Source organism: Dipteris shenzhenensis, chromosome 20, assembly GCF_047967505.1.
Source record: "Dipteris shenzhenensis isolate YYH24624 ecotype China chromosome 20, Dip_SZ_1.0, whole genome shotgun sequence".
Taxonomy (NCBI): Eukaryota; Viridiplantae; Streptophyta; class Polypodiopsida; order Gleicheniales; family Dipteridaceae; genus Dipteris; species Dipteris shenzhenensis.
The window spans coordinates 42525237-42813594 of record NC_141615.1 but is presented as its reverse complement, the minus strand read 5'-3'; the positions used below and the strand labels follow the sequence as shown (position 1 = coordinate 42813594).

General features: G+C 45.3%; 2 protein-coding genes across 2 annotated transcripts; one reads left to right on the top strand and one right to left on the bottom strand.

The window, feature by feature from the left end:
- Positions 1–2998: 2998 nt before the first annotated feature.
- LOC147889690 (two-component response regulator ORR3-like) lies at positions 2999–6001 on the bottom strand. Its single transcript, XM_087391211.1, has 5 exons — positions 5551–6001; positions 5170–5246; positions 4964–5032; positions 4804–4874; positions 2999–4690 (listed from the first exon to the last, which is right to left on the bottom strand). The coding sequence occupies exons 1-5, from the start codon at positions 5729–5731 to the stop codon at positions 4483–4485; spliced, it is 606 nt and encodes a 201-aa protein (XP_087247337.1). The 5' UTR covers positions 5732–6001; the 3' UTR covers positions 2999–4482.
- A 131569-nt stretch (positions 6002–137570) lies between these two features.
- On the top strand, positions 137571–266466 carry LOC147889689 (stretch-activated cation channel MID1-like). The gene is made up of 7 exons (XM_087391291.1): positions 137571–137622; positions 138980–139107; positions 140588–140699; positions 170470–170570; positions 241741–241818; positions 265979–266176; positions 266383–266466. The coding sequence occupies exons 1-7, from the start codon at positions 137571–137573 to the stop codon at positions 266464–266466; spliced, it is 753 nt and encodes a 250-aa protein (XP_087247417.1).
- The last annotated feature ends 21892 nt before the right edge of the window (positions 266467–288358 follow it).

Genomic DNA, 288358 nt, shown 5'->3' with positions numbered 1-288358 from the left:
GTTTTGATGGTAAAATCATATATTTCATTTGTGTTCCATATGTGTGGTCACATGTAGTCTTTCATGCTATGATACTTGTTGGCTAAGGTCATTCTTTGGTATGTGGTTCTCTATGCATGATTCACAGATGCAATCATCTATGTTGGCTCTAGTACGTAGAGCTAAGAAGACTCCATCAATTTATTTGGAAGAGAGTGTTCCACTATTTCAAAACCTTTCCATTGATCCGCTATCTGATTTATGGACTCACTATGTGCCTCTCAGTGAGAGGACAATAGTGCCTATGTCTTCTCAGATGGCTCGAGGTGGACTTGAGCGATGTTGCTACTTTGTTGGGTGCCTTTTGTCTCTCTTATGTGTTCCAGGAGGATTGGTTTTAGAGATGGGTTGTGGCACAGCTCCTCTCATGCGTGCTTGTCAGGCTACTGGTAGACCTTGTTTTTCTTTTGATTCAGATAGCAGTATTATGGCTACCATTGTTGAGCCACTTGTAGCAGACCATTTCGGGAAATGGGTGAGGTCAGAGCATGATGGCGATGGGGATGAAGATAGAGTGGATCCCATCACAAATCCATATGATGATTAGTATGGTACTGAACTTAGATCTTTCTTTGATGACATTTGGATATTTTTGGATTGTTGTTATTGTGTCTTTGACGTTTTGACTTACTATGGTTTCAAATGTATGTTTGATTGTAGTTTGTTACCATGCTATGCAGAAGAAATGGCAAGATTCATGTCAACTGAAAGAAGATATGATGAGAGGCATTCAGATAGGCCACGAGCTCGCATTTACTTTGTTGATGATGAGTGTCAAGAGGAGTAGAATATGATTTAAAAGACCATTTTGATGAGAGCTTGGTGATACTTGTGAGAAGAAGTCCCATTTTGAATATGGTAATATTGCTCTTTGGGGTGAGCTAACAGTAATGTGGTAATATTTCTCTATGTATTATGCAATCCTATGCTTTCAAATGATACTTGGGTTCTCCCACATATGGGTGAAGTGGTATTAATGTTATTAAGTATAATTTCAAGCAATGTGGATGTTTTGATTGTAGGAAAATAAAACCCATTTTGAATGCAGAAGAATTGTTGTGTATGTGATGCAACCCCACGTTTTGAAGTGACACTCCACTTTCTTTTAATTACTAATGACACATATTGTAAGTTACATTATTGAGATAATTCTAATCAATTTTGTATCTTTTCTTGTACTATTAGTCCAAAACATCACTTTTTGACCTCAGGTTTGTACACAGGTCATTTGACACCCAAATCATGTCAACTTCAAGAAACATGTATTTCATAGACACAATGTATTTCACATGCACAATTTAAATAGGATAGGAAGGACAAATACAATTACCATTTGAGAATGCAAAATGTACAAGATGTTGTGCTTGGATAGTTAAATACAATGAAAACATTAAAAAAGGTGTGAGATATGTTTGCAACTTTATGAGGCAAATGAATACCTAGGATCTTGATGAAGAGAAAGCAAATCAATAAAAGCTTTTGACATGCATACATAGTGAGACTCATAGGCATGAATATACAACTTGCAGCCATATGAGGGACTATGAAATATCAATAAATTGTGCAAGTCATCGTCAATAGACTCACTAAAGTATATGAGAATTGAGTTGTTGGAAAAGTCTTAGTTGCTTTAGTCTCTCCTGTGCTACCAAGTCCAAGTTACATTATCAAGATAATTATAATATATTATCAACTTGCTTTACTCTCCCAAATATGGAAAGTAGGTTAAGTTTCATTTTGGAGATTCTTCCCAAATAGTGGATTTCACAAAGCTATGTTGGCTACCTCTATAAGGGATTGTGGAAAAGATCGCTCGCTTTTTTGGGCCCGCTCGCTTTTTCTTGCTCGCTCTATCGACTACCTCGTGAAAATGGAACGTCCAATTGAAGACAAAACACACATTCCAAGCTCAACTCCATCCAATACAAGCATAAGCACCATTGTAAAGCTATGAAAAAGAGAATGAAGAAATGCACAACCTCAAGGGGCTACTGAGAGAAATGCACAACCACATTGGGCTAACAGTACAAACGAAAACATGTCCGCAAAAATATGGCACATGCACCTTGCAAGCACGCACATCAGTGGATAGCTCTCTCTAGCCCACAGTCCATTTGGAGATGTTAACATTGGATCTTCAAAAAATTAGGACCTATTGGAACACACATGAAGGAGAGTACTTTAAAGCACAACATGCTCAAAATATCATGTCATCTACAAGCCTACACACCAGCTCCATACCTACTAAAACAATGTTCCTAACGTACCCACCCACTCTTACTGCTAGTTGAGCCTCCAAGACACGTCATCTCAGCTATCAGACATCAAGAAAACAAGATGCAAACTCCCTGTCCGCCCCCAATAAAAAGAGACAATTAACTGTTTAACTATAGATTCCCCAATTATACATTTTCTCAATAGATTGACCGATTATCCACCATAAATTCCATCCACATGTAGCCAAGTTCCAAAAAGCATCAAGGCAGACTTCATGTATCACAAGGTCAAAACCTACTAAGATAACAAGTTGAATAGGATTCATCAGGCCTGCCCAAACAAATTGAAAGCTGAGAGAGAGAGGAGAGAGAGGGGAAGAAAATGATGGGGCCATAAATGGAAATTTAGCTTCAAGGTGAGAGAGAGAGAGAGAGAGAGAGAGAGAGAGAGATAAAGTCTTTCGAGAAAGACACCCACTTCCAAACAAGAATAATAATCTCTTTCAGAAGAAATAAATTGAAAGGGTTCAAACTACTTGAAATACACAATCTGAATAGGGAAACGGACATATGTTACAGGACCCTGACTGGAAAGCTGTGTCATGTCAAGCCACAGAACATAATAAAGTTTCACAGTTTAACCATGGCATACTGCCAAAAGCTTATTATTCTAGTCTAAGAATAATAAGCTTTTCTTTCACATAATCATAACCATCCACAAAATGCTCAGTAGCAAACAATAAGACATTCGGTTGCTAGGCAGATGCCATAAATTAGCACCTTGTTCATGCATTTTCCAGAGTCTTGACAGATACCATAACAATAAAAAGAAATTCGGATGCAAGGAAGACTGACATAAAAACTAGATACAACCCAGGCTTCCGGCATAGTAAGGATATCTCAACCATATTGCAAAATTTACATTTTCCACATCTGTGCTCACAGATATATGATACATGACCTCAACATCAGTATTACACTATGTATATCATATCCACAAATTTGGGCTGCACTTGCAATAAAGGTTCCCAGGGCAATCAAGCAAGAAGAGTCCTTCCTCAGTTTCCCACTGTCTTGTAATGGAAACATCCCCAATGATTCCGCTGCCATGTCTACAGCAATCAAATAGAATTTCTTTCACTGCAGATCCAACAGATCAAGGTCCCCTTCACCATAACCTCCATCTACACTGTGATCTGAACAAGCCTGCATTTGAAATTGCCCATCCCCTTTAATCACATTTCCAGTACTATATTAAGAGCGGTTATTACCATCCTGTTGCAGCTTTCATTCCCATGTCACTACACTCCTGAAACTGCCTGCAAAATATGACTCTTAAACTGTGTGGGACAAGATCGCTGTACAAGACTTGCTGTAAGCAATAACACTCATCACAAGGTTTTCAACATCCCCATCCCATGCCTGCCCACATTGCCAAGACTTACAAAAGGCAGTCGTACTCCACTGCCTGTTCCTATGACCCCGACACTGTTTGTAGAGCATTACCTTAACTACTCAACCTATCAACTGCATTTCGATGCACTGTTCTTGCTGTTGCAGACTCTCAGGATGAAACCCACCTGGATAAGAATTTTCGCAACCAAAAACTGAGAATAATTTCTCAGACAGTCTAGGGAATCCCAACCAAAAAGAATCGAGGGAGAACCTCTGAATATAAGCTACAGAACCATAGCTTGTAGCAATACTCTTCCATGCACTAAATCTCTGTCAAACAGACAACACATGCTTTCTGCTAACTGATAGACAGTGCAGGCATGTATGAAGGCACCAAACCCAATTTCTACCCATATTTGTATATAGTCAGTAGCACGGTGACCAAGAGACAAATTGCCATTTATTAGGAATCATGATAAAGAATCTATACATTGCTTCGGGCACCAAAACCCTGCCATTAAGGACTCTGGGAAGGAGCATCTTATCAACCTCAGATAGCCAAAACATTCATGCAAACAACCAGATTCAAACCCTGCCAAAATCAACTGCCTGAACCACCTCATTGAGTAAGTACTGGGGTTCATGCACTTGGCACATTGGGCAAGTATGTAAAATTGGATGGTACTTAACATTCGAAGTGATTGCTTCTAAGCTCTTTTGGCCGATAAGACGACCCACTAGTCAATCATTTAAAATCTTTCCCAATGTCTATATAGACTTGAGCCCAAAGAGCCGAGCAGCTTCATTATCCATCACCGCTTAGTCAAATGACTCATGCAACAATTAGTCCATTTAATCGAGGCCGCCTTTCTGAACTTTGAACTTGAAAATTCTCTGAATTGTATTTCCTTTTGTTACAGGTCATGCTCTGTTGCTCTACAAAATTGAGCCTGGATGGGCGTACATGTACTTTGAGACGTTTCACATCAGCCAGCTGTACTGGCTTTAAAATGAATTCCTCGGCGCCCTCTGCCAAACATCTGGAACATGGCAACACGAAAAGAAAATATCAAAACTCGCAGCACCAGAAGTCCAGTATATATTTGAGGCCTCATTCCAAGACAGACTTACGACAACAATTCAGATCTATCACCTTTTGATACGATTTGGCACATTCTCCGAGGACATTATCACAACTGGAATCTCCTTCAAGGCAGAGGTTTCCTGCACACAGATGGACCTAGGTCAGCCTTTAAAACATTAAACGCCATAGCCAAAGCTGCTTTTAAAAATGGCATTAATAAACGACAGACCTTTACTCGCTTGAGAAGATCGTAACCCGTCATCCCAGGCATGCAGTAATCAGTGATGATCAAGTTTATCTGTTAAAAACCCAAAACAAGCAGCAATAAGAGCCCAAACACTCAAAGTTTCTCCCCTGGGACTCGCAACTCCTGCACAGTGGCCCAGAATAGAAGCCTAGAATTTAAAAACTAACGGGAAAAAAAATCGATCTTACGTTGACGTTCACGGAGCCATGGCCTCCTCCTACTCCCAAGAATTCTAAAGCTTTGCTCCCACTGTCAACAGTTGTAACTGCAAACCACCACAAGACTAGATAGATTTAGGGGTCTGCAATAGAACCAAAAGGGACTGTAACCCACCGCAAAGACCAGATGGATTTAGGAGTGTGCAATAGAACGGAAAGGCCCAATTCAGTTGCAACTCAGAACGAGAAATGTCGTTCCTTCAGCGTCTCGAATCCAAAACGCAGAGGGTTTTAACGTATTACATTGTGAAAAGAAACTTCGCGTCGAAACAAGCACCCTCTACAACGAAAGCGGAAACCTCGCAGCGTCGCGGAGAGACGAAGAAAAAGATCAGGACACACGGTCAAGACCTTTGTAAGACGAAGTCCTGAGCAGCCTTTCGATAACTTTTCTGTCGATGACACTATCATCAACAGCCAGGACATGGATCTCGGCAGCAGTTGGGTCAAGGTCAAGCCGGCTCTCTTTCATTTGTGGAGGGAGAGGCAAGTCGGGAGAGGGGAGCTGCAACTCGGAGGGCTCTGGAGACATGGTAAGGGGGAGGTGAAAGGAGAACCCAAAAGCGGGAGAGGAACCAAATGGCTGGAGGGGGGGGGGGTAAGGAGCGGGAGAGAGGAGGGAGGAGGAGGTAGGAGGGAGGGAGGGAGGCTATGGAGGCAAGAAAAGGCCAAGGAAGCGTGGGGAGGCAGGGAAGCCACGAGGGGGTGCAGGTAGATAAGGGAGAAAGGTGAGAAGGAGCAGTGAAGGTGAAGGAGGAGTAGGAGCAGCTGGAAGTTACAAGCATGAATGGACGGATTGTTGTTGTTGTTGGTTTTCTTGTTTTTGGACCAAAAAGACGACGACGAAATCAAGCTCCGGATCCGCCCCCGTCAGTATTACGTAACCTCCATTATCTAATGTATCGTTTTATGCTTCCTTTTTTATTATTATTTTACATATTCAATATTCGACGCGCCTTGGAATCTCCCCCCGAATGTTTCCCTTCGGTTTCCCCTCCAGGCTCCCCTCTTCCACATTCCGGACGTTTACTTGCTTTGCAAGAATGCACTTATGTCCCCCTAGTGAACACTCATTGTTGCAAGAATGCAATCCGTGTGGCTGCATGGACCTTGTAAGAATGCAATCCGCTTTGCTACTTCGATTTGAGTTCCATGCCTCCCCATGAAGCTCGAGTGGAGTTGCCTCCCCATGAAGCTCGAGTGGAGTTGGGTCTCTTAGAGGAAACAACAATCATCCCCATCCTCGACAATTTAGATGGGAAGTATGCCAACCCTCTCTGGAAGGGCCTTTGCCTTGCATTCTCCTAGCCTACTCCACTATTGGTGCAGGCCATTTGATCATATGTGCTTATGTGTTTGGTTTTCATTACTCTATAGACTCATTGGAAAGAGCCTTCAAGAACAACTGATTCTTGCCAAACGAATGGGAGTTTAAAGCAACATGTGTAAGTCTAAATTCCACATTGACTATAGACGCTTAAGGGAAGGCTAGATGAACACTAGCGCTTGCCTTTAAAAGCAAGGCCAACAAACTCCATTATGCACGAGTGTCCCTTCAAGAATGCACTTCCTAGTATCTTGGTTTCATTTTGCACGCTTGGCATTGTTGGTAAGGGGTGGTTTAACATACTCCATGCCTTACACTCTAAGGATCCATCCCTCCTAAAAAACATGCATAAGGACCTTGCCAAACAAGAATCATCGTAGTGCTTTATCATATTGCCAATCACGTCAAGGTCGGCGATCGACTGGAAGACCATGTCAATCGTCCGATGAGACGCTCTGATTTCTAGGAAGATCCCATCCATAGCTTCACAAGCCAACATCACCTTGAATGTCGTTGTCCGTGCTAAAAAAAGCTCAAATGTCATTGTCATGGACAGAAAATGCACGGAACGTTGATGTGTATGTTAGCCTCCGGCCAAGCCTCGATGTCCTGGAAATGCCCAGGGTCAAAATTTTTGCAAAAAAAATCTACCTCGCGGCTCCGCCGCTCACCAATTTTTGTTGCGAAAATTCCTCTCCAGGTCATCTCCCTAAGGACATGAAACCTTCAACTCATACAAATTGCAAGTTATCGTTGATACATGTTCCATGATAAGTATGCTTTTCTTTCAGTTGCATGGGGACATAGTTCTGTGGCTGATAACATTTGGACTTATAGACTTTGAAATCTCAACATGGAACATTTGGAACCTATTATTAAGGCTAGCATTGCCACTTTGCTCGCCATTGCTAGGTGTAGTTGGTGGTGTCATGGATTTCCATGCTGATGTTATGCAAACATCTCTTATATCTCTTATCTCTTATATCTCTTACGGCGAAGTATCCCGTACGTGAGAGGAGGGAGGCTCGCGGGAGGTCCGGTGAGAGGAGGGAGGCTCGCGGGAGGTCCGGAAGGGGTGGAGAGATTAATTAGAGATATAAAAGATGGCGACCACGCAGAGAAGGCTCGGGGATATGGTCGCTCGCGGGAGGTTCGGGGATATGGCGACCACGCAGCGAGGGTTGGCAGAGGCAGTGTCTGGCAGAGGCAGCAGACTGCCAGACATTGCGCGGACCAGAGTGGGGGCAGATTAGTCAGTGGCAGAGGCTGGAGTAAATGGGGCGACGGCTGGAGTAACTCTGGCTGCACACGTGGCACCATGCGAGGGGCCGTCAGCGAGGGACACGCAGTCTTCCAGAGCCATCGCGTCAGCTTGCAGAGCTTGCAGTGCAGTGTGCACCGCGCGCGAAAATCGATGCATGGCAGAGGCAGACTGCCAGACACTGCGCGGACCAGAGTGCAGGTAGACTAGATGGGGCATGACGTGAACTTCGAGAGCAACACCAGGTGGCATGGCGGCGTGGAGGATAGGGAGGCTTCGAGTTGCCACATGGCGTCGCCCAGCGTGGGAGCAGAGAGACATCGTGGAGGCAGTGCACAGAGGGTGCACGGATTGGTATCATTCATGAGGACCCGAGGTTGGCGGCTGTTGCAGGTGCACTGTGCTGTAAATGCATGGCGGCGGGGTTTTGAACGACTGCGCGGCGCGCCAACCCACCTGGGCACTCTCCAGCTCTTCAGAGTCGCCTCTCACTCCAACCTCCTCCACTTTCGCCGCCCCTGCTCCAACCTCCTCCAAATTCCCCATCTCACTCCGTCCATGGCCGTTCCGACTCCCGCCTCCCCTCCGTTCTAACTCCGATTCGCCTCCCCTTCGTTTCACCTCGCGCCTGACAACACGCGCGCCACCTCTGTTCTTCCGACACCTACGTGCCCTCTGTTCTTCCGACACCCACCTGACAGTGATCGTCCCCTTCCACATCTTGACAGATTTCTGGAGTCTCTTGACATCTTGACAGACGGAATCTTGGTTGGAGCGGACGGAATCAATCAAGCTCTCCTATGTTCCATTGGAAAAAAGGCATAGTCTTTCTTTTTACATCAGTGCATGCTCTCTCTCTCTCTCTCTTACTCTCTACGTTTTTAGGATAATTTTTTAAAAACTCTCTCTCTCTCTCACTCTCTACGTTTTTATCCCTATCTCTCTCTCTCTACGTTTTACTCTCTCTCTCTACGTTTTTATACCTAGAGCAAAACGTAGAGAGAGAGAGATATAGGGATAAAAACGTAGAGAGAGAGAGAGATCTCTACGTTTTGCTCTCTCTCTCTCCGTTTTTATCCCTAGAGAAAAATGTAGAGAGAGAGAGAGATAGGGATAGGGATAAAAACGTAGAGAGAGAGAGAGATAGGGATAAAAATGTAGAGAGAGAGAGAGAGAGAGGATAAAAACAAAGAGAGAGAGAGAGAGAGAGAGAGAGAGAGATTTTGATTTAAAAATGAAAAAATTTATGGCACTTTTAGATACTAATATTTTTAGCATAATATAAACATGTCTTGAATGTGGAGAGAGAGAGAGAGAGAGAAAGAGAGAGAGAGTGAAACAGAGAGAGAGAGAGAGAGATTTTAATATGTTTAACGTTTTAATAGCATTTTTTAGCATGTTAAAACATTTATGGCACTTTTTAGATACTAATATTTTTAATGCTTTAATAATATATTTTTAGACATTTTATGATCATATAACAATAATAATATTATAGTATGTTTTTAAGATAATAAATTTAATCTAAAATAAAAATTTCTAATTTTTAAGATGTTTTTAATGAAGCAATTAATATTTCTAATGTTTTGAAAACATGTTTCAAGATGATTTTAATCATATATTTTTATAAGATTTTACCATGTTAGAAACATTTATGGCATTTTTAGATACTATTTTCAACGTTTTAATAATATATTTTTATAATTATTTTAAATATAATTATAGTATGGTTTTAAGATACTATTTTTAATCTAAAAGAGAAATTTTTAGATATTTTATGATCATATTAGTTCCATAATCATTTAACATAATAATATTATAGTATGTTTTTAAGATAATAAATTTAATCTAAAATAGAAATTTCTAATTTTTAAGATACTAATTTTTAAGATGTTTTTAATGAAGCAATTAATATTTCTAATGTTTTGAAAACATGTTTCAAGATGATTTTAATCATATATTTTTATAAGATTTTACCATGTTAGAAACATTTATGGCATTTTTAGATACTATTTTCAACGTTTTAATAATATATTTTTATAATTATAGTATGGTTTTAAGATACTATTTTTAATCTAAAAGAGAAATTTATTATGTTTTTAAGATACTATTTTTAAAGATGCTTTTAATGAATCAATTTGATAATAATAATTAATACTAATAATGTTTCAACATGTTTCTCTCTCTCTCTCCACATTCAAGAACATGTCCCCACATTCACATGTTCCCACATTCAAGAACATATTTTTATTGTTTTGCAAACATCTTTTGAAAACATTAATATGTGAACATGTTCTTGAATGTGGAGAGAGGGAGAGAGAGATTTAGATTTTAATACGTTTTTAAAACAAAAACATTTATGGCATTTTTTGATACTAATATTTTTAACGTACTATAAACATACCATAAACATGTCTTGAATGTGGAGAGAGAGAGAGAGCATGCTAAGGCATTTTTAGATACTAATATTTTTAATGTCTTAGCAGAGCATGCCTTAGCATGCTCTGCTAAGACATTAAAAACCATAGACCCCATGTTTTTAATTTGCTTCAATAATAATTGTTATTTTTTTAATGTTATGCAAACATGTTTTATTGACAGCTGCCCAGTTGAAGTGCCAGCTCTCCCTCTAGCAGACGGAATCTTGCCTCGAGCGGACGGAATCGATCGAGCTCTCCTTGGGAACAAGGCATAGTCTTTTTTTTAGCATGCTCTCTCTCTCTCTCTCTCTCTCTCTCTCTCTCTCTCTCTCCACATTCAAGAACATGTTTTTATTGTTTTGAAAACATCTTATGAAAACATTAATATGTGGACATGTTCTTGAATGTGGAGAGAGAGAGAGGGAGAGATTTAGATTTTAATATGTTTTTAAAACAAAAACATTTATGGCATTTTTAGATAATAATATTTTTAACGGCTTTTTTTTAGTATGGTCTCTAGATTTTCGGGGGGAGAGGGGGGGGAGGGATGTATGTTTGACATATTGCCATATCTTTAAAAAAATGCATGAAATGGGCAATAATGATCGACATTTCTTATACTTTATAAGGACAAACCTTCATTGAGAATGTGTTATAATGTAGGGCAATAGGTTAGGGGCTAATGGTGAGAAATAATAAGGTGTATTCCTTGAGGCAGTAAATCCCATATGGGCAAGAAGGTGATGGTGAGGAGAGGTGATGGAGAGTTCAAGAGTAGTTGCACCACAAGGAGAAAGCAAAAAGAGAAGCATTTATTTCGGGGGGAGAGGAGGGGGGGGAGGGATGATTCGTGGGGAAGGTAGTAGGGTTGAAAAGTTTGTTTGTGGCCGTTGATGAGAAAGGCATGATGTAGCTTAGAGAGCAGGTTTGGGTTGTAGGATTGAGAGGGAGAAGGACATTGTTCGGGGCATATAGACCTTGGGAATGTCCCTGTAGATGAGTATGGGAGGTAAAAGAAGCGTTTGTAAATCAATATAGCTTGCATCATAGCTTAAAGGAGATGAAGATTCTTCAATAGGGAGTTCAGCATTAATTAAGCATCCAATATAGGAGACTTTGATAGATGTCTAGGAATAGATAGAAATGTGTCCAAAGCCAATGGTGGTGGGCGTTCCATAAATTTTAGGCAGTGTTGGTAATTAGACTTGGTGCATGATGATTCGTGGGGAAGGTAGTAGGGTTGAAAAGTTTGTTTGTGGCTGTTGATGAGAAAGCCATGATGTTGCTCAAAGAGCAGGTTTGGGTTGCCAAATCTGTCAGGAGGGGTGAGAGGGAGAAGGACGTTGTTGGGGGGCATGTAGACCTTGGGAATGTCCCTGTAGATGAGGATGGGAGGTAGAAGAAGCGTTTGCAAAATGGTGTAGCTTGCATCATAGCTTAAAGGAGATGCCCTTCTTCAATAGGGAGTTCAGCATCAATTAAGGATCCAATGTAGGAGGCTTTGATAGATGTATAGGATTTGTCTCAATCTTTAAAGCCTTGAGTCTAATGCAGTTTGACAAATGAGTCAATATACATCCCTAAAAATGTGTTTCTATTTTGTTTCGGCCGCAGTTTGCAAGGATGACTTCTGCCATTGTTCCCCACATTGAAGAGGAAATTTCTGGCATTGTGGTGCCGTCCTTTTGTGAACGACGAAGTGTGTGTGAAATGCAACAAGTTGCAAGGGCAGAGAGTTCTACGATTTCTGACATTGTCGTGTCATCTTTTCATGAACGACGAAGCCTTCGTGCAATGAAACGAGTGGCAAGAGCGAGGGCTTCCACTGGTGGGACAAATCAGACAGCTAAGTGCTTCGCCAAACAAAATGGTGTTACTGTTAAGTCCATCCATGAACATCGCACTTTTGCTATAATGAAACGTCTTAGAGGGGAGGGACCTTCCACCCGTGCAGGACCTTCCACCCGTGCAAAAAAGTATGCAAGGAAGTGTCTGTCATCTTCAAGGCGATATGGTCTCTCTATTATGCGTCCTTTGAAGTCCATTCAAAATGTATGCGAGCATAATGGTGATGTGAATGCTATGAATACAAGATATCTAACATCCTTATGGAGAGAAGTCCATCCTGAAAATGATGGAGTGGTAACAGAGGGTAGGGGTGCATCCTCTGAAACTCTCATTGAGAGGATTGCTCATATTGAGAATAATGTAAATGACACGAACCAATATGTACGACAACTTTTAGGGGGGGGTGAAGAAGGCTCAGTAGTATGTGATAGAGGATGTAGGTTGCAAGTTGACAAGCTAAAAGAGCAAGTTGATCTATTGTGCACCGAGGTGTCAACATTCAAAATTGGTTTGAAGAGGCTAACAGCCTTGATGACAAGGATGAGCCGTAAGTTGGAGCGCATTACAGCTCATGAAAATTGAGATGGTTTTGGGACTTCTATATTGCTTTTTGTAAAGCATCGCAAAGTTCTTCTATGTTATTTGCATATTGGGGTCAATCTTAAGTTATTTAGTAGGATAGCCTTTTGTGCCTACCACACAAAACTTCTGTATTTGGTTTTCAATTGCAATAATAAATTTTTTTGAGCTTTCTTATCTTTATTTGATATATGTGGCAATGTAAGTCAAATTAATGTAAATAGAAATACATGGATATCTATGAGCTACAATTGATGGAGTATCGTTATATGTCATGGAAGGTAAGGAAGAAAGATTGATGAGTGAAATATATGTGAGTAACCTTGAATGATCCTAAGTCCTTCAGATACATTTATTTAATGTGCTCTCTTTTTGAGTACATATTTAATTATGATATTAGCGTATGTCATGCATGTAGATACATACATACACACAACTTACCTACATATATTGCTCATGTTCATGTACTCACACCCTTATGTTGTTCATCTTAGTTCCCAATCTTTGTATTTACTAGAATACATGTTACAAGAATGTCTGATCATCATATTCTTTAGGTTGCATCTACATACATGGCATTGAGTCTTTCCATACATATGTTTGCATGAATTTACACATATATGCATGCAATTATGCACTCATGTGCATGCACTCATACCCACAAAGCATTTACACCTACATATGTTTCATGGATGCATATCTTAAGCGAAAAGGTGAAAGCTTCATGCTACGAAATTACAATAGGAAGTTATAGGCTATTTTTGCATTTTGCATTGTCAAGCATTCCATTTAGCATGCATGAATATTTCTATTAGTTGACTCCATTTGGCATGCATCATTACTTCTACCAAATGAGTCCATGTACACTCCATTTATTTGATTGACAATTTAATCCTTTGCCTTATATGCCATAAATCCCAAACCTTATATATATATATATATATATAGAGAGAGAGAGAGAGAGAGAGAGAGAGAGAATAAGATATATATAGTTCTGTTCATAAACAGACAATGGCAAAAGAAACAAGTTGTCATAGGAGAAAATTATGGGATTCAACACGCACGGCGCGTCGCAGTATTGCCAGACAGAGAACAATGTTGAAAAAACAAGGTTTTAGACACATGGAGCCAATTGTAGAGGTTGTTCATTGCAGACAACATAATCAAATGCAGGGACATAATGATATACAATGGAATGTAGATAATTTAACTTCTCTTGATAAGAGAAGTTTATTGCGTTCAACACGTAAGGCACGTCGCAATGTTGCTAGGCAGAGAACAATGCTCAAAAAGCAAGGTACAAGTACAACTATGGAATGTATGAGTACGGAGTTTGCTGATAGTCTTAGAGAAGGGAATGTTTTTTGTACTGCAATTAGAAGTGTGAGAGTGCAGCCACATGCAAGCATGGATTCTCACTTTCTAGAGCCAGCAGAATCTACTTTTTGCCCCAATGGTGCACCGAATGTGCAGCATTGTGTTGTTGGGGGAAGAAATACAATAGATGCTCCAGTAATAGGTACAACAATTCAATTGGATGCAGTTAGAGATTATGGGCAATCAAGGGCACGAGAGCATGTTGTTGGCAGCAATAGGAATGCATGTTTAGGGTCTAGGGGGATCCTATCTATCCTGCATCGATTTCCATTAAGGGATGACATAGGGCACCCATCTTTGTATCCATTGGTTTTCAATAGTCCTGTTGTTCATTCACTTGGAGGTATGGATTGCATATGCAGTTTTTGTCATGCTCAATTGTGGAAGCAAGAGACCAGAAGTATGCATCGGGTTGTGGGAAAGTATTGTTGTAAAGTTGGCCGTGTGTCATTGTTGCCATTGGAAGATCCACCAGAGATTTTAAAAGTTCTACTTCATGGAAGTGACGCTAGAAGCAGATCATTTAAGGATAATATAAGAGCCTATAATAGTGTCATGGCGTTTGCCTCATTGGGAGCCCAAGTTGATCAAATGTTTTCTGGGAATAGTGGTATACATAATTTTCGGATTCACGGCACAGTGTATCATCGTGTTGGGAGTTTGCTACCTGATGAGTCTAGACAGGAGCTTCCACGGTTTGCACAATTATATGTCCATGATACAGATCATGAGTTGCAAAACCGTTTGGATGGGATGCCTGGTTTGAATCTTGGCATTTTGGAATTGTTGCAAAGGATGATGCATGAATGCAATCCGTATGCCAATGCACTGGTTGCTGTGGGGGAAGTATTGAGAAGAAATCCACATGCAAACTTGAAGATGGTAATTTGTGAGAGCCGGTCAACCTCAAGACAGTACTTGGTCCCAATAGCTAGCGAGGTTGCTGCTATCATGCCAGGGCAAGGGGATGATTCTGATGTTGGGAATCGAGACATCCAGTTTTTAAGACGCAATGGATTGATAACCAGAATATCAAATTTGCATCGATCATACATGTCTCTCATGTATGTTCTTCTATTTCCCCGAGGGGAGGATGGATGGCATTTATATATTCCTTATAGAGATGTTCCTACTCACGTATCATTACATGATGTACAAAGGAAAAATTGTGTGACACAGAGACAGTATTATGCGTACCGTCTGCAGGTAAGGCCTGATACAAGTGCGTGCCTTCTACAAGGGGGGAGATTATTGCAACAATATATTGTTGATGCATATAGTAGTATGGAAGAGTCCAGATTGGTGTGGATACGTAACAATCAATCTTCTTTACGTGCAGAAGTTTATCAAGGATTGATGGACATGCTAAACGCAGCTGATGCGGTCCATAATGTATTGGGCAATGCTGTCGGACATAGAGTTGTGTTGCCATCCTCTTTTACAGGAGGACCGCGGTATATGTGCCAGTTATACCAGGATGCAATGGCAATTGTGAGAAAAAAGGGTAAACCAGATTTGTTTATTACCTTCACCTGCAACCCAAAATGGTCAGAAATATCTGAAGGATTGTTGCCAGGTCAAAGAGCACAAGATCGCCCGGATTTGACAACCCGTGTATTTTATCAAAAACACAAGGATCTGATACAGTCGATTATAAAGCATGATTTGTTTGGAAAAGTTGCTGGGTACGTATGTGTGATTGAGTTTCAAAAGAGAGGTCTTCCACACTCACACATACTATTGATTTTGGAAGGTGCATTCAAACCTACTCAGGTTGGTCACTATGATCAATTGGTATGTGCAGAAGTTCCAGATAAAACCCTTTTCCCTGAGTTGCATGAGATTATTGCACAATGCAATGTTCATGGCCCATGTGGTGTACTTAATGTCTCTGCTCCTTGCATGTTTGATGGCAAATGTAGTCGTCACTATCCACGTCCCTTCTCTCAGTCTACTGTGGTGGGTAACGATGGTTACCCTATCTACATGCGTCGAGATGATGGTAGAAAGATACGGGTGAAAGAGGGTATAGTGGATAATCGTTGGATTGTGCCATTCAATCCTTTCCTCTCTATGAAGTACAAGGCACATATCAACGTTGAAATTTGTTCCACAATTACTGCAGTCAAGTATTTATATAAATACGTGTATAAGGGACATGACAGAGCAACCATCAGGATGCAGATAAATCGTGTGGAAGGACAAGGACAACTACACAACCCAGTTGATTGTGGAATTGATGAGATAAACTATTACCTAGATTCACGTTATGTATCAGCATCAGAAGCATGCTGGCGCATTTATGAGTATGATATGCATGATGAAAAGCCAGATGTACAAAGGTTGCAAGTCCATCTTCCGATGTTGAATAATGTGATATTCAGAGATGATGATGATTTGCACAATGTGGTCGATAGGGAACAGAACAGAAAGACCAGCCTCACAGAATGGTTCACTTACAACCGATTGCAACATGATGCAGATAATTTGCTTTACAGTGACTTTCCATGCGAGATGGTTTGGAACAAATCCAATAAAAAGTGGTCTAGAAGAAGGCAGGGCAATAGCATTGGTCGGATGTATAACATTTCTCCATCTACTGGTGAATTATATTTCATGCGTATGCTACTTAACGTTTGCAAGGGTTGTAAGTGTTTTGATGACTTGCGCACTTTTGATGGGCAAGTTTACCCTACTTTCAAGGCAGCATGTATAGCTAGAGGGTTATTGGAAAGTGATGAGGAATGGTTTATCTGCATGCAAGAGGCCGTTTTACATCAAAATAGCACACAGTTGAGGCACCTTTTTGTTGCAATTTTGATTTTTTGTGAGCCAACATCTCCAGGAATTTTGTGGGAAAGATTCTCAGACGATCTATCGGATGATTTCTTCCATGCATTCGAATCAAGTATGGTTGACCGTCGTGGATTGGCACGGAAGGAGGCTCTATGGCACTTGGAGCATATTCTCCAACAACATGGGAGAAGGTTGGTAGAGTTTGATGGATTGCCTACCTTGGATAGATCATGTGTATTGGCAGCTACAAATGTTCTATTGCAAGAAGAAAGAATGTTTGATTTTGAGAGTGAGGCACGACTTGGTCAACAGATGGAAAGTACCTTAAATCATTGCCAGCGGACTGCCTTCGATCAGATTCTGGCAGCGGTCTATGCAAATGTTGGTGCGATGTTTTTTCTTGATGGTCCAGGAGGATCTGGAAAGACTTTCCTATACAATTGTTTGCTTTCTAGGTTGCGTGGGGAGAGGCATGTCGCTTTAGCATGCGCTTCTTCTGGGATTGCAGCGTTGTTACTAAGTAATGGACGCACAGCACACTCGCGGTTCAAGATACCACTGGATTTGGATGCCACCAGCAGTTGCAATATAAAGGTTAACAGTCATCTTGCAGATGTTCTGAAGATAGCAAAGTTGATAATATGGGATGAGGCACCTATGACTCATCGATTCGCATTTGAGGCACTGGATAGGACGCTGCAAGATATCATGTCAAATGACCAACTGTTTGGTGGAAAGGTGGTGTTGTTAGGGGGGGATTTTAGGCAGGTCTTGCCAGTTATTCCCAAGGCAAGACGAGAAGATATTGTCAATTCTACATTGTGCCACTCAAGGATTTGGAGATGCATCAAGGTATTGAAGCTGGTACAGAATATGCGGGTTATTCAGGAAGGTGATAATTCAATAGAGCAGGAATTCATACAATGGGTGTTAGATATTGGAAATGGAACTAGCAGGCATATAAGAGAAGACACTGTTGCAATCCCATCAAAGATGCTTTTAAGGACAAACTCTATGGAAGGTCTGATTGAGTGGGTGTATACAGGACTTACAAGGGTTGTGGATTATGCATCGTATTTTCGAGACCGCGCTATTCTCGCACCTCGAAACCTTGAAGTTGATGCAGTCAATGCTACTGCACTAAAGGCAATGCCTGGCGAGGAAAAGGAGTATCTAAGTGCAGACTCAGTAGAGAGCTCATGTGGAGATTCTTTTTTGTATGCAGTAGAGTATCTTAACACACTCGATCTTGGTGGTGGATACCCACCTCATCGGCTGGTTTTGAAACAAAATGCTCCTCTCATTTTGTTGCGCAATCTAAATCCTCGACAAGGATTATGCAATGGGACTCGGCTGATATGCAAAGAGTTCCACACGAAGGTATTGGAAGTTGAGATTATCACTGGTACCAATGCTGGAGATAGGATGTTCATTCCAAGAGTAACTTTCATTCCCAGTAACTTGAAACTTCCATTCGATATGAGAAGAAGGCAATTTCCTGTTCGGCTAGCATTTGGCATGACGATAAACAAGGCACAGGGCCAAACAATGTCTATCCTAGGCTTATACTTGGCGACACCGGTGTTTAGTCACGGGCAATTATACGTGGCTTTCTCGCGTGTCCGATCATCAAATGCAGTCAAAGTATTCCTTCCAGAGAGTGTGGATCGAGTTAGTGATGAGGATGCTGAAATGAGTTGTACCACAAATGTTGTATACAAAGAGGTTTTACAATTGGCATCAAGAAGAACCTAGCAGTATGCCAATGCTCTTTGAAAGCCTCTTCAGACTTTGGTGGGTGATAAATTTTCACAGTCTTTTTTGTATCGTTGTGTTCTTTTAGGCAATCAAAGGTCTATCAATTGTAAGCCTTTGAAGTGTGGATTAAAAATTGGTGATGACTATTTTTGTATAATTTTCATGAGCTCATTTCATATTCCATTCAAACAATGTCGTCTCTAGAATTTTGACAATGTATGATTTTTGTGAGTTTTATGGGTTCACGCATTGTTATTTTTTCTTCAAATTATGGATTATCAAATGTACTATAACTAATTTTCTTTTTAATTTGTGGCTTGGTGAAGCCTTTTAATTTCTTCTCTATATTTATGTTGACACATCTATTGTTACTGTAATATGATATGTATTGTTATTGTAATATGATATGATAGGATGGCAGCGTCATTTACATTCACCACCGAGACAACTGTACAGGTAGCAGGTACATAATTGTGTAGTAGTCAGTTGCTAAGTTGACTTATTTAATAGTATAGTCATTTACCTTTAGGAATATACAGATCCCGATGGTTGGAGAGCTGGGGTGCGCGCCCAGCTATTGGTTGACATCTTGGAGTTGGAGAGCTTTATTGGGTAGATAACCTATATATATATTTATTTATTTATTATTTTTTTTCATATAGGTGAAAGCTACTTAGGTTACATATATAAGTGAATAAACATGATATTATTTTCCTTTAGGGCGGTTCCCGACTCAAGTTTTGCAATGAATCTCCTCGGTCCAGCGTATGATGGGGTGGAACGTCTCAATCTTGGATATTTTGCCGTGAGTTCTCAGCGTCTTGCTGGGAATAATAGTCCCCAGACCATCTATGTGCGCTTCATTGGGTACCTGGAGCCGATGGGAACAGATGTATTTTATCGAGGGGCGAACGGAGACTTTGTATATGCATTTATGTACCACATACACACTCCTGTGCGCCAGCGTAAGTATTCTAATTAATGTGGAGTATTATTAAGACACAATTCTAAATTTTCCTTGATTTAATGATTATAATTCTTAAATGACCTTTTTGCCTTGCGTAGGTCGACGCCGCGCACGTGTGGTGGTGCGTGGGGTGGGACATAGACGTAGTCTATTTTCTTAGGGGACCTGATATAGACACTCTGTATGTAGATATATGAATTTGTAAGATTTTGTAGTACTCTTTTATAGAGCGTATATTTTGTTAGGTATGCTAATTTTAAGTAAATCTTATTTTGTTGTGTTTATTGAAGCATGCACATATACGTTTATACTCAAACAAATTCATAAATTCTATTTATTTATACTCAAACACGTTTATTTCAAAAAAAATCATGAATTCTATTTATTTATACTCAAACTAATGTATCCCCATAGACCAAGATTGATTGTGTTACAATCTAGCACTACATTGGCATACAATGCATTACGCACATAATCTTGCAAAATTCCATATATGAAAGCAAAGAGGGGATATGCATACAAACATGTTTAATACAAACAAATTCATGAATTTTATTTATTTATACTTAAACTAATGTATCCCATAAACCAACATTCATTGTGTTGCAATCTAGCACTACATTGGCATACAATGCATTACGCACGTAATCTTGCAAAGTTCCATGTATGAAAGCAGAGAGAGGATATGCATACAAACGTGTTTAATTCAAATAAATTCATGAATTTTATTTATTTACACTGAAACTAATGTATCCCATAAACCAAAATTGATTGTGTTGCAATCTAGCACTACATTGGCATACAATGCATTACGCACGTAATCTTGCAAAATTCCATGTATGAAAGCAGAGAGGGGATATGCATACAAACATGTTTAATTCAAACAAATTCATGAATTTTATGCACTTAATCTTGCAAATTTTTATGTATGAAAGCAGAGAGGGGGTTTTAGGAAAGCTGTTCGACAAAATTACACTGAGTGAGCCAAGCCAAGCGGTTCCAGTGTTGGAACTTCAGAATTTCTCTTTTGAAATTAAAGATCCCACCTTGAGACCCAGCAGAGCGGGTCTCCAACCCGTCGTAGACGGGTCAGGCTACTCGTTTGTAGGAATAGAGGAGATTAGTTTCTTCTTCTTTTCGTTTTTTAACAGCCAACATGTATAGAGGCTAGTTAGACTTCCATTTGATATGAAATCCAAAGAAATCCAAAAAAGCTCTACTGATCAGAAAACCAAAATTAATTGATGAGGTGTGCGAGCCACACTCTTCGTGCTTTGCCTTGAGAGGGCAAACTTGCATCATGAAGCAAAGTACTCAACAAAGAGACCAAAGGAGTGGGTTATCTAGAACAACTAGGTAAGGTTTAACCCGAGGTCGCAGAGTTCGGGGCTGTGGGTTGGACCGTTGTGGCACGGACGTGGCGGCCAGCTGGAAGGGCAGGCTTGTGAGAGGCTGCCACGTGGGAGGCGATAGGCGCTTGCCCCGAGGCCCGAGGCAGCAGACAGTCCGGCGGACAGTCATGATGCGAAAGCGACGGCCGGCAATCGTAGGGGGGGGCAGCCGGCAGTGCTCCCCATTTAATTTACAGATTTCAGGGAAATCTGTAACGAGATCCGGGTCCGCGCACGGCCGAATCCAGCGCCAGATCCGCGCACTCATTTGGTACTCCGTCCCATTTTTCACCAGTCCCTTCTTTACCCCGGTTAAAATCCCCCTTTCAACTAACCAACGACCTCAAAATCCTCCCCCACGATCTTGGAAGATCTTGACCGTCCCCCCCCCCCAAAATCTTGTGGGTCCCCGCGAATCCCGCGCCGTGCCTATGACAGCTCCTTAACCCTTGATCTTCGCCTTTAATCGCGAGATTACGATCCCCCTTTGCACGTGATCCCCCCCTACCTCTAGCTAGTCAAGCCCATATTTGGCATTCCCGCCAAACGGACCGCCAAACTTCAATATAGCGGCCCCCCCCTCGTACCACCCTATCCTGCATGAGTCGCCCCAAGTCTCCTACTTTTCTACCCTCATGTGCTAGAAAGTGGCTTTACAAGATTTGCTCTTCTGCCCTCTTTGTGTATCTCTGCACTTACTCGACTCCCAGGTCCTTACGTGCCATAGCAACCACATACTTCCACCAGCAATGCTTTCAAGTCCCCATGCAACCCTCCCCCCCCCACACCCCTCCTTCCTTCCCAAAAAAGACCAATGTTCATTCCCACTCCCAAGCTTGCTTTATGTAATTTTCCTTGACCAAGGACTCCGCAGCTCCACCATACATTGACACATAAGATCTCGCTCAACAACTCAATCTAGATAAGTGGGCCATTTGAGAATTGCCATCACATCAAAAAAAAGGTTGTCACAATCATTCTTTTGGTTTTGGCATACGTCATAATAATAAAGCACTATTCCATGACTTTCTATTTATCCATCCATTAATGAGATAGGGAATTTATGGAAAGAGGACTATGGGGAAGATTTACACACATTTGATGTGGATGTGTAAACTTTTGCCTTCAATTAGACGTGGAAAACTTAGAGTAGCTTTAGGAGAAGTGGAGAGAGTTAGAGAAGTAGAAAGGGGGAAACATGGAGGACATAAGGGACTTGAGATGAAGAAGTGGAAGAAGGGTCTAGGCATGGGCTTACACCCATGTAAAGAGCATGGAGCATGTCTTGGGTATGTTTATTGTTTAATGTCTATGCATCCCAATATACGTTACAAACAACAAGAAGTGGAAAAACTATCATAATTCTTATTGCCCATTGATGACTATTATGTGAGTAGCACTAAAGTTCTACTTTCAAGTTTATGTCCTCTAGCCCTTTGATTGTACAAATTTAAGAAGCCCAAGTATGTTTTGTATTGATTGAGAAGAGATGTGCATCTTTATCTTGAATCCCCTACTATAAGAAGGATGCTTTTGGGGTGTGTGTGTGTGCGTGCTTGTGTGTGTGCGCATGCGCACGTGCACACGCACACATGCGTGCACATACGTGTGTGTGTTTATGTGTACATACATACATACATCTCTCTCTCTCTCTCTCTCTCTCTCTCTCTCTCTCTCTCTCTCTCTCTCTCCATACACACACACACTTAGGGTACAGTTAAATTGCTTAATTTTGTCCTAATTTCATATATATATATATATATATATATATATTAAAGTGTATCCTAACAATGAGGAAAAGATTAAGCAATTTAGCACTTTTCTAGATTCACCAGATTTGATTGGTGGTTCCCAATTCTCAAGGATTCAAAAGGTATGTTGCCTAATCTTATGCTCCTATGATAATCATTAACAATTTCAAGTTGCTGATGTTGAGCTTTCATGTCTAAAACTTTAAGGAAGGCTGAGACTGACAATTATAACCCACTCTGTAACAATCATAACCCACTCTCTAAAAATTGCTAATTTGCATAGCTAGATTTGTCTTTTTTCCTTAACTAATCTATTGAGAGAGAATCTGCTACCAAGAGCTCTATTCTTTTAAACATTTGTGTATGCCTAAAGCATTTTTAAATCAAATTTTCCCTTTTTCATTTTTTTTAAATTGCTATTATAATTACTATTAATAAGAAAGAAAGGGATGGACACAACTCGAATATAAAATTGCTAAAATACATCCAAAAGCAATATAACTTCACACACTATTTATTTCTCATGAGCTCTCCATCACACTTTTCTCAGTTACATGCTTGAGTCCTAGAGTGCAATCCCTAGTACTTTATTAATCTCTATACTTTTTTCACAATTACAAGTGAAGATCACCAAAATGCACATGGTACATGGAAGATGGAGCAATGTATGAGAGAATTCAATCAACGAATTCTTATGAGATACACAAATTCAACAAATTGTCTTGAAAACTACTTTGAGCTCTGCATCCATGATAGCTACTTAAAATACTTTGAATACAAGCGAGATTGACCTTCCACATGTGGGGCCACATGCAAATGAGAAAGAAGTAGCTAGCTTTAGAGACATCCACCACTACTATGAATCGTTTTGGAAACTTGTGCATCTTAACCCAAAAAATTTGCCATCCTACATCATCATGGGATCGCAATATATGCTACCACTTCTTATTCATCATTGAAGCTAGTCAAAGTAATAGTGCCTCACTTTGAATACTTGCATAATGTCAACTGGAAATTCCATATAAATGTTTACAAAAGGAAAAAGTGTAATACTATCACAGCAATTTGCAAAGTAATTGATATGGATTGCATATAGAATTAGTGCATCCAAATTTCAAGTTTGCAAAGTGTGTAGAATCACTAGAGATATATGTATCCAAGACAATGATCACAAAAAGACTTGAGTGCATAAAGGTGCAAGATATTGGCCACTTATTGAAAATCTATAAAGGTAAACACTTTGCATTAATTGTGCATTCCCTTCTTGAGTGTTTGCTAGTGTGCAATTTGATAGAGCTTCTTCATTCTATAAAACTCTCTTGATGATGATGATCTTTAAGATAATATATCAAAACGTAAGTTCAAGATCTACAATCATATAAAATTGTGGTGAATCTATAGGGTTTGTGAAAAAAGTATAACAATAAAAAGGACCTTGGTAAAAAGAGAAACAAGTTGAGAGACACTATTACATAATAGAGTAAAGGAACTAATGGAGGTAGTAGAGGTAGTAGATATAGAATATCTCCACAAATCTCAAGATATCATCTACACTTGTGGGTCAAATCCCTTTTTCCATATGAGTATATATATATGCCTCTTCCAGAGAACAATTTGTCACACTCAACATTTAACCCTTTTTTTAAGTAACAAAGTGGCATGCATGAATCGCTTAGAGATTCTAGATACATCACACAAACAACAATGGGTTTGCTACATAAGTGCAGTAACAATTATTTGGGGGTTCCTTTCAACACTAAGGTTTTTCCATAAGCTAAAGGGTCATACGAATCTCATATAGAGAAGTCCAAATTTGTTAATTCAGAAAAGTTAGCCTTTTATGTCTTTTTGGGTGGACTTCTCAAAACTTAACAAATTAAATTGATTATTCCTTTATGGGTAGAATGTATTGGAGCATAGAGTTTGAATGTCAAAATCTCCTAGCCCATGTATCCACCCATTTTATGATGTGCAATATCAAAGAAATTGAGAATTACATACTCTTTATGGTTTAAACGTAAATATGTGAATGAACATAAGTAGAATTTTAGAATCATAACTGATCTATGCAAAAATTTGGGTACTACTTGACTACAAGTATCTAGCCTCATCTTTGGATTAACATGGTAGGTGTAAAATCAATAAAGATCTATTGGCTATTGGCATCTACTTCTTTGACATGCAAGTCACTGCTTCCTTTGAGGTATGATGATTTTTTATCTTAATTTTAATTTACTCAATGAAACATGGTTTAGAGAAGCACATTTGCCAAAGCATATAACACAATAAAAAGTGTGAGAGTAGAATAAATCACAAGCCTTTCATTCTAGACATGCAAAAAGTTCTAAATTCTAGTCACAGTTCATCTTCTAAATATGATTTCATTAAAGAGGAATTCAATACATCAAAACAAGAGCTATAGATAATTTGAAGGCAATAACGTGATAATCATATCAATAATGACAACTTGACATATGATTTTACCATGTCAACACAACAAAAACTCACTTAAAAAACGTCATGGTATTACAAAGGAGGAATTGTAATAGATCTAGCTCATTTCCAGTCAAGTGTGGCTCTGTACCTTCCATCTCCTATGTCCACTTATTTTTGCAAAATGCATTCACTCAATGAGGAGTTTATTCGAATAACCCATTCCTATGCTTCATTTTGTCAAAATGCCATAATGAAATAAATAATGCGGAAATAATGTAGCCCAAGATTCATGTAAAGCCCATCTTTATGCAATTTCTTATCATAAAAAAGAAAACCAGGAGGGATAGTAATGCAAACACAAACAAAAGAGTCTAAAATTTTCTAAATTAAAGATACTCTAGAAAATGTACAAACTATGTTTTGATATTTGCACCAAATAAGAATCACAAATATCTCACTTATTTATGCATCAACTCGGATCTTCATTCTATCCGTTTCACTATGCACTTCATTCTCTTTGTTTCATTGTGCACATGAAATTTCTTGATTATCAATTTGCATGAGGAGACTAACATTTAAAATAGTCTCCATTTATGCTAGCTCTAAACTTCTAGTCATATTCGCTTATGTTTGATTTGTAGTCATCTTCTATGCAATACCATGGAGAAGTGACCATAAATCAATCTAGCTCTTCATAAAGTAGACCATTAGCATGGGAAGTTTTCAATCTGTTCCTCTACTTGGATCAAAGTTGGGGACCAATTTCTGTCACAACTACCGAAAGAGGCTACCACAACAATGTGTAGTCTTCGGTGGTGACTCATGTGTCATGGGGATCTTGAAGGAATGATGGCTACTCCTTGTGGGAGCAATGCAAGCATGAACTGTCCTCGATTGTCACACTCGAGACTCCTGGATTATTGCAATGCGTTTCCATGAGACGGAAAAGGGGGAGGGGAGATGGAAGAAGAGAAGGGAGGAGGGAAGAGAAGAGGGGAATGAAGGGGGAATTGGGATGGAGTGGCAAACACAAGGGCACTACAATGTAAGCAAGAGGAGGCTCAAACACTTGGAAGAGAAAGAGATAGCTCTATTTCCAAACTTGTGCATACAACAATGAAGACCAAAGTCAACCATTTGACCTTTTATACATTCCACCGTTTGAACGGAGGGCAAACCCTTATTCTTTCTCACCGTTCTCTCTCTGACACACACTTTTTACAAGCACTTGGGCCCATATGGCTCCAAGGCGGATCTTGTATTGTCTACCTCTCATCCTCTCATTCTTCTTCGCTCAATGTTGCAAAACATCTGGCGCTTGTATGTATTGGTAATTATGGTGGTAGTTAACATGCCCCCCTTCCTGCTCCCGATCCATTTGTGGTTTGGACTCGGTGCATGATGTCGGACTTTAGGGCATTGTTCATGATGCGATGGTGGTCGAAGAGCCTATAGGAGATTCTACAAAATGGATGGAGAGGCTTCCAAAAATGTGTCTCAAACATGTCTTCAAAGATTTGTATGGTGGTGACCATGAATATTGCGGACACATAGACATAGGCACATAATCTGTGGGAACTGAGGGCCGTTTTTGAGGCCCTAAACTATCTAAGATCGCAGCCTCTAGATCAGAGTCTCTAAAGGTTCTCCTCCATAGTGGGCTCTTGAGTGCAGTAATATCTCACAACAAAATGATAAGCAGTCGGAAAAAGTGCACGGTGGCCGCGATTTCTTGATCTGGGTCAGTTGCAAAAGTTGTATTAAACTCCTCCATTTGTGTTGTAGGCACGTAGGAGGGTGCCCACCATTGGAAAGTCGAGCCTTGGAAAACTATTTACAATATTGGGGTCGGAGGCCTTCATCGCTTCAAAATCTTTCCAAGACCACTGTCTTCTTAGGGGCATGTATGTAGGATCAACTAACTCCCATTAAAAAGTATGTGCGCCAAAATGCCTCATGCCTCAAAAAGGTAATTTGCCATTGGGGTTGTAGCCCTGCTTTAGAGTCACATTAACTCAGTGGGAAATAAACTTTTGATCGCACACAGAATATCAATCAAACAATATTTTTGTAGAGTACATGGGAAATATAATGTTGTATATTTGTGGTACGTGAAGGATGCCATCGCGACACAGATGGCTTGTCAATATGGCCCTACCCCTAAAGCGGACCCCCCAAGGGCAATAGATTGAGCACTTCTTCTTCAATCCTCCCGAAGGGGTATATTGATCAAGTAACGGAAGATGATAAACCTTTGTCCACTAACACTTTTTCATATTGTAAGAATAGGATAGTGACTCAAACTCTGAGGAAGGTTAGTAGAAGGAGTATACAACACCCAAACCTTTTAAGAGTAGCTAGAGATAGACTTAAAAGAAGAGGGTCCCTTCATGGTAGTAAAAAGTAAAAAAGGGACGAACAAAGGTGTCAGGATTCCCCTTGCAAAACCTCTTTGCAAGGGGAACTAAATGAAAGAAAGAAAGTGATGTGGGGTGTAAGCCTATCCCCTAAGCAAGGATAGTTGAAGAAAAAAAACCTAAAAAGTTACTATAAGTTATGGGTCACACCAAAAGTAGATTTTCTTTCCTTGAGCCTAAATGTTCAAGGACTCTCAAATGAGTTTACATTGTGGCTTGATTGAAGACATGGTTGAGAGCTTGGAAGTTGTTCCCTGACTTTCTTGTGTTGCAAAGAGTTAAGATAGCAAGGGATCCCTTCATTGGCAATTATAGTAGGTTGACAAGGAAAGAGTCCGGTTGTCTCTATAATTGTGGGAGTTGGTGCCCTAAAATGGAGAAGTAAGGCCTCTGTATCTCTCCTCTTTCCAAATCATCTACTAGTTAGTTTTATTATGGAAAGAGGTGCAAGTAAGATGAGAAAATCTTAGTCTAAGGCAGAACCTATCTTCTCTAGCTTCCTACGTTCAAGATGAGATGAAGAGATTCTAGGAGTGTACATTTAGAGGGATTGTATCCTACATAGAGAAATGAACTAGAGTAATTTGCAGAACTCAAACATTTTTTAAAAACAACCAAAAAAAGGGTTTTAGAGGCTAGAAGTAAGCCTGCTTATATAGATTTCCTACTTCCTCGATCGATGAGATACGGGTATGGCGACGGTCGGTGCAAAAAATTGATGGACGGCAATAGGCGAGATGTGGCTAAGACCGCAACTGGCGTGATATGGGATGACGACGGGTGGTGCGATCTAGAATGGCGATGGGCAGTGGTGTCTTTCTTTGGCATCGATCGACGAGATGTTGGGATCGCGACGGTCGGCGAGCTACTTCTTTTGCAAACGATCGGTGTGATTTGTCGATGGTGATGGCGACAGTCAGCGGGATGTTGGGATCACGACAGTCAGCAAGATGTTGGGATCTTGACGGTCGGCGGGATGTTGGGATCTCGACGATCGGCAGGATACCATTATGGCAACGACCAGTGGGATACTAACTATGTAAAAAGAGTTAAAGAAAGAGGGAGTGGTGTGGGGGGGAAAAGGGTAAGTGAGCAGAGGGCACTTGTGCAGTGTAGATGTGATAGTGAGGTTAGTGTGCAAGATTATGAACAAATGCAAAAATGGATTCTAATCACTTGGTGCTAACCGTGTGTGTGCATGCGGTGTGTTTGGTAAGGACTAGTGGGTTGTGGGTGTGGCGGGTGAGATGCCTATCGTATTGACTCACCTAGACCTAGACTTGATGTTTATGATGAATGCAGTGTAGGCGGACGACGCTGTACGGTGGCATAGCGTGTAAGGAGCCATGACATAGAGTACGTGTCCAGCTTGTTTTTTACCTTGGATGCTAGGGGCACATTTGTGTTGGACTTCGTTGTCGCGGCATGGTCTGTCTTTTTGGGAGAAGTGAGCTTTCGTGAGTCTGCCTGTGGGGCCGACCCTTGCTTTCGTGAGTAGGGCAGTACCATCGGAGGGGGTACATTCGCTATTACCTTCGAGTGTTTGTTCTCAGAGGGAGGTTCTTGTGTAACTCTTCGTGGGGAGGAATTCAGTTCTTGCGAAGTTCCTTGACTGGTTGTGGCGTTACTTGTGTTGAGTCGGGCCATCTGTGGCACTAGTGTGTATTCAGTACCTTGAAGCTGGCCTACTTCATTTGGTTTGTTGGCAAGTTCTTGTGGTGTTGTATCTTGGGGAGACACAGGTTTGTGTGGTGCTGCCTTCGACACCTTCAGGGTGTGCACAGTCGACTTCTGGACCCAGGCGACTTTCTCACCTTGGTCCCCCAAGCAAGTTGTGTAGATTGAGCTGTTGTCGATGTGTGGCGGCTAATGAGGTGGGGGCGCGGGCGAATGGTGCGGCTTTCTTCTCATAATAGATGGGTTTGGAGGAGGCTTTCTTGGGGTGGTCGGAGCTGTCGTTGCTGCTTTAAGATTCTCTGGGAGTTGGTTCCGATCGAAGTGATGTTGGGCACGGAGGATAGCATCTTTTACTTGCAACACAGCTGATGGATTTCTTGGGTGAAGGATGGTGGCATCGGTCGAGCAGGCAATGGCATTGGTTTAGCACTACGGCTAGCTTTCTTCTCCTTCTGAGCTGGGGCCTTAGGTGGGGTGCTAATGGGAGCTAGGGCTTCCGGTCTGCCCCATTGTGTAGCTTCATTATTGTGGATTAGTGAGGTTGGAACTGAAGAGGGGGGGCTTGGTCCTCTCAGCAAAACTACCACCGTTTGGCCACCATTGGTGAGCGAAGCAGTTTGGGCGCACCAGTCGATTTGATAGTTGACGGCATAGCACCAGGTTCTTCCTCTAGTATAATATGTTCTTCAGTTGTTTCTGTGGAAAGAACATAAAATCGTATATCCATCGCTTGGCGAACAGCCATTAGACTTAAATTTACAAAACCCAAAGTTTGTAGGAGTTGGCCGTTTATAGCTCTTATTGAAGCGACGGTGAGGGTTAGGGGTACCTGTAGCTTTTCCCATACCTCTCAGGAGAGGAAGTTGTGGCTCGTCGCTCCTAGATCCACGAATGCTTTGATGCCCATGCGCAAAACCTGCAATTGAACAAGCAACCTGGCTAGCTCTATCGTTAGCTCCTCTATTAGTTGCACTTGTTCAATCATTGCCTTAAGTAGTGTCATTTGCTGATGCTGTTGGAGCTTAGCATTATGAATTCTGGCTTCCTCGGCAGCTTGGCATTTCATCTTGGCCACCTCGGCCTTGAGTTCATTTTCTCTATGCACGGCTTGAAGGGTGGAGAGAGTGAATAGTCCATAGTATCTTTTTAATTTGCTCCCGTTTAGGTAGCCATCCATTTCTGTCCCATCAAGGGGGGCTATTTGGCATGACCCCTGGGGAGTGATTTCAACTATGTAGTACGGACCCATACCTTGGTATAGTTAAGCTTGTGTTTAGTGTTATGAACACTATATAGGAGTGCCAAATCTCCTTCTGCCACGTCCTTGTTCTTGAGGTTGTGATCGAACCACTTTTTATGTCGAGACTTTTCTACCTGGAGAGAGTAGGCTGCATGCAACCTTGTCTATTCTAACTTTTCCAAGTCAACTAGCCGTTTTGGTAGCACATTTTCTATGAGTCTTTCTTTCACGGCAAGACAGAGGCTAGGCACTATATACTCCGTTGGCATTATTGCCTCCACCCCGAAGGCTAACTTGAAGGGGGTACAATGTGTGGCCACTTTGTAGGAGGTTCTGTAGGCCGCTATGAGCTTATGCTCCCAGTCAGTATGACTGGCTTCTACCATACATGTGATGATCTTACAGCATGTTTTGTTGGAGCTCTCGGCCAAGCCATTTGCTTTAGGGTAGTATGGCGTTGACTTCCTATGAATGATCATAAACTCACTTGTCAGGATTGCTATCGTTTCGTTGAGGAAGTGAGTTCCTCATCGTTGACTAACTCCAACAGACTTCTGAACTGCATAATGACTTGTTCATATAAGAATTTGGTGGTGGATCTCACATCAGACTTCACTGTGGCTCTTCCTTCTAGGATGATGTATCTGGCCTTGGTCCACCTAGCTGTTGGGCTTATGGGACCAATGAAATTGATGCCCCATTTTTCAAAGGGTTGGTCGGCCAGGATTCTGGTTAGGGGCATCATGTTTGCCTAGTGTGGGATTTGGATACGTTGGCAAGGGTCGCATCGTTTGATGAATTCGGCTATGTCTCTGAAGAGCGTTGGCTACCAGAGACCAGATCAGCTGATATGGTGCTACGTCCTTAATGAGTTTGTGGGCTCTATCCTTCTTAACGGCCTAGCCTAGGGATAATCCGTTGTCCAAGTAGTGGCCAATTTCGGTGGCCCATTCAGGAATGATGTCAAGGAAGAAGAGAGAAGTGTTAGGGAGTGTGAAGAGAGTGGGAGAGAAGTAAGGAGTCTCACTTGCAACTTTCTCACATACACAATGGGGGAATACACACAAAGATGAAGGCTGAAAACAGTTTTCCTCTTCTTAGTTGTGAAAGCCAAAAGAACTCTCTCTTAATACAAAAGGAATAGGTGAACCCTATATGTGGGTCTCAAACCAAACTCAGCTAACCTAGGTGGCATACTAACTGAGCCACTAACTAGAGTACATAAAGATAGCTATCATCGAGCTATTATTCATGGGCAGTGTACCAACCGCATCTGCAGCTAACAAGTCGGTGACATAAATGCACAACGGTCACCCTGGCATATCACGAGTGGAGCTCGATATCTCAACACTCCCCCTCGAGCTCTCAATCCCAATTCCTGCACACCAAGCAGGTCTCTGAACTTGGGCAGCTTCTCTGCGCCCAATGCCTTCATGAATATGTTAGCTACCAGATCCTCTGTGCTGACATAAACTAGATCAATAAAACCTACTAGAACCTTCTCCTGCACATAGTGATAATGCACCTCAATGTGCTTTGTTCTAGCATGATAGACTGGGTTATTTGCCAAGTGTATACTGCTCATGTTGTCACAATAAATTACAACTGGCCCATCTGTAGACTAATGCATATCATAAAGTAGCTTACGCAACCAAGCTACCTCAAATGCAGCCATTGCTGCACCCCTATACTCAGCCTCTGTGCTCGACAAGGCAACTGTAGGCTATTTCTTGCTGCTCCAAGTGATTGCAGCACTCCCAAAAGAGAACACATATCCACTGGTAGATCATCTATCAGAAATACTACTACCCCAATCAGCATCACTGTATCCATGCAATTGTATCTGAACCCCAGTCTCATAAAATAGTCCATACTGCAATATGGACTTCACATACCTCAGTATGCGTCTAGCTGCATCCAAATGCGGTTTCCTTGGAGCCAGCATAAATTGACTTACCAAACCAACAGCATAGCTCAAATCTGGCCTAGTAATAGTCATATAAATCAAACTTCCTACTATGCGTCTGTACATAGTAGGGTCTTCCAGAAGCTCACCTGCATCTGCGCTCAACTTCACATTCTGCTCCAAAGAAACTGAAATAGGCTTACAGCCTATCATCCCATATTTGGACATGATGTCCAATCCATATTGCCTCTTCAAGAGCCATATCCCACTTGTGGATCTAATCACCTCAATGCCCAAGAAGTAATGCAGCTCTCCCAAATCCTTCATCTCAAAATTTTGCTTCAATAGCATTTTCACATGAAGGATATCTTCATCACTATCACCTGTGATGATCAAATCATCAACATAAATGACAAGCAGCATAATGCCTTTCTCTATTTTTCTCACATAAAGTGAGAAATCTACCTCAGAAATTTGAAAGCCAATAGTGACAAGATACTATCCTATCTTGTCAGACCATGCTCTAGGTGCTTGCTTCAAGCCATACAAGGCTTTCTTCAACCTGCAAACAAACTCAGGATGAACAACATGAACATAACCTGGTGGCTACTCCATATAGACCTCTTCTTGCAAATCACTATGCAAGAAGGCATTCTTTACATTTTTTTTTTGCCGAAAAAACAGTTCTAATTATATTACTTCGAGAACAAGATACAAGAGGTCAGCTTATAGCTGACGGGCTGCGGAAGGCATTCTTTACATCCATCTGATGTAAAGACCATCCCTTTGATGCAACCATAGCAATGACTGCTCTTACGGTTGCCATCCTTGCAACCAAATTGAATGTTTCTTCATAATCAATGCTATATGTCTGTGCATACCTCTTGACAACTAATCTTGCCTTGTATCTATTCACAGAACCATCTGCATTGTGCTGAGATTGCGCTTCACCTTATAAACCCACTTGCAACCAATTGCATTCTTATCTTTAGGCAAAGGCACCAATTCCCATGTAGCATTTGCTTCCAAGGCATCCATTTCTTCATCCATGGCTTTCTCCCATTTTTCTTTTCCCATGGCTTGCTCAAAAGAAGTGGGTTCTGGTTCATGTATCACTTTGACCATATAGGCATAGTGAATGGCTGTAAATCCATCATATTTTAGCCCATCCACAGGATACTTAACTCCGATAGACCTGCGCAAAATAGGCTAATTACCAGGTGCTCTCAAAACATCCCTTGTCTTCCTTACTCCAGGTGTAACAATAGAAGGAATACCCAACTCATCATCAAGGCTCTGTTTTGAGCCACTGGATTCACCATCCACATAAGAGTGACCTGCATTCACATCAACCATGGGCTGATCTACTTCCTGTTTTCCTTTTCGTGTTACTTGCATACCACTATCTGCATTGCTTTGAGGAGATCCTCCTAATCTCAATCTGCCTATCCATGGCGAAGTATGTGAATCACTACTAGAGGACACTATAGGTCCACTAATATTTTGTGAGTGTTGTTGTAAATTCTGTGCAGCATTACCATTTTGTGCATCTACATTATCAATCACATTTACTGGTTTATACCAACTTCTCATCTCATAAAAAACAGCATCTCTGCTCACTGTAAACTTATGAGTAGAAGGGTTATAGCATCTATACCCTTTCTGCTATAGAGAATAACCAATAAAGATGCACTTCTCAGCTTTTGGATCCAACTTGGATCTCAACTCATCTGGCACATGAACATAGGCAATGCAACTAAAAACTTTCAAGTGAGAAATATCTAGTTTCCTACCAGTATACCTCTTCTCTAGCATCATGCCATTGCTGCAGTGAGAGTCCTGTTCATTATGTAGACTACTATAGCAACTGCTTTAGCCCAATAATAATCTAGCGGGTCTTTTTTGTTGAGCATGGCACGAGATACCTCTCCAATATGCCTGTTTTTCCTTTCTGCAAGTCCATTTTGCTGTGGGGTATGACTACGTGAATATTGTTACTTTATGCCATGCTCGTGTAGGAACCTTGCAAACTCATTTGAGAGGTACTCTCCCCCTCCATCTGACCTTAGGCATTTTATTTGCAGACCTGTTTCTTTCTCAACCATAGCTTTAAAAGCTTTGAAATGCCCAAACACCACTTTTCTTTTTCATAAAATACACCCAAACTTTTCTACTGTAGTCATAAATAAAAGTGACAAAATAATGACAGCCTCCAATAGATGTAGCTTTAGTAGTCTATACATTAGAGTGGATTAATTCCAATGGCCTCTTACTCTCTTGAACATGTCTAGGAAATGGTTTCCTTGCCTGTTTTCCAAATTGACAGGCTTCACTTACCTTATGCATTTTTGCAACCTTGAACTTAGGCAATCCTACAACAATATTTTGGGCCTGCATTAATTTAAGTCATTGTACATTAACATGACCAATGCTTTTATGCCAGATATCGATATCTGCAACTACATTGGTCCCATGTGCAAACATTACTGCACTCAATTCAGGCATGTTCGCATCCAACGTAAACATCATGCCCTGAGAGTGCTCTCAACGGAAGCAAGAACGAAAGAGGGAGAGAGAGAAACAGAGAGCCACACAAGTTTTGGTGGGTGCAGAACCACCCTAATCTTCTTTTTCATTCATTTATATATGTGTTTGAGTATTGTACATAACCGGGGTAAAGGAACAGTGACCTTTAACCCCAACAACCTCCCACTTAAAGGACAATGTGCCTCTAAGGGAGAACAACCAGTGAGCATACTATCCAATGCCCATCAATACATGACAATACTCAAACCGCTGACTAGGTAGACTCTTCGTCAGCATATCTGACTAGGTATGAACCTTGACAAGCTCTATGTGCTTGTCCTCAAGTACCTCCCTGATGAAGTGGTACCTGGCCTCAATGTGTTTGGTCTTTGCATGAAAGATCGGATTCCGTTCTAGCTAAATAGCACTCATGGAATCACTATGCAATGTCGGTACACCTGTATGAATCCCCAAATCTCCCACTAGCCGACCAAGCCATATAGCCTCCTTGCAACCCTCTATGGCTACAACATACTCAATCTCTATGGTAGACAAAGCAACGCAATTCTGTGCACGAGACATCCATGACACTGCACCACTTGCAAAGGTGAACACATAACCAGAAGTGGATCTCCTACTATCCACATGCCCTGCATAGTCTGAATCTGTGTACCCAAGTACACGCATGTCTCCTCTACCAAAGCAGATGCACATCTCCTTGGTACCCTTCATGTACCTCATGATGAACTTAACTGCCTCCCAATGCCTCTTTCCTAGATTAGCCGTATACTGGCTAACAACTCCCACTGCAAATGCAATATCTGGTCTAGTAGCTATCATAGCATACATAAGACTCCCAACCGCTGATGCATAAGGAACCTTGGCCATCATGGCCCTCTCCTCATCTGATTTGGGACTATCTGTATGACTCAGTTTCACATATGGAGGCAATGGAGTACTCACTGCCTTCCCCCCCTCCATATTGAAACGTTGCAATACTTTTGTAACATACTCCTTCTGTGAAAGCCAAAGGAGTTTCTTACTCCGATCACGCATGATGCGCATACCAAGAATATGACTTGCAAGTCCCAAATCCTTCATATCAAAGGCCTCATGCAACTTGGCCTTTAATGCATCTAGCTCATAAGTATTCTTGCTAGCCAATAGCATATCATCCATATATGGTGCCAAGATTATCAGGCTATTATCCTTAGCCCTTTTAATGTAGAGGCAGTGATCAGTTTCACTTCTTCTAAAACCCTGGGACCAAATGAAAGCATCAAACTTCTGATACCATTCTCTAGGTGCTTGCTTAAGACCATAGAGACTCTTCTTCAGCTTGCAAACTAAATGCTCTTTGCCCTTTTCTTCAAAGCCTTTTGGCTGCACCATGTAAATTTCCTCATGCAAATCCCCATGCAAGAAAGCTGTCTTGACATCCATCTGCATAAGCTCCATATCCTCTGCTGCCACTAGTCCAAGCATGCATCTAATTGTGGTCATCTTCACAACTGGAGAGAATATCTCATCAAAGTCCACACCCTTCTCTTGCTTGAACCCTTTAGCAACCAAATGGGCCTTGTACCTAGGCACATCATCACCTGTGACCTTCATCTTGTAGACCCATTTAAATGGCAATGCTTTCTTTCCATGTGGCAAAGAAACCAAGTTCCAAGTCTTATTCTTCATAAGTGAACTCATCTCTGACATACTCCCACTTGCGTTGATCCTCGTGCATCATAGCCTCTCTGTAGCAAGAAGGCTTCCCGCAATCAGTTTGCATCACATAGTCTACCCCTGGAACAAACCTATTAGATGGTCTAGACACTCTAGATGATCTTCTCAAGGGCATTTCAGCTTGCTATCCCACCTGCATATCAGCCACATTTGAGTCATCATTTCCACCAATAGATGATCCATCATCTACCCCTGATTGTATACCTATGGGAGTATTGGTGGTACCATTTCTTGCACATTTGGTGCATGGACAGCTTGCTGTCTATGAAGCATATGTAGGTGGATTCACATCATGGACTGTGTATGATCTTCTTTGCTTTTGGATCCCAGAGACGATAGCCCATCTCTCCACTTTCACCATAACCCAGAAAGATGCATTTCCTAGACTTAGGATCTAGCTTCTTTCAAAGCTCTTTTGGCACATGTGCATATGCCTCACACCCAAATATATGCAAATGAGAGTAAGAGGGCTTCCTGCCACTCCATGCCTCTTCAGGAATACCACCATCCAAACTCTTACTAGGTGATCTATTAATCACATGCACTGCAGTCTTCATTGCCTCAGCCCAAAAACCACCAGAAAGACTTGCATTGGAACATGCATTGCAACCTTTCTTGAATGGTACGGTTCATCTTTTCTGCAACTGGATTTTGCTCTAGAGTACGAGGGGATGTGAGCTCCCTCTTAATCCCATGTGTATCACAGAAATGCTGAAAGTCATGAGAGAGAGACTCTCCATCATTGTCAGTCCGTAGGCATTTAAGCGTTCTACCTGACTGATTCTCAACCAAGGCCAGCCATTTCTGAAATACCTGGAACACATCACTCTTTCGAGCTATAGCATAAGCCTACACTTTCCTAGTTGCATCATCAATGAATGTCACATAGTATTCAGCCCCGCCTAATGACCGTGTAGGCATGGGACCACATACATCTGAATGCACCAAATCAAGTCTTTCAAACTCTTTCTTTCCCCTTCTTTTATGGGCTAATTTAGTTTGCTTCCCATAGAGACAGTGCTCACAAAATTCAAAATCAGAGAAACTCAAATGCGGTACATAACCCAAATGGCATAAGAGTTTCATCCCATTTTGGCTCATATGGCCCACCAACCGGCAATGCCATAAAGAAGTGCTTGGCTGCTCGGTTATTGCAACAACATGATCAAACACCCCTGATACATGTAAGGGATACAAAGTCCCACACTTGGCACCCCTGGCCAAAAGCATAGAGCCCTTCTGAATTTTCTAACTCTGAAAGCCAAAAGTGGTGTGAAAAGCAGCATCATCTAGCTGACCCACTGAAATAAGACTCTTGGTCAACTTAGGCACATGTCTCACATGTTTCAAAATAAATGCAAACCCATTTGCAAAAGAAAACTTTATGTCACCTACTCCCACTATGTCACATGCATAGTCATTTCCAAGATGCACACAACCTGTCTTTCCACTGTCATAAGTGGAGAACCATTACCTATGGGGAGTAACATGGAATGAAGCACCAGAATCCAAAATCCAATCCTGGGAATATGCATCATCTGAAGTGGTAAGCAACTCTGCAAATAAACTAGACATGAAGAGAACGTCATTGTCACTATCATGTGTGACTGCATTGATCTCCTCGATCTTCACTTTTCCTTTGTTCTCCCTTGGACTCTCTTCCTTTTGATTTGCACCCCAATTTGCATTCTTTTTCTTATCCTTTTGCTCTCTTTTCAGCTTGTAGCAATCCTTTTTCATATGGCCCTTCTTGCCATAGTGGTAACACTCAATGTTCCGCGCCCTGGATTTGCTACAAGACTTCCCTCTTTCTTGGGACTTCGCCCTGAACTATGATCTGCCCCTTTGCACATTTAAGGCTGCATCCTGCTTGTTGCCATCCATAAACTTCCATCTAATCTCCTCGGCCAACAAGCTACCCACAACATCATCAAATTTCAGTAGTCCACCAGGTACAGAGTTACTGACAGCTGTACAGAAGGTATCCCATGAGGATGGCAATGAACATAAGAGAAATATTGCCTTATTCTCTGCATCAAAATTCATCTTTTGAGCCTGAAGCTGGTTGAAAATAATATTGAATTCATTCAAGTGAGAAGCGATGGAGACCCCTTCCTTCATCTGCAGCTCAAACAACCTCTTCATGAGGTAAACTTTATTAGAGGCAGTTTCCTTTTCATAAGTGGCGCACAGTTTCTTCCACAAATCTTCTGTAGTCTGCTCATTTACTACTGTGAAATAAACTGACTCTGCAAGATGAAGTCTAATAGTAGATTTTGCTAATGCATCCAACTCATTCCAATCATACTCAGACATATTTGTAGGCTTAGCTTGAATCCCTGCCAAGGGCTTAATCTACTTCTTTTGAAGAAGCACATCCCTTATTTGTTCTTTCCGCAAAGAAAAGTTTGTCCCATCAAACTTTTTAATGCTAAAAAACTCATTTTCACACATGGAAGAGGATGCCATGATGCAAATGAAGCAAAAATCCCAAATGCTAGTGCCTACAAGAGAGAATCACACCAAATACCAGGTGCACCCAAATGTGTATGCCATAATAGAGTGAAATATCACCAAAACTCATGTCTCAAAGCATCTGACTCATGTGCATATACTATGCATCCATATGAGCAAATCTGGCCCAAAAGAAAATGCCAACTGCAATGGCAATCCAAAATGCCAATAAGTGCCAAATGACTCAAGCATAAACATTGTCCACTGGATATGCATTAATAATATCTCATCCAAGAGAGCATAGCACTATCAGTGCATCACCTGCAATGTGTCAAAGCTGTCCCTCAACATAAAATAGCATCCATGTGCAAAGCGTCCATAAAAATAGCATCCCACAAGGCAATTTGGGCCTATCAGCGCATCCAATAAGGACTGCAATGCATCCAAATGGCCTATAAATCATCCACTGCAACCCAATGCACACCACGAATGAGCGCACACTACCTGGGGAAGCTAACGCTTTACTCGGCCTACAGCCGGGAAGCGCTGAGTTACGCTTCACTCGCCCGGTTCCTGAGGGAAGCAGAAAGGGGAGGTCGAGACGACTGTAAGCCGAAAAGGGGTATCAGGCAACCAGAGTGATCTGCATAAGGTATGCTCAAGAAATCATAGTCCCATGGTAATGACCGCTACTGAAAATAGAACTTGAGATGCCTCAAAACATGGGCGCCATTGCATAATCAGACTCCAAGAAAATTTGCAAATATCTCTCTTCTACTGAAACTCCAAAATCCCAACCAATGAGTGAGAAATGGGAGTCAACACTTATCCACTGCCATGTGGCATAAATCTAAGGTTTCAAAACCTTAGAATGAAAAATGCATAATAGAGATACGAAATCGAATACACATAGATCTATAACTTTGAAAATCCTCCATCGAATCATGTAAGAACTGAATGGTAGGGGTTTTTGGGTGTTCAAAACGCAATGGGACAGACGGTTTTGGAAACCGTGGTCTCAATCACTGGGTCCAACACACAGATTGAAAAACGTTTTTGGAAACAGAGCTATTTGTAAACTCCATCAGAGTGCGAATGATGAGCAACATAGAAGTTTTAGGACCTCCTGAGTCCACCAGAACTAATAGATCTGCAAATGGTTGCTCCAAACATGAGTTCCAACACCCAGGCAGAAAAACACAGAAACTGACACAGTGAGTCAGAAATCTAATGAAATGATCCTAGATTCAAGAATGAAGGTGTTTGCAAGCTCCTGACGTGAAGTGGACACCAAAAGCAAGCAATAGTTGCCTCTACAAGTCAATACGGAGTCTCTGTCATCAAACGGAACAGGGAAAAGCTCAAAAAACGACTTTTTCTTTAAAACCACTTAACAGGCTCTCAAAACCACTTCGCAAAACCAAAGTGACTTTTCCAAAGGTTCCTCCAAGGTCTCTACACACTTGGATGCAAGTAAAGTCACCCACAAAGCTTCTCCTTCCTCCCACAGAGCTGCTGAGCTTCCAGGCATTCACGCATGCTCAGCTAGATCACCCGGGCTCTGATATCAGTTGAGAGTGCTCTCAACAGAAGCAAGAATAGAAGAGGGAGAGAGAGAAACAGAGAGCCACACAAGTTTTGGTGGGTGCAGAACCACCCTAATCTTCTTTTTCATTCATTTATATATGTGTTTGAGTATTGTACATAACCGGGGTAAAGGCACAGTGACCTTTAACCCCCACATGCCCTTCTTCTTCCCTTTTGCTATCAAGCGACCTTTATTTTTCATATCCTCAACAAAGCATCCATGAGGATAAAATCTGACTTGCAAGCCCTGCTCAACCATTTGACCAACAGAAACCAGGTTCTTGGTGATATTTGGGACATGAAATACATCAGACAGTTATTTCTTTTTCCCATCCTACATAGACAAAGGAATTTTACCAATCTACACAATAGGATGTGCAGTATCATCACCAGTCTCCACAAATCCTGGTCTTTCCATTTTCCTTGCATCCTGCATCCATTCTGCATGACCTGTCATGTGGTTTGACGCACTTGAGTCAACATACCACACATCATTGCTTTCTTCTGCACTTGTCACAGAATTGGTCATGTGCTGCACCATAAACAAATGCTCATTTCTATCATCACCCTGTCTACTAGAGGATGCATAATTGCCTTGCTACAATTTTCCAGTCATGATGTCATTCTACTTTTATAGCAGTCTTTGACCATATGACCCATTTTACCACAGTAGTAGCATTCAACATTGTTGTTTGCATTTTGGCCTCTCTGCCATCCACCACGACCTCTTTGGCTTCCCTTGCCTCTAAGGTTACCACGTCCTCCTCCATAGGACTGGTTTTCTTGAATTTGCTGCATATTCTGATTTCTGCCATAGCCTCCAAATCGGTGTGCTCTACCTTTGCCTCTACCTCTTCCAGCATTTAAGTAGAAGACAGTTTCTTTTGAAGTTCCTCCTGAAGAAGATGCACCACCATTTCTCTGCTCTTCAAAAATTAGAAGAGCAATCAACTCCTCAAAATCAAGAAATTTTTCACGGACGGCAATGGATGTCCAGAATTGTGCATAATTCTTTCCTAGACCATTCAAGGTCATAGAAACTAAATCATCATCTTCCACTGGTGACCCAATGGAAGCAAGTGCATTTGCAATCTTCTTCACCTTCATGTGGTAGTCATTGATGCTCATATTTTCTCTCTGCACATTATGCAACTCCTGCTTGAGCTGCATTTTCCTAGCTTGTGTATTTGTGCTATACATTTTTGTCAAAGTATCCCATGCCTCCTTTGGCATGCTTGCATCCTGAATATGCACAATCATAGAATCTGAAATACTGATAGACAGCCAGTACATGACTTTTCTGGCTCTGTCATGCCAGCTTTTAAATGCCTGCAACTCCTATTGATTGGGAACATTAGGAATAGCTGGTTCTTGTTCAGCTCTAGTAATGAACTCCCAATAGCCTTTTCCCTTAAGGAAATTCGTCATTCTAAACTTCCATGCTTGGAAGTTGTTCTTGTCAAGCTTTTCAATGACAATCTATGAAAGAGCATCAGATGCCATTACAGAACACTGCAAAAATATTTTGTCACTGCAAAAAACACAACTTCTGCCTCACAAGGGCAAATTTATAAAATTGACAAAAGTGGTATTTGACCACACAGTCACTTCCTAATGATGATTATGCATCAACAGGTAATAAGAATGATTCTGTGACTCCCAATATCTTTGTTTAGGTATTTCTTCTCTAAGACACAGTTGGGATAGGTCTCCTTATAGGGGGTGAGGGTGCCAAGACTTGAACTTGCACTGGTTTGTTCACCTCTGGAATCAAGGGTACCTTAGGGTCACCCTGGGTGGAAGACTATTCAGAAGTAGAGGTGGTGGCAAGAGTAGCTGTCTCCTCATCAAAACCATCCTAGATGAGCACCTGGATGGAGCTGTCACCTACCGGAATGGCCTTCTTGGATCGGGATAGAGGATGTGGGGGAATCTCAGCGTCAGGCAATGAGGATCCCTTACACTTCCTTTTGAGCTTCCTCATTGCCTTGCCTAATGCCTTGGCTTGCATCCTTGTAATGACTTGTAGGGGCACTGCGGCCACATGGCCCTGTTAGATGCTAAGTAGATTGAGGTTGGTGCTCTTGGGCGGAATGATGGGGGTGGTTGGTCTCCTCGTGGGACAATCTTGGTATAGATTCTTCACTCCACATCTCACACACAACAGGGTGGGGTTGGTCGTGGTTGGGGCGGTGGGAGTACGATCCCTATATGGACAGTCCTTCAAGAAGTGTGGGCCCTGGCATTTGAAATAGGACACTGGAGGGTTTGAAGTATCTCAGTAGGGGCCTGTTGATCCTTTGGCAGGAGGTAGTGGATTAGGGTGCCACTTCCCTCCTCGTAGGGGTAGTAATCATGAGGTTTGTGATTAGGATCTTGAAGCACTTTCTTCTAGCACAGGATCCTTTGGCAAAATCCTTCTAGACCTCAAGTGCATGTGGGATGCAACCCACCCTCCATCCTAGCTGGGAATCTAGAAGCTCCGAGATCCCAAGCCTCCTCTCATTAGTAGGTCCGTGACCATAAACTCTATCTAGTTTTGACAAAAAAGAGAGTTTGGAAGAAGTAATGTAAGACCCTTCGAGTTCAAGGGCATCGAAAGCTCCATTCACAAGTGTAGCCTCTCCCAACTCTCCTGCACCTTTGGTTGCATCCAGGCTTCCTAGTCATTGGGCAATTCTTCAACCAACACTTGATTGACTGGGGCTATATGAGGTAGCAAAGGCTACAGACCCAATATGGGTGGTGGTAGCAGAGCTAGCTGAGTCTTGCACTAGTCAGAGGTAGCCACGGGACCACCTTGAGAGATCTGGGCATTAGGTGGCACCATTAGGGCTAATGGGGGTCTCATTTGATACATGGGTTGGGGAAGGGACCTCAAAAATCGACATTGGGAGGTATCATGATTTCCCCACCTATGGCAGTGTGTGCAATAGAGTGCTTGCCTTGCTCTTAGGCACGAGCACTCATTGGAGGGGTGGTTGCCATTGGATACCCCACACCAAACATTGTCTCTCCATGGAAACAAGTGGGGGTTGCTAGGTGCCTCCTTGGAGGTTCCTTGTTGGCCTAGCTGATCCAACAAATTGGAGGCTAGCTCGCTCATATCCAAGCCCTTAGTTTCATTAGCCTCCTTCTTGATTGACTCTACACTCAAGGACCTAACCAATGGAACTATTTCTGAGGGAGCCGAGGCCTTGTCCGAATTTACCTTGTCCATCATGTTGTCACATATACGGATGGCCACCTTGCTACATAGATCAAAGGAGGTAGGGTTCATCACCATGAGCATCTTCGGGTCTACCAATCCATTAAGGAAGTGAGGCAATAGTCATTCGTTGCTCATCCGCTCATATGGCTCATAGCAGGCATTGAGGTGCTTGATCCTAGCAATGTAATCCCTCAAGGATTCCTTGTCATTCTTTTTTACCCCATGAAATTGGTTGATTGGGTTCCATTTATGGCCACTGGGGGCAAACCCCACAAGAATATCCTTTCCCCGCCGGTCAGTGGGATAGCTCTATAGTGATGGTTGGTGGGATCCGATATCGCATCGGGCGATGGGATACAGGATTAGCAGCGAGGTATGCGTATAGCGATAGCAATAGAGTAAGAATAACCACGGGTGGTGGGATAGATGTATTGCGATGATCGATGGGATAGACCTTGCCATGTGGTCGATGGGAATAGTCGCAAGTGATATCCCTACAGGCAAAGACAACAACGGGCGGCAGGATAGGGAATCGGTGGGATCTTACCAAGAACCGGTCGATGGTATAGTTATTGTGATGGGCATGGGGATCAAAATGGCGACGATCGATGGAATGAGTGTATCATGATGATAGCAGAGTAAGAGTATAACATCGGGTGGTTGGATAAAAATAACGACGATTGATCGAATCAAAATAGCGATGGGTGGTGTGATGGGTGTAATGCGATGAGTGAAGGGATACGAATATGACCACGGTTGTGGGGGTGGGTTCACCGCACCAACGGTGGAGTAGCAAGATGGCAATTGTCGGTGGGATAGCCCTAAAGCCATGGGTCAACGGTTGTCAAATCGGCGGGATAGTAACTCTAACATGCATTAAATTGGGGTGGCGGGTTAGGCCGTGGTCAAACGTTAGGTCAGTGGGATAGCTCTATGGCACTGGGTCAATGTGGTTTGATCGGTGGGATACTACTTATGCACCAGTCAGTGGGATATTTGGTCGGCGAGATAGCTCTATGGCACCGACTCGGTGGGATAGGAAAACACAGTGTCATTGACTGATTTTTGATGATTTTTAAAAATTTAGAAGTTTTTGTTCATGATTTTTTGTGATAGGGGGATGCTAAACTAACTAATCTACCTACTCAATGAAAAAAACTTGAAAACAAAACACTTTTTGAAAGCTAAAATGCAAAATTTCATAAAGGGTGAGTTATAAGACACAAAACTACTTCAAGATTTGGCAAGAATCCTCATTTTTGTTGTTTTTTAAGGTGTTTGGACCTCACACACACCTTAGCAATCAAACCCACTAAGTTTCTATCAACTTGAAATACTAAAAAACATCAAAGACTAGCTTCAAATGCTCTCAAATGGCTTTCCTACAACAAAAAACAATTTTCTGTCCTCACTCTCACTTTCTCCCTCTCTTTTCTCCTACAACTACACTAACAAGCTCCAAGTTAAGCTTGAAGACTTGTGCAATGGGAATATATCGAAGGAAGACAAGTGCAAATGCAAAAGCATACCTTTTCTCCCTAGTAGTGGTGCCAAAAATGTCGTGGGTCTCGTAGTGACCCACGTGTCGTGGGGATGTTAAAGAGATGCCGATGGAGCCTCCACTCCAAGCTACTCCTTATGAGAGCAATGCAAGGCACGAGCCATTCGCAAGTGTCATGCAAGCGACCTTTGGATTGTTGCAATAATGTAGTTCCACACATGAGAAAGAGGAAAGGGGAAGAGGGGAGAGGAGAGGGAGAAGGGAGGGAGAAGGAGAAGGGAAGAGGAGAAGGGAAGGGAAGAGTGAAGGGGGATAGAGTGGCAACCACAAGGGCACTACAATGGAGACAAGAGAACACCCAAAACACTCTCTTGGAAGAGAAGAGGAAGCTTGTATTCAAACTTGTGCAAACAACAATGAAGACCAAAGTCAACCATTTGGCCTTTTATACAAGTCACCTTTTGAAGGGAGGGCCAACCCTTTTCCTTTTTAGCACTCTCCATCTCTTTACAACCAAAGGCTCTTGGGCCCATAGGGTGCCAAGGCATATTGCTATTCTTTCCATCTCTCCCTACTAGCAGAAATAGCACTTGTGTTAGCCCTATTAGAGTGCTTGGGATAAGCCTGGTGTTAGGAGGTGTTCCTAACCGGCTCCTAGATAGCGCTTGTGTTAGCCTCTTGCCTCCTAGGCCTAGGTGATTTGGGGCTCAAACTCCCTAAGCACCTCCACACCTTAAACCATTTGTGGCTCAAATCCCACGCCTGAGGCACAAAACCTAGAGTGGTGAGGCTTAACTTCTGTGAGACACCCCACGACAACCTTGCACGTTGCCTAGAATCCTCTGCTTTGGAATATTTGGGGTTCAAACTTCGTGAGTTGAGCTGTACTCCTTTCATGGCTATTTTAATTGGTGTGGCTATTTTCATGGATGTAGACTTAAAATGTGTATGTTTCCTACACTCTTTGGTCTTGGTGTTAGCTGGAACATACAACCTATGCCTGGAATCCTTGAATCCTTGGACTTTGGGGTGGACCTTGGGTATTTGGGGATCAAACTCCTTGAGTTTGAGCTATACTCTTTCCGTGTGCACATTGCTTGTAATCACTGGCCTTGGGGTATTTGGGGGTCAAACTCCTTGTGTTTGTTTGTTGAAGTAGATCATATGGCCTAGTCACCTTTAATCATTGTTTACCCTACATTCGGCAGCTATACTCTATGGATGTTAACACCTTGTTTTGGGACTTCTACTTGCCACTTTGATCTCTAACCATTTCTTGCTTATTTGGCTATCACATAGTCATGGCTCCTTTATCAAGAGAATCCCTCCCCCCCCTCCCACCATCCTAAGATCTAGTATTGACTCTAATCAGTGACTAGAGCCTGATATACCTCCAGCAATGGGTTTTTCCTTGATTTACAATTGGCTAATGATCCTGAAATCTAATCCTAAGTTTGAGGACTTAGTCTTAGATTTCAATTATTGGATAATCATCTTGAACACTAAGCCTAAGTCATCAGACTTAGGTTGAGATTCAACTAGGTAATGATCTTGAAATCTAAGCCTAAGTCATCGTGTCATCCTAGACTAATCATCAAACTTAGTCTAGGATGCTTGTAGGATTACATTTCATTTGGATCCAATTTGGGACTCTTGCCTTCAAAAACGAAGTTGCGATACCCATCTGGGTTTAGTCTAGGTTTCCTATTTGGAATTTGGACTAGGCTAGCAATTGAAATCTAATTTGGGTAATTTATTTGAAAAGTCTAGTCTAGGCTACCATCACAAATTTGGTCTGTGTTACCTATCTAACATTTGACTTGTTTGAGGATCCTGAATTGGCCTAATCTATCATCTACCTCATTATCATCCTCCCCATGTGAGGCTTTGAACTTTAACAAACCCCATACATTGAAGTGTATCAAATCAAGAGAAACTCATGCTCTACTTGAGATTCTACCAAAGTTCGCTCTTTCTTCTTTACCAAAGCAAAAAGATTCACAAAAATTTTCATTAAATCTAAGTTGCAAAAGGTCCATTTTCATATTCTAGTTTTTGAGTTGTATCAAGCTTCTAAAACCCACATGTCCATATCTTTCATGCCAAATTTTGAAATTAGAATACGCTGAAATTAACATCGCATATGAAGATTTTGTATTAGGGCTATCATTCTAAATAATCTCCTCCCTTGTTTGACACATTTTACAAAGTGAAATCCTCTTGACTTTTATAATTCTACTTTGCCATTTGTTCAATTGACAAGATTCTTGCTAAGCTTTGAAACATAGAGTACATTATCAATGAGTCATTTACTTCTAATATAGTTTTCAGCTGATACTTTGTCCTTTCCTTGGATAGGATTTGATAGTATAGATTAAATTTTATAAACCTCCTAATTGTTTAATTTCTATGAGCCACTAGCACTGTGCAGCCTATCCTCTGAGATGATGTACCAAAGTTGATATGCCATGGGTCAATTGACTTTATTTTTGTACATTGTGGACACAATACCTACATTCTTATGATGATTTTATAATGGTATATACTTTTTCTTTTTCAAAAAAGAGACTTCTATTAAGTAAGAAAGAAACTCGCGAGAGCAAGCTCTGTGCAGAAATACACCATGCTAAGCATGTAATAAGAAACACCTCAAAGGAATGAGGTAGAAAGAAACCAAGGCTAAGGCTGAAAATGCCATCTCAACCCTGTAGAAGTCTCAGCAAAGAAGGGAGAGTCTCTCCAATCTCTGAGAAAAGTAACTCTCCTGGAGGAGGCTGCTCGAGATGATCCCTGCATGGTCGCCCAAATGGCCATTAAACTGTGTATCGTATCTATCCAAGTACTGGCCAAGTCTGAGAAGGGTGAACCTGAGAACCCTCCAAAGCCTCAGTGCATCTAGCTCTCCAAATGTGCCATGCTGCAATGCTAGCTAGGATCTCCCATGGAGAGTCGACCGAGGAGTGAGCAGCCCTAAAAAGAGTGGCCGGAACATCCTCTAGAGAGCACGACTCCATAAGGTGTCATCGGATGTGAAGAGCCCAAGAGGAATCAAGTCTCTCAAAAAATACCTGGGGCCTTGAAAGAGTAAGCCAAGCCATTGATCCCCAGGTCATATAGAAAGGTAGGCGAACAAAAGTGCTGAAAAGTCTTGCAATCCCCTTCCATATGATTCTCGCATGTCTACAATCCCAAAGGCAGTGTTGTATTGTCTCCAAAGCAAAAAGGCAGCAGTATAATATATATATATATATACACACTTATTTTTCATATTGTATGCTTTAAAAAATATTGTACAAATCTATCTATTGTTGTTTTCATAACCTTGTTCTTATTAATTGGCATAATGACCATGACTTTGATGACCATTTTAAGTTACTCTAAAGTTTTCTCACTTTTATTATATTGGCCACCTTGATCATACTGCTTCTCTTTCATACCAAAAAAATTGTAATAGTAGTTGCCTTGTATGCTTCTTTTTGCATTCTATTTCAAAACAACAATTTGTAAGTATTTGCATTCTATGATTCTTGATGAACTTCAACTTCCTTAGGAACTTTTCGATGTTGATGTTTTTGGGGCTGATATGATTTCTATTTTCTATATAATAATCTACCTCTTCATCTACTTTAATTTGATGCTTGCTCATTTGTTTGATCTTTTTTGGCTTGAATCACTTCTATCTTTGATTCTTCACTAAGTAATATTATTTTCAATTCTTCTAATGTTGGTACTTGTATTTTAATTGCAATACTCTAAATCAAGATTTTATAACCTTCTCCAAGTCTGTTTCATAGGTTTTTGTGTTTATGGTTACTTTCAGCGAATGTTTTGCATCTGATGATTATCAAATTTGTAATGCTTGCAATGATTGTCAAAGGTTGAATTGTTAAAACTAGTATGATTTGAGGGATTTTGAATCTTCTCATGGTGCATTTGAGAACTTCATGACTTGAGGCCAAAAACTAGATTGGATATTACATGTTAGTGGCTTTTTTGACTTTTCATCCAAGCTAGAATCTCTTTTTAAAGTGGATCCCATCACTGTGATAATAAGATTGATTGTTTCTTTTGTTTGGGTAAGTGATAGGCATAACTCTATTCTTTTTTCCATATGTGAAAACTAGCATGGGCTAAGGAATTTTGATTCTTCACAATGTATTTTATGACTTGAAGTTGAAAAATCTAATGTAATATTGCATGCTTTTGCTTGTCTTCATCCGAACTAGAATCTCTTTTTAAAGTGAATCCCATTGCTATGATAATAAGATTGATTGTTTATTTTGTTTTATCAAGTGATATAGATAATTTTCTTATCCATGTTGACTGCTCTTTGACAATGGCAATATTTGTTGTTGGATAAGGTGGTTTGGGTAGTGAACTTGTTAGGCTAACTGGTACATGGTCATCGAGTGACCTTGGTTAGGAGCAAGGAGTTGTGGAGGCGGTCAAGCACCCATTTTGTAGGAAGAGGTGGAGGTCAGTTGATCACAACAAGTTGACCTATAAGCAAGTAGTGGCTGGCCCAATCCAACAAGAGAGGCGAGCACAAGAAGAGAGACTTGGCTATGCTACCCCAGGGGTGGAAGTTGACTACTATGTAGAAAGAAAGAAAGAAAGAAAGAAAGAAAGTTTATTAAAGTCTTCGAAAGACAGCTAGGTCTATGAGACTGTGAAAAACCTGATACAATGAGATGTGGTATTGGAGCTACTAAATGAGCATCCACACCAATGCAGAATGCAAAAAAATGCAAAATGAAAGTACTAAATCCTAAGTACAACATAGTCATATCCCAACTATATATATCAAACTCAGCATCATCGTCGACATCATCATAACCATCATCATCATCATTGTCCAGCAAGCAAGATATCAAAATGGATGAGGCTGTGGAAGTGGACGCATGAGGTCAGTAATAGAATGTTGTCGCCCCCTCAAGGGTGCAATCATGGTACATCTCCTGGTCATAGCTTTGCATCTAAGAAAGGCCACTGTGAGCCCCGTTGGTTGGGCTACGATGCTAAACAAGGAGGGGATGTCCCCAAGCATGATCTATGAGTCAACCCTGTGTCTGAGTTGTTGGGTCACAAGCTTTGGGTCATAGTCATGTCGAGGTCTCGCCTCATGGGGGTCTATGTGCTCTAGTTAAAAGAACTCCGTGATAGAGCTCTAAGAGCTATTAGTCGAGGGATAATTCTGCTCCTGTCTCCATGCTCATAGTATCCTATCATGGTGTTTGAGCATCTCATGAATGAAACCAGCCAAACATCGTTGGTCTAGATAGGAGAGAACATGGGCCAACATCCCATAACTATCTTTAAAGAGGCGGTAGAAACACCCTTGGATCTCATAGTAAACAGGACACCTAAAGATAAAATACTCCTCTGTCTCAGCCTCCTGCATGTCACACAGTTTGCATGCGCCTCTCCTTCAGTAACCGCTCTACTCAGCCGCTCTCAATACGAAGTCTATGTGAAGAGACCCAAAACTGCTCAAGAGAGATCCTCAATGAGTAAGGTAGGTGAATCTGCATGTATCCTGGTTGATCAATGAAACCCTCCACTGTGATATGTAAGAGGTGATCTCTATAGAATCCCAGCTTCACTAGAAGATCACTCGGGCCCAACCAAGCCCAAAATGTGTGTAGCTATAGTAGATCATCATGGATAACTTGGTTGACCTCGTGTGATAAGAGGGGAGCAAAAGGAGCATCCATGCTATACTGGAAAGGAGGTAGTCTGTCCATGTGAAGCCCTAGTCTTGTAAACCATCTCTCTATGCATGCATACCAACACCTCTCATCTCCCCTTGCTGCAAGTGCCATAGAAGAGGACAGTGCTAGCCATGGTATCCTGCTACGCCTGGATGTGTAATCCCCATACTCTCTGACTCGGTACAGATATGTAATGACCTGAAATGCAACATCTAGCTATAAAGGGGGTGACCCAAACTCCACCCAATGATCTGGTGAGGGGCGGATGGTTTACCATTGATCATCCGTGATAACATGAGAACTTGTAGCCGCTCCACCTTGGCCCACTCTGTATCTGACAAATCTGGCCCCCCAGCATGGGCTGCCATAAATCCTTGCTGGGTGGATGAAGGAGTCAAAAAGCAACACTTTGGTCCATGGATCCTGAAAGTGAGAGTGAAAGCACTGTCTCCTAGTCTAGCCAATGAAGCATATCCTTTGCTCAGGCACGCCTACATCGTGGGTGTCATGGTGAAGATGGGTCCGGAAAAGATGACCCCCAGATAAGTGTATGATGAAACTACCTCAATACAAGACCCATCAAATGTGAAATGCTCATCATGCATGATGACTTGAGATGTATTGAAGATCATAACCTTGGTTTTACCCAAGTTGACCTTCAAATCATGACACTCATAGAAGGACTATAGTGCATCAAGGTGTCTCTGGAGCCCCTCTGCTAAGGAAGACAAGAGAGCCATGTCATCTGCATAAAGTAATATCTGGATCAGCATGCCCGCGAGAGAGCAACCTACCCGACCCTATGGCTACATCACTATCGTCAATGTAGAGGCCAAACAAGGTAGGTGATAATGGGCACCCTTGTTTGACCCAGATAGTGCTCATGATCTCGTTTGTCCATCCAGATCTTGTCCGGACTCTGTTGAAACTCACTCATAAAGTGCCATGATGGCCCAAATGATCTCTTTGTTGTAACCCAGATCCTATAGGCGTCATATGAGGTGGGCTCTCAGAACAGTGTCAAATGCCTTGTAGAAGTCCACAAAGCAACAATAAACCGCCTAAAACTGGCCTGCCCTGTTGCTCTGAGTCCTTGACACTCCTAAATCTGTTGACCTTAGAATCAAGTACTGATGCATAAATCTTGGACATGTTATGTCCAATCATAATGGTTCTCCAGTTCTCCAGGTTCATGGGATCCCCTACCTTGTGGATGGGTGAGATAGTGTTGATGGTCCAGGTGTGTGGGAACCCCAAAGCAAACAGCTTCATTAAATAGCTTGGCTAAGATCGAGGCTAGGAGGTTAATCCCATATGTAATGAACTCAGTGCATAGTCCCTCATGATCCTTCGCTTGGCCATTATGAAGTTTCATTATGGCATCCTTTACCCCCCCTAGTGAAGAGGGTGCAGGATGTGGGGCATGGCATATGTGATAGGTTAGGGGTTGGTTGATTTGGGATATCATAGAACATGCATGCATAATCAGACCACACCTGAGTCAGTGAGTGGTGGGGGGGACCGTCCCTCTAGAAATCTCCGCCAGAAGTTGTTAGAGTTGTTAATAAATAGAATGTTAAGAAGCTCCTCCTCGTTTTGATGCACGCAGTCAAGTTTCTTCCTATGTACTAGACGGTAGTACTCGTGTAGCATGCTCAAAAAGCTATTTTTTGTTTTGAATCTAAGCTGACGGCGTAAAGCATTACACTCATCATCATACCATCTATTACAAGGTATGGTCCCAAGAGGTGGTGGGCGAGTGGAGCAGGTGGTGTGGGGAAAGGCATGAGAGAAGCCTCGTGTAGTGAGCGAGTGACTAGGGTAGCACAGTCCTCTAATAAGGGTATAAAGTCCTTGTATTCAAGAAGTATGTATAGATGGCCAGAGTAAGTAGGTGAGTGATCGCGATCAAAGCATAGATCAGGGTAAGTGGAGTAAGAGCTCAACAGGGTAGAAAGTGCTATGTAGCGGGGGGTAGAAATGCTAAAGAAAAGATAGGTATGATTAGCCCATGGATATAAAGGTGCTACGGTAAAGTCAGTGATGCGAGATGTGAAGGCATGGGATCCCATAATGTAATCCACAACACTGAAGCCTCCCCCATGTGAAAAGCAAGTGAAGCCATTTGATGCGGGCCATCTGTCAAGACCATTATAGATAACTAAATCATGCATCCTGCCAAGGTTTAATAGGGCTTGCCCATAGGATGTGAATGGTCCTTGTTTGTCAATCGAAACTCATAGCATACCTGCCTCCTCAAGGTCAATGTCTGGCAGTAGAGTGGAATCATCCTTGAAGTCGAGGAGTGGTGCCTGATGGGCACCTGTTCTTGCGTTGAAGTCCCCAACTAAGAAGACTTCCTTGTGGCTAGAGAAGTCAACAATGGACTAATAAATACATCAAATGGGGATGTCTCATCCTCCCCTTGAATATCTCTGGCAAAGCGGGAGGTCTCGGGGGGGAAGTAGCAAACTACATAAACCAATCCCGGCTATCCATGTGTCGGATCTGAATCCAGAGAAGCTTGGAGTGTGGATCTCTCTACTCCACTGAGATGGTCCCCAAAAGTGTGGATCTGTAAAGGACTATGACTCCTCCTGATCCTCGGACCCCTCCTGTATCCCTCGTCTCATCTCTATATGCAGACTTTCATGTATACCTGCTGACTATTGGTAGTGGGCGCTCTGGACTCTGATGTGTCTCTGTGTAAAAGACTATGTCGTGACCTATATAGGATTCTGAGAAGTTCCTTGGTTCTGACCATAAGGTACCATTATAGTTCCAAATGGTATAGGATAGGGTCTCGGATGTCTGGGTCTCATAGACCCCACCTCCCTATGCAGGAGGAGAGGTGGGTGCCCGACAAAAGGAGTCATCCATCTCATACTACTGCCCACTTCCCCTCTTTACAGGCGTGATCCCACTACTGCTATAGGAAACACCTCTCCTCAACCTGTAGTGGAGTGAGGTCCTCGTCCATGGAGATCATTGGTTGGTCTCATAAAGCTGACCTAGGACATAAAGCTGAAAGTCGTGCCTGGGCATCATAAAATCAGATAATCAGATGATAAGGGGCTGCTCTCGGTTGGGATCCCTCCCAACCTACCATGCTCTCTCAATCCTGTGCTCAGTTGCCCCTAGGGTAGTGGTCATGAAGGCCTGCGCATCTGCCATCAGGGTAGCCTCAGTGCAAGCAATCCCACATACTCTGATGTTGAGAGCCTTGCTAGCTCTCTACTGCTCCTCCAGGAGGGTAGCCAAAATGGTTACCCTTGCAGGTTCGCGTTTGGCTACATCGGGACTGTATGTACACAGTGACCTTCTGTCAGAGCTATGAGATCTCCTATCTGAGCCCTTGAATAAGATCAGCCTGGACTCAGATATCTTGAGACTACTCCTGTATGAGTCATGCCTGCTCTTGGGGGTGAAGTGTGTTTATTCATGTGCAAAGCGTGATATCTCCCTCTCACGCTCTCGGATGCTCTGGACCTTCATCAGAGCAAATACTTCCAAGTCTCTGATGGGTCAGCTCGTCCGTGCTCTAACGGAAACTGATAGGACTGTGGCCTAAAAGTGAGAGGAAGATACTAGAGGCTAGGTGATGACTGGGTAAGATGGGTGTAATATGGTGATGATGAGGTGATCCCAACAAGGTGAGGGAGTGTTGGCTGACTGAGAGGCAGAGGGAGAGAAAGGTCAAGTAGTTTGGAACAATGTATGACCCGTCCAAAGTAGGTGTCATAATTGGAGAGAGAACTATAGCGGGAGAAGAAGGGAGAGATGGGAGAGTTGGTGTCAGTGACAGCCCCTCTATCCTAGGGGAGGATGGGGCAATCGATGTCATGGGTAGGGGGATATCATAGCCAGTAGTTGTAACTATAGAGGCTATGGGCGGAAGTGGAGCTGAAAGTGTGGAGCTGGAACTAGAACTAGAGCTGACGTTGAGGCTGAGTATGAGGATGTAGTTGATGTGGTTGAGACCGAAGTTGAGACTGAAGCTAAATCTGAAGCTAAGGCTGTGGCTAAAGTTGAGGCAGAAGTGAAAGTGGGCCCCACCTTTGCTTTGCTATCCACCACAAGTCCACTGCGTTTGTAGCATGTGTTCACATCTTTGAGTTTCAGCTATGTCTATTTTTTGGCTTTGTTGTCATCTTTCTTGGCGGCTTTATCTGTATCCTTGCCACCTTTTCCCATTTTCGTTTGATTGACCCGTGTTTGGTGCAGGTCTTAGTGCAAAAGCGGGATTGCAAAAGCGGGAGTAGGAGCATGGACATGAGCATGAGCTCCCTCCCCATGATGGGAGGTACCCCCAGGGGGGTTGAAAAGAGGCTGTAGGTAGGCGCGGCATTGTAGGGGGTTGTAGATAGTTTGAGAGCAACGGGCGGAGGGGATAGGAGAGGTGTCATGACAGGGGGGAGTGGCTGAGGGGGTAGCGGGAATAATAGAGCTGTGGCAAGGGAGTGGATGAGGGGTGGCAAGTAGGCTGAGAGTAGGTGAGGGGGCTAGTAGTGAAGGGGGGGTGGCTAGAGAGTAGGCGGGGGTGGCTGAGGGGTAGAGTGAGTAGATGAGGGGGTGGATGAGGGATGGCGGGGAGTTGAGGGGTGGCGGGGAGTTGAGGGGTGGCGGGGGGCTGGAGTGGAGGAGGCAAATAGAAGGGGAGGAGACAACATAGTAGAGGGAGCTGCAACAGGCAGGGGGGAGCTACAGCAAGCAAGGGGAGCAGCAGCAGGCAGGGAGGAGGTGAAGCAGGAGGGGCAGAGAGCAGGAGGGGAGGAGGTGGAGCAGGAGGGGCAGCAGAGGCAGAGCATGAGGGGAGGGGGCGGCATAGCAGAGGAGTTGTTGCAAGCGGGGGGAGCAACAGTAGGCAGGGAGGAGGCGACCAGAGTAGGAGGGGAAAAGGTAGAGCAGGAGGGGCAATAGAGGCAGAGTAGGAGGGGAGGGGGCGGTGTAGCAGAGGAGTTGCAGCAGGCGGGGGGACCAGCAACAAGTGGGGAGGAGGCAGGACAAAAGGGGCAGAGCAAGAGGGGAGGAGGCAGAGATGGGTAGCATGGATGGGAGCAGGCAGAGCAGGATGGGTAGCATGGATGGGAGCGCAGCACCAAGCATCGAGCAGCACTAGGCAAAGTTGCAGGGGCGGGAGAGCAACAACAGGTGGAGAGGGTCAGAACAATGGTGTCAGGTCGAGACATCCCAAAAGGTTAGCAAGTGAAGGCCTGTCGTGGCATGTGAAATCCAAGTAGTCATCTACGGAGAGTTTGGATTTTGAAAACGGATGGCCATCTCCTCAATGGAACAACAAGATGAATGTAAAGGCCAATGCATGGAGCAAGAATAACGTCTTTAGCGATACTCGTCTATCATACCCAAAAGAATACATCCAGAAAGGTATGAAGCCACAAGATCGGCTATAGCAGTAGCTGATGGACAAACAATCCATTGTCATGAAGACACGTGTGCTTCTAATGGAGAGCGATGCCACCGTAGATCTGAGGTGAATGAGGAGCAGCTAAGGCAATTTGCTCGAGTTTCTCTCACATCATATAGAGAACCTACTCGGCCGATAGGTATACGTCAAGTACCCTTGAGGCCTAAAGACAGTACCAACCAAGTCAAGAGTCTACATCAACCTCACAATTATGAAGGCAACAAAAGGTGGGGAGCAAGTGAGTTAGTTCTTTTGAGTGATAGACCTGCCTACTCAGGTTTTGGGGTGGAGAATTTCAAGTCTAGCTCCAACATCAGGAAAAGTTCCAAAATTTCAAAGGCACAAATGATGAAGATCCTTACAGTCACTTGCAGAGTTTCTTGCATGTCTACCACATCAAGGGTGCAACAACAGATGAAGAGTATATGGATTATTTCCCATGTACCTTAATCAAGAATGTTCAAAGGTGATTCACTTTAGTTCCCAATTGGGTATTTTCCCAATTGGTATGCCATGTTAAAAGCTTTCTTGTAGAGGTTCTGACAAGATTAATGAAGAGGATATCAGAACAAAGTTGAGCAAACTAAAGCAAAACAAAGGTACACGTTTAGTACTACTGAAGCAAAACAAAGCTACACATTCAATACCCTTGAGGCGTGAAGATAGTACCCAACCGAGTTAGGAGTCAACAGCGACCTCACAATTATGGTGATAAAAGGTGGGGAGCAAGTGAGTCAATTCTTTTGAGTAGTAGACCTACCTACTCGGGTTTTGGGGAAGAGAAGTTCAAGTCCATCTCCAACATCAATATAAAGCTCCAAATTTTCAAAGGCACAAATGATGAATATCCTTATAGTCACTTGCAGAGCTTCCTGCATGTCTACCACATCAATGGTCAACAACAAAGGAAGACTATATGGATTATTTCCCATGTACCTTAAGTAAGAATGCTCAAAGGTGGTCCAATTAGTTCTCGATTGGGTATTTTGCCGATTGGTATGCCATGTTAAAAGCTTTCTTGCAGAGGTTCCAACAAGAGATTAATGAAGAGGATGTCAGAACAAAGTTGAGCGAGCTGAATCAAAACAAAGTTATACGTCAAGCACCAATTGAGTCAGGAGTCTATGATGACTTCACAATTATGAAGGTGACAAAAGGTGCAGAGTGAGCGAGTCAGTTCTTTTGTGTGATAGACCTACCTACTTGAGTTTTGGGGCAACTCTTTGATGGTTAAGGGGAAAAAATGACAGGTTAAGAGATTAATGTTACTCATGAGGTGCAACATAGAGAAGTTCAAGTCCAGCTCCAACATCAAGGTAAAGTTCCAAAATTTCAAGGGCAAAGATGATGAAGATCCTTAAAGTTACTTGTAGAGTTTCCTATGTGTCTGCTACATCAATGGTGCAACAACAAATGAAGAGTATATGGATGATTTGCCATGTACCTTAATTAAGAATGCTAAAAAATGGTTGAATCAGTTTCCATTTGGGTATTTTCTTGATTGGTATGCCATGTCAGAAGCTTTCTTGCAGAGGTTCCAACAAGAGATTAATGAAGAGGATGTCAGAACAAAGTTGGGCAAACTGAAGCAAAGCAAAGGCAAGTCCGTCCAAAAATTTGTGCTTAGATGAGAGCTCTTATTAATCAATTAAGCATGCTTCTAGATGACAAGTCTATGTGATCATGGTTAATCATAAGATGTACCCAAGTAATTTGCACAAGCTGGAGATTATTCAATCAAACTAGAGCCTATGAAGAACTACTGAACCGAGTTGTTGCCTTAGAGAAGAACGAAGGTTCAAAAAAAAATTGAAGAAGAAGGATGGTGAGAGTGACACTGAGGAGACTCTAGCTAAAAAGGATAAGTTGAAAACCGAGTTAAAGAAAGCCTTATTAGAATGGAGGATCAAGCGTAAACATCATTTCTGAAGAAATTTCTCAGAGATTGAAGTTCAAGTCCTATAAACCATCGCCATTTTGAGTGCATATGGTAGCTCAACGACTAGTTGATCCTAAGGGTATGCTGTAAGATGTGGTCATCTCGAAAGCCAGCATCTATTACACCATTAGCTTCATTATGATTGCTATGGAATGACATGCCTACCCAATTTTATTTGGGAGACCTTGGTTGAAAAGTGCAAAAGTACTCCATGATTGGGGTATAGAAGAGATGACCATTAAGACAAAGGGTTAAGATGTGTGTATATTGACCAACACTTAAAAGGTTCCAAGTTTTTGTCGACCCAAGAATCTAGAAGTCAAAGATCCATTTTTGCAAGATGTTGAATCCCGGTTAATGGAGTTGCATATCTTACTAGTGGGTGAGACAGACATTTTCCAACTAGCTGCAGACATCAAGCAGAAGTTGAGAGATGAACAGATGGCTAAACAAAAGGATCTCTTTTTGAGCAATTATATAGAAGACATTGAAGGAGAAAGCGAGATTGCTGAAGTACTAGTAACCATTACACATCTTGAAGCTGAATAGTTAGCTCCAAAACCTACACAAGAGTTGAACCTAGGAACATAAAATCCCCCAGCTATGGTAGTGGTAAGTGCCAATTTGTCTATCAAAGCAACTCAAATTGAGAAAGTATTTGTCAGGTATAAGGATATGTTTTCATGGAGTTATTTAAGGGGAGTTCCTCCTAAAATATGTCAGCATAAGATAGTGCCTGATGCTAAGCCAATCTGCTAGCAAAGGTACACAATGAATGCCAATTATGCCATAAAGGGTACCTACCTCTAGGACCCGAGATTTCTCAGCATCCCTTGACCCGGCCCAAGAAGTCCATAAGGGTAGGTGATGGGTCTGACCAGGTGCTTATCTAGGATGGTTTTGATGAAGAGATAGCCACTCTTGCCACCTCCTCTGCTTTCGAATGTGCTTCCACCCAAGTGACCCTAAGGTACCTCCGAGTCTAGAGGTGAACAAGCTAGTGCAGGCCCAAGGTCTAGCACCCTCGCCCTCCTATAAGGAGACCTATCTTGACCTGGTCCTATAAAAGTAATACATAATAGATGCTCAGAATTTGGTATGGGACTCCCAAGAGAAATTTGAGCATCGACTCAAAGCAAGCAGAGGGTCAGATACTATCCATCTAGCCCACCTAATGGACCACCGAGGGGAAAAATCGCTCAAGGTGCCAGAAAGGGTGGAGGAAGAGGAACATTTTAGCTTTGATCAGTCAGAAGCTCCGGATCTAATGCAAAAATTGTTCCAAGAAGACCCAGTGCTACAAAACCTATAGGAAGAAGGATACATTGATGGTTTCGAGGACTTGTTATCCATGGAAGGAGAGTCTTCGCAAGAACCCTGTGATAGTGCCGGGTTGGATGCCTTCTCATCGACTGAGGTAAAAATGCCTATCGCCTCCCTACTAAGAGGAAATCCCATCCTGTGGCATAATCTATCCAATTGGATGAACAGAACACTCTTGCCCCCAGGCCCTCCCAACCCTAATCCCAACCAATCGTCATCGAAAAAGGGGTAGAACCCAAGGCCATCAACAAGTTACACCAGTACTTTGAGGGTGATCTATCCCTATAATCTATTAACACCAAAAGGTCGATGCCATCTTGGATGGGGGAGTAGGAGCGAGTGTCTGTACCAAGGAATGCTGGGTGAAATGGGGAAAGAGCAAACTCGAGCAAACCCATTTGATAGTAAAGTTAGCCGATGGTAGAACTGTTGAGTCCTTGGGAGTGCTTACTGGCATAAACATCAAGGTATTTGGACTCACGTACCCCGTTAGGTTCATAGTCATGGACTTCACTCGTCGACAACTAAGATATGAAGTTATCCTAGGTTGGCCCCTCTTACGAATGTTCGGGCTCATGCACGACTGGCATACTGATAACATCTACTTGTGGCATGAGGAGCAAAGTATGTGAGTGGACTTGCCCACCTATGAGGCCCAACCATTGTTAGGACACCTTTTTGCCATAGAATTTGACACCACCGCTCGAACCACATTTGTGAAGCTATTCCAACCCTGTGACAAGGAAGAGGATGAAAAGGAGTTTGATGAATTTTTGTATGCACCTCTTCCCAAGCCAGAATTCTCTCAAAACTGGATGCACATCTTAGCCAATATAGATGTTCCAAAGAGAATAGGATTCTAGATCACCACCCTAGAGCTCGAGGGTTTGACCCTAGTGGTTCCCCTAAGAATGTTTAACATGCTCGAACCCTGAGAGGTAAGCAAGGGAACCGTAAGGGTAAGATCTGATCTCCACTGGTGGCTATCATAAGTGGGTGCCATGTCTGCTCACCATGAGTTCTCCTCCAATTGGGAAACTAGGGTGAGTAAGATAACCTCCCCCGTCGGCTCTATAAGCGCAATGGAAGAGCCCCTTCAGGTCCGAATCTCCCTGTATCCAAAAGCTCTTGGCTAAGGCCAAAAGGACCATTGCTCCTACAAATATAAAGGAGGAGGCTGAAGAAAAAGAGGACCTACAATAGGTGCCAGTCCATTACAAGTCCTACACGATTGAGGATTGCAAGATCTTATACCAATAGGCCAAGAGGTCTCGGGAAGATGGGTGCTCCCAAGGGTACAATGGGCCAGCCCCAATCAAGGACGTAAACCTACCTTGGAAGGACAGGACCCCCAACCTGTATTCATCGCCAATGATCTCACCCCCAATGAGGAGAATGCTTTAATAGCTCTCCTACAAGAGTCCAAGGACTGCATGGCCTAGAAGTACATCAACATGAAAGGGGTGACTGCCAAAGTAGTGCAGCACACAATCCCCATGCTAGATGATGCCAGGCCATTACATCAATGTCCCTACCCTATGAATCCCAAATACGCACTCATAGTGAGGGAGGAAATCCAAAAACTCATAAATGTGGGATTTATTTGTGAGATTGAGCATACGGATTGGGTATCACCCATCATGGTAGTCCTAAATAAAAATGGAAAATTTAGAGCATGTGTGGATTTGAAAAAGGTTAATGCTACCACTAGACATGACCACTACCCCTTGCCATTTGTGGAACATGTTTTGGAAAGGGTAGCCAGAAAGGAAGCCTATAGCTTCATAGATGGGTTTTCAGGTTACAACCAAGTGTCTATTGCCCCACAAGACTGACATAAAATGGCCTTTGTAAAATTGAGTGGGGGCTGTATGCGGCTAGGGTGATGATATTCACATTAACCAATGCCCCTGCCACCTTTCAACAGATGATGATCATAGTATTCAAAGAATATCTGAGAGACTTTGTGGAAGTCTTCTTGGATGGCATCTGCATGAACTCGACATGGGATGACCACCTGAATTACCTTAACCTTGTCCTTGAGAAGTGCCACTTATACTATATATCCCTGATCCCTCTCAAGTGTCAGCAAACATAGTGTCATTCTTGGCCACATAGTGTCTCAGAATGGAATCTCCATGGACCACAATAAAATCAAACTCATCTTGGAGTTACCACCCCCCACCAATGCCAAGGGAGTCCAATGATTTACTAGCCACATGTGCTATTACAGGAGGTTCATCTTATTCTATGCGAACATAGCCCGCCCATTATACAAACTGCTACTATCCTTTGAGTAGACCGAGGAGTGCCTGAAGTTCTTTGAAACCCTCAAACTAGCTCTAGCCACTGCACTAGTGTTGAGATCACCCGACTAGAATTTAATATTCCATGTCCATATCGATGCCTCCAACTTTGCTATCGGGTGTGTGTTAGCCCAATCAGGGGAGCATAACCCAGACCACCCAGTTTACTTTGCGAGCCACCAACTAAATGAGGCTGAGGTTAACTACACCACAACCGAGAGGGAAGGTCTGGCCATGGTCTATATAGTCAAGACGTTCAGACACTACTCGTGGCTAACAAGTTTGTCTTCTTTGTGGACCACCAAGCATTGTTATACTTGGTCAACAAGCCCTACATGACTGGACGCATCACCAGGTGGATGCTAATCCTTTTGGAGTTCGACTGCACAATCTTTGTACGTAAAGGGACACTCATGTCTTGGCCGACCACCTGTTGAGAATCCCAAATGGTGAAGCCCACAACGGGAGTCGAAGATGACCTCCTAGATGCTTCTCTCTTCTTCCTCAACATCATCCCTGAATGGGCCACCAAGATTGGTCACTACCTGGCCAACGGCATCCCCTCGGCTAGGCCCTTAAGAATGATAGAGCCCGCAAACTCATTAAGGATGCAGCGCCATATCAGCTAATAGCAGGCCAACTATACCGCAAGGGCAAGGATGGCGTCTTCCAAAGATGTGTGTGAGAGCATGAATACATCGATGTGCTTGAGGAAGCCCACTCAAGAATCGCAGGTGGTCATTTTTCCAACTGATGTTATGGCACATAAGGTGCTCCAAGCTGGCCTTTGGTTGCTGACTCTCTTCGGAGACACAACCAAATTCATCAAACAGTGCGATCCCTGCTAGCATATCCAAATCCCACACAAGTTGGACATGATGCCCTTAACCAAAATCTTGACCGATCAACCCTTCGAGAAATGGGGCATCAATTTTATTAGACCCATAAGCTTAGCAGCTAAGGGAATTGGGGCCAGATAGATCATCTTGGCCACCAATTACTTCACTAAGTGGGTAGAAGGGAGAGTCATTGTGAAGGTGATGCAAGATCCACCGCCAAATTTTTATATGAACAAGTCATCACGCAGTTTGGATGTCCGTTAGAGCTAGTCAACAACTGAGGAACTCATTTCCTCAACAAAATGATAGCAATCTTGACTAGTGAGTTTATGATCATACATAGGAAGTCAACGCCATACTACCCTAGGGCAAATGGCTTGGCTGAGAGCTCCAATAAAACTTTATGTAAGATCATCACCTGTACAGTAGAGGCCAGTCAAACCGCCTGGGAGCATAAGCTCATAGCAGTGTTATGGGTCTACAGAACATCCTACAAAGTGGCCATGCACTCTACCCCCTTCAGCCTAGCCTTTGGGGTGAGGCGGTGACGCCAATGGAGTATGTAGTGCCTAGCCTCTGTCTTACCATTAAGGAAAGACTTACAGAGAATGCGTTAGTAGAATGGCTAGTCAACCTTAAAAGGTTAGAAGAGACAAGGTTGCGTGCAGCCAAATCTCTCTGGGTAGAAAAGGCCCGATGCAAAAAGTGGTTCGACTGCACTCCTCTATAGTGTCTGCAATACCAAGTGCAAGATCAAGTACCAAGGTATGGATCCCTACTGTGTGGTCGAGATCACTCCATAAGGGGCGTGCTGAATAGCCACCCCTGATGGAATAGAAATGGATGGCTACCTTAATGGAAGCAAATTAAAAAGATACTATGGGCCACTCACACCCTCTACCCTTCAAGCCATCCATAGAGAAAAAGAACTCAAGGCCAAGGTAACTAGGATGAAATGCTAGGCCATCAAAGAAGCCAGAGCCTAACGCTAAGCTCAGACAATGTAAGCAAATGACACTAAAGGCAACGATGAATAGGTGGAGCTAACAGATGAGCTAACAATAGAACCAGCTAGGTTGCTTGTTCAACTATAGGTCCTGCGTATGCACATTAGAGCACTTGTGGATCCGGGAGTAAGCCACAACTTCATCTCTCGAGAGATATGGGAAAAGCTACAGGTACCCCTAACTCTCACCGTCACTTCAGTAAGAGCTATCAGCGCCCAACTAATACAAACCTTGGGTTTTGTGAATTTAAGTCTAACAGTTGTTTGCTAGGTAGTAGAAATATGCTTTTATGTTCTCCCCACAGAAGCAACTGACAAACAGATCATATTGGGAAGAACCTAGTGCTATGCCGTGAACTATCAAATCGACTGGTGTGCTTGAACTTCTTTGCTCAACCACAAAAGGGTGGATTGAAAGCCCTATCCACCTCCAACCTCCCAACAAGAGGCCAATCCCAAAGGGAGAAGAAGGCCAACCACCGCAGTGGCAACCCAGTGCCATTGCCCATTTTGCCGCCATTGCCATCCTCCACTCAAGAGAGTCATGAACAGTAAGTACAAGTAGCTATCCTCTATGCTCAATGCTACTCCAACCAGAGCCAATGATCGGAGGGGGTCCAAGCAACACACGTCCCTCATTGCTCCAGAGATGTCTCTCCCAAAAGCATCCATGCCCGGAAGAAGAACACACTACCATCCTGCGCTTCAAACTCCAAGCCCCAATCCACCTCCTCCACTGCAACATCCCCCCAAATGCTATGTCCCCACCAAGCACTTGGGAGACCGAGGCAAGAAGGTCACTTGGGTGCCAAAAATGATTGTACAAACCGTGAAGATTCCGAAGGTAGCAACACAAGAACCTGTGTGGACCCGAGATGCAGAACCACAAGAACTTACCAACGAACCAAATGTGACAAGCCAGCCCCAGAGTCTTGGATATGCTCTATTACCACGAATAGTCCAACTCAACACAAATATTGCCAAGGCCAGCAGCCAAGGAGCAGCACAAGAACCAACCCCTCCACTGCGGGCTGTTGTGACATGAAGTTGGGGGTAATAAACTTCACGCACCTCTTCACTTCTTGCTGCTTTCGAACTAACTGACAAAGATATTTATAATTTAGAATGGGACATTAAAAATAAGCTTTTATGCCAAGATACCACACCATACTTTCCTCCCTCATATGAGAATGAAGATAGTAACATCCCAAGTGATGTTGTAATCAAGCATAGGGAGAAGGAAAGGATCAGCAGAGGCCATAATCTCAGCGAGCCAGTCTGCGCCAAAGAGAAGAGCGATACATTTTTGAAAGAAGATCTTGTAGCTCAACATGACATGAACTGATATATATATCTAGGAGTTTGAAGGGGCTGATTAGGTCGGATGGGTAGATTCCGAGGAAACATTGCACCTCCATAGACACCTTTACACTCAGCTCAAAACACTCTACAAACTATCATTAGACACAGAGGCCTATAACTTTTAGTAGAGACATGATACCAAAGATTCAAACATAGAAATATATGCACCTTGAGATGGGCTTCATGCTGATATAAGTTTCATTGAAAACAGATAGATGGTTGAAGAGATATGGACAGTTTACTGGAAGGGAGCAAAAACTATCATGAAAACAGACTGTCAGACACAGAGACTCATAATATTTTGCAATAATATTTGATTCAAGATCTAAGCACAAAGACATGCGGCTTAAAGAGAGCTTCGCGCTGATATATGTTTTGTAAGAAACAGAGAAGCGGCCAAAAAGTTATTGACATTTTACTAGGCGGGGGTAAAAACTGTCATGAAAAACAGATTGTTAGACACAAAGACTCATAACTTTTTGCAACAGTATCTGATTCAAGACTTGATCACATACAAACATGCGCCTTAAAGAGAGCTTTGCGCCAATATAAATTTCATTAAAATCGGAGTATTGAGCACAAAGTTATGAGCAAAACACTAACAGGGGGTCAAACTGTCTTGAAAAGTGCCCTCCACCCATGCTAATTTCGCCTGAGTAGGATGCTCCCTCAAGACTCCACCTTCATCAACGATCCACCCCTCATAGATTTTTCCTAGAAGAGAGGAAGAAGTCTGCAAGGTGGCTCGGGAAACAGATGGACCATGTGTGCACAATGAGTGGCCGAATAGAAAGAACTTTTAAGGCTTTGAAAGAAAGAAAAGGGAAGAGACACTCAAGAGAGAGAACCTGAAGTGACCCTCATTACCAATAGAGTGAGAATCCACTCCAATGCAACTCAAAACACTATAAACACAAGGGGTAAGAAGAGTTTTCATACATACAAGAGGGAGCAGAAGCTCCAAGACTACTCATAAAGAGAGAATAAACTAGAGAGAGATGGACTCAAGAGTCTACATAAGAGAATATCCACAAGGGAGAGAGAAGGCTCATGGAAGAGGCTTGGGGAGACTAGAGCTACAGCAACATGAGGCCTTATGGTAGAAGAGATTGATGAACAAGGGAGAGGAGGGCTCCTTTTATAGAGATTTTGTCACCCTCTTTCACCCATTTACAATTGCTGCTTGTAGATTCTTTTCCTCTTCTTTTCCCCATCAATCACATAAGCCCATATGTCACCATCCATGTCCTTTTTGGCTACTCTCACCATGTGTCCCATCACAAGATGCTCAAGACTTTTAAAATATTAAGAAAGTCAAGAGTCTCTCCACATGGAGCCCATAGGGACCCTCTCTTTTCCACATGTCCACATCCTCCTTATTCCACATAGGAATTCCAGAAGGATTCCTCTTGACTTCACACTCCTCCACATGTCTTCCACACACTTGGCATGTGGCCTCTCTTATATTATTGGAACACATGGACATGAGCCCACCTCTTTATATGACTCACTCTTCCTATTTTCTAAAAACTCCATAATATCCTATACACAAATAACTCTCACCCCATACCAAGGTATTTATAATTCATACCTATGATATTTACAATGAGCCATTCCACTCATCCTCTCAATCCCATACAATATCATAGAAAATAGAAATAAGTGAGAGCCACTAGGCTATCACTTGATACTCAAACTCTTATCAAAAATAGAGAAAAACAATACCAATGCCAAATTAAAAATATCAATTTTTGGCATCACAGTGTTACACAAGAACCTCCCTCCAAATCCAAAGGTGAACCATCAAGGGTAATTTCGGTCATACCATCTTCAACGATACCATTCTACTCATGAAAGCAAGGGTCTACGCCAAGGGCAATCACATAAGAACCCACTTCCCCCATGACAATAGACCATTCCATGACAACTAGTCACAATGTCAATGTGCCTTTGGCATCCAAGGTAAAAAACAAGCTAGACACTTACTCTACATGGCTTTTAACATGCTATGCAGTAGCATGGCGTCCATCCACACCACAGTCCTGATAATCATCGACGAGTCTAGGTCTAGGTGAGTCAGTATAGTACGTATATCACCTGATGCACCCATAGCCCACAAGTCAGTACTGAATACACACACACACATCCATGGTTAGCACTAGGCAATTAGGGTCAGTACGTTCCTTTTTTGCATTTCGTCACCACCTTGCACGACGCTAGCCTCACAATCCATCCCACACCACACAGGTTCACTCCACCAGTTCCTATCTCCCACTCACCTTCCCACTCTTGCACACTTTACCCCTCTTTTTCTTCTCTACAGAGTCAGTATCCCATCGGTCGTGGCTATAGAGTTTTCCCACCGACCATCGCCATTGACATATCATCCTGTGCCGATCATCGCCAAAATGATATCCAGTCGACCGTCACCATCTCCATACTTCATTGCCCGTGGTCATCTCCATATCCTGCTGATCGTCACCAAAATGGTACCCCGTTGACCATCGCCATCTACGTACTCTGCTAACCATTGCCATCTCCATATCCCACCAATCATGGTTATAGAGTTATCCTGCTGACCGTCATCCTCTCCATACTCCACCTACTGTCGCCATCGAAGAATCATGTCGGTCATGGCCTTCTCCATATCACATCGACTGTTGCCATCCCATACCCTACTAACCATTGCGATCCCATACCCCATCAACCATCACCAACTGAAGGTTCCGTCGCCCGTGGGGATACAAAATCTATATAAACATGCCCTATCCTGTTGGGTCGTACCATAGTAGTTTCCCCTCGACTCTTGCAAAATTTTCTCAGAATCCTCACGGCCTCCTACCCTCTACCACTACCGTCCAACGTACTCTGTTTATATCCTCCCACTCTTCCTCTTCCACTCATTCTCTTGTTACTTAGCTACCCCTACGCTTCCCTATGGATCCCAAAAATGAATTCCTCGAATCTAAAACAAAACTGGGACTTTGGCCCCGCCCAATTCCACAGGCCATTGGCCCCTTTGATTCTCAAAGCATGCCTTGGGCAACAATCTGCATGCCCTCTGAATTCCCCATTGAAGATTTACAAGGGGAGGAAGAACTGTCCAAGAGAGAGACCACCACCACCTAGGAGTGTGCGATAGCGACAGCAAGCATGCCCCCTCGAGAAAGTGCACCCCAGCCCCCAGAGAAGGCGAATACAAGGTCGTGCTCTCCCAATCGCACTCACTGCTTGGAGACGCCTGGCTCCAAGAATTAGATGCATGCATCGTTCACTTGCGCTTTGCCTATGAGGGTCACGACTACACCCTCCATTACCACACCGCGGTAGCCTATCGGCACTTTAGGAGCTAGAGGTGCAAGATGCACTCAAAATTGCATGCCTCAACATAGTGGCAGAATGCCTTCCGTGCCACTTGGACATGAAACTCTTAAGAGAGTTCGTCTAGGTGTACAATAGCAACACTAATGTGGGCACCTTGCACGATGCAACAGGCACTCCCCACACCTACCACCTCAATCAGGATGTGGTACGCACTGCCTTCGGTCTGTCGATCAGTAAAAAGTACTCAACGAAGAAGAAGTTGGAGGCCCTTAGCACGGTCTGCCACTACGATTGATAGAAGAGCAAAGAGGCTGAATCCACTTCACCACCATTCACAAGCCAAAGGTGGGACGACTGGCAAGAGCCCTACAATGGCTAATGCAAGTAAAGCACACGGACCACCATCAGTCCGTCGTTCCCAATATCTTGCTGTGGTTGGTGAATCCCTAGGTGACAAATTGGGTAGACTATTTCTGCAGCCAGATAAGGGATGACCTCAAAATGCACGAGGAAGTCATTAGCAACCCAGTGCTCTATATGCTGATTCTATACTACCTGCTATAATAGCATCCACCAATGGGTTGGCCAAAAAGTCCACCCACGAGACTGGTCAGACAGAGCCAAAAGAACCATAAGTCAAGCCCAAGCAAGTAAGGACAGAGCCTAGTGCCCCCACCCCCCACCCCAACCGACCGCCTTGTGCATCCGAGCCAGCTACTTGCTCAATATGAGGACCACAAGATGCAAGAATTTATGAGCCGACAACTATGACTCCAACAGGCGGATCTTCAAAACAAAGGAAAAAGGGTTCAGTAGGAGCCCATCATAATCGAGAACCTCCTAGGTGATGAAACAGTCACCATTGGCCTCCACCCACGAGCCAAAGCCACATCGACAACTCCTGCTACGCCCTATGTCTCGATCTCAGCGACAACCCAAGAGACCACCTCCTTCATTATCGGCACCTCCTCCTCTCCATGGGCAAGCTTAGTAGAGGTGTTATAGTTTTGCAGCACGCCCCATTATTGGGCACTTGGTGGCTATAGCCACATGTTAGCCAAGCAGCTCTCACATGCACACCTGATGGAACAAATCCTATTCAAATACATGGCGCAGCTTCCGCAGGTTGCACAAACAATTTTGCAAAGGAGGCAAGAGCAGGCCTCACGGCTCTCAACAAATCTCCTCCAGACACAACTCTTCGCACACAGATGACAGCCACACAATCATGGTTGCTACCCAAGCTACAGGCCAAGCTGCCGTAGACAAAGCAGAGGAGTACCGCACAAAAGCTGAAGAGCTCGAGCTGGCTCTAACAAGGCTCAAGGATGACCTCGCCACAAGCGAATCCCTAGTCCAAACTCTCATGGACCAAGCCGACAAGGCCTATGAGTAGCATTGGAGCAAAAGGCGCAAGCAAAGGGTCATCATGCCAGGACAAACCAGGAGCTTCAGATCCAATCACTACAGGATCTCTTGGCACAAGAACGAGCACTGGCAGTGTCTCTTTAAGAAGAGAACGAATGAAAATGCTCCCTCGACCAATTAGAAGACTCAGGCCTAGAAGACCGGGAGCAACAAGAGTTGAGGATGTACAAGGAGGTCTTTGCACAGTTTGCCACTTACACACTCACACTACGCACCATCCCCCAAACACTATAGATGCATGTCGATGCATTCCATGCACAAAACCTTAGAAGACTCAGGCCTAGAAGACTGGGAGCAATAGGAGTTTAGGATGTACAAGGAGGTCTTCACACAGTTTGCCACTTACACACTCACAGTACGCACCATCCCCCAAACACTACAAATGCACGTCGATGCACTCCATGCACAAAACCTCATCTTCCACCTAGACCTCACAGCCCCACTCCCTCCTAATGCCCTCCAAATAGTCCATCATAACCCTAAACATTGCCACCCCATCCTAGCCATGTCATATTTTTCTTTAGATCTCCAACCCACTTGTCTCTCTCTCCTCTGCCCGTTAAACCTCCAAGCCTGGTGCCACATCATCACGGAGTCCACTAATTACCAAATGGACAATGAAGTGATGCAAATCGCAAAGCCCGAGGAACTCATTCCGTGGGTTTGCACCCTCAAAAGTCTGCAAGCAGACAGTGATTGGATGCAAACCTACGGCCAAGCCTCCGTAATCCAATCTCAAGGGCATCTTGCGACATTCCAATCCACTACTTACAACCCCCTAGGCATAATAATCCTCTTTAACCGGGTGCTACAAGCTCTCCAAGACTCACTCGAGTCCTTGATGAGCAATTTTGAAACAATTCATGAAGCATAACCCAAGGAATTCACTGAGGAAGAAGGCTAGGAAGCCATCGCCATCTTCAATTCTACTGCCCCACCTATTGAAATTCCACCACCACCTCCTCTGGATCCCACCCAACCCACCCAGCAAGCCACCCAACCTCCCCTCCCTTGGACAACACTGCCTGAGTAATCTTCCAATGCCTCTAACACCACCACCACACAAAACGGGACCTCCCCGTCCATCTCCTCTACCGCTTCGGTTGACCTTCCTAATGAGGCCTTCAACACGCTACTCAAAGCAGGAAATTTTGTATAGGCAACCAAAGATACAATGCCAACAGGCACAGCAGAGCCAGATCCCATGCCCATTGCAGATGATGATGCTCCGCTCGCTTCTCCTTCCTCCCCGCCAAAGAATGTCCAGTGGTGCCCCAACTTGCAGTCCTTTCAAGAGCTGCCGGACAATGCGCTTATGCACCATTGGAAGTGCCAACTCGAGGTCTCCCACCTCCATCTCCATGAAATCTTAGAGGTATGCCCCTTCACACAATTCACCACCTAGTCCTTTGACGACTGGCAATGTGCGCATCCAAAGCACACAAGAGGAGGACACAACCTCGCCCCCAATTCTCCAGTCCTAGTGATTGATGTAGATGTCGATCTACAGCCATGCTGGTGCCTTCCCTTCTTAAAGCTAGAGAAATTTTGGTGATACTACTACAGTATCCATGTTGATCGTCGAATCCACCCCCTGTATATGCCAATAGAATGGCGATGGACTTGGGTAGAATTCCAAGAGCTCCAGCAAAAGGAACCCAATATGTTGTACAACTTCCCAAAGTATAACTTTCCCAAAGAGATGACCCAGGAGGGATTTTGCTTCCACCTCTAGTCATTCAATGATATGTACGTCTTGGTACCCGATCCTACCATTGTAGCAACGGTCCACTTTAACCGCCTCCTCCTCTTACTCCTCTGTGATCTCCTCGCCCACAGTCGCCCCATCGACAATTGCCTACACAATCTGACACAACAAATTGTCTTCCATCCCGACATCGGTCCTACGCAATTTCAGATGCTCCGCCTCTACCTCCTCATCTGTAATCTCCACAGACACCACATCTGCACATACGAGGATATGCATGCCACCCATTTTTGGAATTATCACTCGTACCTCACTTGGCTCAGTCCACAACAACTGGACCACTATGTAGTCCTACAGACAGTCCTCACCACACACCTCCTCCAGCACCATTGACTCGAGGGCGAATTAGCAATAGGAAGGGGGGCATGTTAGCATCCATAGAGTACAATCACCGAATGCAGGGTAATCAGTGATTAGAGGTGATTAGGCTTCATGATTTACTTCAACGGTTACAGACATGGAAGGAGTACAGTACAAGCTCAAGGAGTTTGAGCCCCAAATACCCCAAGGCCAAAGATTGCAGACAACATGCACAAATTGTAGGTTCCAGCTGCCACATTATATGTTCCAGCTACAAGGTGCAGTGGCAATTAAGTGTCTCGTGGGAGTTAAGCCTCGCCACTCCAGGTTTTGAGCCTCATGCATGGGGTTTGAACCACAAATGGCTTAAGGCTTGAGGGTGCTTAGGGAGTTTGAGCCCCAAATAGTCTAAGCCTTAGAGACACCAGGCTAACCCAAGTGCTATTTGGGAGCCCGTTAGGAACACCTCCTAAATCTGGGTTTGTCCCAAGCACTCTAATATGGTTACACAAGCACTATTTCTGCTCATAGGGAGAGATGGAAAGAATAGCAATATGCTTTGGCACCCTATGGGCCCAAGAGCCTTTTTATTATAAAGAGAGATAGAGTGCTAAAAGGGAAGGGTTGGCTCTCCCTTCAAAAGGTGGCTTGTATAAAAGGCCAAATGGTGGACTTTGATCTTCATTGTCATTTGCACAAGTTTGAATACAAGCTCCCTCTTCTCTTCCAAGAGTGTTTTGGGTGCTCTCTCATTTCCATTGTAGTGCCCTTGTGTTTGCAACTCCATCCCCCTTAACTCTCCTCTAGTTGGTGGAAGTTTTTGACAATGGGACAGTGCAACTTGCAGACTTGAAAGGAAATGTGTTTTTTGACTTGTTCAATAGAAGCAAGGTAAAACCATACCGAGCAGTGAGTTCTTCAGACATATGAAACTCTGAAATAAATCACTCAGTTGACAATGCTTTGGTGAATTTTTCCCAAGACAAGGTGCCAGCTACCTGTTTGATTGTGGTGGCCCAAATGTATCTTGTTTTGCCACATGGCATGATTAACGTTAATGGCTTATTAATGCAGACTCATCAAGATAAAGCAAGGGAGGCTCATGCAACCATTGATTTAATAGGAACTACAGATGCAAATTCCTATCGACTACATTGGGTCAGGAGCTCAGATTCATTTGCACACTCAGTATTCGTCATTTTCATTATCTTCATCATCTCCAACAACTATCTCTGTGCTCTTGGTTTTTCACTTCCATCTGTTCCTTTGAGATTTCTATCCCCTTCAAGCCAATTTGTTCTTCACTTATAATTTCCCCCATAACTTTCTTTCTCTGTATCTAGCCTCGTTGTTTTCATAATGATGGCAGATCGTCAAGTTCAATAGAAGAGGAAGCACATCTCTTGCATCTCTCCTCTGCACCCCATCAAAGATTTCTCTAGCAACATTCTCATTGGCATCTTGGTGTCAAATCAACTCCTGAAGTTTGGTCAGCTACTACCATGGAAATATGTGTATGATGAGTTGTCATTTGAAGAGACCTTGGACTCCTATGACAAGGAAGACCATAGCCTTGTCATCAATGAAAAGCACATCCTAAGCTATTGAAGAATGCATTTCTATTAAAGCAATGTTTCAATCCCAAGAAGCTCGTAGATGCCAAAGGCTACGATGCATTCTCCAAAGCACGTAGGTATTCATTGTCACAGGGATATCTCATTAACAAGGTGGGAGATGAAGGGTTGAAGGCAACTTGCTGAGAGATCTCAACAACGGAAGCGAAATGGAGGAGGGAGAGAGAGAGAGAGAGAGAGAGAGAGAGAAAGAGAGAGAGCCAGAAGAGATCCACATAAGTTTTGGTGGGTGCATAACACCATAATCTTCTATGTCATCCATATATATATGTGTTTGAGTATTGTACATAACCGAGGCTAAGGCATAGTGGCCTTAAAGCCCCACAACCTCCCACTTAAAGTCCATTGTGCCTTTAAGTGAGAAAAACCAATGGATATACTATCAAATGCCCATCAATACATGATAATACTCAAACCACTGACTAGGTAGACTTTTTGTCAGCATATTTGCAGGATTATCAACTCTATGAATCTTAACAAGCTATATGCACTTGTCCTCAAGTACCTCCCTGATGAAATGGTACTTGATCTCAATGTGTTTAGTCTTTGCATGAAAGACTAGATTCTGTGCTAGCTAAATAGCACTCATGGAATCACTATGCAATGTCCGTATACTTGTAGGAATCCCCAAGTCTCCCACTAGCCATCCAAGTCATCTAGCCTCCTTGCAACCCTCTATGTCTGCCATCATATATTTAGCCTCTGTGGTAGACAAATAAATGCACTTCTGTGCATGAGACATCCATGACACTGCACCACCTCCAAAGGTGAACACATAATAAAAAGTAAATCTTCTGCTATCTAGATGCCCTGCATAGTCTGAATCTATGTACCCAAGTACATGCATCTCTTCTCTACTAAAGCAGATGCTCATCTCCTTGGTACCCTTCATGTACCTCATGATGCACTTAACTGCCTCCCAATGTCTCTTTCTTAGATTAGCCATATACTGGCTAACAACTCCTACTACAAATGCAATGTCGGGTCTAGTAGCTATCATAACATACATAAGACTCCCAACTACTGATGCATAGGGAAACTTAGCCATCATGGCCCTCTCATCTGATTTGGGACTACTTGCCTGAATCAATTTCACATATGGAGACAATGGAGTACTTATGACCATCCCCCCCTCCATATTGAAATGCTTGAATACTTTTGTAACATACTCCCTTTGTGAAAGCCAAAGGAGTTTCAAACTCCGGTCACCCATGATGCACATACCAAGAATATGACCCCCAGGTCCCAAATCCTTCATGTCAAAGGCCTCATGCAACTTGGCCTTCAATGCATCTAGTTCATAAGTGTTCTTGCTACCCAATAGCATATCATCCACATAAAGTGCCAGGAGTATCAGGCTACTATCCTTAGCCCTTTTACTATAGAGGCAATGATCAATTCATTTGAAACCATGAACCGAATGAAAGTATCAAACTTCTAATACCATTCTCTAGGAACTTGCTTAAGGCCAAAGACTCTTTTTCAGCTTGTAAACCAAATGCTCTTTGCCCTTTTCTTCAAAATCTTCTAGCTGTACCATCTAAATTTCCTCATGCAGATCCCCATGAAAAACATCCATCTGCATAAGCTCCATATGCTTTGCTGCCACAAGTCCAAGTACACATCTAAGTGTGGTGATCATCACAACTGGAGAGAAGATCTCATATCCACACCCTTCTATTTCTTGAACCTGTTAGTGACCTTTATCTTGTAGACCCATTTACATGGCAATGCTTTCTTTCCAAGAAACCAAGTCCCAATTCTTATTCTTCATGAGTGAACTCATCTCTAATTGCATAGCATACTCTCGCTTGTATTACTCGCAATCAATAAGCATCACATAGTCTGCCCCTGACATAAATCTATATGGCAGTCTAGACATTCTAGTTGATCTTCTCAAGGGAATTTCAGCTTGCTGTCCTGCCTACATATCAGCCACATTTTGCACATTCAATGCATGGACAACTTGCATTCTATCAACATATGTAGGTGGATTCACATCCTAGAAAATAATTCTTATCATTTCCACATCCCTCATGGGTGTCTTATGCATCTTCTTCTCATTAAAGACCACATCATGGCTTCATATGATCTTCTTTGCTTCTCGATTCCAGAGATGATAGCCCATCTCTCCATGTTCACCATAACCCAGAAAGATGCATTTCGTAGACTTATGATCTAGCTTCTTTCAAAGCTCTTTTGGCACATGTGCATATGCCTCACACCCAAATATACGCAAATGAGAGTAAGAGGGCTTCTTGCCACTCCATGTCTCTTCAAGAATACTACCATCCAAACTCTTACTAGGTGATCTATTGATCACATGTACTGGAGTCGTCATCGCCTCAGTCTAAAAACCACCAGAAAGACTTGCATTGGAAATCATACATTGCAACCTTTCCTGAATGGTGCAGTTCATTTGTTATGTAACTGGATTTTGCTTTGGACTACGAGTAGAGATGTGAGCTCACAAAAATGTTGAAAGTCATGAGAGAGATACTCTCCACCATTGTCAGTCCATAGGCATTTAAGCATTCTACTTGATTGATTTCAACCAAATCCAACCATTTTTGAAATACTTGGAACACATCACTCTTTTGAGCTATAGCATAAGCCCACACTTTCCTAGTTGCATCATCAATGAATGTCACATAGTATTCATCCCCGCCTAATGACCGTGTAGACATAGGACCACATATGTCTGAATGTACCAAATCAAGCCTTTCAAGCTCTTTCTTTTCCCTTCTTTTATACGCTGATTTAGTTTGCTTCGCATAGAGAAAATGCTCATAAAATTCAAAGTAAAAAAAACTCAAATGCAGTACATAACCCAAATGGCGTAAGAGTTTCATTCCATTCTGGCTCATTGCCCCAATTGGCAATGCCACAAAGAAGTACTTGGTTGCTCGATTATTGCAACAGCATGTTCAAACACCCCTGATACATGTAAGGGATATAATGTCCCACACTTGGCACCTCTTGCCAAACCCATAGAGCCCATCTGAATTTTCCAACTCTGAAAACCAAAGGTGGTCTGAAAACCAGCATCATCTAGCTGACCTAATGAAATAAGACTCTTGGTCAGCTTAGACACATGTCTCACATTTTTCAAAATAAATGCAAACCCATTTGCAAAAGAAAACTTTGTGTCACCTACTCCCACTATGTCACATGCATAGTTATTTCCAAGATGCTCACAACCTGTCTTTCTAATGTCATAAGTAGAGAACCATTCCCTATGGGGAGTAACATGGAATCAAGCACGAGAATTCAAAATCCAATCCTGGGAATATGCATCATTTGAAGTGGTAAGCAAGTCTGCAGGTAGACTAGACATGAAGAAGATATCATTGTCACTATTATGAGTGAGACTGCATTGATCTCCTCGATCTTCATTTTTCCTTTTTCCTCACTTGGACTCTCTTCCTTCTTATTTGCACTCCAAATTGCATTCTTTTTCTTATTCTTTTGCTATCTTTTTAGCTTGTAGCAATCATTTTTCATGTGGCCCTTCTTGCCACAATAGTAACACTCAATGTTATGTGCCTTGGATTTGCAACAAAACTTCGCTCTTTCTTGGGACCTCCCCCTGAACTATGATCTGTCCCTTTGCACATTTAAGTTTGCATCTTGCTTATTGCCATCCATAGACTTTCGTCTAATCTCATTGGCTAACAAGCTACCCCACAACATCATCAAACTTTAGTACTCCACTAGGTGTAGAGTTACTGATAGCTGTATGGAAGGTATCCCATGAGGATGGCAATGAACACAAGAGAAATATTGCCTTAGTCTCCACATCAAAATTCATCTTTTGAGCCTAAAGCTGGCTGAAAATAATATTGAATTCATTCAAGTGAGAAGCAATGAAGACCCCTTCCTTCATTTGCAGCTTAAACAACCTCTTCATGAGATAAACTTTATAGAGGCAATTTCCTTCTCATAAGTGGCACATAATTTCTTCCACAAATCTTCCATAGTCTGCTCATTTACTATTGACTCTGTAAGATGAAGTCTAACAGTAGACTTTGCTAATGCATCTAACTCATTCCAATCATCCTTAGACACATCTACAGGATTAGCTTTAATCCCTGCCAAGAGTTTAATCTGCTTCTTTTGAATAAGCACATCCCTTATTTGTTCTTTCCACAAAGAAAAGTTTATCCTATTATACTTTTTAATGTTGAAAAACTCCTTTTCAAACATGAAAGAGGATGCCATGGTGCAAATAAAGAAAACTTCCAAATGCTAGTGCCTCCAAGAAAGAATCACACCAAATACCAGGTGCACCCAAATATGTCTACCATAATGGAGGGTAATATCACAAAAAACTCAACGCTCAACGCTCAAAGCATCAAAATGCATGTGACTCATGTGCATATACTATGTATCCATATGAGCATATTAGGCACAAAAGAAAATGTTAACCTGCAATGATAAAACAATGGCAAATCCAATTCCATAAGAGCCAAATGCCCCAAGCATAAACACCATCCAATGGCATATGCATCAATAATGTCTCATCTAAGAGAGCATAGCACTATGAGTGCATCAACTACAATGTGACGAAGCTGTCCCTCAACATAAAATAGCATTTGCGTGCTAAACGTCCATCGATAAAGCATCACATAAGGAAATCTAGGCCTATCAGCGCATCCAACAAGGATCCCAATGCATCTAAATAGCCTATAAAGCATCCACTACAACACAATACAAACCACAAAATGAGTCGCCTAGATAGTTAGCATCCAACTTGTAAGCGCAACCATGTAATGGAATGCCTTTGTTCATCGCCCAAGCGATAAGAGCAGGTTCAAAGAAGCTGAGACTGCAATTAGAGTGATCCACATAAGGTATGTCCTAAAAATTTGTGAAGAGAGTGGGAGAGAAGGAAGGAGTCTCACTTGCGGCTTTCTCACATACACAATGGGGGAATACACACAAAGGTGAAGGCTGAAAATAGTTTTCCTCTTCTTAGTTGTGAAAGCCAAAAGAACTCTCTTAGTACAAAAGAAATAGGTGAACCCTATATGTGGGTCTCAAACCAAACTCAGCTAACTAAGGTGGCATACTAACTAAGCCACTAACTAGAGTACATAAAGATAGCTGTCATCCAGCTATTATTCATGGGCGGTGTACCAATCGCATCTGCAGCTAACAAGTCGGTGACATAAACGCACACAACGGTCACCCTGGCATATCACGAGTGGAGCTCAATATCTCAACACTCCCCCTCGAGCTCAATCCCAATTCTTGCACACCAAGTAGGTCTTTGAACTTGCGTAGCTTCTCTGCATCCCAATGCCTTTGTGAATATGTCAGCTACTTGATCCTTTGTGCTGACATAAACTAGATCAATAAAACCCACTAGAACCTTCTCCCACACATAGTAATAATGCACCTCAATGTGCTTTGTTCTAGCATGATAAACTGGGTTATTTACCAAGTGTATACTGCTCATGTTGATTCATCACATCGACTTCAAGTCTAAGGCAAAGAAGATTTGGGCATGCCTCAAGAATATATTTGGTAACAAGATCACCAACTCCAAGGTATTTCTGAAAATGTAATTTTATAAGTTGAAAATGGAAGAGTCTGATACATTTAGTGCACATATAGCAAAAATTCAATCTTTAGTTCAATAATTCTCCAACTTGAAGTGTTGCCCAGATGATGAGGACAAAATGGTTGTCCTCATGACATGTATGAAAGGGATTTCTCGCTTTGAGAATGCCCTTGAAGTACTTCGCATTGCATCAACTACCTTCAAAGATATGGTATCTCTTCTTCTTGAAAAGTATCGCCGCAACAAAGAATCTCCATCCTTCTCAATGGATACTACATAGGCTCTTGCCTCCACCAGCAAATGGAGACCTAAGCCATTGACTCCACCAACACGAGGAAAGACATTCAAGCCATTCAAGTGCATATATTGCAATAAGCTCGGTCATATAGAGGACAGCTGCTACTAGAAGCTTGCTCAACAACAATCGAAGAATCATGCTAGTTGGGTGGCATCCACCACTAGTGATGATGCAGATGAATAAGACCAGCCGAGACACAGGATCATGCTCTTACTGTCTGTCTCTAGCATTTAGAGGATGATGGAGATCATGATTTTGCTTTCTAAGCATGATATATTTGGGTACTCTACCTTAGGGGTGTTTCCCAAAAAAGAATGCAATAAATCATGTGTGTTGAGTCAATAAAGGTACTCTGCCTTGGATAGTCCTCCTAAAATTATGTATTTCTTTTCTATTTTTGGTGTGTGGCTCCATGTTCCTCATTAGTCTTTGGAGCCAGGAGGGGATGTACTCTGGGAGCCATATGTTTTGGCTTTGATAGGTCTATTTGTTGGTGCATTGGTCTCCTAGACCTTTGAGTTGATCATGTTAGATATCAATGCTCCGCTCTCATGTAACTACGCGGGAACTAGCTAACTCTACTTGTAAGCCCCCCCATATGAGGAGAAGGCATTTGAGTAGCTCAGTTATCCGAAAGGTCCTGGTTTGGATACCAGATGGGGGCCATGTGTGGCCTGATTGTTGGATGGAGTTGGCACACTACCAACTAGGCTACATGCAAGTGCAGGAAGGCATCCCATGACTGACCGCACTGAGGGTAGATGGAGCATTTCTCGAGGTAGCCCACTCTCGGGTTGTGGGGCTCGTTTGGAGCCCCAGATGATCCTGGATGGCTGTGGGCTGCTGAACGGAGACGATAGGTTAGTTGCTCTATTTTGTGCATCGGTTCTATCGTGTGATCAGTGGCCTATTTCGGGACCGACCCCCAGTCGGCTGTTTTGGGCAGACTGGGTCGGTCACCCAATTGAGTCTAATAAGCTCGTGAAGCCCATCATCATCATTGGCTACAACAACCCTGATTCCTTAGCATCCAGCCTCTGTCCTCTACTATTTCTAGATCGCCATCGAAGCTTCTCTCACATGAGCGCACGGCTGGGAGGCAGCACCATCTATTGTATCAGTTTTATAGTAATCAAATTTTTGATTCTCCATACTATCTACTTTTCTCTCTTGCATACGAGATCCTATTATCTGTTGAGCACAGACATTGTATTGTTTTTTTACATGGTATCAGAGCTTGGGCTCTAGCAAGAAGATTTGGTAGTGTGTTTCTGTTTGCGAGCAGATTGTGAGAGATGGCCCAGCCCGCAAGAATGCGAATCCCACCGTTTGGCGAAAGCGAAAAGTTGGACAACACTAACTATACACTCTGGAAGTTCAAGACGAAGACCATCCTAAGCGCATACGAGCTTTGGGATACTGTTACTGGGGTGGACCTGAAGCCGGTTTCGAGACCGCTGAAACTAGCCAATGCAGCACAACAAATAGTACCAACTGCGGATGAGATTCTCGTGTGGACAAGAAGAAATGCAAATGCGCTGTGTTCTATTTTATGCAGTGTAACTGACTCTGTCATGGCATTAATTCAACATGTCACCATAGAGGAAGAGGCATGGACGGCGGTCTTGAAAAATCAGTACGAGACCACGAATCAGACACGGATTCAGAATCTGGAGACTCAACTTGCGAATGAGAAATTGTCTGAGTCTAAAGCGGCAGAGAAGTTCATTACCAGGGTGAAGAATCTACGCGATCAGATGACTGCGATTGGCATCACCATCACTAGCAAGAATCTAGCACGAAGGTGCACACGGATCCTCCCACCAAAGTACGACGGTCTTGTTACGGCGCTGAATACGCAGAATAAAAATCCGCCCCTCAACTTTGAGGATTTTAGCATAATGCTTTTGGAGGAGGAGATGTGTCAAAAGACGAGGATTGGAGAAGATTCGGTTTTCTACGCTGGATCAAAGAAAGCTAAGGGTAAGGACTCTAGTAACCCATCTTCTTCTAATGATAAAAAGAGAAAGAAGAAGGTCAAGTGCTTCTATTGCAACAAGGCAGGGCACAAGCAGAATGAGTGCCGGAAGAAGATTGCAGATGAGAACGGAGTAAAGAAAGAGTCAAGCAACAGCACGTAGGCAGTACCAATAGAGCTGTTCGTAGCAATTGAGGAGATTTGCATGGAGGCAGTTCATGTACCTGCGGATGAATCTTGGATTATTGATAGTGGTGCATCACGCCACATGACCAGTCGGAAGGATTGGTATACCTCTCTACAACCGGTAGGGAATGACATCCTAGTAGTAGTCGGCAATGATGCAAAATGTCCAGCAAAAGGAAAAGGTACGATTGCTCTCAAGTCAGATGGAGTTGTAAAAAAGTTGTCCGAGTTCTTTATGTGCCAGATATCAAGAGGAACTTGTTGTCCATTTCTGCAATCACTTATGGGGACCTCAAAGTTCAATTCGATAAGAATGGTGCACAGATTTTAGATCTTCAAGGGAAGGTCGTTGGTAAAGGTACACAGCGCAACAACATCTACGAACTCTCAGCTTTCAGTGCTCGAGCTGATGTGAGCAACACTAAGCTGTGGCATGAGAGGTTTGGTCATCTAAACCTTAGTTCTTTAAAGGAGATGCATAAAAGTGGAATGATTGCAGACCTACCAGAAATTTCATATCTGCCCAATGTATGTGAAGCTTGCATGATGGGCAAGCAGCATTGGCAGCCCTTTCCTAAAGAGGCCAGCAGGGCAAAGGCTCCTCTAGAGCTCGTTCACATTAATCTTTGCAAAAAGATGGAGACGGAAGCTTTGGGTGGTTCCTACTACTTCATGACGTTGATCGACGACTACAGTAGAAGGATATGGATATACTTCTTGAAGACTAAGGATGAGGCTTTTAGTAAGCTCAAAGAATGGCATGTAATGGTCGAGAAAGAAATGGGGAGGAAGGTGAAGAAGTTGAGATTGGACAGAGGTGGAGAGTTCACATCAAATAAATTCAAAAGTTACTGCAAAAGTCACGGGATCAAGAGGCAGAAACCCCCGCCACATACACCACAGCAAAATGGAGTAGCAGAGTGCAAGATGCGCGTCATTTGGGAAATGGGCAGGAGTATGATGAAAGGGAAAAATTTGCCAAAGACTTTCTGGGCTGAAGCATGTAACACGGCAGTTTACATTCTGAATCGTAGCTACACGAAAGCTGTGAACGGGATGACTCCACTACAGGCCTTTTCTGTTAAGAAACCTTCAGCTGCACATTTCAGAGTTTTTGGATGTGACTGTTTTGTGCATGTCCCTGATGCTAATAGGACCAAATTGGAACTGAAGAGCTGGAAATGTATTTTCTTGGGCTACAGTGAAGAGGCAAAGGGTTACCGTCTCTATAACCTTGTTACCAAGAAGGTAATAGTAAGTCACGATGTGGTCTTGTCAGAACAACCACATCAAATGGAGGAGGATGCTTCCTTCCCAGACAACCAGGACCAGGATATCCATCCAATACAACCACCAAAAATAGACTGAACTCCCCCAATGGTGCTTGGGAGGATTCAAGATAAAGAAGATGAAGAAGAGCCTGCAGAACCACAACGGCAATGGCGATTCCCGAAGTGGGTAAAGCAGCTTTTAGATGGTAGAGAACCTCTGGCCATTGAGGGGGAACCATCCGAACCGCCGGTCCAAGAGATTAGAGGAGGAAAGAAGGGCACAGGAAGACTTGGTCAACTACGCTTTGACGACAGAGGTGATTCGTGATGAAGAACCCAAGTGTCTTGAAGAGGCACAGGGTGATGATAGGTGGATGGAGGCTATGCAGTCAGAGTATGGCTCCATAATGAAGAACAACACTTGGGACCTTGTGGATCAACCACCAAAACGCAAGGTAATCGGCATCAAGTGGGTGTACAAGACCAAGTACAAGTCCGATGGCACGTTGGATAAGTACAAGGCTCGCCTCGTGGCAAAAGGATTCGCACAGGTATGGTTTTGATAATCAGGATACTTTTGCTCCGCAGAATGCCTTACTATCCCAAGCTCAACTGCATCTAGTTCTGAGACTATGTTAGGCATAGCCTCGGCAGAGAACCAGGTGCAGTAAGTTAAATCTCTCTCTTCACTCAGGACACCACCTTTCTGAATGGAGATCTCAAGGAGAAGGTATACGTGGAACAACCACCAGGTTTTGTGATCCCCGGTTTAGAAGGTAAAGTTTGTAAACTAAAGAAGGCACTTTACGGGCTGAAATAGGCCCCATGAGCATGGTACCAGTGGATTGATGCCTACTTTCTGCAAAACGGGTTCAGGAGGAGCCCATCCGATGCAAATTTGTATATCTTCAGAGAAGGAGGCAGGTGTGTGATCGTGGTCCTTTATGTGGATGACCTTGTCATAACAGGGAACCATGAAGAGAAGATCTCGCAAACAAAGCAGTTGCTAGGAAGAGAGCTTGAAATGATAGACCTCGGACTGATGCATTTTTGTTTGGGGATTGAGGTTTAGCAAGAGCCAAAACAGATATTCATCTCACAGCTAAAGTATGCTGGAGAGATACTGAAGGCATTTGGCATGGCTGAGTGCAAGACAGTTGGCACCCCTATGGAGGTTGACGTGAAGCTCTCAAATGAGGATTCATCACCACTGGTGGATGAAGCGAAGTAGAGAAGGCTTGTGGGTAGTTTGATTTACTTGTGCAACACATGGACATCAGTTTTGCGACTGGTGTACTAAGCAGGTTTTCCAATAAGCCCCGGGAGAACCATTGGAGGGCAGGGATGCGGGTGCTGAAATACATCAAAGGCACACTTGATTATGGCATCACCTATACCAAGGGCAACACCTTGACCAAATTCTGTGACTCGGATTGGGTAGGAGACGTGGATAGTAGGAGATCAGTGACAGGTTACTGTTTCTCACTTGGATCTGGAGCTGTGTCATGGGTCAGCAAGAAGCAACCCACAGTTGCTCTTTCTTCTATCGAGGCTGAGTACAAATCAGCATGTTTTGCTTCTTGTGAGGCAATGTGGTTGAGGAGGATTTTAGGGGACATGGGTGCAGTGTAGAACAAGCCTACACAGCTATCATGTGACAATCAGAGTTGCATGGCAATTGCAAAGAACCCTGTGTTCCACGCTCGCACAAAACACATTGAGATTCAATCACACTTTGTACGCGAGCTCATCATGGATGGAGAGGTCGACTTGGTGTACTGTCTGACTACAGAGAATACTGCGGACATCTTCATGAAGGCTCTTGGAAGAGACTTGCTAGAGAGGCATCTTCATCGACTTGGCATTGGCCCAAAAAAGTAAGTTCACTTGCGGGTGGACATTGAGGGGGGGGGGGTAGATATCAATGCTCCACTCTCGTGTAAGTATGCGGGAACCAGCTAACTCTACTTGTAAGCCCCCCCATATGAGGAGAAGGCATTTGAGTAGCTCAGTTATCTGGTAGATCATGGTTTGGACACCAGATGGGGGCCATGTGTGGCCTGATGGCTTGGCACACTGCCAACTAGACTACATGTAAGTGCGGGAAGGCATCCCATGACTGGCTGCACTGAGGGTAGACGGAGCATTTCTCGGGGCAACCCACTCTCGGGTTGCGGGGCCCGTTTGGAGCCCCAGATGATCCTGGATGGCTGTGGGCCGAACGGAAACGGTAGGTTAGTTGCTCTATTTTGTGCACCGGTTCTATCGTGTGGTCGGTGGCCTATTTCGGGACCGACCCCCAGTCGGCCGTTTTGGGTGGACTGGGTCAATCACCCAATTGAGTCTAACCGACTACGAGTGGTGGCTATATAAGAGCAAGCTTGTGAAGCCCATCATCATCACTGGCTATAGCAACCCTGATTCCTTAGCATCCAGCCTCCGTCCATCGCCATCGAAGCTTCTCTCACAGGAGCACACGGCTGGGAGGTAGCGCCATCTATTATATCAATTTTACGAGATCCTGTTATCTGTTGATCACAAACGTTGTATTGTTTTCTTACAGATCATACATCCATGCATGATGAGCCTCTGAGCCATGCTAGATGAGATTTCTATGTTATGTTCACTAGCCTCTGAGCCATGCTCACTTGCTGAGATTGTGTGGGAACCATGTCTAGTTCTAGACCAGCATGCACAGTTTTTGATGACCGTCGTGTTTTGTTCTTGATTCCATCCCAGTAGTCCCTCACCTTTCCTCCATGGGGAGGTGTTAGGAAATAGAGTCAATTTGAGTGACTTTTAGTGTGTTCTAGAGTAGTACTATACTACTTTATATCCTAGAGTGCCACGTGTCACTATGGGACTTATCCCATATACATTTGACACTTAAAGTGTGTGCGCCTATCCTATAAAGGCATTGTACTTTCTCATGTCAAATCATCAAGCCTCAAGCCTTTCTTGATCATGTAAGTACTTTGCTTGGTTGTACATTTCTTTCTAGCATTCTTTCATTTCCATTATGTTTGCCTAGTCTTGCTTTTCTACTTTCCTTTCCATTCCCTGTCTTGCATCTTCACTCATGAAATACATCCTCAAGAAGTTAGGCTTCTTGTAGATGAAGGGATTGTCTAGCAATGAGGGGTACCTAGCTATTATTCTTCTTGTGACAGATGCAAATGATGTCAATATTCACATGAATATATCCACGATCGAGAGCAATTATGCATGAAAGAATAATAGAGCTAGTAGACCTTTGGACATTAATCAATGTGTCCATATGGGACTACATTATTCATCAATAGCCCATTCAAGCAAGATGTCTAGGGCATGTGCATAGTATCATGGGAACAGTCTTTTACATTACGGTGACGATTGTGTTTGCCAAGTAGTACAGTATGTTGTGGTCTAGTTGTTTTGATTTCGAAGACCACTTGTGTGAAGCTATGTCTTACCATAGACATAATAGTTCAGTTGAGCAGCCAATTTGTATTAGTTAACTAGCAAAATGTTTGGAGGAATGGTCAAGGGCAAAGGAGAGTTGCCATAGCTTCAATAAGTAGGAATAGGCCTACCGAGACTCTTTTATAGCTAAGGGTCATGTTAGGTGGTTGCATAAGGGCAAAGGTTGAATGTTTGTTCCGAAAATAAAGTTAAAACTATCCATATGTAATGGAACTAGTTGAGAAGGTAAGTGATTAGTAGGTCAAGCCCCATAGGACACATTCATGAAGCAAATATAAAACAAGATGAATTATATTCATTGGGTCTGCCTGAGGAGAGGCCAAATCTGGAAAAGGAAGGTTGTGGAGGAGGCCAAATTCCAAGGAGGCTGTGGAAGAGAAATAGAAAGCTGCTGTCTTGCGAAGCAATAATCCCAAAGCAAAGCAACAAAAGCGATTGTAAAGTTGACGCTGGATGAGCATTTACAAACAAGAGGAAGGGGAGGGTTGTGGTGGGCAGCGAGGGCATAAATGTACAAATGAAGAAATGCAGAAATCATGGCGCGGGATTATCGGTTGCAAGAACCAAAACAAATGAGAAATGCAGAAATCAGCTGGCATTCCTGGGAGAAAATGCCTCTAAATCACAAAAAATACTGACATCAAATTCCAAGGAATCATTGTTCAAATTTCGGCTTCTCTAAAAATGAACATCTTCAATTAGAACTGCAGGCCAAAAATGCGTTGATAAATAGCTAAGCCCAACCAAATAACCAACTAATCCCTGAATTACCAACGTTAAACTATGGTCTATCGACCAAATTAATGAGCAAATTTGCTTGGTGGAACTCTCCAACTAACTTACTCGCCCTTGAATTGAAGCATTTGGATTGTTTTTCAGGAATCTAAAATGTGTAGCTGACACAATGAGTGAGATTCATCATCATACGACACAATTGAATTGAATAAAGCAGTTTGAGAATCAGCATCAACGTACATTTCCTTGGAAAGCGAAATTTGTTCAGCAACAGAATTAACCGTCTCTGATTTTCACTTCTCTCGGAACCACTCATCGACCTTCATCAACCTGCGTCCACTCTCATCGTTGTAGCCTCAGCCGCGTCATCAACTTGCTATAATGTAGCCCTGCTCAATAAAGAACTTATTGGTATGTTGTACAAAAGTCGATTGCTGGGTTCGCCATTACTTTCATTTTCCTCAAGGTTGCGCATGTTGTAGAAAACGGGTGTCATCCTTGAGGAGCCTGTTAATCTCTGAGGGAACGCGCAAAGCGAATTAGCTCAAAATGGTTCCCTAACCATCATCCCATCAGCTGTGCAGCTGTAACACCTGGCGCTGGTGGCACGTTTACAAACAGGTACTCCTCACGTTAGTTGCCTTCAAAATCTAGTTTATTGGAATCGTTGGAACTCGCAGAATTTCTTATAGATCACTGACAAGCACACAAAGCTCTTATTTATGGAGAGTTGCTGTCCATACAGATCAATTGTGGGCTTTTCTTCAGAGTCAGGTTCGGCAGGATTAGCTCAAACGCCAATTACATTGTTTTCTTACTAGTCGAGCTTTCGTGGCCATTGGATTGCAGCATACTATGCCTATTATGGCAGGAGCTTGTTGCAATTGTGCGATGGCCATGAAGCTTACTTTCGGGTGTAATATGCTGATCTGAGTATGAGTTCAATGTTTGAATATGAGCTGATAAGGAATCTTTAAATTTAACTTGACTGTTTCGGTGTATTGGCAACATATAATTTACCTTTTGTTTCATGTAAATTTTCTTTAGATTTGCAGCTTCCCATTGTGCCTAATTAGTATGCCAATATGTTGAGTTATTTTGTTTTAGAGATTATAGGGAATAAAATTGTTGGGTGAAATGCCATGCACATCGATATTGCAAATAAGGGATTTCATCGAAATGCAATACTTGGTTTCTGACACCATGTTTCAATTTAATTAAAATGTCCTATGTAAAATATGGATAAAAGCGGTAAATTGAAAAGGGGGCAGCAGGTGCAATTGGGATCATGTGTATCATGCAAAGTTGAAGTGACATAGACTTTACTGTTCTTGGCTACCTGCCAGCTTCACAACAGAGGTGCATGTCACAATTTTTTCCTAGAAGTTTTAATTCAAATCTTTCTTCATTCTTGATGTCACTTCGCAAATTACATGGATTTCATGTATTGCCATAAGGGGGTGAGAGTGGGATTGCCTGAAGAATGCTTGTTTATGGTAAGGGGCAAACCTGAACGAGGACATAGAGATGGATAAGGTACCTACATTGTAGTCTGAAATAGTAAGACAGTGGTTGGCCATACATCAGGGTTTCAGACTACATTGTAGTCTGAAACAGTAAGACAGTGGTTGGCCATACATCAGTGTTTCAGACTACATTGTAGTCTGAAACAGTAAGACAGTGGTCGGCCATACATCAGTTTAAGACTCAGGGTCTTTTGTTTTTTATTTGAACTCCTTGATGAGGCCAGGCCTCCTGATATACTGCCCATTTGCCGGCCTGTCTGGCTGCTTGGACTTTGGTCAACTCACTTGCCTTTTGACTCAGCTGTGCATGAGTGAGCTCCTCGGCTACTCGTAATTTTGTCCCTTTTAGCTTATTGGACTGGCAAAAAATGTTAAGTCTTGCAGCCCGCATGCTAAGAGTGAGTCTGCTCATGACCCCACAGGATCCATGGGATTGGAAACCACTATCAAAGCGATAGTAGCTCTTTACATCCATACAATTTCCAGAAATTATTAATTTTTTAGTATATGCTTGGCCAGGTGGCCTGCCATATCCAAATTCTATCTGCGGTATCCTGAAATTTCTCTCAGGTATGCATCCAGTTGTTTGGCTGGTTGACTCATGAGGACTCTTGTGCTGAGGTTCTTACTGCTGTACTTTTCTCTGATATGCATGTATGCTCTACAGTGCAGGAGTGTGTCCTCTTCATTTTCTATTTCCCCTTTTGGACAGATTTTACAGGTTCTCGTCTCCGTTCAGATTCTTGGTCTGAACCATCTGCCTTTTTCCACCTCTAGATCATGGGATCTGGTTCCTATTATGCATGTGCCTTTTGAACGTTGAGATATCTTCCCTGAGGTATTTCGCATTTCGTACTTCTCCATTGGATTGATCTCTTGCTTATGGAACTGCATGCAGTTTTTCTTCCTGAGCCTTGCCATAATTTCTGCAGCATTTTCTGCTTGACTAGCTCTCTGATTTCCCTTCATCCCCTGGGATATCCCTAGCATGTAACCCCCATTGCTCCATCCGCGTAAGCCCCTCTCTATGCCACCATGTATTTTTTTTGCCTCCATTTCTTTGTGCTGGAGTCTGCTTGCATCCATCCATCCTTACCTTGTGAAAGTAAGATATGTATTGACACAGAGTTTTCCCTTTGACGCAAGATGGGGTATGGGGTTTGGACTTCGACCCCTAGCTTTGGGGTCCCCTTTGAATGTGAAGGACTTTGCTTGTTTCTTGTTTTAATTACCATGACCTACACCTCACTTGCCCGATTGGAGAGATAGTGCTTCCATTCACATTTTCAGGATCCTTGGACCAAGGCTCTCTTATTTGACTCCTTGGTTCGACCAGCGGGCATGTATGGCAGCCCCTGTTGGGGGCCGGACCTCTCAGACACGGAGTGGGCTTGAGTAGAGCGATTACAAATTCTCTTTCTCTCGCGGATGATCCGGGGCAAGCCGTGAGTGCCGCACCATATCATCCAGGCCGAGTTCGGAGCTACCCCCTTGCAGCTAGATGCCGCATTCCAGACTATCACCTATCTCCATCGAGTCAGACAGTATGGATCCTACACATCGAAATGACGTAGGTTACCGTGGCTGGCTCTGGCATCATCCATGAGTCTCGCAGATGGAGGAGACGAGAGGGGTTGGTATGCACAGACATGTAGGTGGTTTGAGAGACTAGGACTCCAGATTGACAGGTTACCCCCTTTCCCTAATAAACTCTCTCTCTCTCTCTCTCTCTCTCTCTCTCTCTCTCTCACCAGATACAGAGAGAGATTCCTCAGAGAGCACCGTCGCATCCCTGCCAGAGACCTGGTTATTCATGAGGAGCAGGACGAGGCGCAGGACCATGAGCACAGAGATAGCCCATCTTGCCAGAGAGCACCGATGGTTCCACCCCGAGGATGTACATATGACATGATCTGGCAGCACCGCAGAGGATGGTCTTACACAGAGGCCGTACCCGTCGCTTTATTTCTAGACGACGGAGGATGATGGCAGATTTTCGGAGGAGATTGCTCCATGGAGACTTGGCACCGCCAGCAGCCCACTTGACACTTGCCCAGATCTTCACACTCATGGCAGGAGGCATGGTCGATGGCCATGACTTCCATCATTTCTTTGGATCACAGACCCCTTAGGGAAGACGATGTTCCTCATATTTCATATTTTACATTTTGTATCTAGGCATTTTTGGTACTCTATTTCATTTCATTTTGTATCTAGGATTTTTGTAGCCATTTTTGGCATCTTAGCTGTATTACGATGAGGCCACCTAGTTGGCGCATCGTTGATGATGTATTTTCCTTTCGGATGATTTTGTGTCCCATAGGCCATGTATGGCCTTCCGTGGACCTTTAATAAAATTTCTTTCTTTCTTTCTTTCTTTCTCTCTCTCTCTCTTAGGGAGGCATGGTCGATGGCCATGACTTCCATCATTTCTTTGGATCATAGACCCCTTAGGGAAGACGATGTTCCTCATATTTCATATTTTACATTTTGTATCTAGGCATTTTTGGTACTCTATTTCATTTCATTTTGTATCTAGGATTTTTGTAGCCATTTTTGGCATCTTAGCTGTATTACGATGAGGCCACCTAGTTGGCGCATCGTTGATGATGTATTTTCCTTTCGGATGATTTTGTGTCCCATAGGCCATGTATGGCCTTCCGTGGACCTTTAATAAAATTTCTTTCTTTCTTTCTCTCTCTCTCTCTCTCTCTCTCTCTCTCTCTCTCTCTCTCTCAGTGCTATCGACGCGTCTCCATGCAGAGCTTGGTGCTTGGCGCTTGACGTTTGACGACCAACCCACGTAGATAGACTCGAAGCTAACGAAGTAATCTTCAATCGCTTAGCACTATCGATGCGTCTCCATGCAGAGCTTGGCGCTTGGTGCTTGACGTTTAACGACCAACCCACGCAGATAGACTCCAGCACAAATGTAATCGGGATTAGGCAGTTAGTTTTCAGTTAGTATCGGATCAAGCACACAGATATTACACAGAAGGGTGCATCACAAACAAGATACTAAAACAGAGGAAACTGTCACAGAGGGGTGTTCACACAATGTTTACCCCAACTTCAAAAATGTTCACTCCTAGAAGATCTCCTTTGAGGATTGGGGCCCTAATGCCCCCATTTTCCAGTTTTTACAAGACTACAAGAAGGCAAATGTACGAGACTATGGTCAAGATGAAGGAAGAAATTACCTTGCTGAACTAGGAGGTTTAACAGTTGAAGAACGACATGAATGAGATGGCCCAGAAAATGCTAATCATGGACAGCGAGATAGAGAAGGGGTATGCAAAGGTTCTGAGCATAGAACAGAAAATGGACAGCCAGTTAGAAAAAGGATATACCAAAGTTCACCGCATGGAACTGAAAATAGAAAAGGAAATATCTGGGCAAAAAGGGCAGGTAGAGGCAGAGCAGAAACTTGCACAACAGATGCAAAAAAAGAAGACATCATCAACACCATTGACAAGTTGGTCAATAGTAGAATGAGGGAGCAAAAAGAGCAGCAAGAAAAAGCTCTAAACATCAGAATTGTGGGGGTGGAAGAGAGTGAAAATGAGGACATTGAACAGGTCCTCACGCACGTCTTTCAAAAGATCATGCACATATCTGCCACAAAATGGCAAGATGCATTTAGAGTGGGAAGGAAGGGTGAAAAATCAAGACAAGTTATAGTAAATTTTCAAGATGCACAGTCCATATACAAACAAAACAGCCATCTATCCCGAGAGGACCCTCTTATGCACTTGGGAGAAGACATAGCTTAGTTCTCTAAAGAGCATGTAATTATCCTCGCCGGAGACTTCAACGCAAGGACAGGATCATTACAAGGGATCGTTACAGTGGAAGGGAAAGATCCCATTTGGATGGAGGAAATGGAAGAGGACAATGCAGAAAGAAAAGGCTGGAAAAGGACATCCAGAGATGATGGGGAAATCACCCAAATGGGAAGGCAACTCCTCGCCCTATGCGGATGCTTTGGAATGCAAATTTGCAATGGCACCCCGTACTTCAAATAAACAGAGGGATACACATGCAAAACTCCTCAAGGGTCGAGCGTAGCTGATTATGTAATCATGAACCCGCATGAAAGACACATACTTGAGCACTTCAAGATTGAAGGAAGTCTATTTCACAAAGCAATATCTATGGGCATCGTAGGGACAAAGCATATAGTAAAAAAACAGGAAATTCCTGCACAACCCAGGCTGACATTGGATTATAAAAAGGCACACATATATGAATAGAAACTAGAAGAAGAAATAGCACGTTGTCAGACACCTTCCACATGCCAAGAAATGAGTGAATGCATGATAGACTTACTGCAGAAAACAGCTCATGAATGCTTTACAAAAAGCAAGGGGAGGGGCAAAGGCATGCCTTGCAACTACTGGTATGATCAGGAATGCAGAGTAGCAAAAAAAGCATGGACAGCAGACACAACCGAGAAGGAGGACAAAGCTAGAGCCTACAGAAAGTTGGTAAGAAACAAAAAAAGAGAGTTTCTCAAGAGCAAACAAATTGAGAGCTTTGATGAGCTTAAGCAAAATCCCATAAAGTTTTTCCAAAAGCTACATGGCAGCATACCCCAAGAGAGGAAAGCATCATGGGAAGACATGATAGATTTCGTCAAAGGCCTCTATGAGAGAGAGGGTGAAGAGAAGGTCAATAATAACTTTTCCATCAAAGCTGTAAATGATGTCATAACAGAGGAAGATGTGGGAAAGGGTCTGAAAAAGCTCGCAAACGGAAAGGCTCCAGGCACACAAGGGCTAGTGGCTGAAATGCTGAAATGGGGGGGGTGAGAAGACAAAGAAAATGCTCACTACACTCATGAATCGAGCCTTAGAAGAAGACTTTCCCAAGGAATGGCAGCTTAGCAGGATCGTACCAATCCATAAGAGCGGGGACAGCAAGGTGACCAAAAACTACTGCACCATCATGGTGAGTAGCCTAATGGCCAAGTTTTATGGCACAATAATTGAGGAAAAACTCAGCAAATGGGTAGAAGAGCAAGGAACCAGGCCGCCCCCTCTCACCAACTCTCTTTGGTCTGTTCATCAATAAATTGGAAGAGTGGATGAGAACACACAGCGGCAAAGGTGTCCAGATTGCAGGCTATGCCCTCTTATTGCTTATTTACGTAGATGATGTAGTCTTCTTCGCAAAAAGCAAGAAAGAGAAGCAAACACATTTGGATACATTGGGAAATACTCAGGAATGCAAGTCAACATATCCTAGACAAAAGTGATGGTGATTGGGACTCAGAATAAACAGGTTGATTTCACTTTTGAGGGGGAGCCTTTGGACGGTGTCACTACATACAAATATTTGGGGCTGGAATTTGCAGACACTTACAAGTGGAATGCATGTGTGGAAAGAAGAATCTTGGGAGGTTTGAAAGCTTTATATAGCTTCCAAAACAAGTGCAGAAAGGCACACTTATGGGACTGGGAAATGAGAAAGTTTTTGTATACCATGCTCGTACAGACAGTGATCCTTTATGGGTGCTTAGCTTGGGCACCTAGGCTCTCTAGGGCCTATTGGAACCGAATAGAGACTTTGCACAAACGATTTCTCATAGGGGAGTTAGGGGTGAAGGCACAAACACCGTATCCCATCTTGTTGGCTGAGACAGGTATGATACCTCTTGAAGGAGAGGCATTGTGCCAATTCATGGCATACCTCAGCAAAGTTGGAAAGATGGACGCCAATAGGATACCACACAAAGCAATGGAAGCTACGCGAAGCGCTGGATGGCACAAAGAGGGGCTGAAATGGATGGAATTATGGGGTATAACCGCTGCTGATATTCCCGAAGATGCATGGGAAATCAGGGAGCTAGTGACGCAGAGAATGCTACAAAAGCTATGGCAAGAACTGGGGGCAAAAATGCAGTTTTATAAGCAGGGAATCAATCCGATGGACAGCTATGGAATGCAAAAATACCTCGGGGAAGACATATCAATATGCAAAAGACATTTAATCTGCAAAATCAGAACCAGCTCACATGATCTCGAGGTGGAGAGGGGAAGATGGGCGACCCAGGGTACCAAGAGAGGAAAGAGTATGTAAAATTTGCCCCACAGGAGAAGTAGAAAATGAGCAACATGTACTCCTAACATGTCGAGCATATGCGCAAATCAGAGAATGTTATAGGGGCAATAGAAGCAACCTGAAATCCCTACTGGAGTGGCCAGCCAAAGAGCTAGGCAACTACATAAAGGAAATTTTCGAATATTGCAACAAAGTACTTGGTCTAGCACACAGGCTAGCACAACAAGTACTCACTGCATAGCACATTTATGCTTTTATTTATGATATTCTTTCAATGGATGTAAACAATCACTACTTGTTGATAGTGATCACTGTCCCATAGATCCTGAAGGGTCTCACAAGGACGTTAATCCATTCATATCATATCATCTCTCTCTCTCTCTCTCTCTCTCTCTCTCTCTCTCTCATGGAGATCTAGCCCCACCAGCCGCTCACCTCACTTTTGCTCAGATTTGTACTCTCATAGCAGGAGGCAGAGTCGATGGACAGGATTTTCAGTATTATTTTGGTTCTCAGACTCCGTGATACATGGACTTGTATCTTTGCATTGACATATTGTACTCATCCCCCCATTTTGCACCCAGGGGCGGTTTCCTTGCATCTAGCTTACTTTGTATTTAGGCTCGGATTTGACATTATGTACTTTCACTTGCATTGTATTGCGTAGCACTTAGATGATATTCGACGATGCCTCTTCTTTGTGGCACGTTGATTTTGTGCTATCTTGTACGCAGAGTTCTTGATGTCCCATGGGCCCATTTTGGCCTTTAGTGGACAATAATACACTTTCTTTCTTTCTTTCTTTCTCTCTCTCTCTCTTTGAAGGCCCGCTTGAGTAGACGTTACGCTTCCCTAGCCCGCCGACTGGAGAGATAGTGCTTCCACTCGCACTTTTAGGACCCGTGGACCAAGGTTCTCCTTTTTGACTCCTTGGTCGGACCTGCGGGCATGTATGGTAGCACTTGTTGGGTACCAAACCTCTCCGACACAGAGTGGACTCAAGTGGAGAGATTACAGGTTCTCCTATTTTCATGGATGATACGCAGCAAGCCTTCTGTCTCTCATCAGATCATCCAGGCTTAGTTTGGGGCATCTCCTTTGCAATTAAATGTGGCATTCTAGACTATCACTTATCTCTACCGAGTGTGCATGTATGGCTCATGTATCACATGGTGACGTAGACTACCTTAGTTGGCAATAGCATTTTCTATGGCACTAGCAACTTAGGATGATTAGAGATGTTTGAGAGATTGGGTTTTCATATGGATAGGTTGTCACCCTTCCAGTACAGTGTTGACGCTCCATTTTCCCCGTTCCACATTCCACGGACCTAGCTAGCATAGGCAGAGCTCCCTATGAAGCTCAGTTTCTATCGGGACCACTGCTTGCACATTTCAGCAGAAGGTTTCATCATCTAATCAGGGTACACCTAGATCCATCTACCACATTCACTCTGGATTTCCCCTGGATAGTTACATGTGTCATCGCATCGACTCCATATCGAGAGCGGGCCGTGCAGAGGGGATACCCAAGGAGAGTTGTATCTGCACATTGTGTGAGAACTATGAGGTGGAGTCAGAGGAGCACTTTCTTTTCCATTAGCCAGTCTACTATGAGATTCATGGACGATACCATTGCCTTTTTAGAGATGGATTCGAGGGCCTCTCCAAACGACTCCTATACACAGACCAGAGATGCCTGGCAATAAACCTTATGCTTCTAGTAATTGGCCAACTCAATAAGAGATCTAAGTATGAATATGTGGTCTACAGTGGAGTAGCCCTTCTAAACCCTTCTTTTTGACCCTCTACACACATACCTACCCACTTGGCTTACTCATTGATGTGCATCTCCAGCATTGATCCTTATACTTTTCCATCCGATGGCCTATTGTGATGGTCCCATAGTTATTAATGTCCATAGGGTCTACTACTTTGTGAATTATGACTATGGTATTGATGGTCCAAGACGTGGAAAAGCCCTTACAAAAAGCATGGTTGTATAGCTTGCTACGATTTGTATAGCTTCGTTGTATAGCTTGCTACCATTTGTGCAAGTATTTCTCATTCATGGGCTAGGCCTAAGATTTTCTTGAAGGCCTTTGAGATCCTTGTCTTTGCCATTTATAGCTTCTACAATCTTAGATGCTGCATGGTGATTCCTTTTCTAGGAGACTCATCCAAATTCTTTGGAGTTACTACCATAGAGGATATTCAAGAGTTCTTGCTCATGCATAGCAAGAAACTGCCATTTCACCAAGCGTTGGTACTCTCTACTTGTCTATTTTTTGTATGGAGTTGTCTTTCCCATCAATTTGGCGGTGTAAGGAAATTAGCACTGTGCAGCGAGGTGGATAGAATGGGTGAGGAGCTGGTCTTTGGCATCAAGGATGGGGTGGTTGTCTGTATCCTATGGGAATGTGGCCAAATAACTACCGTATATAGTATCTAGTGAGTGGTCAAATTCATTTGATAGTATGTGGAAGGAGTGAGCAGCGGAGGTGGCAGGATAGTTGGGGTAGGGCTAGGTAAAAGAAGATCACCCATGGCATGAGTGTGTGGACTATGAGGCTGGAAATTTGTGAGGCAAAAGCAAGAGACCATATGGCACTTTGCAAGCCATTGTATATGACTAGGTTGTGGGCTGTACACATGTCTGACAGGTATTTGCCCTTAACGTTTGATTGTGGCCTCCTCATGTGTGTTCTCAGATATGCACTAAAAGGCATGCATAGTATCTGCTTGCATGATGAGGATGGCATGTTTTTGGAGGCCCAGGAGCTCTACCTGCAAGTACGAAGTTCCTGAGCATCAAGATGTCTCTTGCTGCCGATATCTCAGAATGTCCTCATAAAATGCCAACGAAGGTGATATTTGTGCTTGAACTATGGAGGCCCTGGCATATTGAGATGCCTCTAGAGGGAAATAGCATGCTGCAATATACACATCTTTGTAAGGAGGCCTCCTAAGATGGATCCACATGTACCTAGAATACTCAATTGTACTCAGAACAATAACGGGTGGCTGCAAGTGTGAGTGATCCAAGACTACTATGTTGCTCCACAACTCCATGTCATCTCTTCTTGCTAATCCACTTTGTCCTCATATTAGCTAGCTCCTTCTCCTCCATTCCACTATGTCTTGGGATTGACTTGAACGTGTGGAAGTCTATGACATGTCGTCGTGTCTGGCATGGCTCTGTCTCCTGTGTTATCGTCACTCTTGTTATCTAGTCTGTCTTATCAGGGTCTCTCTGTGTCGCTGCATCCCGATCAGGCAGAGACCAATGCAAACCTGATCATGAAAGTGGATCAGCCGAGAGGGGCCAAAACCGTGTCCCTCTTGAAAAAGGCAGTGGTATTGGCCACGATCTCATAGTAGACTTGGCATGTAAAGTAGAAGTGCTCCTCTGTCTCCATCTCATCCAGTGTGCATAGCCTGCAGATTCAGTGTTCTATAGATGAACCTTTGGCTCCCTTTGTCTCGATCCTAAACTAGTGGGATGAGACCCATAGCTGCCCAATGGCAATTCTCAATGCATGTGAGACTCATCTATCCTCAGATATTGGGGTTTGATGATCACTGCATCCGTTGATACTTAGGAAGTGATCATGATGGAATTGGATCTTGGTGGGGGACTCCTAGTCCCCCCCCCAAAAAAAAGATTGTGACATGTAGAGCCAGTGGTATGATGGAGTTATCTCATCTTGTGGGACTAGGGGGGACATGGCAAGTCTTCGAAAGACCGAAGGACCTATGAGATTGGAAAAACCAAATACAACGGGGAAAAACCTGAATGGGTGGAGCCACCAAGTGGGGTCCTGCACCCAAGACAAATACAGATATGAAATATTTAGACCCATGGGAAGAAAGATAGATCTACAATGTGGCATCACTGTGGCAGTCCTCTGTATGTTATCTGAGGAACTTGGTCTACTAGGCAATAGAGAAATGGATATGAGGGTTCATTGGCAGACAAAGGCAACCCATGATAGAGCATTTATGTTCATCAACTTACATGGTCCACTATAGTTTCCTTTGAACAGCTCTCCATTGGACAAGTTGGACTGTCCCCCTAGTTTGCTGTCCCTTCGGTCTAGCAAACATGGGAGGGAGACCCCTGAGCATCATTTGTATGTCAACACACTGGCAAGTCTATGATGTCTTGCTCTGGATATTGGCAGCGTTGTCTCCTTGGGGACTAATGGTCCATGATCTCTGACTGAAAAAAATCAATAATCATCCTCTAACTGGAGGCCTCACAATTTCATATTTGAGTCTTGAGCAGCTTGTCTCCATGTCATACAGCCTCGTGAAGGAAGGTCGTTGCTCGTCTCTGATTCAAATGGACCAAGAGGCTAGAGAGGACTCCAAATCCATATCTGTAAGACATTGGTGGCAGTCTCGGCTCTTATTGTGGCGGCCGTCCAGACCTTGCCTAAAACCCTCTCATAAAGTGCCATGATTGTCCAGGTAATCTTCTGACTATATCTTAAATCTTGATGAGACGTGCCCATTGCACCGTGTCAGAACCTTGCAAAAATCCACAATGCAGCAATAAACCTCTGTCTCTGTACTTAGGCCTCCTCAATGACACCTCGGAGTGTGAGGATGTGATTTAGAGTCACGGTCAGTGCGGAAGCCTGCCCGTCCAACGGCTCTCTCGTGTTCTGCAAATTGGGTAATCTACATGTCGAGTATAGCATAGATCTTGGAAGTGGCATGCCCAATCATGATGGTCTTGTAGTTTTCAAGCCTTGGGTCCCCTGCCTTTTTAATAAGGGTCCAAGCGTGGGGAAATTCCCGTCCAACAGCTCTCTCGTGTTCTGCAAATTGGGTAATCTACATGTCGAGTATAGCATAGATCTTGGAAGTGGCATGCCCAATCATGATGGTCTTGTAGTTTTCAAGCCTTGGGTCCCCTGCCTTGTTAATAAGGGTCCAAGCGTGGGGAAATTCAATGCAGACCACTTCGTTAAAAAGCTTTGCCGGAACTGGCCAGCCTAACGGTCAGGCACTGCTGCTGCTCCCCGCTCATCCTGCTCCCCTCCTCACTGCTGCTCTCCTCGCTCCCTGCTACTCTCCCCGCTCACTGCTGCTCTCCCCGCTCCCTGCTGCTCCTCCTGCTCCCCTCCTCGCTGCCCCCTCCCTTCCCTCCTGCTGCTCCTCCTCCCTGCTGCTGCTCCTCTCCCCGCTCCCTGCTGCCTCTCTCTCCGCTCCCTACTGCTCCTCTTGCTCCCTCCTCGCTGCCCCCTCCCTTCCCTCCTCGCTGCAGCCTGCTGCTCCCCCCCCGCACCTGCTGCTGCTTCCCCCCCGCTGCAGCCTGTTGCTGCTTCTCCTCCCATCTCCTTCCCCTCTCCTCTACTCCTCTTCTCCCCCTCTCCTCCACTCCTCCTCTCCCCTATCCTCCCCTCCTCTCCCCTCCTCCCCGCTGTCTCTTCTCTCTCCCTTCTTCTTCACCCTCTCCTTCATCTGGATTACCCCTATTCTCTTATAGGGGTCTCCTGGGTTTCAGGAAAGTGGACGGAGTTTTTATTTTTTGTGTTTGAATCGGCCAACACACCTCGATTGACGAATGGGTTCCCATTCAGTCAATCCGTCTCCGCTCACACCGGCCGCGAGAACTGTCACTTTTTCAAAAGACGAGCTACAGCAATTGCAAAAGGATTTCGAACATGAGTGTTCCACGACTCTCTTCGCACGCATTCATGGCTCACACCCCTCCAGGTCACAAGCTAGAGATTGGATGCTGTCGGCGCTTCCTCAGGACCTCGCCCCCCACCTCAAAGATGTTCGTTTGTTGGGACGGGGTTTCTTTCAGGTGTGCCTAGATTCCCCAGACGTCACGAGAGACTTGCTACAGGCTGGGTCTCTACTTCTAGGCTACAGGAGGATCTTTTTGTTTCCTTTTCAACTGGGATTTGACCCAGTTGAAGAGGACAAGCACGAAGTTTCTGTTTTCATCAGGTTCCCTGATCTTCCCTCAATTTATCACCGGCTTCTTTCAGTTATTGGCGAGAGGTTTGGTGTGGTGGCAGAGATCCCCCCTCTCCCTGGTGAGCCCTCTTCGGCTGCTGAGGCGGTCAGGATGGACGGGGTACCCAGGGTTAGGGTCATTGTCCAGGACCCCAATATTTCATATGACCACATCATGCTACAGTGACCCGATGGGTCTTTCTTCCGCCAGAGATTTGAGGTTGCAGGTAGGCAGGACCAGTGCAGGATTTGCAGATCCTCGGGGCACTTCGCCAGAGATTGCCCAAAGAAGAAAAAGAGGCCCACAAAGCAACCAGCTCGTACTAGCTTACGACAGAGAGCTGGAGCAGGACCTACCGCTCCACAGACACGGCCTCAGACACGGGCTCTCCCCTCTCCTAGGGCTACTCGAGTCCCTTCGGCACCCCGCGCCACCTCTGGTCCACGGTGGGCTCCGATCGCGGCTAGGCCCTCTAGTCTAGTTCACTCCACCTCTTCGGAGGCTACCCCCTTGGAGCCTCAGGAGGAGACTACTGTTCAGGAGCCTTTTTCGACTCCACCCTTGGATCAGGCTGTACCTTCCTCAACAGCGCAGGTTGTTGGCACCTCGTCTGCACCACTTTTTGATCAGGATCCAGTACAGGTGCCTCCCTCTTTAGACAGAGGGAAGGGGGTTTTACATTCTCTTCCTGCTTCGGTAGGAATCCTTCGTACCCCCTCCCCAGGACTGGCTCAGCGGAACTCGTTTTCCGCTTTGGAGGACCTCTCTAGCCTCCCAGATGATGATTTTGTACCCTCTACTTTTGGAGAGCCAGTTATCGGCATCCCTATTGAGAGATCCTTCTCTCTCACACCTGTGGACTTTCCTCCCCTCGGACCTCGTGTGTATGGCAGGAGGTCTGCTCCGGTAGAGGCTTCTGTTTCCGCCACCAGGTCGGGTAAGGTATTCCAACCCACTTCCTCCCACCGATGAGGATAGCCAGTTGGAATATACAGGGATTGGGCGGCATTCCTCATCGCCGTCACAGACAACTGATCAGGAATCAGCTCCATCCAGGTGTTTCAGGTGGTTCCCTAGACATTCTTTTTCTTCAGGAACACAAACTGGATATCAGAGATTGCTCCAAGTCAGGTAAGTTGCTCTCAGGCCGGACTTTTTGGCTTCCTGCCTTGGGAACCAGAGGAGGTACATGCATTTCAGTTTCAGACTCTATTCTCCCTCTGGTCATTGGACACGGTACCATAACCCCCTCCAGGGCCCAGTGGGTTTTACTTCTAATTGACGGACGTAAGGTTGGTTTCCTCAACCTTTATGCTCCGAACAACAGAGGGGACCGTGTTTTGTTTTGGAAAGAGTTGCTCTTGTGGGCTGACATTGCGGATTCATGGATTATTGGAGGTGACTTCAACATGGTTGAAGCACCTTCTGATAAGAAAGGGGGCAGAGAGGTGGTATCCACTCCCTTGAGAGAGCAGCCTGGGATGCCTTCTTGTTCAGGTTCAGTGGCAGAGATGTTTGGTCAGATGATGCATTTCTTGTTCAGTCTCAGTCACTTTTGTTTTCATGGTCAAACCATAGGGCGCAGATGCCTATCCATGCTTGGATTGATAGATTCTATGTGGGTGATTGGGCTCTTGATAGAGGGGGGACAGTTTGCATTGCACCCGGTGTTTCCACTTCAGACAATTTTTCGGTAATTTTGTCCATTTCAGAGCCTCATTTGAGAGGACGGTCTCACAGTATCAGGATCCCAGACGCCTTATACACGAATGAGACTCTGATAGAGGCAGTGTTGGAGATCTGGGTTTCTCATATGCAGGGGGGGTGGCCGGTCCTTCACATGTGGCCACAGCACTTGCCAGTATCAGCGACTTCTATCACTCCGTTGCTAGTGCTCGGCGAGGTGAGGTACTCAGGCGAGAGATCAGTATCCGCCGGCAGTTGGCAGCCCTTCAGAGGGAGGAGTAGAAACGTCCATCAGATGCTTGGATACAGGAGCGCCTTGCTGCGGCAAGGGCTCACTTACAGACCTTGCTTGATCAGAGAGCAGAGTATGCCTTCCATGCACGGGATTCCTTTTCGATACAGATGGGAGGGAGAGTCAATAAACACTTTTTCTCTACACTTGGCCCCAGACATAGTAGAGAGAGTGTCAGGTAGCTTATTGACTCTGACAGCGTTTTGCAGTCCCATCCGGAAACCGTCATGCATTTAACGACAGATTTTTATACCTCCCTTCTTTCCGCAGATCCGAACTCACAGGCCAGAGAGGTGGCTAGAGATGAAGTTTGGCAGAGTTTACGTGTGTTGGTCACCCCAGAGATGTTATGCTCACTTGATGCACGCTTTACCAACACAGAATTCAAGACTGCTCTCTCTGCCCTTCATAAGGGCAAATGCCCTGGTTCCGATGGTCTTACTCCTTTTTTTATAGCATTTTGGGATATGATAGGTGATCATATTACTTCAGCCCTGCAAGGCATTTGGGACTCGGGTGAGATGCCTGACTCACTGACCGAGGGACTCATTCACCTTATCCCGAAAGGTGGCAACAGGAATTTTGTATCCCATTGGAGACCCATCACTCTTTTGGGCACTCTTTACAAAATCCTTGCCAAGGCGATCAGCATCCGACTACAGCCCCTTCTTCTAGACCTCATCCATGATACTCAGACAGGCTTTGTGCATGGCAGGAGCATTTTTGATAATATCTTTTCCTTTTGGGAAGCCACAGAGTGGGCAGAGGCTAGCAGTCTTACTCTTGGACTTCGAGAAAGCCTATGACAGAGTAGATTGGGGTTTTCTTGAGGGCACTCTTCTATGGTTTGGATTTTCAGATGCTTGGATCAGAGGGGTGGCCTCCCTTTACAGATCAGAGCCCACAGCCAGGTTTTGATTGGAGGGGTAAGGGGTGACAGGTTTAAGATTTTCAGATCGGTTCGTCAGGGATGCCCTTTAGCCCCCTTCCTCTTTCTTTTTGTGGCAGAAGCTATGAGTATCTTCCTTAGATCTCAGGCTGAATCTCAGGCTGAGCTTTTTGGGCTGAGACTGCCCTTGAGACAGGAGCAGGAGCTTTTTGACTGTGAGTTGGCTGATGACACTACTATTTTTATTCAGGCCTCCTTGCAGTCACTTGATTCTTTCTGGACAGCCTTGGATATTTTTTGCTCAGCCGCAGGGGCACACATTAACTGGCATAAATCCTTTGGCTTTTGGATCAGTGATGAGGACACTCCAGGCTGGGGAGTTGACATTGGTTTTTCATGGATTCAAAGGGGTGTTCCTATCAGGTATTTGGGATGCCAGGTAGGATTGGACATCTCTCTAGCACATCAGTTTGCCCCAGTACTAGAAAGTATAAGGAAAAGGCTCCTATTCTGGAGCTCTGTCAAACTCGACCTTGCATCTAGAGTTGTGGTAGTGAACCAGGTTCTCTTGGCCACCTCCTGGTTTGTGTGTTCTTGTTGGTGCTGGTCTAGGGATTGCATCACTCAGCTCATCAGACCAGTTAGGAATTTTTTATGGAGTGGACTTGATGGCATAGCAGATGTTGCAGCAAGGGTGGCCTGGGAGACTATTATTCTCCCTATGTGTGAAGGGGACCTTAATGTCATTGACCCGGACTTGCAGTGCAGGGCATTGCTTTGTAAGGTGGTGGTGAGGGGACTCATGTCTGGGCAGGAACCTTGGAAGGATTTCTTTTTGGGACGCATTCAGGCTTGCACACCAACCTTGGGAGATGATTGGGTGGACAGCCCTCGCTGGATTTTCACATCAGCCCCTCTCAGATCTCCTGCCTCTCCTCTCATGACTTCCATCTTGAAAGCTTGGGGGAGCTTCAGGAACACTCTTTGAAGGATTCCACCTTCTACCGTCAAAGAGATTGATAGGCAGCCGATCGTTTGGAATGATAGTATTCTTGACGAGCATGCCAGACCACTGGGCACTTCCCATTACATGCAGTGGTCTAAATGGGAGAGAGGCCCCGCCTACACAGTAGGCACTTGGAAATCTTTTATCAGGCTCCCTGAGGATCAGAGACTGCAGTCCGTGAGTCACCTCAGAGGGGTAGCACGCAGGATTCAGCAGATAGATGCAGCCATCCCGGTGGAATGGACAGTTGAGCTGCCTATTACTTCCACCACTTGGATGGGGGTTTTTTCGAGGACATCAGTTCCTTTACAGGTGATCGCTCTCCGAGGTCTTGGGGAAGACGCACTGGTCTTTGATGTTGGGGATGGAGGTTTACTTTCTACATCCAAGGATGGCATTCTTCTTGAGGTTGCCTTTCAGCCTGTCAGGATTGTTGGTTTTGTGGACCATGGAGCTGGCTTGCAGTGGTACTTAGACCCCGACCCTCTGCTCTTGGCCTTGGGATCCTAGAGGTTGTGGTTATATGGAGGTGCACCTATCAGGTGCTTGCAGTGGGACCCAGGAGAGTGGGAATGGATAGATCATGGGCACCGAGAGAGGGGGATTCCCTTCTTTCGTTTCACGGTTGGTAATGCCAGGAGGTTTCAGCTGAACAGTAGGGGTTGGATTCCTTCCAGAGCCCCCCATTGGGAAAGCTTCTTCATCACTGCAGATTTGCGTAGAAATTTCTGGAGGAGGCTCTGGAAATCCCTCAAAAATAGAAAGATCACTCTTTTCTTTTGGCTTTCTATTCATGGAAAGATTGCAGTGAACCTGTGGAGATCATGATTTGGGGCTGATCCCACTTGTCCTCGATGTCATTCTGTAGAGGAGTCAGTGCGACATTGCCTTTGGGACTGCAGTCAGGCGAGGACTGTTTGGAAAGGGGTTGCTCGGATACTCAGCATCTTTCACACTTCCCCTTTCTTCATGACTTGGGGCTCGGTTGCATGGTTATCTCTTACCGGGCCCCAGGTGTTTTATGAGGGTGAGCCTTCTTCTTGGGCACTCTCGGTCCGCCGGCAGGTGATAGAGCCCTGCTCTCTACAAGATGTACCACTTACTCCCTTCAGAGCTTCTCATGTTTCAGTGGACACCTCTTGGGAGATTTTGGCTAGCATTTCCTCTTGGCGCATTTGGAGAGCCAGATGTATTGAGGCCTTGGATGGCACCCAGATACACCCATTACAGGTGTTCACGGGTATTTGGACTGACACGGTTCACACTTTGATAGCCATATGGGCTAGCATGCAGGGCCCTTCACGGGCAGCCTCTTCTAGAAGGACTATTTTTCTTCGAGTTTGGAGGGGTTCTCCCTTTTTCTCGGAGGTTTCTACCGGATTGAGATGGCACTATCAGCCTCAATCCTTTCTTTTTGGATCTTGAGCTTTTCGTGCATTGCATGATGTATCCCGTATGGAGCTTGCTCTAACGGTTTTTCTTTAATACTTAACAGAAGTCTCTTTTTGCCAAAAAAAATAAATAAATAAATAAAATAAAATAAATAAAAAGCTTTGCCAAGATTGGGGCCAAGGTACTTAGTCCATATGCAATGTATCAGTCATAGCCTGTCCTGATTGGATTGGCCGTTATGTAGCCTAATGTCACTGATGATGAACAGTGCACATGAGGTTATGGCCAGGTAGCTATGAGAGGTGCCTAGTGAGGAATGCCATATAGCATGTGTGCATATGACTGCCAAATTTTGGTGTCAATGAGAGGAGAATGGGCTCATCGCTTAAATAACTTCTGCCAGAAGTCTTCTGGCATTTTGCTAAATAGAATGTTAATTTACTCTTCCTCATTTTCTGGCGAATGAAGGCTTGCTTCTTTCGGTAGGCTACATGGCGATACTCGCATATGGTCTCCACCTTGCTCGGAATATGATGCTTGGTTTCGAATCTGAGTTGGCAGCGTAATGCCTTACACTCATCATTGTACTAGCTACTGGATGGGACTGAACCAATAGGTAGCAGCTGAGTGGAACGTGTGGTGTGTGTGAAAGTGTGGAGGGCGACCTCATGGAGGGGATTGGTGATTAGAGTGGCTTGATCTTCCAGGTTGTGGAATGTCCTTGAGATTTGTGGGTTGGGGGGGGGGGGGACGGGGGCAGGGATTCTTTAAGTGATTTCTCCAATTTTGAGCCCAAATTCATGTCAACTTTTGTAACTGCTTAATGTGCCTCCTTTCACCCAAGACACGATTAGAATCAATTATTTTGTGAGAGTTGCGCGTTATGTACGCTTTGCATAGCATTTGTCTGTAATTATTTTCAAGGGTTGTGCTTCAGGTATGACTGTATTTTTGAGTACTTTGTTGTGTCTCCACAGGTGTATTTACTGTGCTCCCCTTGCTAAGCAGCAGTGGTTGTTTGCGATCGGGGACATCGATCATCGTAGTTGGATACTAGGCTGATGAAGAATGAGAGATGGTGATCATAACAACTATGTCATGGCTCTTCTTTGTTTTGCTAGCTAAATATTGTAAGAACCCCCAGTCGAATCTAAAATATATTTGTTTAGATGTGTACTTCTTTATATGCGTTGAAATCACAAGGACCCTCAAATGTGGCAATTATATCATGCCTACGTGTGACACATGTAAAATTCATATGCACACAAGTTGTTATGATCTCTGCATAAATAAAGTGCACATTCTCACTTGTATTGTGAAATAGAATACATCATTGGGCTGCTTTATGCATAAGTCCCTTTTTTTAACAAAGAAAGAAACTCTTGTTAATCTTTGATCAGATGCAGAACTCAGCTATCCATGAGGGTGCTGTGGACCAGCCCCTTGAAGACTGCTTCACATGGTTCTCGGATCACTGCCTATAAGGCCGTGTGGTCCAGCCCCTTGCAGGCTTCTTCACATGGTTCTTGGCTCATTGCCTATAAGAGAGTGTAAGCAGCTGCAAGGAGCCACTGTGGGGGACTATACTGGTAGCCAATGAGGAAGCCATAGGGTCAGGTCTATTGTTGACACCCATGTCCAAGCTGCACTGAGAAACCAAAAAAATGCCAAACACTGGTGCTGGTTATGGTCTCCCACCTTTCATCCTCACAGCTTCTCCTATGGGACATTGGGGTTATTAGAGTAGTTTATTCTCCTTCACCTTATTATCTTGGCACCAGATATTTCCCATCTTGTCCCTACCCACTTCATTCTTACTGAAGGGAAAAAGCTCATTAACAAGGTACAAACAGTTGTCGTCTCGTGAATTAGCTTGAGAAAAAGTGTATGCTGTGGGAACAGGTGGAATTTCTTACTTCTTGTTACGAGCAATCATTTCACAATTGTGCTTGTTAGATTCCTAGTAAAAGCAATAAAACTGCAATTATATGAAATGGAAGAACATCACTGCATTACATTTGGGTGTGCTTGCCAAACACCCAACTTGGGCACCTGGCTTACATTATTTACGATTGTTATTGTGGAACAGAGAGAACCCTTAAGCATTGACCCACACGCAAGTCGGCATTCAACTAACTATTTCACTTACAACTTGAGTAACTTAATAGTAGCAGGAATAATAACCAAACTAACAATAGTGACAACTTCCCATAGCAACAACTCCTTCCACCACAAGGCTGAGCCCGTTTTTATATACACCAGTGAGGAGTCCTTCTCCCACCCTTTGCACCTTCTAGAGGGTAGTTCAAAATTCATGATCCCCTAAGATCTTCCATGCTTCATGTGCCGTATCTGCCAGCTGGGCCTTATTTCTATTTGGTATTTGGTTCAGTAATGCCTTTTTTTTTTTTTCCAAGAAAAGTACTTCATTAAGTATGAATAAAAACCACAGAGCAAGCTCAAGTGCGGGAGTACATCATGTCAAGCATGAGAAAAAAACAGCTCAGAATGAGCAAACAAAAATCCCAGGTGGCGGCTGAAAATGCCACCTCATCCCTGAAGGAGAGTCAGAGAAGAAAGGACAATCCTTCAAGACTCTAAGGAAAGCAACCCTCCTAGCAATAGCAGTCCTGGAGGTTCCCTGTATGTTCGCCCAAATGGCCATCAAAGTGCGTATAGTATCTGGCCAGATACTGGCCATAGTTTGAGAAGGGTGAACCTGGGAGTCCTCCAAAGCCTCTGTACATCTGGCTCTCCATGAATAGTAAGCCAGATGAATAACGTGACTTTCCTATTCCTGAGGGATTTCCAAAGTCTCCTCCAAAAGTTTTTCTGCATCTCTGCGGAAATAAAAAAAGTATCCCAATGAGGAGCTCTAGAGGCCTCCAGCCTCTACAACTGAGCTGGAATCTCCTGGCGTTTCTGACCGTGTAACGAAAGAAGTGGATGCTCTTCTCTTGGTGCCCTGCAACTATCCACTCCCATTCCCCTGGATCCCATTGCAAGGATCTAATAGGGGATGAGACAATGACACTTGAGTGATGATCTTCAGCCTGCAGGCTTCAGCCCTGTAGTTTTGGTAGTATTGGAGTTGAAATACTAAATACATCTATAAAAAATTGCAGATTTGTAAAGTGCATGTGTTTGTTTCAAACAGGATGAGCAAGAAAAAGCTTGCAAACATTTGCTTGCAACTAAGATGGGCAGTGGCATGCAGGCAATGGGCAGGAGCAGCATTTGAAAAATGTCTCAGCTGTAAGCAAGAACAGAGACAAATGCAGGTAGTTGATATCTCATGTAGGCAGCAGAGATAATAATGAAGGAGCTGAGGGAGGTGGGTGAGATGAAGCAGCTCAGGCACAAACTAATGTGACAGCAGAAGGTGAGGCAATGGGTCACTGAGGCAGATAGGATAAGGTAGAAGCAAGATCCCAGCTCTGATATCAAATGTTGCAAATGGAATGATTGAGATAAGAGCTATGGAGGTTGTGGTGAACATACCAATGACTGAGAGAGAGATGACGTGCCAACAACAATGAATCACCATGCTTTATTCAATGGAAAGCCTCTTTAAGGCTGAGATTGACATTGGAATAACATCGCAGATATGATAAGCATCTCAAGATCCACTTTTATCCCAATCATCCCCATGATCGTCGCAAAGAATCACTCAATCAGACCTAGTCAGACCATACAAACACACATGTGACACACACAGCTCCGAGGTACCCAACCCCCATAACTTTCGAGCTTTGAGATTATTCTCAAACTTCAATTTCTAGTTGCCATAGTTGGTTCCATCCAACTTGGTGCTGTGTCAAAGAGGACACTCATTGCGCCTTAGCTGGCAGATCAAACAAATAAAAAGTAAAGAAACCTAGCTAGTACTAGGAGAGATGAGATTCATAGGAGAGAGATTGCCATTCGACAACAGGTGGCAGCTCTTCAGAGAGAAGAGGAGAAACGGCCTACAGATGCTTGGATTCAGGAGCGCCTTGCTGCAACAAGGGCTCATTAGCAGACACTTTTAGATTAGAGAGTAGAGTATGCCTTTCACGCCAGAGAGTCTTTCTGGACGCAGATCAGAGGTAGAGTCAACAAGTAGTTCTCCTCTACTCTCGGCCCTAGACATAGTAGAGAGAGTGTTTCGCAGCTTGTTGACTCAGACGGGATACTTCAGACACATCCAGATGCCGTCATGTAGATTGCTTCAGATTACTATGCCTCCCTTCTGACTGCAGATCCTGATTCACAGGCCAGAGATGATGCTAGACAGGTTATTTGGCAGCATATTCCTATGTTGGTGGATAGAGGTATGAGAGCCTCACTTGATGCACGCTTCACCAACATAGAGTTCAGGCCCGCTCTTACTGCCCTTCATAAGGGTAGTTGTTCAGGGTCAGATGGGCTTACACCTTCTTTTTTTTTTTTTTTGGGGATCAGATTGGGGATTGCATCACCTCAGCCCTGCAAGGCGTTTGGGACTTGGGTGAGATGCTGGACTCACTCTCGGAGGGTCTCATTCATCTTATCCCAAAAGGAGGTTGCAGAAATTTAGTATCTTAGTGGAGACTTATCACCTTACTGGGCACTTTGTATAAGATCTTGGCAAAAGCCATCAGCTTGTGATTGCAGCCCATCCTACCATATCTTATACATAACACACAGACAAGCTTTGTCCATGGCAGAAGCATTTTTTATAACATATTCTCATTTTGGAAGGCTTCTGAGTGGGCTATGCATGAGGGCCATAGATTGGCAATTCTACTCTTGGATTTCGAAAAAGCATATGACAAGGTAGATTGGGGTTTTCTAGAAGGAACCCTCCTTCACTTTGGATTTTCAGATTTGTGGATTAGAGGGGTTTCTGTTCTTTACAGGTCAAGCCATAGCCAGGTACTCATTGGTTGAGTCAGGGGAGACAGGTTTCAGATATCCAGATCAGTCCGATAGGGATGCCCTCTAGCCCCCTTTCTATTCTTATTTGTGGCTGAAGCAATGAGCCTCTATATTAGAGCTCAAGCTGATATTTTTGGGCTGAGACTTCTGTTGAGACATGAAGAGGAGTTGTTGGACAGTGAACTGGCAGATGACATGGCTATTTTTTTGGATGCCACTCCACAGACACTCACCTCTTTCAGGATAGCCTTGGATTTATTTTGCATTGCAGCAAGGGCTCACACTAACTGGAACAAATCCAATGGTTTCTGGATTAGTGATGAGGACACTCCAGATTGGGGTGTTAATATTGGCTTTACTTGGATTCAGAGGGGTGTCTCCGTCAGGTATCTTGGATGCCAGGTTGGGGTGGGCATTTCTCCAGCACAACAGTTTGCTCCCGTGTTGGAGAGCATCAGGAGGAAACTCCTATTTTGGAGTTCGGCCACAGACTTGACCTTGCATCCAGAGTGGTGGTTGTAAACCAGGTATTGTTGGCTACAGCCTAGTTTGTTTGCTCTTGTTGGTGCCGATCTACAAGCAATATCACTCAGCTCAAGAGACCTATCATAAATTTTTTGTGGAGTGGATTAGACGGCACTTCAGATGTGATAGCCAGGGTGATTTTACCCATTGAGGATGGAGGCCTCAATATTATTGATCCAGACTTGTAGTGTAGAGCCTTGCTTTGCAAGATGGTGGTTAGAGGTTTGATGCCTGGTCAGGAGCCTTGGAAGGATTTTTTCTTACGCAGTATACAGACATGCACACCTATAAGTTAGTTTGTGCAGGCTCCAAGGAAACCACATTTGGATGCGGCTAGACACATACTGAGGTATGTGAAGTCCACATTGCAGTATGGACTATTTTATGAGACTGGGGTTTAGATACAATTGCATGATTACACTGATGCTGATTGGGCTGGTAGTATTTCTGATAGACGATCTACCAGTGGATATGTGTTCTCTTTTGGGAGTGCTGCAGTCACTTGGAGCAGCAAGAAACAGCCTACAGTTGCCTTGTCGAGCACAGAGGCTGAGTACAGGCGTGCAGCAATGGTTGCATGTGAGCTTGGAACTTGTGCCATTCATGATTTCATAATCAATACCACAACCACTCTTCCCTCCCCTGCCTCCCAATTGAGTGGGTGGGATGATCTCCCCTGCCCACAAGAGACTGTGCCAGTCTTTAAAATGCAATGGGAGCAGCTTAGACTTTTGAAAGTTAATATGAAGGCCAGCTGCCAAACCATAAACTGACAGGGCTTGCATCAAAGCAGAAAGATCAGGCTTAGTAATCCTTGGAGTAAAGAAAGAATCATCAGCATAGGCTTGAGCAACCATGCTGCGATTTTCATTAAGTTCCAAACCATGGAGAGAATCTGTAGCCACTAGATGATCAATGTATTACAGCCTTGTGGATGAGTAGCAAACACACACTTTTTTTTTTGTGAAATCTTTGATTGATTATATTATATGAGTAAACCTCAAAAAAAGGTGATATGCATCAGTCTATAGATGGGCCAATTGTCATTTATTGTGACAACATGAGCAATATACACTTGGCAAATAACCCAGTCTATCATGGATGCCAAGGATACGAACATTACATGCTACAAGGACTGTGGTCTAGGTCAGCAGTTGCATAAGTCTCAGGGAGGAGATTGGATGGACAGCCCTAGATGGATCTTTACATCAGCCCGTCTCAGATCTCCTACTTCCCCTCTAATGGCTACCATTCTGAAAGCTTGGGACAGCTTCAGAAGTACTCTTCAGAGAGTTGCACCCTCCTCTTGTGAAGATATTGATAGGCAGCCCGTCATGTGGAATGATTGCATACTAGATGAGCATGGCAGATCACTGGGCATGTCACATTATATGCAGTGGTCTAGATGGGAGTTGGGACCTGCATCCACGGTGGGTGCTTGGAAAGCTTTCAGGATGCTTCTAGAGGATCAGAGAGCTCGTTTAGTTAGTCACCTCAGAGGAAGTGCAGCCAGGATGCAGTAGATAGATGCAGCCATACCAGTGGAGTGGATGGATACAGACCTTTTGCCTATTTCTGAGTCCACCTGGTTGGGGGCTTTTTTGAGGACAAGTATCCCTCTACAAGTTATAGCCTTATGGGATGCACACGAGGATACCCTTGTCTTTCAGGTTCATGCAGGAGGCAGACTCCACAAATCTTCAGAGGACATTCTTTTGGAGGCTCCTTTTCAGCCTGTCAGGATTGCAGGATACATGGAGATGGGTAGAGAGTCACAGTGGTATCTTGATCCAGACCGTTCTCCTAGCTATTGGATCTTGGAGGCTTTGGTTGTATGGAGGTTCGTCTTTAGCATCCTCCTCCCCTCCCTTGTTTGCAGGTGAAGCATGACAAGCTTGTGGTCTAGAAGGGTGCGACCCATGAATGAGTGCGAAGAGGGCGATGGAGCTCTCAAACTCCACATACTTTTGCAACTGCAGTAACTCGTCTTTTGCAAAAATACTTGTTCTCATGGCTAGTGGAATAGTGAGGATTGACTGAATGGGTTGCCATTTGTCAATCGAGGGTGGAAGGATGATCCAAACAATTGAAGAATTCATCCATCATTTGGAAAGGTTGAAGGGAGAGATGTTTAGGCTGATCTGAACATCCGAAAAGATGAACATGTTAAGAAACATTCATTCAGCTGAATGGAGACGAAATAGATCCAAAAGATGTAATGCTGTCATTTCTAATTTTTGAAGATACGTCTGATACATGAATCAAAATATACATCATGAAAGGTTAGGTGAGGGTGTTGGTAATGGAAAGGGTCCACACCCCTCCACATCTCATAGTGTGAATACACTTCTATGGTGAGTGCTCTCTAACCATAGAGTGAGTGATTATTTCCACCATTAACACTGGAACACCTGGTGGTAAGAATTTGGGAGAATTCTAGACTTGAATCCTAGCGTGCTATTTCTAGGATCAATCTGATGGAATTTAGTATACCTTTGTTTTGACAAATTCAAGACTATGCTAGAAAATAGAGAGAAGAGCTTGTTGCAGTACCAAGGTTTTGTTGGAGCATAGAGGAGTAGGGAGAGGAGGTAGGATAGGAAGAGGGAGAGGAAAGTCAAAGGATGCAAATAATGGAAATGGAAATGGAAAACAACTAAAACAGAAATGGAAGTACGAAATCAATTAAAGATTTACATTGAGAAAGCTTGATGTTGACTCCTATGATGTGACACACAGCACAGCTATAGTCTCATATAATCTAGGCTCTAGACACTAGAATACCAAAGTGCATATGGGATATCTCCCAATATGACACGTGGGCTAAAACACACACAAAACTCATTCAACTTGACTCCATTTTCTAACACCCCCCCATGGAGGAAAGGTGAGGGACTAGTGGGATGGAACCAAGAACAAAACATGGTAATGATGGAATCTACTAATTTTTGCACCCCATGTAACTCAGAGGCTAAAGTCTAAGTAGGTTCAGAGGTTGATCCAAGTACTGTCATGGCTTGAGACTCAACATGACTCAGAGGCTCATGTCTTAGCATGGCTACATGACCAGCTCATAGATCTATGGCTACACCACCATCTTGGAACTTGGCCAGGCCTGATAAAGAGACCCATCAAAGACCAATACAAAAAGGCCCCCACAATACATTTCTCTCCTGACTCCAAAATGGGGCTAATTAGTGACATGGAGCCACACATAACAAATAAATATATCATTTTAGGAGGACTATCTAAGGCTGAGAACCTTTATTGACTCAAGGAGACAAGAATAACACTATTGAGATTATTACAATCATTTTTGGGAAGCTACCCAGGGCGGAGTACCCATGACTGATGGACAGATTTAGAAAACAAACTCATGATCCTCATCTACCTCTTGAGGAAGAGAGAGATGTCGGATTGTAGCAGTGATAGCATGAGTTGGTGTCGGGATGTCTTCTTCTTCTTCTTCTTCACTGGTGGCAGTTGTTTGCAACCAAGTTAGCATAATCCTTAGATTGTTGCTTGGCAAGCTTCTGAAAACAACGATCCTCAAAACAAAGTCCGGAACTCTCACAAAGCCTGTGCTCTCCAATCGAGCGCTCCAATCGAGAGGTAGGGAGAATCTGTAATAGGACTGGAGCATGGTCAGATAAAACATAACCCGGGCGGATCCCAATCTGTCCTCCTCTGGCCTGGCCCCAATGGCCAATATAAAACCTGTCAAGCCTAGCCAAAGAGAGAGAGCCATGGAAAACCCCCGACCAAGAGAACTGAAGACTATCAGCCAAGTGACGAAAGTCGTCCAATCGAGCTGCATCATGAAGTTCAGCATGCAAAACAAAACTATCCCACTCCACTCTCTCCCTATCAGAAAGTCCACCCTCTGTCTGGCCCGACTTGTCTTCAAAGAATTCAACCATGTTGAAATCTCCTCCAACAATCCAGGTGTTTGCCTGAGGAAGGGACTCTCTGAGCTGTCTCCAAAATGCACGTCTGCGGGCTGGATCCGTGGGAGCGTACACATTGAGAACACCAACTACTGTGCTCTCAATCTGAAGAATAACATAGCATGCCCTGCTCTCCACTAGTGTACCCTCTTGGGTGATATCTAGGGCCCACCTAGCTGAAACTGAGATGCAGACTCCTCCCCTCGTACCATCTGTTGGGCTCCAATATGTCCGGCTCTGTCCTCTGAGTAAGGATCTGCATCTGTCAATCCTGTCCTGGGAGAGCTTATGCTCCTGGATAAGCACAATGTCTAGAGGGGACCCTGAGGAAATAAATCGAAGGGAGTCCCTAAGCAGCTGCAATCTAGGAACTCCTGATCTACGACCATCTGCATCTGAAATAAATCTGCAGCCGTTCAGTCCTCTTACATTCCAAGAAATGATGGACAGCCTAGACATCGGATGGAAGTGAGGGGATGCCAGTGGCAGTGGCACAAATGACTCTCTTTGACGGCACAATCCAAAGTCGGTCTCTAATCACGGTCTCTAATCAAGCTCCAAATCTGCCCCAACTCATGCAAAATGGCTCCATCCAAGGGAATAATGCTTTGGCGCGAACTGAGGAGCTGAAAGTCAAACCAACCAGCACTCCTGGGCAAATCAAAGTCTCCCTGAACCTCAAAGAACAGAAACAGAAAGGCCCTGCCTCCGAAGCCAGGTCGAAGAGTCCTAGGGCAAGAATGAATCTGAGAGCCGACAATACGGTGAACTGATGAAAACTAAGTCATGCTCAAAAGCTGTCTATCAATCTCGCTGTCAAGAAGCTCAGCTGACCAGCTTTCGCTCCCCCGAGAATGAAAGCTTTCTACGGAGAAACGAAGAATGTGCCCCTCTCTAGATAGAGTAACAGATCCCAAGTACTCCTCTACCTCCTCTGACCGTCGACAAAATACCAGGAGAAGTTCCAATCTAGTGAGGGAGTCTGTGGAAACCCCTCGAGCCAAAAAGGACCAAAACTCAACGGGCAGATCTGTGTCAACCATCCTGGGGTCAGGTCTAGGAGTCTGAAGAGATGAAAGAGGCTGAGCCATCCTAACTCTACACCTGGAATAGGTAAGAGGGAGAGGAAGAATATGTGACGAGGTGCCTGTACGCAAGGGTGACTGAAAATCTCGCTCAATCTCATCTGCTAGGATCTCCCAACCCTCACGCCTGTCTGGGTACTGAGCGAAATTTGTGACCGCACTTGCAAAAGATCTGGATAAACCAGGAGTGAAAAGCTGCGAGGACGAGGCTGTACTGGGAGGGCTGTCTGAGAGGACGCTCCGCATAGCAACAAAAGAAGGTACTGTGCGACAGGGAAGAGAAAGAGGTCTCAAGGGAACCTCATACAGGCGCATGAGATCCTGGGACGGGCTCTGACCCTGACCTGTGTCGTGAAATACCTCTCTCTCACTGGACTACTGTGAAGAGGCATCCATCACCGTGTCCGCAGCCTGAGCAATCTCCTGCTGTTAGAAACCAATATATGAACCTCCGGGGTGGAAGTTTCAAGAGTCATTAAATCCTGAGCTACTGTCTCCTGCACAGTGTGAGGCCCTGCCTGCGGATGGTCCTCTGCATCTCCCCTTTTCGGGGTCTCCTGCGCGTGTGCCTCAACTCCCTGAGCTACCATCTCCTGCACAGTGTCAAGACCTGTCTACGGTCCTCTGTATCTCCCCTTTCCGGGGTCTCCTGCACATGTGTCTCAACTCTCTGCCAACTGTGAGCTCGTACCTGGGGCTGCTTGAACTACTGACTCTCCCTCTGTCTCTGTCTCCTCCGAGCTCTCCGTGAAAGCTGTTTCGCTGGAGGCACCTCCAAGTCCTCTGAGATCACTAGAGGCTCCCCCAAAAAAGTCTCCTCTCGCTCTGCTGCATGAGTCGAAGCAGGCTCAGAGACCCCTGGGGGCTGCTCATACTGCTGACTCTCCCTCTGTCTCCGTCTCCTCCGAGCTCTCCGTGAAAACCTGTTTCGCTGGAGGCACCTCCAAGTCCTCTGAGTTCACTAGAGGCTCCCCTAGAGGAATCTCCTCTCGCTTTGCTGAATGAGTCGAAGCAGGCTCAGAGACCCCTGGAGGCTGAGCTGTAGGTTTTGGGTCACTCGGAGGATGAGATGTATCCGGAGTCTCAGATCGATGCCGACGACTGGGGCAATCCCTAATACAGTGGCCTCTCTTCCGACAGAAAAGACACTGATCAGGAAGACCCTCATACAAAACCCTCTGCTGCATCTGGACCCCATCTCCAGTGGAGTACGAAATCAAAGTAGGCAAAGGTCGAGGAGGGGGGAAATCTGAAATGAGTCTAACCCTTGTAACACCTGTACCTGTAAGTGACAAAGCATAGGAAAGTCTAGCACCTGAAGGGATGACTGTACCTGCCACACTAGCCATATGCTCCACAGCTCTGCGACAAGAGCTAACCTCATCAGGAAGTCCAGGGAAAAGGATCCAAAAGGAGACCTATCACGGTCCAGGGGAAGTAGAACTGAAGTGCTTCCGCGAAGGCCACAAATGGATGACTCTGCTCTGAAACTGAATCGGTGAGCTCATAAGTACTCTTTGAGCCTGCTCTGCAGACTGAAGGCAAAAAGAAAAGTACCCTCTGCCAAGCAATCGGAAAACCGTAACTAAGACACCCAAAGAGGCCATGCTAGTGTACACCCAATCACGTAACTGTTGGCCTCTACCGGGTAGAAAACCAATGATGTGAGTCGAACGAAAACCCTCCTCAGCTACCTCAATCATCTGCACAATGTCGGGAGGAAAAGAAACTATGACTTCAATCTCCTCAGGTTCGGCAATGGGAGTGGCATTAGTGTCCTCCATTGTCTCAACTTACGCTGTCCTGAGGGGAGGAGCTACCTCTACTGAAAATACCCACCAAGAACTCACAGCCAACCACCAATAAATCCCAAAAAAGAAAACTGTGTAAAGAAAGCTCCGATCTTCAGCTTGCGTGGGATGCAAAGAGAGTTCGTGGAACAGTTGAGAGAGGCTTGGTTGACAGAGGACACTCCTGAAGATCAAGGCTAGTTGATGTGGGTAGAGGGGGCTTTGAGCATGGCCTACCAGTTGAGGGCAAAAGAGGAGCAGGAAAAGCTAAGAATCAGAGATCGGAACGCAAGAGCAGAGGTATCCGAACTTCAGAGATTGATTCAGAGCTTTCCTCATTCTCTTTTCATCAGAGGGCAACTTTCAGAGGCTCAGGAGAGACTAGAGGAGATTCAGGGAAGGAGGGCCCAGTTCAGGTTTTACTCCCAGCAGACCTTCTGGATCCAGAAGGGGGATAGATGCTCTAGAGAGTTCTTCAGGGCAGTGGGTCAGAGATACTCTTCAGACAGTCTTCGTAGACTTGTGGATGAGGATACCCTAGCATGGGGAGGAGACAGAGGCTTTGTATGGATACCCAGAGGCACCTCCACGAGATATCTAGGCTTCCAGGTTGGCATTGAGGTGTCCCCGACGCAATAGTTTGCCCCAGTTCTTGAGAGTATCCGGAGAAAGCTAGCCTACTGGAGTACAGCTAGACTCTCTTTGGCCGGAAGAGCGCTGGTACTCAACCAGGTTCTACTAGCGACTATGTGGTATGTTGCGTCATGTTGGTGCTTTCATGCTGACTCGATTCGTCAGGTGAGGAGATTGCTTCAGAACTTTCTATGGAGTGGAGGTGATGGTTCTGAGGACACTAGGGCCAAAGTTTCATGGGATACTATCACTTTGCCTTTCTCGCAGGGAGGACTTGGGGTTCTTGATCCGGAGATGCAAAGCAGAGCCCTTTTAGTCAAACTTCTTGTTAGAGGTTTGACTCCAGGAGATCAGCCGTGGAAACAGTTCCTGCTGCATGGGATTCACCAATGCACCCCTAGAGCAGCAGGTCAGTGGGCAGGTAGAGTCCGTTGGATCTTCCTGACGGACCAGCATTCTCAGCCTTCCTCATCACTTGTGAAAAGGCTTGTTCAGATTTGGGATCATTTTCGACAGCACCTCATCAGAGCAGTTCCCTCCTCCAGAGAGGAAATTGCCTGACAGCCACTTTACCATAACCCCCTAGTTCGGTACCAGGGATCTTCCCTTGGTACAAAACTTAGGACTCCCTTGGCCAGATGGCATGCTCAGGGGGTTGTGACAGTTGGAGATTGGTTCAGGGAAGGTGTGGAGATGTCAGAGGAGGTGATCAAAGATAGACATGGGCCACTTGGACAGATTGCTGCCACCAGATTACTGATCATGAGAGCTATTCCTTAGGAGTGGAGGGATGTACTTACAGATCCAGCCTATATTGATCCCATTTCTACTTGGTCAGGTTGTTTTAGTGAGGTTGGGCTATGTATTGGAGTTCGCTTAGGACCGGCACCACTTGTTTATTTTGAGACAGACTTGTCATGTGCACGGATTGGTATCTGACGTGTACTGGGTACACAAGACTAGCTCAGGTAGCTTGGGGAGGCTTAGAGCTAGGCAGGCTTGATTCTCGGGTTGAGTGGCAAGGGTACGAACCAGTTATAGGTCTTCGCTATTTTTGGCGCTTGGGGTCCGAGTCTATAAAAGGGGCCCAGGGGTTCAGTTCTCAAGGGAGCCGATGGGAGCAAGTTTCGTTCCCAGGTGCTAGGTCTGATCCTGGATTGAGTCGCGGACGCGCGCTTGCACCTTAGCGTAGCCCAAGGCCCAGTAGCAGATCCCAGGCTTCACAGCGCCACCTGGTGGTATGGGACACCAGGTTGTAACCGTCTCTAGTTACTCGTCGTTCCTCTCAAGGTAACTCTCTTTATTATGACGCTGGTAATGATCACGGGCGATGGCTTTTATTTTTCCTCCCAGCCAACTCAGGGACCTGATACGTCATATCTCGTTACATCCATCGTTGTTTTCCTTTATCCTTATCCCTGAGACCCACATTTTCCCTAGATAGTTCCTGGCCACATGTCTTCATTTTAGGCCCCTTCTTAGATGCATCCTTTTCTACCCCTCTCTTGGAGTTCATTCAAAACCAATTGCCCCTTGGCAATTTGCACATTTTGATGCACCTAGGCCCTAGCCCTATTAGAACTACCTAGTCAATGCCATTATGCCCTCACCTAGGACCTTGGCAGTTACTTCTCTTGACCATTTAATTACGCACATTAACTATTACAAAAGTTGGTCATCTAAGAGAAAATGCCCACCGATCTATCCGAGGTCATGCTATCTCGACTAGAGCATAACATTCCTTCCCTCTTCAAGCATCAGCGTCCTCGATGATGAAATCTGGGAATGCTCTCCGCAACTGGTATACGGATTCCCAGGTAGCTTCCGATAGAGGCTGACCATGCCATGCAACCAACACCGTGGGTATCTTCCGATTTCGTATTTGCATTGTTCCTCGGTCCAGGATCCTTGTTGGTTTGCGTCTTGCAATATCCTCTATCTCCTGAAAACAAAACCACACCTTCGATTAGTGAGTCACCTGTATGCAAAAATTTCTTTAAGCGCGAAACATGAAAAACCGGGTGCACCTTACACCCCTGTGGCAATTCTAATTTATAGGCTACACTGCCTATTCTCTTTAGAATTAACCACGGCCCACAGTATCGAGGTGATAACTTAGCACACTCTCCTGAAGTCAACGACTTCGAGTGCGAAGGAATTCTGAGAAAAACTTTTTCTCCTTCTTCAAATACTCTTATAGACCGATTTTCATCCGCATACACCTTGGCTCTATCCATAGCCTGGCGGATGTTAGCTCTCGCAAGTGCTAGCATCTCCCGCATCTGAACTACAAAGTTCGCGGCACTAGGCACTTTCTGAGGTACTCTAACTATAGTCGGATTGGCTGGCCTATAACCATAGTTCAGTTCAAACGGACTGAACCCAGTAGATGAATGTTTCCTATCATTGTAGGCAAACTCCAACAATGGCAACCACTTGTCCCATGTATGTTGCCTCAATGACACATATGCTCTCAGCATATCCTCTAAAGTTTGGTTGACTCTCTCCGTCTGACCATCCGTCTCAGGATGATCCCCACTACTCATTCCCAACTCAGTCCTTAGTGTCTCAAATACCGCTGTCCAAAAGTGACCGGTAAACCTGACATCTCTGTCTGACACTATGGATCTAGGCAATCCATGCAGACGAAATATATGTCTAATAAACAAATCCGCTACTTGCGGGGCACTAATAGACTCTCTAGTCGGAATGAAGTGAGCCATCTTGGTTAGACGATCAACCACCACAAGGATAGAATTATACCCTCCTTGTGTTGCAGGTAGTCCTACAATGAAGTCCATGGAAATGCTCTCCCACTTACTTAGTGGTATTTCCAAGGGCTGTAAAAGTCCGGGTGGCTTCACCCGCTCGGCCTTACTTACCTGACACGAGAAACACCGTGTCACATATTCATGAATATGCTTTTTCATCTTTGGCCAAAAGAAATCTCGCTTCACGAGATCATATGTCTTCTCGACCCCTGGATGTCCCGCACACGGGCTATCATGGCATTGTCGAATGACTCTCTACCTGAGATCATTCTGACCAGGTACTACAACCTTGCCATTTCTAACTAGCATACCATCCCTTATGGTATATCTTGCATAAGTTTGTCCTTTTCTGGATGCCAGGTCATCCTTTTCATTTTCCCCGGGTTTTAACACATGAGCTTTAGGCCACAAGCTCTGGACAAACTCGTCCACTTTTTGAGTTTCTCTTATCTCGGTCATTAGAGCACTCTCTAATACCGTGAAACTCAGGTTGTGCATAATGCGAGACAACGCATCAGCTACCTTATTGTCTTTTCCTCTTCGGTACCGAATCGTTAGATTAAACTCCTGCATGAGCTCTGCCCACCTAGCTTGGCGGCCCCTCAAGTCAGGTTGTTTACAAAAATGTTTCAGAGTATCATGATCTACATCCACATAAAACTCTGAACCATACAGATAATGCCTCCATGTTTTCAAAGCATGGATAACAGCATACAACTCCAATTCATGAGTTGGCCAATTCCTTTGAGAGGGAGAAAGCTTCTTGCTTTCAAAGGCTACTGGCCTTCCCTCTTGAAGGAGAACTGCTCCTACCGCAATGCCACTTGCATCGGTTTCTAGGAACAACGGTTTCTGGGGATCAACTATTTTTAACACCGGTCCTGTGACCACAGCTTGTTTTATGGTATTAAAACTTTCTTGTTGATTCTGTCCCCAAACAAAAGGTACTTTATCTGAGGTCAGATCAGTCAATGGTGATACTATTCCGGAATATCCTTTGATATGCCTTCTATAAAACTGGACAAATCCCAAGAATGATCGCAATAATGCGGTCAGACTCTGAGGGATTGGCCAAGTTAGTATCGCAGCCACTTTCTTCGGATCCATTTCTACCCCCTGTGGAGTAATTATGAACCCCAAATACTCAAGCCTAACCATACACAGTATAGTTTTCTTTTTATTCACGTAAAGACTGGCTTTCCTCAAAGTACTGAACACTATTCTTAAGTGTTCGCGATGCTCAGTAATACTTTTACTGAATATCAGGATATCGTCAATAAAATGTACTACGAACTTTCCGATATACGGACGTAGTAAATCGTTCATAAGCATGACGAAGGTCGCTGGAGCATTGGTAAGTCCGAAGGGTATTACCAAAAACTCATAATGACCAAACCTACTTCTAAAAGCGGTTTTATGCACATCCTCGGCTCTAATCCGGATCTGATGATAGCCGCACTTAAGATCTATCTTGCTGAAAATCACGGCTCCATGTAATGCATCTAGCAAATCATCAATCCGAGCCATCGGATACCTGTGCTTAACAGTGATATTATTCAATGCTCTGTAATCTATACAGAGGCGAAACGTATCATCCTTTTTCCTCTTTAATATCACTGGTGAAGCAAAAGGTGAGAAACTTGGTTGAATCTACCCCAACTTGAGGTATTCTTCCAGTTGCCTACGCACCTCCGCTTCTTCAGTAAAACTCATTCTATAGGGAGGTCTATTTACAAGTTCTGCCCCCGGGATCAGTTCAATCTTATGCTGAACTTTCCGCTCTGGAGGTAACCCATAAGGTAGTTCATCCCTAAAACATTCAGAGAACTCCTCTGTTATAAGATTAGCCAGCTTGGCCATCTCATCACTTTGCGTAACATCAGTGCTAGCCGAAGACTCATCCACCGACTCTACCGATGCTGTGCAAAGGTATAAAAACTCTACTTGAGCCTTTCTGATTTCCATCACGGAAACCAACGGTCCCTGAGGTATATCTTTTTTTTTTTTTTTCCATGAAAAAGACTTCTATTAAGTAAGAACAAAAACCCGCGAGAGCAAGCTCAAAGCGGAATACATCATGAAATCATGAGGATAATAAAAAACCCCCTCAGAGTGAGGTGGAAAGAAACCAAGGCTGAGGCTGAAAGTGCCATCTCAACCCTGTAGTAGATTCAGAGAAGAAAGGAGAATCCTTCCATTCCCTGAAGAAAGAAGCCCTCCTAGCTGAGGCTGCACGGGAGTCCCCCTGCATACCCGTCCATACGGCCATCAGAGTGTGTACGATGTCTGTCCAGATACTAGCCAATGTGTGCGAGGGATGAACCTGAGTACCCTCCATAGCCTCTGTGCATCTGGATCTCCAGATATGCCAGGCTGCTATGCTCGCTATAATCTCCCAAGAAGTATCCACAGAGGCATGTACAGCTGTAAAAGGACGGTGTGTAACCACATCCAACGAGCAGAGCTCAACCCGATGATGTCGAACTGAAATGGCCCGGGAGGAGTCAAGTCCCTCATAGAAAACCTGAGGTCCTGTAAGAGAAAGCCAAGCCACCGAGCCCCAAGTCATAAAGAGTGGGGAATGGGCAAAGTGACTGAAGATCCTGGCTATCCCCATCCAAATCAATCTCGCCTGTCTGCAATCCCATAAGCAATGCTGAATAGACTCCGAAGCAGAAAGGCAACGAGGGCAAGTAGGGTCGGCTCCGAATCTGGACCTCCAAAGGTTCACTGCAATCCCTCCATGAATAGAAAGCCAAAAGAAGATAGTGATCTTTCTATTCCTGTGGGATTTCCAGAGCCTCCTCCAGAAGTACCTCTGCTGATCCGTAGTAATACCAAAAGTCTCCCAATGAGGAACTCTGGAGGGTCTCCAACCTCTACTACTGAGCTGAAATCTCCTGGCATTACTGACCGTGTAACGAAAGAAGGGGATGGTCTTCTCTCGATGCCCCACGTCAATCCACTCCCACTCTCCGGGGTCCCACTGTAAATACCTGATGGGAACTCCTCCATAGAGCCAAAGTCTCCAAGACCCGGTGGAGAGTAACTGGGGGTCAGGGTCTAAGAACCACTCTGAATCTGATCCCTGCATCAAAAGGCCTACGACCCTGATAGGCTGAAAAGCAGACTCAAGCAATATATCATCTGTAGATCTGAGCAATCTGCCACCATCCTGGACACTGAAAACCAAAGCATCCTCCTATGCACCTCGGAAGGCTAAGACCTGAAGTGGAACCCCGCCTCTCGAGAAAGTACCTGCCCAAGTGGAGGTAGTGAGAGGCATATCATCTGTGTCTATCCAAGCCTCTGGAAGGGCTGACTCAATCTGCAAGATCCTCCCTGCACTCCCTCTGAGATGTCCTATCAACCCTGACTTGGTTTCCTCTGGAAGCCTACGGAAGGCTTTCCAAGATCCCAAAGAAGAAGCAGGTCCCCTCTCCCACCTGGCCCACTGCATGTAGAGTGAGGCACCCAGTGGTCTGCCACGATCATCTAAAATACTGTCGTTCCACATGATGGGCTGCCTATCAATCTCTTCCCGGGAGGAAGGAGGAATCCTCCGAAGAGAGCTTCTGAAACTAGCCCAAGCTTTCAGAATGGCAACCATGAGAGGGGATGAAGGTGATCTGAGGTGTGCTGAGGTGAAAATCCATCTAACACTGCTCATCCAGTCTCCTCCTGAGGAAGGTGTGCACCTCTGTATGCTGCTGATAAGAAAGTCCTTCCACGGTTCCTGTCCTGGCATAAGTCCTCGCACCACTATCTTGCAAAGTAAGGCTCTGCACTGTAAATCTGGATCAATAATATTGAGACCCCCATCCTGTGTAGGGAGGATGAGGGTCTCCCAAGCCACCCTGGCTAAGGCATCTGCTGTGCCATCAAGCCCACTCCAGAGAAAGTTCCTGATCGGTCTTCTGAGCTGAATGATGCAGTCCCTAGAACGGCACCAACATGAACAAATAAACCAGGCCGTGGCCAAAAGGACCTGGTTGACCACCACAACTCTAGAGGCAAGATCCAGCTTGGCTGAGCTCCAAAAGAGAAGCTTCCTTCTGATGCTCTCCAACACGGGAGCAAACTGCTGCGTGGTAGAAATACCCAAGCCGACCTGGCAGCCCAAATACCTGATAGGCACACCCCTCTGAACCCAAGTGAACCCTATGTCAAGTCCCCAAACTGGAGTGTCCTCATCACTGATCCAAAAGCCATTGGATTTATGCCAATTTATCTGCGCCCCTGCCGCCAAGCAAAATAAATCCAATGCTGTCCTGAAAGAAGTCAATGTCTGTGGAGAGGCATCCAAATAAATCGCTGTGTCATCAGCCAACTCACTGTCAAGCAGCTCCTCTTCTCTTCTGATAGGAAGTCTCAGCCCAAAGATGTCAGCTTGAGATCTAACATAGATGCTCATAGCTTCGGCCACGAATAAAAAAAGGAAAGGAGCAAGGGGGCATCCCTGACGGACTGATCTCGAAATCTGAAATCTCTCACCCCTTACCCCACCAATAAGTACCTGGCTATGGGCTGACCTGTACAAAGAGGAAACACCTCTGATCCAAACATCAGTGAATCCAAAGCGTAGTAGGGTGCCCTCCAAAAAACTCCAATCTACTCTGTCATAAGCTTTTTCAAAATCCAACAGTAGAATGGCAAGATTCTGGCCACTCTGCACGGCCCACTCTGAAGCTTCCCAGAAAGAAAAAATGTTATCAAAAATACTTCTGCCATGCACAAATCCCGTCTGAGTGTCGTGGATAAGATCAGGGAGAAGTGGCTGCAATCGGAGGCTGATCGCCTTGGCCAGAATCTTGTAACAAGTCCCCAGAAGTGTGATAGGCCTCCACTGGGACAATAAATTTCTGCTACCTCCTTTTGGGATAAGGTGGATGAGGCCCTCTGTAAGCGATTCAGGCATCTCGCCAGAGTCCCAAATGGCCTGCATGGCTGAAGTAATATAGTCTCCAATCATATCCCAAAATGCAATGAAAAAAGACGGAGTGAGGCCATCTAAACCTGGGCACTTGCCCTTGTGAAGGGCTGAAAGTGCAGTCCTGAACTCTGTGTTGGTGAAAGGTGCGTCAAGTAGAACATGCAAATCCGGATTCACCAACACTGGGATACTCTGCCAAATAGCCTGTCTAGCATCCTCTATATCGTGTGTCTCAGGATCAGCAGTAAGGAGGGTGGCATAGAAATCTGAAGCTATGCGTAAGACGTCATCTGGCTCTGTCTGTAAAACCCCATGTGAGTCAATAAGCTGAGATACACTCTCTCTACTATGTCTAGGGCCAAGAGTAGAGAAGAAGTGTTTATTGACTCTACCACCCATCTGAATCCAGAAGGACTCCCGTGCATGAAAGGCATACTCTGCTCTCTGATCAAGCAATAACTGCAAGTGAGCCCTCGCTGCAGCAAGGCGCTCCTGAATCCAAGCATCTGAAGGCCGTTTCTGCTCTTCCCTCTGCAAAGCTGCTAACTGCTGGCGAACACCAATCTCACGTCTGAGAATATCTCGTCTCCTGGTAGAAGCAACTGAGCAGTAAAAGTCACTAATACCAGAGAGGGCAGCGGCTAAATGTGAAGGATGTGGCTGCCCTCCCTGGACATGAGCAAACCATACCCGTAGGGCTGCCTCTGTAAGGTCCTCCTCTGTGTAAAAGGCATCTGGGATCCTGATGCTGGCTGATCGGCCTCTCAAGTGAGGCTCTGAGATAGCCAAAACAACAGGGAAATGGTCTGAGGTGGAAACCCCTGCAGCAATGCATACCGATCCCCCTCTGTCAAGTGCCCAGTCATCTACATAAAATCTGTCAATGCGTGCATAAATAGGCATCTGTTGCCTCCTGTTCGACCAAGAGAACAGGAGGGACTGTGGCTGAATAAGAAAGGCATCATCACACCAAGTATCTCTGCCACAGAAATGGAAAAGGAAGGCATCCCAAGCTGCTCTCTCCAAAGAGTGAAGTCCGCCTTCTCTACCCCCTTTTTTGTCTGAAGGTAACTCGACCATGTTAAAGTCACCTCCAATCACCCAAGAATCCACAATGGGGGCCCAGGAGAGCAAAGTCTTCCACATAAGGACACGTTCCCCTCTAATGTTGGAGGCATATAGGTTGAGGAAGCCAACCTTACGCCCTCCAATCAAGAGAATAATCCACTGAGCTCTAGAGGGGATAATGACTCCGTGCCCAACAACTAAGGGGAGAACCGACTGCGAAACTGAAATAGAAGTGCCTCCCCTAGTGCCCAATGCAGGCGACCAAAAAGTATGTCCTGAGAGCAACTTGCCTGACTTGGCACAATCTCTATAATCCAGCTTGTGCTCTTGAATAAATAATATATCAATGGGACCACCAGTAACACCTGGATGAAGCTGATCCCGGATCAGCTGTCTGCGGCGGCGATGTGGGACGCCACCTAGGCCCTGTATGTTCCAACTGATAATCCTCATCGACGGGAGGATGTAGAGTGGAACACCTTACCCGACCTAGTGGCGGAAACAAACCCCTCAACAGGGGAAGACCTCCTGGATGGAGGGAAGGAACCCAGTGGAGGAAAGTCAATAGGGGAAAGAATCCTGGCACCTGAAGAAGAAGCCCTGTCAATAGGAAATCCAACCACTGGCTCCCCAAAAGTAGCGGGAACAAACTCCTCCTCTGGGAAATCTGAACTCTCTGCCAAGGCTGAAAATGAGTTCCTGTGGAGCAATCCAGACACCGGAGTACGAAGGATCCCTTGTGAGGGAAGAGGATCAACAGTGTAAGCTATCCCCTTCCCCCTGTCCAAGGGAGGGAGTGAGGAAGGCTCTCTATCCGGTGTCTGCCCAGCCGCGGAAATCTCTCCGTCCTCAAGAGGAACATCTGGCAGTGCTGGATCTAAGGAAGAAGCTGCAACTGGGGAGGAGGTCGAAGCTTCAGCGTCTCGGACTGTGCAAGGTGAGACAGGAAGGACAGCTCGAGGTGAAGCAGAATCTACTAAGGTACCCTCGTGAACTGAAGGAGGGACCTGCACACGTACTGGAACCCACTGTAAAGCGTCACGTGTGCCTGAGGGAGGTGGGGGTCGAGGAGCAGGACCTGTACCACCCCCCTGGTGAGGCCGAGGAATAGGTACTGAACCTGTACCACCACCTGACTGAGCAGGACCGCCACGTGAAGAATGAGGAGCAGGAGCTGGACCTGTACCACCCCTCTGTCGAGGTCGAGGGGCAAGTGCCGGGTCTAATCTCCCCCCCTGTCCCCCCTGTCGATGTCCTGAGGCGGTAGCTGTACCAGAGGTCTTCTTAGGCCTTTTCTTCTTTCTGGGACAATCCCTGGCAAAGTGTCCCAAGGTCCTGCAAATCCTGCACTGGTCCTGCCTGCCTGAAATCTCCACTCTCTGGCGAAAAAAGGAACCATCCGGGCGCTGTATCATGACGTGGTCCATCTCGAGGTTAGGATCCTTGCAAAGGACCCTAACTCTAGGAACCCCATCAGCCTTGGTTGCCTCTGCTGCAGTCAATGGCAACCCAGGGAGGGGTGGGATCTCAGCAACTACGCCAAAATGCTCCCCAATAACAGAAAGAAGTCGATAGTAGACCTGGGGAAGCCCGGGGAACCTGATGAAGAGCGAAAAGAATTTCTTATCTGCCTCAACTGGGTCGAAACCAAGGTGAAAGGCTTCAAAGAAGATCTTCCTGTGTCCCAGGTGTAAAAGCTCGGCCTTGAGCACAGTGCTCGCAGCCTCTGGAGTGTCAAAAACAACCTGGAAGAAACCTCGTCCCAGAAGGCGAACATCTACCAATCGAGGAGCGAGGTCTGGGGGGAGAGCCGCAAGCATCCAGTCTCTGGCTTGGGATCTGGAAGGGTGAGACCCGAAGATGCGTGCTAACAAAGTGGTAGAGCACTCAATCTCTACATCCTTCCTGAGCTGCTGCAACTCGTCTTTAGAGAATGTGATAGTTTTCGCGGCCGGTGGAGATGGAGTAGGATTGGCTGACGGGGAATCCATCGCCAATCAAGGTGAGGAGGCCGACTCGAACAGGAAAAAAGGCTCCTTCCGTTCCAAAAAACTGCAAGGGGCAAGGGAGGGGAAAGGAGGCTAGGAGGAAGCAGGGGGGAAGGGGAGGGAAGGAGGAGAGGGGCTAAGGCTGAGAGGGGAGAGGGGCAAGGAGGGAGGGGAAGGGAGAGGAGAAGAAAGGGAGGAGTGAGAGGAGGAGAGGGGGCGGGAGAGCAAGCAGGGAGGGGGCGGGACAGCAGGGGAGGGGGCGGGACAGCAGGGAGAGGGAGCAGAGCAGCAGGGGAGGGGGCGGGACAGCAGGAGAGGGGGCGGGACAGCAGGGAGAGGGAGCGGAGCAGCAGGGGAGGGGGCGGGACAGCAGGAGAGGGGGCGGGACAGCAGGGAGAGGGAGCGGAGCAGCAGGGGGGAAGGGGCGGAGGCAGGGGGAGGAGGTATATCTTTTTCACCTCGCAAGACATAAAGCACATCATTCATCTTGAATTGATATACGTGCTTTTTCCAATCAATGGCTGGATTCTTCCTAGAATGCCACGCCATTCCCAGGGCTATATCCGCATGAGCAAGCTTGGTCATTTCAAAATCAAGCTTCTCAGTATAGTCCTGAATCCGAAGCTCCAACTGGGTAACCCTTTGGTCCCATACTTCAGTTGAACTTCCGTCCTGCCATCCTGACTGTGTACGCATAGTCAGATGGACTTGTCTTTAATTTCAGCCTCTTCACGAGCTTGGAGTTAATCACATTGTGAGTTGACGCTGAGTCAAACAACACAATGACATCATGACTGGCCACTTGCCCTTTCATTTTAATTAACTCCGTATCATTGAAGGCTGTATACCCCGTTGCTGCGGGCTTAGATAGGATGTTATCAGGTGCACTCGTCACTAACTTAGCAACAGATACACATAACAAACAAGGTACTAACCTCTGAGAAGGTCCCGCCAGTTGCATCTGCATATGTTCCGCACTGGGACTCTCCTACATTTCTACGTCGCATTCAGATATTATCATATTAGCCGTGCGACGATCTTTATTCAGTGGACAATCCTTCCACTGATGTCGCTGAAGGCAGCCGAAGCACAATCCTTCTTTCCTAGCTTTCTCTTTTTGTTCAGGGGTCAACGAGGACTTTGACCAAGCCCGGGCTGCCATTGGAGTTATTTTCCTTTTCACCCCAACGGTGGTACTTGTCTTTACTGGTCCCTCAACCGGCTTCACCTGCTTGGTTTGGCCACTTGGCTGCGAGACACTTGTCTTCGAAACCCATTTCCTCGGAAATCCCCCTTTTCTCGGGTGCTCATACTGAGTCCTTGCCTGCACAAATCCACCAGATCTACCTCTGGCATTCTCATAGTTCAGGGCTACTGCTATAGATTCATCTAATGTAGTCACATATTTAGCCCGAACTTCCATTTTGATCTTGTCGTTCAGTCCATAGATATAGTCTTTTAACTGAACCGACATAGGGAGAGGGTCTGCTATCTTCATGACACATTCTCTGAATTTGTCAGTGTACTCTGCCACTGACAAGCTCCTCTGACGAAGATTTCTATAAGCATCCCAAGCTCGGGATTCTTCATCAGGTGGGAGAAAGTGTTTCTTGAATTCAGTTTTGAACCCTTCCCAGGTGGTTGGAGCAACTTGATCCTTCTGTTGCTTTATCCACCATCTGTCCGCTGCCTCAATAAACAGGTGTGTGGCCTCGCGGATTTTCTTTAGATCGGATTTAATCTCACAAATGGCGAAGGCTTCTTCCCACTTGTGCAACCAAACCTCGATCACATCAGAGCTGCGCTCGGTCATCCGACCAGCGTCCGGTCTATAATTAGCAATATTGGGCACTTTGACCCTTGCGCGCTCTAAGGAATGTACACTGGGCTCTGGCTCAACTAGAGCTTTGCCCTTATCCGGTCTAGCCGACAAAGCTTGCACCATCTCCCTGATCTCATTTTGACCAGCATTCACTTGAAGTTGTTGGTTCATAATCTGCTGTAAAGCATCCTCTAATATTGAAATCCTACCAATCAATGTAGGTGCTGCGTGATGCGACATCTGTCGTGTAGACTGTACTCTAGACTCGCTAGGATTCACCCTTGAATTCTGTCCTTCTGCTTCCATTTGTTGAAAGGTAGTTCTTTTTTTTTTTTTTCTTATGCGAAAACTCCAAAAGTACAGCACTTCAAAATCCCTTCCTGTACAGGAACAAAGTATTGCAAACTAAGAACTTGAAATATATATCCTAAAGGGAAAGAGATGCCCCCTGGATATCCTTGAACTCGCAAAAAAACTCTGCCCTGTTATATTTTCGATCTGTCAATCTAAAATGGTGAAAAGCCTGCCATCACGTGTGCGCTGATCGACAAATCCAAGCGATGTTGGGAAAAAAAAAAAACTGCGGGTCTTTCGTGGCCGTCGTTCCGGTTCAGATTTCGTCGTCACCTCCTGCTCCACTATCCAAACCACCGCGCAACGTCTACTGCCCGTCAAACTCTATCACGTATCGTGTGCCTGCGCTCCTTTATCACGACCAGTCACCTCGCCATCTTCAATCACATGAAGATCACGATCCCTCCTGTCTGTGTCTATCGTTCACGCTGCTCGTCAAGGACTCCAATTCGTGCGCTGCCTTCCGAGACCTGATAAAATCAACGTGACTCCTTCACGTAGCGCAGATTATCAACCCGCTCCCAGCCGCTGCGTCAAGCCTTCAAGGTGCAATTTTGATCTTTCGTCATCCGCACCTCAACTATCTCTCCCTCTTCATTGACGCAGACTGTGCTAAGAATCGTCTCACGTAAATAATAACTATCAAAGTGCGCTGCTTCCCTTCTCGTCGATCTCTATGCTCTGATACCAAATGTAACCATCTCTAGTTACTCGTCGTTCCTCTCAAGGTAACTCTCTTTATTATGACGCTGGTAATGATCACGGGCGATGGCTTTTATTTTTCCTCCCAGCCAACTCAGGGACCTGATACGTCATATCTCGTTACATCCATCGTTGTTTTCCTTTATCCTTATCCCTGAGACCCACATTTTCCCTAGATAGTTCCTGGCCACATGTCTTCATTTTAGGCCCCTTCTTAGATGCATCCTTTTCTACCCCTCTCTTGGAGTTCATTCAAAACCAATTGCCCCTTGGCAATTTGCACATTTTGATGCACCTAGGCCCTAGCCCTATTAGAACTACCTAGTCAATGCCATTACGCCCTCACCTAGGACCTTGGCAGTTACTTCTCTTGACCATTTAATAACGCACATTAACTATTACAAAAGTTGGTCATCTAAGAGAAAATGCCCACCGATCTATCCGAGGTCATGCTATCTCGACTAGAGCATAACACAGGTTGGTTTGGATCTGGTTGGGAGTTTGTGCCAGTAGCTCAGCTCGTGGCTCGGAGGGGACATCTCCTGATTCGGGATCACATCCCGTAGATGTCATGGTTCAGCCTGCTCAGTTTCTCACGTTGTGTGTGTTTGTTTGCAGATCAGAGGTTTCAGGAGTGCTGGGACGTGTCAAGACTCCTCTCACAGACTGTATCCCACTCAGCCCCTGGATCGTCAGGAGCTTCGTTGGTAGAGAGTCAGGGTCATTGGTTGCCTGGGTAAGGAATGGGCCACAGATCCTTTCAGGTTGACTGTTGCGGAGGATATTAGATGGAGACTTTGGATTTTCCAGGGTCGACCTCTTGCGGAGCTTGACTGGGACCCAGGTGAGTGGGCATGGCCAGCTCCGGTGGCAAGCGTTCGTCCTCTTTCTTTCTTCTAGTACTCGACGAGGGCAGGTTACAGGCTCCAGTAGAGAGACTCTCATCACATTCCATCTGCCTCCCAGCATTGGCACGCACAGGGACTTACTGGAGAGCTCTTGCTGAGCTACTGGACTCACTTTTGGGGCATCAGTAGAGCCAGGAAAGTCTCCTACTTTCTTTGGCTCACTATACATAGGGGCATACCTGTGGGTACTTGGCTCCAGCAGATGGGTAGACCCTCCTTGTGTTTGCGTTGTCAGCTTGCAGAGGAATCTAGCAAGCATTGTTTATGGAGTTGCACCAGCTCTAGAGTGGTATGGACAGGTATCTTCAGGTTGTTCTCATATGTTACATCTGAGTCCTTTCTGATGACGTGGGGCACTGCTCTTTGGGGGAGAGGATCTGGAGCCTTTACTCTCTTTGAGTCAGAGCCAGGAGACCTCGGTTTCTTCATGCAGCGTCGCCAGAGATGGGGTCCCATGGAGGCCAGCATCATGGAGCCACAGGATTTACTTTTGGTATTGGTACCAGCACAGGATTCCATGCCTACTTCAGCTGCAGGGTCAGCCTAGGAGGTGATTTCCAGCATTACCCTATGGCGGATATGGTGTTCGCGATGTTCTTTTGTCCTTGGGGACCATTTATGCACGGAGGCTGACACTGGGGCAAAGATTATCTTCACTCTTAGGAGTCAGTGGGAGCGGTGTACAAGCACCTCTTTCGTGGGAGACTTATATCCTTCATGAGGACATGGGACTGCTCTTTATTTTTTCACTTGACCCCTTTTGGGATGTTGTGGCATTTTAGACCACCTCCATGGCTTTTTTGCCACATTGTTGAGGCTAGGGATAGAGTACTTTCTCTCCCACCTGTTGTATGATTTGTTTTGAATGGAATATATCACTCTTTTTTAGAAAAACAACAATCCTCTGTATGGCCAAGCTTCTTACAATACGTACACTTGAGAGGCTTAAATTTGTTTTTACCCTTAGAATATAATGCCACTTCCTCATGTACATGGTCATCCTTATGTCTTCTGTCATGATCTATGAGCATTGCAACCATCTCATTAAATTTCATATCGCGTGCCACACGAAGTACTGGAATAATGTCTTGATATTTAGGAATATCCTCAATGCTGGAAACGAGGACAACAACCTAATCTTCTTCCTCAATAGGGGCCTTCAACGTAGCAAGTTGGGTGATGAGAGCTTCCATATGATTCAAATGTGCATTGAGAGAGTCTTTGTGTTTCATTTGAAGCTTAAAGAATTCCTGTCTAAGAAATACTTTGGAGTTGATAATTGTGTTACCAAACAGGCGTTCTGGCTTTTCCCACAATTCTTGTGTAGTGTAATCAAAATCTAAGTGATGAACAACTTCATCAGACACACCCAAACCAATAAGAGCAAGAGCTTTGTCATTGAGATTTTCCCATTGTAGAATTTTCTTCTCATATGTTAAAGGCTTTTTATCTTTTCCACTAACAACATTCCACGCACCTTCCTTCATAAGAATAAGCCTCAGCTTGGTTTGCCATGTGGGAAAGTTCTTGCCAGAGAATTTCTCAATAATGATACCAGACTTTGAAGACTTCATTTCAGCAAAGGTGAAGTAGGGAAGAAGAGAAATATTATAGACCTTAGTAAGGAACGGCTGGCGGTAAAAGAGAGAAATATTATAGACCTTAGTAAGGAGAGGCTAGCAGTGAAGGAGGAGAGGGTGAAACCGAGTGGTGGCCCAAGTATGATGAGGATGAGAAGGGAATGAAGAGGCTAAGGTAGACTCCCCATAAGGAAAGAGGGAGAGTAGCTTCCTTTGGCCCCCCTCAACCTCATTCCCTTGGAGAAGCAAGGAGGAAGGAAGAGAGGAGAGGTGGCTCTGATACCATATGTTGCAGCATAGAGGAGTAGGGAGAGGAGATAGGGTAGGAAGAGGGAGAGGAAAGGCAAAGGATGCAAATAATGGAAATGGAAATGGAAACAACTAAAAGAGAAATGGAAGTACTAAATCAATGAAAGAATTACATTGAGAAAGCTTGATGTTGACTCCTATGATGTGACACACAACACAAGTACAGCCTCATATAATCTAGACACTAGAACTAGAATACCAAAGTGCATATAGGATATCTCCCAATATGACACGTGGACTAAAGCACACATAAAACTTACTCAACTTAACTCCATTTCCTAAACAACTTCAAAGCCCCTCCAAACATAGCTGTCTACCAAACCTGTTAAAAGAATTTATTGTGCATAAATAAAGTAAAACTAACCTATAGTGCATGTCATATGCTTGGGTACAATGTAAGTGGACTGGAAACAATTAATCCCATCGTGTCGAATCAACATATGGAAGGCACTAAGCCCATCATGTGTTGTATCAAGATACTCATCATGAACATGAAACAAAGCATCAATATTTGTGCTTAACAGCAGCACAGCATGCAAAAATAATCATGAACCACTTCCTGTCTTTCATAGTTAGAGTTTTAGCCCTTGAAGCTCAATTGCTTGACTATCCAAGTTAACTTCTTGCACCTTTTCAGATTCAGCTTTGATCACATAGATTTTCTGCATTTTAGAGGTATCTTTCTGGTATTGATGAATAATTTCCTGAAATATAGGTTTAAATCCACAATCTTTCAAGTTGATTTTCTGGATGTCAGGTTCAAGTTCCTGATTTTTAACATTGACTTCCTAAATTAATGGTATATTCAGAATCGTTTTAACATAAGGGGCGGTTGAACTCTTGCTTACATTTTAGAGATTAGTTGAACAATTGGAATGTCAGGGATTGCCTAAAATTAGACATTGGCTGCAGTTCCGGAACTACCTGAATTCTTCAAGAATGTCAGGAACTTTTGTTTGTATATCACGGACTGTTTGCATTTTAAGAACTCTAAATTTGTGTTAGGGAATGAGGCTGGAATATCTTGAATAGATTTCTGAACATCAGTTGGACTGTTTGGAAGAAATAGTGGACTTGTTCAGGATGGTAATTTCATCCTTGAACCCATCTTCTTCTTGAAGGGCCAAGCAAATAACACCATTTCCTCACACACACACACACCTGCCATGCAAGCATAGGAACTCATTCACATCAGCAACCCCCACGTAATTATGGGGTATCATCAGATTCTTATGATCGGATGATCCTGCTTAACTTCTTGGTGGTTTGCCAATGACCAATCAAGCAACATGACTTGTTCCATACCTCTTGTGAACTGAGATATTTCAGCATCTTCCAAACCTATGGGTTGCTTCGGTGTGTGGTTCAAAGAAAGTGAGGGATCTTCTTGGCTCTTTTGGCTCTCGGGCTCCTCATGCATTCCTCTTTAGTCATCATCACTCCATCAACTCCCTTTGGCTGGTTTTGTGCTTGAACACTTTCTTGTACGGCAAACTGATCCATATCCATATCAACATCCACACTTCTTACATCATCTAGAACATGTAGTAGATGAACATGATGTTCATGAACTTCAAATTTCTGAACATGCAACCATATAGACTGAAACTCAGCAACTTCATTGGTAACTTTGATACCAAAAGACATCTAGATGGGGGTTGCACTTGACTTATTTGAGAAATAGCTTGCTGGACTCCCTGATTCCCAACCATTGTTGGCAGCCTAATGGAGATACGGGTGATACATGAATCGAAAAATACATTATGAATGGGTAGGTGAGGGAGTTGGTAACTACAAAGGTCCTCACCCCTCCACATCCCATATTTTGAATACACTTTATTGGTGAGTGCTCTCTAACATTACTATATCCACCATTGATACAAGAGGACCTAAAGGATGGCTAAGGAGGGGGGGGAGAGGGAGACACTAGAGCTGTAGGTTCTAAAGGAATGCCAAGGAATTGGAGAGAGGAAGGGATGAGAGTGGCTGAGAAGGGAAGAAATGTCGAGGAGGGGAGAGGAAGGGGCTGAGAGGGGGAGAGAGGATTGAAAGGGATGCAGAGGCCTGAGCGTTAGCTGCGAGGTGAAGGGAGGGGGCTGGAGCAGCTGCAGGAGAGTAGAGGGGCTGCTTGCAGGAAATGCAGCAGCCGGGGAAGTAGAGGATATCGAGGTGGCTGGGAGAGGTGAAGGACAGCTGCGGATGGAGCAAGACAGCTGCGGTAGAGATGCGGGTGGTAGAGCAGCATCTGCAGGTGCAGGGGAGGATGTATGAAGCAGGGCGGATGAAGGAGAAGCTGTGCAAAGCAGCTAGGATGGTGGGGAAGGCAGCTAGGTGGGCCGGGAAGGCAGCAGGGAGGAGCTAAGCATGAGGGGGAGTTGCTGAACCAACTGATCACACCACTACTGGAAGTGAAAAACGACGGCACCCTTTAAACAACCATTGTTTGCACAAGTATTGTGTAAAATATTCTCTCATTTCCTGGTTCCAAAGGTGCAACTTGCTGCATTTTTAAAAAAAGACTGAACAATGCCTTCATGCATCCTAGGATTCTCTTCTGAACACATGTTCCATATCCTCTTAGGATCATCTTCTGGACACATGCTCCATTTGAATTTGTCTTTTTTTTTTTTTTGCAAAAAGAGACTTCTATTAAGTATTAAAGAAAAACCGTTAGAGCAAGCTCCATACGGGATACATCATGCAATGCACGAAAAGCTCAAGAGCCAAAAAGAAAGGATTGAGGCTGATAGTGCCATCTCAATCCGGTAGAAACCTCCGAGAAAAAGTGAGAACCTCTCCAAACTCAAAGAAATATAGTCCTTCTAGAACAGGCTGCCCGTGAAGGGCCCTGCATGCTAGCCCATATGGCTATCAAAGTGTGAACCGTGTCAGACCAAATACCCGTGAACACCTGTAATGGGTGTATCTGGGTGCCATCCAAGGCCTCAGTATCAATTTGTCTTTTAACTCTAAGCCAATGAGGAATTCCACTTACAAATGGGGTCAATTAGGACCATGTAAGATCTTGGAAATGGAGTCTCTCTCTAACCCTTTAGCCCCCCTTTTGGGGACAAGAGGACTCAATAGATGTCTCGGTACCAGCTATGGGTGCCCCACATATGATATTCAATGAACAGAATATCTTTCTAATTTGGTGGTCCTTTTTGGCCATACAAAATGCCTCCTCTTATATAAGAAGAGGCAGTCGAGAAGCTATTTCTGCAAAAAAATTCCCCTAAATTTAAGGTTTGGGATAGAAAACATCACATGTAAAGAAACTAACTTTATGAAAAAGAATTTATGCTCACATTCTGATATATAGAATGTTTGCCATGTTGGGAATGACATGAATTGACAATTAGCTCCCAAGGCACTATTTTCTTACAGGTTTGGGTGGATAGAACCACCTTGCAAGAATAAAGAGTAGAAGATTAAATAGAAATTATAAAACAAAGTATACAGTGAATATATATTATCACTTTTACCTAGAACAAAGTACACAACTGACTTTATAGCAATCCTAATGTACTTAATACAAGGGTGCAACTGCAAGAGCTATGTCTGTTTTTTGAATTTTTTGAGAATCTAACATGGGCCCTTGTCCCCAGCATCACTTTGTTATGGGCAGAGCTGGACTCCAAATCTAACTCCAGATTGTACGGCAGTTACACCTCAAAGTTGTGATATCATTCCTGATGTTGATGCAAATGGAGACTACGTCTATGACTCATACTTGGTATTGTTTTCTATGTTAAAACAGACACATTAATTACGATGCACTTGTCACGGCACTTATATTAGAGTTAGCAAAAATATAAGCTATAGTCATCAAATCATACGTTTTGGGGTTTAATAAAGTAAGAAGGTAAAATCAAATTGTGATGCATGGATGCATCAACATCCTTTTTATGTGACATTTGATATGATGCAGGTACATCTTGTCCGGTAAGATGATAGTTGGCTGTCCTGTTTTTCGCAATCCATTTGTTATGGGGTTTTTACAGCTCAGACCTTTTGAGGGGTCTCCTTTCATTGCTTGCATGGCCCCAACCTGGCTCTTTCCCAGTCTCCTTGGTGTTTGCTTGGATGAAAGAGATAGGTTTAGGTGCCAGAACATCAACTTTGCTATTTTCTGCTACCGCAAACAACATCTTGATCCAGGATGAAAACTTCCTCAGGCTTGACAACAAATTGTGTAGGCACAAAAGCTTCTCCTTCCTTAGATTTGTCCAAATGTGGGTTTCTTCCCAAAGACACAAATCTGTGCAATCCATATGTTCCTAATGTGTGTCATTGTCAAGATCAATTCCAATTGTGAGTTCATGAATGCACGAATCCATGTGGCTGGATAGGCCCAAATTTGTGCAAGTCATAGATCCCCAACGCTTGTCCTTGTCGAACTCAACTCCAACTGCAGCTCATTGATACATGTACACAAATCTATGTGGGCAGTTATAGATATATTATTAGTGGGTGTTCATATCTGTCTAGCCATAGGGATCTCATAGAAGATCTGTCATTCACTTGCCTATAGTTTTTTTTGGGGGACCCCCTTGCAAAAGGATAGCCTAAGTGGACTATCCCACACTCAAGAAATGATATTCTGAAATGCACAACCTTGCCAACTATCCATGTAAATCATGCCTTTTGATTTGATTTCATATGTAAAATGACCCTATTTAGGAGTTGACAATCAAAAGATATGGGCTGTCAAAATTTAATTGTTTTTAGTGATCACTATACATTTTTCAAAAGAATTGAATGCCATGGTTGTCCAAGTTTGGCTGATTTTCTAAAAGTCACCGTAGAAAAAAAATTGTCACTTGCTCTCTAACTCTTGTGTCATCTTTGTTCGCATTTTAACCCAAAGGATCTTTATAAAAGGTAACAATAATATTAACATTTTTTAAAGGAATTTGAAAATCATGAAATGTTTTGTCTTGGATGATTTAAGAAATTAATATATATATACGAATCAATTTTTTATTGCTTCAATACCCTTTCTAAATGAATAATTATCTCAATGATTTCCCCCCCCGTTTCTTTTTCTCTCTAGCAACTTCGCCATAATCATCAATATAGTTTTACAATATGATATTTCTTTTGCTTGCATGATTTGAAAATTGAAGAGAAGCATGTTGTCCTTGTATATCTTAAATAGTTTTAAAAGAATAGTGATATTGTGAGCTTCTTCAATTTTCTAATTGTTTTTTTAGGAAGATTGCAACTATCATCAATGTACGTTAATGCAGCCACAAAGCGTGTCCTACTCATGGACGGACCCCTCGTCTAATGCTGCAATGACCATTGAGCCTTGGTTTTGTAATGGTAATTGCTTATATAATAACTTGAATCCAAGGATTTGATATTCGAGTTTAAATTTCAACTTAATGGATATTCTAAAGTTAAAAATTTTAGTGTCAAAGACAATCAAGAACAATTTCGAGTACTTTGAGAGAGTGAAATATTCTTCTACAAACTTGCTATGTGTTATGTCATTGTAAAAGAAACACAATTTCATGGGATGAAAACTAACCTTGTTTTAAGTGTAACAAAAGTAGGGTAAAAAAACTCCACAATGTAAAGACGAATCTAGAGATTAACCATTAAAACTACAAAGAGACTAACCCTTACTCAAAGAAAGAAGAATCTAAAGACTAACCCTTACGAAGAGAAAAAAGAATTTAGAGACTAACCCTTATTGAGAGAAAGAACAATATAGAGATTAACCCCTATTCCCTTAAAGTTGGTGTCCCATTGCTACATTTAAGAATCCTCTTAGTTGCCTTCAACAAACTTCAGCCATGTATTGGACATTGCCCTAATTGGAAAATCTAGGTCCAATCTCATGGTGGTCAAAATATCAGGCTGTTTACTAGTTGCTTGCATAAAATTCTATTCTACTCTAGGATTCTTCGATATTTTTTCAACTGGATACATTTGTGCATTATTGGTTTGCTTTTCCCCATTCTAAATTTTTTAGGTTTGCATACTTGTTTTGGGAATTTTGGGATAGGAATGTCTTATCGTTCTTTCTCCAGACTTCATAACCCAATAGTAGTGCATCTATCCAAGGTCTTTCATACGAAAGGCTTGGTTTACGTTAAATTTATCTTGACTCAGTTTCCAGTGATGACTATATAATCAACATATGACACAAGGACTACTATATTGCCTTTATCATCATACTTTGTATAAGATCATAATTAGATGAACTTTTATAGAATTATTTTTTCCTAGAAACACTCATCTATTTTTAAATGCCAAGCACGAGGTGCTTCTTTCAGCACATATGAACTTCCCCTTTGCAGATCATTGTTAAGAAAAATGTTTTTAACATAAATCTAATATAGAGGCCACTCATCATGAGTCACAAGGGCAATGATCACTGTAATTGTATTGGGTTTGGATACTGGTACAAAGGTCTTAGGCATAACCCTTAGCAACCAATGTGGCTTTGTATTTTTCTATATTTCCATCACTCTTCATTTCAATTCTGTAGAGCCATATATTTCTATGTAAGTATTTCTTGGTGACAAATTTATTACTTCCCAAGTCTTACCCTGTATGATGTTGGCATACTCCTCTTTCACGGCTTCTTTTGGCCTCTCTTATTTTTTCGGGCTGTGAGACCAAACAACATCTCTCTAGGGCTCACCAAATCTGCTGCCGTGCCCTCCACAAACAGTGTCATGTCATCTACAAACTTCGAGTCCAATAGCTCCTCCTCTTGATGGATTGGGAGCCACAATATGTAATCCTGAACCTTGCAAAGCCAAGGGCAGTCAGCTTTGGCAATCTCTATGGATAGCCTTTGAAGGAATTAAAAGCCAAATTGTCTTCTCTGGCAAAGGGACTTTTATGTCACTATATTTTTTTTTTTGCAAAAAAGAGACTTCTATTAAGTAGGAAAGAATCTCGCTAGAGCAAGCTCTGTGCGGAAATACAACATGCTAAGCATGTAATAAAAAACACCTCAGAGGAATGAGGTAGAAAGAAACCAAGGCTGAGGCTGAAAATGCCAACTCAACCCTGTAGAAGTCTCAACAAAGAAGGGACAGTCTCTCCAATCTCTAAGAAAAGTAACTCTCCTGGAGGAGGCTGCTCGAGATGATCCATGCATGGTCGCCCAACTGGCCATCAGAGTGTGTACCGTATCTGTCCAAGTACTGGCCAAGATCTAAGAAGGGTGAACCTGAGAACCCTCCAAAGCCTTAGTGCATCTGGCTCTCCAAATGTGCCATGCTGCAATGCTAGCTAAGACCTCCCATGGAGAGTCGACCGAGGAATGAGCGGCCCTGAAGAGAGTGGCCGGAACATCCTCTAGAGAGCACAACTCCACAAGGTGTCGTCGGATGTGAAGAGCCGAAGAGGAGTCAAGTCTCTCAAAAAAGACGTGGGGCCCTGAAAGAGTAAGCCAAACCACTGATCCCCAGGTCATATAGAAAGGTAGGCGAACAAAAGTGCTGAAAAGTCTTGCAATCCCCTTCCATACGATTCTCGTCTGTCTGTCCCCTTCCATATGATTCTCGCCTGTCTGCAATCCCAAAGGTAGTGAATGAGCAGGAGTTGCTCCTCTCCCCGTGAGCTGCTGCCCCCCCCCCTCTCCCTCTCAGCGAGCCCCCTCTCCCTCTCTCTCCCTCCCGCTCACCCTCGCTGCCCGCCCTCTCCCTCCCCTTGCTACTCCTCCTCTCCCTCCCCTTCGCCAGCCCCCTCTCCCTCCTCCCTCCCTTCCTCCTCCCCGCTCTCCCTCTCCCCCCCTGCCAGCCCACCCGCCCCCTCCCTCTCCCTCCTCGCCCTCCCTCTCCCCAGCCGCTGCCCTCCCTCCCCCGCCCCCTCCCCCTCCCCCGCCCCCTCTCCCCTACCCGCTGCCCCCCCGCCCCCTCCCTCCCCCTTCCTACTGCCCCCCTGTCCCCTCCTCCTCCCCTGCCCCTTCCCTCCCCTTCCCCCTCCCCCGCCCTCCCTCTCCCCCCCCTCGCTGCCCCCCCCCCCCTTCTCCTCCCCCGCACCCCCCCTTTCCCCCCCCTCCTCCCTCCCCTCCCCCGCCCCCTCCCTCCCCCGCCCCTTCCCCCACCCTTCCTCTAACTCCCCTGCCCCCTCCCTTCCTAACTTGCCCCCTCCCTTCCTCTCCCCCGCCCACCTTCTCCCTCCCCGCCTTCAGCCCCCTTCCTCCTAACCCGCCCCCTCCCTCCCCCCCTCTTTTCCTCTCTGTCGCCTACCCTCTCCTTCCCCGTCAGCCCTCTCCCTTCTATCCTATCTCAGCTCCCCTCCGCTTCTTCTCTCCGTCCCTTCCCCTCTCTCCTACCCTCTTCTTTTCTCCTCCTTCCTACGCCCGTTTCAGGGCGTCTTGGGCAATAGTTTCACGGACGGAGCTTTAACAGTGTTGGAATCGGCCTTTTCACTTCGATTGGCGAATGGCAGCCAATCTCCGTCCACTTCCACCGGCCGCGAGAACCGTCATTTTTTCAGAAGACGAGTTGCAACAGCTCAAGAAAGATGTGGAATTAGAGGGCTCCACATCACTTTTCGCCCGCATCTTTGGGTCACATCCTTCCAGATCACAGGCTAGAGACTGGATGTTGGCAGCGTTACCAGGAGATCTCGCCCCATGCCTCAGGGATATTCGACTTCTGAGACGTGGATTCTTTCAAGTGATTTCCGACTCCCACGAGTCCATAGCCCTTGTTCTCAAAGCTAATCCCCTGGCTTTGGGTTCGAGGAGGATTTTTCTTTTGCCCTACACCTTGGGCTTCGATCCGGGGCTTCGATCCAGTCGAGGAGGACAATCAGGTCACATCACTGTTCATTAGGTTTCCTAGTCTTCCTCAGGTTTACCATCGACTTCTTGCTACTATCGGAGCCACTTTCGGAGTGGTCACTGAGATTCCCCCCCTTCCTGGCATGCCTTCTTCCTCGGTAGAGGCAGTCAGAGTGGACGGGGTGCCTCGAGTTAGGGTCATTGTCTCTGACCCTAACATCTCAGATGACCACATCCAGATGGCTCTCTCTTTCGATAGAGAATCGAGATTGCAGGTAGACAGGATCAGTGCAGGATTTGCAGGACCCTTGGGCACTTTGCTAGAGATTGCCCACGGAAGAGAAAAAGACCCAAGAGGTCTTTTGGTGCGGCTCCTTCACGTACTACCCCGTCGGCACCTCCCCTACGGCCTGTACCGCGCACTCCAGGACTACCAGGAGCAGCAGGGCGCCCTGCTTCACGCACCCCAGGACCACCAGGGATAGGAGGGCACCCAAAGCCTGCAGCACTCCCAGTATCACGTTGGAGAGCGGTCAGAGTGGCTCCTTTACCTCAGGAGAAGACCCTTGATCCGGTTCAGACAGATGCCATCCAGACTCTAGAGGTGGATGTTGCTGCAGCCCCAGACACTACAGTTCCACATCAGGAGGGGCCTTCAGATGCACCAGTCCCAGTCATTTTCGTTTCTGATCATGAGGGGGCTACCGATACTTCTCCCTCTCAGACTGTTCATGCCACAGCTGAGGGAGTGTTTGCACAGATGAGGACTACAGATCCTTCTTCAGCCCAGCCACAGGCCTCCTCAGCTCCCAGCTCCAGATCTGCTGATAGAGGCCTGGCAGGTCCTTCTCCTCCTTCCTCCATGAGTGCAGGTCTTCTTCACACTCCTTGGCCAGACTTGCTTCTGAGGAACTTTGTTTCGACACTGGCCGATTCGGCGACTTTCATGGATGATGAGGAGTTTGTGCCCTCCACCTTAGGGGTCCTGGTCATTGGGATTCCTTTTGACAAGGCCTCCCCCTCAGCAGGTGTAGGGATCCTTTCACCTGTTCAGTTTCCTGCCCTCAGCAGGAGTGTTTCGGCCTAGGGGAAGCTGGTCTCCTCTACTAGGTTGGGTAAGCCTTTCCATCCAGCATTCTCCTGTCGATGAGGATAGTCAGCTGGAACATACAGGGCCTAGGCGGAGTTCCACACCATCGCCGTAGGCAGCTGATCCGGAATCAGTTTCATCCAGGTGTCACTGGAGGTGCTATTGATATTCTTTTTATCCAGGAACACAAGTTGGATGCCAGTGATTGCTCTAAGTCTGGCAAACTGCTTTCTGGTCATACTTTTTGGTCGCCTACCTTCGGCACCAGGGGGGGCACTTCTATTTCAGTTTCGCAGTTGGTTCTCCCCTTGGTTGTTGGACACGGAGTCATTATTCCCTCCAGAGCTCAGTGGATTATTCTCTTGATTGGAGGGTGTAAGGTTGGTTTCCTTAACCCGTATGCCTCCAATATTAGAGGGGAACGTGTCTTTATGTGGAAGGATTTGCTCTCCTGGGCCCCCATTGCGGATTCATGGGTGATTGGAGGTGACTTTAACATGGTTGAGTTATCGTCAGACAAAAAGAGGGTAGAGAAGGAGGACTTCACTCCTTGGAGAGAGCAGCTTGGGATGCCTTCCTTTTTCACTACTGTGGCAGAGATACTTGGTTGGATGATTCCTTTCTTATTCAGCCACAGTCCCTCCTATTCTCTTGGTCGAACAGGAGGCAGCAGATACCTATTCATGCACGTATTGACAGATTCTATGTAGATGATTGGGCACTTGACAGAGGTGGATCGGTATGCATTGCTGCTGGGGTTTCCACTTCAGACCACTTTCCTGTTGTGCTAGCTATCTCAGAGCCTCACTTGAGAGGCCGATCTGCCAACATCAGGATTCTAGATGCCTTGTACACAGAGGAGGACCTTACAAAGGCAGCCCTGCAGATATGGGTTTCTCATATCTAGGGTGGGCAGCCATTGCCATCACAGGTAGCTGCTGCCCTTTCTGGTATTAGCGACTTCTACCTCTCAGTTGCTCATACCAGGACACGAGATATTCTCAGACGTGAGATTGGTGTTCGCCAGCAGTTGGCAGCTTTGCAGAGGGAAGAGCAGAAACGGCCTTCAGATGCTTGGATTCGGGAGCACCTTGCTGCAACAAGGACTCATCAGCAGGTATTGCTTGATCAGTGCTTGATCAGAGACCAGAGTATGCCTTTCATGCACAAGAGTCCTTCTGGATTCAGATGGGTGGCAGAGTCAATAAACACTTTTTCTCTACTCTTGGCCCTACACATAGTAGAGTGTATCCCAACTTATTGACTCACATGGGGTTTTACAGAGAGATCCTGATGATGTCTTGCAAATAGTTTCAGATTTTTATGCCGCCCTTCTTACTACTGATCCTGAGACACGGGATAGAGAGGATACTAGACAGGTTATTTGGTAGAGCATCCCTTTGTTGGTGAAACCGGATATGCATGTTTTGATTGATGCACCTTTCACCAACACAGAGTTCAGGACTGCACTTTCAGCCCTTCACAAGGGCAAGTGTCCTGGTTCGGATGGCCTTACCCCCTCTTTTTTCATTGTATTCTGGGATATGATTGGAGACTACATTACTTCAGCCCTGCAGGGCATTTGGGACTCTGGTGAGATGCTCGGGTCGCTTACAGAAGGTCTCATCCACCTTATCCCGAAAGGAGGTTGCAGAAATCTAGTGTCCCAGTGGAGGCCTATCACACTTCTGGGGACTTGTTACAAGATTCTGGCCAAGGCAATCAGCCTCCGATTGCAGCCCCTTCTCCCAGATCTTATTCATGACACTCAGACGGGGTTTGTGCATGGCAGAAGCATTTTTTATAACATTTTCTCTTTCTGGGATGCCTCAGAGTGGGCCATGCAGAGTGGCCAGAATCTAGCCATTCTACTTTTGGATTTTGAGAAAGCTTATGACAGAGTAGATTGGGGTTTTTTGGAGGGCACCCTTCTACGTTTTGGCTTTACTGATGCTTGGATCAGAGGTGTTTCCTCTTTGTACAGATCAGCCCACAGCCAGGTACTTATTGGTGGGGTAAGGGGTGAGAGATTTCATATTTTCAGATTAGTTCGTCAGGGATGCCCCCTTGCTCCTTACCTTTTTTTGTTCGTGGCCGAAGCTATGAGTATCTATGTTAGATCTCAAGCTGACATCTTTGGGTTGAGACTTCCCATTAGAAGGTAAGAGGAGTTACTTGACAGTGAGTTGGCAGATGACACAGCAGTTTACTTGGATGCCACTCCACAGACACTCACTTCTTTCAGGATAGCATTGGATTTATTTTGCTTGGTGGCGGGGGCGTAGATAAATTGGCATAAATCCAATGGCTTTTGGATCAGTAATGAGGACACTCCAGTTTGGGGGCTTGACATGGGATTCACTTGGGTTCAGAGCGGTGTGCCTGTCAGGTATTTGGGCTGCCAGGTCGGCTTGGATATTTCTTCCACGCAGCAGTTTGCTCCCGTGTTGGAGAGCATCAGGAGGAAGCTCCTTTTTTGGAGCTCAACCAAGCTGGATCTTGCCTCTAGAGTTGTGGTGGTCAACCAGGTCCTCTTGGCCACGGCCTGGTTTGTTTGTTCTTGCTGGTGCTATTCTAGGGACTGCATCACTCAGCTCATGAGACCGATCATAAATTTTCTTTGGATTGGGCTTGATGGCACAGCAGATACCTTAGCTAGGGTGGCTTGGGAGACCCTCATCCTCCCTACACAGGAAGGGGGTGTCAATATTATTGATCCAGATTTACAGTGCAGAGCTTTACTATGCAAGATGGTGGTGTAGGGACTTATGCCAGGGCAGGAACCGTGGAAGGCTTTTCTTATTAGCAACATACAGAGGTGCACACCTTCTTCAGAAGGAGACTGGATGAGCAGTATTAGGTGGATCTTCACCACAACACACCTCAGATCACCTTCGTCCCCTCTCATGGTTGCCATTCTGAAAGCATGGGCCAGTTTTAGGAGCACTCTTTGGAGGATTCCTCCTTCCTCTCATGAAGAGATTGATAGGCAACCCATCATGTGGAATGACAGTATCTTAGATGATCATGGCAGACCACTTGGCGCCTCACTCTACATGCAGTGGTCCAGGTGGGAGAGGGGACCTACATCATCTTTGGGGTCTTGGAAAGCTTTCCGTAGGCTTCCAGAGGAGACCAAGTCTCAGTTGACAAGACATCTCAGAGGGAGCGCAGGGAGGATCTTGCAGATTGAGGCAGCCCTTCTAGAGGAGTGGGTAGACACAGATGATATGCCACTCACTTGCTCCACTTGGACATGTACTTTTACGACAGGCGGTGTTCCTCTTCAGGTTTTGGCCTTTCGAGATGCACAGGAGGATGCTTTAGTTTTTACTGTGCAAGATGGTGGCAGATTGCTTAGATCCACAGAGCACGTCTTGCTTGAGTCTGCTTTTCAGCCTATCAGGGTTGTAGGTCTTTTGGTGTAGGGATCAGATTCAGAGTGGTTCCTCGACCCAGACCCCTGGCTACTCTCCATCGGGCCTTGGAGGCTTTGGCTCTACGGGGCAGTCCCGATTAGGTATTTGTAGTGGGACCCTAGAGAGTGGGAGTGGATTGACGGAGGGCATCGAGAGAAGAGCATCCCCTTCTTTCTTTACACGGTCAATAATGCCAGGAGATTTCAGCTCAGTAGTAGAGGTTGGAGACCTTCCAGTGTTCCTCATTAGGAGACATTTAATATCACTGCGGATCTGCAGAGGTGCTTCTGGAGGAGACTCTGGAAATCCCACAGGAATAGAAAGATCACTCTCTTCTTTTGGCTTTCTATTCATGGTGGGATTGCAGTGAACCTTTGGAGATCCAAGTTCGGAGCCGCGACCCTACTTGACCTCGTTGCCTCTCTGCTTCGGAGACTATTCAGCATTGTTTATGGGATTGCAGATAGGCGAGGATGATTTGGATGGGGGTAGCGAGGATTTTCAGTTACTTTGTCCACTCCCCATTCTTTATGACATGGGGCTCAGTGGCTTGGCTTTCTCTTACAGGGCCTCAGGTATTCTATGAGATACTTGACTCCTCTTGGGCCATTTTGGTTCGACGTCATCAGATTGAGTCTTGTTCGTTGGATGTGGTACCACACCTTCCTTTTACAGATGTACATGCCTCTGTGGATACTTCTTGCGAGATTTTAGCGAGCATAGCATCCTGGCATATCTGGAGAGCTAGATGCACAGAGGCTATGGAGGGTACTCAGGTTCATCTCTCGCTCACTTTGGCTAGTATTTGGACAGACACCGTACATACTTTGATGGCTGTATGGATGAGTATACAGGGACACTCCCGTGCAGCCTCAGCTAGGAGGGCTTCTTTCTTCAGGGAATGGAAGGATTCTCCTTTCTTCTCTGAGACTCCTGCAGGGTTGAGGTGGCACTTTCAGCCTCAGCCTTGGTTGTTTTCCACCTCACTTTGAGGGGGTTTTATTTATCCTCATGATTTCATGATGTTGTATTTCCGCTCAAAGCTTGCTCTAGCGAGTTTCTTTCTTACTTAATCGAAGTCTCTTTTTTGCACCCAAAAAAAAAAAAGGGTAGTGCTGTATTGTCTCCAAAGCAGAATGGCACCATGAATAGAACCTGGATCTCCTATGGTTTACTTCTATCCCACCATGAATAGAAAGCCAAAAGAAGAGAGTGATTTTTCTATTCCGGTGGGATTTCCAGAGCCTCTACCAAGAAATTTTCTGCAAGTCAGCCGAAATCTGAAAGTTCTCCCAATGATGAGCTCTGGTAGGCCTCCAACCCCTACAGCTGAGCTGGAATATTCTGGCATTACTAACCGTGTAACGAAAGAAGGGGGTGCCCTTCTCTCGGTGCCCTTCATCTATCCGTAGACTGCAAAAGCCACATCATTTGCCACGGTGGCAACCACATCATCAATGCCACATCATCAGTGCCATGTCATCAGTGCCACATCACCAATGCCATGTCATCAGTGCCACATCACCTTTGCTGACATCATCATCTGTCACCTCAGTAGTGCCACCTCAACTCTCCAGTCAGCACTGACCTCTATAGGCACACACAGTGCTCCACAATCACTTCATGTGACCACTCCTGCCACCTTAGCACAGGGCTCCACTAGCACACCTCTTGCTAGGCACAGTGCCACATCATCACTGCATGTGACCCACAGTGACACATCATCATCGAGCACCATTTGCACTCCTTTTACCCCTCCACCTAGATCAAGTTGTATCTCTTGATCTAGGAAGAATTTGAGGGTGCTCCAAAAAGGAAAGTCGCTCATTTTTTGTGCTATACACGTCGTCACATCACGCACACATTTCAGTGCAAGTTACACTCACTTTATCGGAGCCACATTCGGAGTGGTCACGGAGATCCCTTCCCTTCCTGGCATGCCTTTTTCCTTGGCAGAGGCAGTCAGTGCAGATGGGGTGCCTCATGTTAGGGTCATTGTCTCTGACCCTAACATCTTAGATGACCACATTATGCTTCAGCGTCCAGACGGCTCTCTCTTTCGACAGAGAGTCAAGATTTCAGGTAGACAGAACCAGTGCAGGATTTGCAGGACCCTTGGGCACTTTGCTAGAGAGTGCCCAAGGAAGAGAAAGACCCAAGAGGTCTTCTGGTGTGGCTCCTTCATGTACTACCACGACTGCACCTCCCCAGCACCCTGTACCACGCACTCCAGGACCACCAAGAGCAACAGGGCGCCCTGCTTCGCGCACCCTAGGACCACCAGGGGCAACAGGGCGCCCAATGCCCGCAGCACACCCAGTACCGTGATGGAGAGCTATCAGAGCGGCTCCTTTACCTCAGGAGGAGACTTTTGATCCTGTTCAGACAGACGCCTTCCAGACTCCAGAGGTGGATGTTGCTGCAGCCCCAGACACTACAGTTCCACATCAAGAGGGGCCTTTAGATCCACCAGCCCCAGTCACTTTGGTCTTTGACCCCTTGGTTTCTGACCACGAGGGGACTACAGGTACTTCTTCCCCGCAGACTGTTCCTGCCACAGTCAGGACAACCGAGAAAGTGCAGGCACAGATGAGGGCTCCTGATTCCTCTTTACCCCAGCCACAGGCCTCCTCAACCCCCAGCTCCAGTTCTGCTGATAGAGGCCTGGCAGCTCCTTCTCCTCCATCTTCTTCGCACTCCTCGGCTAGACTTGCTTACCAGGAATTCTTTTTCGGCACTGGCAGATTCGGCGACTTTCATGGATGATGAGGAGTTTGTGCCCTCCACCTTAGGGGTCTCGGTATTTGGGATTCCTTCTGACAGGGCCTCCCTTTCAGCAAGTGTGGGGATCATTTCACCTGTTGAGTTTCCTGCCCTCAGCAGGAGTGTTTCGGCCCAGGGGAAGCTGGTCTCCTCTACTAGGTCGGGTAAGCCTTTCCATCCAGCATCCTCTTGTCGATGAGGATAGTCAGCTGGACCAGGGCCTAGGCGGAGTTCCACACCGTCGCCGTAGGCAGCTGATCCGGAACCAGCTTCATCCAGGCGTCACTGGAGGTGCTATTGATATCCTTTTTATCTAGGAACACAAGCTGGATGCCAGTGATTGCTCTAAGTCTGGCAAACTACTTTCAGGACATACCTTCTGGTCGCCTGCTATGGGCACAAGGGGAGGTACTTGCATTTCGGTCTCTCTTTCTATCCTCCCCTTGGTTGCTGGTCATGGTATTATCTCCCCTTCAAGAGCTCAATGGATCATTATTTTGATTGGAGGGCGTAAGATTGGTCTTCTCAATCTTTATGCTCCCAACAACAGAGGGGAGCGGATCTCCTTTTGGAAGGAGTTACTCTCTTGGGCCCCCATTGCAGATTCTTGGATCATTGGTGGCGACTTCAACATGGTTGAGTTGCCTTCAGACAAAAAGGGAGGCAGACAGGGTGGAATTCATTCTTTGGAGAGGGCAGCCTGGGATGCCTTTCTCTTTCAGTTCAGTGGCAGAGACACTTGGTTGGATGATGCCTTTCATATTATGCCACAGTCACTCCTGTACTCTTGGTCGAACAGGAGAATACACATGCCCATTCATGCACGGATCGACAGATTTTATGTAGACGATTGGGCACTTGACAAAGGAGGATCTGTATGCATTTCTACTGGGGTTTCCACCTCAAATCATTTTCCAGTGGTGTTGCATATTCTTGAGCCTCATCGGAGAGGACGCTCTGCCAGTGTCAGGATTCCGGATGCTTTTTATGCAGAGGAGAGCCTCATGGAGGATATTTTACAGATTTGGGTTTCTCACATACAGGGTGGAGCTGTCCATCCATCTCAGGTAGCTGTAGCCTTATCCGGAAGTAGTAACTATTATCATTCAGTCACTGATTCTAGGAAACGTGAGATTCTCAGATGTGAGATTGGTATACGCCAGCAGTTAGCGTCCCTTCAGAGGGAAGAGCAGAAGAGGCCCACAGATGCTTGGATTCAGGAGCGCCTTGCTACAGCAAGGGCTCATTTGCAGACATTGTTGGATCAGAGACAGAGTATGCCTTTCATGCACGGGAATCCTTTTGGATTCAGATGGGTGGCAGGGTCAACAAACACTTTTTCTCTACTTATGGGCCCAGACATAGTAGAGATAGTGTTTCGTAGCTTGTTGACTCAGACGGGGTGTTATAGTAAGATCCTGATGCTGTCATGCGTGTAGCTTCAGATTTTTTTGCATCCCTTCTTACTGCAGATCCAGGCACACAGGCCATTGATGATGCCAGAGAGGTTATTTGGCAGTGTATCCCTGTATTGGTGAAGGATGAGATGTATGTTTCTGTGGATGCATCTTTCACCAATGCAGAATTCAAGACTGCATTACTTGCCCTTCACAAGGGCAAGTGCCCAGGTTCAGATGGACTTACCCCCTCCTTTTTTATTACTTTTTGGGAGCAGATTGGTGATCACATTACATCAGCCCTGTAGGGCGTGTGGGACTCTGGTGAGATGCCGGACTCACTCACAGATGGTCTCATTCATCTTATCCCAAAGGGGGGTAATAGGAATCTTGTGTCTCAATGGAGACCCATCACTCTTTTGGGCACTTCTTACAAGATTCTGGCGAAAGCCATCAGTCTGCGGCTACAGGTTTTTCTTCCAGATTTGATAAATGACACGCAGACAGGGTTTGTGCATGGCAGAAGTATTTTTGATAATATTTTCTCATTTTGGGAGGCCTCAGAATGGGCCATGCAGAGCCGCCAGAGATTGGCCATTCTACTCTTGGACTTTGAGAAAGCTTACGATAGAGTAGACTGGGATTTCTTAGAGGGTACTCTATCTGGCTTTGGTTTTTCAGATGCATGGATTAGAGGAGTATCCTCTCTCTACAGATCAGCCCATAGCCAGTTGCTAATTGGGCGGGTAAGAGGGGACAGGTTTCAGATTTCCAGATCCGTCCGCCAGGGATGTCCTCTTGGCCCGTTTCTTTTTCTGTTTGTGGCGGAAGCTATGAGTATCTACATTAGATCTCAAGCTGATATTTATGGGCTGAGGCTTCCTATCCGCCGGGAAGAAGAGCTCCTGCATAGTGAGTTGGCAAATGACACGGCTGTTTTTTTGGATGCCTCCCCTAGGACACTCACTTCCTTCCGGAAAGCCTTGGATTTGTTTTGCACGGCTGCAAGTGCACACATTAATTGGCATAAATCCAGTGGTTTTTGGATTTGCGAGGATGACACCCCGGATTGGGGTAATGATATTGGCTTCACTTGGGTACAGAGGGGCTTCTCCGTCAGATATTTGGGCTGCCAGGTTGGGGTGGGCATCTCTCCATCACAACAGTTTGCTCCGGTGTTGGAAAGCATCAGAAGAAAGCTCCTTTTCTGGAGCTCAACCAAACTTGACTTGGCCTCCAGGGTGGTGGTGGTTAACCAGGTTCTTCTTGCCACAGCATGGTTTGTATGCTCTTGTTGGTGCCACTCTAGGGATTGTATCACTCAGCTTAAGAGGCCTGTACGAAACTTTTTATGGAGTGGTCTAGATGGCACAACTGATGTTACAGCCAGGGTGGCTTGGGAGACCTTGATTCTTCCTACAAGAGAAGGGGGTTTGAATATCATCGACCCAAATCTACAGTGCAGAGCTTTACTCTGCAAGTTCGTTGTGAGAGGACTTATGCCAGGACAAGAGCCTTGGAAGGATTTTTTTATCAGATGCATACAGTCTCGCACGCCCACTTTAGGAGAGGATTGGACACATAGTACTAGATGGGTTTTCACCACAGCCCACCTCAGGTCTCCCTCTTCCCCTCTTATGGTTGCTATCCTGAAAGCATGGGCCAGCTTCAGGAGTACTCTTCGCACAATTCCACCATCCACCCGTGAAGAGATAGAAAGGCAGTCTATCATGTGGAATGACAGGATTTTGGATGAGCTTGGTAGACCACTTGGAGCTTCTCCTTACATGCAGTGGCCAAGATGGGAGAGGGGCCCTGCATCTACAGTGGGAGCATGGAAAGCCTTCAGGAAGCTTCCTGCAGACCAACAGGCCCAGATGGTTCTTAATCTCAGAGGGAGTGCAGGGAGAGTCCAACAGATTGATGCAGCCTTGCCCTTGGATTGGGTGGACACAGATGACATGCCTATTACTTGCTCCACCTGGATGGGGGCATTTTCCAGATTGGGAGTTCCTTTACAGGTGATTGCTTTTCTTGACCCACATGAGGATGCCTTAGTATTTGATGTTTCTTCAGGAGGCAGGCTGTCCAGATCCACAGACGATATCTTGTTGGAGGTACCGTTTCAGCCAGTCAGGATAGTGGGCTTCATGGAGCATGGCTCTCTTTCACAGTGGTACTTGGATCCTGACCCGCTTCTCCTCGCCCTTGGCTCATGGTGGCTGTGGCTCTATGGAGGTGTCCCAATTAAGTTTTTGCAGTGGGACCCTGGGGAATGGGAATGGATAGATGAAGGGCACCGAGAGAAGGGCATCCCCTTCTTTCGTTACACGGTCAGTAATGCTAGGAAATTCCAGCTCAACTCTAGGGGTTGGAAGCCTACCAGAGCTCCTCATTGGGAGAATGTTCAGATTTCTGCTGACTTGCAGAGAATTTTTTGGCAGACGCTCTGGAAATCCCACTGGAATAGAAAAATCACTCTCTTCTTTTGGCTTTTTATTCATGGTGGGACAGCAGTGAACCATTGGAGATCCAAGTTCGGAGCTGACCCTTCTTGCCCTCGCTGCCTTTCTGCTTTGGAGTCAATACAGCACTGCCTATGGGATTGCAAACAGGCAAGAATCATATGGAAGGGGATTGCAAGACTTTTCAGCACTTTTGTTCGCCTACCTTTCTATATGACGTGGGGATCAGTGGTTTGGCTTACTCTTTCAGGGCCCCAGGTATTTTTTGAGAGACTTGACTCCTCTTGGGCTCTTCACATCCGATGACACCTTGTGGAGTCGTGCTCTCTAGAGGATGTTCCGGCCACTCTTTTCAGGGCTGCTCACTCCTCGGTCGACTCTCCATGGGAGATCCTAGCTAGCATTGCAGCATGGCACATTTGGAGAGCCAGGTGCACTGAGGCTTTGGAGGGTTCTCAGGTTCACCCTTCTCAGATCTTGGCCAGTACTTGGACAGATACGATACACACTCTGATGGCCATTTGGGCGACCATGCAAGGATCATCTCGAGCAGCCTCCTCCAGGAGAGTTACTTTTCTCAAAGATTGGAGAGACTCTCCCTTCTTTGCTGAGACTTCTACAGGGTTGAGATGGCATTTTTAGCCTCAGCCTTGGTTTCTTTCTACCTCATTCCTCTGAGGTGTTTTTATTACATGCTTAATATGGTGTATTTCCACACAGAGCTTGCTCTAGCGGGTTTCTTTCTTACTTGATAGAAGTCTCTTTTTTGGGGAAAAAAAAATTGGGACACCTCCATAGAGCCACAGCCTCCATGAGCCCAGGGCGATGAGAAGCGGGTCAGGATCCAAGTACCACTGTGAAAGAGAGCCATGCTCCATGAAGCCCACTATCCTGACTGGTTGAAACGGTACCTCCAACAAGATATCGTCTGTGGATCTGGACAGCCTGCTCCCCGAAGAAACATCAAGGACTAAGGCATCCTCATGTGTGTCATGGAAAGCAATCACCTGTAAAGGAACTCTCAGTCTAGAAAATGCCCCCATCTAGGTGGAGAAAGTAATAGGCATGTCATCTGTGTCCACCCAAAATAAGGGCAAGGTTGCATCAATCTGTCGGACTCTCCCTGCACTCCCTGTGAGATTAAGAACCATCTGGGCCTGTCGGTCTGCTGGAAGCTTCCTGAAGGCTTTCCATGCTCCCACTGTAGATGCAGGGCCCCTCTCCTATCTTGGCCACTGCATGTAAGGAGAAGCTCCAAGTGGTCTGCCATGCTCATCCAAAATCCTATCATTCCACATGATAGGCTGCCTTTCAATCTCTTCATGGGTGGATGGGGGAATCCTGCGAAGAGTACTCCTGAAGCTGGCCCATGCTTTTAGGATAGCAACCGTAAGAGGGGAAGAGGGAGATTTGAGGTGGGCTGTGGTGAAAACCCATCTGGTACTGTGTGTCCAATCCTCTCCTGAAGTGGGCGTGCGAGACTGTATGCATCTGATAAAGAAATCCTTCCAAGGCTCTTGCCTTGGCATAAGTCCTCTCACAATGACCTTGTAGAGTAAAGCTCTGCACTGTAGATCTGGGTCTAGATCTGGGTCGATGATATTCAAACCCCCTTCTCTTGTAGGAAGAATCAAGGTCTCCCAAGCCACCCTGGTTGTAACATCAGATGTGCCATCTAGACCACTCCATAAAAAGTTTCGTACATGCCTCTTAAGCTGAGTGATACAATCCTTAGAGTGGCACCAACAAGAGCAAACAAACCAAGCTGTTGCTAGAAGAACCTAGTTAACCACCACCACCCTGGAAGCCAAGTCAAGTTTGGCTGAGCTCCAGAAAAGGAGCTTTCTTCTTATGCTCTCCAACACCGGAGCAAACTGTTGTGAAGGAGAGATGCCCACCCCAACTTGGCAGCCCAAATATCTAACGGAGACGCCCCTCTGTACCCAAGTGAAGCCAAAATCAATACCCCAATCCGGGGTGTCATCATCGCAAATCCAAAAACCATTGGATTTATGCCAATCAATGTGTGCACCTGCAGGTGTGCAAAATAAATCCAAGGCTATCCGAAAGGAAGTGAGCATCCTCGGGGAGGCATCCAAAAAAACAGCCGTGTCATCTGCCAACTCACTATTCTTCTTGGCGGATAGGAAGCCTCAGCCCATAAATATCAGCTTGAGATCTAATGTAGATACTCATAGCTTTTGCCACAAACAGAAAAAGAAAAGGGGCAAGAGGACATCCCTGGCGGACTGATCTGGAAATCTGAAACCTGTCCCCTCTTACCCCCCCAATGAGCACTTGGCTATGGGCTGATCTGTAAAGAGAGGATACTCCTCTAATCCATGCATCTGAAAAACCAAAGCCAGATAGAGTACCCTCTAAGAAATCCCAAGTCTACTCTGTCGTAAGCTTTCTCAAAGTCCAAGAGTAGAATGGCCAATCTCTGGCGGCTCTGCATGGCCCATTCTGAGGCCTCCCAAAATGAGAAAATATTACCAAAAATACTTTGCCATGCACAAATCCTGTCTGCGTGTCATGAATCAAATCTGGAAGAAAAACCTGTAGCCGCAGACTGATGGCTTTCGCCAGAATCTTGTAAAAGGTGCCCAATAGAATGATGGGTCTCCATTGAGACACAAGATTCCTATTACCCCCCTTTGGTATGAGATGAATGAGACCATCTGTAATTGAGTCCGGCATCTCACCAGAGTTCCACACACCCTGCAGGGCTGATGTAATGTGATCACCAATCTGCTCCCAAAAAGTAATAGAAAAGGAAAGGGTAAGTCCATCTGAACTTGGGTCTTACGCCCTCCAATCAAAATAATGATCCATTGAGCACTAGAGGGGGAGATAATACCATGACCAGCAACCAAGGGGGGAATAGAAGGAGAGACCAAAATGCAAGTACCTCCGCTTGTGCCCATAGCAGGCAACTAGAAGGTTTGTCCTAAAAGCAGTTTGCCAGACTTAGAGCAATCACTGGCATCCAACTTGTGTTCCTAGATAAAAAGGATATCAATAGCACCTCCAGTGACACCTGGATGAAGCTGATTTCGGATCAGCTGCCTATGGCGCTGATGTGGAACTCCACCTAGGCCCTGTATGTTTCAACTGACTATCCTCATCGACAGGATGTTGCTGGATGGAAAGGCTTACCCGACCTAGTAGAGGAGACCAGCTTCCCCTGGGCCGAAACACTCCTGCTGAGGGTAGGAGACTCAACAGGTAAAATGATCCCCACACCTGCTGAAGGGGAGGCCCTATCAAAAGGAATCCCAATGACCGGGACCCCTAAGGTGGAGGGCACAATTTCCTCATCATCCATGAAAGTAGCCAAATTTGCCAGTGCCGAAAAAGAGTTCCTGATAAGCAAGTCTGGCTGAGGAGTGCGAAGAAGACCTGCACTCGTGGAAGATGGAGGAGAAGGACCTGCCAAGCCTCTATCAGCAGAATTGGAACTGGGGGTGGAGGAGGCCTGTGGCTAGGCTGAAGAGGAATCTTGAGTCCTCATCTGTGCCTGCACTTTCTTGGTTGTCCTGGCTGACTGTGGCAAGAACAGTTTGCGGGGGAGAAGTACCTGTAGTCCCCTCGTGGTTAGAAACCAAGGTGATTGGGGCTAGTGCATCTGAAGGCCCCTCCTGGTGTGGAGCTGTAGTGTCTGGGGCTGTAGCAACATCCACCTCTGGAGTCTGGAAGGCGTTTGTCTGAACAGGATCAAAGGTCTCCTCCTGAGGTAAGGGAGCCGCTCTGATAGCTCTCCACCATGGTACTGGGTGTGCTGCGGGCATTGGGCGCCCTGTTGCCCTTGGTGGTCCTGGGGTGCGCGAAGCACGGCACCCTGCTGCTCCTGGTGGTCCTAGAGTGTGTGGTACAGGGTGCTGGGGAGGTGCAGTTGGGGTAGTATGTGAAGGAGCCGCACCAGAAGACCTCTTGGGCCTTTTTCTCTTCCTTGGGCAGCCTCTAGCAAAGTGCCCAAGGGTCCTGCAAATCTTGCACTGGTCCTGTCTACCTGAAATCTTGACTCTCTGTCGAAAGAGAGAGCCGTCTAGACGCTGAAGCATGATGTCGAACGAGAGAGCCGTCTGGACACTGAAGCATGATGTGGTCATCTGAGATGTTAGGGTTAGAGACAATGACCCTAACATGAGGCACCCCGTCTGTACTGACTACCTCTGCTGAGGAAGAAGGCATGCCAGGAAGGGGGGGGATCTCAGTGACCACTCCGTGGCTCCGATAGTGGCAAGCAGTCGAGATGGTAGACCTGAGGAAGACCAGGAAATCTAATGAACAGTGATATGAACAGTGATGTGAACTGCCTGTCCTCCTCAACCAGATCAAAGCCCAAGGTGTAGGGTAAAAGAAAGATCCTCCTCAAACCCAAAGCCAAGGGATTAGCTTTGAGAACAAGGGCTGTGGACTCGTGGGAGTCGAAAACCACTTGGAAGAATCCACGTCCCAGAAGTCGAATATCCCTAAGGTGTGGGGCGAGATCTCCTGGTAATGCCACCAGCATCCAGTCTCTAGCCTGTGATCTAGAAGAGTGTGACCCAAAGATGCGGGCGAAAAGTGATGTGGAGCCCTCTAATTCCACATCTTTCTTGAGCTGCTTCAACTCGTCTTTTGAAAAAATGACTGTTCTCGCGACCAGTGGAAGTGGACGGAGATTGGCTAAATGGGGATCTATTCGCCAATCGATGTGAAAAGGCCGATTCCAACACTAAAAAAAATTCCGTCCGTGAAACTACTGCCTAGGATGCCTTGGAACACGGGCGCGGGAAGAAGGAGAAAGAGAGGGTAGGAGAGAGGGGAAGGGAAGGAGAGGAAAGACTGAGGGGGGGAGACGGAGGTAGGCTGAAGGGGGAGGCGTAGGGGAGCTAAGCTAGGAAGGAAGGGGACGGGGAGGGAGAGGGTGGTCGGGGAGTTTTTTTTTTTTTTTTTGGTAAGGGGGGGTTAGGAGGGAGGGAGGGGGCTGGCGGGGAGGGAAAGGGAGGGCGGGGGAGAGGAATATGGGGGGGGGAAAGGAGGGCGGGTTAGGAGGGGGGGGGGGAGAGGGAGGGCGAGGGAGGGGGCGGGGGAGGAGAAGGGGGCGGGGGGGCTGGCGGGTGGGGAGGGAAAGGTAGGGGGCAGCGGGGAGGGAGAGGTAGGGGGCAGCGGGGGGGGAGAGGGATGGCGGGGGAGGGGGTGGGGGGATGGGAGAGAGGGAGGGTGGGAAGGGGGAGGGGCGGGGGGGCTGCCGGGTGGGGGAGAGGGAGGGCGGGGAGGGAGAGGTAGGGGGCAGCGGGGGGGTCTCTATTATATTTTAAGGAGGTTGTTCTCTCTGATGAAGAGTTTGCTATGGCTTATGAGCTCTTCAAGAAATGACTGCGGTGTTGGGGTTAGATATTGAGCAGAGATGAGTTCAGGTGGAAAACGTGAATTGAGATTAGGAGGGAGTTCAGATTAAATAATCAGAACTAGACGTTGATCATGAACAGATTCCACCTTGGGAGGGTAATTCAGCAATGGAAAGGTGGATCTTTTTTGGTCTACAGCAGAGAGTAAAGACTATGTATTGTGGATATCTTTGATGATATAATATAGTATAAACTTTTTTTTCTGCCAAAAAAAAAAGAGGTGGTAGGAAAGGTGGCTTACATTCCCTAGAGAGAGCAGCCTGGGAGCCTTCCTTTTTTAGTATAGTGGCAGAGATGCTTGGCATGATGATGCTTTTCACACTCAGCCGCATTCACTCCTGTTTTCTTGGTTAAACAGGAGGGTGCAGATGCCTATCCATGCACGGATTGATAGATTTTATGTGGATGATTGGGCTCTGGACAGCAGAGGTGGGACAGTATGCATTACACCTAGGATATCCACTTCATATCATTTTCAGTTGTTATGTATGTTTCAAATCCTCAAGTGAGGAGTCACTTTGCCAATATCAGGATTCCAGATGCATTCTATGCAGAGGTGGGCCTCGCAAAGGTAGTTCCGCAGACTTGGGTTTCTCACATGCACGTTGGGCTGCTTTCCCCGTCAGATATAGTAGCAGCCCTCTCAGATATTAGCGACTTTTATCACTCAGTTGCTGGTTCAGAAGCGGTGAGATTCTCAGGCGAGAGATAGGTATCCGCCAGCAGTTGGCTACTCTTCAAAGGGAAGAGAAGAAGAGGCCTACAAATGCTTGGGTTCAAGAGCGCCTTGCTAGAGCAAGGGCTCAGCAGCAGTCATTATTGGATCAGAGAGCAGAGTATGCCTTTCATGCGAGGGAGTCATTTTGGACCCAAACGAGCTGAAGGCCCGGAAGGAGGGGAAGTGGGCAGTGGTACGAGAGGGACGACTTCTTACAGGCCACCGTAGGGCACCTGCCCCCTCCCCTACATAGGGAAGCGGGGTCTATGAGACTCAGATATCCGAGACCCTGTCTTGCACTATTTGGAACTGTAATGGTACCTTATGGTCAGAACCAGGGTTCTTCTTAGAATACTATACAGGCCATGGCATAGTCTTCTATATAGAGACACATCAGAGTCCAGAGCGCCCTCTTCCAATAGTCAGCGGATATACATGGGAGTCTGCCTACAAAGATGAGACGAGGGGTACAGGAGGAGTTCGAGGTTCAGGTGGAGTTGCAATCCTTTTCAGATCCACACTTCGGGGGATCATTTCAGTAGAGCAGAGAGAGACACATTCCAGATTTCTTTGGATCCGGATACGACACATGGACAGCCGGGATTTGTTTGTCGCAGTTTGCTACTTCCCCTCGGAGACCTCTCACTTTGCTAGAGATATTCAAGGTGATGATGAGACATCCCCATTTGCTGCCCTTTATCAGTCCATCGTTGACTTTTCTAGCCGCGGAGAAGTCCTTCTAGTGGGGGACTTCAACGCGAGGACAAGGGCCCGTCAGGTACCACTTCTTGACTTCAGAGATGATTCCACTCTACTGGCAGATGTTGACCTTGAGGAGGCAGGTATGCTACGGGTTTCGGCTGACAGGCGAGGTCCATTCTCATCTTATGGGCAGGCCCTATTAGACCTAGGCAGGATACATGATCTCATTATCTATAATGGTCTTGACAGATGGCCCGCTTCAGGTGGTTTCACATGCTTTCCACATGGGGGGGGCTAGCCCTCCATACCTTCCATTGTCTGTGGACTGAACAGAAGTCCCTTTGGTGATGATTTCTTGCATGTATTCACAAGCCACCCTGGTTTGGGCAGCCCCTAGAGTGGTCTTGACACCCTAGGGTAGCGTCTTAGTGATTTCTTGGCAGCTTTTTGGTCCCATTTGGGGGTTTCTTGGCACGAATGGGGGGTGTTGAAGGTCGGAGGAGACTCGGAAGAGGGCTGTTGCAGAATTGAGAGCAATGGAGCCTCTGTAAGGACTGTTGAGGGCGGGCAGGCTTTTGTGGGTTGTTTGTTTGCAGGTTGAGGCAGTGGGACAGCCGTGGAGGCTAGTCATATCCGAACAGGGCCGTGTAAGGCTAGGCACAGCGGGACAGGCCGTGAGGGGCTGGGTACCATGAGAGCAGCCTGTTGGGGCTTGTTGCAGTCGGAGCAGCCCATGAGGACCACTGGTGGACAGAGAAGTCCTGGGAAGGAGTGGTCCTGCAGGTCACGATGGCAAGCTGAGGCGATTGTTGGCTGAATGCAAGGGGCTGGAGATGGGCTGGGATCGTGAGCTGAGGGATGGTTGAGGGGGGAGAGAGAGAGAGAGAGAGAAAGAAAGAAAGAAAGAAAGTGTATTATTGTCCACTAAAGGCCAAAATGGGCCCATGGGACATCAAGAACTCTGCATACAAGATAGCACAAAATCAACGTGCCACAAAGAAGAGGCATCGTCGAATATCATCTAAGTGCTACGCAATACAATGCAAGTGAAAGTACATAATGTCAAATCTGAGCCTAAATACAAAGTAAACTAGATGCAAGGAAACCGCCCTTGGGTGCAAAATGGGGGGATGAGTACAATATGCCAATGCAAAGATACAAGTCCAGGTGTCACGGAGTCTGAGAACCAAAATAATACTGGAAATCCTGTCCATCGACTCTGCCTCCTGCTATGAGAGTACAAATCTGAGCAAAGGTGAGGTGAGCGGCTGGTGGGGCGAGATCTCCATGAGTAAGTCTCCTCCGAAAAGCTGCCATCATCCTGGATCTCGTCTGGAGATGAAGCGGCGAGTACGTCCCCTATGTAACAAGATCCTGCGGCGTCTACAAACCATCTCATATGTACATCCACAGAGTGGAGGCATGTGTCCTGTGTGAGCTCTGACCTCCTCGTGTTCCTCCTGGTCTCTGTCCTCTAGTATAGCGTGTGCCTGAGCTCTATCAGGCTGGGCTCTATCACGCTCCGGTCTGTGCTGATGGTCTCTGAGGTAGTCTCGTTGAAGCATAGTGGCCTCCCTGACATAAAGAGCTAGGCAATGCTGATCCTCGTAGTCCATCACTCGTGAGAGAGGTCCAAAGCCATCCGTGAAGGTCTCTCGGCCTGGTCGCCGTCCATCCTCCATGCGTCGCATTCTACCAGCCTCTATCTCGAGTTGATGCGAAGAGACTCTAAGCTGGCCAAGGGCAATCCTCAGTGAGTGGGACATGTGGATACCTGTATAGCCTGGTGGAATGACAAATCCATCCTCTGAGATCCGAAGGAAGTGGTCACGATATGTGGCCATCTTTGTCGGAAGCTGTGTGGGATAAATCCAAGTGCGATACGTATGAAGCTGCAGCAAGTCTGCTCTCGTGACCTGGCTAAGCTCATGGCGAGTCAACTCGAGATGAGGGGCATCTATGCTATATCGGAAGGGAGGCAGTCTATCCATGTCTAGTCCAAGAGATGTGAGCCACCTAGTGAGTCTGAAGTACCAGTAGTATCGGGCCCCAGATCGTGCCAACTCCATAGAAGATGCAAGTGCTAACCATGGCAACCGAGCTCTGCCTGCTGCTGAGTCTCCAAACTCCCTAACCCTGTGCAAATACATGACCGACTGAAACGCTGCATCCAATGCAAGGGGAGTAGCTCCAAACTCTGCTAGCATGATCTCGTGCAAAACTGTAGCCTTGGCCCTAATGAGCCGAGAGAACATGATGATCTGTAACCTCTCTACTCGTCTCCAATCTGCAGCGCCGAGGTCTCCTGCCCAGAAAGGAGCTGCATACATCGCAGCTGGTCTCACCAATGTATCAAAAAGCAAGGATTTCGTATCGGGATGCTGAAAGTGGGACTGAAAACACTGACGCTCAAGATGAGCCAACGAAGCATACCCTTTACTAATCCTATCTCGTGCTGCATATGTCATGGTGAAGACCGGTCCCCTGAAAACTGCCTCCAAATAAGTGTACTCTCTAACAAGCTCAATGGGATGTCCGTCATAAGTGAAGCAAAACTCATCCGTGCTGTAAATACGATCAGAGGTGTTGAAAACCATAACCTTGGTCTTGCCAAGGTTTACGGTCAACCCCCTGTCCTAGCAAAACTTGTGGAGTGCCTCAATATGTGCCTGGAGGCGCTGAGCAGTAGAGGAAATGAGAACCACATCGTCCGCATACAGGAGGATAGGAATGGAGGATCCTGAGAGAGTAGAGCCCACACCGTCTGTCATCTGTACAAACATCTCTAGCTCATCAATATATAATCCAAAGAGAGTAGGAGAGAGCGGGCAACCCTGCTTCACCCCAATCGTGCTGCATACCTCCTCTGAGAGCCCCTCTCGTGTCCGAACCCGCGACCAGTGACCCTCTCATACAAAGCCATGATAGCCCACTGTATCTCTCCACTGAAGCCCATCTGGCGAATCCTCTGAAACAATCTGAATCGCGGAACTATGCCAAATGCCTTCCTAAAGTCCACGAAGCAACAATAAAGCCGTTGCCTTCGTGACTTCGCCTCCTCTACCAGTGCCCTGAGTGTGAGGATGTGGTCAAGTGTCGAATGATCCCTGTGAAATCCAGCCTGCCCTCTGGCTCTGAGTCCTGTCGTCTCGGCATGGTCATTTATACGGCTTTCCAAAACTGATGCATAGATCTTGGCCATAACGTGGCCAATCATGATGGTCCTGTAATTCGACGGCTCCATAGGGTCCCCCGACTTGTGGATAGGTACTATGGTATTGCCTAACCAGGACTGTGGTAGGCCTGTACAAACAGACTCATTGAAGAGACGGGAAAGAACAAAATCTAAGGCATCAATCCCATGGATTACATACTCCGCTTGCAATCCATCATGATCCTTAGCTCTCCCGTTCTTCAATCGGTGGACTGCTGCACGGACACTCTTTGGTGTGAAGAGACTAGATGAAGCTGGGCCTAGGGGAATGGGATAAATCGATGGTTGGCTGATCTGGAACATCGTATAGAGCTGAAGTGTATGCAGACCAGACACGTGGATCTGTGAGGGGGCTCCGAGACTTCGAGCGGAGGAATTTTCTCCAGAATTCCTTGGAGTCACAGCTGAAAAGCAAGCTTCTCAGCTCCTCCTCATTCTGGGCTAGAAATTGGCGTTTCTTGCGCCTAACCAACCACTTGTAGTCTCTCTTGGTTTCGGCAAGGAGGGGAGACTTCTCCTTGGTCTCAAGGTGAAGTTTCCTGCAGAGTTCCTTACACTCCTCGTCATACCAACCGTTGCAAGGAACAAGACCAACCGGTGGGAGACTAGACGAATGACATGTGGCAGGGAACGACATGTGAGCGGCAGAAACGAGTGAAGTATGTACAAGTTCCCACCGGTCCTGCGTGGATGGTAGAGCATCTAATAGATGAGGACGGAGTAGGCGGCTGAGGTTCTGGCTATATACATCATCGAACTGGTGGTCGAAATGAACCTCATAATAGGGTTGGCGGTCATGATAACTAGGGGGGGGGGTCATGGGAGACATGAGTCAAAGTAAAGTGGATGAGTGCATGGTCGGCAGAGGGCATGAAGGGGCTAACAGTAAGGCTATGGATGGAAGGGACTAGAGTCGGGGGACCTATGATGTAGTCGATCACGCTAGTACCACGCCCAGAAGCAGAAGAGAATGTAGGCATGGAAGACTGTGGCCACCTGGACAAGCCGTTATAAATGACCATACTGTGCGAGGTGAGGAGCTCCAGTAACTGACGTCCCTGATCTGTGGGCTGTACTATGCAGTGTCTGATGAAGTCCGACAGAGGCTATCATCGTGAAATGCTGGGAGTATGACCGGATCCTCCATGAAGTCATAAGTGAGGGCCTGTCTGTCTGAGGTCCTCGCGTTGAAGTCTCCTAAAAGGATGACTTCTCCGCGATATGAAAAATCTGCAATGTCTGCTGAGAGATCCTCAAATATGGACTGGCCTGGTCCAGTGGAAGAATAGATCGACTGCGCCGGGGGGAAGTAGCAAACTGCACTAAAAAGATCTCGCTGAGGGGCTCTGCGGCGGATGCGTACCCACAAGAATCGGGCATGTGAATCCGCTCTCTCCACTGTGATGATCTGATCGAGATGCTCTCTGTACAAAATGGCCACTCCTCCAGATCCTCTCACTCCAAATGTCCGAGTGTGCTGCCTGAAGGCAGATCTCCATGTATACCCTGTCACTCGTGGCAAAGGTCTCTCTGGACTCTCGTGTGTCTCCGTGAAAAAGGTGATATCTCTCCCAAAGAATGCCCCCCGTAGATTGCCTGGCTGTGCTGTAAAAGAACCATTGCAGTTTCATACAGCGATGCGTAGACTATCTGACGGGTGGTGTGTCCCATGGGCCCTGTCCCGTCAAGCGGTCGGAGCAGGAGGTGGAGGTGGGGCTATATCTGCTGGTCTGCCATCTCTAAGCAATGTGGGAGCACGCCTCAAGGTGCCTGTGATGAGTCTGCCATCCCTGATCACTGCCCACTTGCCCTGAGCTCAGGCTGCATCTCTCTGAGGCATGAGCGCCTTGCGCTCCTCAACCTGTATCTGAGTCAGATCCTCGTCCATGGAAATCTGTGGGTGGTCTCTGAGTGTGCCTCTCCTCCTGAGGGCAGCTAGACGTGCCTGGGCATCTCTGAATCTGATAATGAGGGGCTGCTCTCTAGTACGATCCCTCCCGACTCTATATGCTCCTACTATGCCATGATCCTGTACTCCCAATGTCTGAGAGACAAAGGTCACAGCCTGTGTCATCGTGGACTCTGTCGCCGAGGGCAAGATACCACGAATGCGAATGTTGAGGGCCTTTGTGGCCCTCTGCTGTGACTCGGCCAATGTAGCTGATACAGTCGATCTCTGAGGCTGTGATGGCTGACGGCGGACGACATCCACCCACTATGTGGCTCTCTGGACCTCTGTCTGAAGGGAGGTCAAACGCTCCTCAACCGCTGCTACTGCTGTAGTGGGAGATGTGTCTATGTGCTGAACGCGAGTCTCAATCTGCTGCACTCGCTCTGTGTGTCCATGAATCTCTCTAGCAAGAGTCCTATGAGTCACCTGTAAGACCTGAAGATCTGTCCTAATAGACAAGATCTCCCGATCCTGCTGTGTCACTCGATCAGCAAGAGATGCAACCTGAGCTGTAAGTAGAGCAATGGTCTCGTCCTTCCTGTGAAGCATCTGAAGGGCAGCTCGGAGGTTGGTCTCAAAGTGCTGAAGCTCTGGTAGGATGTGGCGGCAAGGACAAACAGTGCAAGGCATGGAAGGAGAAAGAGAGGGAGAAAGGGGGGAAACCGGTAAGGTGGGTAGCGGGGATGAAGGAGAAGGCTGGAAAGGGGGAGAGAAAGCGGGTACCGGGGATGGAGAGGAGGGGATGGGTAAAGTCTGTAGAGAGGATGAGGAGGAGGGAGCCTCTGGCAAAGTAGGTAAAATAGGCAACAAAGGGGAAGAGGTGACAGAGGGCTGTGAGAGGGAGAGCAAAAAGGGTGGAGAAGGGGTAGGAGAAGAAGGAACCTGAGAGGGGAGGGGTGAAAAAAACTGCGGGTACAAAGTAGCTATGGGCGGAAGATGAGATAATGGAGCTGAAACCGGTGTACCTGCGACTGGGAGTGCGGCAAGTGCGGGCACTGCGCTGGGTGGAAGATGAGATAGTGGAGCTGAAACCGGTGTACCTGCGACTGGGAGTGCGGCAAGTGCGGGCACTGCGCTGTCCTTTGAAGAAGATGCAAGTCCTCTTCTACTATAATGCAGCATATCGGTCGTGGCGGCCATTGATGTTGCTGCTGTTGCTGCTTCTGTAACATGCTCGACGGTGTCGGCCATCTTTAATTACGGGAAACTGGCAACATTGAAAAGCGGGAGATGGCGAGCGCTGCCAATGCGCGATGAGAGAGAGAGAGAGAGAGAGAGAGAGAGAGTGCGCGATGAGAGAGAGAGAGAGAGAGATTTCAAAAAATGCGCGATGAGAGAGAGAGAGAGAGAAAGAGAGAGAGAGAGAGAGAGAGAGAGAGAGAGAAAGGCTGAGCGGGTGAGGGGTGGTTGAGGCGGAGAGGCTGAGTGGAGGGGAGGCTGAGCGGAGGGGCTGAGAGAGAGAGGCTGAGCGGGTGAGGGCTGAGGTGGAAAGGCTGAGGCGGAGAGGCTGAGCGGAGGGGCTGAGAGAGAGAGAGGCTGAGCGGGTGAGGGCTGAGGCGGAGAGGCTGAGCGGAGCGGGTGAGGGCTGAGGCGGAGAGGCTAAGGCAGAGAGGCTGAGCGGAGGGGCTGAGAGAGAGAGAGGCTGAGCGGGTGAGGGCTGAGGCGGAGAGGCTGAGCGGAGTGGGTGAGGGCTGAGGCGGAGCGGAGCGGGTGAGGGCTGAGCGGAGCGGAGCGGGTGAGGGCTGAGGCGGAGAGGCTGAGGAGAGAGAGAGAGAGAGAGAGAGAGAGAAGCAAGGCGTGGGGAAGGAGAAGCTAGAAGGGGCGGGTGAGCAGGGGAGGGAGGCAGGGAGCAGGGAGAGGGGCTGAAGTCAGCAGGGAGGGAAGGGAAGCCAAGGGAGAGGGAGAGGGAGGTGGAGAGGCCAGCAGAGGGTAGACGGGGCGCAGCATAGTTGATTTCAATTTGCATTTTGACGAGTGATAATTTTATATTATGGGGCTTCATAGATGATCAGTCATTCATTACCCTTTGAGGATGAGCCTTTCCATGGTAGGGTTGAGCTTTACCTGTCCTCATGTTGTACTTGATGGGTCATGAGACAGCCATATGAGGCTCTCACATTCCTCTTTTCTTGTTTACATTTTTTGAGCTATAATACATTTCACTTATGTGGAACGAAGGAAAAATATAGCTGTGTTTGTAGATGATTTATGTGTCCTAAAAAACTCTCCGAGTTTCAAAGTTCTTTTTTTGCAAAATCGTGTAGCACGTCGCAATAATGAAACAGGAATGAGAGAGCAAAAACTAGTCCCAAATCTTAAATCGAAACGTGAAAGAAGGGAGAACCCCTACCCTCAACCTTTAAACTCTCAGCGTTTGCCGATAAATGGTTGGTCTTGTAAGTCATAGAAAATGTTGAACTGAATCGAAAAGTACTAGTAAGAGAATAGCCAGGTGGGAATAGAGTAGTGCCAATGTAGACCAATGCTCCTGTAGAGAAAATAATGTAAGGCTTCCCATAACCCTCCACCTTATAATAGTTAAAGGACGACGGGAAAAGCTAAAATCAATTGGCAAATCCCTCTTCAATTATCTAGGCTGAGTGCAAGCAAGCCTATAAACAATGCTTAGCAGTCTCACCTTTGGGAAGAATGGTGCTCACAGGTTGGAATCTGCCTATCCTCTGAAGCCAAGTACCCACAGCTAAGCCATGATACTGCATAAGCCACATAAAGAAGGTGATCTTCTTTCCTCTGACTAGCTGCCAAATACAATTCAGGTGAGTGTGAAGGCCCTTCTCAGTGCAAAGATGTAGACTAGTAGGCTGATGCTGATGGGGTCTTTGTAGCACTCTAAAACGAATGTACTGAAAAGATAGCACAAATTTGCCAGAAGACTGCGGAAGGCCACCTCCACTATAAAAAATATTGTTAACGCTTGTGCTTACAGTGTGGCCTCCATTAAAAGAAAAATTTCCAGACAATCATTGGTTTTTCATGCAATGCAAATAGAGCAGTAAGAATCAATGCATAGCCTGCAGTTTTAGTTTAAACTACTGAAAAGATGTATGCAGGAGCAAGTAAGTTATTATAGCACTGGTGATGCTTTACTGAGTTCTGCTGTCATGGGGGTGTAACATACGCATGCCAATATTCTCTTTGATGATGTTTTTGGTTTTTTATTTTCACATAAAAAACGTTTGTAATTATCTCCTTATTGTGTTTTAGTGTCAATGATTAGCTATCAAGCACGGGTTGAAGCAAACACAGGGCTTCCTCCTGGGAAAAAAGAAGATCGATATGCAAAGTGCAACTATGATCGCTTGACGGTAACACTTAATTGCACCTTCCACTGATTCTTAATTTTTGAGAAGTGGGTTCTCTGAGTACATTGGCTTGTAGCAGTAACATGTATGCAACAGTATAGGCAGAGATAAAGTGTCTGATAAGACCAGTCAATTACTACCTCTAATAAAAGGCATCGTAAAACATTCCTACAAGCTTAGATTTAATTACCTCAGGCTGCTTGCACGGCCAACTTGCTCTCAAACATACTAGAATAAATTTTATATGAAGGGGAAAGCAAGGGCTAGAGCATCATGAGACTAGCAAGAGAGCATTTTAAGAGAGTATTGAAGGAAAATGGTGGAAAGAGGGGGAGAAAGAGGGTAGGCTAGGGAGAGAGGAAGTGATACTCAAAAGGAGACATAATGAAATGGAAATGAAATGACTAGAGCAATGAACAAAAAATGAGAGTACTCACATGTAGACCAAAGAGCTTGTAGCTTGATACTTGATTAATTTGACACTAGACAAGCACAACTCTTATATAAGAGCGCACACACACATATGAACACCTATGCATATGGGATACCTCCCAATATGACACGTGGCATCCATAGAACACACTAGACTAGAACTCACACTAGAACACACTAGAACACACCAAACTGACTCAACTTGGCTTCATATTCTAACAAGTATTTCACAATAACTACTTGGAGCATCATGATGTAACAAAATACAAGATTTGGCAAGACACCATGAGACTAGTTAGCAAAATTAAACTATGGAATCAACTATACAGTTCAAAAGGGAGGAATCTTGTCAATACACCATTGGTAGTATGCGCCAAAGGATTCTTGGCAAGCTGTCAACTCCTAGCGTCTCTCCCTTTCTTTGGCCTTTGTAAAAAATGCTAAAAACCTCTCTCACTAATGAAATTCAAGGTCAAGAAGAGGGATTTTCTGAAATAGGGAGAGATTCTCACCTCCATTGACATGAGGGAGATACCCACGTGCATTTCAACAACAATAAGTGGCCAAAAAACACATTGATAGAATTTCATTGACAAACCCCAACAGACGTTGTGGATGTCCATCAGTGTTCAACGCTTATCATTCTGGCCCAGCATATATACTCGGGTTGTAGGATTGACAAGAAGCACCAAAGGGGGGGAGCCATGAAGGCATTGGAAGAGGATTCTAAAACCGACCCCGCCCCCCCCCCCCCCCCCCCCCCGGCCCCCCCCCCCCCCCCCTTCTCCTCTGATGACAAGGCTAAAGAGTGGCAAGATTTCAGCACTTGGCTAAAAGAATGACTAGCAATATGCATACAAATCATGAACAGCCAAGAGGATGCAATAAAAAAGAAGAATGAGGGTCTAGAAAAGATACTCGAAGACCAAGCTTAAGCCATAAAATTCCTTCAGCTTGAGATGCAAGAGGTAAGGAAAGGCAGCCTGATAGTGTTGGATGACAAGACACTACAAATATTTGAAACTTAAGAATGCTATACTTCAAATAAGTGTGGAAGGGATTAAACCAACCATGGGAGCCTTTGAAGAATCCAAGATGATGGGGGGGGAAATGACAGCCAAGATAGAAGAGCAATTGAAGGAGACTCAATCTTGGTCACAAGTGGTTAAGGGGCGGAAACCCATAAGAGTCACCTAGGTTAGGCTTGAGGAAGATTCCAGGAGGATATACACAAAGCTTTGAACCTCAAGATGGAAGGGAGGGGAGAGAATGCAATCAGCCTGTTGGAACAGCAATGAAATCATGGATGCTTCTTTTGGGGTAGATAACAATTGGATTGAGAATGCATGGAGTGTCGGGAAAGATGGGACAAGGGAGAAGCCCTGATTTGTGAGGTTCAACAATGATTTTGTGAGGCAACAAGTCCTCTGTGTGTGTGTGTGTGTGTGTGTGATCTATGTGTTCTCCCCTCTTCTACGGGAAGCAAATGGTACATGCTATGCCTTGGTCCCCAAACAAGGATTATCAAAGTCTTATACGACATTCTTGTCCTGTATGGGTTGAGGTTGTTAACTTCCCGGATTATATGCATGAAGAATTGCCTGGCCTTGCTGCTTCATTGGGACAGGTCATTTGTCCTCCACGCCCCATGGGAAATCGTAACAGGTTCTGCATCCTCTGGGACACTGACACACCTACCCCTCCTTCTATTGCAGTGGAAGTTGAGGGTGTGCAATTGGGGAAAAAGTATTTTGACTTGAAATGGGGTGTGTTTGCAAGAGCTTGCTTTGCCTGCCACAAGTTTGGGCATCTAGCCTCTGAATGCCCAATGGTTCTGCATCAACCCCCTCCTAATGCCTTGCCGCCCCAGACACGGGAAAAGAATGAGAATTTGCAAGCTAAGGCAGCAAATCGAAATGGAGCAAAGAATGCTAAACCAATTAATCAGGTGCAATCACCTGTTGGAAAAGAAAAAGAAAAAGGAAAAGAGAAGATGAAGGAATCTGTGGGAACAGATCGAGATAATTTTCAACAGCCTAAGAAGGTGGTTGTATTGAAGCAACGCCCCTTTCAATCTCGTCAATGGGATGCATCTTCTCCCTCACCAGGACAGGCTTCCACTTCAGTTCGTGTCCTTCAAAATTGGGTGGGGGTTTTGAAGAAGGGAATCGCCATATGTGATTCTGAAGAAGGGGAGAATGCTATATCTTTCATGGATCATGAAGGCATGCAGCCCATGCAGGTAGAGGCTTTGCCTCTCTGATATCTTGTTTCATACTTATACTTTTCTGTATATATCTCTTTCATGCATCAAACACTTAAGTGCTTTACATACAATGTACAGAGCCTCTGCAATGTCTCAAAGTGGAGGCTTTTCTGGAATTATGTACATAAAATGCAGCCAGATATTATTTGTTTGCAAGAGCATAATCAACACTCTAAGGCTGGTCATCATGATTACTTTGGCGGCTATGATATATATTATGCTAGTACCACTACCTACTCAGGTGTATGCATAATGGTTAGACATGAGCTGGAGCCTCAGTTAGCATTCAATGACAGTAGTGGCCGATGGATGGTCATACAATGTAATGTCAATGGTGATATTCTTGAGTTTGCATCAGTCTATGCCTCCCAGACCTCTGCCATGAGGGCTTTTTTATGGGATTCTTTAAGCAAATATCCATGGAGATCTAATGCATTTATCTGTGGAGATTTTAATAATTCCCCTCTGCCGAAAGATAACACCACTTCAAGATCTCATATGCTATCATCGGAAAGACAGAAATGGGATAACATGCTTCTTTCTGTGCAGGCTGAAGATTTATGGCTGCTTCTCCAAGGGTCAGTGCCTGGATATACTTTTCATCATAATGCATTTACTACATACTGGGCAAGGCTTGACAGATGGTATTTGTTTATCCACAACAATATGCAGATTTTAGCCCTCATCTCCTCATAGATTTCTCATTGGGCTTGTCAGATCATGCCCCATTATGGATAAATCTGCAACTTGGTATGCCACTGGATGATTTGCCAACTCTTTCCAGCAGATTACTGCATGTTAATCAGGCTTATCTCCGACATCAATATTTCCAGCAAATGATCAGACTTGCAATTCATCCCTTGCCTTTGCATGCCCAGGAGGACATGAATTATGCTTGGGACAGTTTTGTCTCTCGTATACAGAATGTCATTAGGGAGTATGGAAACTGGCACATGGCTACATGGAGGAATGAGGTCAAATGGGCAAAAAGGACAGCACAACAATTGACTGAATTTTCACATTTAAGGCCTCTCTCTGAATCAGAAAATGATTCCCTTTCACATGCTCGGATCAAACTGACTGATAATGATCAGAGGAAATTGCACAAATGGCAGATTAGAGCAAGAATGAAGCCCCTCATGGATAAGGGCTGCTCATCAAAAGCTTTCTTCCAGGGACTGCATGGTACTTGAAAGAAAAACTCATGTCTAAGGGTAAGGAAGTTAGATGGCTCTTGGACGCACTCTTTCTCTGATCTCCAAGGTGAATGCCAAAATTACTTCCAGAAATTGTTCTCTACCCCTGGCTCCCCATCAAATCAAATGACTGATGCGAGGACTGAATTTCTTCAATATGTTTCTCAGATAGTGGAAATGGATGATGCTCTTACATTCGAGAGACCTTTTACTGACACAGAACTTGATAATGCATTGTCCCACCTTGGCAAATACAAGTCTCCTAGCTGGGATGGTCTTACGGTGGAATTTTATATTTCCTTTTGGGATGATTTGAAAGATGTTCTCTTACAAATGATCAATGCTGCCTGGCATGAAAATCACTTGCCGCATCTTTGGAAGCATGGCATAATCAAACTTGTGCCCAAAAAACATCTGTGTGACCGTATGTCAGATTGGAGGCCTATTACTTTGATGCCTGTAGTTTACAAACTCATTGCCAAAATGATTGTGTATAGGCTTCATGGGATACTGAATGCGGGCCTTCATCCTCATCAGTATGGGTTTGTGCCGCGAAGACAAATCCATGACAATATCTCCAATGCATTGACTGCAATTGAATATGCTAAGTACTCGCATCAAGATGTGCTCATATTGCAGGTAAATATCACTAAGGCATTTGACACTGTTCAATGGGATTTTATCTCTCAAATCATGACAAAGTTGGGCTTTGGTTCCAAGATAGCAAATGCAATTTATTGGCTTTATTCTGGCTCTACCTCTCAGTGCATTCTTGGGAGTCATCTATCTCGGTCATGGACATTGGGTAGATCAGTCAGACAGGGCTGCCCTCTTAGTGCTCTCTTCTATGCCATTGCGACCTAGGATGTGCTCTCCTAGGATGCATGGGGGACTTAATGTTCTCAATATCAGATATCATGTACTTGCAAGGAAGGCGACTATGCTCCATACTTTTTTCTGTCAACAACAGCCATGGACTTGTATGATAGCATCCATGTGTGTCAACATGAGGACATTTGCTTATGGCCATTGGACTACTGATCATTGGGAGGTTGTCATCGGGAGATTTGTAGGGAAGATTCCTGGCTGCCCTTTCTCTACTGCTCTGATACTTGACTGGAAACAAGTACTTTCCAAGGTCAAATGGGCTCCTGATAATCGCTCGGGGACAAACTCAATGAGGAAAGAAAGTATTCATTGGAGTGCCATCTTTGACATTCCACTTGCTTTACAGGAACCTGTTCGGGCATATAATCTCATGAAATTGGGAATTAGATACATCAATGATGTTGTAGATGATCAGGGCTATGTCTTATCTTTTCCTCAGGCCACTGCCTCCTATGCATTGGGAATGCATCATAGGTCGATATGGAAGAAAATTGCTGATCTCTTACATCCTTTTCTAACTGTTCCTCCTGTGGCTGACACAGACAGGCTTATGGATTGGCAATTGCACCCTTCTGCTACATGCTCTCATCCTGTTCCTCTGCCTGCTTTGACCTCCATCAAAGCCTACAAGCTTCTTCAGCCTGCTCCATGGATTCAGCAATATACTAATACTCTGTGGCATATCAGGCAGCCCCTCTCATGGTGGCGGAAGAATCTCTGGATATTATGGAGGTGTAAAATGCCTTTGAAACAAAGACTTTTTCTTTGGAGATGCATGACTGGCACATTGTCAGTGGGAATCACACTTGCCAAACGTCACATTGCACCATTTACATGTCTACGGTGTCAGGCTCCTTTCGAGACTGTCCCTCATTTGCTTTGGCACTGCCAGTCTTCTCGGAATCTCCTTGGGAGAATTTCAAATCATCTTCGGCTCCGTTTCCCGAGTCACAGATTTGGGAAACATTTTTGGTTATTTGGCAAATTTATGAGGTCTTTGTCTCAATATTCCATATTTCTCTCATGGGTGAGATATTGGGCTCTTTGGACACTCTGGAATGAGCATAATTTGGCATACTTGGGCCGCCAGATTCAAAGTCATATGAATCTTTCAGAGCCTCATTGCGGCAATCCTTATATGATGCCTGCCATGAGGGTGATATACATGCTTCGTGCATAGAGCTTTTCTTTTTATGCTTTTGATCTTTGGGATACTGTCCATTTTGGAGACTTCCCATCTTGTAAATTTATGAGAATATAAATACAATGCACTGGATTTTACCCAAAAAAAAAGTGTGTGTGTGTGCGGTGTGGTGTGAGAGAGCTCTAGCTATGGCGATTTCAGCCTTCCACCTGCGTCATGGCCTCTACAGCTGATTCTGCATCCTGCCTTTCTGCCGTACAGGTCCCCACAGGCTTGCTGCTGCCTTCTGCCGTACATCCAGAGCTTCTCCCCGCCTCTACCTTGCTTTCTTGCATGTGTTGTGGTTTTCTTTTCCCCTGGTCTTCAGCCTCCTGTAGCTCCTCGTTTTCTGTGTGTGTGTTGTGGTGCAAATCACTGTTTTCATCCGTACAGATTCCGTACATCTATACGGTCGCCATACAGATTTCACACGTTTGATCATGTTCGCTTCCCGTACAGCTTCGTAGGTTTCACCATACAATTTTCTTTTCCTTGTCTTCTCTGTCGTATAGTTTTCCGTACAACTATACGGACGCAATCACTTTTCTCCGTACAGTCTTTTCTCTGATTTACCGTTCAGCCTGTTAGTCCTTCCCGTGCCCCTTCTGCTTCCTTTTTCGTCCTTGGCTGTCTGCTTGCTTCATCAATTTTGCCCTGCTTACCTCCATGGAGGATCATATTAAAAGCTATTCCCGAAAGGACTTGTCCCGAGACCCCAAAAGACAGCAAGTCGAATTGTCTACTGCAGCCTCTGAAGATGCTCACTATGTTTTTGACATGCTCAAGGATGAATTCCACCAGAGTTGGAAGGAGTGGGCCAAACCTCCCCCGGCCCTTAAGTATAAGCTGAAGCTGCCCTCATTGGTTACTCCTCTCCGGAAGTTCTCTTAGCAAGCAGTTATCATTTTCTTCCCTGGGAAGTTACCTTCTGCAAAGGATGTGGCTCAGTGGGTTCAGGCTTTGTTGGGAGGTTGCTTTGTTGTGAAGGAGTATACTTTGCTTCTCGAGGGTTTTATGAAGTGCACTTTTTGGATGCCTCATATCGTCAGCAGATATTGGAGATGTCTCCTCTATTCTATGGCAGACAAATAGTGCATGTCATGCCATGGTCGCCAAATAAGGATTATCACGGTCTTATTCGACATCACTGCCCTGTATGGGTTGAGGTAGTGGATTTCCCGGATTATATGAGGGCTGAGTTACCAAGTCTGGCAGCTACTTTGGGGCAAGTTGTATGCCCACCCCGTCCTTCGGGTAATCGAAATCGGTTTTGTGTTCTTTGGGATACAGATCACCCAACCCCTCCTTCCATTGCTGTAGAGGTGGAGGATGTTCCCTTGGGCGAAAAATATTTCGACTTGAAATGGGGAGTATTTGCAGGTGCTTGTTTTACTTGTCATAAGTTTGGCCATCTAGCTTCACAGTGTCCTGCAGTCCTGCATCAGCTCCCACCTACATCTATTGCTCCAGAAAATAATACCCCTCTAACTCATGATCCAGGGCCTAAGGCTATGCCTAGCAAGTTGGGTGATGTGACATCTAAATCTGTTCTTCCCAAAGAAAGTGTGGTCCATGTTTCAGCCAAGCAAAAGGATAAGGGAAAGGGCAAAATTTCAGAATCCAATGTCTCTCCCCAGGGTGACTGGCAGCAACCCAAAAAGGTATTTGCGCTCAAGCCACGACCGTTACAATCTCGGCATTGGGATGCCTCTACTTCCACCCCTAGTCAGACCTCTACCCCTGCTGATAGCCTGACTTCTCGACTGTGGGTTGATGTGCTCAAGAAGGGCATTCCTGTATGTGACAATGATGAGGACGATAGAGCTATTGATCCAGGAGGCCAGGTGGACGTCGATGTCATGGCTGAGGCCTGACAGCTTATACCTTCACTATGTTTCTTGGTTCGACTGTACATATCCTCTATGTCTGCTTCAATTACTTGCATTACATACAATGTCCAAGGTCTTTGCAATGTCAATAAGTGGAGACTTTTTTGGCACTATGTACATAGAATGCACCCCGATGTAATTTCCTTACAGGAACACAATCAACACTTCTTGGCTGGCCAACAAGGCCACTTTGTTGGTTATGACATCTTTTATGCTGGCACAATGCACTTTTCGGGGGTATGAATGCTGGTGAAACATGATATTCAGCCCACGGTTGCTCACAATGACCCTCAGGATCGATGGATGGTAATCAGATGCATCTGTCATGCCGATCTTTATGAAATAGCATCAGTTTATGCCTCTCAAACTTCTGCGACAAGAGCTCAAATGTGGGCCTCCCTCAAGCAATATCCATGGCTGTCTAATGCTTTTTTGTGTGGAGACTTTAATAACTCGCCTGCCATGCAAGACAACACCACTCATCGATCTCACATGATCCCCACTGAGCTTCGACACTGGGAGGATATGCTTTCTTTCTTGCATGCAGAAGATTTATGGCTCTCAACAAGGGATAGAGATATGGGTTATAGATACCGTCACAATGCTTTTATTCATTACTGGGCTCAACTTGACAGATGGTATTTGTTGCATGCTCAGCAGTATGCTAGTTTCACATGTGCATTATGGGTTGATCATTCCCTCTTGCTGTCTGATCACTTCCCAGTATGTTTGACATTATCTATAGCACATTTGACAGATGATATGCCTTCTTTCGGTCGTCGTCTACTCCATGTTAATAGTGCTTATTTGCTTCATCAACAATTTCATAACATGGTGAGAGTGGCTGTCCGCCCCCTCCTCTTACATGCTCAGGAGGACATGAATTTTGCTTGGATCAGTCTTGCCCATCGCTTGCAGGCTGTTATTCAAGATTATGAACGGAGTCACATGGAAAACTTCAGGCTTAATCTGAAATGGGATCAATCTCACAAGCAACAAATGGATGTAATCAGCTCTTATAGGTAGCTCACCTCCTCTGAACAGGATTCTTGCGCTTATGCGGTTCATATCATCCATCAAAATGATCTTCGCACATTAAAGAAGTGGCAAATCCGAGCTCGCATGAAACCTCTTTTGGATAAGGGTTGCTCCTCCAAGGTCTTCTTCAAAAGCCTGCATGCGGATAGGCGAAAGGAGGATATTTGCTGGATCAGGCAGGATGATGGCACCTGGACCCCCTCCAAATCAGAATTGGAATCGCAATGCTCTAGTCATTTCCAGCATCTCTTTTCTCCTCAGCCTGATAACTCGATGCAAGTGAATGCAGCTGTGTCTCAATTTCTTATGCATGTTCAGCCTATATTGTCTCGGGAACAGGCTCATGCATTGGAGCAGCCATTTATGCTTAATATACTGGACGAAGCTTTGAGTCATTTACGTAAAGGCAGCTCTCCTGGTTGGGATGGATTGACAGTTGAATTTTTCCGTGCATTTTGGGGTGATCTCAAGAACACTCTTCTTCTCATGATCAATCATGCTTGGGCAGAACAATCTCTTCCTCTTTCTTGGAAACATGGCCTTGTCAAATTGATCCCCAAAAAAAGGTTGTGTGAGACAATGGTTGATTGGCGGCCCATATCTCTTATGCCAGTCATTTACAAACTCATTGCCAAGATGATTGTCCTTAGGGTTCGATTTATCTTGCAAGCAGGATTTCATCCTAGAAGGCAGATTACTGACAATATCTCCAATGTTTTGCTTGCAATTGAGTATGCAAAATATTCTAAACAAGATGTTCTCATTCTGCAAGTGGACATTGCGAAAGCATTTGATACTGTCCATTGGGATTTTATTTCTGAGACTATGCATAAATTGGGATTTGGCCCTTGCCTGGTCCATGTTATTTACTGGTTGTATTCTCATGCCACTGCGCAGTGTCTGCTTGGTAGTAGGTTGTCAAGGACATGGACTATGACCCGTTCAGTGAGACAGGGATGCCCTTTTAGTTCGCTACTGTATGCCATTGCTACTCATCCGTTATTGTTGCATATGGATCATCTTGTAGATACAGGGCAGCTTCATGGCTTGCAAATTTCAGGGCACAGCCGTTTCTTGCACAGGCATATGCTGATGAAAGTGACCTCTCTCATTTGATGCATACTCTGAATGATTTTGGCATAGCTGCTGGACTGCATATCAACTTTCAAAAATCGAATCTTCTAGCATTGAAAGAAGCTGATTGGCATGCACTTCTCTGGCCAGGCCACATTATTTCTTCCCATACCGTTGTGAGGCATTTAGGATATCCCATTGGCTGGAATGTTACCCCTCAACAACAGCTTAAATGGGTGCTTCAAAAGATTAACAAGAAGCTGGAATACTGGCACTTGTCGACTTGGCCTCTACATGTTCAACTTCGGATAGTACAGTCTATCATTATGGCATATGTGCAATTTTATTTGCCTCTTCTTCACTGGTCTTCTACACATTTGGCTTCCTATATGTCCCAGGCTATGGAGATACTTTGGAAATGCAAATCTCACAAAAAGGCTTTGCGACTACTTTCCATGCAGTCTGTTTGTTCTCCTAAGACTCATGGGGGACTGAATATTCTCAATCTTCAGTTTCATATGTTGGCAAGAAAGAGCACTATGATTGCTGATTTTTTTCAGCAAAAACAGCCATGGGCTATTATGTTAGCAGCTATGTGTGGAAACATGAAGTCCCACGCATATGGGCATTGGATTACAGATCACTAGGAAGCAAACATGACCACATTTCAGGGGAAAATTCCTGGCTGTCCTGTTTCTACTGCTTTTATTCATGATTGGAAGAGAATTCTCTCTTATGCTAAATGGTCAGGTGCTTCCTCCCATCATGGTAATTCTCTTCGCTTGGAAAGCATCCATTGGAGCAAGGTGTTTGAATCTCCTCTTGCTTTATAGGCACCTATTAAAGCATATAACCTTATGAAATTGGGCATAAGATTGGTCGGAGATGTGGTGGATCAACATGGTTATGTGCTTTCATTTCCACAAGCTTGCAGGACATTCCCCTTGGGTCTGCATCATAGGCCCATTTGGAGAATACTTACAACTATGTTGCAGCCATTTGTTCCTGTCCCTCCGCTGTTTGTACAGGATAGATTACTGGACTGGAATCTGACTTCCTTGTCTCCTGCTACCTGTTCACTTTCAATGCATAATTTGACATCCTCGATGGTCTACAGATTTCTTCTTCCACCGCCATGGATTGATAAGCATGCTAACACTCTTTGGAACTTGGATAGGCCTTTACCTTGGTGGCAATCAAAACTCAAGAAATTTTGGAAAGCTAAACTGCCATTGAAACAGAGGCTTTTCTTTTGGAGATGTATAGTGGGAGCTTTTTCCATTGGGGTGAAATTGAAAGCACGTCGTATTGCTTCCTCTTCCTACCCCCGTTGCTTTCATCACAGCGAGACAGTTCCCCATTTGTTATGGTCTTGTCCGCACTCTCGGATATTGATCGCTCATGTTTCTCAATTGCTACGGCTTCGGTTTCCCTCTATCAGATTCGGGAAACTCTTCTGGATGTTTGGATGCTTCTCATCTCAGATGTCTCCATTCCTCCTTTTCTTTCACTGGGCTCGTTTTTGGGTACTATGGACTATTTGGACACAGAGATTGCATTTTAGGATGGGACAACAGTTTCCTCAGGCATATGCTTTCTTCAGAATGTCCCTCAAGCAATCTTTATATGATAGTTATGCTGCGAGGGACTTGGATGCTACTAGCCTTGAAGTGTTTTCTCACTGTTTTTGAGTTCTTCCATTAGGCTCTCTTTTGGAGTCTAATGTCATGTACATTGATTTCATGTTAATTTTATAGCTACTGGTTTCATAAAAAAAGCGTGTGTGTGTGAGAGAGAGAGAGAGGAGGAGCGACCTCTGCCCATACAGCCCTGTCAAGACCTCCGTACGGCAACCCCCTTCCATCTGTACATCTGTACGGTCCCCGTACAACGTCCGTACGATGTCCATATGTCCGTACAGGACCCGTTTTGCAGTTCCATACAGGTTGGCCCACGCTGCCTCCTTACACTTCTGTCTGCAGTTCCGTACAAGCCCTGCTACAGTTCCGTACAGGTTCTGGCCAGGCCCCGTCTACAGATCCGTGCTTATCTGCTGTTTTCGTACAGTCCTGCTTCCGTACAATGCTGCTGTCAGCCCTCTTCTACCCCTGAGTTTACTCCTCCCTCCCTCCTTTTTCCCCAAGCGGTCTTTGCCCTTTCTGTGACCTCTTGTGGAGCTTCCTTTTTCCTATCCAATCCTTTATTCTTTCTCCTTTCATTGCTCTATATATATTTCACTTTCTTTACCTTTCCTCTTCTTCAAAAAATGGCAGACTGTCCATATGCAAAGACTTTTCAAAAAGAACAATCAGTCCAAAGCAAAAAGCAAAAGCAGGTCATGAGTCAGGATGACCCTTTTCATGCCTCTGCAGAGGCTCAACTTGTGTACGAGGTGATGCATGAGGGTTTTGAAGATACTTGAAAAAGTTGGAAGGATTCAGTTCCCACCACAGGTAGTATGGTGGAAGTGGATGATATTTTTGATCCAGTCAAAGAATATGCCAAGCATGCCATCATTATCTTTTTTTCAGGACGGATGCCTGCTGCTGCAGCAGATGTTGGTAACTAGTTGACTAGAACCTTGGGTGGTTGCTACGTCAAAAAAGTTCATTATGCAACAAGGGGTTTTTTTGAAGTGATCATGGTAGATGAAGAGCACAAGCAGATTTTATTGGAGCACTCTCCTCTTTTCTATGGGCAGCAAATGGTTCATGTGTTGCCCTAGTCTCCCACCAGAGACTATCATGTGTTGATCCAACACAGATGCCCTGTCTAGGTGGAAGTTGTGGACTTCCCTCAATGTCTGGCTTCTCTTTTGCCAAAAATTGCAGCATCTCTTGGCAAAGTGATTTGTCCACCACGGCGGCCTAATGGCAATTCAAACAGATTTTGTATTTTGTGGGACACAGATAATCCAATGCCAGACTCTTATTCGGTTACAGTGAATAATGTTTTGATGGGCAGTGCCTTCTATAAACTGAAATGGGGTCTCGTTGCAAGTGCTTGCTTTGAATGCAAAAATTTTGGGCATATGGCTTCATAATGCCCTTCACATAATGCTAGTGCAGGCTGATTTGTCTCCGCCTCCAAGCAAGACTTCTACTGCCCCCTCTTTGATGAAGACTAAGGGGGTGAAACAATTTTTTGCTGTTCAGGACAAAGGGAAAGCACTGGTTGCTTCAAATGGTGATGTTTCTCCTTCAGTGCCTTTGGCCTCTCATCCTCAGGCAAAGGAAAAAACTTTGAATGATGCTTGGCAAACCCCAAGAAAAGTCTTTTCACCTAGGAGACCTTTGCCCTCCCCGACTTGGAATGGTGCTTCATCTCAGGGCAAAACACCGGCTGAGAATTCTGGTATTGGTTTGAGTTGGGCTGAGGTGACAGCCAAGCGTACCCTCTTTCCAGAAGAGGAAGTTGCTGCATTACTGTCTTCTCCTCAGGCTGAGTTTTCTTCTCAGGACCGAGGCCCGGATTCTAAGGTGGAAATGCAGACATAGAAGGCATTTTTGCTGTTGTACATACCTGTCCTATATATGTAAATATGCTTGATCATCTCAAATGTGTCACTTTGAATGTACAGGGTTTGTGTGATGCTCGAAAATGGAAACTAGTATGGCTGTATATACGCCAATTGCAGCCTGATATAGTGGCTTTGCAAGAGCATAATCAACACATGTATGCTGGAAAATCTGGACATTTTGCTGGTTATGACATTTTTAATGCTGGAGAGCACTCTTTCTCTGGGATAGCTTTTTTGGTCAAGCATGATCTTCGCCCTGTTGTGGCCTTCAATGATCACAATGGTTGATGGATGATCATACAATGCCTCATTCAAGGCGGCATCTTTGAATTTGCATCAGTATATGCTTCTCAATATTCCGGGAATCGAGCTTTGGTCTGGGATGCCATGCATAAATATCCCTCGTGGCATTATGCTTTTATCTGTGGTGATTTCAATAATGCCCCACAACTGGGAGATAATACCTCAAGCCACACTCAGATGTTGGCTTCTGAAAAGCAGGCATGGTCTGATTTTTTGCTTCAATTGTCTCTCGTTGTTGATCTCTGGAAGGAATTGCAGCCCATGCTTCTAGGCTATACCTTTCAGCATAATTCTCAATCTTCATATCAGGCACGCTTGGACAGATGGTATCGGGTTGATCTGCTGCATTCTGATGCCTTCACTTGTTAGCTTTGGATAGACCATGCTTTCATATACTCTGATCATGATCCTCTTTGGCTAAGGCTCTCTTTGCATGACTTTCCAGATGACAGATTGACTTGTAGATGCCTTTTGCTGATAAATAATGGTTACCTTGACCATGCTGATTTTAAAGCCATGGTTTCTGATGCCATTCAGCCTCTTTCTCATCAGATGCACATTGATCTAGATTATGCATGGCAAGCTTTTGTTGCAAGAATGCAAGCTGTTATTCGGGATTATGGTAAATCCTACATGCAGGCCACACGGGAGACCGTGAAGCATGCCAAATACACTTGCCAGAGTTTGGCAGATCGCGGTCATCTTCGGCCTTTATCTTTAGAAGAAAGCATGCTATTATGCCAGGCTAAATTTTGTCTCCAATCGAATGATCAAAGAAAGCTTGCTAAATGGGAGACCCGATCTAGGCAAAGGGCTTTTTTGGATAAAGGTTGCTCTTCCAAGCAATTCTTGCATTACAAAAGACAAGCTGCCAATATTTGTCAGATCTGGATGCCTCATGGTTCTTGGTCCTCATCTCGCTCAGAGCTTGCTGCTTTTTGTGTGCAACACTTTTCATCTCATTTTGGGCATGTGGATATTCTTTCTCCTCAGGTTGTGTCTGCAACTTCTTTTGCAGCATGTCCATCCCATCCTCTCTGATGCTTAGGCTTTGGAATTGGAAATTCCATTCACTGAAAGAGAATTGTCAGATGTGGTTAAATCCTATGGGGGCAGATGGAAATCTCCTGGATGGGATGGCCTCACTGTGGAATTTTTTCTTGCTTTCTGGGATATCCTCATGGAAAAAAGGACTTGTCAAGCTCCTTCCAAAAAAGTAGTTATGTGATTTGCTCACTGATTGGAGGCCAATAACGCTCATGCTAGTTATTTACAAGATCATAGCCAAAATGGTTGTTGATCATATTAAAGCTTATTTGCATGGGCTGCATCCTTCGCAATATGGCTTCGTTCCCCACCATAGGCATATCACAGATAATATTGCCAATGCTTATATTGGGATTGAATATGCCAAATACACACATCAGGATGTTCTGCTCTTATACGTGGATATTGCAAAAGCCTTTGATACAGTTCAATGGGAATTCATCTCGCAAACAATGCGAGCTTTGGGTTTGGAACAAAAATGCAGTAGATTATTTACTGGCTTTACAGGGACAGCAATGCAAGTTCCATTCTTTCTGGAGATCTCTGTGATGAGTGGACTCTTCGTTGTTCGGTCCATCAGGGATGTCCCCTTAGTGCTTTATTATATGCCATTGCTACCCATCCCATGCTGCAATATATTGATCATCTCGTGGCTACAGGCTCCCTTCATGGTTTGGAATTGGATGCAAATCGCTGCATGGTTGCTCAAGCCTATGCTGATGATTCTTTCTTTACCCCGAAGAATACCCAGAATGATCTTTCTTCTTTGATGCAGGCTCTATCTGTTTATGATTTGGCAGCTGGTCTTCATGTAAATTTTCAAAAGTCCAAGCTGCTCCCATTGCATTCTAAAGACTGGCATAGTCTTTTGTGGCCCAGGGAAATCATTCCATCCCCTCAGATTGTTCGTCAAGTAGGATTGGCTGATGGAATATCCATCGCCAATCGAGGTGAGGAGGCCGACTCGGACATTTTTGAGGCTCCGTCCGCTCCAAAAAATGCTGCGGCATGGTCTAACTGTCGAGTTGCTGCTCCTCCCCGCTCCCTTGCTGCACCCTCTCCCTCAGCCCGTCCCTCCCTCTCTCCCTTGCCCTCAGCCTCTCCCTCTCCCTCAGTCCCTCCCTTCCTTCTCCTCCTCCCCTTCAGCCCGCCCCCCTCCAGCCCGCTCCCTCTCCTCCCCCTCTCAGCCTGCTCCTCCGCCCCCTCCCTGCCTGCTCCTCCGCCCCCTCCCTGCCTCTCCGCCCCCTCCCTGCCTCTCCTCCCCCTTCCCTTCAGCCCCTGCTCCCTCTCCTCCCCCTCTCAGCCTGCTCCTCCGCCCCCTACCTGCCTCTCCACCCCCTCCCTACCTCTCAGCCCGCCCCCTCCTCTCCCTCTCCTCCCCCTTCCCTTCAGCCCCCGCTCCCTCTCCTCCCCCTCTCATCCTGCTCCTCCGCCCCTGCTCCTCCGCCCCCTCCCTGCCTCTCAGCCCGCCCCTTCCTCTCCCTCTCCTCTCCCTCTCAGCCTGCACGGCCCCCTCCCTGCCCCTCCCTCTCCTTCCTCTCCCTCTCCTCTCCCTCTCAGCCCGCCCCCTCCCTGCCCCTTAGCCCGCCCCCTTCCTGCCTCTCTTTCTTTCTCCCTCTCCTCTCCCTAGCCTGCCCCCTCCCTCCCTCTCAGCCTGCCCCCTCCCCTTCAGCCTCTCGGCCTCTCCCCTTTATTCCTCGCCTCCTCGCCCCTTCCCCCGCTCCCTCCTCACCTCCTTTCCCTGTTTTCTACCCCCCTTTCTCGCGCAACATTTTTTGGAGCCGAAGGAGCCTCCAAATTGTCAGAGTCGGCCTCCTCACCTCGATTGGTGATGGATACTCCGTCAGCCAATCATACTCCACCTCCACCGGCCGCGAAAACTATTACCTTTTCTAAAGACGAGTTGTAGCAGCTCAAGAAGGATGTAGAGATTGAATGCTCTACCACGTTGCTAGCACGCATCTTCAGGTCTCACCCCTCCAGATCCCAAGCCAGAGACTAGATGCTTGCGGCTCTCCCCCTAGACCTCACTCCACGATTATTAGATGTTCGTCTTCTGGGACGAGGTTTTTTCCAGGTTGTTTTTGACACTCCAGAGGCTGCGAGCACTGTGCTCAAAGCTGAGTTTTTACACTTGGGACACAGGAAGATCTTCTTTGAAGCCTTTCATATTAGTTTCGACCTAGTGGAGGCAGATAAGGAAATCTTTTCGCTCTTCATCAGATTCCCCGGGCTTCCCCAGGTTTACCATCGACTTCTTTCTATTATTGGGGAGCATTTTGGCGCAGTTGCTGAGATCCCACCCCTCCCTGGGTTGCCATTGACTGCAGCAGAGGACACCAAGGCTGATGGTGTACCTCGAGTTAGGGTCCTCTGTAAGGATCCTAACCTCAAGATGGATCATGTTATGATCCAGCGCCCGGATGGTTCCTTTTTTCGCCAGAGAGTAGAGATTCAGTGCAGGATATGCAGGACCATTGGACACTTTGCTAGGGATTGCCTCAAGAAGAAGAAAAGGCTCAAGAAGCCCTCTGGTACAGCTACCGCCGCATGGCCTCAATAGGGGGGACAGGGGGGTGGTACAGGTCCAGCACTTGCTCCTCGGCCTCGACAGAGGGGTGGTACAGGTCCAACACCTGCTCCTCGACCTTCGCATGGCGGTCCTCCTCAGGATGGTGGTGGTACAGGTCCAGCACCTGCTCCTCGGCCTCGACAGGGGGGTGGTACAGGTCCAGCACGGTCCAGCACCTGCTCCTCGGCCTCGACGGGGGGGTGGTACAGGTCCATCACCTGCTTCTCGACCCCCACCTACCTCAGGGGCACGCGACGCTCTCTTGTGGGTTCCGACACGTGTGCAGATCCCTCCTTTAGTTCACGAGGGTACATTAGTGGACTCTGCTTCACCTCGAGCTGTCCCTCCAGTCTCACCGCGCACAGTCCGAGACACTGAAGCTTCGACCTCCTCCCCGATTGCAGCTTCTTCCCTAGATCCAACGGTGCCAAACGCTCTTCTTGAGGCAGTAGAGGTCTCCGCGGCTGGGCAGACGCAGGATAGAGAGCAGTCCTCACTTCCTCCCTTGGATAGGGGGAAGGGGATGGTTTACACTATTGATCCTCTTCCCTCAAAAGGAATCCTTCGCACTCCGGTGTCTGGCTTGCTTCACAGGAACTTGTTTTCAGCCCTGGCAGATGGTTCATATTTCCCAGAGGAGGAGTTTGTGCCCGCTACTTTTGGGGAGTCAGTGATTGGGTTTCCTATTGACAGGGCTTCTTCTTCAGGTGGCAGGGTTCTTTCCCCTGTTGATTTTCTGCCACTTGGTTCTATTCCTTCCTCCTCGAGCAGGAGGTCTTCCCCTGTTGAGGGATTTGTTTCCGCCACTAGGTCGGGTAAGCTGTTCCACTCTACATCCTCCCATCGATGAGGATTATTAGTTGGAACATACAGGGCCTAGGTGGCATCCCACATCGCCGCCATAGACAGCTGATCCGGGATTAGCTTCATCCAGGTGTTACTGGGGGTTCCATTGATATCTTATTTATTCAAGAGCACAAACTGGATTCTAGAGATTGTGCCAAGTCAGGCAAGTTGCTTTCTGGCCATACTTTTTGGTCGCCTGCCTTGGACACCAGGGGGGGCACTTCTATTTCAATTTCGTAGTCGGTTCTCCCCTTAGTTGTTGGACACGGAGTCATTATTCCCTCTAGAGCTCAGTGGATTATTCTTTTAATTGGAGGGCGTAAGGTTGGTTTCCTTAACCTGTATGCCTCCAACATTAGAGGGGAACGTGTCCTTATGTGGAAGAATTTGCTCTCCTGGGCCCCCATTGTGGATTCATGGGTGATTGGAGGTGACTTTAACATGGTCAGGTTACCGTCAGACAAAAAAGGGGGTAGAGAAGGCGGACTTCACTCTTTGGAGAGAGCAGCTTGGGATGCCTTCCTTTTTCACTTCTGTGGCAGAGATACTTGGTGGGATGATGCCTTTCTTATTCAGCCACAGTCCCTCATGTTCTCTTGGTCAAACAGGAGGCAGCAGATGCCTATTCATGCACGCATTGATAGATTCTATGTAGATGATTGGGCACTAGACAGAGGTGGATCGGTATGCATTGCTGCTGGGGTTTCCACTTCAGACCACTTTCTTGTTGTGCTGGCTATCTCAGAGCCTCACCTGAGAGGCCGGTCTGCCAGCATCAGGATTCCAAATGGCTTTTATGTTGAGATATCGAGCTCCACTCGCGATATGCCAGGGTGACCGTTGTGTATTTATGTCACCGACTTGTTAGCTGGAGATGCGGTTGGTACACCGCCCACGAATAATAGCTGGATGACAGCTATCCTTATCTACACTAGTTCGTGGCTCAGTTAGTATGCCACCTTAGTTATTTGAGTTTGGTTTGAGACCCACATATAGGGTTCTTCTATTTCTTTGTATTAGAGTTCTTTTGGCTTTCACAACTAAGAAGAGGAAAACTGTTTTCAGCCTCCACCTTTGTGTGTATTCCCCCATTGTGCATGTGAGAAAGCCGCAAGTGAGACTCCTTCCCTCTCTCCCACAATCTTCACATGGTATCAGCAGAGCCTTGTTCGTGGTAAGGAGCTCAAGAAAGCAAGCCAAGTTCGTGGTGTCCTGGTAAGAGGACCAGTGTTGCTTTCCTATTTCGAGTTTGGGAGCAAATCTCTGCAGGTAGCACAGCCAGAAGTGCAGGAGTGCACTGTTTCAGATTGAGACGCCCTTCGCGGTGTGGCGAGAGCGCAGTATATGCTGCGGGCAAGGGCGATGCCCTCAGTGACTTTATTTTTCTGATTTGAGGCCGTTTCGGGGCCCGTTTTGAAGGCGGAAGTTCTTCGCAGGCACTCAGAGAAAGGCCCTGTTTTTTGCTGTGCGACCACTGCGCGGCTAGTCGGTGGAAAGGTGCCGCAGAAATTGCATCGTATGCCTATGTGCAGAGATACTGGGAGTTGCAGATTCATGCCTATTGCCTGTTGATGCAAAATCGTCACTAGGAAGTGACTGTGTGGTGAAATACCACTCTCGTCGATTTTGCAGATCTGCCTGTGTGAGGCAAAAGCTGTGTTTTTTGCAGTGACAGAATATTTTGCAGTGTTCTGTAATGGCATCTGATTCTCTTTCACAGATTGTCACTAAAAAGCTTGACAAAAACAACTTCCAGGCATGGAAGTTTAGAATGACGAATTTCTTGATGGGAAAAGGCTATTGGGAATTCATTACAGGAAATGAAGAAGAACCTGTTCTTCCTAATGTTCCCAGTCAACAGGAAATGCAGGCATTCAAAGGATGGCATGAGAGAGCCAGAAAAGTTATGTACTGGCTGTCTATCAGTATTTTGGACTCCATGATTGTGCATATTCAGGATGCAAATACGCCAAAGGAGGCATGGGATACTTTGGCAAAAATGTATAGCACAAATACGCAAGCCAGGAAAATGCAACTCAAACAGGAGTTGCACAATGTGCAAAGAGAAAATTTGAGCATAAATGACTACCACATGAAAGTGAAGAAAATTGCAGATGCACTTGCTTCCATTGGGTCGCCAGTGGATGATGATGATTTGGTTTCTGTGACCTTGAATGGTCTAGGAAAGGATTATGCACAGTTCCGGACATCCATTGCCGTTCGTGAAAACTTTCCTGATTTTGAGGAGTTGATTGCTCTTCTAATTTCTGAAGAGCAGAGAAATGGGGGTGCATCTTCTTCAGCAGGAACTTCAAAAGAAACTGTCTTCTACTCAAATGCTGGCAGAGGTAGAGGCAGAGGTAGAGGAGGCCGATCTGCAGGCCGTGGTAGAAATCAGAATATGCAGCAAACGCAAGAAAACCAGTCCTATGCAGGAGGACGTGGTAACTCTAGAGGTAGGGGGAGCCAAAGAGGCCGTGGTGGATGGCAGAGAAGCCAAAATGCAAACAGCAATGTTGAATGCTACTATTGTGGCAAAATGGGTCATATGGCTAAAGACTGCTACAAAAAGCAGAATGACATTATGAGTGGAAAATTGCAGCAAGGCAATTATGCATCCTCTAGTAGACAGGGTGATGACAGAAATGAGCATTTGTTTATGGTGCAGCATATGACAAATTCTGTAACAAGTGCAGAAGAAAGCAATGATGTGTGGTATGTTGACTCGGGTGCGTCAAACCACATGACAGGTCACGCTGAATGGATGCAGGATGCAAGAAAAATGGAAAAACCAGGATTTGTGGAGACTGGTGATGATACTGCACATCCTATTGTGCAGATTGGCAAAATTCCTTTGTCTATGCAGGATGGGAAAAAGAAATACTTGTCTGATGTATTTCATGTCCCGAACATCACCAAGAACCTGGTTTCTGTTGGTCAAATGGTTGAGCAGGGCTTGCAGGTTAGATTTAATCCTCATGGATGCTTTGTTGAGGATATGAAAAATAACGGTCGCTTGATAGCAAAAGGAAAGAAGAAGGGCAGGATGTTTACGTTGGATGCAGACATGCCTGAATTGAGTGCAGCAATGTTTGCACATGGGACCGGTGTAGTTGCAGATATTGATATTTGGCACAAACGCATTGGTCATGTTAATATACAGCGACTAAAATCAATGCAAGCCCAAAATATTGTTGCAGGATTGCCTAAATTCAAGGTTGCAGAAATGCACAAGGTTTGTGAAGCCTGTCAATTTGGGAAACAGGCAAGGAAACCTTTTCCTAGGCATGTTCAAGAGAGTAAAAAGCCATTGGAATTAATCCACTCTGATGTGTGGACTACAAAAGCTGCATTTATTGGAGGCTGTCACTATTTTGTCACATTTATTGATGACTTCAGCAGAAAACTGTGGGTGTATTTTATGAAAAAGAAAAGTGAAGTGTTTGGGCACTTCAAAGCTTTCAAAGCTATGGTTGAAAAAGAAACAGGCCTGCAAATAAAATGCCTAAGGTCAGATGGAGGGGGAGAGTACCTCTCAAATGAGTTTGCAAGGTTCTTGCAGGAGCATGGTATAAAGCAGCAATATTCATGCAGTCATACCCCACAGCAAAATGGAATTGCAGAAAGAAAAAACAGGCATATTGGAGAGGTATCTCGGGCTATGCTAAATGAAAAAGATCTACCAGATTATTATTGGGCTAAAGCAGTTGCTACAGCAGTCTATATAATGAACAGGACTCCCACTGCAGCAATACATGGCATGACGCCAGAGGAGATGTATACTGGTAGGAAACCAGATATTTCTCATTTGAAGATTTTTGGTTGCATTGCCTATGTCCATGTGCCAGATGAGTTGAGGTCCAAGTTGGATCCAAAAGCTGAGAAGTGCATCTTTATTGGTTATTCTCTGCAGTAGAAAGGGTATAGATGCTATAACCCTTCTACACGCAAGTTCACAGTGAGCAGAGATGTTGTTTTTGATGAGATGAGCATCTGGTATAAACCAGTAAATGTGATGATTGATGTAGATGCACAAAATGGTAATGCTGCACAGAATGCACAGCAGCAATCACAAAATATCAGTGGACCTGGAGTGTCCTCTACCAGTGGTTCACATACTTCGCCATGGACAGGCAGATTGAGATCAGGAGAATCCCCTCAAAGCAATGTAGAGAGTGGTACGCAGGTATTACGAAAAGGAAAACAGAAGGTAGATCAGCCCATGTATGATGTGAATGCAGGTCACTCTTGTGTGGATGGTGAATCCAGTGGCTCAGAACAGAGCATTGATGATGAGTTGGGTATTCCTTCTGTTGTTACACCTGGAGTAAGGAAGACCAGGGATGTTTTGAGAGCACCTGGAAGTGAGCCTATTTTGCGTAGGTCTACCAGGGTTAGGTATCCTGTGGATAGGCTGAAATATGATGGATTTACAGCCATTCACTATGCCTATATGGTCAAAGTGATACAGGAACCAGAACCCACTTCTTTTGAGCAAGCCATGGGAAATGAAAAATAGGAGAAAGCCATGGATGAAGAAATGGATGCCTTGGATGCTAATGCTACATGGGAATTGGTGCCTTTGCCTAAAGGCAAGAATGCAATTGGTTGTAAGTGGGTTTATAAGATCAAGCACAATGCAGATGGTTCTGTGAATAGATACAAGGCAAGATTAGTTGTCAAGGGGTATGCACAGACATATGGCATTGATTATGAAGAAACTTTCAGCCCGGTTGCAAGGATGGCAACCGTAAGAGCAGCCATTGCTATGGCTGCATCAAAGGGATGGTCTTTACATCAGATGGATGTAAAGAATGCCTTCTTGCATGGTGATTTGCAAGAAGAGGTCTTTATGGAGCAGCCAGCAAGTTATGTTCATGCTACTCATCGTGAGTTTGTTTGCAGGTTGAAGAAAGCCTTGTATGGCTTGAAGCAAGCACCTAGAGCATGGTCTGACAAGATAGGACAGTATCTTGTCACTATTGGCTTTCAGATTTCCAAGGCAGATTTCTCACTCTATGTGAGAAAAACAGAGAAAGGGATTATGCTGCTGGTCATTTATGTTGATGATTTGATCATCACAGGTGATAGTGATGAAGATATCCTTCATGTGAAAATGCTATTGAAGCAGAAGTTTGAGATGAAAGATTTGGGAGAGCTGCGTTATTTCTTGGGCATTGAGGTGATTAGATCACCAAGTGGGATACAGCTCTTGCAGAGGCAGTATGGATTGGACATGCTGTCCAAATATGGGATGACAGGCTGTAAGCCTATTTCAGTTCCTTTGGAGCAGAATGTGAAGCTGAGCGCAGATGCAGGTGAGCTTCTGGAAGACCCTACTATGTACAGACGCATAGTAGGAAGTTTGATTTACATGACTATTACCAGGCCAGATTTGAGCTATGCTGTTGGGTTGGTAAGTCAGTTTATGCAGGCTCCAAGGAAACCGCATTTGGATGCGGCTAGACGCATACTCAGGTATGTGAAGTCCACATTGCAGTATGGACTATTTTATGAGGCTGGGGTTCAGATACAGTTGCATGGATACACTGATGCTGATTGGGCTGGTAGCATTTCTGATAGACGATCTACCAGTGGATATGTGTTCTCTTTTGGGAGTGCTGCAGTCACTTGGAGCAGCAAGAAACAGCCTACAGTTGCCTTGTCAAGCACAGAGGCTGAGTACAGGGGTGCAGCAATGGCTGCATGTGAGGTAGCTTGGTTGCATAAGCTACTCTATGATATGCATCAGTCTACAGATGGGCCGGTTGTCATTTATTGTGACAACATGAGCAGTATACACTTGGCAAAGAACCCAGTCTTTCATGCTAGAACAAAGTACATTGAGGTGCATTATCACTATGTGCAGGAGAAGGTTTTACTAGGTCTTATTGATCTAGTTTATGTCAGCACAGAGGATCAGGTAGCTGACATATTCACGAAAGCATTAGGTGCAGAGAAGCTGCGCAAGTTCAGAGACCTGCTTGGTGTGCAGGATTTGGGATTGAGCTCGAGGGGGAGTGTTGAGATATCGAGCTCCACGCGTGATATGCCAGGGTGACCGTTGTGTATTTATGTCACCGACTTGTTAGTTGGAGATGCGGTTGGTACACCGCCCACGAATAATAGCTGGATGACAGCTATCCTTATCTACACTAGTTCGTGGCTCAGTTAGTATGCCACCTTAGTTATTTGAGTTTGGTTTGAGACCCACATATAGGGTTCTTCTATTTCTTTGTATTAGAGTTCTTTTGGCTTTCACAACTAAGAAGAGGAAAACTGTTTTCAGCCTCCACCTTTGTGTGTATTCCCCCATTGTGCATGTGAGAAAGCCGCAAGTGAGACTCCTTCCCTCTCTCCCACAATCTTCACATTTTACACAGAGGAGGACCTTACAGAGGCAGCCTTGCAGATATGGGTTTCTCATGTCCACGGTGGGCAGCCATATCCATCACATGTAGCCGCTGCCCTTTCTGGTATTAGCGACTTCTACCGCTCAGTTGCTTGTACCAGGAGACGAGATATTCTCAGACGTGAGACTGGTGTTCGCTAGCAGTTGGCAGCTTTGCAGAGTGAAGAGCAGAAACGGCCTTCAGATGCTTGGATTCAGGAGCGCCTTGCTGCAGCAAGGCCTCATCAGCAGTTATTGCTTGATCAGAGAGCAGAGTATGCCTTTCATGCACGGGAGTCCTTCTGGATTCAGATGGGTGGTAGCGTCAATAAACACTTTTTCTCTACTCTTGGCCCTAGACATAGTAGAGAGAGTGTATCCCAGCATATTGACTCACATGGGGTTTTACAGACAGAGCCTGATGAGGTCTTACGCGTAGCATCAGATTTCTACTCGATGCACTTTTCACCAACAAGAGTTCAGGACTGCACTTTCAGCCCTTCACAAGGGCAAGTGCCCAGGTTCGGATGGCCTCACCCCGTCTTTTTTCATTGCATTTTGGGATATGATTGCAGACTTTATTACTTCAGCCCTGCAAGCCATTTGCAACTCTGGCGAGATGCCTGGGTCGCTTACAGAGGGTCTCATCCACCTTATCCCAAAAGGAGGTTGCAGAAATTTAGTATCCCAGTGGAGGCCTATCACACTTCTGGGGACTTGTTACAAGATTCTTGCCAAGGCTATCAGCCTCCGATTGCAGCTCCTTCTCCCTGATCTTATTCATGACACTCAGACGGGATTTGTGCATGGCAGAAGCATTTTTTATAACATTTTCTCTTTCTGGGAAGCTTTAGAGTGGGCCATGCTAAGTGGCCAGAATCTTGCCATTCTACTTTTGGATTTTGAGAAAGCTTATGACAGAGTAGATTGGGGTTTTTTGGAGGGCACCCTTCTACGCTTTGGCTTTACTGATGCTTGGATCAGAGGTGCTTCCTCTTTGTACAGATCAGCCCACAGCCAGGTACTTTTTGGTGGGGTAAGGGGTGAGAGATTTCAGATTTCGAGATCAGTCCGTCAGGGATGCCCCCTTGCTCCTTTCCTTTTTTTGTTCGTGGCCGAAGCTATGAGTATCTATCTTAGATCTCAAGCTGACATCTTTGGGCTGAGACTTCCCATGAGAAGGGAAGAGGAGCTACTTGACAGTGAGTTGGCAGATGACACAGCAGTTTACTTGGATGCCACTCCACAAACGCTCACTTCCTTTAGGACCGCATTGGATTTATTTTGCTTGGCGGCAGGGGCGCAGATAAATTGGCATAAATCCAATGGCTTTTGGATCAGTGATGAGGACACTCCAGTTTGGGGGCTTGACATAGGATTCACCTAGGTTCAGAGGGGTGAGCCTATCAGGTATTTTGGCCGCCAAGTCGGCTTGGATATTTCTACCACGCAGCAGTTTGCTCCCATTTTGGAGAGCATCAGGAGGAAGCTTCTTTTTTGGAGCTCAGCCAAGCTGGATCTTGCCTCTAGAGTTGTGGTGGTCAACCAGGTCCTCTTGGCCACGGCCTGGTTTGTTTGTTCATGTCGGTGCCGTTCTAGGGACTGCATCATTCAGCTCAGAAGACCGATCAGAAACTTTCTCTGGAGTGGGCTTGATGGCACAGCAGATGCCTTAGCCAGGGTGGCTGGGGAGACCCTCATCCTCCCTAACAAGGAAGGAGGTCTCAATATTATTGATCCAGATTTATAGTGCAGAGCTTTACTTTGCAAGATGGTGGTGCGGGGACTTATGCCAGGGTAGGAACCGTGGAAGGACTTTCTTATTAGCAGCATACAGAGGTGCACACCTTCTTCAGGAGGAGACTGGATGAGCAGTGTTAGGTGGATCTTCACCACAGCACACCTTAGATCACCTTCGTCCCCTCTCATGGTTGCCATTATGAAAGCTTGGGCCAGTTTCAGAAGCACTCTTCGGAGGATTCCTCCCTTTTCTCGGGAAGAGATTGATAGGCAACCCATCATGTGGAATGACAGTATTTTAGATGATCATGGCAGACCACTGGGTGCCTCACTCTACATGTAGTGGTCCAGGTGGGAGAGGGGACCTGCATCATCTATGGGGTCTTGGAAAGCTTTCCGTAGTCTTCAAGAGGAGACCAAATCAAGGTTGATAGGACATCTCAGAGGGAGTGCAGGGAGGATCTTGCAGATTGAGGCAGCCCTTCCAGAGGTTTGGGTAGACACATATAAGATGCCACTCACTTCCTCCACTTGGGCAGGTACTTTTACGAGAGGCGGTGTTCCGCTTTAGGTTTTGGCCTTTCGAGATGCACAGGAGGATGCTTTAGTTTTTAGTGTCCAGGATGGTGGCAGATTGCTCAGGTCCACAGAGGACATCTTGCTTGAATCTGCTTTTCAGCCTATCAGGGTTGTAGGTCTTTTGGTGCAGGGATCAGATTCAGAGTGGTTCCTAGAACCAGACCCCTGGCTACTCTCCACCAGGTCTTGGAGGCTCTGGCTCTATGGGGGAGTTCCCATCAGGTATTTGCAGTGGGACCCCGGAGAGTGGGAGTGGATTGACGCAGGGCATCGAGAGAAGAGCATCACCTTCTTTCGTTATACGGTCAGTAATGCCAGGAGATATCAGCTCAGTAGTAGAGGTTGGAGACCTTCCAGAATTCCTCATTGGGAGACATTTGATATCACTACGGATCTACAGAGGTGCTTCTGGAGGAGACTCTGAAAATCCCACAGGAATAGAAAGATCACTATCTTCTTTTGGCTTTCTATCCATGGTGGGATTGCAGTGAACCTTTGGAGGTCCAAGTTCGGAGCCGACCCTACTTGCCCTCGATGCCCCTCTGCTTCGGAGACTATTTAGCATTGCTTATGGGATTGCAGACAGGCGAGGATGATTTGGATGGGGGTAGCCAGGATTTTCAGTCACTTTGCCCACTCCCCATTTTTTATGACATGGGGCTCAGTGGCTTGGCTTTCTCTTACAGGGCCTCAGGTATTCTATGAGAGATCTGACTCCTCTTGGGCTTTCGGTTCGACGTCCTGTTCGTTGGATGTGGTACCACACCTTCCTTTTACAGCTGTACATGCCTCTATGGATACTTCTTGGGAGATTCTAGCGAGCATAGCATCCTGGCATATCTGGAGAGCCAGATGCACAGAGGCTTTGGAGGGTACTCAGGTTCATCCCTCGCACACATTGGCTAGTATCTGGACAGGCACCGTACATACTTTGATGGCCGTATGGACGGGTATGCAGGGAGACTCCCGTGTAGCCTCAGCTAGGAGGGGTTCTTTCTTCAGGGAATGGAAGGATTCTCCTTTCTTCTCTGAGACTACTACAGGGTTGAGGTGGCACTTTCAGCCTCAGCCTTGATTGTTTTCCACCTCACTTTGAGGGGGTTTTTATTTATCCTCATGATTTCATGATGTATTCCGCTTTGAGCTTGCTCTCGCGGGTTTTCTCTCTTACTTAATAGAAGTCTCTTTCTTGAAAAAAAAAAAAAAACGCTGCGGGAGAAGGAAGAAGGGAGAGACAGGAAGAAGGAAAAAGAATGCGGGGGGTAGGGAGCGGCAAAGAGGGAGGGCTGAGGCAGGTGCGGGGGAAGGGAGCGGGGTAGAGGGAGCGGGGGAGCAAGGAAGGGGGAGCGGGCTGAGAGGGGAGGGGGCAGCTGATTGGGATAGGATAGAAGGGGTAGAGGAGAGGGAGGTAGAGGCGGGGGGGGGAGAGGCGGGGGTAGGGAGTGGGTAGAAGAGAGGGGTGTAGAGGCGTGGGGAAGGGTAGAGGCGGGGCAAGGGTAGGGGGAGAGGGGTGTAGAGGCGGGGGGAAGGGTAGAGGCGGGGCAAGGGTAGAGGAGAGGGGTGTAGAGGCGGGGGAAGGGTAGAGGCGGGGGTGAGGGGAGCGGGGTAGAGGGAGCGGGGGAGTAGGGAAGGGGGAGCGGGCAGAGAGGGGAGGTGGTGGGCTGAGAGGGGAGGTGGCAGGCTGAGAGGGAGAGGAGGGGAGGAAGCGTGCTGAGAGGGGAGGGGGCGGGCTGAGAGGGAGAGGAGGGGAGGAAGTAGGCTGAGAGGGGAAGGGGCGGGCTGAGAGGGAGAGGAGGGGGAGGAAGGGAGAGACTAAGGGAGGGGGAGGGGAAGGGGCTGAGGGTGGGGGTTGAGGGAGGGGCTGAAGGAGAGGGGGCAGCAAGGGAGCGGGGAGGAGCAACAGCTCAGTTCAAGCTTATCCTGTCTTTTTTGAGATTTTACAGAAATATAAGATTTCACTAAAAAAAAAAAGTGTGTGTGTGTGTGTGTGTGTGTGTGTGAGCAGTTCTACCTTCCTCTATTACATTGGTCATCTCGAGATCTCTCATCTTTTATGTCTCAAGCCATGGAGATTTTTTGGAAAACCAAGCTTCATAAAAAAGCTTTATGGTTGCTCAAAATGGACTTGCTTTGCTCACCCAGAATGCATGGTGGTTTGAATATAATAAACATCAAATATCATGTGTTGGCAAGAAAGATTACTATGCTCAAAACATTCTTTCAACAAGAGCAGCCTTGGTCTATTATGCTAGCAATTTTGTGTGGTCAGATGTGCACACATGCTTATGGACATTGGATAGTAGATCCATCGGAAGTAGTACTTGGAAAATTTCAAGGTAAAATCCCTGGTTGTCCATTTTCTAATTCCTTGATTCAGGATTGGAAGCAAGTACTCTCTCACATCAAATGGTCTCCTCATCCTGCTTCTCTAGCATCATCACTCAGATTGGAGAGTATTCATTGGAGTGCTGTGTTTTCCTCTCCCCTTGCTGTTCAACAACCCATCAGAGCTTACAATCTTATGAAAATGGGTATCCGGTTCATTGATGACGTTGTAGATATGCAAGGAAATATTCTCCTTTTTCCAGCAGCATGTAGACAATACAACCTGGCTATGCATCATAGACCTATTTGGAAAGCTATTGCTGATCTCCTACTTCCTCTGGTTCCGATTCCGACATTGAATGGCAGTGACAGGCTTCAAGATTGGCACCTTCAGTCTTCGAGTTCAAGCATTTCTTCTAAGCCTTTGCAGTCATTGACATCTATACAGGCTTATAGATTAATATTACCTCCTCCTTGGATTGCCCATCATGCTAATTCTTTATGGCATCTGAACAAATCATTAGCCTGGTGGAAAGGAAGATTGCAAATGATATGGAAGTTGAAAATGCCATTGAAGCAAAGACTATTCCTATGGAGATGTATTGTTGGTATTCTTCCAGTGGGAGTGAAATTGGCTAAACGACGAATAGCTTCACCTCTCTGTCCAAGATGTCACCTTGCATCGGAGAGTATTCCGCATTTATTGTGGTTTTGTTCATATTCCAGAGACCTTCTAGATAGAATCTCCTATTTTTTATCTCTCAGATTTCCAGCACACAGGTTCTACAGGTTTTTCTAGATGTATGGCACACTATCAGCTTCTTTGTCACAGTATTCTCTCTTCTTCCACTGGATCAGATACTGGGCCTTATGGACCCTCTGGCTGCAGCGCATCCAAGCATATCTGAATTCTCCTCTTCAGCATCCTTATGAGTTTTTCAGAGCCTCATTAAGGCAATCTTTATATGATGCCTTACATGAGGAAGATTTGGATGTTTCTTGTATTCAACTTTTCTTTTACTGTTTCTGATGGATAGGGCTGTAGCTCTCTTTTGAGCACGGCCTGGATGTAAATGAATGTTTTATAATATAAGTATCTTGGTTTTACAAAAAAAAAAAAAGTGTGTGTGTGTGTGAGATTTTCATTGCTATATATGGTGAATGCTGCGTGGCAAAATCAGAAAATGCCGGACACATGGAAGAGAGGTCTTGTTAAACTCCTTCCTAAAAAACAAATTTGTGAGTCTTTGGCAGACTGGAGACCTATCACTCTTATGCCCGTAATTTACAAAGTCACTACCAAAATGATTGTTGATCGGCTAAAGGGGTTTTTACATGATGGGTTGCATCCTGCTCAATATGGCTTTGTCCCGCGTAGGCATATCACAGATAACATTGCTAATGCCTACATTGGAATTGAATATGCCAAATACACACAGCAGGATGTTTTGTTATTGCAAGTTGATATTGCCAAAGCCTTTGATACAGTTCAGTGGGATTTTATTTCATCGACTATGCAGGCATTGGGTTTTGGCACAAAAATGCAGCAACTCATCACTGGCTATATCAAGATAGTGAAGCTGCCTGCATACTTTCAGGAGATATTTCTCCATCCTAGACTCTTGCTTGCTCTGTCAGACAAGGATGTCCACTGAGTGCTTTACTTTTTGCCATAGCCACTCATCCACTGCTGCAATATCTGGATCATCTCTTGGACACTGACCAGCTGCACGGTTTGGAGATTCTTGGCAGTCGCAGCATGATTACTCAGGCATATGCTGACTCACATGGCGTTTTACAGACAGAGCCTGATGATGTCTTACACATAGCTTCAGATTTCTATGCCACTCTTCTTACTGCTGATCCTGAGACACATGATAGAGAGGATGCTAGACAGGCTATTTGGCAGAGCATCCCTGTGTTGGTGAATCCGGGTATGCATGTTCTACTCGATGCACCTTTCACCAACACAGAGTTTAGGACTGCACTTTCAGCCCTTCAGAAGGGCTAGTGCCAGGGTTCGGATGGCCTCACCCCGTCTTTTTTCATTGCATTTTGGGATATGATTGGAGACTATATTACTTCAGCCCTGCAGGCCATTTGGGACTCTGGCGAGATGCCTGGGTCGCTTACAGAGGGTCTCATCCACCTTATCCCGGAAGGAGGTTGCAGAAATTTAGTGTCCCAGTGGAGGCCTATCACACTTATGGGGACTTGTTAAAAGATTCTGGCCAAGGCTATCAGCCTCTGATTGCAGCCCCTTCTCCCTGATCTTATTCATGACACTCAAACGGGATTTGTGCATGGCAGAAGCATTTTTTATAACATTTTCTCTTTTGGGAAGCTTCAGAGTGGGCCATGCAGAGTGGCCAGAATCTAGCCATTCTACTTTTGGATTTTGAGAAAGCTTATGACAGAGTAGATTGGGGTTTTTTGGAGGGCACCCTTCTACACTTTGGCTTTACTGATGCTTGGATCAGAGGTGTTTCCTCTTTGTACAGATCAGCCCACAGCCAGGTACTTATTGGTGGATCTCAAAATCTGAAATCTCTCACCTCTTACCGAGTCCGTCAGGGATGCCCCCTTGCTCCTTTCCTTTTTTTGTTCGTGGCCGAAGCTATGAGTATCTATGTTAGATCTCAAGTTGACAACTTTGGGCTGAGACTTCCCATCAGAAGGGAAGAGGAGCTACTTGACAGTGAGTTGGCAGATGACACAGCAGTTTACTTGGATGCCACTCCACAGACGCTCACTTCTTTCAGGACAGCATTGGATTTATTTTGCTTGGCGGTAGTGGCGCAGATAAATTTGCATAAATTCAATGGCTTTTGGATCAGTAATGAGGACACTCTAGTTTGGGGCTTGACATAGGATTCACTTGGGTTCAGAGGGGTGAGCCTATCAGGTATTTGGGCTGCCAGGTCAGCTTGGATATTTCTACCACGCAGCAGTTTGATCCCGTTTTGGAGAACATCAGGAGGAAGCTTCTTTTTTGGAGCTGAGCCAAGCTGGATCTTGCCTCTAGAGTTGTGGTGGTCAACCAAGTCCTCTTGGCCACGGCCTGGTTTGTTTGTTCATGCTGGTGCCGTTCTAGGGACTGCATCATTCAGCTCAGAAGACCGATGAGAAACTTTCTCTGGAGTGGGCTTGATGGCACAGCAGCTGCCTTAGCCGGGGTGGCTTGGGAGACCCTCATCCTCCCTACACAGGAAGGGGGTCTCAATATTATTGATCCAGATTTACAGTGCAGAGCTTTACTTTTTTTTTTTTTTTTTGGGTCAAAAAGAGACTTCTATTAAGTATTAAAGAAAAACCGTTAGAGCAAGCTCCATATGGGATACATCATGCAATGCACGAAAAGATCAAGAGCCAAAAAGAAAGGATTGAGGCTGATAGTGCCATCTCAATCCGGTAGAAACCTTCGAGAAAAAGGGAGAACCTCTCCAAACTCGAAGAAATATAGTCCTTCTACAAGAGGCTGCCCGCGAAGGGCCCTGCATGCTAGCCCATATGGCTATCAAAGTGTGAACCGTGTCAGACCAAATACTCGTGTGAACACCTGTAATGGGTGTATCTGGGTGCCATCCAAGGCCTCAGTACATCTGGCTCTCCAAATGTGCCAAGAGGAAATGCTAGCCAAAATCTCCCAAGAGGTGTCCACTGAAACATGAGAAGCTCTGAAGGGAGTAAGTGGTACATCCTGTAGAGAGCAGGGCTCTATCACCTGCTGGCGGACCGAGAGTGCCCAAGAAGAAGGCTCTCCCTCATAAAACACCTGGGGCCCGGTAAGAGAGAACCATGCGACCAAGCCCCAAGTCATGAAGAAAGGGGAAGTGTGAAAGATGCTGAGTATCCGAGCAACCCCTTTCCAAACAGTCCTCGCCTGACTGCAGTCCCAAAGGCAATGTCGCACTGACTCCTCTGCAGAATGGCATCGAGGACAAGTGGGATCAGCCCCAAATTGTGATCTCCAGAGGTTCACTGCAATCCCTCCATGAATAGAAAGCCAAAAGAAAAGAGTGATCTTTCTATTTCTGAGGGATTTCCAGAGCCTCCTCCAGAAATTTCTACACAAGTCTGTGGTGATGAAGAAGCTTTCCCAATGGGGGGCTTTGGAGGGAATCCAACCCCTACTGTTCAGCTGAAACCTCCTGGCATTACCAACCGTGAAACGAAAGAAGGGAATCCCCCTCTCTCGGTGCCCATGATCTATCCATTCCCACTCTCCTGGGTCCCACTGCAAGCACGTGATAGGTGCACCTCCATATAACCACAACCTCCAGGATCCCAAGGCCAAGAGCAGAGGGTCGGGGTCTAAGTACCACTGCAAGCCTGCTCCAAGGTCCACAAAACCAGCAATCCTGACAGGCTGAAAGGCAACCTCAAGAAGAATGCCATCCTTGGATGTAGAAAGTAAACCTCCATCCCCAACATCAAAGACCAGTGCGTCTTCCCCGAGACCTCGGAGAGCGATCACCTGTAAAGGAACTGATGTCCTCGAAAAAGCCCCCATCCAATTAATAGGCAGCTCAACTGTCCATTCCACCGGGATGGCTGCATCTATCTGCTGAATCCTACGTGCTACCCCTCTGAGGTGACTCACGGACTGCAGTCTCTAATCCACAGGTAGCCTGATAAAAGATTTCCAAGTGCCTACTGTGTAGGCGGGGCCTCTCTCCCATTTAGACCACTGCATGTAATGGGAAGTGCCCAGTGGTCTGGCATGCTCGTCAAGAATACTATCATTCCAAATGATCGGCTGCCTATCAATCTCTTCGATGGTAGAAGGTGGAATCCTTCGAAGAGTGTTCCTGAAGCTCCCCCAAGCTTTCAGGATGGCAGTCAAGAGAGGAGAGGCAGGAGATCTAAGAGGGGCTGGTGTGAAAATCCAACGAGGGCTGTCCACCCAATCATCTCCCAAGGTTGGTGTGCAAGCTTGAATGTGTCCAAAAAAGAAATCCTTCCAAGGTTCCTGCCCAGGCATGAGTCCCCTCACCACCACCTTACTAAGCAAAGCCCTACACTGCAAGTCCGGGTCAATGACATTAATGCCCCCTTCACATGTCGGGAGAATAATAGTCTCCCAGGCCACCCTTGCTGCAACATCTGCTGTGCCATCAAGTCCACTCCATAAAAAATTCCTGATTGGTCTAATGAGCTGAGTGATGCAATCCCTAGACCGGCACCAGCAAGAACACACGAACCAGCAGGTGGCCAAGAGAACCTGGTTCACTACCACAACTCTAGATGCAGGGTCGAGTTTGGCAGAGCTCCAGAAAAGGAGCTTTTTCCTTATACTTTCTAGTACTGGGGCAAACTGCTGTGCTGGAGAGATGTCCAATCCTACCTGGCATCCCAAATACCTGATAGGAACACCCCTCTGAATCCAAGAAAAACCAATGTCAACTCCCCAGCCTGGAGTGTCCTCATCACTGATCCAAAAGCCAAAGGATTTATGCCAGTTAATGTGTGCCCCTGCAGCTGAGCAAAAGATATCCAAGGCTGTCCGGAAAGAATCAAGTGATTGCAAGGATGCCTGAATAAAAATAGCAGTGTCATCAGCCAACTCACAGTCAAAAAGCTCCTGCTCCTGTCTCAAGGGCAGTCTCAGCCCAAAAAGCTCAGCCTGAGATCTAAGGAAGATACTCATAGCTTCTGCCACAAAAAGAAAGAGGAAGGGGGCTAAAGGGTATCCCTGACGAACTGATCTGGAAATCTGAAACCTGACACCCCTTACCCCTCCAATCAAAACCTGGCTGTGGGCTGATCTGTAAAGGGAGGCCACCCCTCTTGCGAAGTATCCCTTCTGAGGGAAGAGGATCAATAGTGTAAACCATCCCCTTCCCCCTATCCAAGGGAGGAAGTGAGGACTGCTCTCGGTCCTGTGTCTGCCCAACCACGGAGACCTCTACTGCCTTTTTTTTTTTTCTTTCCCCCAAGAAAGAGACTTCTATTAAGTAAGAGAAAAAACCCGCGAGAGCAAGCTCAAAGCGGAATACATCATGAATTCATGAGGATAAATTAAAAAACCCCTCAGAGTGAGGTGGAAAACAACCAAGGCTGAGGCTGAAAGTGCCACCTCAACCCTGTAGTAGTCTCAGAGAAGAAAGGAGAATCCTTCGATTCCCTGAAGAAAGAAGCCCTCCTAGCTGAGGCTGCACGGGAGTCTCCCTGCATATCCGTCCATACGGCCATCAAAGTATGTACGGTGTCTGTCCAAATACTAGCCAATGTGTGCGAGGGATGAACCTGAGTACCCTCCAAAGCCTCTATGCATTTGGCTCTCCAGATATGCCAGGATGCTATGCTCGCTAGAATCTCCCAAGAAGTATCCACAGAGGCATGTACAGCTGTAAAAGGAAGGTGTGGTACCACATCCAACGAATAGGACTCAGTCCGATGATGTCGAACCGAAATGGCCTGAGAGGAGTCAAATCTCTCATAGAATACTTGAGGCCCTGTAAGAGAAAGCCAAGCCACTAAGCCCCATGTCATAAAAAATGGGGAGTGGGCAAAGTGACTGGAAAATCCTGGCTACCCCCATCCAAATCATCCTCGCCTATCTGCAATCCCATAAGCAATGCTGAATAGTCTCCGAAGCAGAGAGGCATCGAGGGAAAGTAGGGTCGGCTCCGAACTTGGACCTCCTAAGGTTCACTGCAATCCCACCATGGATAGAAAGCCAAAAGAAGATAGTGATCTTTCTATTCCTGTGGCATTTCCAGAGTCTCCTCCAGAAGCACGTCTGCAGATCCGCAGTGATATCAAATGTCTCCCAATGAGGAACTCTGGAAGGTTTCCAACCTCTACTACTGAGCTGATATCTCCTGGCATTACTGACCGTGTAACGAAAGAAGGGGATGCTCTTCTCTCGATGCCCTGCGTCAATCCACTCCACTGGGTCTTGGAGGCTCTGGCTCTATGGGGGAGTTCCCATTAGGTATTTGCAGTGGGACCCCACTTTGAATCTGATCCCTGCAGCAAAAGACCTACAACCCTGATAGGCTGAAAAGCAGACTCAAGCAAGATGTCCTCTGTGGACCTGAGCAATCTGCCACCATCCTGGACACTAAAAACTAAAGCATCCTCCTATGCATCTCGAAAGGCCAAAACCTGAAGCGGAACACCGGCTCTCGTAAAAGTACCTGCCCAAGTGGAGAAAGCGAGTGGCATATCATCTGTGTCTACCCAAACCTCTGGAAGGGCTGCCTTAATCTGCAAGATCCTCCCTGCACTCCCTCTGAGATGTCCTGTCAACCTTGATTTGGTCTCCTCTGGAAGCCTACGGAAAGCTTTCCAAGACCCCATAGATGATGCAAGTCCCCTCTCCCACCTAGACCACTGCATGTAGAGTGAGGCACCCAGTGGTCTGCCATGATCATCTAAAATACTGTCATTCCACATGATGGGTTGCCTATCAATCTCTTCCTAAGAGGAAGGAGGAATCCTCCGAAGAGTGCTTCTAAAACTGGCCCAAGCTTTAAGAATGGCAACCATGAGAGGGGACGAAGGTGATCTGAGGTGTGCTGTGGTGAAGATCCACCTAACACTGCTCATCCAGTCTCCTCCTGAAGAAGCTGTACACCTCTGTATGCTGCTGATAAGAAAGTCCTTCCACGGTTCGTGCCCTGGCATAAGTCCCCGCACCACTTTGACAGTATAAATCCAATGCAGGGGGGGGTGGCCGGTCCTTCACATGCAGATAAATTGGCATAAATCCAATGGCATAAACCGGCCACCCCCCTGCAGATAAATTGGACTTATGCCAGGGCAGGAACCGTGGAAGGACTTTCTTAAACTGGCCCGAGAGGTGTAAGGAATCCTCCGAAGAGTGCTTCTGAAACTGGCCCAAGCTTTTAGAATGGCAACCATGAGAGGGGACGAAGGTGATCTGAGGTGTGCTGTGGTGAAGATCCACCTAACATAGCTCATCCAGTCTCCTCCTGAAGAAGGTGTGCACCTCTGTATGCTGCTCATAAGAAAGTCCTTCCACGGTTCCTGCCCTGGCATAAGTCCAATTTATTTGCAGGGGGGTGGCCGGTTTATGCCATCTGCAGGGGGGTGGCCGGGTTTCTCATATGCAGGGGGGGTGGCCGGTCCTTTACACGTGGCCACAGCACTTGACAGTATCAGCGACCTCTATCACTCAGTTGCTAGTACTCGGCGTGGTGAGGTACTCAGGCGAGAGATCGGTATCTGCCGGCAGTTGGCAGCCCTTCAGAGGGAGGAGCAGAAACGACCTTCAGATGCTTGGATACAGGAGCGCCTTGCTGCGGCAAGGGCTCACTTGCAGACCTTGCTTGATCAGAGAGCAGAGTATGCCTTCCATGCACGGGAGTCCTTTTGGATACAGATGGGAGGGAGAGTCAATAAACACTTTTGCTCTACACTTGGCCCCAGACATAGTAGAGAGAGTGTCAGGCAGCTTATTGACTCTGACGGCGTTTTGCAGTCCCATCCGGCCGTCATATGCACTTAGCGACAGATTTTTATACCTCCCTTCTTTCCGCAAATCCGAACTCATAGGCCAGAGAGGTGGCTAGAGATGAAGTTTGGCAGAGTTTACCTGTGTTGGTCACCCCAGAGATGTTATGCTCACTTGATGCACGCTTTACCAACACAGAGTTCAAGACTGCTCTTTTTGCCCTTCATGGGGGCAAGTGCCCTGGTTCCGATGGTCTTACTCCCTCTTTTTTTATAGCCTTTTGGGATATGATAGGTGATCATATTCCTTCAGCCCTGCAGGGCATTTGGGACTCGGGCGAGATGCCTGACTCACTGACCGAGGGACTCATTCACCTTATCCCGAAAGGTGGCAACATGAATTTTGTATCCCATTGGAGACCCATCACTCTTTTGGGCACTCTTTACAAAATCCTTGCCAAGGCGATTAGCATCCGACTATAGCCCCTTCTTCCAGATCTCATCCATGATACTCAGATAGGCTTTGTGCATGGCAGGAGCATTTTTCATAATATCTTTTCCTTTTGGGAAGCCACAGAGTGGGCTATGCAGAGTGGACAGAGGCTAGCAGTTTTACTCTTGGACTTCGAGAAAGCCTATGACAGAGTAGATTGGGGTTTTCTTGAGGGCACTCTTCTACGGTTTGGATTTTTAGATGCACTCCGGTGTCTGGCTTGCTTCACAGGAACTCATTTAGTGAAGCTAGTGTTGAATACATGATGAGCAAATCAAGCAAGATGTTAGCTTATAAGAGAGAAAGCAACATTAGATTTTCAGCCCTGGCAGATATTCAGATTTCTCAGAGGAGGAGTTTGTGCCCTCTACTTTTGGTGAGCCAGTGATTGGGTTTCCTGTTGACACGGCTTCTTCTTCAGGTGGCAGGGTTCTTTCCCCTGTTGATTTCCGCCACTTGGTTCCATTCCTCGCTCCTCGAGCAGGAGGTCTTGCCCTGTTGAGGGGTTTGTTTCCGCCACTAGGTCGGGTAAGGTGTTCCACTCTGCATCCTCCCGTCGATAAGGATTATTAGTTGGAACATACAGGCCCTAGGAGGCGTCCCCCATTGCCGCCGTAGATAGCTGATAGCTTCATCCAGGTGTTACTGGGGGTTCCATTGATATCTTATTTATTCAAGAGCACAAACTGGATTCTAGAGATTGTGCCAAGTCAGGCAAGTTGCTTTCTGGCCATACTTTTTGGTCGCCTGCCTTGCGCACCAGGGGGGGCACTTCTATTTCAGTTTGGTAGTCGGTTCTCCCCTTAGTTGTTGGACATGGAGTCATTATTTCCTCTAGAGCTCAGTGGATTATTCTTTTGATTGGAGGGCGTAAGGTTGGTTTCCTTAACGTGTATGCCTCCAACATTAGAGGGGAACGTGTCCTTATGTGCAAGGATTTGCTCTCCTGGGCCCCCATTGCGGATTCATGGGTGATTGGAGGTGACTTTAACATGGTTGAGTTACCGTCAGACAAAAAAGGGGCAGAGAAGGAGGAGTTTACTCTTTGGAGAGAGCAGCTTTGGATGCCTTTCTTTTTCACTTCTGTGGCAGAGATACTTGGTTGGACGATGCCTTTCTTATTCAGCCACAGTCTCTCCTATTCTCTTGGTCGAACAGGAGGTAGCAGATGCCTGTTCACACACGCATTGACAGATTTTATGTAGATGATTGGGCACTAGACAGAGGTTGGATCGGTATGCATTGCTGCTGGGGTTTCCACTTCAGACCACTTTCCTGTTGTGCTGGCTATCTCAGAGCCTCACTTGAGAGGCCAGTCTACCAGCATCAGGATTCCAGATGCCTTGTACACAGAGGAGGACCTTACAGAGGCAGCCCTGCAGATATGGGTTTCTCATGTCCAGGGTGGGCAGCCATATCCATCACATGTAGTCGTTGCCCTCTCTGGTATTAGCGACTTCTACCTCTCAGTTGCTTGTACCAGGAGACAAGATATTCTCAGACGTGAGATTGGTGTTCGGCAACAGTTGGCAGCTTTGCAGAGTAGAAACGGCCTTCAGATGCTTGGATTCAGGAGCGCCTTGCTGCAACAAGGGCTGATCAGCAGATATTGCTTGATCAGAGAGCAGAGTATGCCTTTCATGCACGGGAGTCCTTTTGGATTCAGATGGGCGGTAGAGTCAATAAACACTTTTTCTCTACTCTTGGCCCTAGACATAGTAGAGAGAGTGTATCCCAGCTTATTGACTCACATGGGGTTTTACAGACAGAGCCTGATGATGTCTTACGCATAGCTTCAGATTTTTATGCCACCCTTCTTACTGCTGATCCTGAGACACATGATAGAGAGGATGCTAGACAGGCTATTTGGCAGAGCATCCCTGTGTTGGTGAATCTAGGTATGCATGTTTTGCTCAATGCACCTTTCACCAACACAGAGTTCAGGATTGCACTTTCAGCCCTTCACAAGTGCAAGTGCCCAGGTTCGGATGGCCTCACCCCTTCTTTTTTCATTGCATTTTGGGATATGATTGGAGACTACATTACTTCAGCCCTGCAGGCCATTTGGGACGCTAGCGAGATGCCTGGGTCACTTACAGAGGGTCTCATCCACCTTATCCCGAACGGAGGTTGCAGAAATCTAGTGTCCCAGTGGAGGCCCATCACACTTCTGGGGACCTGTTACAAGATTCTGGCCAAGGCAATCAGCCTCTGATTGCAGCCCCTTCTCCCTGATCTTATTCATGACACTCAGACGGGATTTGTGCATGGCAGAAGCATTTTTTATAACATTTCCTCTTTCTGGGAAGCTTCAGAGTGGGCCATGCAGAGTGGCCAGAATCTAGCCATTCTACTTTTGGATTTTGAGAAAGCTTATGACAGAGTAGATTGGGGTTTTTTGGAGGAAACCGTTCTACGTTTTGGCTTTACTGATGCTTGGATCAGAGGTGTTTCCTCTTTGTACAGATCAGCCCACAGCGAGGTACTTATTGGTGGGGTAAGGGGTGAGAGATTTCAGATTTCGAGATCAGTCCGTCAGGGATGCCCCCTTGCTCCTTTCCTTTTTTTGTTCGTGGCCAAAGCTATGAGTATCTATGTTAGATCTCAAGCTGACATCTTTGGGCTAAGACTTTCCATGAGAAGGAAAGAGGAGCTACTTGACAGTGAGTTGGCAGGTGACACAGCAGTTTACTTGGATGCCATTCCACAAATGCTCACTTCTTTCAGGACAGCATTCGATTTATTTTGCTTGGCGGCAAGGGCGCAAACAAATTGGCATAAATCCGATGGCTTTTGGATCAGTGATGAGGACACTCCAGTTTGGGGGCTTGACATAGGATTCACTTGGGTTCAGAGGGGTGCGCCTGTCAGGTATTTCGGCTGCCAGGTCGGCTTGGATATTTCTTCCACGCAGTAGTTTGCTCCCGTGTTGGAGAGCATCAGGAGGAAGCTCCTTTTTTGGAGCTCAGCCAAGCTGGATCTTGCCTCTAGAGTTGTGGTGGTCAAGCAGGTCCTCTTGGCCATGGCCTGGTTTGTTTGTTCATGCTGGTGCCGTTCTAGGGACTGCATCATTCAGCTCAGCAGACCGATCAGAAACTTTCTTTGGAGTGGGCTTGATGGCACAGCAGATGCCTTAGCCAGGGTGGCTTGGGAGACCCTCATCCTCCCTACACAGGAAGGGGGTCTCAATATTATTGATCCAGATTTACAGTGCAGAGCTTTACTATGCAAGATGGTGGTGCGGGGACTTATGCCGGGGCAGGAACCGTGAAAGGAATTTCTTATTTGTAGCATACAGAGGTGCACACCTTCTTCAGCAGGAGACTGGATGAGCAGTATTAGGTGGATATTCACCACAGCACACCTCAGATCACCTTCGTCCCCTCTCATGGTTGCCATTCGGAAAGCTTGGGCTAGTTTGAGAAGCACTCTTCAAAGGATTCCTCCTTCCTCTCGTGAAGAGATTGATAGGCAACCCATCATGTGGAACGACCGTATTTTAGATGATCATGGCAGACCACTGGCTGCCTCACTTTACATGCAGTGGTCCAGGTGGGAGAGGGGACCTGCATCATCTATGGGGTCTTGGAAAGCTTTCCGCAGGCTTCCAGAGGAGACCAAATCAAGGTTGACAATACATCTCAGAGGGAGTGCAGGGAGGATCTTGCAGATTGAGGCAGCCCTTCTAGAGGTTTGGTGACACGTCCCAGCACTCCTGAAACCCCTGAACTGCAAAACAACTACACACAACATCAGATCTGAGCAGGCTGCTCACCACCCAACCATGACATCTACGGGATGAGATCCCGAATCAGAAGATGTCCCCTCCGAGCCACGAGCTGAGCTACCGGCACGAACTCCCAATCAGCCTGGTGTCCCATACCACCAGGTGGCGCTGTGAAGCCCTGGATCTGCCACTGGGCCTTGGGCTACGCTAAGATGCAGGCGCGCGTCCGTGACTCAATCCAGGATCAGACCTGGTACCTGGGAACGAGACTTGCTCCCAACTGCACACTGAGAACTGAACCCCCTGGGCCTCTTTTATAGACTTGGGCCCCGGCGCCAAAAATAGCGAAGACCTATAAATAGTTCGTACCCTTGCCACTCAACCCGAGAATCAAGCCTGCCTAGCTCTAAGCCTCCCCAGGCTAACCTGAGCTAGTTCTGTGTACCTAGTACACGTCATATACCAATCCGTGCACATGACATACTCCCCCTCCTCTAAGAACTCACTCCTGAGTTCGGTAAAAAACCTGAAAATGTTCTTTGGAGGTTTTGTAATGTCTCCCATGTTGCATCCTCCTCAACACGATCCTTCCACTTGATCTTGTATTCCGTGATAGTACGATTACGAATCTGTCTTTCACGAAATGCAAGAATACACTCAGGTTCGTGAGGAATAAAAGTCAAATCTTTAACTTCTATAATCTCATGAGGAGAAACAAGTTGATCATCTGCACCCAAGACTTCTTTCAGTCTACTGACATGAAAGACAGGATGTACTTTAACATGAGGAGGCAATTCTAGTCGGTATGCAACTGGTCCAATTCTTTTAATGACCTTGAAAGGACCACAGTATCTGGGGGATAATTTCGGAACCAAACCAGTACTTAGGCTCTTTGATTCCTTAGGAATTCGCAAATATACCATCGTTCCTTCAGAGATCTCTCTGGGTGAACGATGTCTATTAGCATAAAATCTGTCCCGATCTTGGGCACTTCTAATAGACTCCTTGGCAAACTGCAACATTTCCTGCATATCTAGCAAGAAGTTCTTAGCAGCATCATTTTGAATCCCTTTTAATCCAACCATAACTGGTGACTTAGGTTGAAACCCGTACATAAGCATAAAAGGACTGTAACCCGTACTAGAATGCTTTGCACTATTGTAAGCAAATTCAATCATAGGTAGATAATCTTCCCATGAAGACTGTCTCTTAGATACATATGCCCGAAGCATGTCTTCAACCAACTGGTTGACCTTCTCTGTATTGCCATCGGATTGTGCATGATCCGAGGAACTCATATTTAAAGTAGTTTCTAACTTCTCAAAAACAAGTGTCCAAAAGTTACTTGTAAACTTTGAGTCCCTGTCACTGACTATGTCAGATGGCAAACCATACACCTTAAACAAGTGGTCCACAAACTCGTGAGCCAACTGAACAGCTGAAATAGTTGTTCGAGTAGATAAGAATCTAGCCATTTTTGTCAAACGGTCTACTATGACCCAAATGGAGTCATGACCCTTGCGCGTTCGAGGCAAACCAGTAATAAAATCCATGGAAATACTTTTTCATTTATTACCTGGAATCTGTAATGGCTGTAATAAGCCCGCGCTTCTAAGGCGTTCTGCCTTAGTAACCTGACAAACCCGGCAACCTACTACATAGTTCTCAATAAATGGGGGGAAATCTTTTGGCGAGCTTTTTAATGTGAGCTTTTTTACCATTTCCTTTGTTTTTGCGAGCTTTTTTTAGAAATCCATACATGTTTTTGTTATAAGAAAGATGGGGAGGTTAGAAAGAGGGGGAGAGAATATAGGATATGTTCATTTTCATAGCATGTGGGAGGGGTGGAAGAGTGTATACTATGCACAAGGGGGGGGCGGATATGAGTGGAAGTAGGAGGCAAAAAATTATGGAAGATATGTCCATATTCAAAGTAGAAGGGAGGAACTATGGGATATATGTACATTTTAAAAGTGTATAATTTGAAACTTTTGACCTCATATTTGGATTCCTCGTCGAATTCCGGTCATTTTGAGTACCAACATGACCATATTCTGATAAAAATTGAAAAAATTGTGTTTTTGTCATTTTGGCTTGTTTTGGGCCTGTTTTGGGCCTGCGCTAGCGCAGACTCAAAATACGCCCAAAACAGGTCAAAATGAATTCAGGCCCAAAACAGGCCAAAATGACAAAAACACAATTTTTCCAATTTTTATCGGAATATGGTCATGTTGGTACTCAAAATGACCGGAATTCGATGAGGAATCCAAATATGAGGTCAAATCTGTCAAATTATACACTTTGAAAATAAACAAATTTCCCACATGCTCTCCCTTCCCCTTTACATTTAGTAGATGAACATAACTTTCACATTCCTCATCCTCTTTCTCCTCCTTGCACTCCTCTTTGCATACCTTATAAGTTCCCCCTCTACGTTCTCCACTATGATAACGAATATATGTTCCAACTCCCCTCCCCTCCCTTCTCCATGCCACCTTACCCATGCGCCCGTCCCTCCCCCTTTCCTTTATCTCCCCTCCCCTTCCTCTCTCCTCTTAACTGCAACCACAACCCAAACTTTCAACCCACCCGACTCCATGAACTCCCCCCCCCTCTCTCTCTCTCTCAGGTGAATGAAAAGCTCGCAATATTCATGAAAATTGAAAAAAAGCTCATGACAAAAAGCTCACCAAAAAATCACACCCAAATAAATGCACGCATCTTAGGCCAATAAAAGGTATGCTTCACAAGAGACAGAGTCCTATGTATACCTGGATGTCCAGCACTAGGAGCATCATGACACTCCCAGAGAATCTTGGATTTAAGGTCCAAAACATCAGGCCCACAAATCTTATCATTCCGGAACAGCAAGCCGTTCCTAATCATCCACTGACCTCCCGCCGCCTGTACCATAGGTGGCACAATCCCTGAGTCTTGGTCAACCATGGAGCTCCCATCCTGGACTCTCTGCCAATAAGAACTGAAATGACTATCAGTTGCGTATAGCCCTCTCAAGGATTGGAATAGGTCTGAGGATATTTCCGTAAATGACAAAGCATTTACAAACTTAACTCGACTTAAGGCATCCGCCACACTATTCAACGAACCCTTACGATAACGTATTTCAAAATCAAAATCCTGCATTAATTCTGCCCATCTAGCTTTCCTTCCTCTCAATTCTGATCCATCACACACATACTTAATTGATTGATGATCAGTTAATACAAGGAACTTCGAACCATACAAGTAGTGTCTCCAAACCTTAAGAGCATACACTACAGCATAAAGTTCCTTCTCGAGTGTGGGCCAACGATATTGAGTGTCGTCTAGCTTCTTACTTTCGAAAGCTACAGGTCTACCCTCTTGGAATAGAGCTGCCCCAATCGCATAATCACTCGCATCGGGCTCTAAAACATAATGCCGGGTAGGATCGGGTAATGCAAGAACGGGTGCTTCCTTGATAGAAAACTTCAAGGTTTCAAAAGCCTTCTTCATTGCATCATTCCAAGGGATCGGCTGAGTAGACCTGCGTCCACAACCTTTCAATATGTTTGTCAGGGGTGCCGTGATATGTGAATAATCACGCACAGATTTCTGAAGAAATACCATAAATCCTAGGAAAGAACGAAATTGTTTCACAGTCTGAGGGATAGGCCATTCTAAAACCTTCTGGATACGATCCAGATCAATGCTAATACCTTCAGAAGAAATCTTGTGTCCTAAGTAAATGATCTCCTTCATAAAGAAGTCACATTTACTCAGCTTGGCATAAAGCTTATGCTGTCTTAGAACAACTAAAACAACCCGGAGGTGTCCTATGTAATCCTCAAGTGATTTACTATATACCAAGATGTCATCTAAGACCACTACAACAAATTTGCCCAGAAAATCCCTGAACAAATCGTTCATCATCTGCTGAAAAGTAGCAGGAGCATTGGTCAAACCAAAAGGTAATACAAGGAACTCGTAATGACCATACCTAGTTCGGAATGCGGTCCTATCTATGTGTTTAGCATAGATACGGATTTGATGATAACCCGTACGCAAATCAATCTTAGTGAAATACTTCGCTCCGGCCAAACGGTCTATCAAATCATCGGAACGAGGTAAAGGATAGCGGTTCTTAATTGTGACTTTATTTAATCGTTTATAATCTATACACATTCTCCAGGAAGAATCTTTCTTCTTTCTTAAGAGGATAGGTGCACCCCAAGGTGATTTACTTGGGCGGATATAGCCCATATTCAGGTAATCCTGAAGCTGTAAAGCTAACTCATCCTCCTCTACCTGGCTCATCCTATAAGGTGGTACACTGATAGGTTGAGCCCCTGGAACTAAGTCTATGCGATGATCTACTGCCCGTTCTGGAGGTAAACCTTCCGGCAGTTGAGCTGGGAATACGTCCTTAAAACTATCTAACAAAATTCTCAATTCACGGTGTTCAAACACACTTAATTCATTTTTGTTAATTACAGAAACGATAAATGAAGAAAGTGGAATCAAAACACACTGATAGACATCATAATGAGAATTGTTTAATATATTCCGAAGCTGCATCGCAGATACAATAGGCCCCTGAGAAGAGGGAATTTTATCACACTGAATACAAAATTGGGTGTCCTTATCTACAAAAGAAAGCGTATGCTCCGTCCATCCGATCTGAACATTGTGGGTTTTAAACCACTCTATCCCGATCAACAAGTCTACATGCTCCAGATGCATAACATAACATGTAAGAGCTCCCGTGTAGGCCTGAATCCGGATAGGAAGCGCTTCAACCTTGCGATCCCAAAACTGCTTCCCAGCTGGAAGCTGCACCTCATAGGTGTGGTCGCTAGGTACTGTGGACAGCCCCATCTTCTGCACAAATTTGTAATTAACAAAATTGTGAGAGCTGTCCGGATCAAAGAGAATGTGAACCTGTTGGTCCATAACTTCTCCATAAACTCGGAAAAGATCATGGGAACCAAACAACGAAGTATTGAAAGTACAATTACAAGAGAGTGGGCAGGTAATGACATTTATTGAAATACCTGTCATCGTGACTTGGTTCGCTCCCTTGGCTGCGGTACGTGGACCCGCCTGGAGCTTCGTCCTAGCACCAACTTTTGGTTCTTGCGCTTAGGACACTCATTCTTTGTGTGGCCCCGCTCCTCGCAATAGAAGCATCGTCCTTCTTTCTTGAGCCTCAGAGTGCGAAGGAAACGGGCTTTACCATTCTTTGCTAGAGTCAAGTTTTTCTTGGAGGCGTTGTCCGTAGACTTCGTCTCCCCAATACCAGTCGTATGCTAAAAGAACTTGCGTTTGTTCTTTCCACTCGTGTCGGAAACCGTGGTTGCTTTGGCACCGGCCATGGTATCATCGTATATGCACGCATAAGTCATGGCCTCCTGCAACGTTGTGCATTTGTTGTTCTTTATCTGCAACTTGTAGGAGTCTGGCAAACCATCCACGAAGAAACCTAACAAGGTCACTGGATCCATCTTAGTGGCCCTGGTTTGCAAATCCTGAAATCTTTGAAGATAAACTTCAAAGGTCAAGTTTAATTTTGACATATCGAGGGCTTTGAGCTTGCCAACGATATCGTAATCATCCTCCTTCTTCAGGAACTCCTTCCTGAAGACTCCTTCAAAATCTGTCCAAGTATCAGGCTTAGGCTGGAGTTCCTTCCACCATAGCAAGGCTTTACCTGACATGAACCCTGCTGCAAGCTGGATCTTCTTCTCATCTGGGTATGGGTGGAATTGGAAGTGTACCTGCCACTTGTGTAACCAAGTGTCAACTACCTCCTTTGTTCTCGACTTTTGGTCGCTCAGAAAAGGGTCTGGAGTTATATTCGGGCCTAGCACTTAAGCCATGGCATCCACATGCGTGAGTGCCTGCACAGTGCTAGCCAGAAGGGTGAGAGTTGCTTGAATCCCCTGGAGTTGCTGTGTCAACCCCGATTGATTTGCATTGACCTGCTCAAATTTTCCATCTAGAGTAGTCGTAAATTCACTGAAGGCCTTTTTGGTTATCAGGTCATCATAGAGACCCTGATCCTCCTCTCCCACAGGAGTGTAATCCAAATCCTCCTCTCCCATGGTGAACTCGGGATTTGCAGCATCAGACATGACTGAAATCTAATTTGAATACGAACTGAGAGAAATAACTGACTGAAATGAAGCGCAAAGGAGAATGGAGCAGAGGAAAACCGTCCCAAGAGATGCCGACGGAAAGAGATGCTGGAACCTGGCGAACCGGAAGCCCACGAATCCCGAGACCTCGCTGAACCCGCTACTGGATGCACGTGCGAAATCTTGCAGCAACCGTGTTGCTGATGTGGCTGTATGGTTTGTTGATGCAGGCCGTACAGGTTCTGACGGAGGCCGTACAGGTGCTGACGTGGACTGTACGGCGTCCGTACAGTCTGCGGGTACTGGCTCGGAGCAGGGGGTGCTGACGCAGGCAGGGTTCGCTGCTGCGGGTACCGTACAGATGTACCGTACAGATGGCGCTGACTGACGTAAGCAGTGTACGACTGATAACGTAGGCTGGCGCAGATTGTACGGTGCAGCTGCAGATCCGTACGATGCTGATGCAGAGCCATACGGTTGGCGAAGGCTGACGGAAGCTACGTACAGTGGTTGACGCAGGCTGGCGCAGGTACGGACAGGCTGAAGCAGGCTGGCGCAGGCTGGCTCTCGATTCGAGGAGCTGCTTCAAGGCTCTAGGCTAGGCTGTGGGTAGGCTGGTACCCTGCCCCATCTATATAGGGAGCAAGGCAGCCTTATTTGGAAGCTCAGCTTCCAAAAAAGGCCAAGCTCCCCTAGCTTTGGAGGGGGTGCTTTTTCGAAAAAAGCACCCTCTACGCAGGCTGTACACAGCCTGTTCGCTGCCCTTTGAGCCTCTCCTTGCACCCGCCTATTACCGTACTGCCCTGGGCGTCACCTCTACACCTCCCTTGCAGCCTTTTCGCCTCTCTCTCCTACCTTTCTGCTCACTCTCCACTTCCTACAGCCTTCTCTCACAGGCCCTTTCAGGGATCTCGAAATCTCTCCCTCCTTTTCTTCTTCCTTTTCCCTCATATCTGTCCACCCCTCCTATCCCAGGTACCCAGCAAAAAATGCAGCAACAGATTTCGAAATTTAGGGCATACCTGGAGGAAAAATCCGTCAAAAATTCCCGCGTCAGAAGTTCCTACCTCAGGAGTCGTCTCTGATACCAACTGACACGTCCCAGCGCTCCTGAAACCCCTGAACTGCAAAACAACTACACACAACATCAGATCTGAGCAGGCTGCTCACCACCCAACCATGACATCTACGAGATGAGATCCCGAATCAGAAGATGTCCCCTCCGAGCCACGAGCTGAGCTACTGGCACGAACTCCCAATCAGATCCAAACCAGCCTGGTGTCCCATACCACCAGGTGGCGCTGTGAAGCCCTGGATCTGCCACTGGGCCTTGGGCTACGCTAAGATGCAGGCGCGCGTCCGCGACTCAATCCAGGATCAGACCTGGTGCCTGGGAACGAGACTTGCTCCCAACTGCACACTGAAAACTGAACCCCCTGGGCCTCTTTTATAGACTTGGGCCCCGGCGCCAAAAATAGCAAAGACCTATAAATAGTTCGTACCCTTGCCACTCAACCCGAGAATCAAGCCTGCCTAGCTCTAAGCCTCCCCAGGCTAACCTGAGCTAGTTCTGTGTACCTAGTACACGTCAGATACCAATCCGTGCACATGACATTTGGGTAGACACAGATGATATGCCACTCACTTGCTCCACTTGGGCCGGTACTTTTACGAGAGGCAATGTTCCGCTTCAGGTTTTGGCCTTTCGAGATGCACAGGAGGATGCTTTAGTTTTTAGTGTGCAAGATGGTGGCAGATTGCTCAGGTCCACAGAGGACATCTTGCTTGAGTCTGCTTTTCAGCCTATCAGGGTTGTAGGTCTTTTGGTGCAGGGATCAGATTTAGAGTGGTTCCTAGACCCAGACCCCTGGCTACTCTCCACCGGGTGTTGGAGGCTTTGGATCTATGGGGGTGTTCCCATCAGGTATTTGCAGTGGGACCCCGGAGAGTGGGAGTGGATTCACGCAGGGCATCGAGAGAAGAGCATCCCCTTCTTTTGTTACACGGTTAGTAATGCCAGGAGATTTCAGCTCAGTAGTAGAGGTTGGAGACCTTCCAGAGTTCCTCATTGGGAGACATTTGATATCATTGCGGATCTGCAGAGGTGCTTCTGGAGGAGACTCTGGAAATCCCACAGGAATAGGAAGATCACTATCTTCTTTTGGCTCTCTATCCATGGTGGGATTGCAGTGAACCTTTGGAGATCCAGGTTCGGAGCCGCAGGTTCGGAGCCGACCCTACTTGCCCTCGTTGCCTCTCTGCTTCGGAGACTATTCAGCATTGCTTATGGGATTGCAGACAGGCGAGGATGATTTGGATGGGGGTAGCCAGGATTTTCCAGTCACTTTGCCCACTCCCCATTCTTTATGACATGGGGCTCAGTGGCTTGGCTTTCTCTTACAGGGCCTCAGGTATTCTATGAGAGATATGACTCCTCTCGGGCCATTTCGGTTCGACGTCATCCGATTGAGTCTTGTTCGTTGAATGTGGTACCACACCTTCCTTTTACAGCTGTACATGCCTCTGTGGATACTTCTTGGGAGATTCTAGCGAGCATAGCATCCTGGCATATCTGGAGAGCTAGATGCACAGAGGCTTTGGAGGGTACTCAAGTTCATCCCTCGCACACATTGGCTAGTATCTGGACAGACACCGTATATACTTTGATGGCCGTATGGACGAGTATGCAGGGAGACTCCCGTGCAGCCTCAGATAGGAGGGCTTCTTTCTTCAGGAAATGGAAGGATTCTCCTTTCTTTTCTAAGACTACTACAGGGTTGAGGTGGCACTTTCAGCCTCAGCCTTGGTTGTTTTCCACCTCACTCTGAGGGGGTTTTATTTATCCTCATGATTTCATGATGTATTCCGCTTTGAGCTTGCTCTCGCGGGTTTTTTCTCTTACTTAATAGAAGTCTCTTTCTTGAAAAAAAAAAAAAAAAAGCAAGGGATTTAGGCTTTATAATCCCGCAACCAGGAAGGTAATAATCAGCAGAGATGTTCTCTTTGCTGAGAATGAGTGCATGGAGCCCACTAGTGCAGACTTGCCACCATACGATGACACCTCTTTGGACATCATCCAGTTTGAGGATGATGAGACGGAGTCTCCTGATGCTTCCCCTTCTACTTCTCATAGTTCAGATGGCTTGCCACATGTTGAGGATGGCTCTCCCTCAAATGTTTCAAATTTGTAGCCAATTAATGAGAATAGACAGCCTCATGTTTGGAGGCATTATCAACGTCGTGAGGCCACTAAAGATGTTGATGCAGCTCAGAGTGGTACAGTAGAGAAATGTATTCCACGTTACGCAAGGTTGACCATTCAAGATGCTAAGGATCAGCCTACAGTGTGGAGCTGCAGGCTCACGCCCTTAGGCGGAGGAGAACCCTTCAGGAGCGCGAGAGCGGGCTTTGAGGAGAGACCTCGCCTCCATCGAGAGGCTTAGGGAGCAGGACTCAGTCTCTCAGTGTCTTAGTAACAGATTGGAGAGCGCTCGTCTTGAGCTTCAGGACATAGAGCTGCGGCAGGCTGAGTTCTCCTACCATTCCTCTTGGGCCCGATGGGTACAGCAGGGGGACAGGATGACGAAGCAGTTCTTTCAGACCACTGGGCCTTGATCGACCGGCACACAGCTACAGCGTCTTCAGGACTCGCAGGGCATCATGCACATTGACCCGCAAGAGATTCTTGACATGACCACCAAATTTTATAGCTAGCTCTTTCAGACAGGTAGGATGACCCCAGCAGTTCTTGTGGCCCGAGAGCTACTTTAGGATCATGTTCCGACAGTAGTCTCGCGGGACTTATGCAGCAGACTTGAGGAGCCCTTCACAGATGAGGAGCTCTGGGAAGCCCTCAAGGCTCTCCCAACCCAGAAGTGCCCGGGGGAGGATGGCTTGACTCCGGCCTTCTTCCGGAACTTCTAGGATATTATCTCTACCCCCTTCCGTTTAGCTTGCCAGGAGATTTTCGACACATGCCTTCTTCCTCAGTCCTTGTGCAAGGGGTGGATCTGTTTGATCCTGAAAGGGGGAGATAGATCAGATATTCGACAATGGAGGCCGATCACTCTGCTTGATACTGCATACAAGATCCTCGCCAAGGCCTTGAGTTTGCGGTTACGGCCTCATCTTACCGACATCATTTATGACACACAGAGTGGGTTTGTCCAGGAGCGCAGCATCCTGGACAACATCTTCATGTTCTGGGAGGCAGTGGATTGGTCCAGGGAGGAGTCACAGCCACTGGCCATCCTTCTCTTGTACTTTGAGAAGGCCTACGACAAGATGGAGTGTCTTTCTTGGAGGGCACTATTAGGAGATTGGGTTTCTCAAACAGATGGGTATGAGGAGTTTCAGCGCTATACGCAGGGAGCTCTAGTCAGATGATTATCGGAGGACACACAGGCGAGGCCTTCCCTCTCTCTCGCTTGGTTCGCCAGGGCTGCCCACTAGCTCCCTTCTTCTTCTTGTTTGTAGCGGAGGCTCTGGGCTACTTTTTGAGATCACAGGTGGCGGGTCTCACAAGGTTGAGGCTCCCAATCAGGCAGGAGGAGGAGCTCCTTGACTCGGAGTTTGCAGATGACATGGCCTTGTATGTTGAGGGCACCACTGCGAGTTTAGAGAGAGTCAGAGGTGCCCTGGCTATCTATTGTGAGGCCTCGGGGGCACGGATCAACTAGACAAAATCCATAAACTTCCTCACGGGCTTTGAGGAGACATAGGAGATCCGTGAGTGGGGGAGTAACTTTGGTTTCAGATGGATACCGCGGGGCCAAACAGCGAGATACCTCGGATGCCAGGTGGGTATTGACATTACAGTAGAGCAGCAAATTGCTCCAGTCCTTGAGAGTGTTTGGTGCCAGCTTCTCTATTGGAGCTTGGCCACACTCTCCCTCGTAGGTCACGCCTTAGTGACAAGCCACGTCCTTCTTGCCACTGCCTGGTATATTGCCTCCTGTTGGTGCTTTCATAGAGGATGCATTGGGCAGCTCCGACGGTTGGTACGAAACTTTCTCTGGGCCGGTTCAGACAACACGAGGAACAATAGGGCCCGAGTAGCTTGGCAGACGGTGATCATGCCGCATGCAGTGGGAGGCTTGGGTATCATTGATCCGGAGATGTAGAGCAGGGCTCTTCTGGACAAGCTGGTGGTTCGTGGCCTCATCCCAAGTGCCGAGCCTTGGAAGCTCCTCTTATAGAGAGGGCTTCTGAGGAACACCCCACGCACTGGAGGACAGTGGCAGTCTTCACATAGATGGATCTTTTCAGAGGCCCCCCTTATGCGGAAGGGATCCCCCGTGATGAGGAGTCTTCATAGGGTTTGGCAAAGACTAGCAGGGGGTCTCATCCGTGCTCCGCTCAGATGCAGAGAGGAGTTCGAGCGTCAGCCCCTTATGTGGCACCCACAGGTTAGAGATCAGGAGGGATGTATGCTTGGGCAGCAGACTCACATTGGTTGGGCACAGTGGGACACTGGTCCAGCAGGGTCTTTTGGTCGCTGGAGCAAACTACCTATGGAGGCAGAGACGAGGCTTACGCCCTAGCGCATTTGAGAGGGATAGGGCAGTGGATGGGGTCGAGATCGACCTAGCCATTCCTAAGTCCTGGTGGGAAGGACTTCACATTTGGAGAGACAATGGATGGCTGGGGCCTTTTTCCCGTACTGGTGTTCCCTTGAGGATTTTGATGCAGCGCGACAGCACGGACCCCGGCTTCTTCCGTGTAGGACCTGGAGGCCTACTGCGGCCCCTCATTGGGAGTGACCCTGAGATGGATCGGAGTCTTGATGGGATACACTGGCAAATGATCAGAGTGGTAGGACGTTTGGGGAAGGAGTGGCACATCGATCCTCTCAGTATCTTAGAGTAGGATGCCTCTAGATGGTGCCTCTGGCTATGGGAGGGTAGACCCCTAAGGGAGGTCTAGTGGGACCCCGGGGAGTGGTTTTGGCCCTCCAGGGGCGGCCTTGCTGAGATGATAGATGAGGTGCCTTTCTTTTCCTACACCACATGGATTGGCAGGAGACTTCAGATGGACTTGTCAAGATGGACCCCCTCAAGGGAGAGACTGGGAGACCCAGAGAGTGCCCCGGGATGTTCGCTTCAGGTTTTGGACGCAGTTGTGGTCCAGCTTGCGACTAAGGAAGATTTCTTACTTCTTCTAGTTGGCAGCCCACAGAGGCTTGCCCGTCGGCCTGTGGTTGGTGGAGCAAATGCGAGTGGAGGGGCAGTGCCATTGCTGCTCAGATGGTGTCTTGGAGACTATCCCACACTGCCTATGGAGCTGTCATAGCGCAGCGAGGATCTGGATGAGAGCCCTCAGGATCATGACACGCATGCAGAGCCTTCACAGAGACTACACATGGGGGATGGTGGCTTGGTTGGCAGAGGGAGGACACGCATTTCAGATTGATGAGATCTCCCCAACCTATAGGATACAGGGTCAGAGCATTCAGAGGATTGCACTCCACGAGGAAGCCCCCCCTGACGCCCTAGCTCCTCCTTCCCCTAGGGAAGATAGTGTTTGGGAGGTGGTAGCCAGCATCATGGCTTGGAACATTTGGGTGGCTCGCTGCAGTCTCGTGATGGGAGAGCACCCAGTTCCACCCTCGGCTACCTTGGTTGCCATCTGGTAGGATATCATTTACACCCTACGGTCCACCTGAGAGCGTGGGACTCCAAGCTCCAGGGCGACTATTGAGAGGCGTGCTCGTTTTTGCAAGGCTTGGCCTGCAGGTGTTTTCTACATTTTCACTCCATGAGGGATTCGCTGGCTGTATAGTCCCCCCACTTGGCTGTTAGCCCTAGTTCGCGAGATCCCCTAGGCAGTGAGCCGGGGGCTTCAAGCCGGTTTTTCTTTCAGCCTTTTCATACTCAGCACCTTCGGAGCTGTTGTCTTGTGTGAAATCTTTCAAGCATTAAAGGTTCCTTTCTTTGTTAAAAAAAAGAAAAGAAGAAGAAAGGAACGGAGGAGATTGTTGGTAAACTGAAAGGAAAGCAAAGAAAGAACACAAACTCAGAATACTTGCACTATGGAATGAAGAAGAGTGAGGTCCTTAAGTAGGCACCTCATACATGTTCACTGACATCACTGATGACTTCAGAGCTCCACAATCATCTCCTCAATCTGCTCCTAGATTCTCTCAATCATCCTATGTGGCTTTCCACCACCTAACTGTGCCTCTAGCACTCACACATAGAAACCAAGGTGTGCCTGAGGCATACACCTTGAGATATCCCATAGTGAGGTCCTTAAGTAGGCACCTCATACATGCTCACTGACATCACTGATGACTTCAGAGCTCCACAATCATCTCCTCAATCTGCTCCTAGATTCTCTCAATCATCCTATGTGGCTTTCCACCACCTAACTGTGCTTGTGGGCACCTAACTGTGCCTCTAGCACTCACACATAGAAACCAAGGTGTGCCTGAGGCATACACCTTGAGATATCCCATCAAACCCCCCCTCAAGGGAATGCCTCGGGCTATGTCAAGGATACATCTAGTCTCATAGTTTCTCATGCCATCTCATGGTGGTCAAGGATAAATCTATGGCTAGGTTCTCATGCTAGCAAGGGTTCCCATGGGTGTAAGGTAAACAAAAGGGATACAAAAAGACCTTCCAATGGTTATCTCCCCTGCATGTACATGCACACAATGTCTGCAGGAGGTACCATGGAGCAAAACATACACATGGCCTACATCATAAGGTGACCAGAGGTGTTTACAAAACACACAAAACACAAGAGTTTATTTCATTCATTTTGGAGGACTATCCAGGCTGAGTACCTTGACATAAAAAGAGAGATCTGGAGCATACGTAGAGATGATTTAAAATGCATAATCTTCAAAGGATGCCTCATCTTGTGGAGGCTCATCAACTGAAAGTTGATTTGCATTTTCTGTCTTTGCTTTGGCTCTGCAAAACTTCTCATGATGGTTGTTTTTGCCACAGTGTTTGCATGGATTGATTTTGAAGCAATCCTTTGAAAGGTGATTTGTCTTTCCATAGTGATTGCAAGGGGTAAACTTGCCCTTCTGGATTTTTACAGCATAAACAGTGTCATTGCCTTTCCTGAGCTCCATATGCCTTTCTTCTTCTTGGAGAGCAGAGATAATACCTTCAAGATTAGGATTAGGAAGATTTTTCAAAGTGGTAACTATATGATCGTAATCTTCAGGCATACTCTTAAGTAACACTGCCATAGCATCATTTGGAGTAATAGGAGAGTTGATAGAAGCTAGTTGAGTCATAAGACTCCGCATGTAGTTGACATGAGCTGCCAAAGTAGTGCCACTTACCATCTTCAATTCAAAGAAAGAGATTTTAAGTGATAATTTAGAGATGTGAGAGCTAGCACCAAAAATCATGTCAAGCTTCTGCCAAGCTTCTGAAGGAGACTCTAAGTCAGAGATGTGGTGAATATAATCATCTCCTAAAGCAAGAGCAATGATACCATATGCTTTTTCCTCTCTAGCGGGATCCCTTGCCAGGTGTGTCGGAGTTGAGGATTCTCCAGCATTGGAGGCTGTAGAAGAAGCGGTTGAAGTCGGTTTGACAAGTCCCCAAAGGTTTTCCCTCATCAATGCAAATTTCACCTTCATCTGCCATGTGTGGAATCCCTTTCCATTGAACTTATCTATATTCAATAGGGTAGCCATGAGAGGGTCTAACCCAGATATTGGGCAGTGTCTTTCTCTCTTACAAGGCTAAAAACAACTGAAAGGCTTCCAAATATAAGCACTTGTTGTAGCAAAGACTAGTGACCAATATTCAATCAATGATGCTTTTTCTTACATGCTTCATAGAGGTGGCTAAAATGAATACTTTCCAATCAAAACCAGGTATAGCAATTCAAAGAAAAACTGAAGCCACATTTGTACTGATGTTATTGAAAGTTTCAAAAAACCAGAAATGATAGAATAGCATCTTATGTAGCATCATCTTCAAAAAACTTGTCAAAACTGTTAAAACCAAAAGACTGAACTTGGAGGACTTGTAGCTCACTCTTCAGAGCAAAGGAAAAGGGGCTTTCTGAAGCAAAAGAAAGCTCACATAAAGGTGAACTTCTGGTGCAGAGGTCTGAGGAGATTTTGCGCGACTTTGCTGGCTGGAGCGTCTTAAAAAACGACTGGTTTTTCTCTGTTTTTACCTTGAATATGCAGCCATTGCTGCTCAGATTTCAGCACAGGATAGCCCAAGGCATGGAGAATCTACCCCTGAAAGGAATTAGAGAAAGATGAAGTATGCTGAGAGAAAACGCAGGAACAGAGGTCGACGAACTGCGTGTAATGGCGACAAAAAGAGCGCATATTTCTTTGATTCCTTTCAGCCAGGGGTTCGCCCCTTAGAGGTGGATCTCCAGCAGGAAGGGCATGGGAAATGGTTGAGAACCGGAGGAGAACAAGCTTAAGCAAACTTTGGGAAGAAGAGGAAGAGATGGTGAAGAAGAAGATGAAGAAGAAGATGATGATGTGGCAGAAATGGATCAAGGGGGATCAAATAGCTCTGATACCATGTTGGTAAACTGAAAGGAAAGCAAAGAGTGAACACAAACTCAGAATACTTGCATTATGGAATGAAGAAGAGTGAGGTCCTTAAGTAGGCACCTCATACATGCTCACTGACATCACTGATGACTTCAGAGCTCCACAATCATCTCCTCAATCTGCTCCTAGATTCTCTCAATCATCCCACCACCTAACTGTGCTTGTGGGCACCTAATTGTGCCTCTAGCACTCACACATAGAAACCAAGGTGTGCCTGAGGCATACACCTTGAGATATCCCATCAGAGATGGGAAGGTCCTTAGATAGAATGTGAGCATTTCTTCCCATCTCAAATGTGGCAGTGGCTTCCCCTGAATATTGGTGGGCTGCATGCAGATTGGGTCCATGGGGTTGCAAGTGGTGCTGTGAGTCATGGGTGACCATGCCAGATGTCCTATGCCACCATCACAAGCTGCCATGCCCTAAGGCCATGCATCATGGGTGCCACATCTCCATTCCATGTGTCATGGTTGCCACATTATCATGCCATGTGTCATGGCTGCCACATCATCATGCCATGTTCCATGGCTACCATATCATACCACGTGTCATATGGTGGTTGTGTAATATGATATAATTATGGATTAAGGTTGCCTTTAACCACTCTATTCGCTTGACCATTAAACTTAGCTTGCGTAATCAATGATAATCTGATTTTACTTTTTATTTTTGACTTTTTTGCAAGAAAATTACTTCATTAAGTATGAATGAAAACCACGAGAGCAAGCTCAAATGTGGGAGTACATCATGCAATGCATGAGGAAAAAACAGCTCAAAATGAGCTAATAAAAAACCAAGACGGAGGCTGAAAATGCCATCTCAACCCTGAGGGAGACTCAGAGAAGAAAGGAGATCCTCTCCAAAAACTCTGAAAAAAGTAACTCTCATGGCCGTGGTGGCTGCTCTGGAGGATCCCTGCATGCTCGCTCATATGGCCATCAGAGTGTGTACTGCGTCGTCCTGGCCATAGCCTGGGAAGGGTGAACCTAGATACCCTCCATCGCGTCTGTACACCTGACTCTCCAAATATGCCAAGCTGCAATGCTAGCCAGGATCTCCCAAGACGTGTCTACTGAGGCATGAGCAGCTCTGAAAGGAGTGAAGGGAACATCCTGGAGGGAACAAGAGTCCATTGAGTGTCGCCATACAATGAGAGCTGGATTTGAATCATGTCCCTCAAAAAATACCTGAGGGCCAGTAAGAGATAACCAAGCCATTGAACCCCAAGTCATATAGAAAGGTGCTGTATGAAAGATACTGAAAATCCTAGCAACACCTTTCGAGATCGTCCTCACCTGTCTGCACTCCCAAAGGCAATGTTGTACTGACTCAACTGCAATGTGACAATGAGGACAAGCAGGGTCAGCCCCGAACTTGAATCTCCACAGGTTCACTGCAATCCCTCCATGAACTGCAATCCCTTCAAAAGAAAAGAATGATCTTTCTATTCCTAAGAGATTTCTAGAGCCTATGCTAGAAGTCCGAACAACTGCAGAAATCTGAAAACTATCCCAATGGGGCTCTCTGGAGGGCCTCCAACCTCTACTGCTGAGCTGAAACCTCCGGGCATTTCTAACTATATAGCGAAAGAAGGGGAAGCTCTTCTCTCGGTGCCCCTCATCAATCCATTCCCACTCCCCTGGGTCCCACTACAAGAACCTAATAGGGGAACCACCATATAGCCAGAGTCTCCAAGACCCCAGCGCAAGGAGAATAGGATTGGGATCAAGATACCACTATGAGTCCCTACCCCACTCCATGAAACCTACAATCTTGACAGGCAGAAATGCAACCTCAAAAAGAATATCATCAGAAGATGCCCGTCCCTAAAAACGCTCCCCACCACCAAGTGGACTCTGTGATCGGCATGTCATCTGTGTCAATCCACTCTGGCAGAATGGCTGCCTGTATCTGTTGTATCCTGACTGCACGCCCTCTGAGGTGGCCAATTGCTATAAGTCATTGATCCTCTAGAAGTCTCATTAAGGCAAGTCTCTAATCCTTTTCATTTCATACTTAGGTTTCTGGCAATTAGCTCTATTCAAAGGGACTAATTTAGGATTAATTGAGTTTGTTTTGCCTTCTTACATAACCTACCTTAATAGCTGTTGGGTTTGTATAAATTCTATGTATTTGATTGGTCTTGTGCTTAGGTACTTGGGTGGGGGTATGGTCTCTATGTTTCCCTCACAGAGATACATCTCAACTTGTGGGACGCTATTCCCGTAACCCCTTCACTGGGGGTCCACCCTCAAATGCTAGACCCTAACCAACTCATACTACATAATTAAATTGTAAGATAAACATGTGCATCCTTTGGCAAACATCCTAGTTCAAACAACTTCGATACTATACACACTTTGATGGCCATTTGGGCGAACATACAGGGAACCTCCAGAACTACTACTGCTAGGAGGGTTGCCTTTCTCAAAGTCTGGAAGGATTGTCCTTTCTTCTCTGACTGTCCTTCAGGGATGAGGTGGCATTCAGCCACCACCTGGGATTTTTGTTTGCTCATTCTGAGTTGTTTTTTCTCATGCTTGACATGATGTACTCCTGCACTTGAGCTTGCTTTGCAGTTTTTATTCATACTTAATGAAGTACTTTTCTTGCAAAAAAAAACAACAACTTGAAATTACAAAAATTAAAGATTCTTCTTAGTGGTAGCTCATGGAGGGCTACCAGTAGAACCATGGCTAGAGTAGGTGAGACTAAATGGGGCTCGTGACTACTGTGATGCCGAGGACCTCGAGGCAATAGCTCATTGCATGTTGTGGCTTTGTCCAAGGCTTAGAGGATTTGGTGGTGCTCCCTCATGATGGTGGCTACAATGCAACGTATGTAACGGGACTTCACTTGGTGCATGGCAGCTTTGTTGACAAAGGGATGACACGCTTTCTTGATTGAGATGGTATATCCAACCTACAGGTCTAGCTTCATTTGGTGCATACTTTTCTCCTCTTTGCCCATGAAGAAGCCAATAGATTTGGTCCAGTTGATGCAGGCCCTTGAGGCTTCACAATAGATAGCTAGGGGCCCCTTGACTACCTCAAGGCTCACTACTGATCCCTCTTCATACAAAGCTGTATCATCTGCAAACTCTGAGTCTAACAGCTCCTTTTGATTCGTAAACCTCATCCTTGTAAGGCTGATCGCCTGAGAACCTAGAAAATAACCGAGTGCGGTTGAGGCCCTACCTGCGAGACATCATTCATGACATGTAGACCAGTCTTGGAGTTTGAGAAGGTGTATGATAGAATGGAGTGGTATTTTTTGAAGGACACCATGCAAAGACTGGGCTTCTCGAAGAGGTGGATCACAGAGGTCTCAACCCTATATGCAAGGAGCTCCACCATCCAGGGGATTATTGGGAAGCACATGGGAGAGGCTTTTTCTCTTTCTCACTAGTTTGGCAAGATTTCCCCCTTCCTCTTTCTTTTTGGAGCGAAGGTTGGAAGGAAAGAGGAAAATGGCATAAGAAGAAGAAGAAGAAGAAGATGACATGGCATAAATGGGCTCAAGGAGGATCGTAGTGCTCTGATACCATGTTGGAAGAGAGCATGAAGCTGAACACGAAACAAGAGAATGCACATAGAATGAAGAAGGGTGAGGTCCATATGTAGGCACCTCTACATGAGCCACCAAGCTCCACAATCATCTCCTCAATCAGCTCCTAGAATCTCTCAATCATCCTATGTGGCATCTACCACCACCTAACAGTGCTTATGGGCACCTAACTGTGCCTCTAGCACACACACATAGAGCCCAAGTTGTGCCTGGCGCATACACCTTGAGATATCCCATCGGGGGGGGGGGATGGGGGGGTGGGAGGGGGTGGGGGAAAAGGGGGTGAGGGAGTGGTGGAGAGGATGGTGGTGGAGATGGAGAAGGGGGAAGGGGGAGGGGGTGGTGGAGGAGGGGGGTGGTGGTGGTGGTGGAAGGGGGTGGTGGAGATGGACGGGGGGAGGGGGGAAGGGGTGGTGGATATGGAGGGGGGGAGGGAGGAGGGGGTGGTGGAGATGGAGGGGGCTGGGGGGAGGGAAGACAAAGGTGGTTGAAAAGAGAAAAGGGGTGGTGGAGATGGAGGGGGGGAGGGGGTTGTGGTGGAGGGGGGGGGGGGGTGGTGGTGGAAGGGGAAAAGGATGGTGGAGATGGAGGGGGGGTGGGGGGGGAAGGGGGAAGGGAGGGGGGAAAAGGGGTGGTGAAGATGGAGGGGAGGGTGGAGAGGGAGATGGAGGAGGGAGAGGGGAAAAAAGAAAAAGGAAAAACAAACCTTGACGGACGGAAAACTTTGACGGAAAACGGAAAACTTTGACGAAAATCCAAAGGGAGGAAGAGATGGTCACCTGAATGCTCTCCAAGTCTTTCTCGATGTAACGGGATTGTTGAGGACCAATGGAGGTGGGTGGATGGCTAGGTTATCGCTGCGAGATGGGCTTGAAGTCACTTACCATGTAAGGATGGGAGTAGGGTGGTCGTGTAGGGAGAGGGAGAAGTGTCTTGCATAGGGCTTGGAATGGGGAAGAGGATGGAGGCAAGATGTGAAAGATGAAGAATGAGGGGGTGGAGTGGGTTTTTATAGGAAATGGATTTAGGTTTAGGGTTAAATCCTAAACTCTTCCCGAGCCATAACTTTTGATGGTTAGCTCGGTTTTTCTCTTCTGCAAAAAGGTGAAATGATCGAAATTGCAAGCTCTACACATTTGTGTCCACTACCAAGCTTGATTGTTTATCAAGTGGCTTATTTTTAAGAAATAAATAAAATTTCTTAAGGTAGTAACCCAAGGTTGATACTTGGGGTTGATATGTTTGGCTAGAAATGGAAAAAATTTTACTCTCCTTACCCTTGAGTGTCATGTTCATGAAAGTTCAAAGTAGTTTGTTTTTTACACATACCTGCGTATGTTTACTCGTTACCTGAGACGCTAGTCTCCCCGGCAACGGCGCAAAATGTTGGCTCTTTCCTATGCTTTCCGTAGGAAGAGCAGGGTATTCTCTGTATGCAGGGTTCCGAGGCTTTTTGTCACCTACAGATATATCGGGATTGTCGTTTGTAGTATACGTGTAGCTTAGGACCTCGAGTTGTGTTCCGTTGAGAGACGTAGACTTAAGTGTGGTAAGCAAACATAGTGCATGCATGTGTAAAAGGAACGTGTTTCATCATGGTTGAGGTAATGAAGACTTTCGTCTTCATTGGGGGTTGCAGGGTTTAGGAGGAGTTTAAGGATTAGAAGGAGGTTCCAAGGTTTAGAAAGAGGTTCCAGAGTTTAGAAGAGGTTCCAGGATTAGAAGGAGGATCCAAGGTTCAGGGTAGAGTATATGGTGGAGAATTCGTCTCCCTCGTAGATCATGGAAGTTATGGGTTGAGGAACTAAGGGTTTAGGGGGAGCATAGGAGTGGGAGAGGAAGAAGGTGTAAGAGCATGGGGGAAAGAAGAGAGAGGAGGGAGGAGGAGAAGAAGGGAGGAGGAGGGAGGAGGAGGAGAAAGGAGGAGGAGGAGGAGGGAGGAAGAGGGGGAGAGGATGGGTTGCAAGGTTGGAGGAGAGGGGAGAAGGAGTTGCAAGGTTAGGACATGCTTTTAGACGTGGAGTGCAAGGAAGCATGGACACTTCAGACAATTGCTTGGAATACCAAAGTAGAACTCAATACAATGCCCCAAAGAGTATGGGCTTCATTCCATTATGGGGTATTTATACAAGTTGGAGAGCTTCTCTCTCTGCATGTAGGAATTGTAAGACATTCTATCTCTACATGTAGAACTTGCATATAGAAGTTGCATGTAGGAGTCGCATGTAAAACTCGCATGTAGGAGTTGCATGCAGAACTCGCATGTAGGAGTTGCATGCAGAACTCACATATAGAACTCGCATATAGGAGTCGCATGTAGGAGTTGCATGTAGAACTGGCATGTAGGAGTTGCATGTAGAACTCGCATGTAGGAGTTGCATGTAGGAATCATATGTAGAACTTGCATGTAGAAGTTGCATGTAGGAATTGTATGTAGAACTTGCATGTAGAACATGCAAGTTGGATTTCTAAGAGGGATTATTTATTTCTAGCCTTATGCAAGTACAAGTGGAGCTTTGCCGCTACTGTATACACACATTCTGTTCCACCTAAGTTCATATTGGCACAGAGACAACAGGGGGATAGATGCTACCAGAAGCTTGTCAAACAGCAAGCTAAGGACCACTGGTGACGATGAAGATGATGACCCTCCGACACAAGTTCATGCTCTTACTGTTGAGATCCAACATCTCTCTCTCCCTCCAGAGGATGATGGAGATGATGATCCATATATTTTCTAAGCATGTTCTATTTGGGTACTCTACCCTGGGTTGTTTCCAAAAAATGAATGAAATAAATTATGTGTGTTGAGTAAATAAAGGTCCTTTGCCTTGGATAGTCCTCCTGAAATGATGTATTCATTTGTTTATTTTTCCTAGAGCCAAGAGGGGAATGTACTACAAGAGATGTGTATTGTCTTTGATAGGTCTATTTATCAGGCCTGGCATGTGAGTTCCAGGATGTTGGTGCATTTGTCTCCTAGACCTCTGAGTTGGTCATGCATCCATGCATGATGAGCCTCTGAGCCATGCTAGGTGAGCCATGCTCACTAGCCTCTGAGCCATGCTCACTTGCCCCTGCGTTAGCATGGGAGCCATGTCTAGTTCTAGATCGTCATTGCACAGTTTGATGACCGTCATTGTCATGTTCTTGGTTCCATTCTAATAGTCACTCACTTTTCCTCCACAGGGAGGTGTTAGGAGATGGAGTCAAGATGAGTCAATTTGGTGTATTCTAGTGAGTTCTAGTCTAGTGTGTCCTATGGATGCCAAGTGTCACATTGGGAGTTATCCCATATGCATTGGTGTTCATATGTGTGTGTGCGCTCTATATAAGAGTTGTACTTGTCTAGTGTCCATTGTCTAGTGTCCAATCAATCAAGTATCAAGCTGGAGTGTCACATTATATGCAGTGGTCTAGATGGGAGAGGGGACTTGCTTCTATAGTAGGCGCTTGGCAAGCCTTTACGAGACTTCCAGAGAGGATCAGAGACTTATAGCAGTTGGCCACCTCAGAGGAAGTGCAGTCAGGATACAACAGATACAGGCAGCCATTCCGCTAGAGTGGATTGACACAGATGACATGCCAATCATAGAGTCCACTTGGTGGGGAGCATTTTCAGGGACGGGCATTCCATTATAGATTATTGCTCTGTAGGATGCACATGAGGATGTTCAATCGGGAGGCAGACTTATCAGGTCTTCTGATGATATTCTTTTGGAGGTTGCCTTTCAGCCTACCAGGATTGCAGGTTTCATAGAGTGGGACAGGGACTCACAATGGTATCTTGAGCCCGGATCCTATTCTCCTTGCGTTGGGGTCTTGGAGACTCTGGTTATATGGTGGTTCCCCTATTAGGTTCTTACAATGGGACCCAAGGGAGTGGGAATGGATTGATGAGGGGCATCGAGAGAAGAGATTCCCCTTCTTTCTCTATACACTTAGAAATGTCCCGAGGTTTCAGCTCAGCAGTAGAGGTTGGAGGCCCTTCAGAGCGCCTCATTGGGATAGTTTTCAGATTTCCGCAGTAGTATGGAGAAACTTTTGGTGTAGGCTCTGGAAATCCCTCTGGAATAGAAAGATCACTCTTTTCTTTTGGCTTTCTATTCATGGAGGGATTGCAGTGAACCTATGGAGATCCAGGTTCGGGGCTGACCCAACTTGTCCTCATTGCCTTTGGGAGTGCAGACAGGCGAGGACGATCTAGAAAGGTGTTGCTAGGATCTTTAGCATCTTTCATACAACACCTTTCTATATGACCTGGGGTTGTGAGTGGCTTGGTTATCTCTTATTGGCCCTTAGGTGCTTTTCGAGGGACATGATCCAGATCCAGCTCTCATTGTACAGTGACACTTAGTGGACTCTTGTTCCCTCCAGGATGTTCCCTTCACTCTTTTCAGAGTTGCTCATGCCTCAGTAGACACGTCTTGGGAGATTCTGCCTAGCATTGCAACTTGGCATATTTGGAGAGCCAGGTGTACAGAGGTGATGGAAGGTATCCAGGTTCACCCTTCCCAAGCTATGGCCAGTATTTGGACCGACACAGTACACACTCTGATGGCCATATGGGCAAGCATGCAGGGATCCTCTAGAGCAGCCACTGCCAGGAGAGTTACTTTTTTCAAAGTTTGGAGAGGATCTCCTTTCTTCTTTGAGTCTCCCTCAAGGTTAAGATGGCATTTTCAGCCTCCTCCTTGGTTTTTTATTAGTTCATTTTGAGCTGTTTTTTTCCTCATGCATTGCATGATGAACTCCCGCATTTGAGCTTTCTCTCGTGGTTTTCATTCATACTTAATGAAGTAATTTTCTTGAAAAAATAAATAAATCAAGTATCAAGCTACAAGCTCTTTGGTCTACATGTGAGTACTTTCATTTGTTCATTTCTTAGTCATTTCATTTCCATTTAATTATCACTTTCTTTGAGTATCTTTATCTCTCTCCCTAGCCTATCCTCTCTCTCCTTCTCCACCATGTGCCTTCATTTGATACAATCCCTTTCTAGTTGGCCTGTATGTCTACAACGAAGACACTATCTTGGTAATTTAGATACCTTCATCCTTTGTCGGAGCGCTCCCCTCTCAAGGGTCTCAAAGAGAATCACCTCTGGAAGAGACTCTAGGTCCTATACAACCATCTTGAGCCAAGGGACACCATCATGTGGCACAACTGAAGCTATAGTCTCCGTGGCAAACTCCAGCATAGTCCTAAAAGCCCGACCATTACAGGAGTCCTAGGAATCAAAGCGTCATTGGGAAGTGAGGGACATGATGGGTCAAGTCCATGTCCTCACCATGACAAAGTGGTACTAGGGAAAGAGATAAACCAAGTGGGGACCAAGGAGAATGGGTGCCAGGGTGATGTCTAGGGAGCTTAGCTAGAAGACACAGACACCCCTCCCATAGATAGTGAACTCTTGAATGTGGTCCCCTTCTAGTGCCCAGCTTGCCTAGATCCAATCTCTCACCTATCTCCTTGTGGGTGTGAGGCCAACTTTTCAGCCCACTGTTGCCTTGTTATGAATTGGTTGCACTGCTTGCTTCATCTCCTGCTCTATCATCCGGAGAAAGGAGAACCCTAATGAGAGATCGAGGGTGCTGCCATGGAGCCCCTCTAGCTAGACCAAAGGTCACCGCCAATATTCTCTTCCTCCAAAAACAAAAGCAAGAAACTATGCCCCGTACGGAGAGGGGAGTGGAAAAAGGAAGGAAAGGAAAGGAAGAGCTTGCAGCTAAGGATGACTGGCACAAGCCCTTAGTCTTCGAGCAAACGAAAAGACCGAAAAAGAAAAAGGAGAAGGACAACCACCAAAAAAACCAGCCCACACTGGTGAACGTCCCGATCTGCAAGCTTCACCGAGGGGGCCTGAGAAGGGACCCTCTAATTCAGCAAATAGAGATTATACAAGAGGGGAAAAAGTTCCAAAGATCTCTCAAGAGGCGGACTGGCAAGGTTGAGATTTCTTGGAGCAATGTGACTTGCAAGAAGCCGAGAAAAGAGCTGCCACGAACCAAGCCTTGAGGCCCTGCTCCAACTTGGATCTGCGGCTATCACATGCAAGTATTTGGAAGGGTCTGCCTCTACCAACCTTGAGGCTGGCCAGTCGTGAAGTGGCCAGCCAAGTGCTGCGCCACAATCTGGCTGCAAACAGCCGCACCACCAGCTGACTGCAAACTGCCCACCCTCTACGCCACAAAATTGACTTCCAAGATGCGCACAGGTGGAGGAATCATGGGTGGACAGGAGGCGATGCGCTACCAAGGAGGGCTCCAAAGGACCACCAGGGGGGTCGCGAAACAGGGCGACCACCCCCTAAGGCAGCTCGGGCTATCTAGAACCAGCATGACCACATGGGGGGGGCTGGGGAGCAAGGACGAAGAGAAGGGGGAGCAAAGGGAAGGAGGAAGGGGTTGGGGGGGAGGGGGGCAAGTCACCAGGTTTTTCCGAGAGGTGGTCTTGTCACCTCTCTCTAATGTCTCTCCTTTAGTTGATATGGTGTGAGCTTGCCTTCTCTTGCATTAAATGTTATCACCCAGTGGCTTTCCTTTTGATCAAATACTGATAGTGCATCATTGTTTTATTATATACCTAGTGTCCCTTTGTGCAAAGCCTTGTTTCATGAATGTCCTCCTCTACATACCATCCCTTGGTAACACACCAATCTGAATTCTTAGGGCATGTGATTCTCTCTCTTTTTGTTTTGTGATCTCTCGCTTCATGCATGTGTCCATCATTTTTTTTTTTTTTCAAAAAAGAGACTTCTATTAAGTATTAAAGAAAACCGTTAGAGCAAGCTCCATACGGGAATACGGGATACACCATGCAATGCATGAAAAGCTCAAGAGCCAAAAAGAAAGGAACCATCTCAATCCGGTAGCAACTTCTGAGAAAAAGGGAGAACCCCTCCAAACTCGAAGAAATACAGTCCTCCTAGAAGAGGCTGCCCGTGAAGGGCCCTGCATGCTAGCCCATATGGCTATCAAAGTGTGAACCGTGTCACTCCAAATACCCATGAACACCTGTGATGGGTATATCTGGGTGTCATCCAAGGCCTCTGTGCATCTGGCTCTTCAAATGTGCCAAGAGGAAATGCTAGCCAAAATCTCCCAAGAGGTGTCCACTGAAACATGTGAAGCTCTGAAAGGAATATGTGGTACATCCTGAAGAGAGCAGGGCTCTATCTCTTGTCGATGGGTCGAGAGTGCCCAAGAAGAAGGCTCACCCTCATAAAACACCTGGGGCCCAATAAGGGATAACCATGCGACCGAGCCCCAAGTCATGAAGAAAGGGGAAGTATGAAAAATGCTGAGTATCCGAGCAACTCCTTTCCAAACAATTCTTGCTTGATTGCAGTCCCAAAGGCAATGTCGCACTGACTCCTCTGCAGAATGACAACGAGGGCAAGTGGGATCAGCCCCAAATCGTGATCTCCACAGGTTCACTGCAATCCCTCCATGAATAGAAAGCCAAAATAAAAGAGTAATCTTTCTATTTCTGAGGGATTTCCAGAGCCTCCTCCAGAAATTCCTACTCAAATCTACAGTGATGAAGAAGCTATCCCAATGGGGGGCTCTGGAGGGAATCCAATCGCTACTGCTCAGCTGAAATCTCCTGGCATTACCAACCGTGAAACGAAAGAAGGGAATCCCCCTCTCTCGGTGCCCATGATCTATCCACTCCCACTCTCCTGGGTCCCACTGCAAGCATCTAATAGGTTTACCTCCATATAACCACAATCTCCAGGATCCCATGGCCAAGGGTAAGTCAAAACATCGAGCGACTGCGTTCGAGCGAGCCCAAAGTTCGAGCGATGCTTATGAGGAACTTTGTCTAAACCTATAGGAGCAATAAATTTTTACTGAAAATGGTTGAATCTACATGACACTATTACAGATTGTTTTTAATTATCTTTTGTATGATTCTTGGCAACTTACAAAGATTAAACTTACTATTGGATAACTCATAAATCCATGCAAGTCAGCAATCATTAAATGAATACCAAAGGAAAAATTCTTGGCAACATACAAAGAGAAAACCTATTATTCGATAAATAATAAATACATGCAAGTTAGCAATCATTCAATAGATACAAAAGGGGAAATGCTACAATGTATACACCTCGAGGTGATCACTCGGAATTATTTAAGGTAGTATGTGAGTTGAAGGGGTTTCTTTATTTTATGGAGTTACACACATGGCAACAATAGTCCTACCGATGATATAGAAGCTCCTCCTAGCAAAATCCCTCACAAACAGCTATTTGTAGCTCATCGATTTTTATGCTACCGACATGATTTGATCCATTTTGTACACAAAATGATCACATGAATAAAATGTTTAAGCTATGGAACTAATAAATTATTGATCACCTTATGACCATGATGATGCTAACTAAATATGGATCACCTTCATATGTCCTTGACCATGTATACACCTCTAGGATGGAGGGAGGAAACCAAGGACCCAAACTCTAAATGAGAAAAATCCATGGTCATAATTAAATATAGAGTTTGATAAGGTCCAGCTCTCATGAAACAAAGATAAGTATAAACTTTCTAAATATCTAGAATTTTGACACTTTAACATAATAAATGTATTCATTCATATTATTCCGATCGTTTTGACTACAAACATGACCATATTTGGAGTCCGATTGACTAAGTTATGGCCCAAATAAAATTGGCAAGAGGAGCCTCCGAAGAGGCCGCGATATCGCGGCCTTTAGGGAGAATCCTCCTCCCATTATTTTTTTGCCTTGACAATGGAAATTGCACAAGAAAAACACATACTTTGACCCCTTTCTTCCACCCCTCCGTCGTTGACCCTTGAAAAACATTGCCAAACATTTTCAAAAATCGTTGTTTGTCTATAAGACAATTGATTACTTACACAATATCATGGGTAGGACAACAAAAAGTAAGCAATGCATGCTACTTTTTGAACATAAAACATCACACTAGAATGTCAAAATTTATGAAATTCCTCGCTCGAACCGTCGCCTCGCTCGAATTCTGGTAATCCTCCATGGCCAAGAGCAGAGGGTCGGGGTCTAAGTACCACTGCAAGCTCGCTCCATGGTCCACAAAACCAGCAATCCTGAGAGGTTGAAAGGCAACCTCTAGAAGAATATCAACCGTGGATCTAGAGAGTATACTTCCATCCCCAACCTCAAAGACCAAAGCATCTTCCCCAAAACCTTGAAGAGCAATCACTTGTAGAGGAACTGCTGTCCTCGAAAAAGCTCCCATCCAAGTGGTGGAAGTAATAGGCACCTCAACTGTCCATTCCACCAGGATGGCTACATCTAACTGCTGAATCCTGCGTGCTACCCCTCTGAGATGACTCACGGACTGTAGTCTCTAATCCTTAGGTAGCCTGATAAAAGCCTTCCAAGTGCCTACTGTGTAGGCGGGGCCTCTCTCCCATCCAAACCACTGCATATAATGGGAACTGCCCAGAGGTCTGCCATGCTCATCAAGTATACTATCGTTCCAAATGATTGGCTGCCTATCAATCTCTTCAAGGGTAGAGGGCGGAACCCTTCGAAGAGTGTTCCTGAAGCTCCCCCAAGCTTTGAGGATGGCAGTCATGAGAGGAGAGGCAGGAGACGCATGTGTCCATCTTAATTATGACCTCCTTTGCAAACTTCTCAATGTTTGTTTCGTCCTTCTTTATCTTTGCTGTAACAAGGTTTCTTATACCCTAAATAATTTGGGGAGATGATCCTCAACACATTTCTGCAGTACATCTTTAATCAATTGAATGTTGTGTTTGTCTTGCCTTGTTCTTCCATCCAGTGTATGCTGTTCTCCATTTCCATTAGTCTCTTTTTGAGAGAGAGAGAGAGAGAGAGAACACTTGCAATTACAATCTATTTGTTCTGGGTGCTGCTTGATGACTTTTTATGCTTTCTTTCTTCCTTGCTAGAACTTAAATAAGGTAAGGGCAGTGTAACTGTGTTTGATTACAAAGTATGTCATTTTTCAATAAAAAACACACTCCAACTACAGGATTTGATGACCTTCATGGATTGTCGTGATGTACGCATGTGGGCCTGCACAGATTGTTTAGAAGCATACAAGTATTGGGTATGATTCTCTTGCTGTCCTACAATAAAATTTGCAGTCGATGTTTCATCTTTCTCAAAGATATTGATCAAAATGTTTAGTGTACCATGAATTTCATGCATTGATCGTTTTGGCATCCATGTTTGGCATTTTATCAACATCCGCCGTTTCTCATCGATGTTGTTGTGCCCATTGAGGTAAGTCCTTGAACCTTCTCTTATAGTTTTTAGGGTATGACAAGTTTTCTGCTGTAGCATCTCTGGCCTGGGAAATTCCTCAAACTTGAAGGAAGGGAACCTATCGAGAGGACCAGCCACACAGGTTCACTCCCTGTGTTGAGTGATGTAGTAGGTGTATTTTTTGCATAGATCTCTCTTTGAAGAGAGTCAGCAAGCTCACTTCTGGAAGGCGGGCCGTGAGAGGTTGTTACAGACAGAGCAGGTTTCACTGGAAAAGTTCTGCTGCTTGTGTCTCCCTCAAAATCTAGCATTGGAGGATATAGTATTGAGTTGGGCCCATCAGGATCTTTATCATTTCTCAAAATTCCCTCAAATATTGCAATGTTGTCTAGCCACGGCACATGCAGGTCACGCTAGAAGAGTTGTTTTTGGTTCCTCGTGATTGCTGTTTTGATATTCTTGAATAATAAAAACAGGCCAATCAGATCATATATGGCCTGATTAGTTATCAGTGACATGTTATCGAACGTCTGGATTAATTTACCCCCATGCGATTGATGGAGGATTACAAGTTGACTGTTCACCTCTATTATACTGCAAGGTAGCCTGAGAATTGTTGTGACCATGCTGGAAGACACTTTTTTACAGTTAAAAGTAATTTATTTCATTCAAAACAAACTATACAGGAGGTGGGAGAGTGAGAACTCTATCCTTAGCCTCCATAAAATAAACAAAGAGTCATGGGGGTGGTCTATAATGCCATGTAATCCCATATGGAGTAACACAAAAGAATAAAGAAAAGTCCCAAGTCCTCATGAATGCAACCAGTCTGTCACGAGCAACTGCAGATGTCCTAGTGCATCTCTCCCATTGACACAAAATAATAAAGATGATAGCCAGCTGTTGTCCTCCAATGACATGAAGCATCTCAAGCACCATATCCTCTATAAAGTAATACTAGATACCACCCCCCAAGCTGAGACCTCCTATGAAGAAGGCAGTGGCCTTGAGCCAGAATAGGAAGCAAGAATAATCCAAGGCTTACAGTGCAATGATGTGCAGGGCCACGTCTGTGACATTGTACAAAGAAAAACACATGATCTACTACCCCAAAGTACTGTTTTCCAAGTCAGAGTGAAGGACTTAGTGGTGATGTATGAAAATAGTCTGAAGATTTCTGTCCAAACCACTTTGGCAATATGGAAAGTCCATAGACAATGCTTGTTGGATTCCTCTGCATGCTGACACCTCATGCAAAGTTTGCACATTTGCTGAAGCCAAGAGCGAATTGGATGCCTCTATGAATGATGAGACAAACACGTTCTCCAATCTGATTATAGGACCAACACTTCAGCAGTTATCGAGGTGGCATCCAAATCTGGCGTTTCATAGCCACTCTTGGTTTTTGGTGGGTCCATTGAGTGTCGGCCTCAAATTTCTTTTGATAATTTATAGGATATGGCAAGTTTTCTGCTACATAACCTATGGCTTGGCAAATTCTTGTTTTGCAAAAAATAGACTTCCATTAAGTATGAATTGTAGGGATATCTACAATGATATGGTGTTGTAGGCCATAAGTCAACTCTATGGTTGACTAGTACTTGGGTACTAAATATACCAAGTACTTGTATTGTTTCATTTGAACATTTCAGTTGGAGTTCACTTGTGTTCACTTCTGGTTCTCTTGTGTTCACAACTCTTCTCCATTCTTGTTCCTACATGTGGTATCAGAGCTAGTCCTTCTAGCCCTATCACTTCCCCATTCTCCCGCATGCTCCTGTTGCACTTTTGTTGCAGAGAAGAAGTTAGTTCTTGTTGGTCGAATTCTCTTTTGGCTGTCCTGAGCTCCCATGAGCTTTAGTTTTGTTGCGAGATTTTGCACTAGGAAGCACTTCTCAGCTGGGCGACTTCATTTTGCATCGCGCGCGTAACTTTTTCAGGCAATTTCGGATACCAGGAGTTTTGTAGCTGCGTCACGCAGCCTGAAAGAGTTTTGAGCAGTTTTACTAGAGTTTTACCCCCCTTTCGGAGCTGTTCGTGTAGGCCATTCTATGGGCTATCCATAGGTGCCACTTATAGCTTGGTATGTGCCTTGTAGGCCTAGTTATAGTCCGTTAGGACTATTGGTACCGTTAGTACATGTATCACCTAGGTCAGTTAGGATACTTAGTCCAGTTAGGGCAGTTAGCCCTAGGTTTTTGTTATGTTGTCTCTCCCTTGAGACTCTACTCTCAGTTTTGCAGCAATCTATTACAACATCTCGTTTTTCTCCTTCTTGCTTCCATTTTTGAGCTTCCATTGCTTGTCATAACCAACAGTGGTATTAGAGCAGGTCGGGAATCCATTTCCTCAGCCATTGACAGCTTTCCCAAGCTGTTTGGCAGCCTCCTAAGCCCTCATTCCTGCTGGTCTTGCTGGTTTCTACACACCCGAGTGTGTTTGAGGCCTTTCCATTTTGACACGCGAGAAGACCGAACATCCATCACGAAGGGAGCTGTTTTTCGAGGCGTTTTACACCTTCAACGAGCTGTTTTTCCCCTGTACGGACTCACACGTGTGAACGACGACTTCTGTACGGATTTTGTACATCTGTATGGTGCTGTACGGACCTGTATGCCTGCATTTAATGCCAATTGAAGGCTGTACGGACTGTTTTACCTTGCATTTAATGCCATACGGATTCCATACATTGCATTTATGACTTTACAGAACTGTCACAGAACTGTACGGACCTGCTGAATTCACATTTAGGGCTGTACGGTCTACCTCGGGGAGCATTTTGGAGCTCTTTCGTGGTGTGTGGTAGCATTTTGGAGCTGTTCCGTGAAGCGTGCCAGCATTGTGGAGCTGCCTCGAGCTGCGTGCCGGCTATTGAAGCCCTTTGGAGTAGTTTTCTTACTACCTCAAGTTGCGTGCCGGCTGTTGAAGCTTTTTGGAGCTTGTTAAAGTGATCTAGAGTCCACTCTTTGAGTCCATTATTCCTCTTTTGGCATCCGTTTCCCTTGGGCTGCAAGTTCCCCTCCATTGGATCTCTCATCCATTTTCTAAGTGCTCTCCTCCTCGTGGGAGCACTTTCTTTTTCTGTAATTCTCATTTTCAGCCCGCATTTGCTCGCATTCAGAGCCTTATACTGCTGTCCTTTCGGGCTACATCATTGGGTAAGCCGTTGTTATTGGTTCTTTCCAATTTTTGCTTCATTTGCATTTTGGAAAGGCCCCGTGTTGCCTAGAAGGCCTCGTGTTGCCTTTTGGGGATTTTTCTTGCAACAACAGGTACACCTTGGGACATCAGAGTCTTTTGCAGACATAACCTTTGAAGCTTGAGCAGAATTTTGTCACTTGATTTTTGAGAGGGTGCCTTTCTCTCATTTGCTTTGCTAGTTGGTGCATTTGTCTTGAATTTCAGCACAATGAATAGCGGCAAAGATGATTTGTTTGGAATGCTTGGGGATGATGACAAGCTTGATGGCACCAATTATCCGAGATGGAACATGTTTTGGTTGCCAAGAATCTATGGCATATTATTTCAGGTTCTAAGGCCAGGCCTACACATACTGCCGTTGCACCTACTGCCTCTGGTTCTTCTTCAGGTGATGGTTCTAATGCTACTTCCAGAACACCTACACCTCCTGCTATAGGTACTTTGCCTCCTACACAAGAGTAGATTCAGTGGGATAGTCGTGATACCAAAGCACATGCCTTGATTGCACTTTCAGTGAAACAGGTTATTATCCCTCATATCCGATCTTGCAAGACAGCTAAGCAAGCATGGGATCAGCTTGCATCTTTGTATCAGATGCAGAATGATGAGGCGAGGGTTGCCTATCTTCGCAAGCAGTTGAAAGACTTGAAGCTTGAAGAGGGTGGTAACATGGATGCTGTGACGTGAAGTTGGGGGTAATAAACTTCACGCACCTCTTCACTTCCTACTGCTTTCGAACCGAGTGACATAGATATTTATCACTAGAAAAGGGACATTAAAAGAAGCTTTTATGCCAAGAGACCATACCATACTTTCCTCTCTTAGACGGGAATGAAGATGGATAACATCCCAAGTGATGTTGTACTATAGCATAGGGAGAAAAAAGGATCAGCATAGGCCATAATCTCAACAAGTCGGTTTGCGCCAAAGAGAAGGGCGATACGATGTTGAAAGAAGATCTTGCGGCTCAACATGACATGAATTGATATATATCAAGGAGTTTGAAGGGGCTGATTGGGTCAGATGGGTAGGTTCCGGGGAAACATTACACCTCCTTCATAGAAACCTCTACAAGTAGCTCAAAACACTCTACAAACTGTCATCAACACAGAGGACAATAACTTCTAGCAGAAACATGATATCAAAAATTCACACACATGTAGTAATGTTCCTTGAAATGGGCATCGCTCTGATAGAAGTTTCGTAAGAAAGAGAGAAGCAGTTGAAAAGTTATGGGCATTTTACTGGAAGGGAGTAAAAACTGTCTGAAAAAGAAACAGTCACACGCAGAGAGCTATAGATTTTCATTCTGACATCTGATACAATAACTGAAGACATAGGATGATGATCCTTGAAGAGAGCTTCATGCTGATAGAAGTTTCGTCCAAATCGGACCACTGAGTAAAAAGTTATGAGCAAAATACTAACAGTGGGTCAAACTGTCATGAAAAACACCTACTCCTCCTACTGATGTTGACTTGGGAGAATACTCCCTCCATGCTCAGACTTCATCACCGTCCAAGTCCCATAGAGGTCGCCTAGGAGGGAAGGAAGAGCTCCCTCAATGGCTTGAGAAATAGATAAACCATGTATGCGCAATGAGTCGTCGAATAGACAATACTTTTGAGCACTTTTTTTTTTCCCCAAAAAAGAGACTTCTATTAAGTAAGAAAGAAACTCGCTAGATCAAGCTCTATGTGGAAATACAACATGCTAAGCATGTAATATTGTCTAGAGGTCTTTATAAACTTGATGCTTATGACAGATGTTTGGATGATGATGCTGCACTTGCCGATGCACATGCCTTTGCTCTTGATTCTACAATGGGAGATACTCGTTTGTGGCATGAGAGGTTTGGACACCTCAATTTTGGAGCCCTGGTGAAGTTATATAAGGAAGATATGGTTGTGGATCTTTCCAAAATGCATATGCATGGGCAAGTGTTTTGTCAGTCGGGGTGTTGTGTTTGATGAATCTACCACTATGCCTTGGCTGGACTGTCAAAAACAGCCAGTTGTTGATACCCCAGACATCTTTGATAGCTTGATGCCTTTGTTTCCATCCGATGATCGGGATGATGTTCCATCTGAGGTTGTACCTCCTCCATCTATTGGTCATTTGCAACCACATGTGCAGCCAGAAATTCAGCTTGTTATGCCTCTCATTGATCAGGATCATTTACATAGGGATCTTGACCAGGAAGAAAGAGCTGAGCCCAAAAAGGTACCCCGTTGGCTCCTTGACACATTAAAAGACAGCAAACAAGACACTCCTCTACCAACCCGTACTAGAGCAGCTATCTGGAGAGAGCATGCTAGTTTTGTTGCTTATGCTTTGGTTGCTACAACATGCAATGAAGAGCCATTATGTCATCAAGATGTCTTTCAGAATGATTGTTGGATGAAGGCCATGCAAGCTGAATTGGATTCTATCCATCAGAATGACACTCGGGAGTTGTGTGATTTGCCTCTTGGCAAGAATGCCATTGGAACTAAGTGGGTTTACAAAATTAAATGGAAAGCTGATGGTTCAATGGACCGTTACAAAGCCCTTCTTGTTGCAAAGGGCTATGCTGAGCAGCATGGCATTGACTTTAAGGAGACTTTTTTTTTTTTTTTTCCATGAAAAAGACTTCTATTAAGTAAGAACAAAAACCCGCGAGAGCAAGCTCAAAGCGGAATACATCATGAAATCATGAGGATAATAAAAAACCCCCTCAGAGTGAGGTGGAAAGAAACCAAGGCTGAGGCTGAAAGTGCCATCTCAACCCTGTAGTAGATTCAGAGAAGAAAGGAGAATCCTTCCATTCCCTGAAGAAAGAAGCCCTCCTAGCTGAGGCTGCACGGGAGTCCCCCTGCATACCCGTCCATACGGCCATCAGAGTGTGTACGATGTCTGTCCAGATATACTAGCCAATGTGTGCGAGGGATGAACCTGAGTACCCTCCATAGCCTCTGTGCATCTGGATCTCCAGATATGCCAGGCTGCTATGCTCGCTATAATCTCCCAACAAGTATCCACAGAGGCATGTACAACTGTAAAAGGACGGTGTGGAACCACATCCAACGAGCAGAGCTCAACCCGATGATGTCGAACCGAAATGGCCCGGGAGGAGTCAAGTCCCTCAAAGAAAACCTGAGGTCCTGTAAGAGAAAGCCAAGCCACCGAGCCCCACTTTAAGGAGACTTTTGCTCCCACACTTCCAGGATTACTACTATTTGCATTGTTATTGCCTTTGCTGCCCACTTTCATTAGGAGATACATCAGCTTTCCTTCATGGTGCAGGAAGAGGTCTATGTTTCCCAACTTTCCTTCATGGGCATTTGCAGGAAGAGGTCTATGTTTCCCAACCTCCTAGCTTTGAGGTTGAACGTTTCAAAAGCAAGGTATGCCTCTTGAAAAAAGCACTCTATGGATTGAAGCAGGCACCTCGGGCTTGGTATTCCAGGATTCATACTCATTTGCTCACACTTGGCTTTCAGAACAGCCCTACCTCACCCTCCCTCCCTCCCTCGCCCTCAGCCCCTCCCCCTCCCCCTCCCCCTCCATCAGCCCCTCCCTCCCTCCTCCTCCTCTCCCTCTCAGCCCGCCCCCTCCCCTCTCAGCCCGCTCCCTCTCCTCTCCCTCTCAGCCCGCCCCCTCCCTGCCTGTCTTTCCGCTCCCTCTCCTCTCCCTCTCAGCCCGCCCCCTCCCTGCCTCTCAGCCCGCCCCCTCCCCTCTCATTCCGCTCCCTCTCCTCTCCCTCTCAACCCGTCCCCTCCCTGCCTCTCAGTCCGCCCCTTCCCCTCTCAACCCGCTCCCTTCTACCCCCTCTTAGCTTGCCCCCTCCCCTCTCAGCCGCTCCCTTCTACACCCTCCCTACCTCGCCTTCTACCCCCGCTCCCTACCTCGCCTCCTACCCCCACTTCCTACCTTGCCTTCTACCCCGCCCTCTTCACCGCTTCCTACCCTCGCCTTCTACCCCGTTCCCTCCCTACGCCTCAGCCCCCCCCCTCTTCCCCGCTCCCTACCCCCCCCGCCTCTTCCTCCCTATCCTACCATGCTCTCCTCTGCCCCCTTCTCTTCTACCCCGCTCCCTACCCCCCGCCTTAGCCCTCTCCTCTCCAAAGCTCCCTACCTTCCTTCTTATCTCACCCCTTTTTCCTTCTCTTGCAGCATTTTCTGGAGCAGACAGAGCGTCAAAAGTGTTCGAATCGGACTCCTCACCTCTATAGGCGATGGATATTCCGTCAGCCAATCCGATTCCACCTCCACTGGCTGCGAAAACCATTACATTTTCTGAAGATGAGTTGCAGCAACTCAAGAAGGATGTAGAGATTGAATGCTCTACCACGTTGATCGCACACATCTTCGGGTCTCACCCTTCCAGATTCCAAGCTAGAGACTGCTTGCGGCTCCTCCCCCAGACCTCACTCCACAACCTTTAGATGTTCGTCTTCTGGGATGAGGTTTTTTCCATGTTGTTTTTGACACTCTAGAGGCTGTGAGCACCGTGCTCAAAGCTGAGTTTTTTTTTTTTCCCAAAAAAGAGACTTCTATTAAGTAAGAAAGAAACCCGCTAGCGCAAGCTCTGTGCGGAAATACACCATGCTAAGCATGTAATAAAAAACACCTCAGAGGAATGAGGTAGAAAGAAACCAAGGCTGAAGCTGAAAATGCCATCTCAACCGTGTAGAAGTCTCATCAAAGAAGGGAGAGTCTCTCCAATCTCTGAGAAAAGTAACTCTCTTGGAGGAGGCTGCTCGAGATGATCCCTGCATGGTCGCCCAAATGGCCATCAGAGTGTGTATTAGTATCTGTCCAAGTATCTGTCCAAGTACTGGCCAAGATGTTAGAAGGGTGAACCTGAGAACCCTTCAAAGCCTCAGTGCATCTGGCTCTCCAAATGTGCCATGTTGCAATGCTAGCTAGGATCTCCCATGAAGAGTCGACCAAGGAGTGAGCAGCCCTGAAAAGAGTGGTAGGAACATCCTCTAGAGAGCACGACTCCACAAGGTGTCATTGGATGTGAAGAGCCCAAGAGGAATCAAGTCTCTCAAAAAATACCTGGGGCCTTGAAAGAGTAAGCCAAGCCACTTATCCCCAGGTCATATAGAAAGGTAGGTGAACAAAAGTGCTAAAAAATCTTGCAATCCCCTTCCATATGATTCTCGCATGTCTGCAATCCCAAAGGCAGTGCTGTATTGTCTCCAAAGCAGAAAGGCAACGAGGGCAAGAAGGGTCAGCTCCGCCGAACCTGGACCTCCAATGGTTTACTGCTATCCCACCATGAATAGAAAGCCAAAAGAAGAGAGTGATTTTTCTATTCCGGTGGGATTTCTAGAGTCTTTGCCAAAAAAATTTCTGCAAGTCAGTAGGGATCTGAAAGTTCTCCCAATAATGAGCTCTGGTGGGCCTCCAACCCCTACAGCTGAGCTGCAATTTCCTAGCATTACTAACCGTGTAGCGATAGAAGGGGATGCCCTTCTCTCGGTGCCCTTCATCTATCCATTCCCATTCCCCAGGGTCCCACTTGAAAAACTTAATTGGGACAACTCCATAGAGCCACAGCCTCCATGAGCCAAGGGTGAGGAGAAGCGGTCAGGATCCAAGTACCACTGTGAAAGAGAGCCATGCTCCATGAAGCCCACTATCCTGACTGGCTGAAACGGTACCTCCAACAAGATATCGTCAGTGGATTTGGACAGCCTGCCCCCCGAAGAAACATCAAATACAGAAAAGCAATCACCTGTAAAGGAACTCCCAATCTGGAAAATGCCCCCATCCAGGTGGAGCAAGTAATAGGCATATCATCTGTGTCCACCCAATCCAAGGGCAAGGCTGCATCAATTTGTTGGAATCTCCCTTCACTTCCTCTGAGATTAAGAATCATCTGGGCCTGTTGGTCTACAGGAAGCTTCCTGAAGGCTTTCCATGCTCCCACTGTAGATGCAGGGCCCCTCTCCCATCTTGGCCACTGCATGTAAGGAGAAGCTCCAAGTGGTCTGCCAAGCTCATCCAAAATCCTATCATTCCACATGATAGGCTGCCTTTCAATCTCTTCATGGGTGGATGGGGGAATCCTGCGAAGAGTACTCCTGAAGCTGGCCCATGCTTTCAGGATAGCAACCATAAGAGGGGAAGAGGGAGACCTGAGGTGGGCTGTGGTGAAAACCCATCTAGTACTGTGTGTCCAATCCTCTCCTGAAGTGGGCGTGCGAGACTGTATGCATCTGATAAAAAAATCCTTACAGCAGCCCGCTCAAGAGGTATGTGAAGCTTATGCTCTTGGAAGTTACATCACCTACCGTCTAGGTTCAGTAAGAGCACAAAGGGTCTTGCAGATTGTGCATAGTGGTGTTTGTGGACCAATGAATGTTACAACCCATAGAGGGTATCGGTATTTTGTTACATATATTGATGATTATTCTAGGTTCACTTGGCTCTTTCTCATGAAAAGCAAATCTGAAGTGCTCAATTGGTTTAAGGAGTTCAAACCATAGAGGGTATCGGTATTCTGAATTGGAACACTTTTTTTTTTTTTTTTTTGCAAAAAAGGAACACTTAATTTTGACAATGGTGGAGAGTATACTTCACATGCTTTTGAGGGATATCTAAAATAGCATGAGAGAAGGCATCACAAAACAGTGCCATACACACCTCAGCATAATCCAATTGCAGAGAGGAAGAATAGGACTCTCATGGAGATGACACGGTGTATGCTGAAATTTAAGAGAATGTCAAAAGCATTTTGGGGTGAAGCAATTGTTACAGCCACATATATTCAGAATCGCTTCCTTACACAAGCATTGGTTGGTAGGACCCCTATTGAGGCATTTTATGTGTACAAGCCCAAGGCGAATCACTTCAGAGTGTTTGGGTCTGTTGTATATGCTTTGGTACCGGCTGAAAATCGATCTAAGCTTGATTATAAAAGTATTAAATGCATCTTTGTGGGGTATAGCTCTAAAAGACGAGGCTTTAGGCTTTATGATCCAGCCACAAGGAAAGTAATCATAAGTAGGGATGTTTTGTTTGTAGGGCATGATAGCATGCAGCCCATGAGTAAGGAGTTGCCTCCATATGATGATACACCTCTAGACATCATTCAGTTTGAGGATGGATGATGCTGATTTGGGTTCTTCAGTTGATGTTCCCTCTACCTCTCAGACTCTAGTAGGGTTGCCACATGTTGAGGGTTCTTTTCCCATGAATGTTTCAGATTTGCAACCGCCTCATGGGGAGGGACAGTTCAATATTTGGAAGCATTATCAGCGTCGTGCAAAGGATGTTACTCCAGATACAATTTCCAACAGAACAACTGAGAATTCAATTCTTAGATGGGCTAGGTTAACACTTGCAGATGCTAAAGATCAGCCTATATCGGGGAGAACCAGGGCCGGCACTCAGAATGATAAGAAGCAGGTGAATTTTGCTCTCATGACCCAAGTGATCGAAGCTGAAACTGAGACTCAATGCTTTGAGGATGCTCAGGGCAATCCGGCATGGCAGAAAGCCATGGAAGCTGAGATTGGATCCATTCAAAAGAATGCTACATGGGACTTGGTTGATGCGTCCATTGGCAAGAATGTGGTTGGCACCAAATGGATCTACAAATTAAAGTATCATGCAGATGGTACGGTTGAGAAGTACAAAGCCCGTTTAGTTGCCAAGGGGTATGCACAAGAAGACGGGATAGATTATGAGGAGACTTTTGCTCTGGTGGCCAAGACGACTACCATTCCCTCTGTCATCTCTCTTGCTGCGTTTTATGGTCGGTCTGTGTACCAAATGGATGTTAAGACCGCCTTCCTCAATGGAGATCTCAAGGTGGAGGTCTATGTGCATCAGCCCCAAGGGTTTGCTGTTTAGGGACAAGAGCACAAGGTATGCAAGCTCAGGACAGCCTTGTATGGGCTTAAGCAAGTGCCTCGTGCATGGTATCATAAGATACATCAGTTCTTGCTGTCCCATATCTTTGTCAACACTCATACAGAGCCAAATTTATATGTTTTGCAACAAAAATGTCGAAGACATCATACTCACTAGCAATAATTTGCAGCAAATTGCAGCAATATAGTCCGTCTTGTGTCAGACTTTTGATATGACAATTTTGGGCCTTTTACACTATTGTCTTGGCATGAAATTTTGGCAAACCCAAGAGGGGATTTCTATGTCACAGACAAAATATTCGAAGGGGTTGTTGCAGAAATTTAAGATGGAGAACTGTAAGCCTATGGCCACTCCATTGGAAAAGGGAATCAAGCTGAGTAAGTGTGATACAACTGAAAAGTTTGACGGCACATTGTATAGGCAGTTGGTGGGCAGTTTGATCTACTTATGCTCTACGCATATGGTTGACCAGTACTTGGGTACTATATATACCAAGTACTTGTATTGTTTCATTTGAACATTTCAGTTGGAGTTCACTTGTGGTCACTTCTTGTTCTCTTGTGTTCACAACTCTTCTCCATTCTTGTTCCTACATGAGTAAAACCCGCAAGAGCAAGCTTCTAGCGGAAATACATCATGCGATGCATGAGAAAAAATTCCTCTATAATGCAGATCGGAGGTAGAGTCAACAAGCAGTTCTTCTCTACTCTCAACCCTAGACATAGTAGAGAGAGTGTTTTGCAACTTGTTGACTCAGAGGGATACTTCAGACACATCCAGATGCCATCATGCAGATTGCTTCGGATTACTATGCCTCCCTTCTGACTGCAGATCCTGATTCACAGGCCAGAGATGATGCTAGACTTCAATCTGGTGGAGTTACCTTCAAACAAAAAAAGGGAGGTGAGAAGATGGCATTCATTCATTAGAGAGAGCAGCTTGGGATGCCTCTCTCTTCCGGTATAGTGGCAGAGTTGCTTGGATAGATGGTGCCTTTCATAGTTGCCAAATTCACTCCTATTCTCTTGGTCAAACAAGAGGTTATAGATGCCCATCCATGCATGAATAGAAAGATTTTATGTTGATGATTGGGAACTAGACAGAGGCGGTTTAGTATGCACTGCACCAAGGGTTACTACGTCAAATTATTTTCCTGTGGTTATTGGTGATTTCTAAGTCTCACTTGAGACACCGCTCTGCTAGTATCAGGATTCTAGATGCATTGGAGGCAGAGGAGGGCCTCACAAAGGATGTGTTACAGATTTGGGTGTCTCATTTACAGGGTGGAGTGGGATCTCCTTCACTTGTGGCAGCAGCCTCTCTAATATTAGTGACTTTATCATACTATCGCTAGAACTAGAAGAGCTGAGATTCTCATATGGGAGATTGGCCTTAGATAGTAGTTAGCAGCTCTGCAAAGGGAAGGGCAAAAAATGCCTGCGGTGGCAGATGATTGGATTCAGAAGTGCCTTGTTGCACCAACAAGGGCTCATCAGCAAGTATTGCTAGAGATCAAAGACCATAGTATGCATTTCATGGTAGAGGAGAGTCATTGTGAATACAGATGTGGTAAAGAGTCAATATATGCATTTTTTCTCTATGCATGAATCAAGGCATGGTAGAGAAAGTGTTTCTTAGCTTATTAACTCAGTTGGGGCTCTTTAATCAAATCCTGATCCCGTCTTACGCATAGCTATAGACTTTTATGCATCCCTCCTTTTAGCAAATCTTGACACACTTGCTAGAGATGATCCGGATGCAGAGTATGGCAAGATATTCTAGCTTTGGTAAAACCAGATATAAGAGCTTCGCTTGATGCACCTTTCACCAATTTGGAATTGGGATTGTACTTCTTGCCATTCCCAAGGGCAAGTCACCGGGCTTTGATTGGTTGATACCCACATTTTTTATTACTTTTTGGAATCTGATTGGGGACCACTTTACCTCATCCCCATGGGAAATTTGGGACTCTAGTATTATGCCTGATTCATTTACAAGGGTTCTCTTTCATCTTGTCCCAAAAGGGGTTGCAAAATTTCTCAAAGGAGGCCAAGTAGTCTCTTGGGAACCTTTTATAGATTTTGGCCAAAGCCATTAGTTTGCACTTGTAGCCCATCCTTCCAGACCTCAACCATGATACACAGATGAGCATTGTTTATCGCCAAATCATCTTTGATGATATATTTTCATTTTGGGAGGCTTTACATTGGGCTATGCAAATTGGCCAACGGCCTACCATTCTACTCTTGGATTTTGAGAAAGCTAATGACAAAATAGATTGGGGTTTTTTGGAGGGTACTCTTCACCGATTTGGATTCTATGATGCTTGGATTAGAGGGGTTTTCTCCTTGTATAGATCAGCCTATGGCCAGGTGCTATTGGAGGAGGAAGGGAAGAGAGATTTCACATATTCTATATCAGTTCGCTAGTGATGCCCTCCTATACTTATTTGGGGATGAAGCAATAAGCATATTGATGTTATTGCATTGAGACTTCCCTTGAGATAGGATGAGAAGCTCTTTGATAGTGAGTTGGCTGATGATACTATTGTTTTTTTGGACACAACTCCACAGAACCTCACTTCTTTCACGGAAGCCTTGGATCTTATTTTGTTGGCAGCAGCAGGTGCACATATAATTGGCTGAAATCCAATGGCTTTTGGATTAATGACCAAGACACTCTAGGTTGGGGGGCTGATTTTGGTTTTACTGGATTCAAAGGGGTGTTTTTGTCAAATTTTTGGGTTGCCAGGTCGATATGGACATCTCTCCTTCGAAGCAATTCCCCCCAGTTTTGGAGACTATTAGGAGGAAACTCCTTTTTTCGATAGTAGCCAACCTTGGCCTAGCTTCCAGGGTGGTGGTGGTCAACCAAGTACTGCTATATGTGGCATGGCTTGTTTTCTCTTATTGGTGTTATTCTAGAGGCTACATACTCAGCTCAAAAGACCGATAAGGAATTTTCTTTGGAGTAGTGTAGATGGTTCAGCAACACCAGAGCCAGGGTTGCTTGGGAGACTCTGATCATACCCACTTGGGAAGGAGGTCGCAATATAATGGATCCAAACTTGCAGAGTAGAGATTTACTATACAAGATTGTGGTCACAAGACTCTTGGCAAGACGGGAACCTTGGAAGGATTTCTTCATTAGATGCATATGGTCTTGCTCTCCCTCCAGACGTACCTCAGCCCATCTCAGGGCTCCTTCCTCCCCTATTTGGTTGCTGTCCTAAAAGCTTGGGCCAGCTTCAGGAGTACACTTCAGAGAGTTCCCCCTTCTTCTCAGGAAGAGATAGATAGGTAGCCTATCATGTGGGAGAGAGGTCCTGATTCCTATGTGAGTTCTTAAAAGGTCTTCAAAATCCTTCTAGATGATTGCAGATCCCAGTTAGTAAGTCACCTTAGAGGGAGTGCACGGATAATCCAGTGAATCGATGCAGCCATACCTTTAGGTTGGTTTCTTCAGAGTGATAGGTTCATTCTCGGGATATTTGGCTAGGAGCCTTACGAGATTAGGGATCCCTTTCTTTGGAGAGGGCAGCCTTGGATCCCTTTCTCTTTCAGTACAGTGACAGGGACACTTGGTTGGACAATGCCTTTCATGTTATGCCACAGCCACTCTTGTACTCTTAGTCGAATAGGAGAATACACATGCCCATCCATGCACGTATTGACAGATTTTATGTAGACGATTGGGCACTTGACAGAGGAGGATCTGTATGCATTTCTACTGGGGTTTCCACCTCAGATCATTTTCCAGTGGTGTTGTAGATTCTTGAGCCTCATCGGAGAGGACGCTCTGCCAGTGTCAGGATTCCGGATGCTTTTTATGCAGAGGAGAGCCTCACGGAGGATATTTTATAGATTTGGGTTTCTCACATACAAGGTGGAGCTGTCCGCCCATCTCAGGTAGCTGCAGCCTTATCCGGAATTAGTGACTATTATCATACTATTAGTGACTATTAGTTACATCAGCCCTATAGGGTGTGTGGGACTCTGGTGAGATGCCGGACTCACTTACAGATGGTCTCATTCATCTCATCCCAAAGGGGGGTAATAGGAATCTTGTGTCTCAATGGAGACCCATCACTCTATTGGGCACCTTTTACAAGATTCTGGTGAAAACCATCAGTCTGCGGCTACAGTTCTGCGGCTACAGGTTTTTCTTCCAGATTTGATTCATGACACGCAGACAGGGTTTGTGCATGGCAGAAGTATTTTTGATAATATTTTCTCATTTTGGGAGGCCTCAGAATGGGCCATGCAGAGCCGCCAGAGATTGGCCATTCTACTCTTGGACTTTGAGAAAGCTTACGACAGAGTAGACTAGAATTTTTTAGAGGGTACTCTATCTCGCTTTGGTTTTTCAAATGCATGGATTAGAGGAGTATCCTCTCTTTATAGATCAGCCCATAGCTAGGTGTTCATTGGGGGGGTAAGAGGGGACAGGTTTCAGATTTCCAAATCAGTCCGCAAAAAACACAGCTTCTGCCTCACAAGGGCAAAAAAACACAGCTTCTGCCTCACAAGGGCAAATCTGCAAAACTGACGAAAGTGGTATTTGACCACACAGTCATTTCCTAGGGACGATTTTGCATGAACAGGCAATAAGGACGATTCTGTAACTCCCAATATCTCTGCGCACAGGCATACAATGCAATTTATGCGACAACTTTTCACCGACCTGCAGAGCAGTGGTCGCACAGCAAAAACAGGGCCTTTTTCTCAGTGCTTGCGGAGAAATTCCATCTCCAAAATGGGCCCCGAAATAGCCTCGAATCAGAAAAATAAAGTCACCGAGGGTTGCGCCTGTTCCCGCAGCATATACTGCCCTCTCGCCACACTGCGAAGGGCGTCTCAATCTGAGACAATGCACTCTTGCACTTTCCGGCTGTGCTACCTGCTGAGATTTGCTCCCAAACTCGAAAAAGGAAAGCAACACTGGTCCTCTTACCAGGACACCGCGAACTTGGTTTGCTTTCTTGAGCTCCTTACCACGAACCAGGCTTTGATACCATGTGAAGATAGTGGGAGAGAAGGAAGGAGTCTCACTTGGAGCTTTCTCACATACACAATGGGGGAATACACATAAAGGTGGAGGCTGAAAACAGTTTTCCTCTTCTTAGTTGTGAAAGCCAAAAGAACTCTAGTACAAAGAAATAGAAGAACCCTATATGTGGGTTCAAAACAAACTCAGTTAACTAAGGTGGCATACTAACTGAGCCACGAACTAGAGTACATAAGGATAGCTGTCATCCAGCTATTATTCATGGGCGGTGTACCAACCGCATCTGCAGCTAACAAGTCGGTGACATAAATGCACAACGGTCACCCTGGCATATCACGAGTGGAGCTCGATATCTCAACAGGCCTTGCCAAGCAGGTGGACGAGGTGCCCTTCTTTTTCTACACCACACGGATTGGCATGAGGCTCCAGATGGATTTTTCAACGTGGATTCCTTCAAGGGAGAGGCATTAGGTGGCCTAGAGAGTGCGCCGAGATGCCCATTCTAGGTTTTGGAAACGGTTATGGTCCAGTTTGTGACTAAGGAAGATATCCTACTTCTTCTGGCTGGTCGCCCACCACGGAGGCTTGCCCATCGGCCCGTGGTTGGAGTAGATGTGGGTGGAGGGGCAGTGCCACTATTGCTCTGCTGGTTTTCTCGAGACAATCCCATAATGCCTTTGGAGTTGTCGTAGTGCAGTGAGGATTTGGATGGGAGCCCTTGGGATTATGACGCGTATGCATAGGGACTACACTTGATAGATGGTGGCCTGGTTGACTGAGGGAGGACACGTGTTCCAGATTGATGAGATCTCCCCAGCTTACCGGATACAGGGTCAGAGCATTCAAAGGATAGAGCTCCATGAGGCGGTCCCTCCTGATAGCCTGGCTCCTTCTCCTCCGGAGCACAGCATATGGGAGGTAGTAGCCAGTATCACTGCGTGGAACATTTGGGTTGCTCGTTGCAGTCTGGTGATGGGTGAGCATCCGCCGGTTCCACCCTCGGCTACCTTGGTCACCATGTAGGAGGATATCATCTACACCCTCCTCTGCTCCACCTGGAAGCGTGGGACCCCAGGCTCTAGGGCGACTATCGCCAGGCGTGCTCGATTCTACAAGGCTTGGCCTACAGGAGTTTTCTACATTTTCACTCTGCGAGGGATTCACTGGTTGTATAGTCCCCCCACCTGGCTGTTAGAACCAATACCAGAGATCCCCTAGGCAGTGAGCTGGGTTTCTCTGGAGCAGGCTGGTTTTTCTTTTAGCCTTTTCCTGATTTTTTCCATACTTAGCACCTTCGGGGCTGCTGTCTTGTATGAAGTCTTTCAAGCTTTAATAGAAGGTTCCTTTCTTTGAAAAAATAATGCTAGGAGATTCCAACTCAGCCTTAAAGCCCACCAGAGCTTCTCATTTGGAGAATTTTCAGATTTTTGTTGATTTGCACAAAACTTTTTGGAAGAGAATTTAAAAATCCCTCCGGACTAGAAAATTCACTCTTTTCTTTTGACGTCCTAGCACATGTGAAAACAAATATTGGGGGCTAAAGGATTTCACCATTAGTCTCAGTGCATGGGAGGTTTGTATCATCCTTATCTAGGGAATTGCTATAAGGAGGAAAATGTAAAGAAAAGAGACATTCCATCAAATGAGATTGTCTGCTTGTATTATTAAAGAGTTTTCTTTCTTTGAGAGATTACTTACAATATGAGTGGTCTAGAGTAAGTAAGCATGTTTGAGATCTTCCATATACATCATACAAAAACAAGGATTGGTGAAGGATTTCTCATTGAACGGAAAATTTAGAGGATGCTTATCTACAAACATTGCTACAAGGAAGAAAATATACACAGAAGTGACGTTCCACCACATGGGATTGTGTGCTTGTACTATAAGTGCCAAAAACCAGTTGATTTCTTTGAGAAATTCACTTATAGGGTTAGTGGTGGGAACAATTGAGCACAATTGAGCCCTCCACTCTGGTAGCTCATTGTATGCACTTGGATTCTTGTAGAGCCATTTTGTCTCATCTTCAATTTGCAATGTCTTGTCATACTCTTTGTCTAAACAATTGTAATGCTTTCTCATGAAGCCTTACAAACCAACCCACACCCACCCTTTCATAGCATCCTTCTACTCATGTACATTACTTGGTTTGATGTATATAAGGACATCAAGCATTATACTCATGATCAAGTCAATATGTCATGATTGCAGCTTGTGCAAGTATCATATTTGTTCTCATACTACATATGGATCAAAGGTAAACTGTTGAACTATATGGCTTGCACAATAAGCATAGTACCTATTGTACATGTCAAATGGTCCCAATGAATAAATATAGCCTATGCCAATAATGTTTTTGAACCAAAATTGTTGTCTAATTCATGAATCTTCATATTCTCATACATGTATAGAGTATTATGAATGCAAACAGTAACATCTAGTCCTGTGCTTGATATTGTGAAGATAGTGGGAGAGAAGGAAGGAGTCTCACTTCTGGCTTTCTCACATACACAATGGGGGAATACACACAAAGGTGGAGGCTGAAAACAGTTTTCCTCTTCTTAGTTGTGTAAGCCAAAAGAACTCTAGTACAAAGAAATAGAAGAACCCTATATGTGGGTCTCAAACCAAACTCAGCTAACTAAGGTGGCATACTAACTGAGCCACGAACTAGAGTACATAAGGATAGCTGTCATCCAACTATTATTCATGGGCGGTGTACCAACCGCATTTGCAGCTAACAAGTCGGTGACATAAATGCACAACGGTCACCCTGGCATATCACGAGTGGAGCTCAATATCTCAACACTCCCCCTCGAGCTCAATCCCAATTCATGCACACCAAGCAGGTCTCTGAACTTGTGCAGCTTCTCTGCGCCCAATGCCTTCGTGAATATGTCAGCTACCTGATCCTATGTGCTGACATAAACTAGATCAATAAGACCTAGTAAAACCTTCTCCCGCACATAGTGATAATGCACCTCAATGTGCTTTGTTCTAGCATGATAGACTGGGTTATTTGCCAAGTGTATACTGCTCATGTTGCCACAATAAATGACAACTGGTCCATCTGTAGACTGATGCATATCATAAAGTAGCTTATGCAACCAAGCTACCTCACATGCAGCCATTGCTGCACCCCTGTACTCAACCTCTGTGCTCGACAAGGTAACTGTAGGCTGTTTCTTGCTGCTCCAAGTGACTGCAGCACTCCCAAAAGAGAACACATATCCACTGATAGATCGTCTATCAGAAATACTACCAGCCCAATCAGCATCAGTGTATCAATGCAACTGTATCTAAACCCCAGCCTCATAAAATAGTCCATACTGCAATGTGGATTTCACATACCTGAGTATGTGTCTAGCCGCATCCAAATGCGATTTCCTTGGAGCCTGCATAAACTGACTTACCAATCCAACAGCATAGCTCAAATCTAGCCTGGTAATAGTCATATAAATCAAACTTCCTACTATGCGTCTGTACATAGTAGGGTCTTCCAGAAGCTCACCTGCATCTGCGCTCAGCTTCACATTCTGCTCCAAAGGAACTGAAATAGGCCTACAGCCTGTCATCCCATATTTGGACAACATGTCCAATCCATACTGCCTCTTCAAGAGCTGTATTCCACTTGGTGATCTAGTCACCTCAATGCCCAAGAAATAACACAGCTCTCCCAAATCCTTCATCTTAAACTTCTGCTTCAATAGCATTTTCACATGAAGGATATCTTCATCACTATCACCTATGATGATCAAATCATCAACATAAATGACAAGCAGCATTATACCTTTCTCTGTTTTTCTCACATAAAGTGAGAAATCTGCCTTGGAAATATGAAAGTCAATAGTGACAAGATACTATCCTATCTTGTCAGACCATGCTCTAGGTGCTTGCTTCAAGCCATACAAGGCTTTCTTCAACCTGCAAACAAACTCAGGATGAGCAGCATGAACATAACCTGGTGGCTCCTCCATAAAGACCTCTTCTTACAAATCACCATGCAAGAAGGCATTCTTTACATCCATCTGATGTAAAGACCATCCCTTTGATGCAGCCATAGCAATGACTGCTCTTACGGTTGCCATCCTTGCAACCGGACTGAATGTTTCTTCATAATCAATGCCATATGTCTGTGCATACCCCTTGACAACTAATCTTGCCTTGTATCTATTCACAGAACCATCTGCATTGTGCTTCACCTTATAAACCCACTTACATCCAATTGCATTCTTGTCTTTAGGTAAAGGCACCAATTCCCATGTAGCATTTGCTTCCAAGGCATCCATTTCTTCATCCATGGCTTTCTCCCATTTTTCTTTTCCCATGGCTTGCTCAAAAGAAGTGGGTTCTGGTTGCTATATCACTTTAACCATATAGGCATAGTGAATGGTTGTAAATCCATCATATTTCAGCCTATCCACAGGATACCTAGCTCTGGTAGACCTGCCCAAAATAGGCTCACTTCCAGGTGCTCTCAAAACATCCCTGGTCTTCCTTACTCCAGGTGTAACAACAAAAGGAATACCCAACTCATCATCAATGCTCTATTATGAGCCACTGGATTCACCATCCACATAAGAGTGACCTGCATTCACATCAAACATGGGCTGATCTACCTTCTCTTTTCCTTTTCGTGATACCTGCATACCACTATCTGCATTGCTTTGAGGAGATTCTCCTGATCTCAATCTACCTGTCCATGGCGAAGTATGTGAACCACTACTAGAGGACACTGCAGGTCCACTAATATTTTGTGATTGCTGCTGTGAATTCTGTGCAGCATTACCTTTTTGTGCATCTACATCATCAATCACATTTACTGGTTTATACCAGCTGCTCATCTCATAAAAAACATCTCTGCTCACTATAAACTTACGAGTAGAAGGGTTATAGCATCTATACCCTTTTTGCTGCAGAGAATAATCAATAAAGATGCACTTCTCAGCTTTTGGATCCAACTTGGACCTCAACTCATCTGGCACATGAACATAGGCAATGCAACCAAAAATTTTCAAATGAGAAATATATGGTTTCCTACCGGTATACATCTCCTCTGGCGTCATGCCATGTATTGCTGCAGTGGGAGTCCTGTTCATTATGTAAACTGCTGTAGCAATTGCTTCAGCCCAATAATAATCTGGTAGGTCTTTTTCATTTAGCATGGCCCGAGATACGTCTCCAATATGCCTGTTTTTCCTTTCTGCAAGTCCATTTTGCTGTGGGGTATGACTGCATGAATATTGCTGCTTTATGCCATGCTCCTGCAGGAACCTTGCAAACTCATTTGAGAGGTACTCTCCCCCTCCATCTGACCTTAGGCATTTTATTTGCAGGCCTTTTTCTTTTTCAACCATAGCTTTAAAAGCTTTGAAATGCCCAAACACTTCACTTTTCTTTTTCATAAAATACACCCAAACTTTTCTGCTATAGTCATCAATAAAAGTGACAAAATAATGACAGCCTCCAATAGATGCAGCTTTAGTAGTCCACACATCAGAGTGGATTAATTCCAATGGCTTCTTACTCTCTTGAACATGTCTAGGAAATGGTTTCCTTGCCTGTTTTTCAAATTGACAAGCTTCACATACCTTATGCATTTCTGCAACCTTGAATTTAGGCAATCCTGCAACAATATTTTGGGCCTGCATTGATTTAAGTCACTGTACAATAACATGACCAATGCGTTTATGCCAGATATCAATATCTGCAACTACACCGGTCCCATGTGCAAACATTGCTGCACTCAATTCAGGCATGTCCGCATCCAATGTAAACATCCTGCCCTTCTTTCGTTTTGCTATCAAGTGACCGTTATTTTTCATATCCTCAACAAAGCATCCATGAGAATAAATCTGACCTGCAAGCCCTGCTCAACCATTTGACCAACAGAAACCAGGTTCTTGGTGATATTCAGGACATGAAATACATCAGATAGGTATTTCTTTTTCCCATCCTGCATAGACAAAGGAATTTTACCAATCTGCACAATAGGATGTGATGTATCATCACCAGTCTCCATAAATCCTGGTCTTTCTATTTTCCTCGCATCCTGCATCCATTCTGCATGACCTGTCATGTGGTTTGACGCACCTGAGTCAACATACCACACATCATTGCTTTCTTCTGCACTTGTTACAGAATTGGTCATGTGCTGCACCATAAATAAATGCTCATTTCTGTCATCACCCTGTCTACTAGAAGATGCATAATTCCCTTGCTGCAATTTTTCATTCATGATGTCGTTCTGCTTTTTATAGCAGTCTTTAGCCATATGATCCATTTTACCACAATAGTAGCATTCAACATTGCTGTTTGCATTTTGGCCTCTCTGCCATCCACCACGACCTCTTTGGCTCCCCCTACCTCTAGAGTTAACACGTCCTCCTCCATAGGACTGGTTTTCTTGAGTTTGCTGCATATTCTGATTTCTAGCACGGCCGCCAGATCGGCCTGCTCTACCTCTGTCTCTACCTCTTCCAGCATTTGAGTAGAAGACAGTTTCTTTTGAAGTTCCTCCTGAAGAAGATGCACCACCATTTCTCTGCTCTTCAGAAATTAGAAGAGCAAACAACTCCTCAAAATCAGGAAATTTTTCACGGACGGCAATGGATGTCCGAAACTGTGCATAATCCTTTCCTAGACCATTCAAGGTCATAGAAACTAAATCATCATCTTCCACTGGCGACCCAATGGAAGCAAGTGCATCTGCAATTTTCTTCACCTTCATGTGGTAGTCATTGATGCTCATATTTTCTCTCTGCACATTGTGCAACTCCTGCTTGAGCTCCTGCTTGAGCTGCATTTTCCTGGCTTGCGTATTTGTCCTATACATTTTTGCCAAAGTATCCCATGCCTCCTTTGGCGTACTTGCATCCTGAATATGCATAATCATAGAATCTGAAATACTGATAGACAGCCAGTACATAACTTTTCTGGCTCTTTCATGCGATCCTTTAAATGCCTGCATTTCCTGTTGATTGGGAACATTAGGAAGAACTGGTTCTTCTTCATTTCCTGTAATGAACTCCCAATAGCCTTTTCCCATAAGGAAATTCGTCATTCTAAACTTCCATGCTTGGAAGTTGTTCTTGTCAAGCTTTTCAGTGACAATCTGTGAAAGAGAATCAGACGCCATTACAGAACACTGCAAAATATTCTGTCACTGCAAAAAACATAGCTTCTGCCTCACAAGGGCAAATCTGCAAAACTGACGAAAGTGGTATTTGACCACACAGTCACTTTCTAGTGATGATTTTGCATCAACAGGCAATAAGGATGATTCTGTAACTCCCAGTATCTCTACGCACAGGCATACGATGCAATTACTGCGGCAACTTTTCACCGACCTACAGAGCAGTGGTCGTACAGTAAAAACAGGGCCTTTTTCTCAGTGCTTGCAGAGAACTTCCACCTCCAAAACGGGCCTTGAAATGGCCTCGAATCAAAAAAATAAAGTCACCAAGGGCTGTGCCCTTGCCCGCAGCATATACTGCCCTCTCACCACACCGCGAAGGGCGTCTCAATCTGAGACAATGCACTCTTGCACTTTCTGGCTGTGCTACCTGCAGAGATTTGCTCCCAAACTCGAAAAAGGAAAGCAACGCTGGTCCTCTTACCAGGACACCACGAACTTGGTTTGCTTTCTTGAGCTCCTTACCACGAACCAGGCTCTGATACCATGTGAAGATAGTGGGAGAGAAGGAAGGACAAGTAATTATGTAAACTTTTTAGTTTTATATTTATATAATTGGATTATGCTTTTTGTTTCTTGTATTAATGACAGTCTATGCTAAAAATAAATCACATAAGATTACATTTCAAAAGTGAAGGGTGTTGTAGAAGTGACAAAATTTGCATTTGTTCTGGCAATGTGGATTATTGTTAAGGATTCTAATAAATATAGATATGTGGGTGCATAGGTCTGTGCAATATCATTTCCACAATGTGTTCCATCTCCACCATTGCACATGTCAACATTGGGACCTTTTGATGTCGAACATGCTATATACGGCACCAAACTATCTCCATCCATATATGTCAACTACACTATCATTAAACCATGTCGTGGAGTTTGTTTCGATGCTTATCGCAAATGCCCTTATTCAATTAACTTTCAGGTTTGTGCTAAGACATATAGATGTAAATGTATTTTTTGTTGATTTTTGGATAAATCAACCATTTAGGAAATAGCATATTGTTTAGTGTAGTTTTATTCAAATTTTGTCATGTTCTCATCCTACATTTTTTAGAGAGAATTCATAAATAAATTGGAATGATTTTTCCATCCAAGTATTTATTTTTAACATGCAATTTGTTTTTGTAGTGTCCACCATTGACAGACACTCGGGACTACCACGATTGGCCCAACTGTAATAATGTTGGAAATTTAAATGCTATCCCTATCTAGTATCATTTTTTGTATAAGAAAATCTTAATGCCCTAACCACCTTTTCTTCATTTGGAAGTGTAATAAGTTTTACAACTAAGAGATAATTTTTGAGGCTACGAAATCTTGTCCCACGTGTTTGTTGGTGCCTCTATTTGTAATACAATCGGTGGTTCACCACATTTAAGTGGAATTTAAATAAAGTTGGTGTATGTTTATCCTTATGTTTGCTCATTTGTAAGTATTTTAACATGTATTTGTAAAGGAACTTGAATTAAAACTTGATGTTTATGGATGATCGGGGTTGTAGATTATTCTAGGATTATTCTTGTGTTTTGCATGTGCACATCCAAGCATACGGGTGCGTGCATGCACGCACGCACACCCACACACACACACACACACACACACACACACACACACATGACCTATCTTTTAATACATCTTCTAGTATGCTTGATTTAATGCTTCATACTCTGTAGGGTAGTAAGGTCCATTAGTTGAGCTTAAAATTTCATCCAAGATAAGTCTAACAATTCCTTGTAATTCATAGTGTTTATGCACTAAGAAGGAGAGAGTATTGATTAGCAGTCTCAATAGCACAGCTAGCGTTGGCCATGACGTTGTGTTACCTCAACCTCATCTCACAAGTTTGTCACATTTTTCGTCACATCATATATTGTGTAGCTCTTGCACTGTTGTGCCTTGTTATCGTGCCTCATTGTCTCATGCATTGTCTCACAATATTTACCGCACATCACACGACCATGTGTCCACAAGATTAACAATAACACTTAGTTAGGGGCTGCCTCCCATCATGCAAAAGATTGCACCCCTGAGATCTTAGTCAAACAATCTTCATGCCTCTCACCCATTTGTCTCTTGCTTTCTTTTATCAATACAACACTCTGCCCCACTGTGAATGACATCATCATCTGCTTAACACAAAATCCCTAGGCCATGTGACAATCCTAGGCCACGTGCCTTGTCATGTCAATCTCCACATCTTCAACCACATCACCTATGCAAGTGCGATCATTGTGCATTTTCTTGCAACCGATGACACTATATGCCATATCATCCTAGTGCTACATCAGCACAACCCCCTCAATAGCAACTCCTACATATGAGTAGAATTACCATGTCATCTTTCTTTATACTTTATGGTAATTTGTTATTTCTATGCATATTTGATGGTAGAATTAGTGGGTGGTTAAGCTAGATGATATCATAACGAGTTGAAGATCAAATTTTCCAAAAGACAATCTACTAATGGTTATCACAATTGGTCACTTAAACTAAATAGGTACTCCTACTTAGTTGCATATGCCAAAAATTGCCAATTTTTAAAGCCCATATCTTGGTTATTTGAACTCCATTTTGAGTCCCACTCTTCAAGCACATTAAGAAAACATTATGCCAAATTTTTTGACCATTTTTTGATGGCATTATCAAAGTCAATTCAAGCACTTATTATTCACATGTTTTAATTTATTTTGGGTCCATTTTGGCTCCAATTTGATCAAATTCAAGCTTGAATTCATCATCAAGTTTGGTAAGTCTAAGGCAAAAGTTTCAAAGTCATTTTGAGAATTTGGAACTTTTCTTAGAATTATAACTCAATAGGCAATGACAACCCTAAGTTTTCAACAAAGCCAAACCTACGTACCCAATAGAAACAATACTTATCTTGCAAAATAGATGGATGGTTCTGTTGACAACTTTGTCACTCACCTAGATAACTCAGAAGTGCTCACTCTATTACGCAACTTTATGCCGTGCTCAGTAAATATGCTCACTCTTGCAATCCTAAGGTGAGTTCCGTTGTTGAGATTTCTCAACTGGTATCAAAGCGTGAGTGTTCTAGCTAAGCTCGGGCTTGAGCCTGGAGCCCGAAGTCTGCTATACTGCAGCTCCATCGGAAGAAGGAGAAGATCTGTTGGGTGACTTTCCATGCATCCTGGTGCACAGAGACCTTGCAAAAACATTTGGAAAGTTCCCTTAGTAGTTTTTTGCAAGCCAGTAGGTGGTTTTGGAGGAAAAAGAGATTTTTTGAAAATTTTCCTATTTCTTTCGATGAGACCACTGAGAGTCCGGAATGACTTGTAGAGGCAACCATTGCTTGCTTTTGTTTTCCATTGCACTTTGGGATTCAAAAACTCCTTCATTATTGAATTTGGGATGATTTCATTGGATTTCAGACTCACTGTCTTTGCTTGAATGTTTTTTTGCCGGTGTGTTGGAACTCAACTTTGAAAGAACCATTCGCAGATCTGTTAGTTCCAGTGGACTTAGGAGGTCCTAAAACTTCTGCGTTGCCAATCGTCCGCACTCCAGTGGTGTTTAGAAACAGAACTATTTAGAAAAACGTTTTTTGGTCCGTGTGTTAAACCCAATGATTGGAACCATATGGGGTTTCCAAAACCGTTTGTTCCATTGCATTCCGGAGGCCCAAAAACCCCTACCTTCTAGCCCTTGCATGATTCTGTGGAGATTTGAATAAGTCCGTCTCTCTAAGACGCCAAATCGTCAATTGCTTTGTCAAAAATCCATTCAAAGGTTCAAGCCTTTCATTTTTTAATTACAGGTCAATTGCAAGGGTTGACTCTCCGTTTTCCATTCATCGGTTGGGATTTTAGAGTTTTAGCAAAAGAGAGATATTTGTAAATTTTCTTATTGAGTCCGATTATGCAGTGATACCCATGTTTTGAGGCATCTCAGGTCCTATTTTTAGTAGAGGTCACTGCTATGGAACCGTGATTTTGTTGAGATATTGAGCTCCACTCATGATATGCCAGGGTGACCGTTGTGCGTTTATGTCACTGACTTGTTAGCTGCAGATGCGATTGGTACACCGCTCATGAATAATAGCTAGATGATGGCTATCTTTATGTACTCTAGCTAGTGGCTCAGTTAGTATGCCACCTTATTCAGCTATGTTTGGTTTAAGACCCACATATAGGGTTCACCTATTCCTTTTGTACTAAGAGAGTTCTTTTGGCTTTCACAACTTAGAAGAGGAAAACTATTTTCAACCTTCACCTTTGTGTATATTCCTCCATTGTGTATGTGGAAAAAGCTGCAAGTGAGACTCCTTCCTTCTCTCCCACTCTCTTCACATGGTATCAGAGCTCGGTTCGTGGTAAGGAGCTCAAGAAAGAAAACCAAGTTCGCGGTGTCCTAGTAAGAGGATCAGTGTTTCTTTTCTTTTCTTTTGAGTTTGGGAGCAAATCTCTGCAGGTAGCACTGCCGAAAAGTGCAAGAGTGCACTGTCTCAGATTGGGACACCCTTCACGGTGTGGCGAGAGGATAGAATATGCTACGAATATGGACGAAGCCCTCAGTGAAATTATTTTTTTGATTTGAGGCCATTTCGAAGCCCATTTTGGTGGTGGAAGTTTTTCGCAGGCACTTAGAAAAGCGCCTTGTTTTTGCTGTTGTTTTTGCTGTGCGACCATTGTTTTGCAGGTCGGTAAAAAGTTACTGTAAAAATTGCATCGTATGCCTGTGCGCAGAGATATTGGAAGTGACAGAATCATTCTTATTCCTTGTTGATGCAAAATCGTCACTAGGAAGTGACTGTGTGGTCAAATACCACTTTCGTCAGTTTTGCAGATTTGCCCTTGTGAGGCAGAAGTTTTGTATTTTGCAGTGACAAAATATTTTTGCAATGTTCTGTAATGGCATCTGATGCTCTTTCACAGATAATCACTGAAAAGCTTGACAAGAACAACTTCCAAGCATGGAAGTTTAGAATGACAAATTTCCTTAAGAGAAAAGGCTATTAGGAGTTCATCACTGGAGCTGAACAAGAACCAATTATTCCTAATGTTCCCAATTAATAGGAGTTGTAGGCATTTGAAGGCTGGCATGAGAGAGTCAGAAAAGTTATGTACTGGCTGTTTATGAGTATTTCAAATTCTATGATTGTGCATATTCACGATGAAATTATTTTTTTGATTTGAGGCCATTTCAGGGCCCGTTTTCGTAGCGGAAGTTTTTCGCAGGCACTCAGAAAAGCACCTTGTTTTTGCTATGCAACCACTGTTCTGCAAGTCGGTGAAAAGTTACCGCAGAAATTACATCGTATGCATGTGCGTAGAGATATTGGGAGTGACAGAATCATTCTTATTGCCTGTTGATGCAAAATCGTCACTAGGAAGTGACTATGTGGTCAAATACCACTTTCGTCAATTTTGCAGATTTGCCCTTATGAGGCAGAAGTTGTGTTTTTTGTAGTGACATAATATTTTTGCAGTGTTTTGTAATGACGTCTGATGCTCTTTCACAGATCGTCATTGAAAAGCTTGACAAGAACAACTTCCAAGCATGGAAGTTTAAAATGACGAATTTCCTTAAGGAAAAAGGCTATTAGGAGTTCATTATTGGAGCTGAACAAGAACCAGTTATTCCTAATGTTCCCAATCAACAAGAGTTGCAGGCATTTAAAGGCTGGCATGAAAGAGCTAGAAAAGTTATGTACTAGCTATCAGTATTTCAGATTCTATGATTGTGCATATTTGCGGTGAAATTATTTTTTTGATTCGAGGCCATTTCGAGGCCCATTTTGGTGTCGGAAGTTTTTCACAGGCACTCAGAAAAGCACCTTGTTTTTGCTAAAATTACATCGTATGCTTGTGCACAGAGATATTGGGAGTGACAGAATCATTCTTATTAACTGTTGATGCAAAATCGTCACTAGGAAGTGACTGTGTGGTCAAATGCCACTTTCGTCAGTTTTGCAGATTTACCCTTGTGAGGTAGAAGTTGTGTTTTTTGCAATGACAGAATATTTTTACAGTGTTCTGTAATTGCATCTGATGCTCTTTCACAGATAGTCTTCACAGATAGTCACTGAAAAGCTTGATAAGAACAACTTCCAAGCATGGAAGTTTAGAATGACGAATTTTCTTAAGGAAAAAGGCTATTGGGACTTCATTACTGGAGCTGAACAAGAACCAGTTATTTCTAATGTTCCCAATCAACAGGAGTTGTAGACATTTAAAGGTTGGCATGAGAGAGCTAGAAAAGTTATGTACTGGCTGTCTATCAGTATTTCAGATTCTATGATCGTGCATATTCAGGATGCAAGCACGCTGAAGGAGGCGTGGGATACTTTGACAAAAATGTATATCACAAATACACAAGCCAGAAAAATGCAGCTCAAGTAGGAGTTGCATAATGCGCAAAGAGAAAACATGAGCATCAATGACTACCACATCAAGGTAAAGAAGATTACAGATACACTTGCTTCCATTGGGTCGCCAGTGGAAGATGATGATTTAGTTTTTGTGACCTTGAATGGTTTAAGAAAGGATTATGCACAGTTTCGGACATCCATTGCCATCTGTGAGAATTTTTCTAATTTTGGGGAGTTGATTGCTCTTCTAATTTATGAAGAGTAGAGAAATGGTGGTGCGTCTTCTTCAAGAGGAACTTTAAAAGAAACCATCTTCTACTTAAATGCTGGAAAAGGTAGAGCAGAGGCAGAGCAGGCCGATTTGGAGGCCATGCAGAAATCAGAATATGCAACAAATTCAAGAAAACCAGTCTTATGGAGGAGGACGTGGTAACTTTAGAGGCAGGGGGAGCCAAAGAGGTCGTGGTGGATGGTAGAGAGGCCAAAATGCAAACAATAATGTTGAATGCTACTACTGTGGTAAAATGGGTCAAACTGCTATAAAAAGCAGAATGATATCGTGACTAGAAATTTACAGCAAGGCAATTATGCATCCTCTAGTAGACATGGTGATGATAGAAATGAGCATCTATTTATGGTGCAGCACATGACCAATTCCATGACAAGTGCAGAAGAAAGCAATGATGTGTGGTATGTTGACTCAAGTGTGTCAAACCACATGATAGGTCCAAATCAACACATGCTTATTCATTAACCAACCCTTTCCACTATTGATGTTTCATCAGTCCTTAGCCGAGGACCTTGGATCAATCCATAGACTTGAATTCAAAATATACTTGGTTGGTGTGACATTATTTTTTGCATCGACATGCAATACATATTCCTCAAAATTTGTTGTGTTGAGTCAACACAATGTTCTTAATGTGGAGCATTTTACTAATTGCTTTGGCCTTTTCAAATAATAGAACTACATGAAAATTGGCATATGCTTACTTGAAGTTTCATTAAACCTTTGTTGCCTTAGCAACAATCCATAGACTTGAATGCATAATACATATTTGCTGGTATTGTGATGGCTCATTTTTAAATATGATATCATTTGATACTGACTTGCAATATAAATTACTTGGATTAATAGCTTTGTCTTTTTTAGTCCATAGAATTGCTAATTGCTTTGGTATTTCCTAGGATAAATCCATAGATACAGGATAAGTAATTACTTTGTTATTTTTTGATTAGTAGGCCTTTTTTTATGGGACTCTAAAAAAGCTTGCAAATTTTGATAAATTTCAAAAAAAGCTCGCATTAAAATGCTCACAATAAAATTTTCCCCGGATGCAAGCCAAAGCACTAGGCAAGGCCATGAGGAAGGTCACCAAGAAGGGTAAGGTATCCCCATTGCCAGGTCTCAAGATTCCTCCACAACCTCTAACTCATTCCAAGAAAGCCATTCGAGTAGGTGATGGTTCTGATCAGGTGTTCATCCAGGACAGTTCTGATGAAGAGATAGCTACCCTTGCCACCTCCTCTACTTCCAAACAGTCTTCCATCCAAGGTGACCCAGAGGTACCTACGATTCTCGAAGTAAACAAACCAATGCCAAGCTCAGGGCTTGGCACTAACACCCACCCATATAGAGACCTATCCCAGTATTAGAAAAGAAATATGTAAAGAATGCCCAGGACTTGGTGCGTGAGTGCCAGGATAAGTTCGAGCATCGACTAAAGGCCAGTAAGGGGTCAAATACTATCCATCCAGCCCACTTGATGGGGCATCGAGGAGCAAAATCTCTCAATCCCAAAAAGAGTGGAGAAAGAAGAACACCTCAGCTTGGAGTAGTTGGAAGCTCCGAATCTGATGCAGAAGATGTTCTAAGAAGACCTAGTACTACAAAACCTCCAAGATGAAGGAGACCTATATGGCTTCGATGACATGTTGTCCATGGAGGAAGAAGCTTCACCAGAACCCTGCGATAGTGCCGGGCTAGCTACCTTCCTATCTACAGAAGTGAAAATGCCAATCACATCTCTGCTAAGAGGAAATCCCATCCTATGGCATGATCTATCCAATTGGATGAACATGCCTTTCCTACCTCTAGCCCTAAGCCCACAACCAATCAACGCTAGATAAGGGGCAGAATCTACCCAAGATTCCCATCAACAAGCTAGGCCAGTATTTTGCGGGTGACGACACAAACGCCTCAATCCCCATAGTCTACTAGAACCAGAAGTTAGAAGCCATCCTAGATGGGGGAGCGAGAGAGAGTGTCTGCACCAAGGGATGCTAGGAAAAATGGGAAAAACCCGCACTTGAGCAGACCCATCTGGTATTAAAGCTAGCTGATGGAGGAATTGTTGAACCTCTGGGAGTACTGACTGGCATAAACATTAAGGTGTTTGGATTCATGTACCTTGTCAGGTTCATGGTCATGGACTTCACACGAAATCCCAGATATGAAGCTATCCTAGGCAGACCCTTCTTACGAATGTCCGGACTCGTGCATGACTAGCGTAATGATAATATCTACTTACAGCATGAGGAGCAAACCACAAGAGTGGACCTACATTCCTACAAGGCCCACCCATTGTTAGGACACCTCTTTGCTGCAGAGATCGACACCACTGCCCAAACCACCTTGCCCAAACCACCTCCATGAAGCTATTCCAACCTTGTGACAAGGGAGAGGATGAGAAGTAGTCTGACGACTTCTAGTATGCACCTCTCCTTGAGCTAGAATTCTCGCAGAACTGGATGCACATCTTAGCCAACATAGATGTCCCAGAAAGAGTAGGGTTTCAAATCACAACCCTACAGCTCGAGGATCCTAACCCCAGTAGTTCCCCTAAGGATGTTCAATATGCTCAAACCATGAGAGGTAAGCAAGGGAACAATAAGGGTAAAATCAGATCTTCACTGGCTAACCTACATAGGCACCACGACCGCCCACCATGAATTCTCCTCTAACTGGGGAAATAGGGTGAGTAAGGTGACCACCCTTGTTGGCTCTATAAGTACAAGGGAAGAGCCCCCTTCAGGTCCCAAATTCCCTGCATCCAAAGGCAAGGCTAAGGCCAAAAAGTCCATTGCCCCGGCAAAAAATGAGAAGGATATTGAGGATAAAGGAGACCTGTGGCAGGTGCTAGCCCACTACAAGGCCTTTACTATTTAGGATCACAAGATCTTATACCAACAGGCCAAAAGAACCCAAGAGGACGGTTGTTCTCAAGGATATGATGGACCGGCCTTAGTCAAGGAAGTAACCTTAGCCCCGGAAGGCCAGGATCCACAACCCGTATTTGTTGCTGATGACCTCACTCCCAGTGAGGAGAATGCCTTAAAATCTCTCCTATGGGAATATAAGGATTGCATGGCCTGGAAGTACACGGACATGAAAGGAGTACTTGCCAAAATAGTGCAGTATCCAATCCCCATTATGGATGATGCTAGGCCATTATGGCAATGCCCCTATCCTATGAATCCTAAATACTTACTCATAGTGAGGGAAGAAATTCAGAAACTCATAGATGCAAGATTCATCTACGAGATCGAGCATACAGACTAGGTATTACCCATTGTGATAGTCCTGAAGAAGAATGAAAAAATAAGAGTTTGCTTGGATTCGAAGAAGGTCAATGTAGCCACGAGACATGACCACTACCCCTTGCCATTCATGGAACATGTTCTAGAAAGGGTAGCTGGAAAGGAAGCTTATAGCTTCCTAGATGGATTTTCGGGTTACAACCAAGTCTCAATCGCCCCCCAAGATCAACATAAGACTGCCTTCGCAACCGAATGGGGAGTATATGTAGCCAGGGTTATGATATTTGGTTTAACCAATGCCCCAGCTACTTTCCAACGTATGATGATCACGGTATTCAAGGAATATCTTAGGAATTTTGTGGAAGTCTTCTTGGAGGATATCTGCTTGAACTCGAAATGGGATGACCACTTGAAGTATCGTCCTCGAGAAGTGCCGCTTGTACCACATATCCCTCAATCCCCTTAAGTGGCAGTTTTGGGGCAAATGTGGTGTCATCCTTGGTCACATAGTGTCCCGAAATGGAATTTCTACGGACCATAATAAAATTGTTGACTCTGTGCCAACATGAACTTATGTAGAAAGAGAATGTGTTACAACTTCTACATACGACTTCTACATGTAGAAAGAGAATGTGTTACAGCTTTGTGTTACAACTTCTACATACGACTTCTACATGTAGAAAGAGAATGTGTTACAACTTCTACATGTAGAAAGAGAATGTGTTACAACTTTGTGTTACAATTCCTACATGCAGAGAGAGAAGCTCTCCAACTTGTATAAATACCCCATAATGGAATGAAGTCCACACTCTTTGGGGCATTGTGTTGAGTCTACTTTGGTATTCCAAGCATTTGTCTCAAGTGTCCATGCTTCCTTGCACTCCACGTCCAAAAGCATGTCCTAACCTTGCAACTCCTCCTCCCCTCACCTCAACCTTGCAACCCATCCTCTCCCTCTCCTCCTCCCTCCTCCTCCTTCCTCATCCTCCTCCCTCCTCCCCCTCCCTCCTCCTCCTTCTCCTCTCTCCTCCTTCCTCCTCCTCCCTCCTCCTCCTCCCTCCTCTCTCTTCTTTCCCCCATGCTCTTACACCTTCTTCCTCTCCCACTCCTATGCTCCCCCTAAACCCTTTGTTCCTCAACCTTTAAACTCCATGATTTATGAGGAAGATGAGTTCTCCACCATGTACTCTACCCTGAACCTTGGATCCTCCTTCCAACCTTGGACTCCTTCTGAACCCTAGAACCTCCTTCTGAACCCTGGAACCTCCTTCTAACCCTGGAATCCTTCTAAACCCTGGAACCTCCTTCTAAACCCTGGAACCTCCTTCTAAACCCTGGAACCTCCTTCTAAACCCTGGAACTTCCTTCTAACCCTGGAACCTCCTTCTAAACCTTGGATCCTCCTTCTAAACCTTGGAACCTCTTCTAAACCCTGGAACCTCCTCCTAACCCTTAAACTCCTCCTAAACCCTACAACCCCCAATGAAGGTGAAAGCCTTCATTACCTCAATCATGAGGATACACGTTCCTTTTACACATGCATGCACTTTGTTTGCTTACCACACTTAAGCCTACGTCTCTCACTGGAACACAACTCGAGGTCCTAAGCTACACGTATACTACAACGACAACCCCAATATATCTGTAGGTGACAAAAAGCCTCGAAACCCTACATACTGAGAATACCCTGCTCTTCCTACGAAAGCAGTAGGAAAGAGCCAACATTTGGTGCCGCTACTCCCCCTCCCCCTCCCCCCTCCATCTCCACCTCCCCCTCCCCCTCCCCCCTCCATCTCCCCCTCCCCCTCCACCTCCCCCCTCCATTTCCACCACCCCCACCCCCCCCCCCTCCCCTCCCCCCTCCATTTCCACCACCCCCTCCTCCCCTCCCCCTTCCCCCTCCATCTCCCCCTCCCCCTCCCCCCTCCATCTCCACCTCCCCCTCCCCCTCCCCCTCCCCCTCCGCCCTCCATTTCCACCACCCCCTCCCCCCTCCCCCTCCATTTCCACCTCCCCCTCCCCCTCCCCTCCATCTCCACCTCTGCCTCCCCCTCCCCCCTCCATCTCCACCTCTGCCTCCCCCTCCATCTCCACCTCCCCCTCCCCCTCCCCCCTCCATTTCCCCCTCCCCCCTCCATTTCCACCACCCCCTTCCCCCCCTCCCCCTCCCCCCCCCCTCCTCCCCCCTCCATCTCCATCTCCACCACCCCCTCCCCCCTCCATCTCCACCACCCCCTTTCCCCCCCCCTCCCCCCTCCCCCTCCATCTCCACCACCCCCTCCCCCTTTCTCTCTCTCTCTCTCTCTCTCTCTCTCTCTCTCTCTCTCTCTCTCTCACACACTCTCTCTCTTACACTCTCTTTTTCTCTCTTACTCTCTCTCTATCTTACTCTCTCTCACTTACACACACACACACTCTCTCTCTCTCTCTCTTTCTCTCTCTCTCTAACTCTATTTATCTCTCTCTATATCCCTCTCTTACTCTCTCTCTCTCTCTCACACACTCTCTCTCACTCTCTCTCTCTCTCTCTCTCTCTCTCTCTCTCTCTTCTCTCTTTCTCTCTCTTAACTCTCTTTATCTCTCTCTATCTCCCTCTCTTACTCTCTCTCTCTCACACACTCTCTCTCACTCTCTCTTTTCCCCCACCCTCTCTACCCCTCCCCCTCGGCAGCCACTCCCTACTCTAAACTAACAAAACCTAACTACTAGCTAAGCAAGGGCCCTTAGGCCCTTGCTGCCCAAGGGCGGCGCCCGCAGTGACGCCCATGTGTAGCGCTAGCCCTAAGCGACGTGCGGTGGCACTCGCCAACAATGGCACATGCAAACATGCCGATGGCATGCCCGCAGCACCCGCCCATAACGCCCATGCCACCCAGCCTGGTGCGCCTCCGCTCGCACCCCTCCGCTAGTGCCAACCACCTCCTATCCGCGCTCCACCGTCGACAACAGTGCCCCCTGCCTCTCCTTGCCCCCGACCGTAATGACCTCCGCCCCCTACCCGTGATGACCTCTACCCTGCCCCACGCTGCCGCTACCCCTCCTCCCTCACCTCTCACTCCCACCCCTTTCCCCTTTCCCCTTTGTGACCACCCTCTCCCCTCCCCTCCCCTCTCCTGCACCCCCTGCACGAACCCCCCCCCGCCGCCACACGAAAACAATTTTACCTTTATAACTGTCATGTGATAAAATTTGGCCACAAACTAAAATGGTTGCTTTGCCTTAAATTGTGAGATCACCCTATTATACTAGACCTAATGATGACAATGCTTATGCCCCCCTTCTCCATCCATGCATCATGAAAAAGGAAGCAATTTTGGACAAATAATGGATCATGGATCTTATCATCGATCGAATCTCATTCTACTCTCTGAAAGTATATTTCTTAACAAAATCAATGACTAAAACAATGGTGTAACTAGGAAAGCAGGAGACACACAATTTAAACTTTTCAACCTGCAATGTAGAAATGAAGTTGTATCTAACAAAGAAGGCAAGATGTTGTTTGCACATACCAAGTAGATCCCTACAAGGCATCTTCTTTTGCACGAGCTCTTTTATTCTCTTTTTCTTTTTTACCTCACATTAGTAGTCATTTTATGTCCTCAAAAACCTTAACAGCTACTAACAAGTTATTATACACCTCCTCTATTGGACAATGCATCAATTTTTGCACACCACATTCCAGAAAAGTTTGAAACAGGCATGCAAATGTTTAAAACACACATCTATCCACCTTTGCACAAAGTGTAGACTCCCATATGCTTGTCACACTCTTGTATACATGCTGGGATGAGGTGCAAGTGCCTGTCACCTCCTCGGTGACACATATTTGGAACACTTGCATGAACATGAAGGGCCATGGAGCCCAAATTTTGGATGCCACACATGGTTCATTGATGCTTCAAGAAAATAATTTGCACATGCACAATGCCACATGTGTACTAGTCCTTCATCCTCTATATGAAGTTTTACATGCAGATGTTTGAATATATGGTACATTTGCACTTGTCACAAATGGAGTAAATGTGATACTTGGAATTAGTCTCTTACTAGACTTTTACCATTAGGAACTTCCTATGGGATAATCATTCTTGTTGGGGTGACCTTGATAACTTTTTATATACTCCCCACCATGGAATGATTGGCCTATATCATGAAGATGTAAATAATTAATATATTTCAACATATACTGATGTGAAATGATTACTTTTACATGTTTTTCTCTAGTTTGAATTCCTTGGGATAAAGATTAATATACTATTAAGCACTTGGAAAATTTTATTATGGACATGGGGATATGACTCTATATAGTTATACATACATATCTAGACTTGTTCTTGACTTTAGGGAGAGTTCCCCAACAATAATGGAGTAAGTAATGTATAAAGGCAAAATCCATTTACTTACATACTTTCCCATGTTTACGCCTTCCCATAATAGGGTGGAGCCTTTTATAAGAAATGGGACCATCAAGACAATTTACTCTTAATATATTCCCCTTTTGACTTATCAATAGGGGAAGACTATTCGCCTCCCTTATTATATTGGGAATAGTGGGAGATGGTGCAAAGGGAATCCTATGTTTTGGATCCTCCTATTATCTTTAGTGCACTACAATATTTAGTTAGCATTAAATTTGTGGATGGGGAGGGGGTTTTCCCCTAGGATTACTTGTATGAAACTGCACTACAGTTGAATTGTAAATGGTTTACCTTAGAGTGAGTATTTGGACCATACAAAGCACTTTATGAAGGGTGAGATTTTAGTAATAGATGGCCATCACCTTTGCTTTGTTGTACTGCATAAATGGCAAGATTCACAAGCAACCTCACAGGAAGGAGGGAATAGTCAAAATGAAGGAGATTCGTAATCCCCCCCAATGTCGTACCAAATCATTGACTATTAAAGAATGGGGGAGAAGCCTAGAACTTAACAAAACTTAACACTCTTACAATCCTTTGCTTTAGAAAATAAGAAAACCTTGTGCATGGCTTGACAAGCACAGAGATACTTTGGCTTATAGCCAAATCTAGCAAGTACCAACACACTTCCTAAAGTATTAAGCCCAATCAAAACACCTCATTGACTGCTACTATTAGTGGGTGGAGAAATGGAAGGATGGGCAATGCAATCCTTTTAGTTATGAAATCTGAGCCAACCTTTGTGAAGAATGTATTTAGAGGATTTCTAATCACTTAGTCATATACAAAGACTCACTCCATGTATTCTTGTAGGTTGGAAAAGGAGACATGCCTCTAGTCATATGAGACATAATCATATCACTAGAGGCAAGTCTCCTTCTTGGCCTACCCTTTAGGGTAGGACTGACATTCTTGCAATGTGTTTAGACATACAGTGTGGACACCACACATTTCTCTTATTGGATATTGTAGCATGAGAGACTGAGAAACTCATAGTTTCTTCTCCATGGCATGCATCATTTCCGTTTAACCATTGAGGCAATGGCTTCCACTTAACCCTCAGTGTCATGATCCTTGGTATAAGTGCTTCCCTTATTCGAAGACTTATTGTCATGATGACTTGATTTATGATCATCAATATCATTGTCTAAGTTAGTCATGCCTTCCTCAATGTCAATTGTGGCTTCATGAGCATCTTTAATGCTCATGTTTTTTAGTTAAAAAATGAATCATGTCGTTAAATACTTATTGTCAAAATGGGGATTACACTTGGCTATTAGCTATTTTATTATTTCCAAGTATGTTCTAACTTTCTCTTTTTTTTTGTTTTTCTTGATACTCTTCAGTTCCAAGAAAGGGTCATCTACAAGGATCGCACTTGGCTATCAACTATTTCATTCTTTCCAAGTATGTTCTAACTTTCTCTTTTTTTTGTTTTTCTTGATACTCTTGAGCTGCAAGATAGGGTCATAATGTAAGATTTTGGTTTGAAATCTCCTTGTTAATTGATCAAAGAAGAGATCCCATCTGGCTCTTTCCTTCACAAGAAGGTCTAGATACCATTCAAAGGCATTGGGAAACCAAACTATCTTTGTGTCATCCTATTGATCCTCATTGGTGGCGGCAGTTTCCATTTTCATGGAGATCTTTTGCTCATATGTTCACTCTTGCCCACCATCCACTATTGTAGGATATTGGCTGAAGGCTTTATGCTATAGATGGATGGTTATAACTTTTATGTTATCCCCATCATCGAATTTGATTGAAAGATCCTTATCTTCCTAAGGGGCCATATGTGGATTCAATCCAATCCTTGAAGCTCTCCCATATTCTAGGAAAGTTTCTCAATAAACTTCCCATTGGGATTGTAACAAGGTAGCTAATTAAGCTAGCTACTGTGGTGCCTTCCAATCTAGGCTAGGGTGTATGTAGATCCATTATTCTCTGATTGGTGGTGGATTCAATTACTATTTTTGTACTAGGTGGCATTGGGTACTCTAGCTCTGCTAATGCTATTCTTGTCTACCTCAAGCTAGTCTTGTTCTTGTCTTGCCCATTGCCTCAAGGCTTGATATAAGGCCTTTTTTATTTTTGCATTAGGGTAGACTTGTTTTGCTTCTTGAATAGCAGTGGCGGTTGATGTACTTCGCATTGCTCTACTCTATTTTGGGATAGTTGCAGCTTGCTTAGTCTATGGGACACATGCTCTGCTAGTATTAGGATTCTAGATGCATTGTATATAGAGGAGGGCCTCATGGAGGATGTGTTATAAATTTAGGTGTCTCATTTCAAGATGGAGTAGGATCTCCTTCACTTGTGGCAGCAGCTCTTTCTTGTATTGATGAATTTTATCTTACCATTGCTAGTACCAGAAGAGATTCTTAGATGGAAGATTCGACTTCAAATATCAATTAGCAACTATAAAGGGGAGAGTAGAAATGGACTATGGATGCTTGGATTTAGGAGCACCTTGCTGAGCAAGGGCTTATTATTAGTAGGTTTTGCTAGATTAGAGGGGTCAATCATTGGGTTTTGCTAGATTAGAGAGAAAAGTATGCCGTTCATGATCCTGAGTCCTTTTGGGGATATAGATTGGGGAAGACTCAATAAGCACTTCTTCGCTATGCAACTAGTTAGGGTTGTTTTTAGTTTTTTTGAAGTCACTATGGGCTGGCGGTGACATTATTGCCTACCTTTGTGGCTACGAGATGTGAGGTGTTTAGGGGGGTGCAAAGAGGAGGTGTAAAAAGGGTGTTGTGAGGGGAGAGGAGTGTGGGTGCAGGACAGTGGAGGAAGGTGGTTAGTGCAGGTTACGGCAAATGAGCGAGCAGTGATGCGCAATTGTAGAGCGAGCGCAATTGTAGAGTAGTAGTGTTGTGCAATGGTGAGGAGTGGCAAAGGGATGCACAAGTCGGGGGTGATAGAGGGTTGATAGGGAGCAACGAATGCATCAAGGGTGGACTGGTAGATTTGACTCACAACACGAGCATGCAAAAATGCTCGAGGAGGGGGTGTCTAGGACAGATTTTCCACGTGATGTGGTGGTAACAGGTATATGCACTAGCAGTAGTGCAGGCGAGTGGTTTTCTATTGACGAATTGTGAATGTGGTAGGCAACGGGGGTGAAGCATGGCCGTGGGGAAGTAGAGCTACAAATGTTTTGGGAGGCATGGGTGGTGCTGCACTAGGGTTAGCAGCACAGAGGACAATAGAGTTTTGGGGGAATGGGCAATGGTAGGGGTCCAAGCTTAAGGCATCTTTTTGCAAAAAAGAGGTTGTAGATTCGAACAAAAGGCATGGCAGGAAAAAATGGGAGAGACAAGGGCTAATGGATGAACTTCCATCAGTTTGACAATGAAAACAAAAACTTTTAGGAAAAACTCAATGGCTGGGGAGAAAAGGAACAAAATTCCATTATGATCGATGAAATTAGACAGAATGATGGCATCACTAAAAATAAATGATGAAAGGGGAAATCAGAGAGAGCAAGTGGAAAAAAGGGGCAAGAAGGGAAGGAGAGGGGGGGGTGAATGGATGGAAAAAGAGGGGTGGGTGTGGACAGAAAGGGGTGGGCTGGGGGGATGATGGAAAAGAGAAGGGTGCAAAAAGGAAAGAGAGGGGGGGAACATGCAAAAAAAAGGGGTGGGAATGGGCAAAAGGAAAAGGGGGTGGAAAGGGAAGGGGGAAGGGGGAAGGGAGGGAACATGGAAGAGGGGAGAGAGGGTGGAAGGAGACAGAATGGACAAAAAAGGGGATGGGAGTGGACAAAAACAAAAAGTGAGGGGAAAGATGACAAAAGGGAAAGGGGAGGGTATATGTTGAAATCAAGAGAAATCGGAGGTGGTGGTGGAGGAGATCGATGGAAAAATGGTGGTGGAGGGATGGAGTGATGGATGGAAAGTGGAGGTGGAGGAGAGGAGATCGATGGAGAAATGGTGCTGGAGGGGAGGAGATCAACAGAAAAAATGGTAGTGGAGGGGGTGGAGATGATGGACAAGAAAAATTGGAGGATGGATGGAACTTGGAGGTAGAGTGAGTTCAGAGATCTAAAAAGAGAGGCTTACAAAAGTGAATGGGGAAGGATTGAGGGGTAGGGATGATGCTTTTTATAGGCTGTGAAGATTCAGAGGATTAATTTTTGTGGCTAGTTATTAATTTCCTTATGCAACTCATCGTTTCCAAACATGTCTTATGGTAAAAATCTCATAATTCAGCAAACATTATTGTACTCCTTTGCCTTGAGAGATGTTTCATTGATGGTTTTCAAAAAACATTATTTCTCACACTAGCAAACACGTGATTTGCTTTTGCTTTAGGCACTAATATCCAATGATTGGCACCAAAATGTTGTCACTTTTTCTCACTCTTCCAATTCTAAGGGTGTTGGTCACTTATGATTATGTCGAAGCTCTTTATAGAATAAGTGTCCAAAAATGCAACGTAGGTTCTCGGGTCACCATATTCAAGTGAGAGGTGTAGGATAAAGCATGGAAAGTGGCTCTTAGTTGTACTACAATGAAAACAAAGTGTGCATCACCAAGGTGAAGGGGATTCTCACCTCCATATGGGTTCACAGGTTTAGGAGTGGGTTGTAGGGCTTAGAATCATACTAGGAGTTTAAGGTTGAGAGAGGATTGATGACTTGAGAGCTAGTCTCCTTCAGGATTCATGGGGTTAAGGGTGGAGAAGGAGTGAACAAGGAGGAGGAGGGAGGAGGAGGAGGGAGAAGGAGGGTAGAGGAAGAAGGTGGAAGGGAGGAGGAGAGAGGAGGAAGGAGGAGGAAGAACAAGAAGGGAAGAGAAGGGTGAGAGTATGCTAGAACACATTAGTAGTGGAAGGAAGCATGGACACCAAGAGGTCAAGCACATAAACCAAAAAGTGACCTAAACCCTGAGCCCCAAAGACTGGAAGCTTCATTCCATTCAGAGCTACTTATACATGCCAATCTCTACACAAAGGGGATGGTCTCTACACAATTTGTACACGACTCTTGGGGTCTCTACACTTTTGTAGGGGACTTCTTGGGATGTTTATTTTTGTAGGGGACTTCTTGAGGCTCTATACTTTTTGTAGGGGACTTCTTGAGGATCTATCCTTTTTGTAGGAAAGCTCTTGAGGTCTCTATACTTTTTGTAGGGGACGTCTTGAGGTCTCTATACATTTTTTTGGGTACCTAAAAAAAGTATAGGTTTTACTCTCTCTCTCTCTCTCTCTCTCATTTAGTGCATCCCTCTCTAGAGCTTGATTATGCAAGTATGATCATATTTTTATTGGAGAGAAATTTGGCTATCCCTTATTAGATTTATCAAACCATATTTCAAGCTCAAGATATTACAAGTGAAACTTTTTTGCTACTCCACACACACATGTTCTTCATTTTGCCAACTCTCATGATTTAGAATCTTCACCTTCTAGAATAATGATGAGAGCTAATGGGAGACAAGTGCAAGCATTCATCAACAATGATGAACTTACCATGATACACTTGCATAGAGACATTGCAATGTCAACAATGATGACATAACCAAAATATGCTCGCATAGAGCCAACACATGGCACACAATTTGATTGCAATATGTAAAAACTTAAATGGCTGTGAATAAAGGTGCATTTGCATAGAATTGTGACCAACATGATAAAAATTAAGTTATGACTACAAGATAGTGAATCCTATGAGATCAGTGACAAAAAGTTGGTGCAAAGGTCATGATCACACAAAAATATCAGCCTCATGGTTGGCATTAACCAAGACCGCCGACCCCATCAAAGTCAATAGGAGCATAAGTAGTAAAATATTTGACCAAAGCAAAAGGTATGAGCTAAATCACCCTAGAAATTAGGTAAATCATCACTACACGAAAACATCTAATGGCACTTTTCCATTTGCAAAGGTCTCATTGTTAGGAAATGGAGTCAATTTGAGTGACTTTTAGTGTGTTCTAGAGTAGTACTATACTACTTTATATCCTAGAGTGCCACGTGTCACTATGGGACTTATCCCATACACATTTGACACTTAGAGTGTGTGTGCCTATCCTATAAAGGCATTGTACTTTCTCATGTCAAATCATCAAGCCTCAAGCCTTTCTTGATCATGTAAGTACTTTGCTTGGTTGTATGTACATTTCTTTCTAGCATTCTTTCATTTCCATTATGTTTGCCTAGTCTTGCTTTTCTACTTTCCTTTCCATTCCATGTCTTGCATCTTCATATGGTATCAGAGCTAGGATATCTTCCAAGAGGTTGAGGTAAGAGATTGAGGACATTAAAGCCTCTCTCCCTCATTCCCCTTGAAGGAATGCCTTCTCCAATTCCATCTTGAGCTCCCTCTCTCTCTTCCACCTTGAGCCTCACCATTGGAGAGCTTCATCAACAAAAGATCGTGCTTCAGCTCGTACCTCAGCTCGCTATTCAGCCCATGCTACTACTGCGCCATACAACAAAGCTATACAAATAGCCCGTACCAGAGTCGTACAGCCAACCGTACAACTATACAGACTGTTGAGCCATACACAGGCTTGCAAACATCCCATATAGCCTGCCGGTACAGTCGCTTCTAATCTGCCCGCTCCTTTTGCTGTGCACATTGCCTAGAATATTTGGACTTTTAGGCGGGCTTAGGGTAATTGGGGATCAAACTCCCTAAGTTTGAGCTATACTCCTTCCGTGTGCACCTTGCTTGTAATCATTGACCTTTGTGTATTTGGGTATCAAACTCCCTTGAACTTGTCCTATTGAAGTAGATCATTCAGCTTGGTCACCTTTACTCATTGATTACCCTGCATTTGGTGGTTGTACTCTATGGATGTTAACATGCCCCCTTTTCTGTTGTTGATCCATCCTCGGCGGGTCAGCCGCATTGGAGGAGGGTGGTGGAGAGGATTGGCTACAGGATGGCATAGTGGCCCAGCTGTCTGGATGTGAGGTGAGTGAGGTACGAGTGGTACTTCCAAAAATGGGTGGCATGCATATCCTCGTAGGTGCGGAGATGATGCCCATGGAGGTTATGGATGCATAGGTAGAGGCGGAGGTCTTGGAACTCTGAGTTGGACCAATGTCGGGGTTTAAGACAATCTGGGTGGTTAGATTGTGAATGCAGTCATCGATGGGGCAGCTGTGGGCGGGAAGATCGTGGAGGAGTAAGAGGCTGAGGTGATTGAAGTGGATGGCGATGACGATCTGGGATAGAGCTGTAGGTGTTGTTTGTTGAATGACTGGAGGCAAAAGCAAAAACCTTCCTGCATCATATCTTTTGGGAAGTTGTACTTAGGAAAATTGTACAACACATTGGGGTCTTATTGTTGGAGAGCTCGAAAGGCGGCCCAAGTCCAACGTCATTCCATGGGCATGTAGAGGGGGTGGACTTGACGATTGACTGGCACGCTGCAGTAGTAGCGCCAAAATTTCTCTAGCTTCAAAAATGGGAGCCACCAATCCGGCATCTGCATCGGTCATGGGGTCGGGGGTGTCGAGGGCGAGGTTGTATCCTCCTCTTGTGTGCTTGGGATGCACTTGGCACTAGTCATCGAATGATTGTGCTTTGACTTGTGTGAGAGGGAGCGCCTCTAGAATTTCATAGAGATGGAGGTTGGAGCCCTCGAGTTGGCACTTCTAATGGTGCATTAGAGCACTGTCCAGTAACTCTTGGAAGGATTGTAAGTCTAGATGCCAATAACATCTTCAGGAGGTGACCTTGGCAGGGATGGCAGAGTTTTGTCATCGACAACCGGCATTGGCTCTATCTCTGGGGGGCCTGTAGGAGTTGTGGCATTGGTGCTTTGTACAAAATGTGCTACTTTGAGCAGCGTGTTGAATGGCCTCATCCGGGAGTTCGATCTGAGCATTGGAGGTGATGGACGAGGAGGGTGCGTGTTTTGTAGTGGTGGTGTTGGAGGCATTGTACGAGTACTCAGGCAATGTTGTCCGAGGGAGAGGAGGTTGGGCAGCTTGTTGGGTGGGTTGGGCGGGATCTAGCGGAGGTGACAATGGAATGGGGTGGTGGTATGAAAGAGGATGATTGCATTTTGTTCTTTGTCCTTGGTTATTTCCTTAGGGTATGCTATGTGAATTGTTTCAAAATTGCTCACCAAGGACTCAAGGGAGTCTTGGAGAGCTTGTAGCACCCGATTAAAGAGTATTATTATTTCGAGGGATTGGTAGGTGGTGGTCTGGTAGGCCGCAAGGTGTCCTTGAGCTTGGACTGCTGAGACTCAGCCATAGGTCTGCATCCAAGTTATGTCTACATGTAGACTTTTGGGAGTGTAGATCCATGGTGTGAGATCCTCGGGCTTTGCGAGTTGCATCACTTCATCATCCGTAGGATAATTAAGGGACGCGACACCAGCCTTGAAATTTGAGAAGAATGGGATGGGCGGATAGGGTTTGGAGATCAGAGGGGCAAAGAAGAGATAGGGAGGTGGGTTGAAGGTCAAGAGAAGAATAAGACATGGCTAAGATGGGGCAGCAGTGGTCGAGATTACGAATGAAAAATAGTTTGAAGGGTGTTGGGCAGTAGTGTAGTGAGGTCTAGGTGGAAGGTAAGGTTTTGTGCACAGAGTGTATCAAAGTGCATTTGGAGGGTTTGGGTGATGGTGTGTGGTGCAAGTGTATACGTGACTAACTATGCAGACACCTCTTGGTACATCTTGAACTCCTGTTGCTTGTGGTTTTCCAACCCTGACTCCTCTGTGTGGCCAGTGGCGTGCTGTCTTTCAATTTCTTCTTGGAGGGAGACTGTCAGGCTCCTCTCTTGTGCCAGGAGATCTTGTAGGGAGTGGATCTATTGGTCGTGGGTCTCTTGGATGTGGGTGTA

What these genes read in the sequence shown, in the direction of transcription:
- LOC147889690 (XM_087391211.1), bottom strand. Translation starts at nt 5,731, where the DNA reads ATGTCTCCAGAGCCCTCCGAGTTGCAGCTCCCCTCTCCCGACTTGCCT. An exon ending in ATGGCTCCGTGAACGTCAAC is followed by an intron (nt 5,033 to 5,169) that starts GTAAGATCGATT and finishes GGTTTTTAACAG; the next exon opens with ATAAACTTGATCATCACTGA. An exon ending in ATCTTCTCAAGCGAGTAAAG is followed by an intron (nt 4,875 to 4,963) that starts GTCTGTCGTTTA and finishes ATCTGTGTGCAG; the next exon opens with GAAACCTCTGCCTTGAAGGA.
- LOC147889689 (XM_087391291.1), top strand. Translation starts at nt 137,571, where the DNA reads ATGGAGCAAGACAGCTGCGGTAGAGATGCGGGTGGTAGAGCAGCATCT. An exon ending in TGGTAGAGCAGCATCTGCAG is followed by an intron (nt 137,623 to 138,979) that starts GTGCAGGGGAGG and finishes CCTTGTCCCCAG; the next exon opens with CATCACTTTGTTATGGGCAG. An exon ending in CTTATTCAATTAACTTTCAG is followed by an intron (nt 266,177 to 266,382) that starts GTTTGTGCTAAG and finishes TTGTTTTTGTAG; the next exon opens with TGTCCACCATTGACAGACAC.